The 288,358-nt window shown below is 44.5% G+C and overlaps 4 protein-coding genes across 11 annotated transcripts in view; 1 reads left to right on the top strand and 3 right to left on the bottom strand.

The window, feature by feature from the left end:
• Nucleotides 1–37,712: 37,712 nt before the first annotated feature.
• LOC106609220 (dedicator of cytokinesis protein 4) lies at nucleotides 37,713–179,571 on the bottom strand. 6 transcript variants are annotated; one of them, XM_014207751.3, is made up of 52 exons: nucleotides 179,378–179,571; nucleotides 141,997–142,080; nucleotides 137,478–137,518; nucleotides 137,123–137,178; nucleotides 136,065–136,161; nucleotides 135,341–135,489; nucleotides 134,781–134,865; nucleotides 125,177–125,328; nucleotides 117,753–117,834; nucleotides 117,546–117,606; nucleotides 117,219–117,351; nucleotides 116,574–116,662; nucleotides 105,653–105,778; nucleotides 97,500–97,624; nucleotides 96,689–96,851; nucleotides 93,875–93,981; nucleotides 87,604–87,757; nucleotides 85,872–85,969; nucleotides 85,575–85,658; nucleotides 84,859–84,959; nucleotides 82,517–82,598; nucleotides 81,999–82,169; nucleotides 78,379–78,571; nucleotides 77,865–78,001; nucleotides 75,125–75,259; nucleotides 74,363–74,461; nucleotides 73,846–73,940; nucleotides 73,618–73,693; nucleotides 73,406–73,506; nucleotides 73,239–73,297; nucleotides 72,943–73,091; nucleotides 72,665–72,750; nucleotides 71,742–71,768; nucleotides 71,356–71,512; nucleotides 70,779–70,872; nucleotides 70,470–70,618; nucleotides 69,732–69,818; nucleotides 69,522–69,626; nucleotides 69,002–69,143; nucleotides 66,242–66,408; nucleotides 65,190–65,276; nucleotides 62,717–62,893; nucleotides 59,493–59,576; nucleotides 59,247–59,366; nucleotides 58,966–59,090; nucleotides 58,216–58,336; nucleotides 57,935–58,016; nucleotides 51,745–51,854; nucleotides 51,440–51,512; nucleotides 49,642–49,761; nucleotides 47,814–47,875; nucleotides 37,713–40,212 (listed from the first exon to the last, which is right to left on the bottom strand). In XM_014207751.3, the coding sequence occupies exons 1-52, from the start codon at nucleotides 179,412–179,414 to the stop codon at nucleotides 39,745–39,747; spliced, it is 5,964 nt and encodes a 1,987-aa protein (XP_014063226.1). In that variant the 5' UTR covers nucleotides 179,415–179,571; the 3' UTR covers nucleotides 37,713–39,744. The 6 variants fall into 6 exon arrangements, with proteins under 6 accessions (XP_014063226.1, XP_014063225.1, XP_014063224.1 ...); XM_014207750.3 differs by having other exon boundaries at nucleotides 75,125–75,256; nucleotides 136,041–136,161; XM_014207749.3 differs by having other exon boundaries at nucleotides 136,041–136,161.
• A 16,710-nt stretch (nucleotides 179,572–196,281) lies between these two features.
• Nucleotides 196,282–221,205, top strand: LOC145879939 (uncharacterized). The gene is made up of 5 exons (XM_082977215.1): nucleotides 196,282–196,452; nucleotides 196,781–196,904; nucleotides 196,993–197,081; nucleotides 220,495–220,935; nucleotides 221,029–221,205. The coding sequence occupies exons 1-5, from the start codon at nucleotides 196,282–196,284 to the stop codon at nucleotides 221,203–221,205; spliced, it is 1,002 nt and encodes a 333-aa protein (XP_082833341.1).
• A 10,787-nt stretch (nucleotides 221,206–231,992) lies between these two features.
• On the bottom strand, nucleotides 231,993–282,242 carry LOC106609217 (diacylglycerol kinase iota). 3 transcript variants are annotated; one of them, XM_045721962.2, is made up of 33 exons: nucleotides 281,693–282,242; nucleotides 264,084–264,192; nucleotides 261,309–261,404; nucleotides 255,739–255,810; nucleotides 255,521–255,577; nucleotides 255,300–255,365; nucleotides 255,136–255,204; nucleotides 254,826–254,942; nucleotides 253,860–253,934; nucleotides 252,939–253,034; nucleotides 252,750–252,832; nucleotides 252,592–252,652; nucleotides 251,763–251,876; nucleotides 240,144–240,269; nucleotides 239,870–239,948; nucleotides 239,717–239,772; nucleotides 239,466–239,528; nucleotides 239,063–239,136; nucleotides 238,772–238,883; nucleotides 238,449–238,535; nucleotides 236,787–236,899; nucleotides 235,588–235,650; nucleotides 235,021–235,121; nucleotides 234,513–234,592; nucleotides 234,332–234,376; nucleotides 234,176–234,245; nucleotides 233,744–233,903; nucleotides 233,563–233,588; nucleotides 233,304–233,341; nucleotides 233,040–233,160; nucleotides 232,885–232,921; nucleotides 232,480–232,579; nucleotides 231,993–232,151 (listed from the first exon to the last, which is right to left on the bottom strand). In XM_045721962.2, exons 1-33 carry the CDS (start codon nucleotides 281,923–281,925, stop codon nucleotides 232,035–232,037), a joined length of 2,916 nt encoding a protein of 971 aa, XP_045577918.1. In that variant the 5' UTR covers nucleotides 281,926–282,242; the 3' UTR covers nucleotides 231,993–232,034. The 3 variants fall into 3 exon arrangements, with proteins under 3 accessions (XP_045577918.1, XP_045577917.1, XP_045577921.1); XM_045721961.2 differs by having other exon boundaries at nucleotides 255,739–255,813; XM_045721965.2 differs by lacking the exon at nucleotides 235,588–235,650 and having other exon boundaries at nucleotides 255,739–255,813.
• Nucleotides 282,243–284,660: 2,418 nt separating this feature from the next.
• cr3l2 (cAMP-responsive element-binding protein 3-like protein 2) overlaps nucleotides 284,661–288,358 on the bottom strand; it is a 26,676-nt gene continuing 22,978 nt past the window's right edge. Inside the window, 6 exon segments of the mRNA NM_001173779.1 lie at nucleotides 284,661–285,757; nucleotides 285,922–286,153; nucleotides 286,867–286,990; nucleotides 287,346–287,445; nucleotides 287,969–288,037; nucleotides 288,292–288,350. Coding sequence (NP_001167250.1) covers nucleotides 285,694–285,757; nucleotides 285,922–286,153; nucleotides 286,867–286,990; nucleotides 287,346–287,445; nucleotides 287,969–288,037; nucleotides 288,292–288,350 — 648 coding nt within the window. The 3' untranslated portion in view covers nucleotides 284,661–285,693.

Raw genomic sequence — 288,358 nt, forward strand, 5'->3', positions numbered from 1 at the left:
AAGATAGTGGTTGGAGAAAAGGACATAGCTTCAGGAGGTGTGCTTCAGAAGGTGTCTAATCTTAGCAAAGCCCTTCTCTTTATTAAGGGATTACAGTGTTGACTGTGCACGCATGCATCTTAATGTGTGACCTCTTCATATCAAACCACCAGGGTCCTCTGGCCAACCATCACACGCACAAGCACGTGCACACACACGCGCACGCGCACACAGGCTAAATCAACATATCTGTGGCTGGAGGGACAGCGTTGCTGTGTGCCACTGAGGATAGGATATGGGGCTCAACACGGTGCACCTCTGCATGGAGATAAGCATAATCACTTCAGACAAGTGGCGGGGTGGCCGCTGAACAAACTCTGGCAGAGGACAAATACTGACCAGTGGAGTTTTACAGAAGTGGGATAAGTCGAGTGTTATGTCAATAGCTCTGTTGGCTACTTCGAACACAAATAGCTGTAAGAAATTTGAGCTGTGTGTAGTTGTTAGGACGCCACTGATGCGTGGGTCGCTAAAGCTGAGTATAGTTTTTGGAATACAACGCTGATGTCTATGCACAGCTGTCCAAGGTCCTGATGCAATCTATCCTACCTTTGTGGTATACTGTATAACATATGTGCCTTATTCCGATACATTTGTGTGGACTGACTTCTGTATTCAAAGAATGCACTGAAGCTATGTCCTTAATTCTCTCTTTCTCTCTTTCTTTCTTTCTCTCGGAGGACCTGAGCCCTAGGACCATGCCTCAGGACTACCTGGCATGATGACTCCTTGCTGTCCCAGTCCACCTGGCCGTGCTGCTGCTCCAGTTTCAACTGTTCTGCCTGCGGCTATGGAACCCTGACCTGTTCACCGGACGTGCTTGTTGCACCCTCGACAACTACTATGATTATTATTATTTGACCATGCTGGTCATTTATGAACATTTTAACATCTTGACCATGTTCTGTTATAATATCCACCCGGCACAGCCAGAAGAGGACTGGCCACCCCTCATAGCCTGGTTCCTCTCTAGGTTTCTTCCTACGTTTTTGGCCTTTCTAGGGAGTTTTTCCTAGCCACCGTGCTTCTTTCACATGCATTGCTTGCTGTTTGGGGTTTTAGGCTGGGTTTCTGTACAGCACTTTATCAGCTGATGTACGAAGGGCTATATAAATACATTTGATTTGATGTGTTAATGTATGATCAAATCTATTGAATCTGGCCCCTTTTCTATCCTGAAAACCACAGTACTGGATAAGGGATCCACATCAACGTATTCTGGAAACAACTACATTAAGACATAGATTTGACTTTTTTTATCTGAAGGTTTCTGAATATTTACTTTCAGCGTGGCCTCAATGTGTCAAATGTGTAGCTAACCTGGCTGCTATGTCTGTGTTATACCAAGCAGTGAGGATAAATTCTATCTTACAGTAGTTCCCTTCTCACAGTATTTGCTCTGACAGACATGTCAAATTGCTGTTTGATGTTTCATTCCTTAGATTTGTATTCCTAGAATTAAATGCTACACCGGCCTATCCTCCTCTACTGTGTTAAAACCACCCCTAGGCATGTTTGGCATGTTGACAGACATGGCATATCACTGATAACACTGGTGTAAACTAGAAATATTACCCAAAGATCACTGAACTAACTTCCTTGTATACCACAGATATACAGTGATGTCTGAAATTATTGACATCCTTTATAAAGATGGGCAATAATGACTGTATAAAATAAATAATTCAAATACTGAGCTATATTAACTGCTCAAAAAGATGGGGAATAAGGATCATACTCACAAGACATGCTAACCTCACCATTACCAATAACAGGTGAGGTTATCATGTCTTGGACGTATGATCTTCGAACCCTCTGTAACTTTATGACTCATCATTATTCACAATTCATTCAGGATTATCCATAATCATGTTAGCATACACATTATTGTATATGTGTTTAGAAACATATTCAATTCTTATTTACAAAAAAAGTTACTCCAAAATGATTACAACAAAATTTACTCCAAAATGAAACAATACATTATTTATCATTCAATTCTATTGGCCACAAACTAATCTGAAACGTAACCAAAATGGACTGCAAATGCACGAGTGTGAAGTAGTCACTGCGTGCTAGGAATGTGAGACCAAATACTACACTTTTGACTACTTTATTCAAAACAATCTTTAAACAAAATCTCTTTCTCTGAGCAATTGTATTACTATAAATGTTTATAATTTCCCCATTATTTTGAGCATACAATAAAGCTCGGTACTTGAATTATTTATTTTTATACAGTCGTTCATTTCAAACCCCACTGCATATCTCCGCACAGGAAATCAATCAAAAGACACCACCTTCACCTTTTGTTTCAGGGTGAGAGAGCTGATCTGTAATGTGTTAGCAGTGGACGCTCGTTCAGGAACTAATTATTTCATCAACAACAACCACTGGGCTGATTGATGTGCATCTCATGGAGACGCGGGTGGGCACGTCCAATCCCCTCAAGAATCAGAGGGATGCAAGTTAAAATCCCACTTAAAGTGAGGACACTTGCTTAATTTCACACATTAATGCTGGTCTTGTCTCAGCTCAGCCCATTGACTGACTCATAACCCCACAGTGTTTAAAAGAGGAGGCGGTTGGATTGTGAATGCAAGAAGAGAAGAAGGGCAAACCTCTCATGGGGCGATTTAATTAGTACAATCATGGAGATAGAGATTTACTGGAAATTAGTTCCGGAGCTCCGTACCCACCATGTATGAGAAGTAGTAGCACTGTAGGATCTAAAGAACTGAAGGACCCACTTCCACCCCGCCATGATCCCCTTTAATAAGCATGGTTTGTTCTGCCCAAGGCGGGGCGGGGATCCGGGATTCACGATTCGCCCCTCTCTCTAAGGCGGAAGAACAAAACAACCTCAGGTTCTCCCTTCCTGTCGTTCCGTTGGTATTTTCAGAAGCTGCTAGCTGGGCCCTTTGCCCCTCGTCCTTTCTATTATGAATAAAATACACAGCAACATGAGCAATAAAGCCTGGCCGACAACATATTAATAGCGCATTTACATTCAGCTACGACTTGGCCCTCCCCTATTGTGCTTTTGGCAATTAACGCTCTAAATTAAAACTTTTGAAGAATGAGCGCAATTCGCCGCAAAACGACCAGGGAATAAAATGACGCAGAGTAACACCTAGCAATCAATATTTATGATGTGCCCTTTGGAAGCCGGCAGGTTTCCTGAACGGGAGAAAGTTATTGGGTGTAATGTTTCACACTGAGTGGTAACTGGTGGAGCACTAGAGGTGTGTTATGGGAATTCTAAAAGGTCAAGGTTCAAACCCATAACTTCTCTTCCTCTGTCTAAGTAAAGTATTTAGGACAGAAACAGCAACATAAACGCTCACCAGCCTGGATAGACTGTGGTAACCATAGAGCAATGTACTATGGAAATATATACATTTCAAGTGAAGTGTATTGCACTGTACATTAATCAAATCAAATCGTATTGGTCACATATACGTGATTAGCAGATGTTATTGCTGATGTAGCGAAACGCTTGTGCTTCTAGCTCCGACAGTGCAGTAATATCTAACAAATAATATCTAACAGATTACACAACATATACCCAATACACACAAATCGAAGTAGGAATGAATTAAGACTACACAAACTCAGCAAAAAAAGAAACGTCCCTTTTTCAGAACCCTGTCTTTCAAAGATAAGATTCGTAAAAATCTTATGGACAGCTGATCTTGCTCGCAGTGCCAGACCACGTGTAACAACACCTGCACAGGATCGGTACATCCGAGCATCACACCTGCGGGACAGGTACAGGATGGCAACAACAACTGCCCTAGTTACACCAGGAACACACAATCCCTCCATCATTGCTCAGACAGTCCGCAATAGGCTGAGAGAGGCTGGACTGAGGGCTTGTAGGCCTGTTGTAAGGTAGGTCCTCACCAGACATCACCGGCAACAACGTCGCCTATGGGCACAAACCAACCGTTGCTGGACCAGACAGGACTGGCAAAAAGTGCTCTTCACTGACGAGTCACGGTGTTGTCTAACCAGGGGTGATGGTTGGATACGCATTTATCATCGAAGGAATGAGCGTTACACCGAGGCCTGTACTCTGGAGCGGGATCGATTTGGAGGTGGATGGTCCATCAGGGTCTGGGGCGGTGTGTCACAGCATCATCGGACTGAGCTTGTTGTCATTGCAGGCAATCTCAACGCTGTGCGTTACAGGGAAGACATCCTTCTCCCTCATGTGGTACCCTTCCTGCAGGCTCATCCTGACATGACCCTCCAGCATGACAATGCCACCAGCCATACTGCTCGTTCTGTGCGTGATTTCCTGCAAGAGGGGGGAATATATCTTTAGACGATTGTCTGTACATATTGGTACTAGCATTGTTGCTTCTGTCTGTAATAGTATGCAAGCCCGGATTTCAATCCCGTTGAGCACATCTGGGACCTGTGGGATCGGAGGGTGAGGGCTAGGGCCATTCCCCCAGAAATGTACTGGAAATTGCAGGTGCCTTGGTGGAAGAGTGGGGTAACGTCTCACAGCAAAAAGTGGCAAATCTGGTGCAGTCCATGAGGAGGAGATGCACTGCAGTATTTAATGCAGCTGGTGGCCACACCAGATACTGCTGTTACTTTTGATTTTGACCCCCCCCCCCCCCCCCCTTTGTTCAGGGACACATTATTCAATATCTGTTAATCACATGTCTGCGGAACTTGTTCAGTTTATGTCTCAGTTGTTGAATCTTGTTATGTTCATACAAATATTTACACATGTTAAGTTTGCTGAAATAAATGCAGCTGACAGTGAGAGGACGTTTCTTTTTTTGCTGAGTTTACATATGGACAAGTGATGTCAGAGCGGAACGGACTAAGATACAGTAGAATAGTATAGAAAAAAAGTGTATACAGTGGGGGAAAAAAGTATTTGATCCCCTGCTGATTTTGTACGTTTGCCCACTGATAAAGAAAGGATCAGTCTATAATTTTAATGGTAGGTTTATTTGAACAGTGAGAGACAGAATAACAACAAAAATATCCAGAAAAACGCATGTGAAAAATGTTATGAATTGATTTGCATTTTAATGAGGGAAATAAGTATTTGACCCCCTCTCAATCAGAAAGATTTCTGGCTCCCAGGTGTCTTTTATACAGGTAACGAGCTGAGATTAGGAGCACACTCTTAAAGGGAGTGCTTCTAACCTCTGCTTGTTACCTGTATAAAAGACACCTGTCCACAGAAGCAATCAATCAATCAGATTCCAAATGCTCCACCATGGCCAAGACCAAAGAGCTCTCCAAGGATGTCAGGGACAAGATTGTAGACCTACTACACAATGCTGGAATGGGCTACAAGACCATCGCCAAGCAGCTTGGTGAGAAGGTGACAACATTTGGTGCGATTATTCGCAAATGGAAGAAACACAAAAGAACTGTCAATATCCCTCGGCCTGGGGCTCCATGCAAGATCTTACCTCGTGGAGTTGCAATGATCATGAGAACGGTGAGGAATCAGCCCAGAACTACACGGGAGGATCTTGTCAATGATCTCAAGGCAGCTGGGACCATAGTCACCAAGAAAACAATTGGTAACACACTACGCCGTGAAGGACTGAAATCCTGCAGCGCCCGCAAGGTCCCCCTGCTCAAGAAAGCACATATACATGCCCATCTGAAGTTTGCCAATGAACATCTGAATGATTCAGAGGACAACTGGGTGAAAGTGTTGTGGTCAGATGAAACCAAAATGGAGCTCTTTGGCATCAACTCAACTCACCGTGTTTGGAGGAGGAGGAATGCTGCCTATGACCCCAAGAACACCATCCCCACCGCCAAACATGGAGGTGGAAACATTATGCTTTGGGGGTGTTTTTCTGCTAAGGGGACAGGACAACTTCACCGCATCAAACTAGGTGGCCAACTACAAGAAACATCTGACCTCTGTGATTGCCAACAAGGGTTTTGCCACCAAGTACTAAGTCATGTTTTGCAGAGGGGTCAAATACTTATTTCCCTCATTAAAATGCAAATCATTTTATAACATTTTTGACATGCGTTTTTCTGGATTTTTTTGTTGTTATTCTGTCTCTCACTCTTCAAATAAACCTACTATTAAAATTATAGACTGATCATTTCTTTGTAAGTGGGCAAATGTAGAAAATCAGCATTTGTACATATGAGATGAGTAATGCAAGATATGTAAACATTATTAAGTGACTTAGATACCGTAGGTTAGTATAGAATACAGTATATACATATGAGATGAGTAATGCCAGATATGTAAACATTATTAAAGTGACCAGTGATCCATTCCTTAAAATGGCCAGTGATTCCTAGTCTATGCCTATAGGCAGCAGCCTCTAATGTGGTCGTGATGGCTGTTTAATTAACAGTCTGATTGCTTTGAGATAGAAGCTGTTTTTCAGTCTCTTGGTCCCAGCTTTGATGCACTGTACTGACCTCGCCTTCTGGATGACAACAGGGCGAACAGGCAGTGGCTCGGGTGGTTGATGTCCTTGATGATCTTTCTGGTCTTCCTGTGACATTGGGTGCTGTAGGTGTCCTGGAGGGCGGGTAGTTTGACCCCGGTAATGCGTTGGTCCAGAGCGCACCACCCTCTGGAGAGCCTTGCGGTTGCGGGCGGTGCAGTTTCCATTCCAGGTGGTGATACATTCTGACAGGATGCTTTCAATTGTGCATCTATAAAATAATGTGAGGGTTTTAGGTGACAAGCCAAATTTATTCAGCCTCCTGAGGTCGAAGAGGCTCTGTTGCGCCTTCTTCACCACACTGTCTGTGTGGGTGGTCCGTTTCAGTTTGTCAGTGATGTGTATGCCAAGGAACTTGAAGCTTTCCACCTTCTCCACTGCGGTCTTGTCGATGTAGATAGGGGGGTTCACCCTCTGCTGTTTCCTGAAGTCCACGATCATCTCCTTTGATTTGTTGACATTGAGTGAGAGGTTGTTTTCCAGGCACCACACTCCCAGAGCCCTCACCTCCTACCTGTAGGCTGTCTCATCATCGTTGGTAATCAAGCCTACTACTGTTGTGTCGTCTGCAAACTTGATGATTGAGTTGGAGGCGTGTATGGCCACGCAGTCATGGGTGAACAGGGAGTACAGGAGGGGGCTGAGCACACACCCTTGTGGGACACCAGTGTTGAAGATCAGCGGAGTGCAGGACCGTAAGTAAGTCCAGGACCCAGTGTGCAGAGTGATGGCAATTGCATCGTCTATTGGGGCGGTACGCAAATTGAAGTGAGTCTAGGGTGGCATGTAAGGTACAGGTGATATGATCCTTGACTAGTCTCTCAAAGCACTTAATGATGACAGAGGTGAGTGCTACAGGGCGACAGTCATTTAGTTCAGTTACCTTTGCCTTCTTGGGTACAGGAGCAATGGTGGCCATCTTGAAGCATGTGAGGACAACAGACTGGGATAGGGAGAGATTGAATATGCCCATAAACACACCAGCCAGCTGGTCTGCGCATGCTCTGAGGACACGGCTAGGGATGCAATCACTACCGGCAGCCTTGCAAGTGTTAACATATTTAAATGTTTTACTCACGTCAGCCACGGAGAAGGAGAGCCCACAGTCCTTGGTAGCGGGCCGCATCGGTGGCACTATGTTATCCTCAAAACGTGCAAAGAATGTGTTTAGCCTGTCCGGAAGCAAGACGTCGGTGTCTGCGACGTGGCTGGTTTTCCTTTTGTAGTCTGTGATTGTCTTTAGTCCCTGCCACATATGTCTCTTGTCTGAGCCATTGAATTGCGACTCCACTTCATCTCTATAGTAACGTTTAGCTTGTTTGATTGCCTTGCGGAGTGAATAACTACACTGTTTGTATTCTGCCATATTACCAGTCGCCTTGCCATTGTTAAATGCGGTGGTTCGCGCTTTCAGTTTCGTGTGAATGCTACCATCTATCCACGGTTTCTGGTAAGGGTAGGTTTTAATAGTCACAGTGGGTACTACATCTCCTATACACTTCCTTATGAGCTCAGTCACCTATCCGTGTATGCGTCTAGATTATTTTCGCACGTTACCCAGAACATATCGCAGTCCACGTGATCAAAACAATCCTGAAACGTGGATTCCGATTGGTCAGACCAGTGTTTTGATAGTATGAAGCACGGCACTTCCTGTTTCTGCCTATAGGACGGGAGGAGCAAGATGGCATCGTGGTCAGATTTTTTCCCGAAAGGAAGCCGGGGGAGGGCCTTGTAAGCATCCCGGAAGTTTGAATAGCAATGGTCGAGAGTATTAGTAGCGCGAGTAGGACAGTCAATATGTTGGTAGAATTTCGGCAGCCTAGTCCTCAGATTTGCATTGTTAAAATCCCCAGCTACAATAAATGCAGCCTCAGGATATGCTGTTTCCAGTTTGCATGAAGTCCAGTGAAGTTCTTTGAGGGCCGTTGAGGTTTCGGCTTGAGGTGGGATGTAAATAGCCGTAGCGATGATGGAGGAGAATTCTCTTGGGAGATAATATGGTCGGCATTGAATTGTGAGGTACTCTAGGTCGGGTGAACAAAATGACTTGAGTTCCTGTTTGTTCCTAGAATTACACCACGTTAATCACAAACCCCCCTCCCCCCACCCTTCTGCTTCCCGAAGAGATAGATATTTATTCCTGTCTGCATGATGTACTGAGAGAATCCTGCTCGCTTTACTGACTGCGACAGAGGATCCCAAGAGAAACAGGTTTCTGTGAAACAAAGTATGTTACAGGCCCTGATATCTCCCTGGTTAGAAATCCTTGCTCTAAGCTCATCAACTTTATTATCCAAAGACTGAACATTAGCGAGTAATATACTCGGAAGCAGTGGGTGGTGTGTGCGCCTCCTAAGTCGAACCAGCAAGCCGCCTCGAGTGCCTCTCCTCTCCTGTTTTGGGTCGGTCTCTGGAATAAGTTAAATTGCTCTGGGGAGAGTGAACAAAGGATCTGCTCCAGGGAAGTCGTATTCCTGTTTGTAATACTGGTAGTTCTGGTGAGTTACCACTGCTCTAATATCCAATAGTTCTTCCTGGCTGTATGTAATGACACAAAACATTTCCTGAGCTAATAATGTAAAAAAAATTGTACATAAAAAACAAAATACTGCAACGTTTTCTAAGAGCTAGTCGCGATGCTGCCATCTTGTAACGCTTGTCATTTGTAGAAGAAGGGGACCAAAGCGCAGTGTGGTGAGTGTTCATATTAATGATTTAATAATAAGAAACACTTCAAACAAAACAAGAAAATGAACGACAGCCAACAGTTCTGTCAGGTCACAAAATGTACAAAACAGAAAATAACTACCCACAAACCCCAAAGGAAAACAGGCTGCCTAAGTATGACTCCCAATCAGCGACAACGATGTACAGCTGTCCCTGATTGAGAGCCATACCAGGCCAAAACAAAGAAATACAAAGCATAGAAAGAAGGACATAGAATGCCCACCCAAATCATACCCTGACCAAACCTAAATAGAGACATAAAAAAGGGTCTCTCAGGTCAGGGCGTGACACATCTCTGTCGGCGCCATCGTCTTTAGCTATATAATAGCAAAAAATATTGTTATTTATTCAGCCATAGAAATGATGGAGAATCACCATGTGTATTGTAATCTATATGAGAGGGATGAGAGACCCAAAGGCTAATAGTATGTAGATAATACATGGAGAAGAACCCTCTCAGTATGTCTTGTATTGCAATGGTCAGTACGTGGTAGACTGTCGCAGCGTGGAATTCATTTTCTTGCTCAACAATAGGTCAACCTTGCATTTAACCATGTATTGAACTGGCACAGTGGGAACCTGTGCAAGTATCACTACCGTATACATGCACTCACAAGGTATTTATTAGCTAGTATCTACGGTGGAATTAAAAACATCTGTCAACTTTAATTAATACCTAGCGTATCCCGTTAGGTGTATCCCGACTACAAGCCCATCATGTGATCTATAATCACTCAAGTCAGATGTCGATGCTTTCTTTCACCGATACCTGATTATGAAGGTGAGTAGTATACTGAATATTATGATTTGCACATACATATTTCAGCACCAAAAAAGTCATCAATATTACATTTTCTGCTCCGGGCGCAAATTAATAGATTAAATGGCAGAGAGATTTAACAGAACATTAGTTATTCATAAACACATTTTGTCCACTCACATCATGAACACCCTACAATAGAATGCACACAATATTTAAGTCACTGTATGCCTCATAATTATTCATGTATGAGTGTGAATAAATATGAATTAAGATCTATAAAATATTTAGCATATGGGCTAGGCCCTACTCATTGTGCATAGCTGACGTAAGACTGTACAGTATAGTAATGAATAGGAAGTATGAACCAGGATCATCCTAGACGGTGGGTTTAGTTTGGCTACCGTATAATGAACTATAACATCAAATCTCATCATCGTTCATCATCATTTTCTTAACATGAGTGTCCAGAATAAAATCACTACAATTAGGGGCCAAAGATTCCTTGTTGGACAACCCCCCAAAGACAGACACTACCAGGGAATCATTGTTCATTAGAGGCAACACCACCATGCACCACCACCACCAGGGAAAATGGCTCCCACCTGGGACCAATTTTCCCAATCTGCCCAGTCAGGAACCTGTTAATTACCAGTAGCTGAGGGAACAATACTCTGGATCCAGCCATGGCTCATTTGGAGCCTTCCCTCCTCACCCTCCTCTATCCTGCTGCCACACCATACAGCTCTGCTTGATCCCAGAATGCACTGCATGTCTGGAAAGCAGAGATTGGTGGCTCAGAAGCCTCCCAAAGCTGCCTAAAACCTTTTCTGTCATGTTTCTGAGGCCGAGAAAAAGCCAAACGCCTCAGTTTTAGTATCGCTTGGCGTGCCGTGGTAGCTCAGCAGTGTTGGTATTAAAAGGAGGAGGGAGGAAGCAGTGGAAAAACTAAGAGTTAGAGCATGTCCATTACACATCAGCTAATGAGTCTCAGACTGAGACAGGCTTCTTTTACACTCATTACATTTCTAAAGGAAATAATGGAATTCAAGGAATAACTTTTACTCGATGCTCAATGTTTTTTTAGTAGCTTAATTAGGATGTGCTAAAGCATGGCTGTTGACTGTTTTCCAAAATTCGACAAACATCACCAAAATAAATACTAAATAAATACTAATAATATTGCCTTTTTTTTGCTGTCATTGCATACTAGAAAATACGCCTGTCATTCCATATCAGAATAATATATGTGGTATAATGTATGTGGTAAAAGCTATGGGAAACGGGAAAGAGCTAGGCTAAGTGAGAGGCTAATGTGACGTCACTGTATTCATTTATATGGTAAAAACATGCAGCAAACAATAGAGCAATGCGGAAAATTACATATCACTTCCCATTTCGGCCAGCATTTATTCTTCTCCGGTTTGAATATCATCTATATGATATACGCTATATCCATCAGATTGGAAATTATGCTTTGCGGGAAATCAGTTTTCAGGCAGTAAGCAGATGAGGGTGCTCACAGCAGCATGCAGAATAAATCACCTTTATAATGGCTTCCGCTAAAAGCATGACAAAAACACACAAAAAAGAGCATTGAGCAAATCCCATATGGAGACCAATGGAAGAGACCAATGACAGTACGCTTTTCTGCTTTTCTCTATCAAACATGGGCCGGGGAAAACATGAGAAAATGAAGGGTTTTCTGTAGATAAAATGTTACTCTGTAGACACATAGTTCCCTTGAACTATTTGCTTTAAAAAATGAATATCAATTATGTGTGGGAATTAGGCGCCTCCAGAAGTATACAAACATCATATTTGAAATTGAAATGCCAGATAAGACTCGTTCACACAGAAAATCCAGGGAAGAAACAAGCTTTTCATTTTTTAAGGAAATCCATGGTGTTTATAGCTGTCAATACAGATTCAATTAATGTTGTTGATGTATTAATTATTGGCAAAGTCACCCACATTTAGATTTAATCCTCATGGCAAGTGGATGTGTTGAATATTTCATATTTAAATGGATTTTCTGATACAACATGTTTCTCGACATGGGTATGCTGGCAACGTGCATACTGGGTCATGGACAGACAGATATCAATAAGAAATGGCGCCGACAGCGTTGTTGTAGGAGGATTTTCGTGTCAAATTTAACCGAAAAACATTTCTTCAAGCCTTTCAACTTGAATCTCAAATTCCATGCAGAGATGCAAGTGCATTTCAAATGAGCGAGTGAGGAAAGTGTGTACATGACAAAATGTGTACATGTGCCTACTTGTGTGTGTGTGTGTATGCGTATATGTGCGTGTTTGTGCATCCCTGTGCATCCCTGTGTCTGAACATGTGATCCTTGTGTCTCTCTCTAGCCATAAATTCACTTCTCAAGCAGCAAACAAGAGGGAAATAAATAGTAGCCAGAGTACATATTGGCTGTTGTTGGTTTGGGTTGTTTTCACCTCTGCCAAATGAATGCAATTGTGTTGAATAGTGAGCCGGCGAGAAACACATACAAATCGGATAGATTAGTATTCGCCTGCAGTGCCCTGCACACTTTGTCAGGCAGAGCTCTCTAATGGAGGATAAATGTCCTGGTTCTCTGACCTGCACATCGCTGCCTAGTGCCTTGCCTACACATCACCCTGCAGGGTGACACTGCCATCTTTGGGCTATAAGGGATGAGGTGAGGAGTATAGCTCATAGTTCACTGACACTTTACTATAGGTCACTTACATAAGCAATGTATTGATCAATTCTTCATAACAGGTATATGAGAGATTATAACATCCGCCATAGGCTGTCATTATCGTTATGAACAACATGTGCTTCTAAATAAATATGCAGAGCAACATGCCAATTGTAATGCTGGATGCTGATAGACCTCTTGGCCCAACACAGTTTAGGAAATAGAAAAATGCCAAAATTCCAAAACCTAATCCTGCCACCCAGTCTATTAATCTTCTGCTGCCAGGGTTCAGCACACCAAAGAGAAACACAATATACCGCATATTATAATTCTGAAAGCAGCGAGAGCTTGGGAACTGTCAGTTCATTAGTGTTTATCTATTTAAAAAGTACTAACCAGATGTGTGTGCTGGGTAGTGCTGGTTAGTGCTGGGTAGTGCTGGTTAGTGCTGGTTAGTGCTGGGTAGTGCTGGTTAGTGCTGGGTAGTGCTGGTTAGTGCTGGTTAGTGCTGGTTAGTGCTGGGTAGTGCTGGGTAGTGCTGGGTAGTGGTGGGTAGTGGTGGGTAGTGGTGGGTAGTGCTGGGTAGTGCTGGGTAGTGCTGGGTAGTGCTGGGTAGGGGTTCTGCATGGGACTACAGAGTCCATTTCTTACAAGGCAGACACATTTGGCTCTGCACAGGGCTTCTAAACAAAGAGTGTAAGTGTGGAGACACTCTGCCAGAGTGAGACAGTCTGCCAGACTGAGACAGTCTGCCACAGTGAAATAGAGTCTGCCACAGTGAAATAGAGTCTGCCACAGTGAAATAGAGTCTGCCACAGTGAAATAGAGTCTGCCACAGTGAAATAGAGTCTGCCACAGTGAGACAGTCTGTCACAGTTTGACAGTTATGCTAATGGTAACCTGGTGGGAGATCAAAGCCACACACTGCATTGTGCCACTGTGTCAAACAGCCAGGACTGACTGTCACTTCAACAAGATTCAATAGATTGCTCTAAATAATGAAGGATTTCAGGTTAACATTCGCAACCAGAGCCACCCCCCCACAACACACACACACACACACACACACACACACACACACACACACACACACACACACACACACACACACACACACACACACACACAAAGCCATATAATTTCTCAGAATACACTTACACTTTACCTTTCTCAGAGGGTTTTCCACTTCAGTTTGATACATGAGAGTGTGAGTTTCATAGCATGGCAGAGTAACAAAGCAGATCCTACTTGTGTTGAAAGCATTGTAGTGTAAGAGTGAAAGACAGCGAGAACTTCTGTTCTCCGGGGCCTCTGATCTGAGCGGCACAACTAAACAAATTAAACTTGGAAGCCGTCTGCCTCGCATGCAGAAGAAGAAATCAGCATATTGACAGGGAATACAAATGTGGAGTAAGGTCTAGTACACACTATTCTCTTTTATGTCATGTGTAGAACACAGAGAGAAATATGATTCACTGTCTACTGTCTTCTTGGAGCTGTCTTACTTGATTCTGAGAAAGGTGAACATTGTTTATGGAAGCATAAGTATATGTGTAGGTACTATTCATTCAGTCGTGTGCAATGATTGTGTGGGTGTGTGTGTTTTGCATGAGTGATTGTGAGTTTGCTTGTTGCATGTGTCTGTTTACATACAGTGTGTGAGTGTTAGTGTGCGAGTCCGCCTGAGCATGTGTCTGCGTGTGTGTCAGTCTGTTCCTTGACCCAGCGCTCATCCCCAACTGAACTACCCATAGCTCGATACATGTCAGCCCAGGGGCTTTGTGTGTGTGTGTGTGTTTGTGTCCATCCTCTACGGGGGACTGGAGGAAGGCTTCATTTGAGGAGACGGATGTGAGGAGACAGCTAGAGTGGCCACACACACCCTGAGGCTCGACAGGGCCACAGGCCGACACACAGACTCTCTCAGGATGGGGAGTCGGAATCCTTGTACATGGAACGGCTCGCACGGATAAGACACTCCGTCCAAATGAATCACTGCTTCCACTCAAGCCATAGTTATAGTTCCTCCTTCCACATATTATATTTGCCAAGTAACAGGTAGAAAGGAACCAGAGCACATCCCGTGTGTCTTACCCGTCTCACCACAGTCCCCTTGAGATACAGTCTCCTGTACACAGAACATTGGGTCTCAGTGTGCAAAGCAAGTTAAACAGACACTATACACATACAGTCACTTCAAGTTAAAGAGAATCTCTACGTTCACTACACACATCCTAAGGGCCGCTCGCAGTCATTAGTGCAGAGAGGGAAACTAGAGGTCAGGGTCCCTAGTACTTTAAATGTGCTACTCCATTTGTGATAGACAAATCCTCCTGCAGCTGGTAGGCGGACAGTCAGCTTCCCTCCCGAGAGGGTCCTGGCTAGTTGTACAGCTCTTATCTCCAGAGACTGGGCCACTAGAACATGCTAATCAAATCTCCAGGTCTGTCTCTCTTCTCTTTCTCTCGTTCTCTCTCCCCTTTGCTTTAAGTTCGCTCTCTCGCGCTCTTTTTCCCGCTCTCTCTCGTTCTCTCTTTCATTCTCCCTTGTCTTTTGCCATCTTTGGCTGAAGTAGGTTGGCCATTTCAGATATACTCACTGAATCTGTAACAAGCTCGATAGAGTTTAAAAAAAACTAAAACAGCAGCCTTGACTGAACACAGCTTAAGCAAGTTTCTCTTCCTGCAAAGTGGCGAACGGGCAGACATTTTTGTTTTGGGTAAAAGGATGAAAAACAAACAACAAAGTGAAAAGGAAAACCGTGGGGGTTCATTTGCTCTTTGGAGGTATTTCCGACAAGAGCAATGTATTTGTTGTGAAACACTGCAGGGCTGTGATTTTCCAAAACAATATCGCAACAGGAGTTAAAGTAACACCTATCAGTCACTCACACCATGCTGGCGACAACAATATTTTCTCTTCTCCTTCCCCATAGATGCCACGAGAGGTGGGAGATTCCATATAGGTCTCTCTCAACCCTTCCCCTCCTTTCTCTCGCCATCTCTCCTTTTCTCGATCCATCCATCCCTCTCTCTTTATCTCCCTCCCCCAATCTCCTTCTCTCTCACACAAATGCGCACACTCCATCAACCCCCTTCCATCAATCGCCCTCTTTCTCTCACCCTCCCACCCTCTCTTTCTCTCTCCATCCCATCCTCTCCTTCTCATCTTCTCATGTGGGTCTGAGGATCAATGTGAGACCTAGGCAGGCCTATTTTTGGGCTGCTACCAGGCTCCCCGGTGGGCTTACTCTGTCTGTCTGAGGAGAGTGAGCGATGGAGTCATCCTGAAGGAGAGGAGAGGACTGCTAGAGCCTCACACACAGAGACAGGCAGGCAGCGCAGAGAACACAGACAAACACACAGGGAGAGACTAAACAACAACACATAAATGGGTCACAACAGCATCTAATGGCCATCAGGAAGGACAGATCCAAGCATTAGTGACATTCAACTACTGACTAACACACAGGATAGAAAATAGGATAACACATATGATAGAAAATAGAATCTCTCTACATCGAGTAATTGAGAACATCAGGTTCTGTTAGGATTTCCTCTGGACATTTTCTATAGTAACGTGCAGTGATACGAGTCCTCTCTTTCCCAGTAGCACTGTGTAAATATAAATAGGAAGCTGTATGCATTCACTTATAGGGACACATTGTGAAGGACGGATAGGGACACATTGTGAAGGACGGATAGGGAAAGGGAGAAAGATAAAGACACAACACAACGCTCCACGAATCAGGACACAACACTGACAACTATAGTCTAGAGGACGAACTGGTCACTCACTCTCTTTCTCCTTCTCGCTTTATCCATCTCTGTAAGACAGTGAAAGATGGCACCGGAGGGGATGGCTGCTGTTTTATTGGCTCTTAACCAAACCGTGCTATTTTGTTTGTTATTTCGCATTGTTTGTAACTTATCTTGTACATAATGTTACTGCTACCATCTCTTATGACCGAAAAGAGCTTCTGGACATCAGAACAGCGATTACTCACCTCGAATTGGACGAATCATTTTTCTTTAATGAGTCGGACGGGAAGGACATACTCCAAACACCCGAACAGACCCTCGTCCCCGTCATTCGCTGGAGAAAGAAACTGAGATTTCGCAGAAAGAGTGCGGGGTGCCTTGTGAGGATCAGGCGACGAGTGGCTAATCTGCCTTTGCCATCCGTACTGTTAGCTAACGTTCAATCGCTGGAAAATAAATGGGACGAACTGAAAGCACGTATATACTACCAACGGGACATTAAAAACTATAATATCCTATGTTTCACCGAGTCGTGGCTGAACGACTACATTAATAACATACAGCTGGCGGGTTATACACTATATCGGCAGGATAGAACAGCAGCCTCTGGTAAGACAAGGGGCGTATAATTGTAAACAACAGCTGGTGCACGATATCTAAGGAAGTCTCAAGGTTTTGCTCACCTGAGGTAGAGTATCTCATGATAAGCTGTAGACCACACTATCAACCTAGAGATTCTTCATCTGTAATTTTCGTAGCTGTCTACATACCACCACAAACCGATGCTGGCACTAAAACTGCACTCAATGAGCTGTATACCGCCATAAGCAAACAGGAAAACGCTTATCCAGAGGCGGTGATCCTAGTGGCCAGGGACATTAATGCAGGGAAACTTAAATCAGTTTTACCTCATTTCTATCAGCATGGTAAATGTGCAACCAGAGGGAAAAAACTCAAGACCACCTTTACTCCACACACAGAGACGTGTACAAAGCTTTCCCTCACCTTCCATTTGACAAATCTGCCCATAATTCTATCCTCCTGATGCCTGCTTACAAGCAAAAATTTAAGCAGGAAGCACCAGTGACTCAGTCTATAAAAAAGTGGTCAGACGAAGCATGATGTTAAACTACAGGACTGTTTTGCTAACACAGACTGGAATATGTTCTGGGATTCTTCCAATGGCATTGAGGAGTACACCACATCATTCACTGGCTTCATCAATAAGTGCATCGATGACATCGTCCCCACAGTGACTGTATGTACATATCCCAACCAGAAGCCATGGATTAGAGGCAACATTCACACTGAGCTAAAGGGTAGAGCTGTCACTTTCATGGAGCGGGACTCTAACCCAGAAAATTATAAGAAATCTCACTATGCCCTCCGACGAACCATCAAACAGGCAAAGCGTCAATACAGGACTAAGATCAAATTGTACTACACCGGCTCCAATGCTCGTCAGATGTGGCAGAGCTTGCAAAGTATTACAGACTACAAAGGGAAGCACAGCCGAGAGCTGCCCAGTGACACGAGCCTACCGGATGAGCTAAATAACTTCTATGCTCGCTTCGAGGCAAGTAACACTGAAACATGCATGAGAGCATCAGCTGTTCCGGACAACTGTGTGATCATGCTCTCTGCAGCCGATGTGAGTAAGACCTTTAAACAGGTCAACATTCACAAGGCCGCAGGGCCAGACGGATTACCAGTATGTTTACTCCGAGCATGCGCTGAACAATTGGCAGGTGTCTTCACTGACATTTTCAACCTCTCCCTGTCTGAGTCTGTAAAACCAACATGTTTTAAGCAGACCACCATAGTCCCTGTGTCCAAGAACATTAAGGTAACCTGCCTAAATGACCGACCTGTAGCACTCACGTCTGTAGCCATGAAATGCTTTGAAAGGCTGGTCATGGCTCACATCAACACCATTATCCCAAAAACCCTGGACCCACCTTAATTTGCATACCGCCCCAAAAGATCCACAGATGATGCAGTTTCTATTGCACTCCACACTGCCCTTTCACACCTGGACAAAAGGAACACCTGTGTGAGAATGCTATTCATTGACTACAGCTCAGCGTTCAACACCATAGCGCCCTCAAAGCTCATCACTAAGCTAAAGATCCTGGGACTAAACACCTCCCTCTGCAACTGGATCCTGGACATCCTGACGGGTAGCCCCCAAGTGGTAAGGGTAGGCAACAACACATCTGCCAAGCTGATCCTCAACACTGGGGCCCCTCAGGGGGGCATGCTCAGTCCTGTACTCCCTGTTCACTCATGACTGCACGGCCAGGCACGACTCCAACACAATCATTAAGTTTGCCGATGACACAACAGTGGTAAGCCTGATCACCAACAACGATGAGAGAGGACCTCCTGACCTCCTCCTATAAGGAGGAGGTCAGAGACCTAACCGTGTGGTGCAAGGATAACAACCTCTCCCTGAGAGGCCAGGTGGCTCCAATCACACCAGCTCTAATCACTAACGACACTCCTCTGCCTGCAGGAGGAACTGCCCCTGCACTGCAGAGGAGGGGCTGTGACAGTGATCAAGACAAAGGAGATGATTGTGGACTACAGGAAAAGGAGGACCGAGCAGGCCCCTATTCTCATCGACGGGGCTGTAGTGGAGCAGGTTGAGAGCTTCAAGTTCCTTGGCGTTCACATCACTAACAAACTAACATGGTCCAAGCAGACCAAGACAGTTGTGAAAAGGGCACAATAAAACCTATTCTCCCTCAGGAAAGTGAAAAGATTTGGCATGTGTCCTCAGATCCTCAAAAGGTTCTACAGCTGCACCATCGAGAGCATCCTGACGGGTTGCATCATTGCCTGGCAACTGCTTGGCCTCCAACCGCAAGGCACTACAGAGGGTAGTGCGTATGGCCCAGTACATCACCAGGGCCAAGCTTCCTGCCATCCAGGACCTCTATACCAGGCGGTGTCAGAGGAAGGCCCTAAAATTGTCAAAGACTCCAGCCACCCTAGTCATAGTCTGTTCTCTCTGCTACCACATGGCAAGCGTACCTCAATTACCTCGACACCGGTGCCCCCGCACATTGTCTCTGTACTGGTACCCCTTGTATACTGTATAGCCCCACTATTGGTATTTACTGCTGCTCTTTAATTATTTGTTATTCGTATCACTTACTTTTTGGGGGGTATTTTCTTAAAATTGCATTGTTGGTTAAGGGCTTGTAAGTAAGCATTTCACTGTGACTGACGAGGTATCCCCCTTTCCCTTTCTCTCTCTCTGTCTCTCTGTCTCTCTCTTTCATGCCCACCTGTCTCTCTGTTGCTCTTTCTTCCTCTATCTTTCTCCCTCCCTCTCATGCCCATGGCTCTCTCTCTCTCCCTCTGTTTCACCCTTCCTTTCATTCTCTATCCAGAAAGCACCACAACCTCAGAAACTGAGCAGATTTTACTGACTACTGAAAGACAAGTAGATTTCAAACCTCTCTCCGCGCACAGACACACACGCACGCACAAATGCACACTCTTACCTTGTGACTTCTGAAACCTGTTAGAATTCTACAAAGAGAGGCAGTAGAAGACAGCACCATTTAACCGTGACTGTGACTGTTTTTTTACTGTACAGTGTACAGTTGAAGTCGGAAGTTTACATACACCTTAACCAAATACATTTAAACTCAGTTTTCACAGTTCCTGACATTTAATCCTAGTAAAAATTCCCTGTCTTAGGTCAGTTAGGATCACCACTTTATTTTAAGAATGTGAAATGTCAGAATAATAGTAGAGAGATGTCACGTCCTGGCCAGTATATAAGGTTAATTGTTTTGTAGTTTGGTCAGGGCGTGGCAGGGGGTATTTGTTTTATGTGGTTCGGGGTGTTGTGTTTGTGTAAAGGGTGTTTGATTTAGCATTTCCGGGTTTTGGTTTATGTTTAGTTAATTCTAGGGTTAGTCTAGTGTGTGTGTTTCTATGTTTGGTTGATTGGGGTTGGGACTCTCAGTTGAAGGCAGGTGTTGTCTATCTGCCTTTGATTGAGAGTCCCATATATTAGGGTGTGTTTGTATGTGTTATTTGTGGGTGATTATTCTGTGTATAGCCTTGTGCCTTACCAGACTGTTTATTTGTCGAGTGTTCGTTTTTTGTGTTTTGTTATTTTGTATGTTCATTTTTGAGATTAATTAAAAATCAAGATGAGCATTCACGTACCTGCTGCGTTTTGGTCCTCCATTTCTACCGACAACAACTGTGACAAGAGATTGATTCATTTCAGCTTTTATTTCTTTCATCACATTCCCAGTGGGTCAGAAGTTTTCATACACTCAATTAGTATATGGTAGCATTGCCTTTAAATTGCTTAATTTGGGTCAAATGTTTTCAAGTAGCCTTCCACAAGCTTCCCACAATAAGTTGGGTGAGTTTTGGCCCATTCCTCCTGACAGAGCTGGTGTAAATGAGTCAGGTTTTGAGGCCTCCTTGCTCGCACTCAAGTTTTCAGTTCTGCCCACAAATTTTCTATAGGATTTGAAGCCAGGGCTTTGTGATGGCCACTCCAATGCCTTGACTATTGCCGTCCTTAAGCCATTTTGCCACAACTTTGGAAGTATGCTTGGGGTCATTGTCCATTTGGAAGACACATTTGCGACCAAGCTTTAACTTCCTGACTGATGTCTTGAGATGTTGCTTCAACACATCCACATACGTTTCCTACCTCATGATGCCATCTATTTTGTTAAGTGCACCAGTCCCTCCTGCAGCAAAGCACCCCCACAACATGATGCTGCCACCCCCCTGCTTCACAGTTGGGATGGTGTTCTTTGGCTTGCAAGTCTCCCCCTTTTTCCTCCAAACATAACGATGGTCATTATGGCCAAACAGTTCTATTTTTGTTTCCTCAGACCAGAGGACATTTCTCCAAAAAGTACGATCTTTGTTCCCATGTGCAGTTGCAAACTGTAGTCTGGCTTTTCTTATGGCAGTTTTGGAGCAGTGGCTTCTTTCTTGCGGAGCGGCCTTTCAGGTTATGTCAATATAGGAATCGTTTTACTGGGGATATAGATACGTTTGTACCTGTTTCCTCTAGCATCTTTACAAAGTGCTTTGCTGTTGTTCTGTGATTGATTTGCACTTTTCGCACCAAAGTACGTTCATCTCTAGGAGACAGAACGCGTCTCCTTCCTGAGCGGTATGACAGATGTGTGGTCCCATGGTGATTATACTTGCGTACTATTGTTTGTACAGATGAACGTGGTACCTTCAGGCGTTTGGAAATTGCTCCCAAGGATGAACCAGACTTGTGGAGGTCTACAATTTTTTTCTGAGGTCTTGGATGATTTCTTTTGATTTAACCATGATGTCAAGCAAAGAGGCACTGAGTTTGAAGGTAGGCCTTGAAATACATCTACAGGTACACCTCCAATTGACTCAAATGTTGTCAATTAGCCTATCAGAAGCTTCCAAAGCCATGACATAATTTTCTAGAATTGTCCAAGCTGTTTAAAGGCACAGTCAACTTAGTGTATGTAAACTTCTGACCCACTGAAATTGTGATACAGTGAATTATAAGTGAAATAATCTGTCTGTAAACAATTGTTGGAAAAATTACTTGTGTCATGCACAAGGTAGATGTCCTCACTGACTTGCCAAAACTATAGTTTGTTAACAAGAAATGTGTGGAGTGGTTGAAAAATGATTTTTAATGACTCCAACCTAAGAGTATGTAAACTTCCGACTTCAACTGTATGTTTTTAAGCATTCACCAACTGTCAACGGAAAATGGAATTATATTGTTATTTTTCTTAAACGTTTTTTAATTGTTTAACCAGTTAAAACATTTTACTGTTGTTCGAATCATTGTCACATAGTCCAATTGTTTCATGTCTTTACATCAAAGTAAGGCGATTACTAATTATTATGTTCACTGATTCAATGCCTGTAGATCCATCCTATTACAACATGGTTACCAAACACCAAAACAGGGCCATTCCCATGACAGGTTATTGTCTTTAACAAGGGTATTTCCCAAATAGCACCCTATTCTGTATATAGTGCACTACTTTTGGCCAGAGCCCTACGGTCCCTGGTCAAAAGTAGCTACTATATAGGGAATAGAGTGCGATTTGGGAAATACCCTTGTCTAAACCAATTAAAACAAACAGACAGCCTTTGAGATGGGGTCATGGTATTCTCCAGTTGGTCTGAAGTGTGAGCAGAAAACAAGATGCCTCCAGATTGTGGTGCGAACGTTATTAAAAAGAGCGTATTCTCTTTAATCGCTGGCTGCTCCTCTGGGCAAACCCATTTATATAATGAGACTGTGATCTGAATCTTAACGCTTCTGCCGTACATTTTGCATACAAGTAAGAGGAGGATGGTGGAGGTAGTTCACAAGTTTGAACACCAGTGCAGAGACCCTTACTGTAGATCAGGGCTCTCCAGCCCTGTTCCTGGAGAGCTACCGTCCTGTAGATCAATACAAAAGTCAGATGCATGAAACAAATATTTGTAGGTCATGATCAATAAAGATCAATATGATACATACAGGCAACTGCCAAAATAAAGGAAAGAGGGATACCTATTCAGTTGTACAACTGAAATGTGTCTTCCACATTTAACCCAACCTCTTAGGATCAGAGAGGTGAAGGGGTCTGCCTTCATCAACATCATTGGTGCCCGGGGAGCAGTTGTTGTTGGGGGTTAACTGCCTTGCTCGGGGGCATCACGACAAAATCCCCGGTGCCTCAGGGATTCGATCCAGCAATCTTTCACTTACTGGCCCAACGCTCCTACCTGCCAGGATACCTGCCGCAAGGAAACACGAACACACGAATGTGTCACTATTGGGACAGTGACACATTCTTTGTTGTTTTGGCTCTGTAATCCAGCACTTTGGATTTGAAATTATACAATGACTATGAGGTTAAAGTACAGACTGGCAGCTTTAATTTGAGGGTATTTTCGTACATATCGGGTGAACCGTTTCAAAATTAAAGCACCATCTGTACATAGTCCCCCCATGTTAGGAGACAAAACGTATTGCGACAAAACATGTAATAATGTTACTGTCCCAGTTATTACGGAGGGCACTGTAAAGTGTCTTAATAGGGTGTTTGACCACCACGAGCCAGAACAGCTTCAATGCACCTTGGCATAGATTCTAAAGCTGTCTGGACCTCCATTGGAGGGATGTGACACCATTCTTCCATGGGAAATTCCATCATTTGGTGTTTTGTTGATTGTGGTGGAAAACGCTAACTCAGGTACCGCTCCAGAAACACAATTGGGTTGAGATCTGGTGACTGAGACAGCCATGATATATGATTTACGTCATTTTCATGCTCTTCAAACCATTCAGTGACTACTCATGCCCTGTGGATGGGTGCATTGTCATCCTATGGAGGCATAGCCATGGTAGCCAAAACAATGGCCTGCCCAGCATTGTTATACATGACCCTAAGCATGATGGGATGTTAAAGTCTTAATTAACTCAGGAACTACACATGTGTGGAAGCACCGGCTTTCAATATACTTTGTATCCATCATTTACTCTAGTTTTTCCATTATCTTGGCAGTTAGGTGTATGTCTAATGGTTGGAGGATCTGTGGCATCACTCAATCAAATCTCATTCTCTAGGGCTGTGAGGAGCTGGTAGAGGTTACACGCACAAACACATATGGATGCACACACACATACTTGCAAGAAATATTCTAGACTGACAAGTCATTGATTCATTCTGATCACACCCAATACAAACAGACACAAAGACAATGACAGACGGCCCAATCAAAACAGAATGAGGAAATACTCTCTGATGTTAGCTACAAATCTATTTTTCAGTGAAAGGGAACTGAACAGAAGGAAAGAAGCAACACTAAAAACATTAAACGTCTCCCCCAGCAGGATATGGTGGCATAATATAACATTTCTTCTTTGAGAATCAAATTTGGAGAGAAAAATGAGTGGAGCACTTGAGGACCCGCTGGCAGCCACATGCCTTTCAGATACATACAGGCTGTACAGGCACACAGGCACACAGGCACACAGACACACAGACACACACACACACACACACACACACACACACACACACACACACACACACACACACACACACACACACACACACACACACACACACACACACACGTACTAAGCGGACTGCATGCTACTTTAAGTGCGATGCCTTTCTCCTGAAACAGACATATTAAATCGCTAACTAGAGGAGATGAGAGGGGGGAAATGGGAGGGAGAGAGAGAGAACGGGATGTGGAGGGAGAGATAGTGTTGGAAGAGGAGAGGAGAGAGGGGGAGTGAGAGAGAGGAGAGTGATAGAGAGAGAGAAGAGCAGATTAAGATAGGGATAGAGATAGAGGACAGGAAGAGACAGATAGAGAAAGAGCAGTAAGTATAACACTTGATGTATAACACAGGATGTATAACACTGTACATAGCCATAATATGACATTTGAAATGTGTCTATTCCTTTGAAACTTGTGAGTGTAATGTTAATTGTTCATTTTGTGATTGTTTTGTGATCTATTTCACTTGCTTTGGCAATGTAAACATATGTTTCCCATGCCAATGAATCCCTTTGAATTGAATTGAGAGAGAGTGGAGTTTAATTTACTTCATTATGATCCCCATTAGCTACTACACATGCATTAGCTACTCTTCCTGGGGTCCACATAAAACGTACACATACATTATACGTATATAGGAAAGACACCAAGAGACAACAAAAATACTATTTACACACTATTCATACAGTAAATACACTACCGTTCAAAAGTTTGTTTTTGAAAGACAAGCACATTTGTGTCCATTAAAATAACATCAAAGTGATCAGAAATACAGTGTAGACATTGTTAATGTTGTAAATAACTATTGTAGCTGGAAAAAAACTGATTTTTTTATGGAATATCTACATAGGCATACAGAGGCCCATTATCAACCATCACTCCTGTGTTCCAATGGCACGTTGTGTTAGCTAATTTAAGTTTATCATTTTAAAAGGCTAATTGATATTAGAAAACCCTTTTGCAATTATGCTGAAAACTGTTGTTCTGATTAAAGAAGCAATAAAACTGGCCTTCTATAGACTAGTTGAGTATCTGGAGCATCAGCATGTGTGGGTTCGATTACAGGCTCAAAATGGCCAGAAACAAAGAACTTTCTTCTGAAACTCGTCGGTCTATTCTTGTTCTGAGAAATGAAGGCTATTCCATGCGAGAAATTGCCAAGAAACTGAAGATCTCGTACAATGCTGTGTACTACTCCCTTCACAGAACAGCGCAAACTGGCTCTAACCAGAATAGAAAGAGGAGTGGGAGGCCCCTGTGCACAACTGAGCAAGAGGACAAGTACATTAGAGTGTCTAGTTTGAGAAACAGACGCCTCACAAGTCCTCAACTGGCATCTTCATTAAATAGTACCTGCAAAACACCAGTCTCAACGTCAACAGTGAAGAGGTGACTCGTGGATGCTAGCCTTCTAGGCAGAGTTGCAAAGAAAAAGCCATATCTCAGACTGACCAATAAAAAGAAAATATTAAGATGGGCAAAAGAACACAGACACTGGAAAGAGGAAGATTGGAAAAAAGTGTTATGGACAGAAGAATCTAAGTTTGAGGTGTTCGGATCACAAAGAACATTCAGGAGACGCAGAAAAAAATGAAAAGATGCTGGAGGAGTGCTTGACGCCATCTGTCAAGCATGGTGGAGGCAATGTGATGGTCTGGGGGTGCTTTGGTGGTGGAAGAATAAATTCCCTGTAAACGGTAATATTCTCTGCCTCTGTCATCCTTACCCACACCTATAATCACATATCTTTTTTCACTCCAAGGGGAGTTCATTTGTAGTAGGGTGTTGCGTTCCCTCCTCCAAGAGACGTTCGTAACAGTGGGAGATGTGTACAGGGTAAAAGGGATCTTGAAGAAGGAAGGTTATCACTCCATTTTGCAACGCCATGCCATACCCTGTGGACGGCGCTTAATTGTAGCCAATTTCCTCCTACAACAGGACAATGACCCAAAGCACAGCTCCAAACTATGCAAGAACTATTTAGGGAAGAAGCAGTCAGCTGGTATGCTGTATATAATGGAGTGGCCAGCACAGTCACCGGATCTCAACCCTATTGAGCTGTTGTGGGAACAGCTTGACCGTATGGTACGAAGTGCCCATCTAGCCAATCCAACTTGTGGGAGGTGCTTCAGGAAGCATGGGGTGAAATCTCTTCAGATAACCTCAACAAATTGACAACTAGAATGCCAAAGGTCTGCAAGGCTGTAATTGCTGCATATGGGGGATTCATTGACGAAAGCAAAGTTTGAAGGACACAATTATTATTTCAATTAAAAATCATTATTTATAACCTTGTCAACGTCTTGACTATATTTCCTATTCATTTTGCAACTCATTTCATGTATGTTTTCATGGAAAACAAGGACATTTCTAAGTGTCCCCAAACTTTTGAATGGTAGTGTACATATTCTTATTACATTACAGTTAAATTAGATATTTAGAAAGAGAAGAGGTGCTGTGATACAATATGTATTTTTTTTATCTGTTTTTTTAAAAGCTACAGAGGGGAGATGGCGCGAGAGAGAGAAAGTGAGGAATAGAGAGAAGAGAACGGAGAGAGAAATAGGATATCAAGAGACAGATATAGAAGAGACAGACATATCGCACCCACATTTCTTGACTTTATCCCTATGCAATATATATCACAGTTGTTACATTTGAAGGGGCACTGCCTTCGGTTGAAGAGCTACAGTATCTAGGTTGAGCCATTCCCTTGACGAATGCAGAGTCAAAATTAACATTTTAAAGGTTATATTATCCATGGAGATAGATACCTTAAGCAGGCCATATGTTAGTTTGTCTTTCGGGGGCTTCACAATTCAAGTCCTGTTTTTGTGTAGCACATTGGGATGCGTGAACTTATCCCTCATCCTGAAGGGATGTCACCACTTGCGCTTCAAATTGTTGACGTTTCAGTGGCAATGACTGGAAAGACTCTTTGGGAAGGTGGTCACGTGTGCTAGCAAGACAGAGATCCTGGGTTTGAGCCTCGGTGTGAGCTGAATCAGGTGGAAGTGGTACTTTCTAAGCAAGCAACGTAATATAATTTACACCGCTTAAAAGGCTATTGAGACCCCACAGTGGAGATGTCATAATACCCATAAAACCTAGAGGTCAAACAGGGAAATGGTTCCAATCGTTTTCCACCATACATTTTTCCCATAGGGGATTTTAGAAACACTTAAAGGTCTGTGTTTCGTGTAGGCTTACCCTGGCGTGACGTTTTGATAACTATGTAAATCTCTCTCAGACAAGGTGACTTTTATCAACATATTTGGCTCTATTTATTCTCAGTTTCGAAAATGCTAATTAGCATCAAAGTAGACATCATGCAAGACTACAAATCCCTGCAAGCTCCTGCACGTCATATCATTAGATAGTTAATCCAGAAATTCTTACCTTTGCCTCGATTTGGCAGTCTCGTCTAGATCATCATGGCATTTGTAGTTCTTTATGATAGCCACATTAGCAGCTAATTAGCATTTCATTTTGGGAGGGTAAATACAGGAGATATTGATAAAAGTCACCTTGTCCTAGAGAGATTTACACGGTTATCAAAACCTCATGCCAGGGTGAACCTACACAAAACACAGCCCTTATTTTAAGAGTTTCTAAAATCCCCTATGGGAAAAAATGAATGGTGGAAAACGATTGAAACCATTTCCTTGTTTGACCGCTAGGTTTTATGGGTATTATGAATCCTACTTTGGTACTCTATGGATGAATCAGGACAAGAGGAGACATAGTTTAAGGTTCTAGGGATAATCCCATCTAACTGTAGATTGAGATTAAGAGAAAATTATGAAAATGGACGGTAAGACTTAAAACGAAATGACGTGTCTTTCAACGTTACAGTCTAGTTGAGGAGCCGGCGTTGGCGTAAGGCAGAGAAATCACTGGAGTGGGGCCAAATAATGAAAAAGCTATGCAACTCCTCACGCCTCACTCAGATCTGATTGCCTATTATTGCCTTTTCATTTTCCAACAGATCAATTCAGGCGATATTATGAACAAAGCTGGGGCTCCTACAGATGCAGCGACTGGCCAAATCTAACACAATTAGCCTTTGTCACAGAAGCCATCGTCATAAAGCCAGAGCCTTGGAAGATGAGAAGAGAAAATAATTTTAAAAAACATACCCATTGTTCCATGCCTCTTCTATTAGAATTGGAGATCAGGCCTCCCGAGTCGCGCGGCAGTCTAAGGCACTACATCGCATTGCTTGAGGCATCACTACAGACCCAGGTTCGATCCCAGGGTGTGTCACAACCGGCCGTGACCTGGAGTCCCATAGGGCGGCGCACAATTGGCCCAGCATCGTCCGGGTTAGGGAAGGGTTTGGCCGGGGGGGGCTTTACTTGGCTCATCACGCTCTAGCAACTCCTTGTGGCAGGCCACCGCCTGCAGAATGACTTTGTTCGTCAGTTGAACAGTGTTTCCTCTGACACATTGGTGCAGCTGGCTTCCGGATTAAGCGGGTGGGTGTTAAGGAGCATGGTTTGGCGGGTCATGTTTCGGAGGGCGCACGACTCGACCTTCGCCTCTCCCGAGCCCGTTGGGGAGTTGCAGTGATGAGACAAAATAATAATTGGATATGCTGAAATTGGGGAGAACATGGAGATCAAACGCAGACAGAACAACTTTTATTCTCATCCAGGGCCAGGCAGGGATGCCAGGAGGAGTGGATAAAGGGCCTGTTCGGTTCGCAGGCAATGCCACCTCTGCTGTACCCTGACCTATACCTGCTGTGTTAGATAGTGAGCCCAGGATTCAGTGTAGACTGCCCTAGGGTCCCTGGGCCCATACTGCTTTAAGAACACTATGAGAGAGATGCCCCAGGCTGGTGTGTGTATTCTAACTGTACATACTGTAGTTTCATACTGCATTACAGTATTTATCTCTCATTCATCCTTCCCTCTCTGTCTTTTCCTCCCTTCTTCCTTCCTCTTTCCTCCTGCAGCGGTTACATGTGGATAACTAGACCGGAGGCATCACAGGTACGTGAACAGATGAGCTTCTGAGAGTGAGACTGGTCCCAAAGGCTCTCTCTTGAGGATGGATTCCTCTACACGCCTGCACATGCCTGCACATTCACACATACACACACACACACACCTCCATTGGCTCTATAACGCAACCCCACCCGTGGGGATCATGCTATGCATTGTGGGATGAGAAGCAGTTTGCCACTGGGCCCAGACATCTTATTTTATTGGCCTGCCATCATCACTATCAATTGTACTGTCGATCGTCCTCGCATGACTCTGTTTATTGTGGCGTGACAACTCCACTTCAGTGCATTAGTGTAACTTCCTCTCTGATGGAAAATAGAAACGGTCCTGCATACGAAAGAATACATAATTTCCTGGAATGTAGGCCTGGTTGGCGACACACCATAATCATATAGGACAGGGTTTCCCAAACTTGGTCCTAGGGCCCCCTCTGGGTACACGTTTTGTTTTCTGCCCTAGTACTACACAGCTGATTAAACTCATCACCAAGCTTTGATTATTTGAATCGGCTGTGTAGTGTTAGGGCAAAAACCAAAATGTGCACCCAGGGAGGGCCCCAGGACCAAATTTGGGAAACCCTGATATAGGACATACAATCATACAATGGCCTGAAGGCTTATAAAACAACCCACAATGTAGCAGCTCTAAACTACCATTACAGGTAGAATGATGCTGTTATTGTACATACTTTATTTTTGTGGCAAAACATTTCGATTGTTAATGCTGTTACAGTAATTATGATAATCAAATATGCTGCATTCTGATCAAATGAGAAATAGAATCTACGCTACTTTCAATTATTATTATTATTGGGTTTTTTCTCCCCAATTTCGTGGTATCCAATTGGTAGTTACAGTCCTCTCCCATCGCTGCAACTCCCGTACAAACTCTGGAGAGGCGAAGGTCGAGAGCCGTGCGTCTTCCGAAACACAACCCAGCCACACCGCACTGCTTTTCGACACAACACCGGCTTAACCCGGAAGCCAGCCGCACCTATGTGTCGGAGGAAACACCGTACACCTGGCGACTGTGACAGCGTGTATTGACACCCGGCCCGCCACAGGAGTCGCTACTGCGCAATGGGACAGGAACATCCCTGCCGGCCAAACGCTCCCCTAACCTGGACGTTGCTGGGCCAATTGTGCACCACCCCATGGGTCTCCCGGTCACAGCCGGCTGGGACAGAGCCTGGACTCGAACCGGGATCTCTACTGGCACAGCTAGCACTGCGATGCAGTGCCTTAGTCCACCCCGCCACTCGGGAGGCCCCATGCTACTTTGACATTCTACGGTTCCCCTGAGGGTTTCGGTGTGTGTGCATGCGTGTGTGTGTGCACGTGCGTGCATTCCTGCTTATGTACAGTATAGGGAGGAAATCAAAAGGTTCAATCAATGGCCCACTAATCCCTTTAGCATTTCACAAAGTTAATTTCCATGGAAACCCATGTGCCCTGGCACCCGAAGCGTCCAATCGTTTAACAGGCCACATGACCTCACTCAATAGAACTGAAAGGTGAGGCCCACTATATTATGTAACTTAATTAGCTCTATGTTCCAGCCATGCTGAGAAACCAGGCTTTCATAAATCAATGTGTCACTGTGCCCTGTACTCCACAGGGTCACGCAAAGTCCATCCCTGTCCATTTCAACTTCGCTTTTTCATCTTGATTCTTCTGTTAACAGTGTGCTTGTGGGTTTTGGTTTGTACCAACATTTGGTTTGTACCAAATGTTGCAACATTTGGACTGGAGCGAGATAGCAAGATTCATTTTAGCAAAGCGGAGTAGGGGGAAGGAGTTTTGGTTCCAGAACATCCTCTGGTGCCGTCTTTCCTCCCTGACATTTAAGAAGCTGTTCTCTAAGCCAGCCAGATCCTGATAAAACCAGGGAGGGAGGGAGGGAGGGGAGAGAGAAATGAAAAAGAGAGAGAGGCAAGAGAGAGAGATAGACAGAGAGAGCGAGTGAGAGAGAGGTTGCATATACCTTTCTCTGACATCACATGCTGAAGCTATGGCATCCATGATAATAGGTAGAATGACGACAGGTCCTGAGCTGTTCAAGCTAGACTCACATCACTTTATATCAGTCTATAGCTCACACTAAAAACTTGGCCATTCTGGCTATGCCATGGAAGTATAATCTATTCATTATATGTCTATGCGCTATGCCATGTACCAATCACCTCACACACATGAGGCCAAAAATGTATTTCCACCAAAGGCAGGAAAGTAAACAAACTTAAGTGCAGAAACTAACCAGGGTTGTTCTTTATTTACCTCCTTGACTCCTCATAACACGATTAGGAGGCCAGAGCAAGGGAAGGAGGAGGAGATGAAGAGAGGGAGGGCGAGAGAGAGAATAGAGAAGGAGGAGGGAGGAAGAGAGAGGGATGCCCAAAAAATAGATCTGAGCTGAAAATGAATTTTCCATCAAAACACACTAGCTGCCTCCACTGTAAATATTTCAGGGCCCACAGTTGGTGGGAACCGGTGTGAAAGGCAGCTAGCAGCTGGTGCTTAGCAGGACCCTCCCTGCTGGTCTGGCCAGGCCGCCTAACACACACACACACACACACACACACACACACACACACACACACACACACACACACACACACACACACACACACACACACACACACACACACACACACACACACACACACACACACACACACACACACACACACACACACACACCCAACTGGGTACACACTGGTTGATTTAACATCGTTTACAAACGAAACTAGAAATAAAAAATACCATGATTTGCGGGCTTTTCACAAAATGTAATCCAGTGAAGGGTTCTTTGGAAGAAGGATTGTTGACATATATTTGACATGTGTATAGTATAATTGATAAATATTTACTTGAAGTTGAAATACTTTTGACATTTTGGCCTTACCCAGGCCTTCTAGAAAACTCCATGTTTCATCTGTAGGTTCTACAAAGCAAAAATTGGTGTCATATTATTTATAGTATTTTGATTTCATTAACACATTTCTGACATAAATGTATGAATATTGAAAAATATGAATATTAATGAGAATGATTTGGCAAATGTTTGTATATATTGTTGAACATAGTATACTCTACTGGCATATCAATATTCCAGAGTGGGATCTCTGCTACTTTTAGAGTTATGATCCAATTTGTAAGCCTTACCAACAGAGTGAATGTGAAAATGGATTCAAAATGGTCGCCCTCTGCTGGTAATTTGCAGGATGTGCAGTTACAATTAAAATAAGGGCTGTGATTGGTTACATTGCCTACTATGTCAATTTCTCTGTATAAAATGGGCCATAAGTTTAAAACTAGCAGAGATCCCACTCTCAAACTTTGATTTAACTGTACAGTATACTATGTTCAACAATGTCACATTTTACAAACACATTTTTTTATATTTTCAATATGCATGTTTATATTTCTTTATATTCATAGATTAATGTAAGACATTTGTTATTGAAATCAAAAAACAACTCATATTACAGAGCAAACGGTAAAGCTTCACATGACACCAACTTTTGCTTTGTAGCACCTACAGATGAAACACTTTGAGGTCTTAAATATGCTCAATTATGCTTTAAGATAGAAATGAATCAGGTTTCAGGTAAAACAAAACATTGGTTGACTTGAACAGACAAGACGAACTGGCACAGACAGACAGAAAACACAAGTATACATACCCAAGGGATAAGTGGGGAAGATGGGCGACACCTGGCGGGGGGTGGAGACAAGCACAAGGACAGGTTAAAAGGATCAGGGAGTGACAAATGTCAAATGTATGTCAACAATCCTTCCTCCAAAAGGACCCTTCTATGGACCACATTTAGTGAAAATCCCCCAAAATCATGGTATTTTTTTGTTGTAGTTTCATGAGGAATCACCCAAAGGTTGTTCAAAAGAAGTCCAAATAAATTCCTTCAGCCTAGAAGGCCAATGGGTTATGCCAAGCCTGCCAGGCTGCCATCGTGGCTAATGTGCACTGCATGATATTCTAATCAGCTCATAAACCACCAAATGTGGAGCTGTAATCGACTGAGACAACCCTGAAATCACATGAAGTACTTTCTCTAAAGCATTGCCATATGCTATCCAAGCAGAAAGACCTTGGGTTTAATCTCCAATACATTATACATTCACTCCACTATACCACAAATCGAAAATCCCCACCACACACAGAGTGACATCAACTTCATTAAAACAGTAGACGAATACAACCCCAATCAGCATGTTACCCTGTGTTGGACAAACGAGGTGAGGCTTAGGAGTTCTTGGGGGGATACCTTATTGATCAGCAAGTCTGGGTGGTGGCCTGGAGCACTTGATCGAGCCTGATGAGAGCTTCATTAACACAGAATTACTGAAGATGCTGGTAACTTTGGTAAATTACCGGTTGGGTGGGTGGCTATCAGTAGTATCCCTATAATACATTGCACTAGAGTGCTACAACGTTACTGTGGTGTTTTCAGATCTTATTACTGCCTGATATGCAGTGCTTATTTTCTTTGATTTATTTTCTCCCCCCGCCCTCTCGTTCTCTCTCTCTATCTTGTTTCGTTTAGACCCATCAAAACAGGATAAAAAGTTAATAGAGGAAAACCGCAGGGAGAAGAATGAGAAACAGTAGTCATGCTTCCAGCCACATACAATTTTATGACATGACCAGAAAAATCCATAGGAATGCTTTGTGAATGCCCCATGAGACTTATGGAGGACAAAATAATCACTCATGGAAAAGCTCACAGAAGCCCTCAGCGCAGTCAAGTCATTGTCACACTAAAATCAAACCATGTGTACCCAAGCAGTATATCACTCCCACCAGAGCCTTTCAAATATTCTGGTCCACAGCAGCCATCCCTCCCTACTCAAACAACACCGCCACTGCCACTACTGGTGCATGTTCAATCACAATGCAATATCAGAAGTGAGATGGAGTTGGGGAAACAGAGAACGGGTTTTTCTTCTGCCTGCTGTTTTGATGACACAGTTTGTTTGAGTTTATTCTGCCTTTGAAATATTGTTTTTCAAGCTTTCAGTCACTTTACTAAACCATTTAGTCCCTACTATAACTCAAACTCTAGTCTAAACCATAAACACGTATTCAATGGTTTAGTCGTTTTACTCAATATCTTTTATTGTATGGATTTTGAAGTCATAACACCTTACAGTGTCTGCTGTTTTCTACTGTCTAGAGACTGCAGGAGCGGTAGAGATACTCTGAATGATCGGCTATGAAAAGCCAACTGACATTTACTCTTGAGGTGCTGACTTGTTGCACCCTCGACAACTACTGTGATTATTATTATTTGACCATGCTGGTCATTTATGAACATTTGAACATCTTGGCCATGTTCTGTTATAATCTCCACCCGGCACAGCCAGAAGAGGACTGGCCACCCCTCATAGCCTGGTTCCTCTCTAGGTTTCTTCCTAGGTTTAGGCCTTTCTAGGGAGTTTTTCCTAGCCACCGTGCTTCTACACCTGCATTACTTGCTGTTTGGGGTTTTAGGCTGGGTTTCTGTACAGCACTTTGAGATATCAGCTGATGTAAGAAGGGCTATATAAATACATTTGATTTGATTTGATTCTTACAGCTCCTCCTGTAAATGATTGGTTAAGGTAATGAGTGTGTGACGTTACAGTAGTGACTCTGTACTCTACACTTTATTAGTGTTTAGGTGGCGGTGCCATATGCGTAGCCCTGTAATCCCCAACTGGCTTCATCGGGCTCATGTTTATTCATCTGCGCTTCGCTGTGGCAAGGTCACCCAGGCAGAACTAAGGTGATCATCAGAGAAAGGAGGAGGAAGGGAGAGCGAGAGAGAGAGGGAGGAAGAGAGAGAGAGTGAGCGAGAGAGAGGAAGAGAGATTGTGTTTTGGTTTTAACAGTGTTGAGCTCCGGATAAAAGGGTCCCTCTGGAGCTTCTCAGCAGCACAGGGGGTGGAGGAGGTGTCAGCATGGCCAGAGACGAGGGTCCGCTGTGGGTATTGGAGCAGGGTAAACAGGGCCTCTAGTCTGGTGACCTTGGACAATGAGTAAGCGAAGAGGATGGGGAGTGAGATAATGAAAGTACAGGTTCAAGTGCCCGGTGGAGGGTGCTACACCTCTCACCATGCAGTCGTGATGAATATGGTGCATCCAGGGCTGTTATTTTCCTCTCTTTGAGTTCAGTGAAATTACCTCTGTACTATAATCTACCCCAAGCCACTTCTCTGTCTGTGTCGGTCCTCTGATAACAAATAGAAGTGTCTGAATAATACAACAAGAGAGCAATGGCATAATACTATTTGAAGTGAACTGAAGACGTAAACACACCTGGCTATTGAACTCGCACAAACATTCAAATAGTCAACCATACAGGAAGGAAACTCAATGGCATGCTAAGAAACTAGCCCCAACCAGGACAGACAGAGGTAGTTAACAAAGCCCTTCAACACGTGTCCTTTTCCCAAGACAACAATTCCTTTGTGCTCTTTTTACTGGTAATTTACCAATCAATGTCTCTTTTAATGTAGTCCTTGTGCTGTAGTAAGCACTGCACAGGACTCCCATTGGATTCCCATGATTGCTGATTCTTTATGACGTAGTCTAAGACCTTCACGTGTCCTCCAGGACCAATGTATGGACTCTAAAGCGGCGTATTGGTACTGTGTACTCATTATCGACAAGTACTGCCTTTATAAACGCATTGGCCATTTCAGCGAGGCCACTCTATGCACAAACATTAATTTCTCTGGACGAGTAAGTCTCCAATTGATAATCCCCTCTCTCTCGCTCTCTCACACACACACACATCCTTAACAGCCTAACCCTTTGAAACTACCAGGTAAATCCCTACACAGTGGAGACAATACTCTTCCACTGAGAACAGCGCACACTAAAAATGTAACTTCACTCATTCTGGCATGAAAAAAAAAGAAGCACCTGAGCACTTGAAGCTGTCAGGTAAATCCCCATAAGCCAGGAGCACAACAAAGTTGATATAGGAAATAAGACGGATAAAAAGATCAATTATTCAGGTTCCTTTGAAAATTCCCTCTTCTCTGAAAAGCCGGATCTCAGTGCACCGTCGAGTTGCTCCAGCTTTCCTATTCCAGGGAGATTTAGCACAGAGAGAAAAACACCAAGGGCTTCTCTCGGCTTGTGTGTTATTCAAAATGTGCCCTAGGCAAGGTTAAATTAAAAACCTGCCTTCCCTTGCTAATTCTTTTTTAGCACCTATGGAACACTTTCCAATGTCGGATGTTTAGCATCCAAATAACGAGGCTAAACTGTTCTTCTGAGTTTGACTACAGTTTGAACGACGTATTGTTACAATGTATGGTGTTATGTTAGTGATTGTTGGAAACCACACTAGTTGCCAACATTTATATATCATTTGTAGTCGTGCCTTCAAGCTATTAGCTCTGTTACAATTAAGCTACTTTCACTTAAACACAGGATGTCTAGTTTTTGCATCCGCAAAAAGTTGTGTTGTACATAATGAATAAACCCTTCCCCGAACCTGCTGAGACCGTCTTTCAGTCCATGAACGAAACGCAGCTTCCTTCCTGCTAGTGAAAGCTGAATGTAAGGATGATTGACAAGCCCATTGAGGGTAGGACTGACAAGCCATTCTCCTGGGTTCCAGAATGGAGGCACGTTAATCGCTCCTCCGGTACCCCGATACGTGTTCTCTCTTCCGAGAAGTCTTCAGGATTAGAGGAAATTCATTTCTGACACGATTAACACTGTCAAATTACCAGCCTCAGACACAATTACTGTATTACTGCGTCTATCTGATCCGGTGAAGGGTACTCCCTCTTGGCGGTGATGTGATGTTATGAAGAGTACCATCATCCAGGCTCACCCACTCACCCAGCAGACTAAAAAAGGAGACGTTCATTAGATGTGTTCGGTTTAAAGGAATATTTCCCCCGTGTGTGCACATTGTCTTATCGGATCACGCACCAGTTCCTCATAAACTATTACCACACCTTGAGCGCCCACAGCACGTGATTATCGTTGCACTGTGTGGGAATGACTTTGATGACACGAAGCTGATTCTGAATCATGTAACGTTAGAGTACACATAAGATCACTATAAACACTGCTGCGATTGCTCAACCTGTACACATACATTGTACAATGCAACTATTATCGAAGTAATTATCACTGAATTGTTTCTAACAGGTTAGAGCTGGGAATGATTCAAAGGTGTGCTTGAGCAAAATGTTTTTATTACATAGGGCAGTTTATTGAGCATGTAAATGTGTTACTGTAGGTGTAGATATGCATTACTATAGACTTCTACACTCACTAAAAACAGCATTTTTTGACATTTATAACAATAATTTGCTGTTCCAACATTCAAAGCTGTAAATGTGTATTAGCTACACTTTGTTAAAAACACAATATTTACAATAATAGTAATACACAAAGGTACTATATTTGGCATACTTACAACAATCTCATTATATAATTTACAATTTCTCAAGTACTGATTAATGTGAATATTTGATCCAAAAAAATTCACAACAAATTAAAAAGGAAATTAAACATACAAAAGTGAAACATACAAACCATACCCAAGTTAATTCTGAAAACCGTCGTACTGAATTAAGTGATCAATATTTACGCAAATGTTCTACACTTTGTATTACAAAAACGGTGTCGTCTTCTCTTCATAAAACACTTGACAGGAAACCGCCTGACGTGACGACTGCCTAGATACCGTAGAACAGGAGAAGAGGACTCGATACCAGTACATACTGTCCACCGCGTACGTCGGAGACAACACCTCTCGCTCACTCGGCTGTACTGTACAAGCGTGACCGTAACAACGATGAGTTGAAAAATGGTTTTCTAAAAAGATTCTCAAATAGAAGAGCAGCCCCCCGTGTGTGTACGAGTTGCCGGCAGTTACTGGGTGGCAGATGGCAGGCATCTTTTCTACCATACATACTGCACTTCAAATGCCCGTTGTGGTCGCCAGGGTAACAACTCAAGAGATAGAGTGAGTCCTTGGTAAATGTGACCACTGTTAACGCAGATTCAATCTCATTTGTGCTAATATCATATCCCTATTCCTTACTTGTAACAGTTGTCATTCTTATACCCCCCCCCCCACAATGACTTTTCATCTAAATAACTGGATTTGTCTCAAAGTCTGTTGTTTTCATTGTGGGCTAGTACAAACTCAGCTTGTCTAGTCAATGGAGTGTTTCCAGGTTCAGGATTCTAGTTTTTCATTACAGCATACATACAGTACATCTTCCTTTGGCACAATACTTGGTAAACCCCAAAAGATCCACCACCACGTACATACTACACTCCATGCAGGAGGGTTAGGGTGTGTCCACATCTCTGGCCCCTCTGACAGCAATGGCCTCCAATGAATTAGAACTACACACAATTTACTGGAGATGCAGCCTTCAATTTAGTGGCACATGTCAGATACAAGAACAAAGGATTTTTGGAAACATGTGCATTGGTCTAAGAAAGGGGATTTCAAAGATGGAAGGAGCTCTTTATGGCTTAGAGTAGAGCTTGAAGAAAGGTCAAGAGATTTGAGTGATTCAATATCACGAAAGGGGTGGATTTCTGAGTATCTTGTTACGACTACAATTCTCCATTCCTATGGGAAAGAAAGGTATGTTCCATTACTGACCAAGAATAAAAAACGAGGCATCGATTTTAGCTATACAGCACTTTTCAAATGGTCATTGCTTCCTGTTCCGGTACCATTTTGGATGTATGTGAACACACCCTCAGCTACTACCATAAACTGAAATGCATATGCATGAGACCTCTAGCACCTTTTAGCTATATAGAAAAGTACAGTGTACTTCAAAAACGTGCAAGACTCATGGATAAAAGACTCTGTTTCCAATACTTAAGGCAAAACACTTCTTATATATAACCAATATACACATATATTGGGACTATTACATCTATCAAAAAAATCGAAAAATCGACGCCTAAGCTCGTTGTCTTCAATTTTCTTCTGATAAACGCAGCAATTTACCGTGTGGAACCTACTGTACTGGAGCTAAAAGTGCAGAATGACAAAGTCAGTCAACGCAAAGCCCTTTCGAAAAAAGATCTTCACAATGAGACAGACTCATGAGTCTTGAGTCTGTCTTGGGCAGAGCCTGGGATTACCAAACTGAAGAGAAGACAGTGTAAAAAGTGCAAAACGCGCCAGTGGTGTCACCCATCAACCCACTAGGGTTGTAGGTCCTCACCCAGCCTATAGCTGGGAGACCTTCCTGGGGAGAGGTCTGGGTCTGGGGACATGGGGCACCCCGTCGGCCCTGCGAGGGTCCGATGCTGGGACCAGCTTCATGCTGCTAGTGCGTAGCTGGTGGGGCTTGGGGGGCAGGGCCGGGGGGTCCAGACTGGGAGGGATGGAGAGACTGTGGGGCAGGGGAACCGGCCTACGAGGGTTGGAGCGCTCGTACACGCTGTAGGGCGGCGGCGTCTTGTTCTCGCGGCGGATGAGCTCGTCCGAGCCCGAGGAGACCGAGTTGGGCATGGTGGGCCCCTGGTGGGCGGGGTGGTCTCCAGTGGTTGCCTCGGTGCCCGACGCCTCGGACACACTGCAGCGACTCATGGAGGAGATGCCACTGCTGTAGCTACCGGAGAGGACGGGCGAGTTGGACACCAGTCCAGCCGACTGGCACTCAGTGGGTGAGGGCGTGAAGGGCGGCAATGAACTCTACGGAGAGACAGAAACAGAGAGACAATCAGAAACACAACAGAAAAAGAGAACCAATCAGAGGACCAAACAGAAATGGAGAACTTATCAGAGCACCAATCAGAAAACGGAGAACCAACCACAACCAATAGCTCAAACAAAGAAAGTACCAATCTCCTTAAGACTGCACGTGCGCTTCACAGTCTAATGAGGCATAGCATAAAGGAACAATAAAGCCTATGAAGCATAAGAATAAAGACACCAGACAGATTGATAGTGCCACAGTTCCTTTTCCACCTCATCATACGTCAGTGTGCATTGGGACGGAGAAATACAATATCCGGCAGTTTCAGCGTGAGGAATCCAATACTTTGTCCAAATGTTTTCTGAGAAATTACACGGAAATACTGTTATATCTTGTTAATCTTACTTGGATTTAGTGGAGTGGACAATCGATCTGTTATTTTTTTGCTACAGTTTGTCATGCTGAGACGCAGCAAATTCATGTTTCTGTCTGACAATTCGAAATATTCATGTAACTTCTCTCAACAAGACTGAAGCTAAATGCTCGTTGATATGTTAATATTCCACACATATCTCAAAGGCCTAGAGCGCTGAGCTGCCCCTCACAGCACAATCAAAGAAGAGCCCTCAGCAGACCTCCAACAAGCCCTGTTAACACACACACACACACACACAAACACACAAACACACACACGGCGTTGTATTTGTGTTGGTGTTTGTGCCTCACTTATAAAAAACTGCCAGTGCAAAGAATAACTGTATTTTATTTTCTAACAAAAAAAGAAGACTTTCTCAATGCAGGTTTGTAAAAGCTTGTTAAAAAGTCACTCCTAAACTGCCTTGCCACATGCAGGCTGGTGCTAGATAATAAATTGCTCATTAGCAGAGTTATCTGACAGGCGAAAGCCAATGTGGATGAGAACATGCGACGACATAGAGGGGGAAGATAATTCAATGGTGGTTCAATACTGCCTGACAACCAACAGAGAAACCATATAGCACACGGACATTCAAAGCACTGTCAGAACACTCAACAGCATTAGTAGTAGGAGAACAGAAAGAGATGCACATGCGCGCCCCCCCCCCCCCCCCACACACACACACACACACACACACACACACACTCACACACACACACACACACACTCACACACACGCATGTTTGATTTGCGCCTGTCTCAGTGGACTAATCCATTGAGGCCACGAGAATGTCAGTCCATCATCAAGACATGATACTGAAATTGTATATGGTTATAGTATGTAAACAATAATGGTGCAACACTAATGTACACTACCGTTCAAAAGTTGGGGTCACTTAGAAATGTCCTTGTTTTTGAAAGAAAAGCAAATTTTTTGTCCATTAAAATAACATCAAATTGATCAGAAATACAGTGTAGACATTGTTAATGTTGATAATGATTATTGTAGGAATTTCTACATAGACGTACAGAGGCCCATTATCAGCAACTATCACTCCTGTGTTCCAATGGCACGTTGTGTTAGCTAATACAGGTTTATCATTTTAAAAGGCTAATTGAGCATTAGAAAACCCTTTTGAAATTATGTTAGCACAGCTGAAAACTGTTGTTCTGAATCAAGAAGCAATACAACTTGAGTATCTGGAGCATCAGCATTTGTGGGTTCAATTACAGGCTCAAAATGGCCAGAAACAAAGACTTACTTCTGAAACTCGTCAGTCTATTCTTGTTCTGATAAATGAAGGTATTTTCTATGCAAGAAATTGCCAAGAAACTGAAGATCTCGTACAACGCTGTGTACTACTCCCTTCACAGAACAGCGTAAACAGGCTCTAACCAGAATGGAAAGAGGACTGGGAGGCCCCGGTGCACAACTGAGCAAGAGGACAAGTACATTAGAGTGTCTAGTTTGCAGACCCAACAAGTTCTCAACTGGCATCTTCATTAAACATCAACAGTGAAGAGGCGACTCCGAGATGCTGGCCTTCTAGGCAGCATGTCAAACTTGGATTAGCTAACACAACGTGCCATTGGAACACAGGAGTGATAGTTGCTGCTAATGGGCCTCTGTACGCCTGTGTAGATATTCCATAAAAAATCATCCATTTCCAACTCTATTTCAATTTGATGTTATTATAATGGACAAAAAATGTGCTTTTCTTTCAAAAACAAGGTCATTTCTAAACGACCCCAAACTTTTGAACGGTAGTGTATATAATAATATTGTGCTTTCTCCCGCATTGGATACGGTTGCTGTCCGCGGTTCTGAAACATAATCCAGTGAACCGTAGAATTGGCGCCTTTCCCTATGTTGCTATGTGCATAATAGAAAATTAACCAGCATATTGGGATTGAGAACAATGCGGCGGAGGCAGCAGCAGCAGAGACGAGGGAACAGCCCTTGCCTTAGCCTAACTGTCTAAGACGTGAGGAGAGAGGAAATCCCAACTTAATTAAATCTATAATCAACAGCCTAACTGTTAAATGTGCCTGGCTTTATAAATTATCCATATATATCTACAGAAATAAGACAGATATTGCTTCTCTTGCCTGTTTGAGTGTTTGTTTAATAGCCTGCTGATTCCGTGAGCACCAAGCCTCATTCAACGGCAAAATGTTGGAGAAAGCAATTTCATAGATTCGCTATTCTTTGCTATGCTGTAATAAAGGCTTTACATTAGTTTTTTTTTATTAGAACAGACTAGTATTACTTATAAAATATTTAATGTTGTTTACACTGTTCCAAACAGGCAGAACATTTATATTGTAATCTAACAGCACCGGTTTGTCACAGGTAATATGCACGCAGCTCTCGTTCCTATATCCTCCTTTTTCTTGATCTCCTTCTTATTGTTATTATTACAATTATCATTATGATCATCATTATAATAATAAGTCATGTCATTATCATTAGCAGGCTTGGTGTAGCAGCCTTGTATAACCACCATCGAGCTGTAGGCCTAAGAGCGCGTCCTGTTCAGTCTTAATACCGTAACTTACTTTGGCCTACATTTCAATATCTATGCTACTGTGTCTATCAATCAATCCTTCATTCGTTCATGCCGTCACACAGCAGACGAGACACTCATGCTTTGAAAAGCAATCAAGCATTTTAGTTTTAAAATGAAGCAAAAAAACGAATGGAGCTGTGAGTAATCAGCCAAAACAAAAAATAAAAATAATATATATATATATATATATATATATATATATATATATATATATATATATATATATATATATATATATATATATATATATATTATTTTTATTTTTTTCATTAGAACATACTCTCTGGTGTTGTTTACACTGTTCCAAATTGTCCGAAAAAATAACATTGTAATCTAACAGCAACTGTTTGGCACACATACTCACGCAACGCTTGCTCCATTTTCCTTGAGCTCCAGTAGCTTCCACAACTAAGTCAAATGTCTTCCACAGATCTGACTTCCCCTTTCCCTCCTGAGCAACCAGTAAACATTTGCCCAATTCGAGTTTCTTTTTCACGTCTTCGGTATCCATTTTGCTGTCACGTACTGTGTTCGGAGTTTGTTATAAACAATTTATTGATGTGATTATGATAGGCTATAAGTCAGGCCCTATTGGTCACATGCATGTGATGCTTACATGCTTCACTAAAGAGAGAAAGGGTTGAGAGAATAGGGAATGTTCTTCCTAAACAAATTAGTGATAACAGAACTTTTCAGTCAGAAACTAGTGAGAAACTAAATGGCTGACATGATGTTGCAGCTTCAGGACGGACAGCTCAATAAACACTTGCTGTGGTGCATTTTCACTGCAGTAGGGAGGAGAGCGAGACAATGTGCGCCAGTCACACAGGCACTCACATTTTGTTTTTTAACACAGTATGACCATCGGGCTCTTTAAGTAATTTGTGTGTCTTAATTATTTAATCAAACAGTGTGCTTGAAGCATCAGACAAGCTCAGTGCATATGTAGTTAATTTTATTCAAACATATATATGTATGTCTATATATGTAAAAATAAGTTTAAACATTTCGACCAATCGATTGGTGGAAAGAAGACGACTCTCGGTCGACCAAGATGTTTTTTAGTCCGGGACAGCCCTAACATACACTATATATACATAAGCATGTGGACACCCTTTCAAATGAGTGTATTCAGCTATTTCAGCCACACCTGTTGCTGACAGGTGTATAACATTTAGCAGACAGCCATGCAAACTCCATAGACAATCGTTGGCAAATGAATGGCTGTCACAGTATCTAACGAAGGTGGCGCCCCTCCTCGGTCGGGCGGCGCTCGGCGGTCATCGTCACCGGCCTAGTAGCTGCCACCGATCGTTGTTTCTGTGTCTTTTGGTTTTGTCTGTCTATCCTGCACCTGTTTTGTGTCTGTCATTAGTGGGGGGTTATTTAGTGTGTATTTTCAGTTGGGGTTCTCGTGCGGGACTGTTTATTGTCCACTCAGGACAGTTGCGAGTGTAAGCTGTTTTTTTCGCTGTTATTGTGTATTGTATTGCCGGGCTGCGCCCCGTGCGCTTTTTTCCAGTGCGTTTATTTTTCCCCTGGCGGACTTCGCCACGCGCCCTGTGCCCTACGGCTATTGCGTTTGCAATTATTATTAAAACACTGTTGCTCCGGCCCTCTGTCTCCTGCTCCTGATTCCACATCTCCACTGGTCCTAGACAGCCGTGACAATGGCCTTAGTGAAGAGCTCAGTGACTTTCAACGTAGCACCGTCATAGGATGCCACCTTTCCAACAAGTCAGTTTGTAAAATGTCTGCCCTGCCAGAGTTGGCCCGGTCAACTGTAAATGCTGTTATTGTGAAGTGGAAACATCTAGGACCAACAAGGGATCAGCTGTGAAGTGGTAGGCCACACAAGCTTACAGAACGGGATCGCCGAGTGCTGAAGCGCGTAGCACATACAAATCGTCTGTCCTCGGTTGCAACCCTCACCACCAAGTTCCAAACTGCCTCTGTAAGAAACGTCAGCAAAATAACTTTCCGTCGGGAGCTTCAAATAATGGGTTTCCATGGCTGAGCAGCACTTACAAGCCGAAGATCACCATGCACAATGCCAAGCGTCGGTTGGAGTGGTGTAAAGCTCGCCGCTAGTGGACTGGAGTGATGAATCACGCTTCACCATCTGTCAGTCCAACGAATCTGGGTTTGGCAGATGCCAGGAGAAAGCTGATCACGTAGTGTACATACATACAGTTGAGAGCCAAGACCTCATAAAAAAATTGTAGACCTCCACAAGTCTGGTTCATCCTTGGGAGCAATTTCGAAACGCCTGAAGGTACCACGTTCATCTGTACAAACAATAGTACGGAAGTATAAACACCACGGGACCACGCAGCCGTCATACCGTTCAGGAAGGAGACGCGTTCTGTCTCCTAGAGATTAACGTACTTTGGTGCGAAAAGTGCAAATCAATCCCAGAACAACAGCAAAGGACCTTGTGAAGATGCTGGAGGAAACAGGTACGAAAGTATCTATATCCCCAGTAAAACTAGTCCTATATTGACATAACCTGAAAGGCCGCTCAGTAAGGAAGAAGCCACTGCTCCAAAACCGCCATAAAAAAAGCCAGACAACGGTTTGCAACTGCACATGGGGACAAAGATCGTACTTTTTGGAGAAATGTCCTCTGGTCTGATGAACCAAAAATAGAACTGTTTGGCCATAATGACCATCGTTATGTTTGGAGGAGAAAGGGGGAGGCTTGCAAGCAGAAGAACACCATCCCAACTGTGAAGCACGGGGGTGGCAGCATCATGTTGTGGGGGTGCTTTGCTGCAGGACGGACTGGTGCATTTCACAAAATAGATGGCATCATGAGGTAGGGAAATTATGTGGATATATTGAAGCAACATCTCAAGACATCAGTCAGGAAGTTAAAGCTTGGTTGCAAATGGGTCTTCCAAATGGACAATGACCGCAAGCATACTTCTAAAGTTGTGGCAAAATGGCTTAAGGACAACAAAGTCAAGGTATTGGAGTGGCCATCACAAAGCCCTGATCTCAATCCTATAGAAAATTAGTGGGCAGAACTGAAAAACGTGTGTGAGCAAGGAGGCCTACAAACCTGACTCAGTTACACCAGCTCTGGCAGGAGGAATGGGCCAAAATTCACCCAACTTATTGTGGGAAGCTTGTGGAAGGCTAATTGAAAACGTTTGACCCAAGTTAAAGAATTTAAAGGCAATGCTACCAAATACTAATTGAGTGTATGTAAACTTCTGACCCACTGAGAATGTGATGAAAGAAATAAAAGCTGAAATGAATAATTCTCTCTACTATTATTCTGACATTTCACATTCTTAAAATAAAGTTGTGATCCTAACTGACCTAAGACAGGGAATTGTTACTAGGATTAAATGTCAGGAATTGTGAAAAACTGAGTTTAAATGTATTTGGCTAAGGTGTATGTAAACTTCCAACTTCCAACTGTCCACCACTCACCACAGCTCCCTTGGCCTCAACCCTCAACAGGATATATTCACCAGCAGCCAGCCAACAACCCATAAAAGATTATAGGAAAGGTACAGGTCAGTTGTTTTATAAAATATGGAAAATATGTACCAGGTTCAGGGATATATAATGAAGAGGCTCTTCCTCTTGGTACATGAGAGGGGGAGCCATAGGGTTGTTATGGTGTTAAGAATGAATACAAATTCAGGAGAGGACCAGACTTGAATGCAACACTTTAAACTGTTGCCTTGAACGAAGCTCCCTAGCAACTCAACAAGCATCAGCTGCTGCTACTCATTGCTAATCAGACTCCTCTCTGTTCCGCAGTGCATGTCGTGTGGTGTTACTAGCCTTTCGAAGTCTTGCATTGCTCCTTCTCTACCTTCTATCTAGTATCTTTTAGGTTCTTCCAAGGATCTCATAGGAGTGATTGCCATCACCACAGCAGCCTAACTATCAAGAACTGGCGATGATGTTTTGAGACTCAAAGCCAAACCCTACAGGGTCCACTCCCTGGATCCTTCATCTGCAGCCATTGCCTTCATCCGGTACGTTCTCATTCACCTCCTGAATCCTCATTCTAACATCCGTTCCACTTCCTCAATAAATATTTTTAACCCATTTTAATGCCTGGTACTTAAACTTGTGAAAGTGTGTGTGTGTGTGTGTGTGTGTGTGTGTGTGTGTGTGTGTGTGTGTGTGTGTGTGTGTGTGTGTGTGTGTGTGTGTGTGTGTGTGTGTGTGTGTGGTTTAAGTGGTGAGCAGGATGCTATACTGAGAGAACTCCTTCAGGGCCCTGGACTGAGCTCAGTTCTGTTTAGCTGGGCTGGCCATTGTTCTGCCAACCCGAATCAGTGTCATCTGTCACAGCCCAGTAACCACAGACTCACAGATGGACACATGCATGCACAAATACATACACCACGTACCACAAGCAAGCATGCATGTATGTAGGCAAACCCGCACACATTCAGACAAGCATGCAGGCAAACAGGATCAAATGAGTCATCTACTGCTGGAATGAAGGACTCAGGGTTCTGATCCCATGCTGTCCTCCTGACCCTATTTTGTAGTGCACAGTACACTCAGATCAGCAGCATCAAAAAAACACTAGAGGACACAAATGCAATCACACACACACACACACAACAACACCAACCTTTTGTGGAGATCTGGACGTTGGGAGAGGGGAGTGCGACCTCAAAGTCTTGGCTGAAGAGCCTGTTGACAGTCAACCAGAGAGAAACAGAGAAAGAAAGAAAAGAGGGCACGTTTAACTTCTGCCACCATTTTGTACCAGTCGACTTGATGACACTGGAGTGAGTCCTCCACAGCTGAGGACTTCAGTAGGTTTGAGCATCTATGAATCAAATAATCGCACAGCCGTGGGTCCTTAGCCAGCACTAAGCTGTTTATACATCCGACAGCTGCTCTTTGGAGGGCAAAACACTCAATTCAACGCTACAACAGTGGGGAAAAGTCAGCTCTAGTGAATCACAAAATAAATATATAACAAAAAATATATAACATAAGTCTAAGTTTACTAGAAGTGTCAGGCTCAGTGCTTGAAAAGTGGGAGTTTGGGAGTTATGTGCACTGCATGTGTGTATGTTTGTGTGTGTATGTGTGCACTCTGTGTGTGTGTGTGTGTGCACTCGTGTGTGTGTGTGTGTGTGTGTGTGTGTGTGTGTGTGTGTGTGTGTGTGTGTGTGTGTGTGTGCATGTGTGCGCTGTGTGTGTGTGTGCTGTGTGCGCTGTGTGTGTGTGCGCGTGTGTGTGTGTGTGTGTGTGTGTGTGTGTGTGTGTGTGTGTGTGTGTGTGTGTGTGTGTGTGCGCACTGCATGTGTGTGTAGGCTTGCTGTTTGGGGATTTAATGAACCCCTGAAGCACCATAGAGATTAAAGTAGATGGAGATGGTATGAGAAGGCTCATCTATACAATCTTATAGTATAGTTGAGTCTAACTGGTTATAGTTATTATATCCAGTTTGGATTATAGAGTAGCAGGCGGTATAGCAGAGGAAAAATATGCCCTCTACACTCATAAGGTATTCATGGCTTTATGACGTGAGCTTGACCAATTTATTTGTCTATAGGAACTCTTTTGCAATCATCATCAAAGTCAATCATATAGATTGTTTTATGATTTTCCTCCTGTACCAAAGCGCGTCAGATAGTTCATTATTGTTCATCATTTTTTTTTATTTAACCTTTATTTAAATAGGCAAGTCGGTTAAGAAAAAAAAACTATTATTTACAATAAGTAGAAGGAATAAATAGCTTTGGTACTGGACTATTTGTGTACTCAACAGTGCTAGATGGTTGCCTTTGGCAGGATAATAACAAGTTGGCTAGAGCAGAAACAGACAGGCACCCAGGCTAGAATACAGACCATTATTATACAGTATGTATACATCATGTGAAGGAGAAGATATTTATAGAAGCAAACCAGGAGGAATAGAAGAGAGCAGCTGAGTTTATAGCAGAGAGTTGACAGCGTAACAACGAGCCCTGTAAGAGAGCAGCTGAGTTTATAGCAGAGAGTTGACAGCGTGAACAACGAGCCCTGTAAGAGAGCAGCTGAGTTTATAGCAGAGAGTTGACAGCGTGAACAACGAGCCCTGTAAGAGAGCAGCTGAGTTTATAGCAGAGAGTTGACAGCGTGAACAACGAGCCCTGTAAGAGAGCAGCTGAGTTTATAGCAGAGAGTTGACAGCGTGAACAACGAGCCCTGTAAGAGAGCAGCTGAGTTTATAGCAGAGAGTTGACAGAGTAAACAACGAGCCCTGTAAGAGAGCAGCTGAGTTTATAGCAGAGAGTTGACAGAGTAAACAACGAGCCCTGTAAGAGAGCAGCTGGGTTTATAGCAGAGAGTTGATAGCGTAAACAACGAGCCCTGTAAGAGAGCAGGTGGAAGCACCAGGTGTCAAAATATGGGGGAAAAGATTAGTGCCATTCGTCATTGGTCGAGTGTTCTGATTGGTTTACCTGAGTATGGTGGCCTAGGAGGAACAGGGGGACAGAGCAACTTTCCCACAGTGTCAGAGAACTGTGTGTTGTTGACCTCTTTTACACTGTCTAGACTCCGGCTACTGAAGGTGTCTCTCACTATGTTGGTGTACAAACATATAGACAGACATGCATCAATCACTGCTCATTGGGTTACAACACAACACAACATATCACAACACATCAGACGATGTAAACTAGAATCTAGATCTGTATTAGATTGTTATCATAGTGAATAACTGGACATTTGATAACAGAGGTAGAGATTCGTGTCTGTTGCTGTAGCTGATGATTTATGACAGAGTTACTACATTTCAAGATTTTCTTAGCCTAAATATAAAGCATGGTCAGGTGGAGATTTGACAGACTGCACCTTTAAATTTGTGGGGGTGGCAGATAGCCTAGCAGTTAAGAGCGTTGGGCCAGTGACCGAAAGGTCGCTAGTTTGAATTCCCGAGCCGACAAGGTGAAAAATCTATGAATGTGCCCTTGAGCAAGGCACTTCATCCTAATTGCTCCACGATCGCCGTTGAATGGCGGACCTTGGGTGTGACCCCGCTCTCCCAGGGTGTCTCAGAGAGAGGGTGATATGCAAAAAAACACCTTTCCAATTAATACACACTTATATATGTGTGAAATAGGACAAATACAAATTCTGAATTGTTATTATTAACAATCACCCACACCTCAATCGTCTTATGTACGGAATATCATGCAGCTGACAGGTTTTAGTTTATCTTAAACCCTCGCTGTGCTGTTTAGAATGCAGTGAGAGAAATCACACTGTAAATAACACTTCCCTGTTCTCTCCTGTTAATACGAAGATGCTCTTCCTGTGTTAAGTTCATTCTTCCACAAACTGGTGTAAAAGAGCAGGTTTGCCTGGTTTGCACATTTCCACTTGAGCCGAGTGAACACACCTTAAAGTGGCACACCACTGTGCTTGTGGATCGACGTGATTGGTTTCACAGGAATATTCATTTTTTCCGCATATTTTTTATATTTTCTATAAAATACTAATTTCACGAGTTAATTGTCCCTGAACCTCTAACCTTCAGTGAAGTTCACAGAAAGCAATCAAACAGCTGAGCTTTTTTTAATTACACAAGGGCCCTTCCAAACTAGAATTGAAATGCCGCCCCACTGGAATATGTAAAAATATAAAGCGCTTATATAACATACAGAATATACAAAACAGGCATCTGTGGATAAAAAACTGACACACATATGCATTTATACATATGGATAACCTTCCGAAAAGGCGTATCCCATCAACCCTTGGGGAATAAACGTGTTTTCACGCATTCTGATATTAATATATAAAAAGCATAAATTTAATGTGTAAAGTGCACTACTTTCGACCAGAGCCCCATGGGCCTTGGTTAAAAGTAGTGCACTATATAAGGAATAGGGTGCCATTTGGGATTCCTCGCATGTCTGTTGTTGACTTTGAATACTGATGGAGTTGAGAGGGAATAGACCTCATGGGGAGAGGCTGTCATTGAAGCAGATGTCTCCTCTCCAGATAAAGTCTGTCACATCTCACCGGTCAGTCTGTCAACTACACTCATGTCCGGACAGATGACCACAGTGATGATCTCTTTGACTGACTGGAGGATGAGAAGCGACTGTTTAGCAGCACGCTAGTGTCTTGGTACGACACATAGCCAAGGATACCTTGGTGATGTAATGATTTTGGGCTTATATACTCATGTACTGTAAAGAGAGATGGAGACAATGACTGAGATGACATACAAGACAATGAGACATGTTTTACCTTTTTCTGGTGCAGAAAGGTTAGGATCACTTCGGGGTAGTGTGGTGTCACCTATTTGATGAGGGGTCGCCCTCTAGAAAAAGCAAACAAGACAGCACAATACCTAAGCTACAAAATCCATAAAGAAGAGTAAGATATTTTGACTTATGTGGAGTTCAGGTTTCACAGTCTTAACTTAGAGAAATCCATACTATGAGTGACATTTCATGCTTGCTGAAGAGCTCTTTGGGTTCACACTGCAGAGATCTTAATTAAGGTATAATAACTGTACTTGTCTGAGTATTGATTTGCTCGTGTGTGTTCACCTGTGCAGGGTCAAGGGGATTGGGGTAGATGGCACTGACGGGTCTCTCCCTGGAAGAGAGGCAGGAGTTCTCTCTGGAATGCTTGTGTTTGTCCTGCAGCTGGGGAGAACCTGGAGGGAGAGGTGAAGAGAGAGGAATGATTTAGATGTAGATTTTATTGGTGACAGCTACTCTTCCTGGGGTCCAACACATAATGAAAAATACTTAAAAAATGTACATACATTTAAAAACATTAACAAAGACATTACAGTCTCACACGCATACATATAGTACCAGTCAAAAGTTTGGACACACCTACTCATTCAAGGGCTTTTCTTAATTTTTTACTATTTTCTACATTGTAGAATAATAGTGAAGACATCAAAACTATGGAATCATGTAGTAACCAAGTGTTAAACAAATCAAAATATATTTTATATTTGAGATTCTTCAAAGTAGCCACCCTTTGCCTTGACGACAGCTTTGCACACTCTTGGTATTCTCTTAACCAGCTTCACCTGGAATGCTTTTCCAACAGTCTTGAAGGAGTTCCCACATGCTGAGCACTTGTTGGCTGCTTTTCCTTCACTCTGCGGCCCAACTCATTATGAACCATCTCAATTGTGTTGAGATCAGGTGATTGTGGAGGCCAGGTCATCTGATGTAACACTCCATCACTCTCTTTCTTGGCTAAATAGCCCTTACACAGCCTGGAGGTTTGTTGTGTCATTGTCCTGTTGAAAAACAAATGATAGTCCCTCTAAGCGCAAACCAGATGGGATAGCGTATCGCTGCAGAATGCTGTGGTAGCCATGCTGGTTAAGTGTGCCTTGAATTCTCAATAAATCACAGACGGTGAGGGGGTGCTTTGCTGGTGACACTATCACACCTCCTCTTCCATGCTTCACGGTGGGAACCACACATGCAGAGATCATCCGTTCACCTACTCTGCGTCTCACAAAGACACGACGGTTGGAACCAGAAATCTCAAATTTGGACTCATCAGACCCAAAGGACAGATTTACACCAGTCTAATGTCCATTGCTCATGTTTTTTGGCCCAAGCAGGTCTCTTATTATTGGTGTCCTTTAATAGTGGTTTCTTTACAGCAATTTCACCATGAAGGCCTGATTCACATAGATTCCTCTGAACAGTTGACGTTGAGATGTATCTGTTACTTGAACTCTAAGAAGCATTTATTTGGGCTGAAATCTGAGGTTCAGTTAACTCTAATGAACTTATCCTCCGCAGCAGAGGTAACTCTGGGTCTTCCTTTCCTGTGGCGGTCCTCATGAGAGCAAGTTTCATCATAGCACTTGATGGTTTTTGCGACTGCACTTGAAGAAACTTTAAAAGTTCTTGACTTTTTCCGCATTGACTGAACTTCATGTCTTAAAGTAATGATGGACTGTCATTTCTCTTTGCTTATTTTAGCTGTTCTTGACATAATATGGACTTGGTCTTTTACCAAATAGGGCTATCTTCTGTAGCCCTATTGTCACAACACAAATAATTGCCTCAAACGCATTAAGAAGGAAATCAATTCAAGAAATTAACTTTTAACAAGGCACACCTGTTAATTGAAATGCATTCCAGGTGACTACCTCATGAAGCTGGTTGAGAGAATGCCAAGAGTGTGCAAAGCTGTCATCAAGGCAAAGGGTGGCTACTTTGAAGAATCTCAATTATAAAATATATTTTGATTTGTTTAACACTTTTTTGGTTACGACATGATTCCATGTGTTATTTCATAGTTTTGACGTAGTCACTATTATTCTACAATGTAGAAAATAGTAAAAATAAAGAACACCCTGGAATGAGTAGGTGTGTCCAAACTTTTGACTGGTACTGTACATTACTACATATTAGAGAACGACCAATAATCGTCTGAGCCGATATAGCGGGCCGATGCTGGCCTTTTCTAGTCTTTCGGCTATCGACCCTTCTCTATCGGCTTTTCTGATAGTCCCTCTACATAGCAAAGCGGCTGCTATGCCAGCCGCCATTCACTGCCTGAGCCACGAGCACCGCACAATGCCGAAGCAAATCAGCAGCAGCAAGCTAGCTCATTCTCCAACAGAAAGTTGGACTTGACACAGTGAGCAAAATCAAACTCCTGTTGCAAATATTAGTTTAGTTAATTCACTAATAATAAGGGTAGTGTTGATGTGCCCGGACATGCATGCAATAAGCAAGTTAGCTATGTGACCTGTTAGCAAAGATTACAATAACTAACCCTTTCATCTGTGGTGTTAGCTTGCTAGCTATATTAGCTACTATGCTAGTTAGCTGGCTGGATAAACATGGTGCTAAGATATCAGATAGGAGCTAATGGCAGAGAGGAAGAGTGAGGCTCAACTCGGCGGATTATTTCCCTCCCTCCAGCAGGTGGCATTTTATTCATTGTTTTGCCCACAAAGCAAGGAAGCTTTTGTATGGAGGTCAATGAGTGTGGAATTTGGTCAACAAAGTAATGTATGGCTTTTTTGCTACATAAGGTTTATTTGATCTACCGTAATTTCTGGACTATAAACCGCAACTTTTTTCCCACGCTTTGAACCTCGCGGCTTAAACAATGATGCGGCTAATATATGGATTTTTCCCCCTTTCAAATTTTTTTTCTCCACGTGTTCAGTTTTTGGGCGGCATGAAGCTTTCATTAGACCAATGAAATGCTGAATGGGTTAAGGTCAAACAACTTTTTTGTTTACTGTTTAGATTAAATCGAGCGCTCTCAAACTTCCCATCATTCTGATTACGGTAGTCATTTTGTCACCCTCATCATGGCAAAGACACGGAGAAATGCATATGATGCAACTTTCAAGTTGAAGGCGATTGATCTGGCTGTTAGAAAAGGAAATAGAGCTGCTGCCCGGGAGCTTGGTCTTAATGAGTCGATGATAAGACGTTGGAAACAGCAGCGTGAGGAATTGACTCAGTGCAAAAAGACAACTAAAGCTTAATGCTAATTTTTTTTTTTTGTTACAAGCCGTGTTTCGTTAAAGCCTATTTATTTTTGTTACAAGCCGTGTTTCATTAAAGCCTATTTATTTTTGTTACAAGCCGTGTTTCGTTAAAGCCTATTTATTTTTGTTACAAGCTGTGTTTCGTTAAAGCCTGTGTAAAGTTCATTTGTTTCAATGTACCGGTAGGCACCTGCGGCTTATAGACATGTGCGGCTTATTTATGTTCAAAATAATATATATTTTTTAATTCAGTGGGTGCGGCTTATATTCAGGTGCGCTCAATAGTCCGGAAATTACGGTAATAGATGTTATGAAATGCTTAAGTTGTTACGAGTGTACTGATATAAGTAGGACACGCGACATCCTGGCAACTTTAAGAAAAAACACTTTATACAGTTTCTGAGATATCTTGCGATGGCTATGCATATTCATGGCATGAGGCTAGTAGCATAGCATCTCTCTCCATTGAATACACGTGGTTGATGTCATCAACCCTCATCGAATATTCAAAAAAAGATTACAATAATGAGATGTATCCACCATTCCAAAGAAAGGATAGGCAGGAGTTACAGCCCACCGTGTCGCTTTGTGGACAACGATTGTAAGGGCGGAGTGACATGTATCTTGTCAGTATATCCATAATCTTTGCTAATAGCCAAAGTAGCTAGCTAACGTTAGCTGGTTATCATTTTGAAGATGTATCATTTTCTGCAACGAGCCATCTGACTTGCGGTGTAACGTTAGTTATTTACTGGTGTGCTAATCTGACCAGCGATAATCGTATCCGTAAACTGTCAGTTAATAGTCGGATTAGAAGATTGTCGTAATAGGGAAAGAAGGAAGTGTTTTAAAATGCCTAATGGGCAGACTTTGAGTCAGACAGAACATGCATCATCGTTTCATCTTTTTTCCTACCCTCACTCTCCTTGATAGATATTATGCACATTTATGGCTTGGTAGCAAATGACATCGCCATTGAGCTAGTTCTCATGGTATCAGTAAACAGCTCTAAGTGATATGAGCGATGGAGAGAGACGCAAGGAGATGTGAAAAGGAGGTGAGTTACAGCCTCGCTCTATCCAATCGTAGCAGTAGGATGAAGTTACAATATACATATGCTTTAACTAGGTTAACTAGATCAGATAGGGGAGAGGCGTTGTGTTATTTGTTTTATTGGCGAGAGAGAGCGAGAGAGAGAGAGACAAAGAGGGGGGAGTGTGAGAATAGGTGTTAAACCAATGATGACACAAAAAAAACACAAGTGCAAAAGGTGGTCTTGTTAGACAAGCGACACACACAAATAAACGAGCATAGAAGCTGGCAGTCAACAACCATCGACCAACCAACAGCTCCCTGTTCCACATCCTCCACCCTGGCTGTTTCCACCTCACTAACCTCAGCACATAAAAGACCTGTCCTGCTGGGCTGGCTGGCTGTCAGACTGTGGTGGCGCCAGACACTCATTCCAGGGATAACGTGTACACAGACGACGCATGCACACGTGTGCACAGACACACACATTACAGGCAGTACTGATTACAGCGTATCACTGGCTGCCCATAGATCCTTTTCCATTACACATTATATGGCAATTAGCTTTAGAATGGACATCATATGGGAATGAGATGACCATCTTGCAGGCAGTTCAGTTTGCTGTACTTCTCTAACCACTTTATGGTCCTGACAGTGGCTTGATAGGGGTCCTTCTGGTTGCACAGGAGCTGCCAAGGGGAGTGTATAGGCATCCAGAAATGTCTCCATATATTCTTATGTTTATGATCTGCGTCAGGCAGAAACACACGAGAGTGTCTGAGCGAGGGGAGATAAGAGGCTGGAGGAGCGATTAGACAGTCACGATCTTCTAACGAACCTCCTAACGTGGCTGGCTGTGGTACCAGGCTTCTAATAGGACTTAGAAACATTCTCCATGATTCACCGGCGTAATCAACAACGCACCCTCTCAAGATCTGATTTGTATCTCCATTTCATCTCTCTTTCTTTCTCCCACGTATGCATTCACGCATACATTTTTCAATCAAACACTACTTTGGAAAAAACAATCTAACTACATAACAACAAAATGGTAATCATTTTATTTCTCTCCTTCTTGCCATTTCTTTCTGTCTCCTTTCATCTATTTTGTTGTTTGGTTTATTTGGATAGGGACAAGTACAAATACATTGAACAAACAAACGTCCGATGGGTGTTTCTATCTCGCGCAACTTTTCAACAAATCACATTGAATCACATACATTACATTATCACAATTACATGCACAAAGCAAATGTCATATTGTGGTGGCAGAATTTGGGGTATGAACCAAACCAGCTCATGCCTTTGTCTGAGAAATTGAACTTGTGAAGTTTGGAGATCAGTACACTGTGATTAACTATGTCAAAGGACTTTTTCATGTCACGGAAGACTGCTCCGACCACATTTCCCTCATCCAGTGATTTCTTGATGTCCTCCAGTAGGACACCATTTTCTGTTTCAGTTAAGTATTTTGGTCTGAATACAGACTGTTCCCAGTGCAAGTACTGATGCTATTTCAGATATGATATGAGCTGTTTTTTTTCTCTCTCTCTCTACCTCCACCTCTCTACCTCGACCTCTCTTTGAGGGCAGAGTGTGCACAGCCTGTCCTCTCTGGGTAGCCAGATCTGCCTGTGACGGCCGGTCTCTATGGCCAGGCTGTGTTCATTGAGTCTGTAAATAGTCTGTGTTTTTCTCCGTCACGGTGGTCAGAGAGAGAGACAGAGAGAGAGAGAGAGAGAGAGAGAGAGAGAGAGAGAGAGAGAAAGAGGTTATTTTCTCCCAATGTTTTCCTTTCAAAGTCATATTCGTTTTCAGTTTTGCAGAAGAAAATTGCCTGTATGTCTGCAAAGTCCTCGCAGTGTAAAAGGAAATGCAGCTCTGTCTCGACCTCTCTTTGAGGGCAGAGTGTGCTCAGCCTGTCCTCTCTGGGTAGCCAGATCTGCCTGTGACGGCCGGTCTCTATGGCCAGGCTGTGTTCATTGAGTCTGTAAATAGTCTGTGTTTTATCGGTCACGGTGGTCAGATAGTTTGCCACCAAGCACTGTGTTGAAGGCCAAAAAGCATTCAAGTGTGTTTTGGGTTAATGTGGTGTCTTTCCAATAGGTGATATATTTTTATTTTTGTTCGTCACTGGGTTCACCCCCGCCCCCCCTCTCTCACATTCTCGCTTTCTCTCTCCCTCTCTTACTCCTTCTCTCTGCTAGTCTTACCTCTGGCGCTGGACGGAGCAGAACTGGTCACGTTGGGAGAGGCAGAATGATTGGAGCTGAGGCTTGAGGTAGATGGACTGGGCTGCAGGGACAAACAACTACATCAACAACATCACTGACAAGTTAAGAATTATAGACAGCCAGGATAGTGTGGGGGAGTGGAATTATCCAAATCTAGTTTAGATCAGTGCCTTTCTCAAGTGATCTTTTGCAAACACACAAAAAAAGGAATTCACTCTGGTAAAAGGGAGGTTGTGGGTAAATTCAATTGGGAATTGTACCTGCATGTTGAAGACTTCATCAGAGCTCTCCGACTGCCCTGTGATGTTGCTCACTTCATTGGAGGCCTGAGATGACAGCGATGACGACGAGTAGCGGTTGACAGCCGGGTAAGTGAGGGGACTGATCACAAACATAACACACACATTGAGAGAGAGAAAGAGAGAGAGAAAGAGAGAGAAATAAATAGAGAAAGAGAGAGAAAATAAGATCAGTTACTTTCAGAATGTTGTTGAGCATTCATCTGACATAATAACATATCATTCTGATAAAAAGGCACAATATTTGGGTTTCAGAAGAAAATCGCAGCCAAATAATCTCTCCTTCAATCACAAGTAACTGTTAGTGAGTTTTAAATTAGCAAGCTGTCGATTTAAGAGGACAGTAAATATTCAATGAGAGAAATGTCAGTGACAGATTGAGGCTGGGTGTGCGTGTGTGCTTGCACGTGTATGTGTATATTTCACTCTGTATGTCTATGCCTCATTACGCTCGTGAAGAGGTAGGATCTCACAGGTAGAGAATGGCAGGGTCACTGAGCACACACACAGAGAGCTCACTGCAGGTGCCAGTCTGCCCACCTACGCCCATATGGTGCCATACCAGGAAGTGAGATCGACCGGGGGGGAGGGTAGAGGATGTACAGACAGAAAGGGAAAAGAGAAGTGAAGATGGAGAGGAAAGAAAATATTATGGGAGTGAAAAGAGAGAGGAAGAGAGGAAAAAAAATATACGAGGACAGTGTTTCTCACCTGCGTCTGGCCACCACGCGAGCGCCATCTGGGCTGATGATGTTGGGGACTGAGTTCCTGCATGAACTACGCGGGCTGCCGTTGGTGAAGTGCACGGGGCTGGCACGCACATACGCTGGAAACTCCTGGGGTGGGGATTAGACGGAAAGAGAAGAGGGAGGGGAAACCTGTGATTAGCATATTGTTTATGCTAGCATGAGTTATGGCTGTGCTAATGCAGGCTTGATGAAGGTTAATTTGAGGGTTAGAGATTGTGCTCCTGTTGAGTGGCCTTCACTAACCTGGATCCCCAGACTAGACTTCATCACATGGAACTGGTCCACCAGCTTCTTGTGTAGAGGTCTCATGTCCTGAGGAACAAACTTCTCGTGGACGGCCAGGCCATACTCCAGGATGTGAGCCTGGAGGAGAGAGTCGGAGCATTTGGGTTTGTTAACGTTAATCTCTTCCAGATTAAATATCATCACAAAAGCTAAGCAGTTCTCCTGATAAAGTAGGGCTAGTGTTTTCCAACGTTGGAAACTGACCTGTTCGAACATGAGTTCCCTTAGTCGTCCGATCTTCTCCCCGTCCTCCGGGTGATTCACGACGTAGTCTTTCACAAAGAACGCCTGCACGAACACAATTCATTGGATGTTTTGAATTTGTTTGATTTCATCAGTTCATTTCATTGTGTTTCCAGCATGTATGTATCTCTCTCTCTCTCTCTCTCTCTCTCTCTCTCTCGCTCTCTCTCTCTCTCTCTCGCTCTCTCTCTCGCTCTCTATATGTATTTTGTGGGCAAAAGACAAAAATCAAGAAATAATATTCATAATGTAAACATGCTTTGCATATTCCCTGATGTTGATATTGCAACCCTTGAGATGAGTGCAGATTAGAGTCAAGGCTTTTTAATCTGCATCACAATAAAAACACATCAGAAAATGAACAACAACGACTCAAAATCTTTTTTTAAATCTTCAGTGGAAAGAGAGCAAAGGGGGAAGAGTCGCCACAAAGGAGAAAGCAGGGTTTGGTCTCACAAGGACTTTGTGGCAGGCTATCTCCAAAGAGACAGAGAGAGAGATATGCGAGAGGGGGAGGGACTCAAAAGACTCAAAAGGGGAGAGGAGCTCACTGCTTACGTCAATGCCCCCTCCCAAACAGGCATGGTCCTATCTGTGTCTACCATCTGAGTGTGAGGCAACCTCTACCATGACGCTAGCTAAACAACAACACACACAATTACCACCAAGTGAACGTTGTAACAGCGCTAGCTAGGCAACAGTAGCAGGCTAATCTCCCGATCGTTATCCCCGACACAAAACGCAGCTTTACGACCCCCACTGTGATGCTGTGAAATGCCACGGTCGCTTTGACCAAAATAACTGGTGTGAAAGATAGTCCAAAGCCACAGAAAAAGGGACTTATTCCGTCTTAGTGAATCATAGCGCGGCTGTATGAATAAAATTGTCTGAAATCCATAGCCGAGGGTGGAAAAATAACCAATATTTGCATCAAATTATACTTTTCTCTTGTGCTGGTTGGACTTGAGATTGGAGGAGAAACTCCAAGTGTCAAGTGACATTGTGAATCATTATAAAACCTCAATTAAAGATGAAATGCTGGCAATAAATAGATATTAAATCAGGCTGGATTCTCCTTCAGGGCTGGAACTATAACCATAAGCAATAAATCAAAATATGAATGCTGATATCTGCTTCATTTATGGCTGAACAAATTGGCATAAAAGTCAATTGCGTTATCCTAATAAAGTAACTGATTGATGGTGTATTGTGTGCAATAATCCTCAAGACAACTCCATACATTAATATAATGGAGAATTAGGCATACAAAATGTGTATGTATGACGTTCTCATTGCCTTTATGGATAGGTACACACTTGAAATTAGTAATATGTTTATAAAATGTATGCATTGTATATCATGATATATACATGAAACCTACTGGATCTAAACAGTCACGTCATGTAGTCTATAGATTCAGCAGCATTGTATATCATGATATATACATAAAACCTAATGATCTAAACAGTCAAGTCATGTAGTCTATAGATTCAGCAGCATTGTATATGATGATATATACATGAAACCTACTGGATCTAAACAGTCACATCATGTAGTCTATAGATTCAGCAGCATTTTATATCATCATATCCTTCATACAATGAGCCTATTGGATCAAAGCTCTGGCAGATAATGTACTTCAAGCAGCAACAGGTGGGCGTTGCGCAAACCCAACCGTAGCTAGCTTAGCTATTCTCTCCCAGGTCAAACTCATTTCCTGTTACACCCTCATCTCTGGCTTCATCTCATCCTCTCCACCGCCAGTTTAACGGAGGTGAGAGGTGGTGGTGGTCATGACGAGAGCAGACCCCTGCTAACTTGGCCCCCTTAAGCCTCGCTGCAAACTCAACGCGGCTAGCTGTAGTGATAATGTGACGATGCTATGCAACCGAGAGCCACTGTACAGTGCACACAGTTAGCTGGCTGACACCGGAAGTCTCCTTGAAAAGGAGTGACTATAGCTCGGACGCTATGGCACTCTGTGATGGATTTGGAAAGAAAAGGTTCATTTAACACCTAATTTACAGAGTACAGAGATTCAGGACTTGAACTACTGTATGTATTTTTAAGTATATATTTCAAAGTAATGTGTGATTTTATATGCCCTTGAATGTGTCTGAAGGAACTCCTTATTCTACGTCTGTCTGTCTGTCGCAGTCTGTCTGTCGCTATATGTCAGTCTGTCGCTATCTGTCTGTTGCTATCTGTCTGTCGCTATATGTAAGTCTGTCGCTGTATGTAAGTCTGTCGCTGTATGTAAGTCTGTCGCTGTATGTAAGTCTGTCGCTGTATGTAAGTCTGTCGCTGTATGTCAGTCTGTCGCTGTATGTCTGTCTGTCGCTGTATGTCTGTCTGTCGCTGTATGTCTGTCTGTCGCTGTATGTCTGTCTGTCGCTGTATGTCTGTCTGTCGCTGTATGTATGTCTGTCGCTGTATGTATGTCTGTCGCTATCTGTCTGTCTGTCGCTATCTGTCTGTCGCTGTATGTCAGTCTGTTGCTATCCGTCTGTCGCTGTATGTCAGTCTGTCCCTATCTGTCTGTCGCTGTATGTCAGTCTGTCGCTATCTGTCTGTCGCTATCTGTCTGTCGCTGTATGTCAGTCTGTCGCTATCTGTCTGTCGCTATCTGTCTGTCGCTATCTGTCTGTCGCTGTATGTCAGTCTGTTGCTATCCGTCTGTCGCTGTATGTCAGTCTGTCGCTATCTGTCTGTCGCTATCTGTCTGTCACTGTATGTAAGTCTGTTGCTATCTGTCTGTCGCTGTATGTCAGTCTGTCGCTGTCTGTCTGTCTATCTATCACCGTATGTCTGTCGCTGGCTGTATGTCTGTTGATGTATGTCTGTCACCGTCTGTATCTGTCCGTCACCGTCTGTATCTGTCCGTCACCGTCTGTATCTGTCCGTCACCGTCTGTATCTGTCTGTCACCGTCTGCCTGTTGCTGTCTGTCTGTCTGAATGTTGCTGTCTGTCTGGTGCTGTCTGTTTGCTGTCTGTCTCTGTCCATCTGTCTCATGCTGTCTCCATCTGCCATCTGTCCCCATCTGTCTGTGTCCTTCTCCGTCTGTCCCTGTCCGTGTCTGTATTACTGTCTGCGCACTTTTTAAACAAACACAAGCCCAGACAATGTCTCCACAAAATATTGAGTGACCGATGTAAGCCAGTCACATCATCATTGCCCTCTGACCTCTTGGTAGCGTGCGAGCCCCCCGTTGACGGCGGCGTCGATGACCCCATTGAGGCACATGGTGAGGGGGTTGATGTTCTGCATCTGTCTGCTCTGGCACTGGGCGATCAGCGTCCGCAACTGCAGGTTCTTGTTCTCAATCACCTCGATGGCATTCTCCAACGGGCTCACTTCCACCTAGAGGAGGAAAACACAGGGTGATAAGGTATTAGTATATATACAGACATATGCATACCTCTATGTAGGGATACAACACACACACACACACACACACACACACAAACAGAATATGTATAAGTAGAGACAAGACACACAAAATAAGGCAGGCCACATAAACACAATGTATTGTTCTCACACACACTCTCAACACACACACAAAAACAAAATAGTAATGCACCCCTTTTAAGCATTCTAGTACAGTTAAATAGTTAACACACATACACACACGGACGCAGCTGTCTAAGGCACTGCATCTCAGTGCAAGAGGCGTCACTACAGTCCCTGGTTCGAATCCAGGTTATATCACATCCGGCCATGATTGGGAGTCCCATAGAGCGGCGCACAATTTGTAAGTCGCTCTGGATATGAGCATCTGCTAAATAACGTAAATGTAAATGTAAAACAATTGGCCCAGCATCTTACGGGTTTGGCCGGGTAGGCCGTCATTACACCACACTGACCAAAAAGTTATTTCGTTGGCATTTACGCATGCCCCCATTACCAGTAAAACAATCAAAACCTATTTCTTTCACTTACTTACTGTGCTGTTTCGTTGTTCATTTGTTCAGTCGTTTCATTCTCAACCAGGACTTCTATGGAACACCGTCTGGGTCTTTGCGTGTCAAAACATATCATATTTAACACTATTTGACGTGTCAAATAACACTATTTGACACGTCAAATAATCTTGTTGACCAATCAGGACCTGAATATGACTGCACGTCACATAATAATTTAACGCTTCATACATTTTTTACGTAGTTATTACACATTGATTACACTATCACTCGTATTTCATATGTCACAGCGATTCATCGATACGTATGCTCTGATGCTGGTAAAGTTGTCTAGCGAACCTACAGTGCTGGTCATAAAAAAAAGCTAGCTTGCTCATGGATGCAAACAATGTTCTTCCCCAAAAACATAGCAAAACGGCATAATCTGTTTCAGTAGCTATATAGTTAGCTAGCTAACTATATAGCTATGTGTCATCATCTAAAATAACCCTAATTTATAAGACAGTTATATTAATGGGGGTCAGATCCAACTATCTGAAGCTAGCCACTTTAAGGATTAGCCAATTTCCACTATTGTGCCTAATCCTTATTGTGGCAAGCTTCACAAGACATAACCCGGTCCGGTGGAGCCTCACTAGCCAAATGAAGCTAGCTGGCTGCTTATAACTTTAGCCTAGGCGAACAAGTGGCAACCTAGCTAATACTTACTCACAAGTTTTCCTAAATCATTGCTAAGAATAATGAAAATGACTGCAGTTTTTATTGGTCATTGTTTTCAGGCTGGTTGTATTGGTGCTAGCTAGGTACCAAGCTAAAGCTAGCTACCCCAGAAGTTGCGGGCAAACAAATTATGCTTTATTACCAACGCGGTGTTGTAAACACATCGTTCATGGCCGGTGTTTGCTTGTTTGCTGACTTTTTTGTACAGCTTTGACAGAGCTACTGTAACTTTTTTGACGCGCAAAGACCCAAACGGCATTCCATAGTATGTATGTCGTGAAGCTATTACCGTGTAACTCCGGTAGAGCAACATCGTAAAAATAGTGCACTTGGTAGTGTTAACCGGTGCCCGACCAGTCAGCGAAAGCCAACATCACCCACGACAGAGAACCGTTGATTGTCAAGAGCATTGGCTTTACTGGATTTCGCGTTTGCGTTGTCTCGCTGAAATGTAGTTATTCTTTCAAATTACTGCTTGACTTGTTGATCCACACAGCAGACATTGTGGGCTAGTTTACGTCATGTACCTTCGTTATATAGGTATGCACGTCAGCTTTGACATCGATTTTGCCATCGGGTGTTAAACTATGCATTTTTAGCTAATATTGGCCGATTCCGATATGTTCACTGATATATCGTGCATCCCTAATACAAACACCATCTCTCTAACACACTGCCTTCCATATGCAGCTTGATCCGTCAGAAGTTACAGAGTAACATTATAATTATGAATCTTATGAATAACTTTCACCCTTCTCTTAAAGGGACATTTCACAATCATTGGAAACACTTATCTTCCCATTTATTTTTTACTACAAAGCATAGAAATGCACAATTTTCACAGATGTAGTTGTTAGGGTGGTGCTGGAGATGAAATTTCCCTTTAATTATATGTCTGCACTCAGGGAGCTCGGTTGGGCTCTCTGCAAAGTTAGAACATAGCAGGGTCAGCGTCGAGCAGTGTGTTGTGAATGGGGTTATATGAGGAGGTTATTGGAGGAGTGTAAGAGACTCACCAGTTCTCTCTTCTCCACCTCGAACCATCTGGAGATTCCTGGCAGGCTCTGGACCAGGGTTAGTGTAGTCCTCTCCACCCACAAGCTCTGAAAACACACACACACACACACACATAAGCACACGCATGGACATATGCAGGCAGGCAGGCACACACACACTTCATGTTAATGCTGGCACTCTGCAAACACATTCACCCACACATCTGAGTAGCACAGAACATTGCTTTTCTCTCCTGTCGATATATGATGTGTAGGCACTGGTTCATATAATGTCCAAGTAGTACACATACTCATGGATACAGCGTTCCCATGGCAGCAGTCTATACCGATCTACAAATGATGCAATGTCACTGAATTAAATTAATTAAAACACGAGATTCTTATATATTCCAGGGATACCTTTCCTTTCATCCACAAGGAGTTTAGAAACACAATTGCATTTTCTGTCCATCATTTTACGAGATCATATCAACACAGAACTGATTCACGCTACTTAATATTTCCATATTAAATGTCAAATCTACTTGGCCTGAACAGTTTATCTCAAGTACTAACTAGACCCCAAAAAAAGACAGCTGGGAAACCTAACCCTCGGGATGATATGATGATGATATCCAATTCATAAACCTGACAAGATGAGGTTTACGAATGGAGATTGAGTGAGCGTGGGTGGAGTCTGGAGAGATGATATTTAGACTGAGCTCCATGTCTCAGCCTCTCCGAGCCCCAGAGTCTAATTAGTAGGACTATGAATTAAACAACACCTGAACACACCTGTATACAGAGAGGAAGACCATGAGCCACCCACACAACCACTCAATAAACAAGAGAGTGGTGAGAGGGAGGACGAGAGATTGGGAGAGGGAGGGAGAGAGGGAGGGAAAGTGAGTAAGGAGAGGGATGTGGGGTAAACATCAAAGGAGGACACTAACAAGTCCAGAAAGGTGAGATAAGATGACGAGACGAGCGAGACAGAAAGGCAAAAGAGAGAGAGAGAAACAGAAAGGCACAGAGGAGAGTTTTTGCGTGCACAAACACTGCGTGTCCCCCACCTTGAACTCGTTCTCTTTGTCCTTGGTGCCCTTGTGAAACGGCCTGTCGTATCTGAACCTCCAGATGTGGTTGACCTTATAGAAGCTCTTGATGTTGTCAGGCACGCCGTCTCTCTGCAGCACGTCCTGGCTTTCTGGGATGGGGCTCACTGCATAGATCTGTAGGTCTGGGCCAGCACGTCAAGGATATGACAGATCCACAAAGATGCATACAATAGGTCGGGCAAACACACATACACACACATGAACGCAAGCACAAGCACACACACTTTCCTCACCCCCCCCCCCCCGCCCCACCTCTTTCCTTGGTTCCACCGGTCTATCCATCCAATTCCTGTGTTAATACATCCTTTCCGCTAATCACATCCTGTAGCCATATATCTGAATGTCCACCCCACACTATATCACAACACATACCCATTGGCAGCCAGACTGGCCTGTGTCAGCGTAGTGGAGGGAGAGCTCATCAGCCCATAGATATGAATAGGGACGGGCATGGGTCCAGGAGCCTCAATGATTAACGACACATGAGGATAACAAAGCTGTATGCTAATGCTGTTTGAGGGGCCTTGTCTGCTCTAATTGCACTCGGAGAAAAGTCAAACACAGAATAGACGACACACACGCCCGCACACACATATAGAGGGAATGCATGTATACACATCCGCACTCACACACAGAGAGAGCGGCTCCTTCGAAACAGCTGTCCCATCAATCACTTGCGGAAAAGGAGGAGGAAGAGGAGGATCATTAAGATGGCTGCCGCATCCTACAGACACCTTGTGCATTTTTCTCTAGGGATCGATCCCGAGCCGCACAAAGTACTCACGTATGTATTTACAGCATGGCTAGAGATCTGGCTCAGGACCAATATGGAGGGAGTCATACCTTTGGTTTACCTCTCTATAATCGACATGCTGTAATGCAGTGGAAACCTGTATGCGGAGTAAGAAAACTAGGGTCCTAAGAGTTTCCTGGTTAGGTTAGGAAACACTCCTAATATGACTCCTATTGATATCCTTATTCATAAGGAATAATCAGTCAGGTATAATATGCCATTTATATTATTTAGGCTTACTAGACATGTGGGATGCAGCGCACCACTGTGTGTGTGTGTGTGTGTGTGTGTGTGTGTGTGTGTGTGTGTGTGTGTGTGTGTGTGTGTGTGTGTGTGTGTGTGTGTGTGTGTGTGCGTGTGTGTATTTTTGGTTTTACTATCCTTGGGACCAGAAGTCCTCACAAGGATAGTAAAACAAGGAACATTTTGACAAGTGGGGACATTTTGCCAGTCCCCACAAGGAAAAAGGCTATTTTAGGCAAGGGGTTAAGTTTAGGCGTTAAGGTTATGGTTCAGGTTATGGTTAACCCATTAGACTCGTATCCGTATACGGGTTGAAAATGACAGATTTGGTCAGGTGCCTAAATTGAAACACAGTGGCTGTACAGTAATATGCTATACATGACATCAGAGCACTGTATGGGTTTTGACTTGACAGACGTTCTGAACATGAGCACCACGCGCGACAAGAAGTTGCCCCCTAATCCCTCCTGCTAATTGGGCAACTTTTGCAAATGTTTTGGTTGTCTGAGTGAGACAATTGCTGTAAATTAAGAGGAGTCGGTGTATTTTTCAAGATGAGACGTTGAGGATTATAATAAATACAGTTTTAAATGTCATACAAGCAAGCCAAAACACCCATGAGACCATATAATAAAACTCGTTAAAAATACAGTGTCAATGTTTATGATCACTATGTTTGATGTACAGTTACAAGATGACATGGCGTTATACCCTGGGTTGTCCTGAACAGAATGAGCCACGGACCTTGCATCCAAATGCACTCATGAGTACATTCTATACGCACCAAAATGACTATCTGCTTCTCTGAATTGCCTTGTAAAAGCTAATCCTGTTGGCAATAGAACAAGCTTTCAAATGATGCCCGGGGATGGATGGCGGGGATGCAGGGCTGTGTTCCAATCAAAACAACTACAAGTGGGCTTGTTCTGGTTCGTCAACGGCACAGCTAGGAGAGCTCAGAAAAGCACCTTGTAGTTGAAGACTCTTCTATGAGTCATAAATGAGCATTGAAATGACTTAGGAACTGGGCACACTGGAGAGGTGTGTGATCACTCGGAGACACTAGTTTGATCTCTCACTCAACACTAGTTTGATCTCTCACTCAACACTAGTTTGATCTCTCACTCAACACTAGTTTGATCTCTCACTCAACACTAGTTTGATCTCTCACTCAACACTAGTTTGATCTCTCACTCAACACTAGTTTGATCTCTCACTCAACACTAGTTTGATCTCCCACTTTGCAATTGTTTTGTCTTATGTTGCACCTACCCCACATTTTCCAAGAATATTCTTATCATGTTACTGAATGTATCCAGAGTATTTTCAGACTTCGTAACAATTGAGAAAGAAAAGTACAGTAAATGTCAAATGCAGGTGAACTGTTGTGCCCTCTCCTTTAGTCTAATAATGTTCCCCTAATCTCCAAACGGTTTCCTTTTTACCATGGTTATACATATGTATTCCATATTTACTCTGTAAGAAACATTTCAATTTAGCCCTATCCACCATATAGGCCAATTCCCACGAATGAAAAGGGCTAGGTTTAAGGTTAGGGAAAATCGGATTTTGAATGGAAATCAATTGTTTGGTACCCACAAGGATAGTAAAACAAAATAGTGTGTGTGTGTGTGTGTGTGTGTGTCTGTTGTCTATGTCAGCAGCTCAATAAAGGATACACTGAGCCTCGGCCTGGTAGATGGTCTGGTCAGGCTGGTTGACGTGCTGCATGGCGATGGCGTGGGGGAACTCATTCAGCATGCGCTGCTGGAAGGCCTCCAGCCTCTCGTAGTCATGGCCACGGCACACAAACTCCTTATTCTGCAGACAAGGCAGAGAGCATCAGAGCCAGAACAGAGACAGCACAGGGGTTAACATGACATCTAGTGGACAGTTACAGTATCTGCAACAGCTACAGTATCTAGAGGTCAAATCTACTAATAATGTAACTTCAAAATAGGATTTATTTGGAAATCTAATGAACACACACTAACAATTCCTATGAGGTTGCTTTTGTGTGACGTCGGTTATGAATGCATAGATCCGAGTCCTTTTGAGGAAACTAAGAGGCAATATACTTTGTTAGCAACTTGCTTAGAAGTGCAGATGGAAATTGGAGAGCAAACGCCTTCAAGAGCAGTTCTATGGCCTCTAAAAGGTCCTTTCATTAACAAAACCAGTGGTAAAACAGAACGGTACCCTTAGGAAGAAGGGAAACTTCTTGCCATAGAAGCCGACCCTGAAGAACTCTGGCTCCAGTCTCTGCTGGTCCATGATCTTATCATACAGCGATGCCTCCATCATCTGTCAACAGGAAATGTCAGGTTACAAAACACTATTAGGTTATGTCATAACTGGTTAGGGATCAGTCAGCATGGAGATATACCGAAAAGATATAAAGTAACTCACCCTCATCTTGCTGAGGTTCCTGTAGTCGTAGTAAGATTCGTACTGGTCCGCCAGCTCTCTGCACAGAATGATCCCGTTTTCCCAACACTGAAGAAACAAAACACATTATCACGTTAACAATGGTCACATCTCAATAGGAACGGGTTTTCGCCTTTTCATCTCTTTCACATTAGCAGGATAAGGATTAAAGGGGAAAAAAAGCCTCTTTAGAATATTGAGATGCTGACAAAACATGTAAAATGGGCCTGCAGAGGAGACTGGCTGCAGTATGAGTGTTGACCACTGGGTGGCGGTAGTGTACTAACAATAACCGTGCCAACTGCCAAGGCAGACCTGCCGTCACAATGCAGGTGCAACACCCAGCCATCATGCTAATGAAATGAAAGCTTTCCTTTCCTGCTGCGTTTTAATCCCAAGGCAGCGACAGCTAGCAGATGGCTTTGGTCGTGAATTCACAGGGAAATCGGGCAAAGAATAATGGGGGAGGACATTTTGAATGATTCAGCAGGGAAATAATGTGTTGGGTGTTGCTGAGCAGAGCATTCAAATAAGGACTGCCTTTTTATTATGACACTGTTCCAGGGTAATTGTTAATGGAGAGAGAGTGTGGGGAAGGGTGAACGAGAGAGAGAACGAAAGAGAGAACGAGAGACAGAAAGAATGAACAAGAGATAAAGAATGAAGGAGTGAGACGGAGACAGAGAGTGAAAGAAAGGGCTAGAGAGAGAGAGATCCCACCTTCCCCCTGTCAAAGTTCTGTACAATGGTAAGATGGAGGTACTCCTTCCTCTGCCACTCGCTCTGCATGGGGTAGTTGAGGAACTCTCTGAGGGGCCTATCGGACCACTCCAACAGCTCGTCATACAACAGAAGAGTGTAGGAGGCCTCTGTACAACACACACACACACACACAACACCACATAGTCATGGTTATGCCAAACCCTTGAGCCCACGAACAGCCACACTCACAGCCCACACACTTAAACATACAACATTCACACACACGTCATACATGGCTTAATTTCCGGGCCATGTTTTACAGTGTACCTGTGTAATTCTGCGCTTTCAGGTGCAGTTCGTACAGCTTGTGTATGTAGCGGATGTACATCTCCTCCTTGTTCAACTCAGTTTTGTAGAAATTCTAGAGACAGGCAACGAGGGGGAGACAGAGAGAGATTGAGAGAGAGAGAGAGAGAGAGAGAGCAAAGATCACCTACGTTTATCAGCCACTGAATAGTAATGAACTCCGTGCTATCGGTCCACATGAACAGGTGCTTTCAGGCTCAAGTGCTTCGGTCCGTTATATAAGATAAACCTGTAGGACTGAAAGACACCACGCACAAAATAAATCCTCCAGGTTGGCACGGTAACAAAGACAACCCAGAACATAATGTATTGTATGAGGGGGCTGTGAACTATTTGAGCCCTGATCTAAAAAGCACGATCATCATAACTTTATCATCACTGGGAATGGAACAGAAACACAGCTTTGGTCCTGCTCACTTAACACAATAGTTCAAAGGGACAAAAGGCTAGCAACAAATAAAATGGGGTTTCTATGGCGAGAGGAGAGCAGTGATTGAATCTCTTCAAGGGCCACAGACGGCGAGAGACTGTAACTGACCAGCAGACTGACGGTGCAGCCAATCTTCTTCCCATCCACCTCCCCCAGCTTCATGCAGTCCCTGTAGTCCAGCAGTCTCTCCATCAGACGCGTGACGGTGGCGATGAGAGAGATGCCACTCTCCCTCCACGTCTCCCTCTCAATCTTCTTCAACAGACTGGAATAGCGAGAGAGAGAGAGAGAGAGAGAGGGGAGAGACGAGAGAGAGAAATAGACATAGAAGAAAGAAGAGAGCAAGAAAAAGAAAGAAATTCGAGGAAAATACAGAAAAAGAGAAAAATAAACTCTTCAACCTGCTGTCAATCATGCTGTCCTGTATCCCAGCAGTAAAGGACATCCCTAACAGAAGGACAACACACTGTGTGTAGAGTATTGGAGTGTCTTACCTAGGGTACGGACCAAACAGAGGGATTCTACTCCAGGAACGCAATGGCAAAACAAATGAATATTAATGGGTTAATAATATCAGCACACACTCACACAAGTTAGTTCAGGGTTAGTAATGTCAGTCAGGTAGATAAGGAAACGGAATGAAACAAAAAGACTTGTGTACAAGCTATAAAGGCTAAAAAGTGTCTGCACCCCATGTTATGGAAAACTTGACCGATATATTGAAATAAGCTGTATCCAGACCACACATGTAAAAGACTGTGGTGGTGGAGGGAGAGCAATGTGGTGGCACTAAGCCGTACAGTGTTCCGCACGTGCACTGATTGTGGACAAGGCAGTGACACATCATATGGATGTTGGACTGTACATACTGTAAATGAATGTTGCCTTATGCTGAGCTCTAACCTAACGTTGAAACTTGTTTACAAACTAGTTACAGAGCTCATAAACTAGCTATAACGCTCATATAAAGCTCGTAACGCGTATACATCGCAAAGAAAGATGGTGGAACATTCATAAATGGCCCAATTGATGTCTGACAAAAAAAGTGGAACTATGATGTATGGGCTTGCAGTGAGATAGGGAGAGAATTGCACGAACACTGCACAGGCCAACAACAACAAAACACACACACACACACACACACACACACACGCTACAGCACCAAGCATGCAAGGTGAAGGGACCAACCTGAGTACACGGACAAGGAGATCTCAGAGAGGAGGCGTGAAGGAGTATGAATATGAGAGGAGGTGCTTGTCTGGAGTACTCAAAACACTTCCCTTTCCCCACCCTTCCCTCCCCACGTACATCCCTCCACGAGTCCTCGTACCTTACTCAATACAACACACAGACAAACTGATTCTGGTGACGACGTTTACAGCACGGCGTGACTGTACGCGCGCTCCCTCCGACTCACATGCTGTTGAAGAGCTCTCTGTACGTCTCGTCTCCTTTGCCTTCTGACATCAGGCTGTCCAGTTTGTCGATCAGCTTGGCCTCCACCTGACGAGCGAACAGATTGTTTATGTAATCAATCTAGATCAATACACGGATGCCACCACTGGGCACAGTCGGTCGGGTCTTGGTGGAACTGCAAAATCCGTAAAGTGCCACCAGGAGGTGCTAGTGCTGGTCCCAGACAGTCCAGTACCAGAGCAATATGAGCTGCAAAATACGGACGGCTCTGTCCATTACCTGTTTGAAGTTTCCGCTCCTCCTCTGCTCCCAGTCCATCATGTCATGGAAGATAGGGATCATGACGTTCCTCAGGTCAGGCTGGGGAACCAGGGTCACCTCGAGGAACGGACCAATCATCGCCGGGATGAAGTTCAACTTGTGCTCACCTGGAGAGAGAGAGTGAGAGAGAGATGGAGAGAGCAGGAGAGAGAGAGAGAGAGAGAGAGAGAGAGATCTACTACGTTCCTCTGAGAGACGAGCACGAATCCAACGGCGTGATACAGAAAGAGAAGGAGAATGTGACTGTATCGTACCTAGGTTCTGCCACATGCTGAAGATCTCACAACCCATCATCACCCTCATGTCCCCATACCTGTACAACGAGATAACACCAGACAGCGCGAGGTCAGAACGGCGCCAAACGCAGGATGTGAAAAGTGAAGAAAGTTAGTGAGTGTGCATGTAGAGACAAAAGACTTACTTCTCCAGTACCCTCTTCCTCTTGGATGGAGAGAAGGACTCCAGTTGAAGACAGGGCTGGTTGATGAAGATGACGGACAGATAGAAGTACGAGTCCCACACCTAGGGAAGACGCATTAAACCACATTATAGCAAGTCAATAACAGGTCACTACATGCATTTTCAAGTTGTTATTTAACAAAGAAAGAGAAAGTGGATGTTAGCAGCTCTTACCTTGTAGTCAAACTTCTCATTGAGGAAGTTCTTCCTCAGAGCATCAGAGAGGTACAGGACTGTTGTTATGATGACACTAAGAAAGAAAGATGGAGTGGATAATAAGATTATGTTGATAAACCAGACTATAACCAGACTATAAACAGGTGTTAGCTAATGATGAGTAATGGAGGGACACCATTTTGAATCAAATATGTTAGCTACTGCAAGGGGGAAAAGTGGTCTTACTTGTTGGTGACCAACCGCATGACAGTCCAATCTTTCGGGAACATCTCTGGCCGAATCAGAATGCGGAAAACGGTGAAAATCTGCAAGAGGAAGTCCTGAAAAACAGAAAAAAAAGAGCACACTACATTTACTTTGTTTAACAGCAATTGCCATTCAGCACATCACCAAACTATGAATCTATAGTAATGTATTCAGAGTGGGAGTGCATTCATGATATCCATAGTGTGCATTCATGGTATTCCTTCCTATTACTGTGAACTTAGTGACCCCATTTCTTCCGTTCAACATTACCATCTCTCCATCCCACCTCTTCCTCAACCCCCGGCATGACCGTTCCTCATTCCACACACACACACGCACACACACACACACACTCCTGCTACTGACTATGACACATAAGCTGAGTGATCAGTCAGATTCTGCTGAGTGGTGTGTGTGTGTGTGTGTGTGTGTGTGTGTGTGTGTGTGTGTGTGTGTGTGTGTGTGTGTGTGTGTGTGTGTGTGTGTGTAGCCTTACCCTCAGGTCATCTTTGCTGGTGAAGGCCTGCAGGAGCTGCTGGTAATGTTTATCACTCATCTGTCTGAGGAGAGCCAGCAGGCACGCCACAAACTCCCCCTGTAGACAGAGACAGAGAGAGCGAGAAAACGAGAGAGAGAACGAGAGAGAGAAAGAAAGTTAGAGAGAAAGAGAGACAGGGAGAGAGAGACACAGAGAGAGAGAGAGAGAGAGAGAGAGAGAGAACGAGAGAGAGAGACACGCAGAGGAGAGAGAAAGAAAGTTAGAGAGAAAGAGAGACAGGGAGAGAGAGAGAGAGAGAGAGAACGAGAGAGAGAGAGAGACGCACAGAGGAGAGAGAGAGAGAAAGACATAGATAGAGAGAAACAAGAGCAATAGAGAGAAACAAGAGCAACAACTTTTAAAATCTCAGACATTGGCCACATATACTAGATCTAACAGTGAGAGAGATGGAAGACCATGTTTCTCCATGGAAGACCTGTAAATACTACAGCCAGAACAAGCTGGGAGAGAAATTAAGTGAGTGGTTATTTTCTACTTTTTTAGGTGGTTTGACATTTGGCAAAATGTCAAATGGAAATGTAAGAGAATGGTTTTGTCTAAACTCGGCTGTGGTTAAGAGCAGGACAGAAGCACAGCTCTTTTTGACCACAATTGCAGTTTCAATCATTGACCTTAAAACCTCATGCTATATTTAGAATGACTAGCAGTTAGATGCACCCACCCACACACACACACACACACACACACACACACACTAACCGTGATGTCCTGGAACTGCAGTCTCATATTGGTCCCGGCTGGTTGTGGCCTGTTAGTGATCTCAAGGATGGTCCTCATCAGGACAACCAGCAGACTGTCCACTATCAGATCCACCTCCTCTGAAACCACCGGCTCCTCGGGACACACACAAGTTCACATTAAGTTTCACACAGGTACATATGGTACATAATCATGCCTGAAGTTTGCATGTGTACACACACATTACCCATACAGACAGTATGCAAACACAGGTGACACAAAAAGATAGACCACTAGCCAATACTAGCCAAACCAGTCTTAAAAAAATTGGACACACATTAGAGAGATCAAGTGTGAGTATTTGTGTGTGTGTGTGTGTGTGTGTGTGTGTGTGTGTGTGTGTGTGAGTGTGTGTGTGATCCACATTGCCAGCCTGCTCGTTGAGCCACAGCAACAGAGCAACAGTAGACGGAATCTAAGGCCAAGGCAGAGAGAGTCCATTTCCCCACTCCGTTGCCCCTGTCATCCTGACAGGAGAAGAGAGCCCCATGTTGGACAGACAAAGTGATAATGAGAGAGAGTGTCAGGCTGGCACACTGGCTGCTCCTGCTGTCACTTCATCTTAGCCATGTTCACATCCCTGCCTGTCAGAGTTGTGTGTGAGTGTGTGTGCGTGCGCACACTCGCTCGCGATTAGCTGCTTCTCAGCCAAACAGGCCAGCACTGTGTCAAGGTCACGATTTGACTAACACGCTCACAGGGACAAACTGCCACATACACACTGTTTCATTGATGGATTCCAATTGGATTGGATTGTTTACTTGTTCTTGCACCTATCGGTTTACTCATTACTTGATAAAAAAAAATGATTTATTGGAGTCTATTGTCAGTCTGGCAGGTTTTGCTAGTTTATTTTATCACGCCACGCAAACAAACAAAGCTGTATTGAGATCACAATACACATTGTTGTTATCAAATAAGGGAACAATAACATTTTTGAGCAATGCCTACAGTGCCTTGCAAAAGTATTCATCCCCCTAGGCGTTTTTCCTATTTTGTTGCATTACAACCTGTCATTTAAATTGATTTTTTATTTGGATTTCACGTATTGGACGTACACAAAATAGGAAATACACAAAAAAAAATGGATTCAAAAAATTCAAAAAAATTCTCAATTGAAAAGTGGTGCATGCATATGTATTCACCCCCTTTGCTATGAAGCCTATAAATAAGATCTGGTGCAACCAATTACCTTTAGAAGTCACATAATTCATTAAATAAAGTCCACCTGTGTGCAATCTAAGTGTCACATGATCTGTCACATGATCTCAGTATGTATACATCTGTTCTGAAAGGCCCCAGAGTCTGCAACACCACTAAGCAAGGGGCACCACCAAGCAAGTGGCACCATGAAGACCAAGGAGCTCTCCAAACAGGTCAGGGACAAAGTTGTGGAGAAGTACAGATCAGGGTTGGGTTATAAAAAAATATCTGAAACTTTGAACATCCCACGGAGCACCATTAAATCCATTATTTAAAAAATGAAAGAATATGGCACCACAACAAACCTGCCAAGAGAGCCGCCCACCAAAACTCACAGACCAGGTAAGGAGGGCATTAATCAGAGGCAACAAAGAGACCAAAGATAACCCTGAAGGAGCTGGAAAGCTCCACAGCGGAGATTGGAGTATCTGTCCATAGGACCACTTTAAGCCGTACACTCCACAGAGCTGGGCTTTACGGAAGAGTGGCCAGAAAAAAAGTCATTGCTTAAATAAAAAAATAAGCTAACCCCTTTGGAATTTGCCAAAAGGCATGTGGGAGACTCCCCAAACACATGGAAGAAGGTACTCTGGTCAGATGAGACTAAAATTTAGCTTTTTGGCCATTAAGGAAAACGCGATGTCTGGCGCAAACCCAACACCTCTCATCACCCTGAGAAACCATCCCATGATGCATGATGATGGCAGCATCATGCTGTGGGGATGTTTTTCATCGGCAGGGTCTGGGAAACTGGTCAGAATTGAAGGAATGATGGATGCCGCTAAAAACAGGGAAATTCTTGAGGGGAAACCTGTTTCAGTCTTCCAGAGATTTGAGACTGGGACGGAGGATCACCTTCCAGCAGGACAATGACCCTAAGCATACTGCTAAAGCAACACTTGTGTGATTTAAGGGGAAACATTTCAATGTCTTGGAATGGCCTAGTCAAAGCCCAGACCTCAATCCAATTGAGAATCTTTGGTATGTCTTAAAGACTGCTGTACACCAGCGGAACCCATCCAACTTGAAGGAGCTGGAACAGTTTTGCATTGCAGAATGGGCAAAAATCCCAGTGGCTAGATGTGCCAAGCTTATAGAGACATACCCCAAGATACTTGCAGCTGTAATTGCTGCAAAAGGTGGCTCTACAAAGTATTGACTTTTGGGGGGGTGAATAGTTATGCATGCTCAAGTTTTCTATTTTTTGTCTTGTTTGTTTCACAATAAAAAATATTTTGCATCTTCAAAGTGGTAGGCATGTTGTGTAAATCAAATGATACAAACCCCGAAAAATCTATTTTAATTCCAGATTGTACGGCAACTAAATAGGAAAAATGCCAAGGGGGGGTGAATACTTTCACAAGCCACTGTATTAACTGTGAGGTAATCTCGATTAACCCATAACCTCAAATCTTGCGAAATTTGTAGTCTGTCCATAATGAACTGTGAGGCCTAAAAGACTACACCACCCATGGTGCTCTGCTGTTGCTGTACTCACGGTGGTGACAGAGTCCTCCTTCCTGATGAGAGAGAGCATGCTGGTGAGGATACGGACACACATCACCAGGTCTCTCTGCTCCTGCATGTGGGCCTGCAGCAGACGCAACACCACCGGGAGCAGGATACACCTCGACTCTGTAATACACACAAGTACACACACTTGAACATGAAAATACACACACACACACAAATACTAGCATGCATGTCTTGCTCAAACACCTGTTTTTCTATTTTTCTCCCTCACTTGGGTGTGATTTAACCCCCAGCCCACCCTCTGAGCAAGCAGCTAATAAAATGTTACCACAGCTATTTGTGTGAGTATATAATTACCATTAACTACAATTAACTAGCAAGTGTGCCTGTGTAGGTATGCAATTACTAGCAAATGTGTATAATCATGTGTGCACGATATGTGTGTTTGTGTGTGCGCGTACACAACCCCCAAATGTTTGCTTGTGAGTGTGAGTGTGAGTGTTATTCAATATTGTGTGTGGGCGGGCGGGCGTTCCTACCTGGGTTGGTGTACAGCTGGCTCTCCACGGTCTCGGCGATACAATGCAGCTTGACGGCTTCCAGGGGGCACTCAGCGTGAGCGGTGGCGGGCAGGCTGCCCAGCGTCTCCCTGACGAAGCCTGCCACCTCCCTCACCGTGAAGATCTTCAGCAGCTCCCCGTACACCGCAGGGAACGTCCGCAGGAACACCGCCTGGGAACACACATGCATAAACAGACACGGAATAAATACAGATATCTAGCAGTGTGTAGTACAGGCTTCTACTTAAAGTGGCTTACAGTTAACACACGAGCTACTGTGTACAGCATGTGCCTTATGAGAAAATGTTACTCAAACTATATACAGTCTAGGTCTAGGACCCCAACACACTTATCTAGCAGAGGCTTTTACCTAAAGTGATCTACGGTTATAGTAACAAATAGGCTACTGTATATTCAGTAAATGTGGCCCATGAGAAATCAAACCAATCATAACCAATGCTTCAACCGATACAGTCTAGGACCTGGCCTGTACAGAAACAGGCCGAGTCCTAGACAGTCTAGACCTGTACAGAAACAGGCCGAGTCCTAGACAGTCTAGACCTGTACAGAAACAGGCCGGGTCCTAGACAGTCTAGACCTGTACAGAAACACAATTCCACTACAGTATAATATAAGTTACATCTTGATATCCGTTATATCTTATCTACAGTGCCTTCAGAAATGATTCATACCCCTTGACTTAATCCACATTGTGTTGTTTTATAGCCCCCCAGAGAGCATATGAACATGTCATATGTAATGACAAAATTGCAGGAAATTAGCTTTAACGGTCGACGTTGAGCACACAAAAAAACAATCCAACTCCTCTTTCTCAATTTTCAAACATATATGGGGAGTGCCTTTGGTGGTTCATCAATGTGTTATTCTGGTCATGAGCGCTGCAACCGACATAGCTAGTTTGTTAGCTAAACTAGACACTGTAGCTAGCCAGTAACTCCTCCAGTATGTGTTGACGTCATTTCACAGGTTTTGTTTTTGGAACGGACGCTGTAGAGATTGATAAGAAATGTTACTTCTGTAGTCAAATATCTTATTCATAATTCGTTTTTAAGAATTAAAATGACCTGGTATGATGGTGCATTGATAGATTATACAGTTTAAAACCGTTACTTTAGCATTTTTGGCCAAAGTCTACCTTTAAAAATAACTATCCAGTGTTTCCAGATTTCTATGAAACATGACCTACAATTAATTACAATATGAGTGAAATAGTTTTCCTTCCAGGAAAATGGTAGTTAAGTATGTTTAAAAAAGCAGCTTTTGGAATGGTGTGGGCGTACCCCAACAACAGAATGATGTGGGCATATAGCAGTCATTAAAAATATTCAAGCGAGTAGACTGCTGATTGGCCAGCTCATCCTCCTGATTGGCCAGCTCATCCTCTATAAGGAAATAACAAGCATTTTTTAAATGGTCTGTTTGAGATGGGGGTTTTGAAGTGTTTGGTTACAAATACGAGTGTATGATGAGTCAACAACATTATTTAGGTTAACAGAATATGAACTTTTGAAAGTGAGATTTTCACTGGAAAAGTACTTTAAAACTGCAACATTTTCTCTCAGCCTCATAGCAAAATGTGTAGAGTAGCATGAGATGAGCTTTAAAAATATATGTTTTTTCTCTCTGCCCCATGGCAAATGTGTAGAATTGAAGATAATTAGATGTAAAACTGCCTAAAATAAATCTCCTCCTCATGGTAAAATGTGACGAATAGCATGAGATGAGCTACAAAAGAGCAATTTTTTTCTCTCTGCCCCATGGAAAAATGTGTATAATTGAAGGAAATTAGTTTTAAAACTACAACATTTCCTTCCACTTATCCTTCCACTCATACTGTGTTTTCAAAATAACCCTCATACCACTTAAGAGAGGCATAACAAGTCATGTCAAATTGTGCATATATTGATTTTTATGTCACAAACATCCCCGTCTATCTACACCCCAATTTCAACCTTGACACATAGAGAGCTGCTCACAAACTAATGTACTGGGCTGGAAATTAAATGTATGTTCATCTCCAATCCCAATCCGCTGGCCTTCATAGAGAGTTTGCCATGTGGGCACCATTCATTCATGCCTCCAACACACCTAATCCAGGTGGTGCCGTCAACAGCAGCACAGTGCAATACATGATGAGGGGGAGGGGGGAAGGCGCCAGATTAACATGGATTAGGAGTGGCTTGACCTGCATTCTCCTATAGCCATTGTTCTGTTCTGTTGTAGATCAAGATTACAATAGATCAGCAATCAACCATTTTTTATTTATTTTTTTTACTGGATTGTGCCAAGAGTGCATTCTGTTACTGTGCACTGTTGCTGTTCTGACAGAGAGCCTCTGTGCCTAGTTAGAATGATTTCCCAGCGGCACTGGAAGGGAGGAAAGGTGGAGCAGCATGATGATCCCAGGGCGAAATAACAACACACACAAGGTGAAAATAACAGCGCAGTGTGTGGTAAGGATCTCCAGCAGAGAGTGGGAGTCAGAGTGAATGGTCACTCACGCAACAGGGTGAACAGACAGACTGACGGGCCAGGTCATTATCAGCTGGGTTCATTAGGGTGGGCTGCTGTGGGAGTTTACACAGCTAAGTGTGCAGCAAACACACACACACACACACACACACACACACCACACACACACACACACACACACACACACACACACACCCACACGTACACACACACACACACACACACACACACAAACAGACAACACACACACACAAACAGACAACACACACACCCAAACAGACAACACACACACGTACACACAGAGCCCAGTGGTTTATATCCTAGTGTGCAACCATGAATTAGACCCACACATTATCTGTGGAGGGCACAAGGCTAAGACAGGCTGGAGGCCAACAGAGAGCCACTGGGGAGAGATGATTATTAAAGAGAGCAGGGACACACACACACACATAAATAATGTATAACTGTAGATTAGGATCAAGATTATTTGGGGGAAGGAGGACAAAGGGGTCTCTGGGGTATAATAAGCACATCAGCAAACACACACACACACACACACACACGTGTCTGTACAAACAAAGACATCAGCTGAAGACAGAGGCACGCAGACACGTGAAGACACACACGCTACACTGTGTGTAATTCAGATTATTTGTGGGTGTGTTTAGCAGTTTTGTTTTAGTCTTCCTGGAGAGCAGTTCAGCCTGGTTTCATGCTGTGCAGCCCCCCAAGACAAAGCATGAAATATGAATTACCAAGTATCTCCAGGGCTTTATATCAGCGTGAAATTCCATTAAAAGCGTTTTCTTACAAATCAAACTGAATTAAGTGGGATTGCCTGAAATATAAACTGTAATTGCCTATGGCATATAAAGCAAGACAGACCAAGATGCAGTGTTGATAACCTCAGTGCTCTCTATCAATCATGCGGGGCATGTTTCATGTCTGCACTGAGTCAAGCTACTGTGTCAATGTCACATGCACACACACACACACACACACACACACACACACACACACACACACACACACACACACACACACACACACACACACACACACACACACACACACACACACACACACACACACACACACACACACACCTGTGTCTGCGTGACAGGGCTGGTGATCTTGTTCTCCTGGGACAGGAAGAAGCGGATGGACATGAAGAGCTCGTGGACGCAGCAGCGGAACTCCTCCTCGCTCTGACCCCCCGTGGCGAGGGCGAAGAGGCGGCGGGACTGGATGATGTACTTAAAGATGTACTCAGTGGCCTGGGGGGGACACACACACACACAAAGTAACACCCAGTTACTCCCTGACAATACCACTCATCCACCATAATGCTAGACAACACTGGTATTAAAACATAACGGGGAAAACATATTAGTGTCGCTGATGTGGGTCCCTGCAATTATGTGTGCTACTAGGCCTATTAAAAGTAATGTGTTATGGAAATGTTGAACACCCAAAGCGTAGTATTTCCACTTTTTGAAATTGCATCCAGCAACAATATGAGCGAGAGGGGCGAACAGAGACTAATTAATGATGCTGAGAGATCCTCAACACACACGCTGAAGAGGATGCGTGCGCGCATGTGCGTTCAGGTGCACACACTCACCTTGAGGACCTGCTGAATGTGATCCTGGTGCTCAGCGTCTATGATGCGATCCACGTACCACTTCAGTACTTTGATCAGGTCCCTGTGAAAAACACACATCTAGCATCAACTACTGAGCTCGACCTTCCTCTGCGATCACAATGCATTTCCACCAACAATCCAAGCACCCACCTACCTTTTCCAGAGACACAGCACACAAAGAATACCTTGGTGTAGCGTGAGTAAGCGCATGTAAAAATCTTTGTGTTAAATATGTATGGCGATGGTGTTCATAATCAAACAATGTCTAGGGCTGAACAACCTTCGATTGTGTTCTGTTTATTCGACAAAAGATACAGAACACAAGGGTTGGTTTATAAAACGTCTGTGTGTGGCTGTGCAATCGTGTGATCGCAACACTTCAAATTCACACTGTGTAGTGTATTAACATTAATGGCCAGGTTTGAGAGAGCACACACTTACAGATAATTGAAAAAAATCATAAGAGACATTATGAGTACAAGCAAAGGAAAAATGACAGAGAGAGCAAATGGTCATACAGTAATTTCCACCGAATGAGCATTTGTGTGGGAGATGTTTTCGCCTGATTTCCTGTGATTGGACTGTGATTGCATGTTGATTGGTTTTCCCTTGGGTACATAGTGTACTGAAGAGACAGCCACCATTTTGTTGGAAATAATCAGCTAATAAAAGTGTACAATGTTATTTCTGGGACTGAATAGATACACTACATGAACAAAAGTATGTGGACACCTGCTCGGCCTACATCTCATTCCAAAATCATGGGCATTAATATGGAGACGGTCCCCCCTTTTCTGCTATAACAGCCTTCCACTAGATGTTGGAACACTGCTGCAGAGATTTGCTTCCATTCAGCCACAAGAGCATTAGTGAGGTTGGGCAATTAGGCCTGGCTCGCAGTCGCCGTTCCAATTCATCCCAAAGGTGTTCGATTGGTTTGAGGTCAGGCCAGTCAAGTTCTTCTACACCGATCTCGACAAACCATTTCTGTATGGACCTTGCTTTGTGTACGGGGGCATTGTCATGCTGAAACAGGAAAATACCTTCCCCAAACTGTTGCCACAAAGTTGGAAGAGCAGAATCGTCTATAATGCCATTGTATGCTGCAGAGCTAAGATTTCCCTTCACTGGAACTAAGGGGCCTAGCCCGAACCATGAAAAACAACCCCAGGCCATTATTCCTCCTCCACCAAACTTTACAGTTGGCACAATGCATTCGGGCAGGTAGCATTCTCCTGGCATCCACCAAACCCCGATTTTTCCTTCGGACTGCGATATGGTGAAGCGTGATTCATCACTCCAGAGAACGCGTTTCCACTGCTCCAGAATCCAATGGCGGTGAGCTTTACACCACCCCAGCTGACGCTTGGAATGCGCATGGTGATCTTAGGCTTGTGTGCGGCTGCTTGTCCATGGAAACCCATTTCATGAAGCTCCCGACGAACAGTTGCTTCCAGAGGCAGTTTGGAACTCAGTAGTGAGTGTTGCAACCGAGGACAGACAATTTTTATGTGCTACACGCTTCACCACTCACCGGTCCCATTCTGTGAGCTTGTGTGCCTACCACTTTGCGGCTGAGCCATTGTTGCTCCTAGACGTTTCCACTTCACAATAACAGCACTTACATTTCACCGGGTCAGCTCTAGCAGGGCAGAAATTTAACAAACTGACTTGTTGGAAAGGTGGCATCCAATGACGGTGCCACATTGAAAGCCACTTCAGTACGGGCCATTCAACTGCCAATGTTTGTCTACGACGATTGCATGGCTGTGTGCTCGATTTTATACACCTGCCAGCAACAGGTGTGGCTGAAATAGCCGAATCCACTCATTTGAAGGGGTGTCCACATACTTTTGTATATATAATGTACATACAGTTTTATATTCCACTGAAATCACTGTAGACTATGATTCCAGGGGCAGGCAACACTCTTTCTTTAAATGAGTTTATTTTAGGTAAGCGAGCGGTGAGAGCTTTAGCTGTGAGCCTGGCAGGGGAGGGGTGTTAGTGAGAAATGAGTAGTGTGAGAGCTTAGCAGGTAGTGAGGGCTGAACAGTGTGAGCGTATCACATTGTGAGTTTTGAGGCGACAGCACAGCGTATGAGGAACAGCGAGTGGATTTGCAGGGCCAAATCAACGCGAGATATTGAGGACACATGATCCTAATTATAATTAGGAGGGCGCCACAGGTGACTCATTCACACCACTGAAGCACCTTTGCCGCCCACCGTTATTACCAGGTAGTATACCGTAGGTCTTACCATAGGACAACCATTAAAACAACCATAATACACCCTAGGAGGAGAAAGAGAGAAACACACCTGTAAGACAAGGCTCCAGCAAAATGACTCTCGATGTAGGTATCCATGACGGGTTTGAAATGCTGGAACTTGCTGTCCTGTAGCAGGTTAATAATGTGGACCTGAAAGAGGAAAGGAAATAATTCAACGCTCTTTATTTAGCCAGCAACAAACAACCTATTTATTCAACCTAGCCTCCTATGTGACACAAACTGGCCTAGTTGTACAGATTCATCTCACATCATTGCCTCACATGATAAAGGACAACAGAGCAGAGAGGGGGGGGGGGGGTGTGTGTGTGTGTGTGTGTGTGTGTGTGTGTGTGTGTGTGTGTGTGTGTGTGTGTGTGGTGCGTGATTGACTGAACCGAGTCAACTGCAAGCAGATCAATCCCTCAGCTCTATATTGAGCGTGCAGCATGACTGGACTGGGATTGATCAGCGAAGGCTGCGAAGCGTTACAGTATTAAAACACATCCATCGGCTCAAGCTTCCACTTTTTCTCTCTGGCCTCAGTATCCCACTATTGGGCACAGGCCTTCTTCTCTAATGAGGCTTGGTCTACTTCCCAACACACACGCAAGCACACACACACACAAACACAATTAGTTGTGCCGTCATGACACTCCAATCCTGGCTCCAACCAGTAGTGTTTAGAATCAACCAACGATTAGCTGTCAGGGAGGGAGAAAACAATATGCTAGGAAATAGAAGACCACAGAAGCACTAGCCACTTACCAGGCAGTCAAACACCTTCAGCCCATACCTCTGGGAACTCTCATCCAAGATCCCAAAGAGTGTATCAAGTGTATCCTGTAAAAACTGGTGAGGGAGAGATAGAGCGATAGATATACATAAGAGTGAATATCTATGAGATCATGTGGATGAAAAATCCTATGATACATCTATAAAACACATCTAGGAGACGTTTTCAAGTAAAAGACAAAAAAAGGCCAATCTAAACAGGACATTCTTTGAGTGACGTGATCCTGAACCAATCAGGTTGAAAATAGAGGGCCCGGGGAGGGGCGGTACCTTGACTATCTCAGAGCCATCGATCTCTTTCAGCTTTGACAGGCTGTCATTGATCCTCTCTGGGTGGGCTCTCCACTTCAGCAGGTCTAACATGTCACCTACAGAGACACATGAAGAGAAACAACCACCGTTACATCGTGGAAAACCTCAGTTAGTCTCTCACTACATGTCTATGAGCTGTCTACTCTTGGTTCCGAGACCTAGCACACACACACACACACACACACACACACACACACACACACACACACACACACACACACACACACACACACACACACACACACACACACACTGAGAGAAACATACAGATGTAGGATCTTAATTTGAGCCAGTTTGCTACAGCAGGAAAATAATCCTGCAGCAAAAATGTTTACATTCAAATACACTCTAAGTTTGAATTTCCTGCTTTGCAGGACAATTCTCAGCAACAAAAGTGATCAAATTAAGACTCTACATCTGCACAGTAGCCTGGGTTTCTGCATAATGGAAACTTGCAGTTGTCTTGTCAAACAATATCATGGTGAGGCAATGAAGACACGTTATTGAACTTCCATCACGATTTGGGAAATCCAGAACATTTCTGTCAAAGCAATATGAGGGCGTATGGTTAAAGCGCTAGAATTTAATTACTGAAGTTCCTTCTGGAAAAAACAACGTAATTCATTCTATTCTATTTAAAGGATATAATAAGACAACACATTTACATTCAAACAATCCACGAATTGAAAACAATGATGACAGCTCATAATGTAGCGAGCTTTAAACACAAAGCAATTTTCCAAGTGTTAAATTCCCCAGAATATATGAATACTCAGTCTGTCTTCAACTGCACTTCTGAAGGTGTCTGCAACGTGCCAGTCTGTATGTGAGGAAGTACCTGTACTTCTGTATGTGAGGAAGTACCTGTACTTCTGTATGTGAGGAAGTACCTGTACTTCTGTATGTGAGGAAGTACCTGTACTTCTGTATGTGAGGAAGTAGCTGTACTTCGGGGGGGTGCTGACCTGGTGAGGAAGTAGCTGTACTTCTGGATGTGAGGAAGTAGCTGTATTTCGGGATGTGAGGAAGTAGCTGTATTTCTGGATGTGAGGAAGTAGCTGTATTTCTGGATGTGAGGAAGTAGCTGTATTTCTGGATGTGAGGAAGTAGCTGTATTTCTGGATGTGAGGAAGTAGCTGTATTTCTGGATGTGAGGAAGTACCTGTATTTCTGGATGTGAGGAAGTACCTGTATTTCTGGATGTGAGGAAGTACCTGTATTTCTGGATGTGAGGAAGTACCTGTATTTCTGGATGTGAGGAAGTACCTGTATTTCTGGATGTGAGGAAGTACCTGTATTTCTGGATGTGAGGAAGTAGCTGTATTTCTGGATGTGAGGAAGTACCTGTATGTCTGGATGTGAGGAAGTAGCTGTATTTTCCCAGACAATAAACTAGATATACTCCTTGCACATTGCCTCAAATGACTTTGTGCAGTTTACGTTTCAGAATATTTACACTCAGTGGTAAACTGTTTGAGAATTCAGCAATACTACAGTAATATTCCAGACAAGACAACGACTCCGGACGAGTCAGAAACAGACCGATTATCCACTATCCAGACTAAAGGATACACTTTACACTAGTAAGTGATCTATCGCTGGATAATAGATCCATAGGTGTCGGTCTACTGGTTCAGGTGTAGGTCTACAGTGCAGATGCATGCTCTAATACTTTGACTTCCACCCTTACCATTCTGTGTGAGTTTAGTGGAGCAGAGGAAGGAGGTGATCCAAAAGGATTCCTTGGTGCCTTTCACAGCCTGGTTGTTGCCGGGCAGATTGGCTTTGGAGAAGGGCAGCTTGAGGTAACGGCTAGAGTCCTGGAGGTTAGCATTTTCCTCACACTGAAAGGAGCAGAGATAGAGTACTGGGTTAGTGCCACTACAGGAGACTGGAGAAAAAGGCTACAGTATTATGGTATTTGGTTCGTTACTTAACTGCATTCTCAAACATTAAGGAGTTTGATATACTGCTTCCATACTGCTAGGAAAATGCAGTTCGGGGAATTTAATGTATTATTATCTTCATCATCATTCAAACTACAACAGTATCTTTGTTTCAATTAAACATTGGAAAGGGCTGGGGACCCTATAAAGTAAGCACTGTGCACTTTACAATTCATTAACTGTCAATTATTTTAGCCATGCTTTCTAATGTATCAGCACAGATTGGAAAGCATTTTGAAGCTAGTGATTAACTATGTTCTGAATAACAGTCCAGGTAGGGTATTCGCACTCTGATGCTTACACGTGGTTAGTGCTGAATTCCTCTTCCCTATTTTGGAGATGAGGAAGTAGGCCATGCTAATTTCTTCCAGCTTTTGTCCTGACTTCTATCTGACAGTAAGTGGATTTTTTACACCAATGGAAAACAACACAAGAACATTCTTAAGAGGCATCAAATGCAATTTCCTTAAAACCCTACAGAGAACCCTACAGAGAACCGGCTGCCTCAGAGACACATCTAAGCACTTCAAAGCTCAAGGCTCCAAAAGCAGCTGCATTTATTGTGAATTATAGCACTTTACACACATTTCAAGGCAGCTAAAACTGTGCAAAACGGTCCACCTATAGACTATCCCTTTTTGTTTGCAGACAGGTTAGACTACAGACTGCATCTGAAGCCAGGCCAAGGTGTTTTTAATCTCTCTGTTTCTCCTGTGTGAGGGGAAATGACCTATTAGCAGTGGGAGTCTTCTTAATGAGGTGGTGAGCAGGACTAGGAAAGGGCAGCAGAGAGCAAAGCCCAGAACCACAAGGAGGGAGAGGCTGCTTGATTGCATAATGGTTCTCCCGCTGTCTTGACTCCTCTGTCTGTCTGTCTGTCTGTCTGTCTGTCTGTCTGTCTGTCTGTCTGTCTGTCTGTCTGTCTGTCTGTCTGTCTGTCTGTCTGTCTGTCTGTCTGTCTGTCTGTCTGTCTGTCTGTCTGTCTGTGTCTGTCTGTCTGTGTCTGTCTGTCTGTCTGTCGGTCGAACTAAGATGGGTCGAGACCAGGTATTCCCAAACTGGGGTATGCGTACCCCCAGGGGTAAGCGCAATGCCATCGGGGGTACGCCAAATAAAAATGTGATTCATTTTTTTCTTCACATTCTCAAACAGTCTATTTATATTTTCCAACGGGACTATACATTTGGGTAAGGTTTTTTTCTCGCCTGAGTAGCCTCGTTTCACTGCCAAAAATCAAATTAAACCATCTAGTGTTCAGCGAAATAACAGCACAATGTCAAATACAGGTAGGCTAGTCAAATAATTAACATCCAATCACATTAACCGTTACTCTCTCGCGGGAATTCCACTAACGGTCCTGATGTAGCCAAACGTAGCTGCTGCTCGTACTTATGGCGCAAAAGCCATGACAGGGAGACATAGTGGAGTGGTAACGCGCGTGCAAGCAGTTGCTCCCAACGCCACTTCGGTACACTGCGGCATCCACCGAGAGGCTCTTGCTGCCAAGGGAATAATATGAAACCATCAGCTGTTCTTGTCTATTGATGTTCTGTATTATGTCATTCTGTATTATGTTTCATGTTTTGTGTGGACCCCAGGAAGAGAAGCTGCTGGTTTTGGGGATCCTAATAAAATACCAAATACCAAATGCCTGACAGCTTGAAAGACGTTTTGGACACTACAGTGAAAATGGTTAACTTTGTTAAAGCAAGGCCCCTGAACTCTCGTGTTTTTTCTGCACTATGCAATGATATGGGCAGCGACCATGTAACGCTTTTACAACATACAGAAGTGTGCTGGTTATCAAGGGGAAAAGTATTGATACGTTTTTTTGAATTGAGAGACGATCTTAAAGGTTTTTTTCTGACCATAATTTTCACTTGTCTGACAGCTTGCATGATGACGGGTTTCTCACACAACTGGCCTATCTGGGTGATGTTTTTTCTCGCCTGAATGATCTGAATCTAGGATTACAGGGACTCTCCGCAACTATATTCAATGTGCAGGACAAAATTGAGGCTATGATTAAGAAGTTGGAGCTCTTCTCTGTCTGCATTAACAAGGACAACGCACAGGTTTTTCCATCATTGTATGATTTTTTTGTGTGCAAATGAACTCAAGCTTACGGACAATGTCAAATGTGAAATAGCAAAGCACCTGTGTGAGCTGGGTGCGCAATTACGCAGGTACTTACCCGAAACAAATGACAAAAACAACTGGATTCGTTATCCCTTTCATGCCCTGCCTCCAGTCCACTTACTGATATCTGAACAAGAGAGCCTCATCGAAATTGCAACAAGCGGTTCTGTAAAAATGTAATTTAATCAGAAGCCACTGACAGATTTCTGGAATGGGCTGCACTCAGAGTTTCCAGCCTTGGCAAATCATGCTGTTAAGACACTGATGCCATTTGGCGCCGACAGAGATGGACTCCTCGCTTCGCGTTCTTAGGAAACTATGGAGTATTTTGTTTTTTTATGTATTATTTCTTACACTGTTACCCCAGGACATTTTAAGTCTTATTACATACAGCCGGGAGGAACTATTGGATATAAGAGCAACATCAACTTACCAACATTACGACCAGGAATACGACTTTCCTGAAGCGGATCCTCTGTTTGGACCACCACCCAGGACAATGGATCAGAACCCAGTAGGCGACTCAAAACAACGCTGCCGCAGAAGGGGAAGACGGAGCGGTCTTCTGGTCAGGCTCCGTAGATGGGCACACCGCCCACCGCTCCCGAGTATACTACTCGCCAATGTCCAGTCTCTTGACAACAAGGTAGATGAAATTCGAGCAAAGGTTGCCTTCCAGAGAGACATCAGAGATTGTAACATTCTTTGTTTCACGGAAACATGGCTCACTCGGGATACGTTATCAGAGTCGGTATAGCCACCTGGTTTCTTCGTGCATTGCGTCGACAGAAACAAACATCTCTCTGGTAAGAAGAAGGGCGGGGGTGTATGCCTTATGATTAACGAGTCGTGGTGTGATCATAACAACATACAGGAAGTCCTTTTGTTCACCTGACCTAGAATTCCTTACGATGAAATGCCGACCGCATTATCTACCAAGAGAATTCTCTTCGATTATAATTACAGCCGTGTACTGGATACTGGATAACTGCCTCAATAGGGCCACAGACGATGCAATCGCAAACACACTGCCCTAACCCATCTGGACAAGAGCAATACCTATGTAAGAATGCTGTTCATCAATTACAGCTCAGCATTTAGCACCATAGTACCCTCCAAACTCGTCATTAAGCTCAAGACCCTGGGTCTCGACCCCGCCCTGTGCAACTGGGTCCTGGACTTTGACGGGCCGCCCCCAGGTGGTGAGGGTAGGAAACAACATCTCCACCCCGCTGATTCTCAACACAAGGGTGCGTTCTCAGCCCTCTCCTATACTCCCTGTCCACCCTTGACTGCGTGGCCATGCACGCCTCCAACTCAATCATCAACTCAATCATCAAGTTTGCAGACGACACTACAGTGGTAGACTTGATTACCAACAACGACGAGACGGCCTACAGGGAGGAGGTGAGGGCCCTTGGAGTGTGGTGTCAGGAAAATAACTTCACACTCAACGTCAACAAAACAAAGGAGATGATCATGGACTTCAGCAAACAGCAGAGGGAGCACCCCCCTACCCACATCGACGGGACAGTGGTGGAGAAGGTGGAAAGTTTTAAGTTCCTCGGCGTACACATCACGGACAAACTGAAATGGTCCACCCACACAGACAGCGTGGTGAAGAAGGTGCAACAGCGCCTCTTCAACCTCAGGAGGCTGAAGAAATTTGGCTGGTCACCAAAAACACTCACAAACTTTTACAGATGCACAATCGAGAGCATCCCGTCGTGCTGTATCACTGCCTGGTACGGCAACTGCTCCGCCCACAACCGTAAGGCTCTCCAGAGGGTAGTGAGGTCTGCACAACGCATCACCGAGGGCAAACTACCTGCCCTCTAGGACACCTACACCACCCAATGTCACAGGAAGGCCAAAAAGATCATCAAGGACAACATCCACCCGAGCCACTGCCTGTTCACCCCGCTATCATCCAGAAGGCGAGGTCAGTACAGGTGCATCAAAGCTGGGACCGAGAGACTGAAAAACAGCTTCTATCTCAAGGCCATCAGACTGTTAAACAGCCATCACTCACATTGAGTGACTGCTGCCAACATACTGACTCAATCTCTAGCCACTTTTATAATTAACAGTTGGATGAAATAAATGTATCACTAGTCACTTAAACAATGCCACTTTATATAATGTCTACATACCCTACATTACTCATTTCATACTTATATACTGTACTCTATATCATCTACTGCATCTTGCCTATGCCGTTCGGCCATCGCTCATCCATAAATTTATATGTACATATTCTTAATCATTCCTTTACACTTGTGTGTATAAGGTAGTTGTTGTGAAATTGTTAGATTACTAGAAGCACAAGCATTTCGCTACACTCACATTAACATCTGCTAGCCATGTGTATGTGACCAATAAAATTTGATTTGATTTTGATTTGATTTGAGCGGCTTCTCGGCCCTCACTAGCATGAAAACGAAATACAGGCACAGACTGTGTATGGAAAATGATTTAAGACTGAGACTCTCTCCAATACAACCCAACATTGCAGAGTTGTGTGCATCATTTCAAGCACACCCTTCTCATTAACCTGTGGTGAGTTATTCACAATTTTCAATGAACAAATAAGGTTTTATATGTAAGATGGTTAAATAAAGAGCAAAATGATTGATTATTATTATATTATTATTTGTGCCCTGGTCCTATAAAAGCTCTTTGTCTCTTCCCACGAGCCGGGTTGTCACAAAAACTCACACGTATTCTTATGTTTAATAAATATATCGTATAGTGTGTGTGTGGCAGGCTTAAAATGATGGCAAAAAACAACATCTGAGAGTGCGCTGACCCTGCTAGAGGGGTTACGCAGCTGGAGGTTGAATAATTGAAGGGGTACGGGACTATAAAAAGTTTGGGAACCACTGGTCTAGACAACCTATAACCCGTCTGTCTCTCTACAGTACCTTGGATCTCTCTACAGTACCTTGGATCTTTACCCCTGCCTGTGTCTCATTCTCTGTCTCCGAAGAGTCCAGACTATCCACAACCTGTGCATGCTCTCTTACCGTGCCTTTCTTCTTATAAAACTAACAGACCACCTACAGTGCTCTGTATCCCTTCCTGTCGCTCCCTTAACCCACAGCCTCAGTGCTAACTAGCCTTGCCGGTCTCGTAGAACAGCTTCTTGCTAGCCTGCAGCAAACTATTGTGTGCTCTGTAATCTCTGTCTCTGCAGCTTATGCTCCGTAGCCCTGTCGATCTCAACCTACAATTACCCAGAGTTACACCCCAAAACAGGCAACAGGCCCCATAACGCAGAGCTGTGTTTAATTGGCTATGCCTGAGGGTTGGTTTAAATGCTGTTTGCTTTGGACAGGCCATGGGTTAAGTGGAGAGCTTACTGGGGTAGTAAAGAAAACAAGCTGGGATGGCAAGCGCCTGTTTATGACAGAGTATAAGCTGGAAAAGTATCAACGGGAAATAGCAGTGTGAGCATGTGACACACACACACACACACACCTCCGCCCATGTCTCATGGTTAGTGGACATTACATAAACAGATATTACTCATCATTCTGCTAGCCTACTCATTGCTGAAGCATCTGACTCACCTAGCCACCACTCTGGAGCCAAGCAGCCACAATCAATCATGGTAATGGGACTGCGTTATTACAGTGCTTTTTTCTCAAGGTCTCAAAGAGCTTTACATGAAACAGTATGGATTGACTCATCGCCCACTAATGTGGAACGCCTACCTAAGTGACGACGATCATGGTGGACAGGTGAGAAATGATTGTGTGTGTGTGTGTGTGTGTGTGTGTGTGTGTGTGTGTGTGTGTGTGTGTGTGTGTGTGTGTGTGTGTGTGTGTGTGTGTGTGTGTGTGTGTGTGTGTGTGTACAGTAGGACTCCAGTACCTTATGAATGATGAGCTCGTGGGTGCCGTCCGGTAGTGTCCGTCCGTCCTCCTGCATCAGATGAACGAAGGAGTAGCCAAACAGCTTCTTCTCCCCTTTGTCTTTCGCTGTGGAACACCGCACACATCCACCGTCACTATCCGGAAACACACTATCACCGCTACCCTCTACTACTCTACGATCAGACAGCTATGCTATAGAGTGCAAGACGTACGCATCACATGTGGCTGGTGGCACCTTAACTGGGGAGGATAGCATTCCATTCACTCCACTCCAGACATTATTTTGAGCCATCCTCCCCTCAGCAGTCTCCTGTGTTATGCATCCATTCAACCTGAAAGCTCTATCGCTATGTTTAGAGCCTTGGAGGAAGTGAGGGAAAATGGTGCCTTTATTAAAGGTAGAGGGTTTAAAAACAACACCTACGAGTGTCAGATCAGGGAGTGGACGTCACATGAGAATTGTTCCTGAGTGTTGTGGGAGAGGGTGAGACTCGCTCAACTACAGGCCTGGAAGAGGATTACGAGGAGATTCTGGAGACACAGGCCCTTTTTGCATTGATGAAAGTTTAAGGAGATTCTCAAGAGGTATCGGGAAAAAAAGCCAGAGAATAGACTAATTACTGTAATGTAAAGCTGTGAAATGCTCACGTCTCGACCACTACCTAAGGAGGTAGCGCGCGACATTCGTCTGACAGTTGCCTCCTCCCCAAGCAGGGCAGTGTAAATAGAATTGTCTCGTTGAGCCTAACACACCTACAGTAAACATCGTAACAGCAGAGCAATGTTTTTGAAACCGCTGAAATATATAGACATAGACATATCTTTATATTTGAAACTTGTTTTATTGAGTTAACTTAAATTGCAGTAACAGCCTATTTCATTTAGAAATTGTTGTCATAGCTTTAAGAAGCAAAAAAGAGGTGAACTCTGCCTGGCTGGCTGCACTGAGTCACGTTAAACAGCTGATGTCCACTCCCCAGTGAATTACTCATGTTTTCAGCTGCAACTTCATGATTTTTATGATATTGATAAAATTGAAGCCTGGTTTGTTCTAATGTTGTAAGATAGTATATTCATATGGGAGGGGTAACCCTTCATTTTTTATATGCTAATATTATGAAGACATGTTGTTAGGTCTAGCTAGCTAGCTAGCTAGCAGAAACTGCTTTTGTCTTGAAGCTAAAATATGAGTGTACATGCGATAATTGTATTTATTCATTATTGTCTGCACATGCTTGTGAATTGTTTCATTATTCAAGAGTGTAATGTGGTTTGGTTGCATTATTCAAGAGTGTAATATTGTTAATATGAAAAGTTTCTTGCATACCCTTATGAAAAAATATTGCAGTCAGAGTGCATTATAACTGCAGTTATTCTGCAATTACTGCGGCGAAAATACCACAGTCGGCTGAAGTTACTGCACTTTTACTGCCGTTTCAAAACTGAAATGTTTTTTATAAGGGTAGTGGAATAGTTTGTTGTTAACATACTTACTGGCTAGTGGCTATACTATAGGCTAACGTGACTGGGATATTTACGGTAAATTTTAAGCTGCAGCGCAAGAATGTCTGTTGCCAAGCCCCCGAACTCTCTCTCGGCAACAACAACGGCCCAAAGCCTAGCAAAAGGCGAATAGCTAAGTCACACTGTACTGTACAGTGGCACCCTCCCTGCATACTTCATAAGCTTACAATAATATCATGACCGTCCGATGCTAATGTCAATTGAAAAGTTTACGTACATATTATGTCAATTGAAATCACATCGTGGTGTCTCCGCTGCAACTCTCTTCAATCTAAATACGCCCACAAATCTCTTTAAATCTCTCCCCTGACCTCTGACCCAACTGTGACCTCTGACCTTACGGCTTCTGCCCCACACAGTGTTGCTAATCTAGCGACTTTGCCGCTATATTTTATCGAGTTTTCAGACCCCTCCACACAGGCAGAGAAGCATGGAGGGGGGGGGGGGGGGGGGGGTGCGGTGGGATAGGGGGCGAAAACACTACATCAGGGACTGTAGCTGTGCCGCAGCAAGGTAAATTGGTGCTGTGACAAAACGTCATCTAGCGACTTCTAGCGACAAATCAAGGAGCAAATAGCAGTTCTCACTGACAAATTGTTGGCAACACTGGCCCCACAGTCTCAACAGATAGCTGTTATCATAGAAACAAAGTAGAACCTCTAAAACTGCAATCACTGGAGCCGTCACCAAATGTAAGATATTAGCATTAGATGTGTGTGAGATACAGTAGGTGGCGGCGGTGTGGGTAAAAGTTGTTGTGTGTTGTACTGTTTTTTTGACTTGTGCTTCAGTTGTGTATGTCATCTATTCTCTTGGCAGGCTAGCCTCGACAGATTAATAGATTAATAGTAGATTAATTAACAGAAAACATTATAGTACCAAGTTCAATTAATACTTTTAACTATTCGGAAGATTCAGTGTCAGCTATGTAAAACTCATTACAAAAAAGGATAATAGTAATGGAAAAACTTAGAAATAATGTATTGTCAAAAACAAAACATTTAAAACACTCCACAACCATAATATCACTGGCTGTGCTGCCCAAATTACAAGTTCATTTAGAGAGATAGAGTCCCCTCTGGCTACATTCCCAATGTCAGTAGTAATAACCCAATATCAACTGTATAGGCCTCCAACCTCTACAGAGCCACAGAGCACATCAACACGTTGTGTGAGAGAGTCTGCTATCCCCAAATCACACATCAGAGGAGTCATGACTGGCTTGTTATTAGTCTCATAATACAAAACATGTATATAGTAATATTGGAGTGGTGGAGTAGTATCTTACTGGAGCAGTGTCTGAACTCAAAGCGGACGTGCGCGCCCCTGAACATGTCCACAGGGATGGGTAGTTTGATCTGCTCAGCCCAGCGGGGACTGTTGTTGTGGTAGAGCACAAAGGAGTGGTACTCATCCCCACCAGGCTCCCCTGAACCAGCCGCTACATAACTCTGGAGGAGAGAGAGAAGAGGAGAGAGGTAGAGAGGCAGGTAGAGAGGGGGGAGAGAAAGACAGAGGATAAAGAGAGGGGAGAGAAGGGAGGGAGGGATGGAGGAGAGGTATAAGGGGGAGAGGAAAGAGGAGGGGTAGATAAGACAGGGCAGAGGAGAGAGCGGGGTTAATAGGTAGAGGAGATGAAAGCAAGAGATGGAGAGGAGGAGGAGGAGGGAGATTGCAGGACACACACACTGTTTACTGGACCTGTGACGCACAGCACTCTCAGTCTCCCGCTCTGGCTGAGTGAGTGACAGGGTTGCATGCAGAGGTGAGCTCTAGCAGCAGCAGAATCAAATCTATTTTCTGCATATGGCTGCAGCATCCTGTCTGATCAGGAAACCACAGTGTTTTACAGAGAAAACTAGTACCCTAGCAATGACCAACACCATGTGCCAAAACCCATCCTCATCTCACATCTAGCTGAGGCAGATAGATAAATCCCACATCCAGTACACACCAGATGTACCCACATAGGCCTTCAGCATTAGACAACATTAGCCTCGTTCAGTCTGATTGAACCAGGTCACAACAATACACCTACGAGAATTGAAAGCACAATCATGCCTGTAGTATGAAAAACCATAAGGAATGAATGATCTTACCTTCATGACCTGGCCTTCGATGTCCAGCACATAGACCGTGATCTCCACGTTCCTGGCAACGCTCTTCCCTCCTTTCTCAAACTCTCCTTTCTCCAGCGTCACGTAAAGGTCATTCCTCATCTCTCCTGCAGGAGGGCGAACAGAGTGGTTCAAACAACAAGAAAGAAAGAATGTTGCACACTCTGTATATAGATAAACCTAACCAACGCTTCGTTATTTTTTACCAGTTGAAATAACAGGCATACTCATCTAGTGTTTGGTTGATTATATTTTAATGTATAAAAACATTAGCCATTTGCTTCATTCTATAGCTAGAGGATTCCTGATATTTCCAGGAGTGAGAAGTATACTTTTTTTTTGCCTTTGTCTGTTGTGGTCTAGTACTGTTTTTTTGCTAGCTAGGGCCATCTACTTTAAGTGGTGTCTGTCTTCCCAGTGGTCAACTGCTCATAATTTGCAGATAGTTGTTGACACATCAACCAGGATCAAGGGGCAGAGCAATGGCAGGAATCTGTTGCTTGTTTTGGTAATCAGTGGCTGTATTGGAGGGGGAAGGTTTTCACCTCTCCTAGGCAATCAGCAATTAGTACAGGGAGGTGTATTCTCCACCTCTGCTAGACAATTAGCAATTATTGTTCATTCTTCAGTCTCCCCTGGCTTCTTAGCAGCGGCTTACCGTCGATGAAACAAAGACTCTTCTCCCGAGTTGTTTGAGGAAGGCTCCACACCACTCTCTCACTTGAGTATCTTACCTAGTTTTTTACGGACTAATCAACTTTGTACTCTTTTGTAGCGTTGTCAACGATGCGTGTGTTTTCTATACCTGTTTTACAGACACTCCCCACACCTTGGCTGCAACCCATGTGGAATTCTGGCTTCTCTGGTAGCGTTTGGAACTGCCAATCATCTCCACTTATGCTGCCTGTCAGACCCTTGACTTTTTGGCCGTGATGGAGAAATGGATCACCCCGGAGAACACTGCTACTCCAGCTGTTCTTTCTTCATCTGACTGTTTTCTCATAGTCCGAGAGCATCTGGCCGTCGCGGTGGTGGCACAGGTCTACTAATTTCTAAGTGGAGATTCTCTTTCCTTCCTCTCTCACCTGTCCATCTCCTCATTTGAATTCCATGCTGTCACTGCCACTCAAGCTTAACCTGTTAGGGCTAGGGGGCAGCATTGACACGGCTGGATAAAAAACATACCCGATTTAATCTGGTTACCACTCCTACCCAGTAACTAGAATATGCATATACTTATTACATATGGATAGAAAACACCCTAAATTTTCTAAAACTGTTTGAATGCTGTCTGTGAGTATAACAGAACTCAAATGGCAGGTCAAAACCTGAGAGATTCCTTTACAGGAAGTGGCCTGTCTGACCATTTGTTGAACTTCTTTTCCATCTCTATCATTTACTAAGGATCTCTGCTCTAACGTGACACTTCCCACGTCGTCCATAGGCGCTCAGAGCCCGGGAAAAAACAGAATGTCGTCATTCCAGCCCCAGGCTGAAACACATTATCGCCTTTCTCAAGTGGCCGATCAAGGGACACTGGCTTATGCGCGTGACCCCGACCGCCCCCGCCTTTGGGATTTTTTCCTCTGTTTGCCGAAAAGGAGATTCCCTGTCGGAATATTATCGCTTTTCTACGAGAAAAATGTCGTAAAAATTGATTTTAAACAGCGGTTGACATGCTTCGAAGTACGGTAATGGAATACTTAGAATTTTATTGTCACGAATTGCGCCATGCGCGTGACACTTCTTTACTATTTCGGATAGTGTCTGGAACGCACGAACAAAACGCCGCTATTCGGATATAACGATGGATTATTTTGGACCAAACCAACATTTGTTATTGAAGTAGCAGTCCTGGGTGTGTATTCTGACGAAGACAACAAAAGGTAATGAAACTTTTATAATAGTAAATATGATTATGGTGAGTGCTAAACTGCATCGCTGTGCCACGAGAGATTCTGGGTTTGAGTCCAGGCTCTGTCACTGCCGGCCGCGACCGGGAGGCCCATGGGGCGGCGCACAATTGGTCCAGCGCCGTTAGGGAGGGTTTGGCCGGCAGGGATGTCCTTGTCTCATCTCGCACTAGCGACTCCTGTGGCGGTGCACGCTGACACAGTCGCCAGGTGTACGGTGTTTCCTCCGACACATTGGTGCGGCTGGCTTCTGGGTGGGATGGGCATTGTGTCAAGAAGCAGGGCGGCTTGGTAGGGTTGTGTTTCGGAGAACGCATGGCACTCGACCCTCGCCTCTCCCGAGTCCGTATGGGAGTTGCAGCGACGAGACAAGACTGTAACTACTACCAATTGGATACCACGAAATTGGGGAGAAAAAAAGGGGTGAAAAATACAACAACAAAAAAGCTTAACCTGTTGGGGATAGGGGGCAGTATTTGCACGGCCGGATAAAAAAACGTACCCGATTTGATCTGGTTACTACTCCTGCCCAGTAACTAGAATATGCATATAATTATTGGCTTTGGATAGAAAACACCCTAAAGTTTCTAAAACTGTTTGAATGGTGTCTGTGAGTATAACAGAACTCATATGGCAGGCAAAAACCTGAAAAGATTCCTTACAGGAAGTGGCCTGTCTGACCATTTCTTGCCCTCCTTGATCATCTCTATCCAAAACAGGGATCTCTGCTGTTACGTGACACTTCCTACGGCTCCCATAGGCTCTCAGAAGGCGGGAAAAAGCTGAATGATGTAATTCCAGCCCCAGGCTGAAACACATTAGCGCTTTTGGCAAGTGGCCGATCAGAGGACAATGGGCTTAGGCGCGTGCACGAGTCGACCCCATGCTTTATTTTCTTTCGTCTTTTTACCTAAACGCAGATTCCCAGTCGGAATACTATCGCTTTTTTACGAGAAATGGCATAAAAATTGATTTTAAACAGCGGTTGACATGCTTCGAAGTACGGTAATGGAATATTTAGAAATTTTTGGTCACGAAATGCGTCGTGCTCGTCACCCTTCTTTACCATTCGGATAGTGTCTTGAACGCACAAACAAAACAGAGGATATTTGGATATAACTATGGATTATTTGGGACCAAACCAACATTTGTTATTGAAGTAGAAGTCCTGGGAGTGCATTCTGACAAAGAACACCAAAGGTAATAACATTTTTCTTATAGTAAATCTGACTTTGGTGAGTGCTAAACTTGCTGGGTGTCTAAATAGCTAGCCCTGTGATGCCGGGCTATCTACTCAGAATATTGCAAAATGTGCTTTCACCAAAAAGCTATTTTAAAATCGGACATATCGAGTGCATAGAGGAGTTCTGTATCTATAATTGTTATGCTTTTTGTGAACGTTTATCGTGAGTAATTTAGTACATTTTTAGTAAATTCACCAGAAGTTTGCGGGGGTATGCTAGTTCTGAACGTCACATGCTAATGTAAAAAGCTGGTTTTTGATATAAATATGAACTTGATTGAACAAAACATGCATGCATTGTATAACATAATGTCCTAGGTGTGTCATCTGATGAAGATCATCAAAGGTTAGTGCTGCATTTAGCTGTGGTTTGGGTTTTTGTGACATTATATGCTAGCTTGAAAAATGGGTGTCTGATTATTTCTGGCTGGGTACTCTGCTGACATAATCTAATGTTTTGCTTTCGTTGTAAAGCCTTTTTGAAATCGGACAGTGTGGTTAGATTAACGAGAGTCTTGTCTTTAAAATGGTGTAAAATAGTCATGTTTGAGAAATTGAAGTAATAGCATTTCTAAGGTATTTGAATAACGCGCCACAGGATTCCACTGGCTGTTACGTAGGTGGGACGATTTCGTCCCGCCGACCCTGAGAGGTTAACATTATTGTCATCTATCGCCCACCAGGTGCCCTTGGAGAATTCCTCAATGAGATTGACGTCCTGATAAGCTCATTTCCTGACGATGGCTCACCGCTCTTCGTACTTGGCAACTTCAACATCTGCCGTCGATTCCATTTCTTTCCCATCCTTGCCTCTTTTCACCTCACCCTTTCTCAATCCCCTCCAACTCACAAGGCAGGCAATATGCTTGACCTCATTTTTACTAGAGGCTGTTCGTGTACTAGTCTCACTGCAACCCCTCTCCAGGTCTCTGATCACTACTTTGCTTCCTTCTCCATCTCCCTTTCCTCTAACCCTAACCACTCAGCCCCTACCCAGATGCTCATGCTCTGTCACAATCTTCACACTCTCTCTCCTCTTCTATCGTATGTTCTGTCTCCCGTCTGCTAAATCCTTCTCCCTCCTGTCTCCTGATTATGCCTCTTTGACCCTACTCCTCCCTTTCCGCATCCTATGACTCGCACTGTTCCCTTTCCTCCAGGCCGGGGTCGGCCCTCCCTTCCTTCTCTGTGGCTGAGTGACTCATTGCGAGCTTACAGAACAGGGCTGCGGGCAGCTGAGCAAAAATTTAGGAAAACTAAACTTCCGGAGGACCTATCATCCTTTCACTCCCTCCTATCTACCTTCTCTTCCTATGTATTCCTCTGTACGTGGCTAAAGCCACTTTAAAATGTCAAGATTCTGCCTCTAACTCTAGGAAACTCCTTTCCACCTCTCTCTTTAATCGGCAGGTAGCCTAGTGGTTAGAGCATTGGGCCAGTAACCGAAAGGTTGCTAGATCGAATCCCTGATCTGACAAGGTAAAAATCTGTCATTCTGCCCCAGAACAAGGCAGTTAACCCACTGTTCCTAGGTTGTCATTGTAAATAAGATTTTGTTCTTAACTGACTTGCCTAGTTAAATAAAATAATAATCCTCCTCCCTCTCTTCAGACTAAAGGTTGACTACATCCCCCTACTCATTCACTCAGCCTATAAAGTCCGCCTGTCTCACTCACACAACTACCATTTGCCTTGAACTCTTTCTCCCCTCTCTCCAGATGATATCCTGCGTCTAATGAGGTCTGGCCACCCAACAACCAGCCCACTCAACCCCTCCTCCCTTCTCAAAACCATCTCTTGAGACCTTCCATTCCTCACTTCCCTCATCAACTCATCCCTGACCACTGGCTGCGTCCCCTCTGACTTCAAAATGGCCTGAGTTGCTCCCCTCGAACACTCGACTCAACTGACATCAAAAACTATAGACCTGTATCCCTTTTTGTTTTCTTTCATACACTTGAGCGTGCCGTCTCTGATCAACTTTCTAGTTATCTCTCTCAAACTATCTTCTTGATCCTAACCAGTCATGCTTGGAGACGGGTCACTCAACCGAGACTGCTCTTCTCTGTGTCACGGAGGCTCTCCGCACTGCCAAAGCTGACTCTCTCTCCTCTGTTCTCATCCTCCTAGATCTATCCACTGCCTTTGACACCGTGAACCATCAGATCCTCCTCTCCACCCTCTGAGGGCTGGGTGCTTCAGGCACTGCACACTCTTGGATTGCATCCTACCTGGCAGGCTGCTCCTACCAGGTGACGTGGAGAGGATCTGTGTCTGCAATCTGTACTCACTACTGGTGTACCCCAGGGCGTTCGGCCCTCTTTTCTCTATACACCAAGTCACTCGGCTCCGTCATATCAAGCTCAACCTCAACAAGATGGAAATGCTCTTCCTCCCGGGGAAGGCCTGCCCGCTCAAAGACCTCTCTATCACGGTTGACAACTCCAGAGTATCGTCCTCTCAGCGTGCAAAGAACCTTGGCGTGACTCTGGACAACACCCTGTCATTCTCTGCAAACATCAAAGCAGTACACTCTGTTCTGCCACCTCAGGTCTCTTGGACCTCCCACCCCACGGGATGGCAGCTCCCCCTCAGCCCTGACCAAGCTTTTTTTTCTGTCCTGGCACTGCAATGGTGGAACCAACTTCCCCCTGAAGCTAGGACAGCAGAGTCCCTGCCCATCTTCCGAATACATCTGAGACATATCTCTTCAAACAGTATCTTAAATAATCCTCCTCGTCACTTGGGGATTAATTATATGGATGTGTATACTAACATTTTTTATTTTTTCCTGTGTTTCAGTGGTCACTTATGATATACATGTTAGTTAAATAAGTTAAGCAGAAAAGTCTGTATCAGCAAAGAGAAGGCATCGACACATCACACTGTCAGCAAGGATAGGGTGACCTCTTCACCCCAGTGACAGACATGGAAGTGACAGGGTTGGCACAGATCTGTTTTCAGGGCAGACGGGTCTGAGGGTTCTGAATCTGAACATTCCACAAAAACAACAACATCCCAAAGGCTGGCAAAAGGCGTATAGCGGCACCCTCCCTGCATACTTCATATAGCTGACAATAATATTAAAAATAAATCAATGTGCTTGGTTTTCACTTGCGCCTGCACTTTCAGGCGTGTGTGTGGGGGGTGTGGGGGGGTGTGGGGGGGGGCCTCTGGAAGTAGAATGGATGTATGGTAAAAGTGCAACTATAGCATTAAAGACGGCAGGTGCTTCCTGCAGTATGACTCAGACGGGTGACATGGATGCTACACACACAGTCATATGCTATTCTATCACCTCATCACCCGGTACCCCGGACCACAAGGTGTGACAGGTGTGACAGGTAAACCAGACGCTCTTCATTTACTTTGTGAGATAAGGAGAATCACATCCCCCACTTACACTCTGAGCTAGTGGGAAGTTTTAGTTCAGTTATGTACAGCAACAAAATACTATCTATAGCCGGGGCACCGCTGGAAGGTCCGCATTCAACAGTAGCTAGTAGCTGCCTCGTATGAAAACAGTCTCCTGAGGAGGTCTGTCTAACTTCACCGCCTAGAGAATAATTACAGGAAAGGACACATGTATACGCTCAAGGCATAACTGTGGCTCAGTTGGTAGAGCATGGTGTTTGCAACGCCAGGGTTGTGGGTTCGATTCCCACGGGGGACCAGCACGGGGGGAAAAAATTATGAAATGTATTCACTACTGTAAGTCGCTCTGGATAAGAGCGTCTGCTAAATGACTAAAATGTAAATGTTTTTGGAGAAGTATCACAATGTAGCAAGGCAACATCTGCACGAGAGAAGACAGGTCCGTATCCACTTCAGAGAATAGTCAGCCACAGAATAGAAACGAGAGGAAGTCATCTTCTTCCAGCCCGTGTGTGTTTGTGTGTGTGTGTGTATGTGCGCGCACGCGCAAATAGCTCTCCACATCTCTATCTAATGGCATCCAGTGTTCAACTCAACCCAGAGAGATCGACTCTCTCGCTCACCACACACACACCCACACCCCCAGCCTGGAGAGGCTGACAGAGAGAGCAGCGCAGCCTGACTATAATCCTTTGCCTACAGGAGCGTACACACACTAAAATCCCTAGCCCAGGGGCACAGTGAAAGTGGGAGCAGACTGACAAAGACCGTGACTATAAATCTTGAGTTACCGTAGAAGGCAAAACACTGGGGGGGGGGGGGGGGGGGCGGGACACAGCGAACGGTTCCTCGTTTTGTGTTTATTTTTATGTGAATGGACGTTCACGTGGATTTTTATCTTCTTTCAAACAATGGCTTTATGTTTGTTTTGCAAGTACGTTTTACTGTACACTTTACTATGTACAGTCATTCATGCCAATACACACTCACCGGACAGTTTATTAGGTCATCTAGTACCGGGTTGAACCTCCCTTTGTCTTCTAGAACAAACCCCACTTTGCCCGGCATTCAATTGTTGCTCAATTGTTATCAAGGAACCTAACCTTTTGCCAGGAAAAGTAGTGGGTTCCGAGATGCCGTTATTTGTCTGTTTATGGCCCGATTCTTACCATTTTCCTTTGACCTCTCATCAACACGCTGTTTATGCCCACAGGACTGCCGCTGACTGGATGTTTTTTTGGTTTGTTGCACCATTCTCTGTACACCTTAGACACCGTCGTGCGTGAAAAGCCCAGGAGGGCGGCCGTTTCTGAGATACTGGATTTGGGCGCCTTGCACCGATGACCATACAACGTTCAAAGCAGCTTAGGTCACTTGTTTTGCCCATTCTAACGTTCAATCGATCAGTAACTGAATGCTTCGATGCCTGTCTGCCTACTTAATATAGCAGGCCACGTGACTCACTGTCTGCGGGAGCGATCCATTTCCGTGAACCCGGTGGTGTACATTGGCCATGCGTGTAGATTTACCTGCAAAACCAGTGCAGTACAGACATCGTTATGTTTTGACCAAAGAAGAGGTTAGCTGCGTGGGTGGTTTCTTACCTGGCATGATGATGTCAGAGAAGCCCAGTTTCTTGGTGATGGACACTCCTCTGGTGAACAACACCATGTACTCTCTCCTCAGCTGTTCAATGTCCCCGTGCAGCAACTGGAGAGATACAGCCAGGCCTGGGAACAGAAGAAGCCCACACAAATGTTTAGAATTAAAGTGATGCATCTTGAATAATTGACATATATAGTAAGAAACGACACACACACACACACACACACACACACACACACACACACACACACACACACACACACACACACACACACACACACACACACACACACACGAGTCAGACTACGGTATGCTTTAAGAAGAAATAATAAGAGAAAGCATGGGTGTTGTCTCCATCTAATATATTGGAAAACACCCAATAAATGTAAAATGTCAGACTGTGGCCTTGGAATAAAACCCCTGCTTCTATTTTCAGTATTTTTTTTCCATTTTCACATCGTTCCACATCTCCTTGACGCCATGCTAGATATTGCTCCGGTTTTCAGGGAAGTGAAAAAGGCTTTTGGTCAACCAGACCATTGATCCTGTCATTCTGAAATGTTTCAGGGCACTATGTTCTCGAATTTAGAAACTGCTGCATATTTCGCTGGCCTGCTAATTGGAGAAGCTACAGCACTTTGTGGCCCAAGATGGCAAGGTTTTAATTCCCCCCAAACTACAATATCCACACACACACATATATAGATGCACGCACACACATTCCTTGAACAGATTCATCTGTCACGGTTCAAACCACAGGAATACAGAGGCAGCGGTCTTGTAACAACACTGAAATCCTTCCACAGTAACGTTATGTTTCAACACGGCACAGTCAAGGCTTGATCAATAATCAAAGAAGAGAAACCCATTAAGTTTGGGTGGAGATTCCACAGTACTTGGGGCATGTCCGCCTTGCCCTCCCTTTCATGTGGATGAAGCCCATGGCGCAGCGCAGCCTCACAGCCACTCCAGGGCCACAATTAGGCAAACCCCTGCTTCATTACTATTCTACACAGTAACACGCAAGAGTATTCAGGGCTGCCAGCCTGCCTGCCACCGCTTTGACACTCTCTCCCCTCTGTCCTCCTCACTGGCTTTTCACCAACTTAACACAAGGAGCACAGGGAGCAACAGGATGGAACATTTCCGCTGTTCAACAACAACAACAACACACAGCCTTGTGTTGCTTCTGTCCGTTGCGGAGCCTCATTCTCTGTCACTTTTGCCGACTCCGTACCCTCCCTCTCTCTCTCTCCATATTCTCTCCATCTCTCTATTCCTGATTATTCCTTCTCTCTCTTCTCTCTCCCTCTCATCCTCGCTCTATGATTATTCAAACCAATATCATATCCCACATTCCTCTGCTTCAGATTTTCTCGTATTTTCTTCATTCGTCTTTATCCGTGTTAATTGGCTAGCTGCTAGCTAATATCTCTCCATGGCTGGTTTTGGTTGGTAGTTGGAAGCTCTACACAGCGAGCCCCGCTACGCAGCACAGCACTGCACACCACCACTCATTTTAATTGTTCCCCTGACAACCAGACTAATGAATTTAGGGCCTTTAATTATGCAAGTTATTTCACCATCTCCTGCATCAATGATTTATAAGGGCAGGACCTGTGGAGGAGAGAGCGGATGCGCGCAGTCACCTGGCTACAGGGCTGAGAGGCTCAACTGATTGTCTTTTAGTGCAGTCGTATAGTAGCCTGCTTCAATACAGCAGAACGTGTAAGGGGCTGGAGTTGATATTGAAATGAAGCGGATACATACTGTAAAGTAGGAATGGTGGATGGCTTTAAATACACAGAATTAGCGGGGGAAACAAGGGTTCTCAGTCAAGTCAAATCCAAGTGAAGTGTAATGTGGTTTGTTCTGCAGAAGTCAACATTTCTACCTCCTTCGGAATGACTCATCTGCTTTCATGCTTAACATGCTGTTACTAAAAAAGGTTTTCACATGCAGGGTTTCCATGGAACTACTCCATACACTGTGATTATGTCAAAGTTTTATGCCGAATCATAATTAATGAATGCGCCCTCGCTCCTCAATGAGCCAAACAGCACTGGTTTGACATAATTTATCAGCAACTGCTGTATCAATCCATATCGCATTCATCATCATTCAGATGAAACGCACACAGCTTTACCGTAATGTAGTTTGAACTGTCCCCGTTTCATTTTTCAGCGGCTGTGAAACAGGAAAGGGGAAGCTTGATCCAGCACTGAGTATGATCGATGGTACAATCTGGAAGGTATTCGATGGAAAGCGCCGGAGCTTCTGATGAACACAACTTAACAGGCCAGGGTCAGAGAAATGTGCATTTTAAAATAATTCCACTACAGAGGACACATCAACTCTACTTCAGTCATGTGACGGGATGTGATGTGATGCGATGCGATGTGTGTGTGTGGGGAGAATGGGTGAGTTGATGAGCAACAGGACGAAAACGATGCATAATGATGTAAACACCAATTGTGAATGAAGAACAGGGTGGGCCATTCTATTGTTTTGATCAATACTAATTATAGGCCTAATCTTAAAATGGTATGTTACCTTTATCAGTTCACCGAATCAAAGCTGTCTTATCAGTCGACTCTGGCCTACTTGGAATAGGCTACACGGTGAGCGTAATTCTACATGCTGAATGGCTTTCAATATCTGGGAAAATATCCACTTTGGGCAGCAGGCACGAGTGTCTGAGAATGTGGTGATGAGGCTTGTTACACCTCACGTTGGCAAGGGAAGCAATGTCCCCACGGAGAATTGCTTCACTTCACTTTAATTGGCGAACAAGTTGCTTGCAAAGAAAACAAGTCTGGCCGGCACCATGAACAAAGTGAGTCGGGAGCTCCCTCCCTCTGCACAAAATAAGGCAACTGCCCAACTGTTGTGGTTTAACAGTGTGGAAGAATGACAAGACACAAAGACAAAATAGGAGACTACAACCAAACGAAGGTATGTCAAAGTGTGTCAAGATATTGAAAGTAAAAATTAAAAAAAATTGTGTCAACTGTTAGGACAAGGGATAACATTAAATTAAATCCAACGAATGCCATTGCGTGAAGACGCACACAAACACGAGCTGACAATAATTGATTATTTTTGACTGCTGTCATATTCATTATGAGTCCTTTATAGCTTTTTTTTTGCAGAGTTTCACTATTTATGAAGGCCAGTTGGCACTTATAATGATGTTTAGGCTACGTTTTCATCATTTGACTGGGCGTCAAATGACCATGTGTCTTGGTGGTTGGGTTATTTTTATTTTGTCCATATACAAAAAAAGCTACTACCATGTTCCAATGCATATGCTTTCTGTTTCATCGTTGTAACAATGGCACTCCACTAATAAAATTGATTGAACACTTGAATTTGAGCAATTTTTATATTGATTGAACACTTGAATTTTAGCCATTTTTATTCTTATATATTATTTTTACATATAACCTACTGTAACATAAACGAATGGAAATACTATTGTGTTAGTTGAAATAAAATACTAATCATATTCTAATGTCACCCAAGGCCTTCATAAACACAACCAAATGATTATTTTTGAGATAGCATATATGAAATATATTAATTCCACTGTTAGAATGTTGCAGTCAGAATGACTGCTCTTTAGCTTGAACTGGGTCCCTCGAGGCCCAGCAGGTTCTAGTGTTAACCGGTCTCCTCCCCTTCATCTACACTGATTGAAGTGGATTTAACAAGTGACATGAATAAGGGATCATAGCTTTCACCTGGTCAGTCTATGTCATGGAAAGAGAAGCACTCAGTGAAGAAACATTGATAAGTGCGGGGTGGCAGGTAGCCTGGCGGTTAAGAGCGTTGAGCCAGAAACCAAAAGGATGCTGGGTCGACTCCTGAGCCTGTTAGGTGGGAAAATCTGCCGTTCTGCCCTTGAGCAAGGCAGCCCCCAACAACAACTCCCCGGGCGTCAATGACGTGGATGTTGATTATGGCAGCCCCCCCCTATACACCTATCAACTGCATGGTTACCGATTCTTCTAAATACAGCAGAGCAGAACACTTAAGTGTTATTGGACCATATCATCCTGCATGGAAACTGCCACAAATAACCTCGATGTCTAAACCTCCTAAACTCTTCTGCAACCTCCTGAAACATCAACACATCTTAAACGCATTCTGAATCCCCATCCTCTTAGTTAACATCAAATATGCATGTCTTATCTGATATCAACAACAACATAACAGACTACTAGATACTACCGCAATATGCATGTCTTATCTGATATCAACCACAACAACAACAACATAACAGACCACTAGATACTACTGCAATATGCGTCTTATCTGATATTAACAACAACAACATAACAGACTACTAGATACTACTGCAATATGCGTCTTATCTGATATTAACAACAACAACAACATAACAGACTACTAGATACTACTGCAAAATGCATGTATTATCTGATATCAACAACATAACAGTCTACGAGATACTACTGAAATATGCATCTGATATAAGGATTATAACATCATTTTATAGAACTTATTAATTCAACTCCATCGAGTCAGAGAGAGTGCAGTAAATGGTTGATTAAAGTTTATCTCTGTAAGGATATTGTGTCTCCTACTTAGCATCATTCCCCAGTTCACTTTTGTCTGGGAATTAATTCCAATTTCTCGCTTATCAATTCAACTGAGCAAATAACATCTTAATTTATTCCAAAGCCAATCTTGCATTTGGGATTTTAACTGGCGCCGGGCTATTAGGGCTGACCCCATTTAGTCGACGGGCCGATTGTTTGGTCAATAGGCTGTTGATCGACCAAAATGTCTTTACTCGAGCTGTAGCAAAAAATATATATATCTTTGTGCACAAGACGCCTGTCTGATTGGAGCCTGTCTGAGTGGATTAATCCATTGTGGAGGCCGTTGGGATGGCACAGTCCATCAGTCTAAGATATGGTACTGCAATAGAATATGGTTATATTATGAAAGAACAATGGTGCAACACAAATAAAAATGATAATATTTTATAATAAACGTGCTTTCTCCTGCGTTGGGTAGTGGTCACTGTCCGGGGTTCTGAAACACATCAGTGCGCTGTTGAATTGGCGCATTTCCCTAGACCCCGTTTCTATGTGCATAATAGCAACGTTAACCAGCATATTGGTGTTGAGAACAATGTGGCAGTGGCAGCAGCGGAGTTAGGAGACGAGAAAACAGCCCTCGCCTTAATTGTCTAAGAAAAGTGAGGAGAGAGGAAACGCCAACTTAATTAGATCTATAATCAACAACGTAACTGTTAAATGTGCCTGGCTTTATAAATCATCCGTCCCTTTTTCAGGACCCTGTCTTTCAAAGATAATTTGTAAAAATCCAAATAACTTCACAGATCTTCATTGTAACGGGTTTAAACATTGTTTCCCATGCTTGTTCAATGAACCATAAACAATTAATGCACCTGTGGAACGGTCGTTAAGACACTAACAGCTTACAAACGGTAGGCAATTAAGGTCACAGTTATAAAAACTTATGACACTAAAGAGGCCTTTCTACTGACTCTGAAAAACACCAAAAGAAAGATGCCCAGGGTCCCTGCTCATCTGCGTGAACGTGCCTTAGGCATGCTGCAAGGAGGCATGAGGACTACAGATGTGGCCAGGGCAATAAATTGCAATGTCCGTACTGTGAGACGCCCAAGACAGCGCTGCAGGGAGACAGGATAGACAGCTGATCGTCCTCGCAGTGGCAGACAACGTGTAACAACACCTGCACAGGATTGGTACATCCGAACATCACACCTGCGGGACAGGTACAGGATGGCAACAACAACTGCCCGAGTTACACCAGGAACGCACAATCCCTCCATCAGTGCTCAGACTGTCCACAATAGGCTGAGAGAGGCTGGACTGAGGGCTTGTAGGCCTGTTGTAAGGCAGGTCCTCACCAGACATCACCGGCAACAACGTCGCCTATGGGCACAAACCCACCGTCGCTGGACCAGACAGGACTGGCAAAAAGTGCTCTTCTCTGACGAGTCGCGGTTTTGTCTCACCAGGGGTGATGGTCGGATTCGTGTTTATCGTCGAAGGAATGAGCGTTACACCAAGGCCTGTACTCTGGAGCGGGATCAATTTGGAGGTGGAGGGTCCATCATGGTCTGGGGCGGTGTTTCACAGCATCATCGGACTGAGCTTGTTGTCATTGCAGACAATCTCAACGCTGTGCGTTACAGGGAAGACATCCTCCTCCCTCATGTGGTACCCTTCCTGCAGGCTCATCCTGACATGACCCTCCAGCATGACAATGCCACCAGCCATACTGCTCGTTCTGTGCGTGATTTCCTGCAAGAGAGGAATGTCAGTGTTCTGACATGGCCAGCAAAGAGCCCAGATCTCAATCCCATTGAGCACGTCTGGGACCTGTTGGATCGGAGAGTGAGGGCTAAGGCCATTCCCCCCAGAAATGTCCGGGAACTTGCAGGTGCCTTGGTGGAAGAGTGGGGTAACATCTCACAGCAAGAACTGGCAAATCTGGTGCAGTCCATGAGGAGGAGATGCACTGCAGTACTTAATGCAGCTGGTGGCCACATCAGATACTGACTGTTACTTTTGATTTTGACCCCCCCCCCTGTTCAGGGTCACATTATTCAATTTCTGTTAGTCACATGTCTGTGGAACTTGTTCAGTTTATGTCTCAGTTGTTGAATCTTGTTATGTTCATACAAATATTTACACATGTTAAGTTTGCTGAAAATAAACGCAGTTGAAAGTGAGAGGACGCTTATTTTTTTGCTGAGTTTATATCTACATAAATAAGACAGATCCTGCTTCTGTTGCCTGTTTGAGTGTTTGTTTAATAGTCTAGCAACCACATGTCGGATAAACAATTTCACGACTGTTTTTAATCTTTGCTATGCTGTAAAAAAAGCTTTACACCGTTGCGCCTCTCTGGTATTATTTATTATTTAGTGTTCCAAATTGTCCGAAAAAGTATATTTCTAATAATAATAATAATAACCCTCCTTTTCCCTTGTTCTCTTTCTTATTGTTATTATTACTATTATTATTAATATCATCATTATAATAAATGTCATTATCATTAGTAGGCTTAGTATAGCAGCCTGGTATAACCACCATTGAGCTGTAGGCCTAAGAGCACATTCTGTTTAGTCTTAATACCATAACTTACTTAGGCTTATATTTCAATACTTATATAGGCTACTGTATCAATCAATCATTTATTCGTTCATGTTATCACACAGCATACGAGTCATTCATGATTTGAAATGAAATCAAGCATTTTAGTTTTAAAATACAATAACAAAGCGACCACTGAATAATTAGCGTAAACAATAAATAGGCCTAAACCGTTCCATTTCAGAGATTGCATTCACAAATAAAATAAATGCGACAGTTTTTAGTCTTTGCTGTAATAAAAGCATTTACAAAAAAAAAAAAGGTTACAGACTCTCTGGTACACTTATAATTTATTTAGTGTTGTTAGCATTGTTCCAAACGGTCAAAAAAAGTATATTGTAATCTAACAGCACCTGTTTAGCACACATAACATGCACGCAGAGCTTGCTACATACCTTATTTTTCTTGATCTCCAGTATTTTCCACAACTAGTCAAATTTATTCCAAACATTCCATTGTTTCGGGTTTATTTGTCAGTCCACTGCATCTATATTGCTGTCACACGGATTACAAAAAGAAAACCAGCCCCGTCGCGGACACCGACGTCTTGCTCCCAGACAAATTAGACAACTTCTTTGCTCGCTTTGAGGTCAATACCGTGCCAACGACACGGCCCCTACCAAACCTGTGGGCTCTCCTTCACCACGGCCAACGTGAGTAAAACATTTAAACGTGTTAACCCTCGCAAGGCTGCCTGGCCCAGACGGCATCCCTAGCCGCGTCCTCAGCGCATGCGCAGACCAGCTGGCTAGTGTGTTTACAGACATATTCAATCAGTCCCTGTCCCAGTATGCTGTCCCCATATGCTTCAAGAGGGCCACCATTGTTCCTGTTCCCAAGAAAGAAAAGGTAACTGAGCTGAATGACTATCGCCCGGTAGCACTCACTCCCGTCATCATGAAGTGCTTTGAGAGAATAGTCAAGGATCATATCACCTCCACCCTACCTGACACCCTAGACCCACTTCAATTTGCTTACCGCCCCAATAGGTCCACAGACGATGCAATCGCAATCACACTGCACACTGCCCTAACCCATCTGGACAAGAGCAATACCTATGTAAGAATGCTGTTCATCGATTACAGCTCAGCATTTAACACCATAGTACCCTCCAAACTCGTCATTAAGACCCTGGATTTCGACCCCTCCCTGTGCAACTGGGTCCTGGACTTCCTGACGGGCCACCCCCAGGTGGTGAGGGTAGGAAACAACATCTCCACCCCGCTGATCCTCAACACTGGGGCCCCACAAGGGTGCGTTCTCAGCCCTCTCCTGTACTCCCTGTTCACCCTTGACTGCGTGGCCATGCACGCCTCCAACTCAATCATCAAGTTTGTAGATGACACTACAGTGGTAGGCTTGATTACCAACAACAACGACGAGACGGTCTACAGGGAGGAGGTGAGGGCCCTCGGAGTGTGTTGTCAGGAAAATAACTTCACACTCAATGTCAAAAAAAAAAGGAGATGATCATGGACTTCAGGAAACAGCAGAGAGAGCAGCCCCCTACCCACATCGACGGGACAGTAGTGGAGAAGGTGGAACGTTTTAAGTTCCTCGGCGTACACATCACAGACAAACTGAAATGGTCTACCCACACAGACAGTGTGGTGAAGAAGGCGCAACAGCGCCTCTTCAACCTCAGGAGGCTGAAGAAATGTGGCTTGTCACCCGAAAACACTCACAAACTTGTACAGATGCACAATCGAGAGCATCCTGTCGGGCTGTATTACCGCCTGGTACGGCAACTGCTCCGCCCACAACCGTAAGGCTCTCCAGAGGGTAGTGAGGTCTGCACAACGCATCACCGAGGGCAAACTACCTGCCCTCTAGGACACCTACAGCACCCGATGTCGCAGGAAGGCCAAAAAGATCATCAACGACAACAACCACCCGAGCCACTGCCTGTTCACCCCCTTCCATCCAGAGAGCGAGGTCATTACAGGTGCATCAAAGCTGGGACCGAGAGACTGAAAAACAGCTTCTATCTCAAGGCCATCAGACTGTTAAACAGCCATCACTAGCATTGAGTGGCTCTTGCCAACATACTGACACTTTAATAATTAAAAATTGGATGTGATAAATGTATAATTTGTCACTTTAAACAATGTGACTTTATATAATGTTACCATCTACTGCATCTTGCCTATGCCGCATGGCCATCGCTCATCCATATATTTATATGTACATATTCTTATTCATTCCTTTACACTTGAGGTGTATGAGGTAGTTGTTGTGAAATTGTTCGATTACTTGTTAGATATTACTGCACGGTCGGAACTAGAAGCATAAGCATTTCGCTACACTCGCATTAACATCTGCTAACCATGTGTATATGAACAATAGAATTTGATTCGATTCGATTTGCCATGTGTTACTGTGTTCAGAGTTTGTTATAACCAACTTATTGATATGATTATGATAGGCTATAGGTCAGGCCCTATTGGTCACGTGCATGCGATGCATACATGTTTCACTAAAGAGACCAAAGGTTGAGGGAATAGGGAACGTTTTTTCCTAAACAAATTAGGGATTTCGGTAAAACATAACTTTTCATTCAGAAATGGCTGTAATTATGTTGCAGTTTCAGCAACACGGACAGCGCGATACACACTGTGGATGTTCTGTGGTGGTCGCTGCAGCAGGGAGGAGAGAGAGACAACGGGTGCTAGTCACACAGTCACTCGCAGTCTGTTTTTTTTTAACACAGCGCAGCACGTCTGAGCCAGGCACTGCACACTCAAATCAATTGCAGTCGGACTCCCTCTAGTCATTTGTGTGTCTTAATTATTTAATCAAACAGTTCGCTTAAAGCATCAGACAAGCTCAATGCATATAGTTGATTTGATTAAAACACACAGGATGTGTCTATATATGGAAGAATACACGTTTAAAAATTCAGAACAGACGACTAACTATCATTATTGTTATTAACTCTCAGATGCAGACGTCATGTAAATTCGCAGCGGATAGCGTAGTATGCTAAATGACTTTGTGTCAGTCATCGTAATTACTGTGTTGCTGCTGCTCCCTCCACTACCAGCTTATTAAAATCCCCGAGTTGTGACTGCACCTCATGCAATTACTGCTGGTCTTTTGAGGCGCTGAGGCTGAAATAGGAGCAGACTTGCAGATCTGTCTGTGAGATAGACTCTGTTTATGAAGATCCAAATCCTACAAACCTTCCCAGTGTTTTCTATGTGGAGAGAATACAGGCCAGTTAGCTACTAATCTTACTGTTGTAAACAAGCTTCATAAGAATAAGGTGAGGTAGCTATTGAAATGAACCATTGATGAAGCACACGCACGTACGCATGCATGCACAGACAAATATACACACACACAATATCATTTAGGCCTATTTGAGAAGAGATTCATACATGTCTTTAACCGTCTTCCATTTACTTTCTTTCCATCCGATTTGCAATTTCCTCTCACAGCCTAAACCTAATGTTCTCCTCCTATCCATCAACCTGTTGCTAGGGAGAACAACAGACAGTCAGTTTCATATGGAGGGGATTGCTATTTATATCAGTTCAATGCATATTGAGCTGTGCAGGCTTCCCGCCGAGCAGCGTGGTACAAACCCTGCTACAGTGGAACTGTACAGCAGAGAGCTAATCGGCTTCCCATTGAACTCCCATCCATTGCATCTCAAGTATTTTCAGTTCGCAGAATTTTCGAGGTAGAATATTTCCGCTAGTTGTGAGGTGAGAAACACAAAAGGGAGGTTGTTCCTTACCCGTGTTGGAACCCGATAGGTTGTATCGGGAGTTGACCTTTCTGATGATGTTCTCGTGGATTTGATACCACTCGCTTTCCGTGGTACATCTGGAACACAAAGGCAAAACATGTTGTGTCATGCATGATTTGGATCAACAAGATAACATTAGCCCAATAACATTCCTCCACTTTATAATATAAATCCAATGAAACACAGAGGTAGAGAAGTGTCAAAACTCTGGGTTAAATACTATCGGCCTATTGTCCACCCATTTCAGCCCCTATGTAGGTCAAACCATTACTGTGTCCCTAACGGCTTTTTCAATCATCCCTTGGGCATGTATCTAGAGTGCTGTAATAGTACCCGTGTGTGTGTGTGTGTGTGTGTGTGTGTGTGTGTGTGTGTGTGTGTGTGTGTGTGTGTGTGTGTGTGTGTGTGTGTGTGTGTGTGTGTGTGTGTGTGTGTGTGTGTAAGCTGGTCAACACTGTTGCACCACAATCCGTCCACTGTGAAAGCTGGTCAACACTGTTGCACCACAATCCGTCCACTGTGAAAGCTGAACAATGTATCTGCTACATTATTTCACTGTCTGTGAGAGAGTACTGAAGTGTATTGTGACGTCTGTGTAAAAATGCACTTTCGATATGATGGAAGGTGACTCACGCGTAAACCTTCAGTAGGTGGTCGTCTTTAGAGTCTGCCGTGAGGAGGTCTGCGATACTGACCACAGCACAGCCGAAGGGCCGTCTGTACTGGGTACTACACAGGTTCTTCTTCTCCCCAGCACCCATCCGCCCTGCAACCAACATAACGACAACACAGTCAATGTCTGTACATCAGTGCTCTGTAGTTACTATATTAAAGAGTGTTACCACTTAATTATAATTCATGCAACACTATAATACTATGTTACTGTGTTAGAGCTGTGTTCATTTTTTTATGTATGCAATATAAATGTAGTGTTTGACTAATTAAGGGGGGGGAACTTACCAATTCTCATAATGTGAACAACAATGTAGACGTCTTTTCTGAGATCGCTGCTCCCCAAATCCTGAAGAGAGAAAAACATACATTTTTAATGAAAGGGTGATGGTAGTATCCTCAATACAATAACAGACAAAGCGTCATGTGCAGAACGACTACTACTTCTATACCCCCCTAGGGTGCATAGAAGACACAGTGAAGTTCAGTACTCACCACAAAGAGGGTGCATTGTCTCTCTGTCTTCTCTGGCGACTTGGGCACTCCGTTCTTATTCAGTCTGACAAAGAACCTCTCACTGGAGGACAAAAGAGGAGAAAATAGGAAAGAAGAGGGGAAGAGAGGTTATTCATTGTCACGCCATAAATAAAATATATGTTAGTGATGACAGTAAACATGACAGAGGAGGGGAGTTGGCTAAACAACCAGCAAGCTACCAGATCAGGTCTCCCACACGAGAGTAGTGTACTACAGTACAAGTAGATGTAGTGTACTAGTAGTGTACTACAGTACAAGAAGATGTAGTGTACTAGTAGTGTACTACAGTGCAAGTAGTGTACTAGTAGTGTACTACAGTACAAGCAGATGTGGTGTACTAGTAGTGTACTAGAGTACAAGCATATGCAGTGTACTAGAGTACAAGCAGATGTAGTGTATTAGTCTACAAGAGCACAACAAGAGGTAACCCAGAGGTAAGCACCTCCATATTCACACAGAGAGAGCCCTGTGGCAAACAACGCTAGAAGAAGAAGAATTAATGCCATAGCACCATGACGAGACTGTACGCAACATGTACGCAACATATCCGGCAACACAGAAAAGAATATGCTTCAATTCCATGTCCGACAACACAAGAAAATGATGCTTCCTTTCTACCAAACTAGATTAAATATTCATAGAATTTAGCAAATTCTTCAGGAGCGGTACTAACCCAGTTCTTGGACTGTCAACCAACGGAAAGGAAAGTAAGTGAGTGTAGATTTGAATGAACAAAGCAAAGCGCTTTGCAATAACATTGGGGATACACTGCAATGTTGGATGTCATTGTAATTTTGCAGTATGTCAAGGAGATGAAGGGGGAATTCATAAAAACATTATAGATCATGGAAGAAAAGCAGTGAAATGGCAAATGTTGCAATATGCACCTACATATGAAGACCGTACTTGCTACAAAGTTACAGAAAGCTAAACCGCACACAAACCGAAACTTGTAAACGCAGGTCCAACGAAGAAAAACTTAGCTAGCTAGCAATTTATTTGTTTTTGCAGAGACATATTTTTGGGGAGAATAACCTGACGTGGTGAGTGATGAACATGAATTTCAAGACACAAGTGGCGCTCTGCTGTCAAATCCTCCCACATGAAACGTCTAGTTTGACCAGCAGTTTTCAGCAACTGATCTTTTTTAATTCGGCTGTCATATTGGCAGGTTTGCTAGCAACAAACTATTTAGCTAGCTTCTAGCCTAGTGTTTGATATGCAATGTGATCTCCTCGTAACGAACAGTGTTAAGTGTCCTGACGAGAAGGCCCTTTGCCAGGCAAAATTGGACATCATCAGCTCATTGTTATAGAAGTAACAAACGCAAATGCAGCTAATTTGCTTTTATTTTGGCTGCAGAGGTCGTGACTGTGTTAGCCGTAACTAGTTAGCTAGCTAGCAAGCAAGGAATAAGAACAGAAAATACAGAATGAACAACTGGGATGCATCTCTAGCAACAAAAAGAGGAGAAAGTATGAATTGAAATATCAACAAAAAAATGTTATTTCTAGAAGTAAATGTCTGCTTTAACTTTGTTTTCTCTGGTAACTGTGGTATAAGAGGGATAAATCCCTCTGTCCTTCATTAAATAGTACCCGCAAAACACCAGTCTCAAAGTCAACAGTGAAGAGGTGACTCCGGGATGCTGGCCTTCTAGGCAGAGTTCCTCTGTCCAGTGTCTCCGTTCTTTTGCCCATCTTAATCTTTTATTGGCAAGTCTGAGATATGGCTTTTTCTTTGCAACTCTGCCTAGAAGGCCAGCATCCCGGGGTCACCATTTCACTCTTGACGTTGAGACTGGTGTTTTGTGGGTACTATTTAATGAAGCTGCCAGTTGAGGACTTGTGAGGTGTCTGTTTCTCAAACTACACTCTAATGTACTTGTCCTCTTTCTCAGTTGTGGGGGCCTCCCAATCCTCTTTCTATTCTGTTAGAGACAGTTTGCGCTGTTCTGTGAAGGGAGTAGTACACAGCGTTGTACGAGATCTTCAGTTTCTTGGCAATTTCTCGCATGGAATTGCCTTAATTTCTCAGAACAAGAATAGACTGCCGAGTTTCAAAGAAAGTTATTTGTTTCTGGCCATTTTGAGCCTGTAATCGAACGCACAAATGCTGATGCTCCAGATACTCAACTAGTCTAAAGAAGGCCAGTTCTATTGCTTCTTTAATCAGAACACAGTTTTCAGCTCTGCAAACGTAATTGCAAAAGGGTTTTCTAATGATCAATTAGCCTTATAAAATGATAAACTTGGATTAGCTAACACAACGTGCCATTGGAACACAGGAGTGATGGTTGCTGGTAATGGGCCTCTGTTCGCCTATGTAGATATTCCATAAGAAATATGCAGTTTCCAGCTACAATAGACATTTACAACATTAACAATGTCTACACTGTATTTCTGATCAATGTGATGTTATTTTAAATGGACAAAAAAATTTGCTTTTCTTTCAAAAACAAGGACATTTCTAAGTGACCCCAAACTTTTGAACGGTAGTGTACATAGCATGCTTATTATACATATTGTGTATATGCAAATTCCAAAAACATCTACAAAATGTGCATTTAACCAACTGCAGCATAATAGAACTGGCCTCAGATGCTTCCATGCTGAAAGGATAGGGAGGAGAGTGACTGTCAGACAGAGGACACACGCACGCACACACACGCACCCGCGCACGCGCACACGCACACACACACACACCATCCCCTGCCATACATGTCCCATCCCGCTGCCAACGGCCAGCTAATCCTGTTAGGTGACTTTCACAGCCCTCAGATAAGCAGAGAGAGAGCATTGTAATGCTGGGACAGCAAGCCAACTCCAACCTCGCTGCTACAGCTATAGCCTTACATGGGCCGTTAGCTAGCAAGCCTGTTAATTCAGCAAGCCAACCAGGAGATTGACAGATTCCTATGCATTAAGCATGGGAGTCACACACGTGCGCGCTCGCACCCACCCACTCCAATCTCTAATTAACACTACATTTTTGAAACCTCATCCTCCAATTACCAGCCGCTCCAGTGCATACAGGTCCCTGAGCCCCAAGACACACACACAGCTGCAAGGCTGCTGATCAGGTTGCTTCAGACCACTAGCAGGTCCCTAGTGGGACCATATCACTGCCTATCAGCAGATTCATTTAAATATAATGAATGGCTTCTCTCCCTCCCTCTCTACCTCTCGCTCATCACATAGTCCCTCTGCAGTGCTCGGAGCTTTTATTTTTTTCCTCCTCCGGTATCGATGATTGCATTAGGAAAGAGATCCAGACATGAGCGCGGGCCAGAATGACCCGGCTGGTGTGTGTTGAAGGCTAGGTAAATGAACCATGCTATACAGAGTCTCCAGGGGAAGAGGAGATGGGATATCACTCCACAATGGACTGTCTGAATCAGTCTGAGGGACTATCGTATAGCCACACAATATGGCCCACACACTCACAGACACAAACACACGAGTGAAGCACTGCGAGAGTGTGTCTCATAGAGGACCCAGACCAGACGCGGATTTAGGTATAGGCGACATGGGCTGCCGTCCATGGCGGCGGCACGGGGCGCCCGCGCAAATTATTTGGGAGTGGTGACATTTGCGCGATCGATTTTCTATCGCTCATTTGCACGTCACGTCAATGATATCATGTCACCGTGTGGGACTGTGGGTCAATTAACCTTGTCGGAGTGGGCGCCCTGATTCTAGTTTGTGAGGTAGGCAGGCTACTACCTGGGAAGGTCTCCCACTCAGAAGTATGAGATGGGGAGGGGGGCGATGGTAGGTTGACATCAGGTCTCCCCACTGGAAGCCCGAGGTAGGGGGAGCGGGGGAATCTATCAAATAGCGCACCTCTAACTTTGTACAGTACTAATGCAATTAGTAAAATCAGTCACACTACGAAATGCTACCAAATAAACCATAATACTGTGAATATATATTAACATATTGTAGCATTGTTTTCTGGTTTGTGTGAAATCGTTAAGAATAATATAAAACCAGTCTTCACACCACCAAGGTGAATTGGTTTAGTCTTGACTCTTGGTTGACAGTGTTGGGGGATGGGTAACGTATTCATGCTCAAGTGCCAAATCAACACAAATGTGTTTCTATTTGTCTTTGTTACTTCTTTTTGATATTTATGAGTAGAACTTTTGTATATATTTTTATATTTATATAGTTTTAAGTGTTATGATTATTTATTTGTGTTGTTTCAATGTCTGAATAAAAATGACCGTTAGTGCAGAATGTTTTTTGTTGTTGTGTGTTGGCGGATGGGGGAGGAGGGAGGGGGTTCCCAGGGAGCCATACAAGCTAGAACCGGCACTGACCCAAACCTTTGAAAAAAAAAGTGTTGTTACCAATTCCAAGAATACCTATCAACATCCAAGCAATCAGTGAATGTGTCCCCACTACGCCATCTGTGACAGTTCTCATTAGACTGCTGTTGTTTTACTGGCTGCTCTAACAATAGATGTTTGTGTGTAGACAGCAGCTAGTGCCCCATTTCCACTCATCCATCCATCCCTAGTCTTGTTAAAACTGACCAGAGTGTGGAAGAGGAGAGGGAACCCATTAGTTTCTATGACAGCAGAGAGACAGGGGCTTGAGTGAATGTTGACAGAACTGCTCAGTAGAGAGAGAGAGAGAGAGAGAGAGAGAGAGAGAGAGAGAGAGAGAGAGAGAGAGAGAGAGGTGTCTGGATGGCTTGTCAGTGTCATCCACTCTTGAGAGTGGTTGTAGTTGTGAGTGAGTGAGTGAGTGAGTGAGTGAGTGAGTGAGTGAGTGAGTGAGTGAGTGAGTGAGTGAGTGAGTGAGTGAGTGAGTGAGTGAGTGAGTGAGTGAGTGAGTGAGTGAGTGAGTGAGTGAGTGAGTGAGTGTGTGTGTGTGTGTGTGTGTGTGTGTGTATGTATGTGTGTGCACGCTTGCATCCATGCTAGGGTTATTAGATATAACACAGATGCCATGTCTGACTCTGAATAAGGGCTTTTGCTGAGCTGGTGGTGCTGGCATGGTTTCTCTTTCCTCTAGCTGTGGTCGAGAAAGAGCAGGTCGGACCCCCATCTGGCTCTAGTCAAACCCCGAACCAACACAACACCATAAGGACTAATTAACTGGCTGTCAGCCAGGTAGCGGGAAAAAAGCCTTGGAATACAGCCAAAAAAACAGAGTCCACGTCCCAAATGGCACCCTAATTCCCTATATTGTGCACTACTTTTGACCAGAGCCCTATGTCAAAAGTAGCGGGTGCCATTTGGGATGCGGCCAGATTCCCCTTCAAGACAACATAGGTGGAAGGAAGATAAGCTCTGTGTGCCCGCTGAGTTTCCAGACAATGGAGGAACAATGGAGGAAAACAGCTGAAGACAGCTGAACAGCCCCCCCACCCCCCCCCCCCCCCCCCCCCCACCCCACCCCCTGCCCCCAGCCAGAGAGAGAGAGAAAAAGAGAGGGGGAGAAAGTAATTATATATAACGTGATAGTAGGCTGGGATAAGTTGGATGCGTTGTGTTTCTCATGTCTCTGGGCTAGAAGATGCACAATTCCATCAAGTCTATATCAAGGTAAGAATCACATAAATTATATAGTCTTTCAAACGATTCTGACTATGTTTTGTGGGGGGTTACGTTTATATTTATCAAGCAACTGAGCGACAGCTAAGTTCTCTTAATAAGAGAACTATCGTATAGGTAGTGTGCTTAAAATACATTTCAAACGGCATGGCATTACAATTAAGGACCAATTACCGGGCAGAGGTACTTAGTGGCAAGCTTTTTAAAAGAAAGCGCGCGAGAGAGAGAGAGAGAGAGAGAGAGAGAGAGAGAGAGAGCAAGACAGCGAGAGAGAGCTGGTTGGAGCGAAAATTAAGATAATACCGTTAAAGCTAATTATACACTCTGCGACAAAGTTGCTTGCTGGGAAAGTGAGAGAAAAAAAATTGCCTTCATTATCATAGACTTCAGAGCTGTGAGTTAGAGAGCCAGAAGAACACACTTAAATAGGCCCCTTTTTAAAGCGAGTCCCACTGGCACTCTGTGCAGGTAGGTATTTTATTCAGAACCTGCTCTTATTCCCCCGTGCACACTCTCGACGTTCAGGCAAACAAAGCACGCCATCAACACAGCCTTGTGCAGAGAAGGTGAAAATATATGTTCTCTCATGTGATATTAGTCACAGCAACACTCACAGTGGGAAGAGGTGTAGCAACTAACTATAAGATGAAAAGCTTCCGGGAGGATGAAACACAACAGAGCGACATCCATTGACAGTTATCTGGACAACAGACTCCACAATGAATTCTGGGACATCAGTCTATCGACGCCTACGAATAACTGTATGAATAATGGTTGACTAGATACACTTGGCTTCTCGTCTCTGTTGCACATGCTGAAACATTCATCCCATCACCATCAGCCTAGTTTCTATCATGTTAGCCACCAGGGTAGAGACGTCAGAAAGAGGACGCTTGAGCCTCTTCTCACATTTCCTTTTCTGTTCTGATGAATGGATTCATTTGCGAGTTGAAATGGAATTGCTTCCCTTTGACTCACGACACACTCAACTCTTCAGAGGAAACAGTGACGTTAATTCACACAACATTCTCACCAACGGGCCACTGTGTGTGTGTGTGTGTGTGTGTGTGTGTGTGTGTGTGTGTGTGTGTGTGTGTGTGTGTGTGTGTGTGTGTGTGTGTGTGTGCGTGCACACATGCGTGGATCTACCCAAGTGCGTGTGTGTGGTGTTCCTTCACACGGAATCACCCGTGTGCCTCCCTCATAACTACTACCACCAGCAATGGCCAACCGCAAACAAACCCAGTGACGTGGCTTTGAGACAGACGTGTGTATCCAGTCAGATGAAAGGAACATGGCCTTACCCACTTCAACTATGCCACCAGTTAACAGCTCATTGTCACGCAGCATTACAGTCCCGATAGGATTAGCTACAAGTGTGGTAGCCTCAGTGGAGGTCAAGGGAAAAAACACCACCGATAAACTGGTTGCTAGATGCCAGAACTGGTTAAAATGTAATTCCATTGTTAGTTGCAAAGACCCCCCAACACAAGGTCAGAGGTCAGTCAATCCTGTTCACTTCAAAACAACATCATGAGACCCTACTTACCCTACCTACTTAAATATATAGTGCAATACAATAAAACACAACACAAAATGTGTTCATCCCTTTGAATTTGATTTGGGGCAGCCCCCAGCGGATGCAAGACACACATACTATAACTTAGACTTTGAAGTCAGCAACATATCGATAGTAGCACATCACTGAGAATGCATGCCAATACAGTGTTTCATTCTAAGTAGTATACCTGTGTTAATATCAAAACATACAGTCACAGCGGTTGCAACGTTGTTGAAAGTTTTTAGTTTTTTTTACCTGAGTGGTCTGTTCTCCCTGCCGTCGTAGATGTGGAAGAACACCTCCAGCTCCTCTCCCAGGTTGGAACTCATCAGACTCTTCATGTGGACGAAGAGGTGGTGCGTGCTGGCCGGCACCGGAGTCTCCTTCTTACGGTGACGGTGCTCCATCTGTAGTGTGGACAAACAGGATCAGAGATCATCTGGACGGTGCAAACACCAGTCCAGTCTAGCGGTGATTTATTGTCAAAAGGGTCGTAAATGTCAAAACCCTGATGGTCATCAGCCGGTGCAAACACGGGTCTACCGGTTGTTTATTATCTGACCGAGGGATGTCATGAAGACAGGAAGCTAACGCTCTGTAATGTGTGCACACAGGATTAGACATGTCAAAACCCTGGTGGTCATCAGCCAGTTCAAACACAGGTCTTTTATTATAGCATCTAGACACAGCCTTATCGTTGGTTCTGAGTGCAGAGATTATCCCATGAACACAATTGAATCACTTTCCCTTTTTCAATGAGCTGATTTATTCAGCGTTGACCTTCATAAAAAAAATGTATGATCTAATTTGACTTGAATTAAACACTTCAAAGTGGACCTACAGTAGCTCTGTGAAAATAAACGGCAGCATTGGCTTTTTAAGCTGTTCTGTCTACTCTGGCGTTTGCCTTTCATCTCAGTTGAGGAAAGCTCTTTATAACTGGTTGAGTAGAGCAGGTAAAGAGAACGAGGTAATTTCAGATTTATGCTGCATTTTCACCCTTTCGCTCCAAATCCCATTAAAGGGGCAATCAGCAGTTGCAACATCCATTTTTTGGACGTATAAATGAATGATATGTACCCATTGATTCTTGAAGAATATAACTTAGAAATGCCTCAGGAGCTTAGTTTAACTGTCACACCGCATTAGAACACTTATTTTACTCCAATGTTTGTAAACATGGTTAAAACTATAATTTTGATATCACAGATGGTCAGTACCTCCATCCATAGATCATTTCTCCCGACCCATCCATCAACTTTTTACCAAAACAGTGGCGGGAAAATGCTTTTTTATTGTTTCAACTGCTGATTGGCCCTTTAAGTCAAGCTGTGGAAAAGCTATGCATATTATTTTCTCAAAAACGTGTTAAGTATTCCATTTAATCCCAGAGGCTGTGCGTTCACAGCACGCTTCCTTAATAGTCGCCCAAATCTAATTTGTTTCAGTTAATATGCTGCCCTCTTTGTGGAAAAAAAACACACACACACATGAGGAAATGCACACACACACACACACACACACACACACACACACACACACACCATTTACACCTTTATAGGAAGAATGTCACAACACAGAGTGCACGCACACGCACACACACACACACACACACACACACACACACACAGCACAATCAGCCATGTCAAACTGGGATAGAATGAACAGTAGCACAATGTACCCACAGCATCAAGTATTATGCGCTCTTAAGCACTGTATAATAATGTATTAATTCAACCAGATCTACAGTATATCTCTACATTATTATCTGGCACAGCAGTGTGTGGGGTAGTACTGTAAAGGCGTCCGCATGCTTCCCAGCCGAAACAGTTTGGAAGAGTTCATGCATAGATTATGACGACATTTTGTGACGTTTTGGTTTGTTTTGGACTTTGGTATGTATTTTTTTGGGTTGTTCGGGCACACAAAATGTTTTCTTGAGGCAAGCTGAAGTCGGTTGCCAAAGTCTACGCCCCTTCGTCGGTGATTGGTCAACAGTAAGGATTCCTCAGTAAAGTCTTTGATGTCATTCAACGAGAGACGACTCGTTTTCATGAACATTTTCTTATTCAGAAATACTGCACCAAACATCTTAGTTAGATGTAAAATTGCTTGACTAAGATCTCAGCATAAAACGTAAAATTACTGACAGATTTCTTGAGTTACCTTCTGACTGTTTTGAGGAAGTGCATACTGTCTACGGTATCTCAAAATGGACAAAGAGTACTATTCACACTTGTTTCTTGTTTTTCAAGCGAATGTCTGTTAAGGGAGTATGCGGGCACACTCGTTCGGTTCGCCTAGCCGACTTCGGCTACCCGCCAGCCGAACTGAAGCATGCTGACGCCTTAATACAGATTATTCACAGCTCACTGCACAAGTTTGCATAAACTGAGGACAGAAAAAGAATGAACTCTCATCTTCCTTAGTCATTGTCAGTGTTGGCGCCCAGTACAAGGACAAAAGAAGGACTGGTGGCAAACAACTAAACATCGAGCCAGGACCCAGTCCAAGTCTTCCTTGCACTCTTGCATGCATGCACCCACCCACTCACTCCCTCCCTACACCAGATGGTTGCTATAGTCCCCGCCAAAGCCTGCCCTGCATTCATCTTCACTTTTCTTTCAGGGAGAGGACTAAGAGGTGGAGGCGAGGAAGATGTTGGGAGGGAGGAGGAGAAGAGAGGCGAGGAGAGGGGGCACCAGCAGGCATTGAGACGTTATGTTTTCTGCGGCTCGCGTAACAGGGTTAATCTCCCAGTTTAGTTTCATCTGGAATGAATAGGCTTATGAGACAGCTGATAGAATTTCACTAGCGGCTTTCTTCTCTGTCTCTACTGTACAGTACGTTAAGTAACCGAGGGGAGACAATGACTTACGTGACTGCTTCTGCCTCACTTAATACCAGTGTAGTATTGTAACTCAACCGTTCAAACCATTCAAATATTGTTCATAATATATATATAATAATTATGCCATTGAGCGGATGCTTTTATCCAAAGTGACTTACAGTCATGCATACATACAGTTTTTACATATGGGTGGTTTTTGGAAGCGAACTCACTATCCAGCTGCTACAGAGGACCAGGTTCACCATGTAATATTTTCTAGCAAGTAGCGTGAAACAGAAACAAGTATTGTAACAGTCTAAATGTCCCTGGGCTTTAAGGAGAGAGAGTTAAATACAGCCTACTTGTCACGTCCTGACCAGTATAGGGGTTATTTGTGATTGTTTGGTCAGGACGTGGCAGAGGGTATTTGTTTTATGTGGTTCGGGGTGGTGGTTTGTTTAGAAGGGTGTTTGATTTATTATTTCCGGGTTATGTTCTATGTTTTTGTATTTCTATGTTCTTTCTAGTTTAGTATTTTCTATGTTAGGTAATTGGGTGCTGGACTCTCAATTGAAGGCAGGTGTTTGTAGTTGCCTTTGATTGAGAGTCCTATATATAGGGATGTGTTTTGTTTGTTAATTGTGGGTAGTTGTCTTTAGCACTGCTGTAGTAAGTATAGCCTGTTAAACTGTCATTTATTGTTTTTCCTGTGATCACATTTATTTAATATATCAATATGATGAGCACGCAACCCGCTGCGCCTTGGTCCTCTCTACTGAATGACAGCCGTTACACTACTGAGATTCTTAAGAGATCACATAATCAAGGCTACAGTATATAAGGATCCTTCCATTATGCCTTTATCACATGAAACATACGGCAAAGGACAATCTGAAAATAAAATATCCTAGACCAGCACGGTTCAGGTCGGTACAATAGTGTGAAACAGGTTTCTCTCTCCATGCCATCTCCATGTGTGCTAGTGCTAAATGGAGACACTATGTTGACCGAGGTAAACCTGAACTATCCATCACCACTGTTGAGTATGACAGTGTAGTGAGCCCTACTGTCCCTGCTCTGCTCTGGGCTCTCTGACCTACAGCTCAGTGGTCCTAAACATACATCTGAATTACCGGTAGAGAGGTTGGCGCAATATAGTAGAATAAATGATGCTTTTTAAATCACCAAGATCGGGTCACAATAAAGTAATAATATACATGAATATACCCTTTAGCAGACGCTTTTATCCAAAGTGTCTCACAGTCATGCGGGTCATACATTTTACGTACGGGTGGTCCTGGGAATCGAACCAAGCGCCATGCTCCACCAAGTATTCTTGAAGAAATCATCTAACCGAACACTCATGCTCTGACGCAAATCATTTGTGTTTTGTTGGCCAAGTGCACCTTAGTTTCTTTCTCTAATACTCACTGTAAAAAGAGGAACGGTACTGTTGTTCATCTGAAGTGCTTTTTCTGAGTGGTATGATCCAAAATTAAGCTTTGGTTCGTTCACCGTATTCTATTACATTTGTGTCTGAAATCAAATGAATAATTTGACAGATCAATATCAGTTTCTGAATTTGATGAAAGCTTCTAAATTGCTTTCAACACCTCAAGCGCATTGCATAGCGGTGGGAGCAATGTAGCAGCAGCAGTCTATCAGAAGAGCTGGAGGTGTGGCCTATTGGGGGTGTGACTTTGTTAGTTCTTTTGGCCACCCGTGAGAGTGAATGTCATTCCAAGTAATATGTTCTTCTTTTATGATTATATGTTCACTGCCAGCACTGAATCATAAAGAAATTAGAGGATATTTGAAGGAAATCTGATCAAAGCATGAAAAATTTCTGTTGCTTCTACATTGATAAAATTTGATCATAAAGTTACTGTTGATTTATTATTAAGGGGACAAGGTGAAATGTTTTATTTAACCTTTATTTAACTAGGCAAGTCAGTTAAGAACAAAATCTTATTTACAATGACGGCCTACCCTGGACGACCATAGGCCAATTCTGCACCGCCCTATGGGCACGGTTTATATAGATGGTTATGCAGATGGGCATGGTTTATATAGATAGATAGCTAGCTACTCTACTGGTGCCAAATGTTTACTGTAGGGTGTTAGCAAATATAATTAAAAGTTTACCCTATTTACATATGGCAAATGTACTTATATGTTTCCCATTTTATCTGTGTCTGGTGTTAGCTAGATAGTGGCTAGCTATGTCTTCAGTCAGCATGGAACAAAAGGGGGGGAAGGGTCGTTGAAAACTCTGACACCGTTGTCAAGTCAACACATCCGTCAGTGCTGCTGTGAAACGCAGCACAAAAGACATGCCAAATGGGAGAGGTATATATATATATATATCTCGTTGATGCAATTTCAATGTTGCTTGAGTTGTTTTGTGCATCACCAATTTAGCTTGAGGTGATTTTTACTGCAACACTGCATCCAAGTTGCTTGGCATAGGCATTTCAAAGAGCTGTCACTCAAGGTGAGCGCATGAATATAAGATCCTCCTGGCAGTTAGCCATGAGAGGAAAAAGTACTTTTCAGAATGACTGTACAGGATTTTTAAATAATATCTGCGTAATGTGATATTAAAGAGCTGGTCACCATCTGGTTACAATATTGTAACCAGTTAATGTACAAGTCTTATGTAAAGAAAGAGTCTTTATTTCAAACAACTTAATATTTTGATTAACAGGAAATGTATAGGTAAAAATAAAAAATGTACTTGGTACAAAATGGGTTTTACACAGACAATTGTTTTCGGTTGATCCAAATATACATGTTTTACAGTGCACACATTTACATTTTAGTCATTCAGCAGACGCTCTTATCCAGAGCGACTTACAGTAGTGAATGCATACATTTCATTAAAAACAATATCCGTACTGGTCCCCCATGGGAATCGAACCCACAACCCTGGCGTTGCAAACACCATGCTCTGCCAACTGAGCCACACGGGACTGTTTCTCACCTATAGTAACTGTAGGGTTTGGTGGATGGACTCAGAGAGAAGACATCTCCTTGTACATACACAAGGTTAATCCTGCAAAGCACTCATCCGTAACTAGGGCTGTGGCGGTCGTGTAATTTTGTCTGCTGGTTATTGTCATGCAAAAGACTGCTGGTCTCACGGTAATTGACCGTTAATTAACATAAACACGAATAGCATCTCCGGGCCTCCACGAATACAAGCTGCTGATGCGCACATTTGGAACATGAACAGTAAAACAATTATAATAAATCAATTGAATATACACCATCACAATACATCCATTATTTATTTTAGGCAGGTCTAGAGAAACATTATGATATGAAGAAAATGAATTCAGAAGAACAGAATATGTTGGTCTACTGTATGTTATCTGACTATTCTTCATGCCATAGGCTGTAGGCTTGTTCATTTAGCTGACAAGACAAGCTTATAAGTCCCATGCCATTATTTTATATTATATGATTTTATAGTAAGAAGATTATAATTGAACTTCGTTGGGTAACATAGAAAGGATATTTTTCCCATCCCGGAGTTAGAGTGCACATACGAAGTAGCTATGTTGAGCGTAAAAGTGATCATTTGAAACAGGTCCTATATGCTAGATTTAGAGGTACTTGTGGCAAAGGTAAATTGTGAATGATGCAAACCTTAGAATGCCTTACAGATCAAAAGATATATGGCGATTTGAGAAAGCCGCAAAAGAAGCTTGCGCTCTGTTCCTTACCTCAGACCGCACATTGTTCTCTCCAGCTCTAGTCAAGTGATCATTATTTCACCCATCAGACTATTCTCAATTTAATCTTGTCTTTACTAATATGTCAAATTTGTTTAGATTTAGAAATGGCCCGTTATCAAATGGGCAGGAAAAGAGGAAAAAGACCGTATGCACTCGAATAGCGAATGGAGGCCACTTTCCCGCTGGTTCGTCCCATGTTGGGTAGGCTACTGTGGATATATCACTGCACAACAGGTGATATTACGTCCTAACTCTGTATGCCTAGGCCTCTCCAACCCTGTTCCTGCAGCTACCCAGTGCTTAATTTGGGAAATCAAGTGACATCTGTTCAGGAACATCGATAGTAACATGTTTTCCCAACGAAACATACAAAACATGAACAAAAGTATGTGGACACCTGTTCATCAAACATCTCATTCCAAAACTATGGGCATTATAACAGCCTCCACTCTTCTGGGAAGGCTTTCCACTAGATGTTGGAACATTGCTGCGGGGACCTGCTTCCATTCAGCCACAAGAGCATTAGGGAAGTTGGGCAGTGATGTTGGGCGATTAGGCCTGGCATGCAGTCGGCGTTCCAATTCATACCAAAGGTGTTCGTTGGGGTTGAGGTCAGGGCTTTGTGCAGGCCAGTCAAGTTCTTCCACACCAATCTTATTTCTGTATGGACCTCGCTTTGTGCACGGGGGCTTTGTCATGCTGAAACAGGAAAGGGACTTCCCCAAACTGTTACCACAAAGTTGGAAGTACAGAATCGTCTAGAATGTAATTGTATGGCGTTAAGATTTCCCTTCCCTGGAACTAAGGAGCCTAGCCCGAACCATGAAAAAGAGCCCCAGACCATAATTCCTCCTCCACCAAACTTTACAGTTGGCAGGTAGCAGTCTCCTGGCATCTGCCAAAACCAGATTAGTCCGTCGGACTGCCAGAGAACGTGTTTCCACTGCTCCAGAGTCCAAGCTTTACACCACTCCAGCCGACGCTTGGCATTGCGCATGGTGATCTAAAGCTTGTGTGCAGCTGCTCGGCCATGGTTCTTGTGCTGACGTTGCTTCCAGAGGCAGTTTGGAACTCGGTAGTGAATGTTCCAACCGAGGACACATGATTTTTATGCGCTACTTGCTTCAGCACTCGGCGGTACCGTTCTGTAAGCTTGTGTGACCTACCACATTGCGACTAAGCCGTTGTTGCTCCTAGATGTTTCAACTTCACAATAACAGCACTTACAGCTGACCGAGGCAGCTCTAGCAGGTCAGAAATTTTACGAACTTACTTGTTGGAAAGGTGGCATCCTATGACGGTGCAATGTTGAACGTCACTGAGCTCTTCAGTAATATTTGTCTATGGAGATTGCATGGCTGTGTGCTCGATTTTATACACCTGTCAGCAACGGGTGTGGCTTAAATAGCCAAATCCACTAATTTGAAGGGGTGTCCACTTACTTTTGTATTTCATTAAACTGTTGACAGCTCCTCTCTCTGGGCGCAAGGAGAGAGGGGAGGAGATGGAAACGCGGTGGTGAGATATTCTGTAGCTTAAGGTAATGCATCAGCCTATTCATTATTAAAATATAAAAAGTGCCCTATTACTAGGATATTCGAAATCAAATACAAATTCAATATAATGTAGGGTAACTCTGAATTTGTTTAATTTAGGCTAGAGCAATTATGTACCAAAGATATCTTAAATCATTTTTTTTTTTTCTCTCTCGGGCTTGGGCTCATATATAGGCCTATGCATATGCATACGCTCTAATACGCATATGGATGTTTTGAATGAATCATCACCATAGAAAGCACTTTCCATTTCGTTGTGCTAGGCTTTGAAACAACATCCACAATGACCATATTTTACACTCAGTTTCAACCTGCTGTTGAACCTCTTTCTTCAAATTGATCGTCACAGTGAGGTGAGTTTTAAAAGCAACATACTGTTTTCATGTGTTTGATGTGATTTTCAAAGCCATTTGCATTGATGTCGGAGTGGTTAGAGGGACAATAGAGTCCTGAGTACCCGGCCATTAGCGACCTGAGGATCATCATAGAGTTGGGTACTACTAACACATGTCCAGAGTGCATAAGAGGAGATTACCATGACTCAATGGTCACGTAGAATTTGACTGCAGTCCTGACTCATGACTGCCGGTGTCGCGGTAATGCAGTCACCGCAACAGCCCTATCTGCAACTGAATAAAGCCACACAATGCGGAGGGACACAAATAAAGACCTGCCTTTGTCACCAAACAAATGAAACGGGTTCTCTGCTGCCGTTGTCATTATGATGGTGATGTTATTATTGTTTTGCATCCATGACGACAACAGTAATTCTTCCCCCTTTGTATCTTCTGTCTCAGTTACTAAGGAATTACTGTAATTTTCCACATCCTACACGCTGTAACGGAGATGCATTAGGCTTTTATTTCTCTCATCCCTCACTCCCCTCTTTCTCATCCCCATGTACCTTCTTTGTTTATCAAAAAGGATTAAGTGCCTCAATTACATTGTGTGGGAAAAGAAAAGCCATCTCACATCAGGATAGAGGCATCAGGCAGGGGATGTGGTTGCTATGGTTACGGGGTGGGAGACGGGGGGGTGGAGGAAAACGCTGCCTGGGGAGGAGAGTGAGGAAGGGAAAGACGAAGGGAGACTTATGTACCTTTATATTCCGCCTTAAAGAGTAAAATACACACCTGAATTACAGAGGAGAATACTGCCACACACTCAGCAGTCACAAGGGCTAGCTATGTGGCTAATGCTAGAGAAAGGTATAGTGGACAGTGGATTGATGAGGATAGTGATGGGTTCTGACTTCTAAACTTGAAAATATGAAGTATCCTTATTCATGTCACCGAGAGAGGGGAATGTAGAACGTTTGCATTCTGTCAGAATATGTTATTGTTAGACATCAGGGATCCTATGGGAAGGAGAATGGCCACAGTCAGGTACAAGTCAACATGACAGCCGTGAGAAGTGAGGAATTTGGTCAGGTCAGATGGAGTGAGGTAGAAAAGTTTTACCACTAAAGTTTTGTCTAGCAACAGAGGTGTATTGGATGTTTAGCTGTGTAAGGCGGAGACTCAGCAGAGGCGGAAGGGTTAAATACTGGTGGAAACATGTCTGTCAGTTCAGCTGTCTGGCCCTTTGGATGAATAAACTTGGTTTGAGCTTTACTAATCGTCCGTGACTTTTTACTCGGTTCATTTAGAACCTAACAATAGTGAGTGGGGAATACACAGTAACAAGAGAACAGTGTTCAGACAATTGTTCCTGGTTTTGGGAATATAACTCACCAGTTTGAAGAGTTCTGTGACGCTGATCTCGTCTGGGTCCACCATGCTGAACTCCCTGCGGGGTACCAGGTCCAAACTCAGCTGTCTGGAACACACACACACACACACACCACAGGACAGTGCATCAAACCATTCAGAAAGGACACACTTGACAGAACTGCAAGTCTGCTATGTCTCACAGGGACATAGAGGCGTAGATGGGTGCCCACACACACACACACGCTCTCCAATCTCCCAGGGATAGATAAGTCTTTCAAAGCATGGGATGGTATAAGAGGCAGGGGGGGAGCCGTCTGTCGTCTGTCCACACCAAACAGCAAGGGATTGACGGGTGTCGTTTTATCCCTTCTGCCCGGGAGACAGAGACGCAGTGGGAAGTGTTTGTGTGTGTCTGTTTGATACAAAATGAAAAGTGTGTGTGTGTCTGTTTGAACGTGTGGTGTGTCTGTTTGAAGGGGAACGGAAACTGACTGAGCACAGCGTGTGCCTGGGGAGGGAGTGTGACATTCAAAGACAGGGGGACTGGGATGCAGGAATGTTTCTCTCTCTCCACTACTCACTCATTTCCCCAGTCCAACCTGGCAGTGATGTGCTGTTTGACGTCTTTCATGCGGTCGTTGGTGAGGTGACCAACCAGAACCTGTCTCCTCAGGTCCAGGATCTCATTCATTACGTGCCACAACCGATGGAACAGATCCCCCTCATTCTTCTACAGAGAGAGACAGAGAGAGAGAGAGAGAGAGAGAGAGAGAGAGAGAGAGAGAGAGAGAGCAAGAGAGAGAGCAAGAGAGAGAGCAAGAGAGAGCAAGAGAGAGAGCAAGAGAGAGAGCAAGAGAGAGAGCAAGAGAGAGCAAGAGAGAGAGCAAGAGAGAGAGCAAGAGAGAGAGAAAGAGAGCGAGAGAGCGAGAGAGAGAGCAGGAGAGAGAGCGAGAGAGACATTTCAGAGTAAAAAAATTGGGGCCAGAAAGTCAGCCTTCCATAAGAAAATCACAAATAAATACTTTCTGTCTAACAAACACATATATTTATTAGGGACACAAACACAAGCAAGGTTAGTAATTAATAAGCAGAAAGAAAGCTTCCACCGTTTGCTGCAGGGGAAACACATTTCCCACTAGTTGAAAGGTATTCCCAGGTCTATTCTCCTCTCTGCAGGAGGTGTGTGCAGGCACATACATGCGTGTGTGCGTGTGTGTTTGCATGCATGTGTGTATGTGTAAGTTCATGCAAGTCTGTGCGAATTCCTGCATGCATTCCTACGTGTGTGTGTTGAACGCTCTTTACCACGTAGAGCCGTTTCCACATGGCCCCCCAGTCTCTCAGGGTGGATGTCATCTCAGTGATAACAGAGTCCTCTGTGGGGATGACAGTCTCAAACTGCCTATGGGTCAGAGAGAGAGAGGAAGAGAGAGGGACATCAAATTACAACAGTATACACACACCCACACAGATAATAATGCAACCTCTGTTCTGTTATTATGACGTTAATCTAATGTTTATCTAACGTTTCCTTTCCACAGAAATGACATAAACCTCCCTCACCTTCCAGACTGACTGATCTAATAAGGCTGTTTGCCTTCTCACAGACAGACAGACAGACAGACAGACAGACAGACAGACAGACAGACAGACAGACAGACAGACAGACAGACAGACAGACAGACAGACAGACAGACAGACAGACAGACAGACAGACAGACAGACAGACAGACAGACAGACAGACAGACAGACAGACAGACAGACAGACAGACAGACAGACAGACAGACAGACAGACAGACAGACAGACAGACAGACAGACAGACAGACAGACAGACAGACAGACAGACAGACAGACAGACAGACAGACAGACAGACAGACAGACAGACAGACAGACAGACAGACAGACAGACAGACAGACAGACAGACAGACAGACAGACAGACAGACAGACAGACAGACAGACAGACAGACAGACAGACAGACAGACAGACAGACAGACAGACAGACAGACAGACAGACAGACAGACAGACAGACAGACAGACAGACAGACAGACAGACAGACAGACAGACAGACAGACAGACAGACAGACAGACAGACAGACAGACAGACAGACAGACAGACAGACAGACAGACAGACAGACAGACAGACAGACAGACAGACAGACAGACAGACAGACAGACAGACAGACAGACAGACAGACAGACAGACAGACAGACAGACAGACAGACACACACACACACACACACACACACACACACACACACACACACACACAGAAACAGACACACACACGGAAACAGACACACACGCGCGCGCACACACACGGAAACAGACACACACAATACACTCATTACTTACCCTTTGTTCTTGATATGGGCGTTCTTCAAGTGAACGTAAGTGCATGGGAAAATACCCTGGGGGGAGAGAATAAACAAGCTAATGAATGGTGAATGTCATTCTAACTGTATCATTAAACGGCACTACCATTAACACATTCTGTTAGCGAGTGTAAATGATGCATATAATCAATACAAATGAATGTGTGTATGTGTGTGCATGCATGTGTCAACTTGACATTATTAAACTATGAGCCTCTCCCTATTGACCTGCTTGCTGCACAGCCCTCAGATCAAAGCAGAGAGCTGATATTTCTGAATCTGAAAAGAGCAGCTGCACTGACAGCCTCAATAACACACAAAGGAGTCTCACCCACCTTGGCATTTGGATTCTTATGGACGAACCCCCTGTACCAGCCTGAGGAGATAAAAAAACAAAATCACATTTCATTCGTGTCACCGTGACTTTCAGATCCACTATCTTTCCTTCTATCAAATTGTGTGTGTGTGTGTGTGTGTCCACTGAACTAATAGATAGCAGCCCTATTATGATTCTGTAGATTGGCTCTTCTGCACTCTCAGTTAAAATGTCAACCACCAAATAATCCATTTCATTCCATCTCTACAGCATCTGATATGGGAGTGGAGAGTAGGAGAGAAAGAGCTGTCTGCTTAAGTAATGTCTGCCTATTACTGCCAGACAAATGACTGGGGTTGTGTCTCAAATGGCACCCTAGTCCCTATAGTGCACTACTTTAGCCCTATGGGCTATAGGTGGCCATTTGGGACAGAGACCCCGGGTTCCTGAAGCATCGCCACTTCAGCTCCGACCACGCCAGTAGTAGAGCTGCCGAGCTATAAAACAAACGCCCAGCTGGAACACTTTATCACGGGAGGCAGTATTTGTCACTGCACTGTTTACCGCAGCCTACCAGGCACGGTGTTACAGTATTTGTTGTGGCCACCGGCCAGGCTGGTGAGCCAGGGGGGTGTCAGTAGCACCAGGGGGTGTAAGTAGCACCGGGGGATTGTAAGTAGTACTAGTAACCTAAAGCCATGATGTGCTACTCGGTCCAACACCTGTCTGTGACAGTGCTAGAGGTGAGAGTGTTAGAGACAAGGTGAGAATGAGCCTCACTGCTGCCACTGACTTGTGGTCTTGCCTCCTGAAGGACATCTGCTAGGAATTTTCTTTCAGAGCTCGTTCTAGTTTTTGATTGGCCAGAGTGTCGGAGAAGAAGCGGTCGTATGTTACCTATCACACTACAGTAGCAACTTGATGACACAGTACCAGCACTGGCAGAAGCCCTTTTTATAGTAACGCATCTCCTCTCTAGTACAGGATGGATAGACATTCTTGTCAACACCCTGTCTTGCCTTTGAGTTGTGGGGACTGGTACATATTGTATTTCTTCCCTTCCTCCAAATCAAACACATACACTAGAATACCAAAAGTATGTTGACACCTGCTCGTCAAGCATCTCATTCCAAAATCATGGGCATTAATATGGAGTTGGTCCCCCCTTTGCTGCTATAACAGCCTCCACTCTTCTGGGAAGGCTTTCCACTAGAAGTTGGAACATTGCTGCGGGGACTTGCTTCCATTCAGCCACAAGAGCATTAGTGAGGTTGGACACTGATGTTGTGTGATTAGTACTGGCTCGCAGTCAGCGTTCCAATTCATTCTAAACGTGTTCGATGGGGTTGAGGTCACGGCTCTGTGCAGGCCAGTCAAGTTCTTCTACACCGATCTCAACAAACCATTTCTGTATGGACCTCGCTTTGTGCACAGGGGCATTGTCATGCTGAAACAGGAAAGGGACTTCCCCAAACTGTTACCACAAAGTTGGAAGCACAGAATTGTTTAGAATGTCATTGTATGCTGTAGCATTAACATTTCCCTTCACTGGAACTAAGGGGCATTGCCCGAACCATGAAAAACAGCCCCAAAACATTATTCCTCCTCAACAAAACTTTACAATTGGCATTATGCATTGGGGCAGGTAACATTCTCCTGGCATCCACCAAACCCAGATTCCTTCGTCGGACTGCCAGATATCTAAGCGTGATTCATCACTCCAGAGAACATGTTTCCACTGCTCCAGAGTTCAAGGCAGCGAGCTTCACACTACTCCAGCCGACTCTTTGCATTGCGCATGGTGATCTTAGGCTTGTGTGCGGCTGCTCGGCCATGGAAACCCATTTCATGAAGCTCCCGACTAACAGCTCTTGTGCTGATGTTGCTTCCAGAGGCAGTTTGGAACAATGGCAGTGAGTGTTGAAACTGAGGACAGACGGTTTTTACGCGCTACAGCCAGGGGCGCAAATCCCGGGGGGGACGGGGGGGACACGACCCCCCCCATCCTGGGAAAAATATGATTTGTCCCCCCCAATATATCACTGAAACATAACTATGTAATTTAAATAATATTAATAATACGCAATGAAAGCAATTGTGCTGATTATAGACACTTAATAGCGCGTTAAGTTTCAAAAGATTGCGACCCCCCAACCCTTTGCCTCACAATGGTTTGATCCACTGCCAGTTCCTTAGTTGGCAAGGTAACAGAGGGGTCGTGTCTACTGTCTGAAAGGCACTCAATGAACGTAACTGACATAAGGTTAATCCAGTCAATCGCGCACACACACTAGCTGAATATGCAGAGCTAGCGCGCAAATATTAACTATTAAGCTAGCTAGTACCTATTCCATTTATGTGGCGTCGTCAAAGATGGAATCTTTGCTATCGTCAATTTATTCCAAGATCAGCATGCAGATGATGTAAGTTAGTGCTTCAAAGTCCCTGTGATAAGGTTAGCGATAAACTGAAGTCCAAACTGAACAGAACTACACTCTCTTCTACCATTGTCTTAAATATATTTAATGGTCTCGTTGCAAAAGCTAAATTGTCGCAAGGGAACTTTTATTTATTTATTTATTTTCTTTCACCTTTATTTAACCAGGATAGCAAAGATTATAGCAAACACCACTGAAACTGAATTGGTGCTCGCTAGCTTTGCAAATTCAGCTATTGTTGGAAGCCAGCCAATATGAAACATACTATTAAAATTACAAAAGGTTGCAGCATATGTTGTGTAAATGGTGAACTCATACAGCTGTCAACTCTTGTCATTTTAATCCGTTTCACATTTGCTAGCTACCTTTTAGATCGAAGCCCAAATAGAATGATAGAAGATGATAGAAGCCCATCTCCTACTGTAAATAACCTACACACTGTGTGTGTGTGTGTAGCCAGCCAGGTAGAAAAATGGCAGAAAAATAAGACGGACATCAGAGTATTTTTCAGTACACCAAAACGCAAAGTAAGAACCCTAGTAGCCTAATATCTCAGACTAGTTGAGAAAATGTTCATAAGAAAGAAATGTAATTCTAATGGAAATGTTTCACAATGATGTCATTAGGAAGAGTAGGCAACAGATGGCACACAGACAGCAGAGTTGGGGACAGCTATGCAGGGACAGACTGGCAGAGACAGGGAGTCTCAGGTAAGTTTGTTGAGTCTTTGTTTGGCAACATTATGAAAGGTTCTCCATTTTTTTGACTTGTAAAATAGGAACATAATTGGAAAATGCCATGGATACCCCCACTCTCAACTTAAACTGGTGACTGAACTAAGATTTGTTAAAGGCAATGGTATTGCTGTTGTGATTAGTTGTGTCGTTTTGGGTACCGGTAGTTAGGAGTACGGCAAACACCTTATTTCTTTGGTTCCTCAATATACATTTACCATATTACAATGTAGGCTATGTGTTACAGCACTACTTTTGGTGTCCCCCCTCAGGAATTGCTCTTAAGAAAATGTCATGTAATTGTCCCCTCCAAAGTTGATATCAGATTTTCGCCCCTGGCTACAGCATTCTGGGATCCAGCTCCGTGACCTTGTGTGGCCTACCACTTTGCGGCTGAGCCGCTGTTGCTCCTATACATTTCTACTTCGCAATAACAGGACTCACAGTTGACTGGGGCAGCTCCAGCAGGGCAGAAATTTGACAAACTGACTTGTTGAAAAGGTGGCATTCTATTACGGTGCCACATTGAAAGTCACTGAGCTCTTCAGTAAGGCCATTATACTGCCAACGTTTGTCTATGGAGAATGCATGGCTGTGTGCTAGATGTCAGATCATTTCCTTGGGTGAGTTTGGAATGCATCGTCAGCTATCTCAGACGGATCTGTCGTCTGTCTGTCTGGCCTTGAGCAACAACAGGAAGTGAGATTTTGCCGCTCTGAGAAGGGAGGAAGGTTGCGTCAGTACTGTGTAAGTAAGCTGGGCGGAAACAGGAATGTGTGACGGGCGCCTGCTCTGCTCTAGTCTGAAACTATGTCAAAAATTAACCTTGGTGTGTGAGTGTGAGTGCCTCGGCCTTGACCTTGAGGCTCACACACTCCTTCGCAATACACCAGCAAGCAGGGACACACACACTGGCAAGCAAGCAAGCAAGCACACACACACACACACTCTCCTTAGAATGTACACACACACACGCACGGACGCAAGCAAGCACACACAAGCTCTCAGTCTCTTTGTGTCTAAGGCAAGCAAACACGCACACACACACACACACACACACTCTGAGCTCAATGTGGGCGGGAAGCAGGAACCAAAGTCTTCTCCCTCTCGCGGCACAGGAAACAGTAGCAAACTGAGAGCCTCCACAATCTCATCAAATGCAAAAAAAAAAAAAGAATAAAGTCTATTAACATTTCATGTACAACACAATACTCCTGGAGGGACAGACTGGGGAAGGAAACGTGGCCCAACCTCAAAGGTTGACTACAGCCCTAGTAGCAGTAGCAACCCATCTGTGAGTCTGTGAAGCTCGAAGGGGGGGATCATGGTTTATATGGGTGTGAAATGAGTAGAGGTTATCAGTTACCTTCACATTTCTCCAGGAGCTGCACCGTGTCCCCAATCTCCAATGGCAAGCCATGCTGGACCGTCCCTCGGAAACTGGCCAGCACTGAAACACAATATAAGATACATACTTTAATACCTGTGTGCATTTCTATGTGCATAAGTAGGTAACACACACCAAATCGACACACACACACAGTAAAAAAAAAACGATTTTCATGTCACTAGAATTGAATCCGAGAACAACTGTCTTGACTTTGAAGCTGTGCGGTGATTTGTTTCTAGTGTTCTCTGGGCAGAGAGAAAGAGAGAAGAGAATAGCCTGCTGACTGCTGGTAGATTGAGTACGCCTCTGGGTGTCAGGCTGAAGTGGAGGGGAAATAAGATGGGAATATAATGTCATCATGGGTCTTTCTGCTAGGAGCGCTCTTGTAGAGGAGGGAGGCAACACCTGAGGAGGCTTAGAATATGACTCTCGCTGATGAGAAGCACTATCAGCTAGAGAGAGAGAGAGAGCCTGAAGAACAGGGGCAGGAGAGAGAGAGAGAGAGAGAGAGAGAGAGAGAGAGAGAGAGAGAGAGAGAGAGAGAGAGAGAGAGAGAGAGAGAGAGCAAGAGAGAGCAAGAGAGAGCAAGAGAGCAACATCTCAGTCGATCAGCACAGAGCACTTTGGTCTAACAGCGTCTAATAGCTGGGTTAGTAGTGAGGAGTGTCGACAGATGCCATTCTCTGTGGTTCTGAGAGACAGGACATGATAACAGCAGCACTCAGAATTCTCCAAGCTGCCACACACTGACACACTCGGGGGGGAAACTAATAGGGTTAGTACTACAACATGGAAATGAGGAAGAGTCAAGTGCCTCCCGAGTGGTGCCGTGCCACGAGAGATTCTGGGTTCGAGTCCAGGCTCTGTCGCAGCCGGCCACGACCGGGAGACCCATGTGGCGGCGCACAATTGGCCCAGCGTCGTCCGGGTTAGGGTAGGGTTTGGCCAGCAGGGATGTCCTTGTCCCATCGCACACTAGCAACTCCTGTGGCGAGCCGGGCACAGTGCACGCTGACACAGTCGCCAGGTGTACGGTGTTTCCTTCCGACCCATGTGTGGCTGGCTTCCGGGTTAAACGGGCATTGTGCCAAGAAGCAGTGCGGCTTGGTTGGGTTGTGTTTGGGAGGATGCACGGCTCTCGTCATTCGCCTCTCCCGAGTCCGTACGGGAGATGCAGCGATGAGACAAGACTGTAACTACCAATTGGATACCACGAAATTGGGGAGAAAAAAAACAAAGGAAATGAGGAAGACTCGAGTCAGGCAAGGGTTTGGAGAGGGTTTCATTTCATGGAGCACATGGGTGGGGGGGTAAACACACCAAGTCCAATGCATGAATTTTACAAGTAGAGTTTTCCAGCTGCAGTGTACTAAATGATGCAGCTTGAAGTAGAGTTTTGATAGAGCTGAATCACTTCCTCGTAAACCATTCCCCAGCTGTTGTCTGTCTGCTAACTGCCATGGCTCCTTTCCAGAGATGTTGGCATTTGTAAGGTGTTCACTCAGCGGGGAATAGATTTTTTATTTTCTCTCCAGGGGAGTGGAAGAAGTGCCACCTTAAAGGCAGGAGAGAGAGGACAGCACGCACACACACAAACACACACACACACACATACACACACACACACACACACACACACAGGAACGAAAGAAGGGGGCAGAGAGAAGAGATAGAGCGCAAACGGAAGTCCACAGCCTGGCACCCACACACACACACATACACACACACACACACACACCACAGCGTAATGAAAAAGATGAACTGGGGTATAAAAAAGCTTCACACACAAATATAGCAAAGCCACAGACGCACTGATATGATATGTGTACATGAACCTGTCAAACAGGGCAGGGTCCATGTTTCCAGTCGGCTTGGTCTGAGCCAGGAGTTCAGTGACCACAAGCTGTGCTCTGCTCTGCTGTGACACACATCTACTCGTGGGCAAACGGCTGTTCCTATTTCTGACCAGGCAGCCTCGTTCATGCTGAACTAACTTAGACATTACGTAAAGGCCGGAGGAAACGGGAAAAAAAGACACACACACACAGGAATTCAGGAACTGGGATAAACTTAAATAAAAGTCCTGGACAGAACTATGACTGAGATCCATGAATTTATATGACAACAGCTCCTTCAGACTTGAGATGTAAAGACTAACAGTTGAAGTCGGAAGTTTACATACACCTTAGCCAAATACATTTAAACTCAGTTTTTCACAATTCCTGACATTTAATCTGAGTAAAAATCCTGTCTTAGGTCAGTTAGGATCACCACTATATTTTAAGAATGTGAAATGTCAGAATAATAGTAGAGAGAATTATTTATTTCAGCTTTAATTTCTTTCATCACATTCCCAGTGGGTCAGAAGTTTACATACACTAAATTAGTATTTGGTAGCATTGCCTTTAAATTGTTTAACTTGGGTCAAACATTTCGGGTAGCCTTCCACAAGCTTCCCACAATAAATTGGGTGAATTTTGGACCATTCCTCCTGACAGAGCAGGTGAAACTGAGTCAGGTTTGTAGGCCTCCTTGCTCCCACTCTCTTTTTCAGTTCTGCCCACAAATTTTCTATAGGATTGAGGTCAGGGCTTTGTGATGGCCACTCCAGTCCCTTGACTTTGTTGTACTTAAGCCATTTTGCCACAACTTTGGAAGTATGCTTGAGGTCATTGTCCATTTGGAAGACCCATTTGCAACCAAGCTTAAAGTTCCTTACTGATGTCTTGAGATGTTGCTTCAATATATCCACATATTTTTCCTGCCTCTTGATGCCATCTATTTTGTGAAGTGCACCAGTCCCTCCTGCAGCAAAGCACACCCACAACATGATGCTGCCACCCCGTGCTTCAAGGTTGGGATGGTGTTCTTCGGCTTGTAAGCCTCCCCCTTTTTCCTCCAAACATAACAATGGTCATTATGGTTAAACAGTTCTATTTTTGTTTCATCAGACCAGAGTACATTTCTCCAAAAAGTACAATCTTTGTCCCCATGTGCATTTTCAAACTGTAGTCTGGCTTTTTTAATGGTGGTTTAGGAGCAGTGGCTTCTTCCTTGCTGAGCGGCCTTTCAGGTTATGTCGATATAGGACTCGTTTTACTGTGGATATAGATACTTTTGTACCTGTTTCCTCCAGCATCTTCACAATGTCCATTGCTGTTGTTCTGGGATTGATTTGCACTTTTCGCACCAAAGTACGTTCATCTCTAGGAGACAGAACGCGTCTCGTTCCTGAGTGGTATGACGGCTCCGTGGTCCCATGGTGTTTAAACTCGCATACTATTGTTTGTACAGATGAACGTGGTACCTTCAGGCATTTGGAAATTGCTCCAATGGATGAACCAGACTTGTGGAGGTCTACAATATTTTCTGAGGTCTTGGCTGATTTATTTTGATTTTCCCATGTAGTCAAGCAAAGAGGCACTGAGGTTGAAGTTAGGCCTTGAAATAAACCCACAGGTACACCTCCAATTGACTCAAATGATGTCAATTAGCCTATCAGAAGCGTCTAAAGCCATGACATCATTTTCTGGAATTTTCCAAGCGGTTTAAAGGCACAGTCAACTTAGTGTATGTAAACTTCTGACCCACTGGAATTGTGATACAGTGAATTATAAGTTAAATAATGTGTCTGTAAACAATTGTTGGAAAGGTTACTTGTGTCATGCACAAAGTAGGTCCTAACCAACTTGCCAAAACTATAGTTTGTTAACAAGAAATTTGTGGAGTGGTTGAAAAACTAGTTTTAATGACTCCAAGTCATAAGTGTATGTGAACTTCCGACTTCAGCTGTATGTCCAAACGGGAAGTAGGTAACTATGCTCCATTCCTGAGCCAAAGTGGAGACTTAGTCGCACTGACGTCCAGTAATCTACCCACGTGTGACTGCGATTCTCACCTTGCCCTAATCCTAAAACAGTCCCCCAAAGCCAAAGAGAAGACTGACTGTGTACTGTGTGCTCAGTGTTCTTCCCTGGGTGGATGGGGAAAGGCAGGCAGATCAGTACAAAGAGTGTTTGTGTGAATTAGGCTTACATGTGCTTTAGGCTGCCATTTGGAGTCTAGGCCTGTCAGATGATCCTACATTTGGTTTGTCGGTCTCTCTCTAAGCTCCTTATAGGAACATGATGCAGACCACTGGTTCAGACAGGCTTTGATGTAGTTTGTTGTGTTGTGTTCAAAGGCACTGGGTTTCACAGGTTATACTGAATTTATCGAGCAATACCAGGTTTACAGCTAGCTAGGTATGTGTTCAAACCACGCAAGATGTAAAAGGTAAGTATCTACCGATTGAGTGTGGCAGGCATAACAACAGCAACGTTTGAAAGGTTACTTTAAAAGAATATGAAACAGTTGGGTTTCATGTACCAGACAGAATATTCAGAGAAGACAACGAAACATACATAGTCGGTTCTTAGAACAGAGAGTATCCAGTGGTGGAAAAAGTACCCAATTGTCATACTTGAGTAAAAGTAAAGATATCATAATAGAAAATTACTCAAGTAAAAGTGAAAGTCGCCCAGTAAAATACTACTTCAGTAAAAGTCTAAAAGTATTTGGTTTTAAATATACTTAAGTATCAAAAGTAAATGTGATTGCTAAAATATAATAAGTATTGAAAGTAAAAGTAAAAATAATAAAACATTCCCTATATTATGCAAACCAGATGGTACCATTTTCTTGTTTTTAATGTATTTACAGATAGCCAGGGGCACACTCCAACACTCAGGCATAATTTACAAACTATGCATTTGTGTTTAGTGAGTCCGCCAGATCAGAGGCAATAGGGATGACCAGGGATGTTCTCTTGGTGCATGAATTAGACCATTTTCCTGTCCTGCTAGCATTCAAAATGTAATGAGTACTTTTGGGTGTCAGAAAAAACGTATTGAGTAAAAAGTAAATGATTTTATTTTGGAATGTAGTGAAGTAAAAGTTGTCTAAAATATAAATAGTAAAGTACAGATACCCCAAAAAATGACTTAAGTAGTACTTTAAAGTATTTTTCATTAAGTACTTTACACCACTGAGAGTATCTGCCAAAAGAACTAGAAAAACAACCTTCAGTTGACTTCAACCAGACAACCAAATTGATTTCAAAAGGCTCCAAGAAAGTGCATTACACAGCCCGGCCTCACCCCCTTTCTCTCTGATTTGTGTTCCGACAACGAATCACACTCGTAATCCACTCCTCCGTCATCAATTATTCAACACATCATTAATATGCTAATTCGTCGCCACAGACACGGGTGGTCCATTGACCCTGCTGCCAGAAATGAGCCAGCATGCATTTTGCATTATTCAGATGTGTAGTTGTTGGATTCCTACTACAATCCACACATACTGGAATATAATGTAATGTAATCAGGTTAATAAATAATGGGGAGAACGGGACCGCAAATGAGTTGCAGGAAGTTACAAAACAATTAATCAACAGTAAGTGATATTCAAAATGGAGGTGACATCCCTCGCTTTTCCCCTGCTCTTATCCATCCCTCCTCTCGTTCCCTCTCCTCCTTTTTCTATTCCGTCGCTATATGTACGGCTGCGAGTAGAGGATGGTTAAGTCCTGCTTTATTTATACTCTGGCGTCTGCAGAATTGACATCTCAAACCACAGCCACCTGCTTGGGTTTGACGTGATAACCATGAAACGGTTGGGTTTCATAATGGGAACTCTGCTGTCAAGAGTTAGAAGATCCAAAGTCCCTATAGAATCAGTTCTGAACAGATCCTTAATGTTCTCTGGCACAGGGCTGGTAGTTGGTACAGGCATGCCACTGTGGCTTCGACACGGGTAGAGAAAAATAATGATGTATGCCTTACAGTGGAGCCCCAATCGAAACAAAGACAGCATCTGACTGTCCAAGTCTAAGACCGTCTTCATATTGCTTTGCCATTTTCTGGACCAAAATACTCTCTATTCTAGCTATGCGAATAAACATGGCAGAGTAACCCAGCATTAACCACGTTGTTTGAATGGGTCCCAACCCATTATGTCCCAGTTCTAGGGAAACATTACCGTTGGACATTCTTTTCAATGCGGAGAACAGATGCGTCTTTAAATACCCACTCCTAACATACTTTTCCACTGTGTTATTGACTCAAGGCAATGACTCAGCCCCCGTGGTTAAGTACACATGCCTACAGCCCTCAGCCCCTCCAAAGACACTAAGCAGCTTTGGCGCAGAGATATGAATGTGTGTGCATGCGTGTGTGTGTGTGTGTGTGTATACGCGCACCACAGTCCAGTGAGACACGGGGCACGAAGCTTTGGGCCAAACCTGGTCATCTGACAGAGCGCTGTAAAACGGAGACAGGGATTAAATAAGTGCCGATGCGCTTCAGCGCTCTGCTCTCTTTCACAAAGGTGATCTCCTGGGGATGAGCTTCGACCCCGGAAGAGGCCGCTATGCATTTTAAAGCAGGAGGAATCAACAGGGGCTGACAGCGTGAGAGGAGGCAGCAGCAGACGCCTGCCTCGCAGCATTGAGTATATGTGCGCGCACACACACACACACACACACGCCTGCCTCACAGCATCCAGACAATACGGCCGTGAAGCGAGAAGACCCACATTGCGCCACAATGCGTCAGCTACAGAGATATATATAGGCGCTCTCTATCTGTGCTAGAGAGAGGGAAAGACAGGCCAACAAAAGCTAAGCTGGCGAAATCGCTCACGAGGAACGGCTTTCATTTCACCTTTTCCATTTTCAGTTGTCCTTTCGATGCCTTTGTATGTCGAGATAACAGCGATAAGCAGGCTCGGGGAAACAAGCGCTCGAAGGCAACAATAGCCTTCCCTCGAAGATAAGTGTATAGCTTCTATGAGGTGGCAAGGGCACGGGGAATATAAATAAATAAAACCAATGTAATTACAACAAATAACTGTGAGCAAAAAAACATCATACCGGGGTGCATAACGTTCGATTAATACAAATGTAAGCCCACGCAATAGGCTTCCTCCTACAAATGTCAATGCAAGTAAATCATGCAAGACCTCACAAAGAGTCAAACGGAAATTCCGCTTGGTGCTTTGTTCGCTCTGGTCTGAATGTATTAATAAAATGCAAGATTATGAGTTTGAACGGCGCCCCAGAGAGCAGTGTGCTCTTAGAGAGGTGCTAATTGTGTGTGTGTGTGTGTGTCTACATGTGCATGCTAACGTGTGTGTCCGCCACCTTTCAGCAGCATCCTGTGAGACCCTTTTCGAGACCCTTATATTTCTGCTCATTAAAAGGGAAGTCTGAGAGGAAATGGGTGTTCTGCTGTGGCTGCTTTAGCGTGCACGTCTCTCCTAGTTCGTGATTAACACTAACTAAAGCCTCTCGTAAAGAAAGAGCTCCCATGGCTCTGAGAAACGCGTCAAGGCCTGAACGACATCGCCTAAATCGCACTTTACGTAATGCACTGTCAGCCTAAAACATGGACAGTGTGTTTACCGCATATGGTACGCCGCATCGTGACAAGGAAGATGATACACAAACACGCACGCAATCTCTGCAATAAACCACATAGCCTGATTGTAATCAGCACAGTAGCGAGTGATTTATTCAGATCATAAATGAAAATAGAGTAAAAAATTTAAAAAATTAAACGGATTGTTTAACATCTGCATAACGTCACGACAAATATAAACAGTAATAACAGTGTACTATCTCATCTTTGTTTACCAGATCAGAGGTACCATATTGCTGAAATAAAGTGTGAAAACAGTGAAATGGTGACAGCCTGCCTAATGACTAGGCCAGGCAGAGGAAATCATACATGACTCAGATTAAAGGGGAATATAGGTCAGAGTGAGTCCAATGCAAAGCAATCCCACTTCACCTCATTCTCAGTTTCAGGCCTAATCTGCCTGCCTACTGCCTCTCTCTATGGACTGTCTGGAGTGTGGAGGGCGTGGGGGGGGGGGGGGGGGGTGCATTGAGTTCTCTGTGTTCTACTCTCACTCACTTTGCATTTTGACACTGAAAAGTGATGGTGTCGATGCTGTAACTTTACGAAGTATTGCATGTCAACTGGTGTGGCAAACTGAAAACACACAGATGCCTGCGCCTCCTCACATCCAGCTGAGAGGAGAGGGCAGAGGGAGGAGAGAAAGACGAGGATATAGAGCGACAGATGAACAGGAGAGAAAAAAAGGGATGGGTGAGGATAACGAGAGAGAGCGAGAGAGCGAGTGGGACGGTGGAGAGAGTGAACGAGAGGGGGGGAAAAAAGAGGCCTGTATTCTCAGGTAAGGTGTCTTTGTGTGGGAGGGAGGGTAGAGGCAGTGTAGAGGTTATATGAAGTGTGCCGCATCAGAGTGTCTTTGTTCACCACATCCCTCCATCCTTCCATCCGGGGAGAGGGGAGGAGTGAGTGACCACCTACTCCACCCGCACTTCAAGTGAAATCACATCCATAACCTGCTCTTCCCACGGCACGTGTATGTATGAACACACACACACACAAACACACACACGTGTGCACACACATTTGCGGGCGAACACACACATTATGTGCACACAGGATATCAAATGAACAGGCGTTTGAGTTGTAAATACCTAGCAGTCAGAGAGGAAAACAAAAACACACGTGTGTGCAACACACACACACACACACACACACACACACACACACACACACACGTACAGCAGATACAAATGAGCAAGGGGCCATTGACCAGGCATGTGACGAACTGTCCCCACTCTCCCCCCTCCCCCTCCCTAATCCCCATTGTCTGAGTGACAGAGTAACAGAGATGACAGCTGCCTTGTTTAGCTGTCACCACAACCGCTACCAGGAAGGGGGACATCTCAGCTTCAGCCTCAGCCAAGAAATCACGGCTAGGAGAAAATAAATATCCCACACACTTGTAATAACATCATAATAAGAGACATCCTGCCTGTGAGTAGTCTTTGTGGAGCGCAACCTTTTGAGGATGATGAAAGTCTTCGTAAGAGAGCGCGAGGTTGACCTTTTGAAGTGACATTTTCCCTTTGCGACTTTAAGAAATGTCCCGCTGACTTTTCCCTCTTCACTTTGTTTTACTTAAATGTTTGAGGGAAGTCGGCCAGGATTTGGTCGAGCAGCCTAGGGCTGACCCCAGTTAGTCGTCTGGTTTGTTTGGTCGATAGGCTGTCGTCCGACAGAGATTTTTTTGTGGAGCAGTCGCAAGTATATATGTGTTTTTTTTTATGGCACACGAGACACACTAATCCATTGTGGAGGCTGTGGGGATGGCACAGTCCATCACTCTAAGACATATGTCCTACTGAAATTGTATATGGTTATATTATGTAAGAACAATGGTGCAACATTTCATAACAAATGTGTTTTCCCAAATTGTATGGTTTATTACTGTTAACATATGATGCCAAACATCCCCTTTCATTTCACTGTGTATTCACTTGATTTTTTTGTTGTTGCAGACGGCACACGCAAATGAGCCTAATTGTAGCCTAAGACTTGTTAGCCAACTTAGTTTTTCTAGTTGCATGCTAAAACATTGATGGGTTTTATATGCTTGACAGCGGCCGCTGCAGTGGCGCTCTCCAAGGTGCTGAACTGAATCTTCAGTGAGCGTTTTTCTCCCGTGTTGGATGGTGAGCGCTTTCTCCTGCGTTTTACTTGGCCTTCTCAAATATAGTTACAACAAGGCCTATTGTGTAACCCAGTGGTTCACAACCTTTTTCGGTTACGATATCACCAACTGAATTTTGTTATGTCCGGAGTACCCCTGAAATACCCCCCCCCCTCGTACATTTTACCAGTAGGCTGAGGGTCTCATGAGTCTCCTTAAGTATCCACTGTTGATAGGCAAAGTAGCCACAGGGGGTCCTAGTACCCCTGGTTGGGAACCACTGGTGTAGCCTATTACCGGAAACTTGGGGCAGTAATGGGGCGGCAGGTAGCCTAGTGGTTAGAGCGTTGGACTTGTAACCAAAAGGTTGCAAGATAAAATCCCCAAGCTGACAAGGTTAAAAAAATCTGTCATTCTGCCCCTGAACAAGGCACTGTTCCTAAGAATTTGTTCTTAACTGACTTGCCTAGTAAAATAAAGGTAAAATAAAAAACTTCAGGAGGGGAAGGGCAAAATCTGCAGCAGCGGGGGCAGGGAGGGAGAGAGAGTTGAGGGGGGGTCCGACAGGTTATCTTGATCCCTGGCTCCCTCTTGAGTAATTTGACTTTGTTAATTATTTAATCAAACAGTGCGCTTAAAGCTATTTCTTTGAAGTTTTTTTAATACATTTACATTTTAGTCATTTAGCAGACGCTAAGTATCAGTGGGGTTTGAAAACAGCGCCCCTTGTGTTCAGTGCCAGTATTACAGAATATCCCGGTATGGCACAAGCTCAGCATGAAGGTGTGACAATCTGGATACCGACCAAGCCTACTTAAAGCATCAGACAAGCTCAGAGCATATAGTTGATTTTATTAAAACACATAAGGTGTGTCTATATATGTAACCTTTATTTAACTAGGCAAGTCAGTTAAGAAGAAATTACGGAGAAATACACGTTTTTTTATTTTATTTCAACCAATCGATTGGTCAGAAGACCAGAAGGCTCTCAGTCGACCAAGATTTCTTTCAGTCGGGGACAGCCCTAAAGCAGACAGACAGTAGGCTACTAGGTAGTCCATGGAACTTAGACCAGACACACAAACAGCATCCGACTCAAGCCCCTGTCTGTACAGCCAGACACCAGTGGGGTTACAACAAACAAGGGAGTGTAGAGGGGAGAGGGAGAAGAGGACGAAAAGAGAGGGAAAGGAGGAGAGATAAGTGCCTGTCAGACCTCATGCATATCATTCTACTCTCTTCCCCATTCTCTGTTTCCGTCTGGTATCAGTCTAATATAAAGTGATTCACTAGCACTCGACTCTCATCTCCAAACATAAAAGCCCTGGACTGAACCAGGGGTGAAGTAAATGGGAGAGCTGAACACACGAGAGGACTGATGTTAATGGTCAGGATGGGACATATGCTGTGAGGAGTGTGTGTGTGTGTGTGTGTGTGTGTGTGTGTGTGTGTGTGTGTGTGTGTGTGTGTGTGTGTGTGTGTGTGTGTGCGTGTGCATGCGAGCGTGTGAATATTGTGTGGAGACTGCGTGTCTGGGGAGAATAGAGTGTTTTTTTTCGATGACTATTTAATAGTAAGGCTGTACACTTTCACTATTTCTCTCCTTAGGGAAGATGAAACACTACTTCTGAAGAGCTGCACTTTTTCTCCCGCTTGAATTTAGACTGTCTACACTACAGCCATCTCATTCCCTACGATGCAGACAATGTCTGTGTGGAAGCTATGTTCTCAACTGAAGTGGCATGATATCATTTTGTTAATATGGATTATTATAACACCGTGCTCATCACTTCGGCTAAAAATATGAAAATATTTCTACCCCAAATTGTCCCACATGGGGTGGTGTTCGCGGATTGCCTAACATATTTGAATCCGCACTGCGCCATGAAGACCATATGGTTTTCTTTTGTGAATCTGCTGGATTGTTGCATGACAGTAGCCTCTGAAATATTTGTCAGGCAGTTACGTTGTTCACTACATGTAAAAACAGACGCACACCAATTAGCCATTTTGAAAAGCCCTGACAACCACACGCAACCAACACCACTTCAGGATGAGAAAAACACACAATAACACCACAACTTTGTGTGTGTGTGTGTGTGTGTGTGTGTGTGTAACGGCACTAGCTGGCAGTATCACAGCAAGTCAAAGCTGGCTAGTGTCCTCCCCCCTGGGCCCCCAGGACCGCATCACTGCCTCATCTGATTAGCACCCTCAGCCCTATGGTTCCTAGAGGGAGAGAGGGAGTCAGGATGAGGGAGAGGGCAGAGCGAGGGAGGAAGAGACAGAGGGGCAAGAGGAGAGGAAGAGAGGGAGATAGAGGGGAAGTAGAATAGAGGGAGGGATGAGTAAATGGATGGAGGGAGAGAGAGAGAGGAAGGGATAAAGAGAGGCAGAGCAGATCAGAGCGAGGGAGGGAGGCAGAGGAGATGGATTGAATTCTCAGGACAAAATGGAGCTGGGGCCCGGAGGTTTGGATTCCCTTTAAACTATAACCATTTGCATCTCATTATCATGTCGATAAAAAGAGCTTACAATAAAGCTCAGACTAACTTGTCAATTTGAATGGCTGTGGTAATGGGTCAAGGATATATAGCCCCTAATGCAACTCAGCTAGCCCCAGTGAACATGTATTCTGTATAGGAAGCAGAGAGGGAAGTGGTATTGACACAGTCACACACACACACACACGATTAAAGCTCTAAGACTGGAGGGGTAAAGGATGAATCAGGTATTTCTCTCTAAGCATCAACATCACCATTATCAGCCGACAGAAAATGTCTATTGCTTTAATCATTATCGATTGTTTACTTAGACAATTCGGCCCCAATAGAAGTTGACTAGTGCAAACGAAGCATCACAGTGCCGTGAGTGTACGAGTAGAGTATGGAGCGATATGAGAGAAGTGAGTGTATGAAATGCTCTGGTCACTGCAGAGCTACAGAAGGAAGAGCGCACAGTGGGAGAACCGGATACACGGCTGGTCTTCAGATGTGCCTTAGGGTTCAGTGCACGCACGCACACACACACGCACGCAAACACACGGACAGACGGTGCTCGGCTCAGAGCACAGCCAGAGGAAGGAAGTCCCTACAAAGGAGACAGTAGCCAGAGTATACACGCAGGCACCACACACACACACACACACACACACACAAGACCCAGATGGCATGTGCTACACAAACAAGCCAGTGGAGCATACCTTATTATCAACTCATCTAGCCAGCCTCTGACTACAATATTCCAATCTGTGATTTAGATTCAGCGCAAGAAGCAAGTGAAGCAACCATCCCAGGCTCACAACAATATGAGAACAGGCCCAGGAACCATCATGCTAGCCGTATAAACACACTCAGTCATCCGGGGTCACGAGATATTTCATCCGTACAAATCAAGCCTGGGGCCAGACACAGACGAGCAGAGGAACCAGTGGAGGAGACTGGAGAGAGAGACACATTTTTGTAGGAATCAGTTGTAGTTGAATGACTTGGTCGATGGTTGGATATTTGGCAGAAAAAGAGGAGGGGGAGAAAGAGAGGATGGTTGGAAGGGTAGAAAGAAGTTAGAGCGTTGGACTAGTAACAGAAAGGTTGCTAGATCAAATCCCCGAGCTGACAAGGTAAAAACCTGTCGTTCTGCCCCTGAACAAGGCAGTTAACCCTCTGTTCCCAGGCCGTCATTGAAACTCTTTCAGAACATCAGCTATCTGAATTTGGGTGAAGGAGAAATGGGGGAGGCTTGGGCAAGTTGCTGTGGGGGGTGCAGGGCTGTTGACCAGGGTAGGGGTAGCCAGGTGGAAAGCATGGCCAGCCATAGAAAAATGCTTATTGAAATTCTCAATTATAGTGGATTTATCGGTGGTGACAGTGTTTCCTAGCCTCAGTGCAGTGGGCAGCTGGGAGGAGGTGCTCTTATTCTCCATGGTCTTTACAGTGTCCCAGAACTTTTTGGAGTTTGTGCTACAGGATGCAAATTTCTGTTTGAAAAAGCTAGCCTTTGCTTTCCTAACTGCCTGTGTATATTGGTTCCTAACTTCCCTGAAAAGTTGCATATCGTGGGGGCTATTCAATGCTAATGCAGTACACCACAGGATGTTTTTGTGCTGGTCAAGGGCAGTCAGGTCTGGAGTGAACCAGGGGCTATATCTGTTCTTGGTTCTACATTTTTTGAATGGGGCATGCTTATTTACGATGGTGAGGAAAACACTTTTAAAGAATAACCAGGCATCCTCTACTGACGGAATGAGGTCAATGTCCTTCCAGGATACCCGGGCCAGGTCGATTAGAAAGTGTTTTAGGGAGCGTTTGACAGTGATGAGAGGTGGTCGTTTGACCGCAGACCCATTACGGACGCAGGCAATGAGGCAGTGATCGCTGAGATCATGGTTGAAGACAGCAGAGGTGTATTTGGAGGGCAGGTTGGTTAGGATGATATCTACCCGTGTTTACGGATTTGGGGTTGTACCTGGTAGGTTCATTGATAATTTGTGTGAGATTGAGGGCATCAAGCTTAGATTGTAGGATGGCTGGGGTGTTAAGCATGTCCCAGTTTCGGTCACCTAACAGCACGAGCTCTGAAGAAAGATGGGGGGCAATCAATTCACATATGGTGTCCAGGGCACAGCTGGGGGCAGAGGGTGGTCTATAGCAAGCGGCAACGGTAAGAAACTTGTTTCTGGAAAGGTGGATTTTTTAAAGTAGGAGCTCAAATTGTTTGGGCACAGACCTGGATAGTAAGACAGATTTCTGCAGGTTATCTCTGCAGTAGATTGCAACTCCGCCCCCTTTGGCAGTTCTATCTTGTCGGAAAATGTTATAGTTAGGAATGGAAATTGCAGGGGTTTTGGTGGTCTTCCTAAGCCAGGATTCAGAGACAGCTAGGACATCCGGGTAGGCAGAGTGTGCTAAGGCAGTGAATAAAACAGACTTAGGGAGGAGGCTTCTAATGTTAACATGCATGAAACCAAGGCTTTTACGGTTACAGAAGTCAACAAATGAGAGCGCCTGGGGAATGGGAGTGGAGCTAGGCACTGCTGGGCCTGGATTAACCTCTGCATCACCAGAGGAACAGAGGAGGAGTAGGATAAGGGTACGGCTAAAGGCTATAAGAACTGGCCGTCTAGTACGTTCGGAACTGAGAATAAAACGAGAAGGTTTCTGGGCACGGTAGAATATATTCAAGACATAATTTACAGACAAAGGTAAGGTAGGATGTGAATACAGTGGAGGTAAACCTATGCACTGAGTGACGATGAGAGAGATATTGTCTCTCGAAACATTATTTAAACCAGGTGAGGTCAACGCATGTGTGGGAGGTGGAATTAAAGGGTTAACTAAGGTGTATTGAGCAGGGCTAGAGGCTCTACAGTGAAATAAGGCAATAATTACTAACCAAAACAGCAATGGACAAGGCATATTGACATTAGGGAGAGGCATGTGTAGCCGAGTAATCATAGAGGTTCAGTGAGTGGCTCGGGCTGGAGACACGGCAATTCAGGCAGCTAGCGGGCCGGGGCTAGCAAGCTAGCAGAAGGGTCTTAGAGGGACGTCGCAACGGATAAAAGTCTATTGTAGCCCCCTTGTGCTATTACGTCTGCAGACCAGTCGTCGTGGATCAGCAGGGCTTTGTGTGGTAAAAGGGGTCTAGGCCAATTGGCAGAATAGGTATAGTGGCCAAAGAATTTGTCCAATGCGCCTCTTAAGCAAACAGTCCGATATGCTCTAGTAAGCTAGAGGGCCGCGGCTAACAGGCTAGCAGATGGGCATTCAGGGGACGTCGTGACGGATGAGGCAGTTTATAAACCCCCTCAGGCGAATTACGTCGGTAGTCCAGTCGTGAAGGGTCAGCGGGGGTCCAGGCCAATTGGCAGAATAGGTATTGTAGCCCAAGGAGTGGCTGATGGACCTCATCGGCTAGCCGGGAGGCTAATTGGTTCTTGCTTCGGGACAGAGACATTAGCCAGGAATGGTCACTCGGATAGCAGCTAGCTAGCTGCGATGATCCAGGTGAAAAGGTTCAGAGCTTGCGGTAGCCAGCTAGCAACTGCTAGCGGTCATCAGCTACCATTAGCCCGGACAACTTTCGCCAGTCTGCACATCGCGACTCAAACCAGATCAAAGCGGACTTATTTTTCTTCTCCATATCTCCGGAGAGGTAAAGAAATAGCAGATCCATACCACATTGGGTGAGGCGGATTGCAGGAGAGTATGTTGTAGTTGAGGTTAAGAAATATATTTCAAAAATATATGAGAAGAAAAAAAAGATATAAAGAGATATATACATGGGACATGACAAGACAAGGACAAAAAGATGTCTGACTGCTACGCCATCTTGGATAGATGTATGCTACTGTTGTTTTAGGCTTATAAGGCCCTAGGTAAAAAGGAAAGGTCACAATTCAGTTTCTACACTTGTTTACATGGATATGCTCCTTAATAAAACAAGCCATTACACTTAGTTATTATTGTGGCATTTCATTATCATTATTCAGGTTATTACTTATAAATATGAATCTACAAATTAAGAAATGCCAGGTTGGAGAGGATCTATCGCATTTTCATATTGACACAACATTAGTGGATGGCAGAGTCAAAATAAAGATATATGCCTCTCTTGACCTTGTCTGTTGGCCATTCTGCAAATAAAAAAATAAAAAATACAGATCCTATTTCGAAGCACAAATCCATTCACATGAAGTCCAATGTTTTTTTCTCAAAATGTCCCGAAATATTCGCAAAATGTCACAAACCCTGCTGCTGTGGTAATTCGATGACAGTGGCATATGTTCTTCAAAGAGAAGACGCCGTAATGAGAGAAATAATGTAGCCTAAGCTACTGAAAAGAGGCCTTTTACTATATTAAATCATGACAGGAGCCTTTAATTGTTATTGAAGAGATGGAGTCCAGACATGCTACTATAGGAATCTGAATGGGTATATAGGCCTACAGAGATAATCAGCGAACTCACACACACACACACACACACACACACACCCCCGTAAAAGGACCTGTCAATCAAAGCCGCCAGCGAATGTCAGACACAAGAGCAAATATTTATCCTTTCCTTAAAAGGGGAGAGAGATAGTATGGAATGGACAATCGCATAGCTATCATTAAAATAGAAACAAATACACGCAACATGTCCATAGCCTATTTATCAGCGTTGATTAATGTATAAATTAAGAAAAGATTCACTATCAAATTCTACCATGCCAGGTTTGAGAGGTTTGGCGCATTGTCCATATCAAACTAAAGTTGGAAAGAGGAGATGTAGACAGTTTAATAGAGAGACTAAGTTAGCAAAACAATTGCTTATAATCCTTAGTAAGTACTCCCACTATTAGGTGAAGTTTATCTACATGAAAATAAAGTTAATAAAATATAATGTAGGCCTATTTAAATGGTTGACTGTTATTTTATTTTCATGACGGTTTTCATTCATAACCATTATTCATATGCGCCTATTTCAATTACATCAAAACACAATCATGTGAAAAGGCATTTTGAAGATCTCATGTTAACTCAGTAAACAGAGTATTAGTATGTATACCTAAATCTGTACTGTATTTGGGTCAAGCAGGGTTGAGTGTGTGGTGTACAGTTCCACAGCAGCCTATAACATTACATCACCCACCATGCTGTCAGAGACGTTCCAGTACTCCCAGCTATCATAACATGATATCTCTCGTTATAGGAGTGCCAACGCTGTTTGTTTGTTTTAGGATTAAGCCATTCATCCCGTCAGAAAGGAGCGCGAGCCATGGCCCGTGAGCACAGTGGCACTAACACAACACAATTTCGCGACCATCCCAAATGACACACTATTCCCTATATAGGCCACTACTTTTAGTAGGGCACTATAAAGGGAATAGGGCACTATTTAGGACACAGCCCAGAACCATAAGCGCTGGAATAGCTAATCATCAATTTACAACAGAAGGAGGAGAAGTGAAGGATAACGATGTTTAATGGACTGAGAGAATGCTGTTGTTGTCTTACATTAAGACTTTGTCTGTGTCTGTGGTGTCTTCAGAGCTAGAACACTGCAGACCCTATACAATATGGTGACAGTGAAAAACAAAAGTGAAAATGAGTTGTGTCATCCAAACCAAAATCCCTCATATGAATGAATGTAATTTTCTTGTCACATTTAACATTCCCTCCCCCCTCCCTTTCCCTGTCTGCCAGTCCATCCATGCTGCTGTGGTGTTCCATTTTTTCCCTAGTGGAAAATGTGTTCCTCCTCAATAGCTCAGGGACGAGGTTGTGGAGAGGCCCTTTAAGCCTTAGGCATGCCAGAGTCAGCTATGCCATTTGCTTGGATTTAGACACATCAATAACTGCCACCCTGGCTTCCATCCGGCCCATTGACAGCCCACTGACACCCGAACACACTGTGAGGTGTGGTGTGGACATGAGCCTTGGCCTACAGTAGATCAGTTATGGGAATGGGATTCGAGACACATGGTCATCATGGACACACCAAGTACAGGTTCTCAGGTTACAGTGGACTTATTGGTGAACAAAATAATATTCAACGAAGTATCAGAGAGAAACAGCGAAAGGGCTAAAGTAAACTACAGTAGGGTTAAGCTTGATTCCCAACAGTATGGCCCTCGGTGTCGGGAGCTTGGGCACGTGGTTTAGCATTCCTCTGAGGCTAAGAGCTTCAGCTGTCTGAGTTATTTTGCCGCCCGCTGCTGCCGGCGCATGCCGTTGGTGGATCATGCCGGATTATTCCAGGGGTCGGGGGAACTGTGCGAGAGAGCCACGACGGAACCGCGAAGACCGCCATTGGCTCAGTATGAGAGTTCCTTCAGGAATGGAACTCAATTTGTCAAAGCCAGCCGCGGAGACAGGAGGCATAGCCAGTAGCCACAGAGGGGTGGGGAGGGGAGAGGACAGGAGAACACAGCACAGCCAAGAGAGTGCATTCTCCAGCTACCGCACAACATAGTCATGATTAACTGCTACTCGGCTGTCATATGAGTTCATCTCTCACGGCTCTGCTTTGAGTTGCGGTGAAACAGCTACTTCACACATCTGCTGCTATTACCTTAATCTCGCCAATTACAGTCCAGCCAGAGCATATCACGCTTTAAACTAATACTGGGCTTCTCATTTAGTTCCAAAATGACTCTCAAGCTTATAGCTCGTCCAGTCAAACCAAATTGAATGAGTTTTTCAATTCTTGTACTTCACTTGCAGATTAAAATTGGAAGGAAAAAACAGTTATGCCTGAGTGGACCCAGTCAGGCTTCACTTCCTCAGTTGGACGATTTAGATGCAGCAGCTATTGCTGCTCCTGTCGTGAGTCAAAGTGGTTAAGCTCTGCTAATTTATTCATGCCGACCGGGGTCCACACAGCCAGGCAAAATCAATAGAGGAAAGTAAGTGAGGTTGAAAAAAAAATAAAAAATCTGTGCCCCAGTTTCCAACCTGAATTGGGTCAGCGGCAGCCATTTACACCCTCAAACTGCCTGTAATTAAACAAAACTAGTTAAAAGCTTTGTAGAAGGCTGAGGATGTGGAGGTGTTGGGGGAAATGGAATGGAAGGAAAAGGGGAGGTTGGTTGGTGTGATTAATTTCATCTTTGTTTTACTCCCCTCACAGTCCCTCAGTACGAGATGCATAAGAGCGTATATCAAAAAAGAAATGTTGCCTAATTTGTGTATGTGAGTCGTTCCATCTTTATAGCTCCCTGGGGGCCATGGATGGGCTGGTATAAAACCTTTTATGAGCTCCTCAGTGTTCCTCAAAGCCAAACAGGCACAACCCTCATGCCAACACAGTGCCTGGCTAATTTGGCAGTCGATCCGTTAATATGGATGATACGGGACTAAGCTGCAAAATGTATCCACATAGGACAAGGCATTGATGATCAATTAACAGAAGTGGTTAACTTACTTTCTGTATCTCAACACACTCAAATATGTGCAACACATCACAAGCCCCTCATCCACAGATCCAGCTGGGGATGAAACTCAACACTGGGCTACAGATGGCTCAGACTGTGTACCCCCCCTCTCTGTAATCCTCTCAGTCTTACAGGTAGGATCCAGCCTGGCAGGGTGACAGGCCTCGGTGTGGCCTATTGTCAGAGCTGTGCTACACTGACTGGGCTTGGGATGGGGGATCCATTCAGGGGAAGCCTCTGCACTTCTCTGCTGCTGTCCTGTTGATAGGATAGGCCTATTTCTTGGTGGCATTGGTGGTGTGAGTGGAGGGATGCAGTAGCCTTCACACTGCATTAGGGTCAACATCAAAGAGGATCATGGCGCGACTCCATGTGAAAACCAACCAGGAGAGATTTAAACACCACCGCAGGTGCTGATGAGGATGTCTAGAGTGGAGTGGGGACATTCCTTAGGTAAAATGATGAATAAATAAAAAGAATGGCCTGGATTCAGATTCATATCAATCCAATCATCAGGCTATTATCCTGGCATTTGACTGCAGTATTAACCAGAAAGATTCATACTGTATCTTCTGGAGAGGGTCCATAGAATTGAATAGGGACAAAAATAATTACACTGTTACCATGTAAATACCAGGTAATACCATGTTCTCTCCTGGTGCTTGGGAGAGAAAATATCTGTAGAGTTCTAAAGGTACTCGCCCTTGCCCTGGGGGCTCCCGAGTGGCGCAGCGGTCTAAGACACTGCATCTCAGTGCTAGAGGTGTCACTACAGACCCTGGTTCGATTCCAGACTGTATCACAACCGGCCGTGATTGGGAGTCCCATTGCGTGGCGCACAATGGGCCCAGCGTCGTCCGGGTTAGGGTTTGGCCGGGGTAGGCCGTCATTGTAAATAAGAATTTGTTCTTAACTGACTTGCCTAGTTAAATAAAGGTTAAATAAAAAATAAATAAAACCATGATTGGCTGAGATAATGAGTGGAGCTGCATAAGTGTTGCTCTCCACTTTCTGGAGGATCAAATTTTGAAATCAGTGGAATTAGAGTATGATAGCTAAAGAGATGGAAAAAACACCTGTCTCCGGATTACATCTTCAAACTAAGGGCAACCGTGGCATGGAATCCCTGACATCATGCATGATGATGTATGCAGGTAAGATATCTAGCTACATTTTCAGATATTACACATTTCTAATTTCGACAAAGTGGTTTCATTTCAAGCTAAAGTGTACTGTTAACTAGCTAGTTAACGTTAGCTGGCTGGCTCCCTAGCTGACGTTATCCTTCGTATCCCAGAGCTGTTTGCTTTGTTAGTTAGAGCCTAATGTTAGCTAGCTAACATTGAACCTGGTTGGTTAGCTCCCGGTTTATTCATGCAGCGTAGTAACGACATGATTTGGCACTATGTTCATTGTTGTTTAACTAGCTAACGTTAGCTGGCTGGCTCGTTAGCTAACGTTATGTGATGTGTGTGATCTTACGCGTTGTTTACCTAGCTACGTTCATTGTTTACATAGCTAGCTAGCTACAGTACATATCTTAAGCTAAAGTGTACAACACCCATTAAATATGGCTGGTATCAGTAAACGTATGCAAAAAAGCATAATGAAATTGTTGCCAGCAGTCTGGTTATGCTGTTTTCATGTTATCCATACGTCAAGTGTGCGCTCTGAACGCTCCGAGAGCAAAACGAGATAGGTGGGGCTAAAGCATAAGAGGGTGAGAACGATGCTGAATGGGTGTAGACAAAGAAGAGCTCTTCACTAAATACCAAAACATTTAAAGGCCATTTTCTCAAAAGTGAGTTTACAAGTTTATCAACTTTCAAAGCAGAATTACTTCCACATTGTTCCTCAAAAATGCAGTGTATGATATACCATTTTGTAGCTCTGAGTCTCTACTTTATCCAATGTAACAAACACAATTTAAAATGTTGCTATGTAAGACCAAATCCAGGTGGGGGGTCACATTTTATTGAGTTATTCAAGATGACAAAATTTGAAGATGAAAAATACACATTTTGGCATCTGCCATCAAATGGATAATTTTATTCAGACTATAAAGTGTGAATGCTCTCTGACTATCCAAGCCAATGCTGTTTTTAGTGTAGGTTCAAGCATGGGAACCACCCATATTCTCATTCTCTCCAAACCTCCTATGCCCTATCCACTGATACACACAGAAAGGTGGCTGTATAGAGGCTAAGTGTGGTCCAGTGTTGTGCATACAGTATCCATTCTCTCTCCTGCTGCATTGACTCTATGGCACAAGGTCTCCATCTGTCATCACATGAACAGTTCGCATTAATGTCCCACACAAAAGCTCTCACAGCGGGACAGCCACAGTCCTTTCCAGCCCACTCACCCACACAAAGGGTATACATTAGACTTTTTGCTGAACTGCACTTCACTGCAGACACTTAGGACTAAATGTTCACCCCTGAGGTGAAGTGAAGGAGTAAAATAAAGGGACCAGGTGGAGATGAAAAGGAAAGAGAGAGAGAGAGGAAAGGGGACGTGGGGTTAAGGGCTTGTGGGCAAAGCGGGCAACTTCACTAGCAGCCGTCCCACTGCAGTTGGTTTCAGTGGCCCATCGGTTGGGGAGAGAAGTGTAAGAGACACCAGCCCTAGGAATGACTCCAGTCTGAGGTTCGTTTGAACTGGAATGTAACATGTCTGAGAGATATGCAATATCATAACAGGCCGGACTGTGGCAGCTTCTTCTTGGTGTAGTTACCTTGAGAAAAAGAAGTGTCATGTTAGATTCTTCATCAGATATGCACAGTACAGATGTGAACTAGACTACACACTCACTCCACGTACTGTATGAACTTGAAATGCCAGACCAGAGGCAACCCCAGTACAGTATTTACTAATACTGGAGGCCAGACAGGGATGTCAGTCTGGGTCAGTCACTTCTGAATAAGTTACTTCTTACTCAATAAGTTACTTCTTACCCATAAAAGAAAAAATTCAGCAAACAACTTCAATCCACTCTTGCTTTGTAATTAATAGGTCATGGTTGAGTAACACAAAGACTGTTAAATGACAAGGATACAAAAGCTGCCTAATGAATAAATCGAAGGAATCCTCACAGCCAGTAAAAAGACCAGGAAACAAAGGGACATCCCAGAATGCTTTGCAATGCCAACCTTTGGTGTTGATGCTGAAAGAATGCAAAAAAGGCCCCATTCAATCAATGATGAGAAGGAGGAGGAAGAGAAGACACAGCGTCCCCAGACAAACAACTTGAGAGAGAACCGGGTTATTATTATTCAGGAAAAGCCTAACAGAATTCTGGTTTCCTCCTTAATGGTTTAAAGGCTTTCTGTTTAGTTGGATAAACATTCAGACAGAAAAAAGCTCCAAAAGGCAGGTTAAGTAGGAGACTAAGTGGAGTGGGTAACAGTCGGAGGTAAAGTAAACTCAATAAATTAAACACAGGCTCTTTTAGGCAAAACCTCTACCACCCAGTGACAATATCAATAATTTTCGGGATGGTAAAACGTTTTCAGTTTAAACTTAAATGACTAAAACCAGACAAAGTATTTAGAAAAGACAATAGAGCAATAGATTTTTTATAAGATCATTTTTGAGAACTAACAATCCCCAAAATAAAAACTAGGCAGTCGGAGAGAATCTGAAATTCCCAAAATGGCATGGAACAGCCATTGAGGATTGGAGGAACCTGGCAACGACGGAGATGGCAGCACCTCTTACGAAACTTTGCGGTATTTCATTTTTTTTATGTATTATTTTTTACATTATTAGCTCAGGAAATGTTTTGTGTCATTACATACAGCCGGGAAGAACTATTGGATATTAGAGCGGCGGTAACTTACCAGAACTAACAGCATTACGACCAGGAATACGACTTCCCCGAAGCCGAACCTTTGTTCGCTCTCCCCATGGATATTAAACTGATTCCAGAGGCCGACCCAAAACATCGCCGGCGGAGGAGAGGCACTCAGAGCGACCTGCTGGTTCAACTTAGGAGGCGCGCACACCACCCATCGCTTCCGAGTATATTACTTGCTGATGTTCAGTCTTTCGATAACAAAGTTGACGAGCTCAGGGCAAGGATTTCTTTCCAGAAAGACATCAGGGCCTGTAACATACTTTGTTTCACGGAAACATGTCTCTCTGTCTATTCTGTCAAGATCGATCCAGCCAGAGGGATTATCAGTTCATCGCACAGACAGGAATAAATATCTCTCCGGGAAGCAGAAGGGCAGAGGTGTGTGTTTCATGATAAACGACTCATTGTGTAATTGTAGTAACATACAGGAACTCAAGTCCTTTTGTTCACCTGAATTAGAATACCTCACAATGAAATGCCAACCGTATTATCTCCCAAGAGAATTATCCTCGGTCATAGCCACGGTCATTTATATCCCCCCTCAAGCCGATACCACGACGGCCCTCAAGGAACTCCACTGGAGTTTATGCAAACTGGAAACCACATATCCTGAGGCTGCATTTATTGTAGCTGGGGATTTTAACAAAGCAAATTTGAGGACAAGGCTGCCGAAGTTCTATCAACATATCGACTGTGGTACTCGCGTGGGTAAAACACTCGACCACAGCTATTCAAACTTCCTGCATGCTTACAAGGCCCTTGCCCGCCCTCCTTTTGGGCAAATCTGACCATGACTCCAGTTTGCTCTTCCCTTCATATAGGCAGAAACTCAAAAAGGAAGTACCCGTGCTAAGGACTATTCATCGATGGGCTGACCAATCGGAATCCACACTTCAGGATTGTTTTGATCACGTGGACTGGGATATGTTCCGGGTAGCTTAATAATTTGGATTAATACACTGAACCGGTGACAGTTTTTCAGGAAGTGTATAGAAGATGTCTGACCCACTGTTACTATTAAAACCTACCCTAACCAGAATCCGTGGATAGATGGTATCATATGCACAAAACTGAAAGCGCGAACCACCGCATTTAACCATGGCAATTTAACCATGACTGGGAATATGGCAGAATACAAACAGTGTAGTTATTCAGTCCGCAAGGCAATTAAACAGGCAAAATGTCAGTATAGAGACAAGGTGGAGTGGCAATTCAACGGCTCGGACACGAGACAGGGTCTACTGACAATCACGGACTACAAAAGGAAAACCAGCAATGTCACGGACACCGACTTCTTGCTTCCGGACAAGCTAAACACCTTCTTTTCCCGCTTTGAGGATAACACAGTGCCTCCGACGCAACCCGTTACCAAGGATTGTGGGCTCTTCTCCGTGGCCGGCTGCCGGCCCAGGCGGCATCCCAAGCCGCGTCCTCATAGCATGAGCAAACCAGCTGGCTGGTGTGTTTATGGGCATATTCAATCTCTCCCTATCCTAGTCTGCTATCCCCACATGCTTCAAGATGGCCACCATTGTTCCTGTACCCAAGAAAGAAAAGGTAACTGAACTAAATGACTGCCGGCCTGTATCACTCACCTCTGTCATCATGAAGTGCTTTGAGAGACTAGTCAAGTGTCATATCACCTCTACCTTACCTGCCACCCTAGACCCACTTCAATTTGCTTACCGCCCCAATAGATCAACAGACGATGCAATTGCCATCACTATGCACACGGCCCTATCCCATCTGGACAAGAGGAATACCTATGTAAGAAAGCTGTTTATTGACTATAGCTCAGCATTCAACACCTTAGTACCCTCTAAGCTCATTATTAGGCTCGAGGCCCTGGGTCTGAACCCCGGCCTGTGCAACTGGAATTCCAGATGAGTTGCCCCCATAAGAGTGCGTGCTCAGCCGGTTCACCCATGACTGCGTGGCCGAGCACTCCTCCAACTCAATCATCGACAGTAGTAGGCTTGATTACCAACAATGACGAGACAGGCTACAAGGAAGAGGTGAGGGCTCTGGGAGTGTGGTGCCAGGAAAATAGCCTCTCTCACTCAACGTCAACAAAACAAAGGAGATGATCATGGACTTCAGGAAAGAGCAGAGGGTGCACCCCCCTATCCACATCGATGGGACCGCAGTGGAGACGGTGGAAAACTTCAAGTTCCTAGGCATACAAATCACTGACAAACTGAAATGGACCACCCACACAGACAGGGTGGTGAAGAAGGTGCAACAGAGCCTCTTCAACCTCAGGAGGCTGAAGAAATGTGTCTTGTCACCTAAAACCCTCACAAACATTTACAAATGCACAATTGAGAGCATCCTGTCAGGCTGTAGCACCTGGTATGGCAACTGCATCGTCTGCAAGCGCAAGGCTCTCCAGAGGGTGGTGCGGTCTGCCCAACACATTACAGCGGGCAAACTACCCGCCATCCAGGACACCTACTGCACCAGACGTCACAGGAAGGCCAAAAAGATCATCAAGGACATCAACCAACCGAGCCACTGCCTGTTCACCCTGTTAGCATCCAGAAGGCGAGGTCAGTACAAGTGTATCAAAGCTGGGACCGAGAGACTGAAAAACAGCTTCTATCTCAAGGCCATCAGCCTGTTAAACAGCCACCACTAGCACATTAGAGGCGGCTGCCAATGGACATAGACTAGAGTTCACTGGCCACTTTAAATAAGGGAACACTAGTCACTTTGATAATGTTTACATATCTTGCATTACTCATCTCATATGTATATACTGTATTCTATACTATTCTACTGTATATTAGTCACTTTAATAATGTTTACACATCTTGCATTACTCATCTCATATGTATATATAATATTCTACTGTATCTTAGTCCATGCCGCTCTGACATCGCTCGTCCATATATGTACAGTTGATGTTGGAAGTTTACATACACTTATGTTGGAGTCATTAAAACTCGTTTTTCAACCACTCCACAAATTTCTTGTTAACAAACTATAGTTTTGGCAAGTCGGTTAGGACATCTACTTTGTGCATGACACAAGTAATTTTTCCAACAATTGTTTACAGACAGATTATTTCACTTATAATTCACTATATCACGATTCCAGTGGGTCAGAAGTTTACATACACTAAGTTGACTGTGCCTTTAACCTGTTATGGATAGGGGGCAGTATTTTCACGGCCGGATAAAACACGTACCCGATTTAATCTGTTTATTACTCCTGCCCAGAAACTAGAATATGCATATAATTGTTTGATTTGGATAGAAAACACCCTAAAGTTTCTAAAACTGTTTGAATGGTGTCTGTGAGTATAACAGAACTCATATGGCAGGCCAAAACCTGAGAAGTTTCCAAACAGGAAGTGCCCTCTCTGACCATTTCTTGGCCTTTTTTAGCCTCTTTATTGAAAACAGAGGATCTCTGCTGTAACATAACACTTTCTAAGGCTCCCATAGGCTCTCAGAAGGCGCCAGAACGTTGAATGATGACTTTGCAGTCCATGGCTGAAAAACAGTAGCGCATTTGGATAGTGGTCGATCTGAGAACAATGAGACGGGTGCGCGCGTGCACGTGAAGAGTCCATTTTACATTTTCAGTCTTTGAACGAAAACAACGACTCCCAGTCGGAATATTATCGCTATTTTACGAGAAAAATCGCATAAAAATTGATTTTAAACAGCGTTTGACATGCTTCGAAGTACGGTAATGGAATATTTTGAAATTTTTTGTCACCCTTCGTTACCCTTCGGATAGTGTCTTGAATGCACAAACAAAACGCCGCTATTTGGATATAACTATGGATTATTTGGAACCAAACCAACATTTGTTGTTGAAGTAGAAGTCCTGGGAGTGCATTCTGACGAAGAACAGCAAAGGTAATCCAATTTTTCTTATAGTAAATCTGAGTTTGGTGAGTACCAAACTTGGTGGGTGTCAAAATAGCTAGCCTGTGATGGCCGGGCTATCTACTCAGAATATTGCAAAATGTGCTTTCACCGAAAAGCTATTTTAAAATCGGACACCGCGATTGCATAAAGGAGTTCTGTATCTATAATTCTTAAAATAATTGTTATGTTTTTTGTGAACGTTTATCGTGAGTAATTTAGTAAATTCACCGGAAGTGTTCGGTGGGAATGCTAGTTCTGAACATCACATGCTAATGTAAAAAGCTGTTTTTTGATATAAATATGAACTTGATTGAACAAAACATGCATGCATTGTATAACATAATGTCCTAGGAGTGTCATCTGATGAAGATCATCAAAGGTTAGTGCTGCATTTAGCTGTGGTTTTGTTTTTTGTGACATTATATGCTAGCTTGAAAAATGGGTGTCTGATTATTTCTGGCTGGGTACTCTGCTGACATAATCTAATGTTTTGCTTTCGTTGTAAAGCCTTTTTGAAATCGGACAGTGTGGTTAGATAAAGGAGAGTCTTGTCTTTAAAATGGTGTAAAATAGTCATATGTTTGAAAAATTGAAGTTTTCGGATTTTCGAGGAGTTTGTATTTCGCGCCACGCCCTATCATTGGATATTGGAGCGGTGTTCCGCTAGCGGAACGTCTAGATGTAAGAAGTTAAACAGCTTCGATAATTCCAGAAAATGATGTCATGGCTTTAGAAGCTTCTGATAGGCTAATTGACATTATTTGAGTCAATTGGAGGTGTACCTGTGGATGTATTTCAAGGCCTACCTTCAAACTCAGTGCCTCTTTGCTTGACATCATGGGAAAATCAAAAGAAATCAGCCAAGACCTCAGAAATAAATGTTTTCTCTCCACAAGTCTGGTTCATCATTGGGAGCAATTTCCAAATGCCTGAAGGCACCACGTTCATCTGTACAAATAATAGTATGCAAGTATAAACACCATGGGACCACGCAGCCGTCATACTGTTCAGGAAAGAGACGTGTTCTGTCTCCTAGAGATGAACGCACTTTGGTGTGAAAAGTGCAAATCAATCCCAGAACAACAGCAAAGGACCTTTTGAAGATGCTGGAGGAAACAGGTACAAAAGTAGCTATATCCACAGTAAAATGAGTCCTATATCGACATAACCTGAAAGGCCGCTCCGCAAGGAAGAAGCCACTGCTCCAAAACCGCCATAAAAAAGACAGACTACGGTTTGCAACTGCACATGGGGACAAAGATTGTACTTTTTGGAGAAATGTCCTCTGGTCTGATGAAACAAAAATAACTATTTGGCAATAATGACCATCGTTATGTTTGGAGGAAAAAGGGAGAGGCTTGCAAGCTGAAGAACACCATCCCAACCATGGCATCATCATGTTGTGGTGGTGCTTTGCTGTAGGAGGGACTGGTGCACTTCACAAAATAGATGGCATCATGAGGCAGGAAAATTATGTGGATATATTGAAGCAACATCTCAAGACATCAGTCAGCAAGTTAAAGTTTGGTCGCAAATGGGTCTTCCAAATGGACAATGACCCCAAGCATACTTCCAAAGTTGTGGCAAAATGGCTTAAGGACAACAAAGTCAACGTATTGGAGTGGCCATCACAAAGCCCTGACCTCAATCCTGTAGAAAATTTGTGGGCGGAATTGAAAAAGCGTGTGTGAGCAAGGAGGCCTACAAACCTGACTCAGTTACACCAGCTCTGGCAAGAGGAATGGGCCAAAATTCACCCATCTTATTGTGGGAAGCTTGTGGAAGGCTACCGAAATGTTCGACCCAAGTTAAACAATTTAAAGGCAATGCTACCAAATAGTAATTTAGTGTATGTAAACTTCTGACCCACTGAGAATGTGATGAAAGAAATAAAAGCTGAAATAAATCATTCTCTCTACTATTATTCTGACATTTCACATTCTTAAAATAAAGTGTTGATCCTAACTGACCTAAGACAGGGAATTTTTATTAGGATTAAATGTCAGGAATTGTGAAAAACTGAGTTTAAATGTATTTGGCTAAGGTGTATGTAAACTTCCGACTTCAACTGCATATATTCTTAATTCCATTCCTTACTTAGATTTGTGTGTATTGGGCATATGTTGTGAAATTGTTTGATATTACTTGTTAGATATTACTGCACTGTCAGAGCTAGAAGCACAAGCATTTCACTACACCCACAATAACATCTGCTAAACACGTGTATGTGACCAAGATAGCATAAGAACAAGGAATAACCAATTGCAAAATGTGTATAATTGCAGGAAACTACCTTTAAAACAGCAAATTCTCTCAGCCCTATGACAAATGTGTAAAATTGCAGGAAGCTAGTTTTAAAACTGGAAAGTATTCTCTCTGTCCCATATCAATATGTGTAGAATTGCAGGAAATTAGCTTCAAAACAGCGACATAGAGGAGGGCCTCTAAAACCTCACCATCTCTTCCCCCCCCCCCCCCCCCCCCGCTGAAAGAAATCCTAGGGGAACGTCCGGTTCAGATACAAAGCGATTCTTCGCTGTGTAAGATTTCAGAAAAAGCTCTTTATTCCATCAGGAAATCGTCAACAGGCTTACATTTCTAGTGTTGAATCATACTGAAAACAATTAAACTGTTATTCTACTCTGGTCCCTTCGAAGCGAACTAGGAACATTGAACAACCCATGTAAATTATTTAAGTACCATGTGTGTAGCCTATTCTCTTAAAGGAGAAACCAAGCCATTTCAACTAGCGCACCATGATAAAATGAATTGCAACTGGTCTAAATACTCACTCAGCTTTTCGCTGGGTGAAAAACAGCCATGGACCAACAGTGAATTACAATAAAAGCCCTTTGAATGTCAAACTAACTAAGTTAAACTGGCTTGTCTGTGGATGTCCAAGACAGGATATAAAGGACCTGAGGGAGGATGTGCGTGTGCTGTGTGGTTGTGTGGTGTGTGTGTGTGTGTGTGTTGAGCCAGATCCTGAACCAGGCAGGGCAAGGAAACAGAGATCACACACACACACGCACACTGACAGGTAAGATGATGGCTTACAGCAGCCAAGGTCAAACCATCATCTGCCCAGCCGCATCGAGCTGATTCATGTGGTGTGTGTGTGTGCGTGCGTGCAAGTGACCTGAATGGAAAACTAACACAGTACAGTCTGTGTAGTGTGAATTGATCTAACGGAATGGAAATCCAGCAGCTCAGGTAGTATCAAGTCAAACACTGGCAGCCAAATATATTTATTCATACTGTACGTGCGACAGAGAGAGGGAAGAGTTTTAAATCAGCAGGGTAAAATAATAGCTGTGATGCTAAGAAAGAGAGAGAGACATCCTTATCACTCACATGAAAGACAGTGACGAGAGCTGGGCAAGCAGAACAGCCGAGAGTACAATCATACCACCACGATGGATCATACTTCCTGCTTTTCCGAGCCAGAACAGCATTCAAATCATCACCCTTCAACAACACAGACAAAACAGGAGCCAAGGACATGGAGAGCCAGGAAAACATTAAAGCCATCTGGCCTGATACATTGTACTTTACCAACACAAAACGCAACCCAGATAGAGAGAGTTGGTGCGTCGCAAATGGTAACCTAGGGGACCCATAGGGTTCTGGTCAAAAGTAGTGCACTACATAGGGAATAGGATGTCACTTCATTGGGACACAGACAGAGACAGTGTTTTCTATATGCTTTGATTACAACCAACTGTGGTGGTAGTGATCTCTATCTCTTTCATGTAGATGAACACCTAAATGAATTGTGGCCAGGCTCCAGCTCAGTGGTGGGGTTCTGTACTCAACGGAAACCTTTGTGTGTCTTGTGATAGCAGCAGCAACATGCTCCATGCCCAGATATGATCATCCATATTCATTTTGGGGGAGCCGAATGGGGAGACGGGGACATACTGTAGGTAAATGCATAGAGATAGTGGGAGAGGTAGACACTACATAGAGAGCCAGTGAGGTTTCACTACTTTACCATCTTCAGTCCCTCCGTCTGTTTCTCTGCCCTAGAGAGACCACTGCCCCCACAACAACACTACGGAAGTGTCTGGGGAGGAGGAAGAATAGACAAACAGAAGGAGTGAAAGAGACAAAAGAGAGGGAGCGAAATAGACAAATGGGAGGAGTAGATAAAAAAAGACAGATGGAAAGACGGATACGGAGAGCGGTGGGTAAAGAGAGAAAATAACAAAGAGAGAGAGACAGACAGAGAGAGAGAACCACCAGACAGACAGAGAGAGAAAGAGAAAAGAGAGACAGACAGACAGATGGAATGAAAGAGAGAGAGAGAGAGAGAGAGAGAGATAAGATGATATGGGGGAGAGTAACCTCCAATCTCTGAAAACAGCCCACTCCTGACACTGACATGTTTTCTGCCTGCCAAGAGGAGAGAGCCTTCTCCATGACCTCGAACACAACCAGGACTATCACTGCATAGAAAGGCCTGGTTCAACCTTTAGTACGACCAACCACAACAACCCATTTTATTATGCATTCATAATGTATTAATAGCAAACTGCTAACACAAGCATCACCGCACATAAAGGCCTGGTTCAACCACAACAATGACAAATGTATTATAAAGCATTAATAATGCGTGAATAACATACCTCTTCTTGTTCCTTTTAATAACTGAGGACAAGAGGTTGTCAGACGGTGACTGGTGTGTTGTGTGGATCACAGAGTTTCAATGGCTGCTGCGACCCAAATGGTACCATATTCCCTTTATAGTGCACATACGGCTCTAGTCAAAAGTATTGCACTTTAAAGGGAATAAGGTGCCATTTGAGACACAAGCCAATGTACAGAGCCCCATGATCAATGCAGCAAGACTGAGATTACACAGCCAATGGACACTATATAACTCAACACCTCTGGAAATCCATTTTTTAGGGAATCTGTTCTTTTTTTGCCCCTTTAAAAATGAGCATGTGCACCAAAAACTCAAAACGCATCAATAGTTCCTTTCACACATCAATCCCAATGACTGTCATCTATGAATATAGCATTCATTTCTGAAAACGCTGGTGACAGGCTGTCATTTCTTCCACCCCCACCTCCTCTGTCGCAGCGTTGATGAGCACGAACTGTGAATTCATAATAGAACACACCCCATTAACCTCTTACTGGGTTCACAGACTGGTATCAGGGAAACCACAGTGACCATACAATAGATAGACCTCTGGAATAGGGAGGCTACTTCATTACAATGTGACTAAAGTAGGATTTATATCAGTATGGTTTAAATATAGGGTCCATTTCAATAAGTAGGCCCTATAGGGCTGAAAGGAATACATTAAATCACTCAGAGGGGAAGCAATTTCTACAGAACAATGAATAGGCTAATATCATCCCATTTTTAAAACATTGGCTTTTAAATATATCCATTTCACAGCACTGTCCTTTAAATGTATCTACTTTACAGTAGCGTAATTGTAATGTATATTAAGTAATACATTAATAGGACATACATGAATGTACTATGCACAGTATGTAGCCATAGTGATGCCCTCTCAGTCCAGTTGTTACCAGGAGACAGCAGCCCTAGCTACCTCCAGACTGCCCTGCCGTCAGCCGACTGTGCTGTGGTGAAAAGCAGGCTGGGATTCATACTGGGAGGTGACATGTGAGCTGCGATCCAGTCCACTCATTGGCCGGCTGCAGCCGCCTAGCCTCAGCTGCATCCTTCCACATAAAACATATGGCGCCAATTAGACCGCGGAGGTGTCACCCAATCCAACGGGACCCACACATTACATTGTATTCATATCAAAAAGGCTGCCTCACCACAGGGGGTGAAAAGGTAAACATGCTGATTTTGTAAGAAATAAGACCCGGAAAATAGCAGTGTTTATTCTGTGTGTCTTTATATAATAAATGGGATAGAATGATGTTTGTTCTATTTTCAATTGAAAGTAAATAGAGCTGCAGTAATGGGATAACACAAACAGGCTAAATGCAGCATTTTTCAATCCAGTCTAGTATTCACCAACCATGTTAAATTGAAAAGGTGTTGTGCATGATTGTCATTGTAAATAAACACAAAATGTCTTTGTTGGAGCGGAGGAATAAAATATACATGGCTAGTTGCCCCCGTCTACCTATAACACCAGCTAGGCTAACATGTCAGAGGTTTAGCTCTCCCTTTGCCTCCCTTTCCCCATCCCTATCCCTTCCTTCTCCCCCCTCTCTCAATCTCTCTCTCTCTCTCTGATCCCACTGTGCCTGTCTAATTCACCAGGGAGTTCCAATATTGACTAGGGCAACTCCCTCCAGCGATCATCATCCCTAAATGATTGCCGGCCCGGCCGCGGCTAGCAGATGAAGCCTAATGGATGAAGACAGCAGAGGGGAGCGGATGAAGAAGCAATTACAAGCTGGGGTGGCGTTGTGGGGCCACGCCTCCCTGTGACCCGGGCGGTGTTCATTAAGGAGGCAGGGGGGTGTAATATAATGAAGGAATGGGATCACAGGCCCCGTTCCCCCTGCCAAACAACCTGCTAATCCCACGGGGGTAGGGAGTGTTGGGTAGGGTGGGCACGTCCAACAATAAGGCCTCCTGACACACGCCGCCAGGCAGGGCCAGCCCCCACCCCTCGGCCCAGTGACATCCCCCCCGGGGGGGACAGGCGACAGCAGCCAGGGGAGAAGGACAGCCCCAGGCCTGACACACTACATAGCAGGCCTCAAACTCCTCCACTCTACTACATGCATTGCTCAAGGGCCAGGGCCATTCAAGGGCAGCACTTCACTACACAACCACTCCATTCTGTTTTTCTACCATTCGCTTGAGGGTGTTTATATGTTGAGAATTATTTATGTGTTTCCATAGGCTGCTGTGGGTAAACATTGAGATTACAAAAGTAAATACTTGGCTGTGGTTATATGCTAAATATAAAGTATTTTGCTTGAATGCTCGATGGAATATTCTATTCAATACACACAGTCACACACACACGATCTAACGCAGCTCATTAAATTATGATAAGCAATGACATGCTTGATTGGCTGCAATATCAGTCTTAACAGAGGAGAGAAAGGCCCCTTCTCTTCCTGTTAATCATCATTTCAGGCTATTTGCAGCAAATACAATTTCTGAAAAACAGAGACAACGTTCAACAGGGACAACGTTCTCTCTCCAAGGCTGTGAAGCTACAGTGTTAGCTGTTGTGTGTTTAATTGATGATGGATAATCCACGGAGAATTCCAGTATTCCAGTGTTCAAAAGGAACCAGATGCAGTGGATTTTCCAAAGGCGGGAATTCCAGTGAAAATATTCCCCACATTCCGTCCTACTATTCCATTCGTCTACCATCCTTTCTCAATGTACACATTTCTATTCAATTTCCTACCTCATGTTTAACTGAAATACATTCCAACCCTCTTTGATATGAAAATCTCTCCTCGTGGCAGAATGTCCATTAGGAATCCAATTTTACAGCACCCCTGCTTATGGTTAGAAACCTGTAATCATTTAAATGGTGTACTAATAGGAGTCTTAATGCTGTACTGTCTTCCTCTGCTGGACTCCATTCATATTTCATCAATGGTAGATAGAGGGCTGTCCTCCCATGCATAAGGCAAATCAACATCAAAGCCCAATACCTCCCAATTAAAAGCTGGAATTCTACATTTCACTCTGTGGCGAGAGATCAAATGGTTCGCACCAAGGATCCAAGAACCTCAACCCATTTTGGGAAGCCAGCCCTGGTTTAAAGGGGGTGTAAAATGTTCACTGAAAGGACCTCAAGGATATCACATTTGCAGTGCATACTATATCAATCATATTCAAATACAGTAGGCTACTATATCAATGCTACTGGTACATCAAAGACATAACGGACATCCATACATCTTGAGACTAAAGACCCTGGGGTGAAACGGTTAAAACCAGGGTTTTGAAGAAAGCTGTTTCACTGAAACATGAATATTCTCAAATAACATTCTGTGTTGAGCCTCAGTGAGCGATCATGATCAATGATGATCACAGAGGGTAATTAGCCGGTTGACGTTATATAGCTACAGAATAGCAAAGTGTTCCGCGTGTTAGGATCCTTTCGAATCAAGCGAATGTCTGCCTTCTATTCTATTCTTTTTTTTTTTTTTTGCTCATTCAAAACCAAATGAACCAAAACTATGGTGACTAAGACTTGAAAGAGGCAAGAAAACATACTCAAAAGCCTAAATGTACGTTTACCTCGACCATCTGTTTCAGCAAAAGGTTAAAACAGTAAAAACTCTTCAATGGAATGAGCACCCTGTGTACCGATAGGCAGAAGGAATTTAGAAACAAGGGACTGAGTCTTGATGATGAAAACACATGGTCTTCTTTGAACTCCAGATTTCTCCACTTAACCTATTTAACAGCCCGAAGCATCCAAACAAACAACCAAAGATCAACTACGGTACTTCTATACAGGACTATATCTTCATCCATCAAACATCTCTCCACATCATTCACATATAGCCAAATTGTCATTTCCTGTATGTTGTTTTTGCACTCTTTGTCCATTCTCAAACAATGTGTACATAACCTTAACCTGAGTTACAAAACGTTGACAAATCACTACATTTACTCAACGTTGTGTTGTTGCTTCTTTGTCCACTTAAAAACAACAGCGGGCTTATGACCAGAGTTGCACAAGAAGGAAACAGTCTTTCTTCTCCAGAATCACCACCGTCATAGGGAGGAAGTCCCCTACTACCCAACCACAGGCTCTAAATCGGCGCTAATTAAAAGAGTCTTATTGAAAATAGGATCAAGACTGCTTAATCCACTTAAAGCCTCACTTGCAATTTAAGACAATGAAGGCATTCAAGCATTGAGAATAAATTGAATGTTATACAAGCCTCCTCCCACCTGTCTCCATGGACTGAACTTAGAAAGAGGTTGAAATTGTGAAATGAGGCAATGTATCAAACTGCAAGCGCTGGGTTCTAACTTGAGTCTTTAAATTATACAGTACCAAAGCTTCTTAGCTCAGTTGTGACAGGGAGGGAAGAAAAACATGCACACACCAGGGGAAAAAGAGCAGGGCCAGTTAGCGACCAAAAACCAATTGTAACAGATACAGGGCAGAGGCCAGTTTCTGGTTCAGTGAATCACTGTGTTCCAATGATTTCAGGTCAAGACAAGGTAGGCCTTCGGCACCTAGAGGTGTGACTGATAGGCCTACATAACACAATATGGCAATATTTCTGCAAGAGTGAGATTTCAAGCAGTTAGGGGCTGGATAAAGCGTCCCAAACATGAACTCCTTCAACCAATAAATATGCTTTGCGACACTATTTTTGGTCCATTGGGGAACGCATCTCAATAGGATGTTTTGACAGAACGTGGGCGCACAGTGAATATCCCCCACTTCGATTAGATATTATAGCACTATTTTTTAATCCCATAGCATATCTTTCACTCGCATTGTGTTTGCTTCACTTCAACGTTTTATCTGTGGCTATGACACCCATGCCGCTCAGAACAATGCACACTAGGAGGTCAGCTTCACTCCCTAGTTTCACTGAGAGAGACTAGATAAACAAGGTTGAAGGTTCAGTGGAATTTCCGAATACCAAAAACACAATGTTCCATTCGAACGTTTTTTATTTTTTTTATTTATCGACACTTTCTTTTCTTTTCAACGAGGAGTAAACACAATACACACATATAAAGTGCTAAATAGATGCTTTGCACAGAGTATCGTATTTTGTTTGCTTCCATTCATTTATCAGACACAATGTAACAAAAACCAACAAAGCGATTGAGCGCGCACAGAGTGCAAAGAGATGCACTGATCACGGAGGTTCCATTGCCCCGAGTCATGCGTGGTGCGTTCATTTTTATAGCTGTAAAACCATAATGTATTCATAGCCTATAGCCTACAAATGCATGGAAAGCAAAGACTCGTGAAATACTGGGGAAGTGGTGGTGCCTATGAAATAAGCACGCGTTAGTAACCGTTAGTAGAGAACATGATAAAAGACAGTGGTCGTTGTTATGTTGATACTGTGTAACAAAATGAAATTGCAGCATATTCCCTATTAGATTTAAACTAATTACATCTTTTTTGAGTAAACGAGAGCGCCGCATTTTTAAAACATATAACCAATAAACTTACCGACGCCGTATTTCTCGTGTTCTGTAGGTATCCACATATTTACGATTGGTACATTAAAGTAATTTGTGAGAACAGCAGCTCAATGTAGATATTTCGTGCTGTATAACGCATTCTAGGCTATTGAATTCCTTTCCTCCGCTCTGAAGTCATTGTTCAGATTGCAGGAGAGAGAGCGGCTACTGTATCTTCATAGTGGATTGAGACGGAGAAGGAGCTTTGCATTGTGGGGCTTGTAGTAAAACCGAATGACGTAAACAAACTGAGAGAAAAAAAAAGGACTCAGAGTCCCACAAAGCCATAATGAATACATGGATGAAATAGAGTTCCACAGTATGAGTCATAATACCCATAAAACTTAGCAGTCAAACAGGAAAATGTTTCCAATCGTTTTTCCACCATTCATTTTTCCCATAGGGGATTTTAGGGCGCGCTCGTAAATTCCCTCTGGAGCACTCTCGTCAGAGTGTGCCAGAGTGCAGAATAACAAAAAAGCGTAATTAAATTGTAGCCAGCAGCACAGTTACAGTCACCAACGCTCTGGATAACATGAAAACAGCCTAACCAGCTTTGCTAGGGTTGAGAAAATGGTCAGAGTGAAGTGTTCTACCATTTATGTCTGGAAGTAGCTAGCAAGCTAGCCAACTTTAGCCAGTTAGCTTGGGTGCTTGACTGCCATTGTGAGGTCAGAACAGTAGGATCAGCGAAACGCTCTGAATTTACGAACGGACAATCTGACAACGCTCTGAATTTACGAACGCCCAGAGCACACTGAGCGCTCCCTGGCACTCCAGAGTGAACTTACGAATGCACCCTTAGAAAAACTTAAAATAAGGGCTGTGTTTCCTGTAGGCTTACCCTGGCGTGATGTTTTGAAAGCCGTGTAAAGTTCGCTTGGACAAGGTGACTTTTATCAGTATATTCACCTGTATTTACCCCCCCAAAATGAAATGATAATTAGCTGCTAATGTGGCTATCATAAAGAACTACAAATAAAGAACTTCCAAATTGAGGCAAAGGTAAGAATCTCTTCATTAACTATCTAATGTTAGCCAAATGTAATAAACACTAAATTGGCTAAATTTATTTTAATGGACAATTCTGTGAACTGTCTTTTGCAAGTTTTAAATTGACACAGTACCTGTTTGTAAAGGTGTTGGCTGGAGATGACATGCAGGAGCTTGCAGGGATTTGTAGTTTTGCATGATGTCTACTGTGATGCTAATTAGCATTTTGAATCTGAGAGTAAATAGAGCCAAATATATTGATTAAAGTCACCTTGTCCGAGAGAGATTTACAGTTATCAAAACTTCATGCCAGGGTAAGCCTACACGAAACACAGCCCTTATTAGAAGTGTTTCTAAAATCCCCTATGGGACAAATGAATGGTGGAACAACGATTGGAACCATTTCCCTGTTTGACCGCTAGGTTTTATGGGTAATATGACACCTCCTCTGTGGGGCTTTATGAATACATACATGAACGCTTTGCTATTTTGAGTTATGGATTACTGCCTTGTCATTGGATTGGTAGATGTGAGCCTGATGCAGTAGGATAGTTAGATTTATGCCAGAGAGGCAGACAGTCTGAGTGAGAGAGAGTGAGAAATACTTTTTACACATAGCCAATAAGGCCAATATGAAATTGTAGGCCTTGTCAAAGGGTTGCCTACCATGTCTCATGACCAATGGAGATGATAGGTAGGCCTATAGGCTCCCAAGTGGCGCAGCGGTCTAAGACACTGCATCTCAGTGCTAGAGGCGTCACTACAAACCTGGTTTGATTCCAAACTGTACCACAACTGGCCGTGATTGGGAGTCCCATGGGGCGGTGCACAATTGGCCCAGTGTCGTCTGGGTTAGGGCTTGGCCGGGATAGGCCATCATTGTAAATAAGAATCTGTTCTTAACTGACTTGCCTACTTAAATAAATAAACAAGAACAGATTAAATTATGACTCTACAATTTCTGTTCTTAAAGGGATACTTCAGGATTTTGGCAATAAGGCCCTTATCTAGTTCCCTGAGTCCTGAACTTGTGGATAGCATTTTTATGTCTCTGAGTGCAGTTAACCCTGGGCAACATAGGCCTGGGAGGCTCACAGGGATATTGGTATCCACAGTACTCTACCAATTATCACATTTTTCAACCCAATACTTCATTTTTTTTTTTTTTTACATAAATGCACTGTAATGTAAGCTTTAAAACTGCAAGGTTTATCTCTACCTCATGGCAAAATGTGTAGAATTGCAGGAAAGTTGCCTTAAAATGTTATTTCCCAGTGCCCAAGACTTGGTTCGTCCTGACATGCACTGCCAAAGTCATAGTAGAACTCATTGTCTGCTATTTTTTGTTTTAGCTCACTCACTTGTGTTCTGATTATGAGGGGGTCCCTGATGAATTTGCTTTCACCAAAGGGGTCCCAAAAGTTTGAGAACCCCTGGTCTAAGGATGGCCTACCCACACCATCACATATACATGAAAAACAAATACATAAGTAAATCATAGAATCTCTATGGGTCTAACAATATGACAGTGATATTGCTAGAGATCCCAAGTGTCGTGGCACCATGGTGTTTCAGATTCAGAGGTTGTGCCTTGACTACAGATGGTGTACGTGTTGGCTGACATAACCCATATTTCACATGCCAGGCATGGAAGGGAAGGCTGTAGCAGGGCATGCATTCCAGTCTTCTTACAGCTCTTCTGCTGCTAGGGTGAGCACAAAAATAATGCATGAGTGTGTTGAGGACTGCAAGACACTCCAGCATACAGCCAAGAATTCAAGGCACTGTTGGGTTTGTAGCTCACATAATGCCTGCAATTAACTAAGTCAATCTGTATGATCTTAAAGGTCACTCCTCATAATCTCACCCAGTTTCCCTCCAACTCTGTGTTTCAGTTCAGTTCAGAGGCAGTGCCACCACCTTTCAAATAGCCTCTAATAGTAATTCCAGCTGTGAGTTGCGTAGTTTGCTTCTCTTTGCAACTAAAACCCATAGATGTTGTTTATTAAACAACTGCACAGAAGCAGTGTAAAAACATGTAAAAACATGAATAAAAATGACTGAAGACATTTAGAAGTTGTTGACTATTTATTTATAACAGGTGATTTATAAATTATGAATAATTTTTTCATCATATGTATTATATTGTATATAATGCATCTCTGGCTTTATCAAAGCATCAAGTCTCACAAGGACATAGTATGTCCTCTACCACTGTGAGCATCCCATGTGACTGAGTAAGCCAATGCTCTTTGAAGAGGAGAGATGGAGAGACGACATGGGGATAAAGGAGAGAGATGGATAGAACACCACCACAGGGATAGGAATGGTAAAGAAAAATATGGATCAACAGAGGAATACAACAGAGAAGCGAGGATGGACAGATAGAGTAAAAAGGATGCGAGAATACCAACAGAGAGAAAGATCAGTCAGGTTACAGTGTTTTCCACTGACCACGCGGTTGTGTGGATTATAACCAAGATGACACTGCAGGCTCACAGTGTCCTATGCCCAGCTTGGTGCCATATGGTCAATGGAAAGACACAGTTACATAGTTTGAATAGTTCACTTAGGATGAGAGAGAGAGAGAGAGAGAGAGAGAGAGAGAGAGAGAGAGAGAGAGAGAGAGAGAGAGAGAGAGAGAGAGAGAGAGATGATTGAGGCTTAACCACACTAGACAGACCCAGTAACCCAGATAGAACCCTGAAATATCACTCAGCACTTCGTTTCTGCAAATCACCCACCATCACTTTTCATCTACAATTCATAAAACAAGAAGAGACATTTTCTCTGTCTGAGAGGACAGGGGAAGAATGAACAGGAGAGGAGAGGGGAAGGAAGGATAGGGATGAAGATAACTGTTTTCCCAACTATTCTAGAATTCGACTCTATTTTTCATACTATTCTACTATTCTACTACTACGTTCATACTTCTATTCACTATTTCCACAGAGACCATACCATTTGTACTCTACCAAGAGTTTGTAGAGACAGGCTCTGGCCAGTGACACATATTTAAATGGCACCAAACCTTTCAAGTCTCCTTCTCTCCCCATGAGTGTCCTTCTCATGTCCTTCTCTTTCTCCTAGAGAATTCCTTCAGGCATCATACCAGTCACCTTGCTTGATAATTCAGCTAAATTAAGCTGCTCAGTGTTGATTGACTTTGTCGTTGCTGGCTTGTTGAGTTATGTAATAGTACATCTGGTAATCACAAGAGACTAGTTCTCTATCTGTATTACAGCAGTTCTGCCTTTCATTTTATTCACATCATGCTGTGTTGGTTTGTCAAGACGATCGTGCTGTATGCCCTAATATAACAGACTAACAGTTGGCAACTTCCTTTTTCCGACCACAAAATATAAACGTCTAAATATATCTCAGAAAAGAGCCCGTTTATAATTTATGCTGTGCATGTTGAGAGCTTGGGACTTTAAGGTTCTATCTGCTAAAAGATGATTCTGAGATAATTGGCTTTAAAGTTCCGAAGCCTCATTGGTTTCAATAGTGTCAGCAATTTCTATCTTGTATTCTTTATAACTAAACAACATGAATTTGGAGTACTATATAGGTAGAGAGAATTGAACAGAAAAATGCTATGACAATAGCTACATTTTGACTGAAATGCAGATACAAGCATATAGTCCCACGCTCTCGATGTATCTGACCTTTCTCAGCAACATGAAAACAGCTCCACAGTAAGAGGGTTAAATGTAGGCTGTACCTATTTTAGTGCAGAAGGATTTTAATAAATTACTTTCATCTGAAAAGGATGGCCTTAATTGTATTGAGAAGGCTGGCTGTATTACTGTACCTAGACAGCACATCACATTACAGTATTGGCACAAATAGCCTATAAGGATTAGCCAGTCTGCTCTATAGAAGTAATGCCTGCTTAAACCATAATCCTCCAGAAAATACCCATTAATACAGTGCCTTCAGAAAGTATTCACACCACTTGACTTTTTCCACATTTTGTTGTATTACAGCCTACATTTTAAATGTAGATATTTTGTCACTGCCCTACACACAATACCCCATAATGTCAAAGTTGTGTTTTTTTTATATATTTAAGAATTAATTACAAAAGTAAAGCTGAAATGTATTGAGTCAATAAGTAGTCAACCCTTTTGTTATGGCAAGCCTAAACAAGTTCAGGATTAGAAATCTGCTTAACAAGTAACATAATACATTGCATGGACTCAATGTGTGCAATAATATATATTTTAATGACTACCTCATCTCTGAACCCCACACATACAGCTAATTGTAAGGTCCCTCAATCGAGCAGTGAATTTCAAACACAGATTCAACCACAAAATCCAGGGAGGTTTTCAAATGCCTCGCAAAGAAGGATACCTATTGGTAGATGGGTAAAAAAAAAAAGACATTGAATATCCCTTTGAGCATGGTGAAGTTCTTAATGACACTTTGGATGGTGTATCAATACACCCAGTCACTACAAAGATACAGAGGGTCCTTCCTAACTCAGTTGCCGGAGAGGAAGGACACCCATCAGGGATTTCACCATGTGGCCAATGGTGAGTTTAATGGCTGTGATAGGAAAACTGAGGATGGATCAACATTGTAGTTACACCACAATACTAACCTAATTGACAGAGTGAAAAAAGGAAGCTGGTACAGAATAAAATATTACAAAACATACATCGTGTTTGCAACCAGGCACTAAGTAGTACTGCAAAAAATGTGGGAAAGCAATTACCTTTTTGTCCTGAAGACAAAGTATTTTTGTTTGGGGCAAATCTAATGCAACACATCACTGAGTACCACTCTCTATATTTGCAAGCATAGTGGAGGCTGCATCATGTTATGCTTGTAATCGTTAAGGACTGGGGAGTTTTTCAGGATAAAAATGAAACGGAATGGAGCTAAACACAGACAAAATCCTAGAGGAAAACCTGGTTCAGTCTGCTTTCCACCAGACACTGGGAGACAAATTCACCCTTCAGCAGGACAATAACCTAAAACACAAGGTCAAATCTACACTTGTCACGGGCGTCGTATGAATTAGACCAAAACGAAGCGGGAATGTGTATGCTCATTATATTCTTTTATTGAAGAAATGAAACAAAAAAACACAAACAAAAACAACGACGAAAAACAGTCCTGTCAGGCACATAGCTAAACAAGGAACAACTACCCACAAAACCCATAGAAAAAACACCCTCCGGGCTGGAGGGCCGACTCTGGGAGCTCCGGGCTGGAGGGCCGACTCTAGACGGGGCACTGTCGCCGGACGCTCTGGACGGGGACTGCGCACTGAAGGCCTGATGCGTGGGGCTGGCTTAGGAGGCGCCAGACTAGGGACACGCACCACAGGGCTAGTGCGAGGAGCAGGAGCAGGACGAGCTGGACTGGGCTGACGCACTGGAGGCCTGGTGCGTGGGGCTGGTACTGGAGGTACCAGACTGGAGACACACCCCAAGGCTAGTGCGAGGAGCGGGAACAAGACGTACTAGACTGGGCTGACGCACTGGAGACCTGGTGCTGGCTTTGGAGGCACCAGACTAGAGACACACACCTCAGGGCTAGTGCGAGGAGCAGGAACTGGATACACCGGGCCATGAGTAGGTACTGGAGGTCTGGAGCGCACCTCCTGCACAACCCGTCCTGGCTGGATGGTAATAGTAGCCCTGCACGAGCGGAGTGCTGGCACAGGGCGAACTGGGCTGTGCAGAGGCCTGATGGCTGCCGTGCGTAATGCAGGCGTAGGGTAGCCTGGGCCTAGGAGGCGCACTGGTGGCCAGATGTGCTGCGCAGGCATCCTCCTACCAGGCTGGATGCCCACTCTAGCACGGCACTTGCGAGGGGCTGGGATCGCTCGCACCGGACTGTGCGTGTGCATGGGCGAGATCGTGCGCACTTCCACATACACCGGCGCTCTCCACTCCACACGCTCCCCATAATAAGCACGGGGAGTTGGCTTAGGGCTCACCCTTGGCCCAACCAAACTACCTGTGTGCCCCCTAATTTTTTTTATTGGGGGTGTCTCTCAGGCTTCCTTGCTAGCCGTGTCCCAACATAGCATTCTCTGTCCTCTTCAGCCTTCCTCCATGGTGACTCACCCGTCAGTATCTCCTCTCTCCTGGCTGCCTCCACCTGTTCTCATGTGAGGCAATCCCTTCCGGCCAGGATCTCTACCCATGTAAAGGGTCCCTAACTGTCCAGGATGTCCTCCCATGTCCATTCCTCTTTAAAGCTCTGCTGCCGCTCCTTCCTCTGCTGCTTGGTCCGTTGGTGGTGGGTAGTTCTGTCACGGGCGTCGTATGAATTGGACCAAAACGCAGCGGGAATGTGTATGCTCATTATCTTCTTTTATTGAAGAAACAAAACAAAAAAACGCACAAACAAAAAAGAACAGCGAAAACCAGTCCTGTCAGGCACACCGCTAAACAAGGAACAACTACCCACAAATCCCATAGAAAAAACACCCCTCTTAAATAGGACCTTCAATTAGAAGCAACGAGGAGCAGCTGCTTCCAATTGAAGGTCAACCCAATAAACACCACATAGAAATAGACATACTAGAACTAACATAGAAATAGACTAACAAAGAACATAGCCCAACAAACCCCGAAACACTCTAAACAAACACCCCCTGCCACACCCTGACCAAACTACAATAACAAACAACCTCTCTACTGGTCAGGACGTGACAACACTGTAGTTTTTTACGAAGAACACAGTGAAAGACCTGCAAATGGTTTTCTAGCAATGATCAACAACCAATTTGACAGAGCTTGAAGAATTTTGAAAGAATAATAGGCAAATGTTGCACAATCCAGGTGTGGAAAGCTCTTAGAGACTTACCCAGAAATACTCATAGCTGTAATCGCTGCCAAGGTGCTCCTACATAGTATTGACACAGTATTGATACTGAAAAGAAATGTGCTTAAACATGTTTTCACTTTGTCATTATGGGGTTTTGTGTGAAGGTAGGTGAGAAACAAATCCAGTCAAGGAGTAAGAATACTTTCTGAAGGCGCTGTATGTCTTCATATAGGATTTATTTTTCATATGGGTGCACACATCACAACGCTATCCAGACCTAGGCTGCATCTGAAGCGCCATTTCGGATGCAGCCCTACTGTATCCCCCCTTCATTTTCCAACCGGATCATAGAAGCCAACACATATCTGAGATTAGGCTGCACCACAGTTTGTAATTGAATCAGGTAGTGTAAAAGCATGTGTGAGTGTGAGATAAGCCTACAGCCAGTCAACATTTCTGCCCGTCACATTTATACGCACGCAATCAGAGATATTGACAACGGGAGAGTTTGCCTCTACAGATTTACATGTTAGTAATTTAGCAGACGCTCTTATCCAGAGCGACTTACAGTAGTGACTGCATACATTTCATTTCATGCATCACTATTTTTTTTTTTTTTTGTACTGGCCCCCGTGGGAATCGAACCCACAACCCTGGCGTTGCACACACCATGCTCTACCAACTGAGCCACAGGGAAGTGCTTAAACACTTTGATGGTAAACGGTTAGATGTCAGTCTCTTTTCTCCCCTCTGATGCAGCCTACACTTCAGAACATCCTCTCCTGTATGTAAAAATATAGCTTCCACATCTCCCGCCTTGAGATGGGAAATGTTAACATGGAATACACCAAGGATGTTTCCCCCTTTTCTTCTCCATTGACTTAATATGTAAAAGAGAGAGTATTCAAAAGGAAACATGACTCGGGTTTTTTGGCGGCGGTGGTGGAAATGAATCTTGTCACATGAATTCCCGGCACCCTGTCTGAATCAAACGACTGAAAATGCAGGTGTTTCTTGTCTTATCTCGTTCACACGTTGCTCTGATACACTGTAACCGTTTACCATCAAAACCCTGTAGCTGTGAGGGAGCAGAGGAGAGGAGAGCAGGGATTCAGATCCAATTATTTCCCCCTTTGCGCTAACACGTTTCCAGCTGCCGCTTCTTTCACCGGAGCTTGGCTTTACGGCTGAACTGAGGCTCGTTACACTGTGTGTGCGTGCGCGCGCACGTGTTTGTGAGTCTGTGTCTGTGTGTGCTTGTAATCCTGTCTGCAGTGACAAATTCTCTTTTCACTGCCACGAAGCTTCCCTGGGCAGCCTATAACAGAGATTAGCACTGGAATGTGTCCACTGTCCCTCTCTACTCACTCCCACTGCGTCCCGTTACCCACACACAAGTGGATAGAGTCTCTGAGCCTATGAGATGTTCATTGTCAATGTGTGAGCACTGAACAGTCTGACTAAATGGCTTTCAGAGATTCTCCAAGAGTAGCCTACACAGGCCTGTCTATCTCTATGTAGTTTGGCACACCTGGAGTTTTGATATAGTACAGTGCATTTGGTGCTGAAAGCGAATAGTCAGTTCAGTGAAAAAGGTCGGTTTGCACACAAAGTAGACCACATGAAAACGCATGTTAAAGTTTTTCTCTGAGATTGGATTGTTGGTTGTCTGGTTTACCAGATTTACAGTATCAATGTGAGCCCCTAGCTCGGCGTGCTGTGCCTATGACTGTGTGTCTGTGACTAAGAGCTGCCATTATATCGAGCCTCATATCGCCCCTACTGTTATAGGCTCAGTGGGAGAAATATCAATGCGCATCCGAAATATCACCCTATTCCCTATGCAGTGCACTACCTTTCACCCTGTTCACTACATAGGGAATAGGGTGCAATTTTGGATGCTTCTATGTAGGTGCAGAGCCACCTGGAGCACCATGCCCACCTGCAGTCTCCAGTCCTCTTTCCTCTCTCTCTCTCTCTCTCTCACACACACACACACACACACACACACACACACACACACACACACACACACACACACACACACACACACACACACACACACACACACACACACACACACACACACACACACTTGCTGAGCCAGATGGCTGTCGTAAAAACACTCTCTACTGGTTCTGTCTGTAAGAGAGTTGAAAGTATTCCCAGGCCCAGTCAACTTGACCCCTCCACACCCAACTAGCCACAGCCTGTCCCTGTTGTTAACACACACACAGATGAAAGACTGACACACATGCACACATTCACGCAGATACACGCACACCCCAGTGAAACTCCTGTAATTGCTGTCCGTAGACAGTGAACTTAGTCATATCTGTGAATCTGAGGGTGGTGATACACAGCACAATCATAATGTTATTTGGTCATATGGGGGGATGGAGAAATTATCTCACTGACTGGTGGTTAGTGGGTGTTGGTGTGAAAAACTGTACTACTGACTAAAGCTCTGCCCACCACACCTACACACACACAAAAACACTGGGTTGAAAACAACCAAATTTGGGTAACTATTGGACAGAACACAATTAGGTCACAAACAACCCATTATTTTCTTTAAGTTGGTTTGTTGATGCTGGGTTATTGAGCTATGATCCACCGGGTCAGAGCAGAAGACTAGGGGTGTGGCTTTCAGATCGTTATTTTTGGTCACACGTGAGAGTAAATTTAATTCTGCTTTAATCCGTTCTGTTGTATTGTCAACACATGTTAAGGTTGAGCACTGACACTTTTGTAACTTTAATAAGGCTTACACAAGAGTATGAGTTCCTTCAATGCATGTGCATATCCGAATGTTGGGATATTTACCACTTTGTTATAATATTTAAATAATAGTGTTATAAATGTTGTATTAAAATATGCAGTCTGCTAAAATATTGAAGGAAAATATAAATTTGCAGTGTACAAACTTAACATGATGAACATGGAGGACATTTACTTTCACGGGTGGCCAAATATAACTATCTGAAAGCTAAGCCCCCAATAGGCCACACCTTTGAATTACTAAAACATGGGTTCATTTAACCATTAATTGGGCTTTTATTCACTTTCATGCTGGGTTGACCCAGCAGGTGGGTCTTTTTTTTCATGTTTTCAAGGTTCAAGTTTTAATGTCAAGTATATGCACAAGTAAAGTGAAATGCTTTTTTGCAAGCTCTAAACCTAACAATGCAGTAATCAATAACAATGTAATACTAAAAATAACACAACGTAGAACAATAAACACACAAGAAATATAAATAAGAAGAACACAAAGTATGTAAGCATACTATATACAGGATCAGTCAGTTCTAGTATCATATTTACAATGTGCAGGGATACTGGCTGTGATACGAGGTAGATGTGTATAGGGATAAGGTGACTAGGCATCAGCAACAGCATTTATGATGATTGTATAGGAGTGGATGTGTGTGTAGAGTCAGTATAGTTAATAATGGAGCTGAAGGGGATGGCTGCCGTTTTACGTGCTCCTTACCAACTGTGCTATTTTGTTCGTTTTTTTCGCGTTGTTTGTAACTTATTTTTTTTACTTATTTTGTACATAATGTTGCTGCTCAGGTCTCTTATGACCAAAAATAACTTCTAGACATTAGAACAGCAATTATTCACCTCGAACTAGACAAAGATTTTTTCTTTAACGAGTCCCGACGTGAAGGATATACTGCTTTCTTCGGAACGGGCCCAAATCCCCATCATTTGCGGGAAGAAAATACGGAGAATAAGGGGGTGTAGGTTGGGCTGCCTTTTGAGAATTCATAGGCAAGTGAGTAAATCCTATTAGCCAATGTGCCGTCATTGGATAACAAAATGGATGAGCTCCGATCAAGGATATCCTGCCAACGGGACATTAAAAATTGTCATATTTTATGCTTCACCGAGTTGTGGCTGAAAGATGACATGAATAACATACAGCTGGCGGGGTTTTCGGTCCATCGGCAAGATAGAACAGCTGCCTCCGGTAAGACAAGCAGTGGTGTCTGTGTCTATTTGTAAATAACAGCTGGTGCACGAAATCTAATTTTAAGGAAGTCTTGAGGTTTTGCTCGCCTGAGGTAGAGTGTCTCATGATAAGCTGTAGACTACACTATTTACTAAGAGAGTTTTCATTAATATTAGCTGTCTATTTACCACCACAAACCGATGCTGTCACTAAGACTGCACTCAACGAGCTGTATAGGGCCATAAGCAAACAGGAAAATGCTCATAAAGAGGCGGCACTCCCAGTGGTCGGGGACTTTAATGCAGGGAAACATAAATCCGTTTTACCTCATTTCTACCGGCATGTTAAATGTGCAACCAGAGGAAAAAAAACTCTAGACCACCTTAACTCCACACACAGAGACGCGTACAAATGTCTCCCTCCCCCTCCATTTGGCAAATCTGACCATAACTCTATCCTCCTGATTCCTGCTTACAAGAAAAAAATTAACCAGGAAGTACCAGTGACTGGCACTACAGAGGGTAGTGCGTACGGCGCAGTATATCACTGGGGCCAAGCTTCCTACCATCCAGGACCTCTATATAAGGTGGTGTCAGAGGAAGGCCCAAAAAATGTCCAAGGACTCCAGCCACCCTAGTCATAGACTGTTCTCTCTGCTAGCCCACGGCAAGCAATACCGGAGCGCCAAGTCTAGATCAAAAGGCATAGCAGCTTCTACCCCCAAGCCATAAGACTCTTGAACAGTTAATCAAATGGCTACCCGACGATTTGCATTGTCCCCCCCCCCCTTTTTACACTGCTGCTACTCTCTGATTATTATTCATGAATAGTCACTTTACCACTACCTGCATGTACATATTACCTCAATTACCTCGACTAACCGGTGCCCCCGCACCTCGCTACTGTTATTTTATTGTTGCCTCTTAATTATTTGTTATATTTCTGTTATTATTTTTTAAAACAGCATTGTTGGTTAAGGGCATGTAAGTAAGTATTTCACTGTAAGGTTCACATTCTGCCTGTTGTATTCGCCCATGTGACAAATACAATTTGATTTGATTTATAAATGTATGTACATGTGTGTGTGTGTCAGCAAATTATGGAGTGAGTGTCAGCAAATTATGGAGTGAGTGTCAGCAAATTATGGAGTGAGTGTTTGTGTATGTGTTGGAGTGTGAGTGTGAGTGTGCATAGAGACAGTGCAAAATTAAAATACATCCACTTAATTTCCCTTCAATATTTTTGCACATTACTGTACATATTTAAATGTGATTTCAATTAATAACATTATTACAAAAATGTCATAACAAAGTGGTAACTATCCCAACATGGGGATACTCATAGGCACATGAGGAACTAAACATGTGTAAGCCTAATTAAACTACAAAATAGTGCTCAATCTTAACGTGTGTTGATAAGACAATAGTACAGATGAACCAGAATGACATGTACTTTCTCGGGTGGCCAAAAATAACTATCTGAAAGCCAAGCCCCTAATAAGCCAAGCCTCTTGTCTTCTGTCCACTATTTACCCAGCGCTGGGTTGTTTTTTTAACCAGTGCTGGGTTGTTTTTTTACCCAGCATGTTTTAGTGTACACAGGCTTATCTTGACACAGAGATAGTGGTGGTTACACTGGTAGTTGGTACCACAGGGCAAACAAACACATAATTTATGTCTTTCTTATACAAGCCTTGATGAATAGATGTGCTGTGGCATGGTATAATTAGTGTGTGTGCGTGTGTGATTGGAGTGTGTATACATGGCCTAATGCACTAAATACATGCTGCTCACACCATTAATTGCAGCATGTAACACCTTGTGTATCATAGCAAATGCGTGCACTGTCCTTGGCCTGAGGAGTTGAAATGAGATGCGTCACGTTCACACTAATATAACCAGATTTAAATATACTGATAGTAAAAGTCAGAGAAACAACATATTACGTCAGTGTTGCATTGTGATCCAAATATACAACTGAAGAAAATAACACATTCTGCATTGTCTATGAATATATTGTCTATGAATATATTGTCTAACAATATACAGTGCCTTCAGAAAGTATTCATACCCTTTGACATTCAACATTTTGTTGTGTTACAGCCTGAATTCAAAATGGATTAAATGTTTTTTTTTTCTCACCCATCTTCACACAATACTCCATAATGACAAAGTGAAAACAAAATATCTTATTTTCATGAGTATTCACACCCCTAAGTCAATAGTTTATAGAAGCGCCTTTGGCAGTGATTACAGCTGTGAGTCTTTCTGGTTAAGTGTCTTAAGAGCGTTCCACACCTGGATTGTGCAACATTTGCCCATTATTCTTTTCAAAATCTTTAAGCTCTGTCAAATTGGTTGTTGATCATTGCTAGACAACGATTTTCATGTCTTGCCATAGATTTTCAAGCAGATGTAAGTTAAAACTATAACTCGCACACTCAGGAACAATCACTATCTTCTTCGTAAGCAACTCTAGTCCGGATTTTCCCTTGTGTTTTAGGTTATTGCCCTGCTGAAAGGTGAATTCATCTGCCAGTGTCTGGTGGAAAGCTGACTGAAGCAGGTTTTCCTCTAGGATTTAGGCTGTGCTTAGCTCCATTACGTTTCTTTTTCATCTGTCAATCAGGTTAGTATTGTGGAGTGACTACAATGTTGTTGATCCATCCTCTGTTTTCTCCTATCACAGCCATTAAACTCTGTAACTGTTTTTAAGTCACCATTGACCTCATGGTGAAATCCCTGAGTTTCCTTCTTTTCCGGAAGGACGCCTATATCTATTTAGTGACTGGGTGTATTAATACTGTTACATCTGCGCCTGCCACGCCCTCTACTGCTCATCCTGCGTCTCCCTAACCTACCGCCACTCCCCCAGTGCTCTCTCCCTCTTTCTCTCTCTGTGTGTGTGTGTGTGTGTGTGTGTGTGTGTGTGTGTGTGTGTGTGTGTGTGTGTGTGTGTGTGTGTGTGTGTGTGTGTGTGTGTGTGTGTGTGTGTGTGTGTGTGTGTGTGTGTGTGTGTGTGTGTGATTGTGTGGGCGGAGACAGGTGTGCTGGAGGCAATCCAGAGTTCCTCTCCTCTGCCCCGTGAGCTGATTGTTCCGGCGCCCAAGCTTAACGATGGCAACCTCGGAGCCTATTTGGTACAAAGCCTATTTGGTACAATGTTCCCTAGTGTAAGAGCACCAGCCCCAAGCTTATGCTAGTGAACGGACCGAGATTTCCTTCCTGATCGGCAGTCTCTGTGGAGCAGCGCTTTCCTGGGCCAGCTCTTCCTACTCCAGCTTCACAAAGGAGATGAGGGGAGTCTTCGACCACCCTGTCTGCGGTAAGGATGCCACTAAGCGACTCCTGTCCCTCCGTCAAGGCTCCCATAGTGTCGCTGAGATGACGATCGAGTTTCGCACCCTCGCCACTGAGAGCGGCTGGAATGAAGAGGCCTTTCAGGGAGCATTCCAGCAAGCTCTCACTGAGACCATCAATGATGAGTTGGTGTCCAGGGTTGAGCCTGATGGACTCGAGGAGCTCATCTCTCTCGCCATCTGCATCGACAACCGTCTCCATGAGCGTTGGCTGGAGAGGGCAGGTAGGGTTGCATGCCCCATCACTACATCTGCTTCTTTTCTTGGTTCTCCTCCTCCGACTGCTTCCCTTCCCAAGTCTCTTCCAGAACCTGAACCCATGCAGCTCTGCCGGGCCCGTCTCTCACCCGAGGAGAGGCAGCAGCGAATCATCACTTGGAGCTGCCTATACTGTGGCCAGGTTGGTCCCTTCGTCTCCACTTGTTCCCTGCGACCAGCAAAAGGAGGTGGCTCGGCAGTTGTGGGGGATATACTGTTGAGCCAAATCACTGGTCCATCTCCCCCTAGACCCTTGCTAGACAGCACCTTTGTGTGGCAGAGCCAGGCTTATCCTCTGCCTGCCCTCATAGACTTAGGTGCCAACGAGAGTTTCCTGCACTGAGGTGTCGTTATCCAGTTGGGCCTGGAAACTGTTCCATTTGATTCACCCCTCGATGCCAACGCTCTCAACGGACTGCTCCTCGCCCGTGTCTGAGAGAACTGTCCCTGTCATCCTTCGTCTCTCTGGGAATCACCAGGAAAGGATCAGTCTCCACATAATCGACTGCCCTCTCCCATGGTCCTTGGCCATCCTTGGTTAAACTGCACAATCCACAGATCGACTGGACCACCAGAAAGGTAACCACTTGGAGTTAATTTTGTCACTCAAATTGTTTTCGTTCTGCCCTTGCCCCTGCCTTGCCTGTGCCCCAGTCCATTCCAGAACCTCTGGACCTGTCATCAGTCCCTCTCGAGTATCACAATCTAGCTCCTGTGTTCAGCAAGCACCACGCTATGTCGCTGCCGCCTCATTGGCCATACAACTGCTCCATTGACCTCCAACCTGGAGCTCCTCTCCCCTGTAGCCGGTTGTATAACCTCTCTCGTCCCGAGCAGGAGGCCACGAAGGGGTACATCCAGGATTCCCTAGCTGCAGGACATATCAGGCCTTCTTCCTCTCCAGTTGCTGATGTTTTTGTCTTTGTAAAGAAAAAGGATGGGTAGCTGAGGCCGTGCATAGACTTCCGTGGGCTGAATAACATATCTGTGAAGAACAAGTATCCCTTGCCACTCATCAGTTCTGCTTTTGCCCCCCTCCACGGTGCCGCGGTGTTCACCAAACTCGACCTCCGGAATGCCTACCACCTTGTCCGCATCAGAGAGGGGGACAAGTGGAAAATGGTGTTCAACACACCACTTGGACACTTTGAGTATTTGGTCATGCATTTTGATCTCACTAACGCCCCTGCTGTTTTCCAGAGCCTAGTCAATGATGTACTGAGGGATGTGATTGGACGCTTAGTTTTTTTCTATGTGGATGACGTTCAGATTTTTTCTAAGGACTCTGAGGCTCACCAGCAACACGTTCTCCAACAGCTGTTGGAGAATAAGATTTTAGCTAAAGCTGAAAATTGTGAATTCCATGCTTCCTCTGTGTCTTTCCTGGGTTATATTATTGCACAGGGACGGTTTCGTATGGATCCCGCCAAGGTCAGGGCAGTCAGAGTGGCCTGCGCCCTGAAACCTGAAGCAGCTACAGTGTTTCCTGGGGTTTGCACATTTTTACAGACGTTTCATCTGCAGCTACAGCCGCATGGCAGCACCTCTCACAACTCTCACCTCCACCTCCACTCCATTCCACTGGACCCCTGAGGCAGAGGCAGCTTTCCTGGAACTCAATCATCGCTTCACTGCCACGCTGATCCTCACCCAGCCCGACCCAGAACTCCAGTTCTTCGTGGAGGTGGATGCCTCTGACACCGGGGTAGGTGCTGTTCTGTCTCAACGTCCCCCCTCTGATCAGAAGCTCCACCCATGTGTCTTCTTTTCCCATATGCTCTCACCTGCAGAGAGAAATCTTGACATCAGTAACCGGGAACTCCTGGCAGTGAAGCTCTTGAGGAATGGCGTCACTGGCTGGAGGGTTCTATTCTCCCCTTCATCGTGTGGATGGACCACACAAACCTCTCCTACATCCAGACCGCCAAGTGTCTGAATTCCTGGCAAGCCAGATGGGCATTGTTCTTTGGGAGGTTTAACTTCACACTCGCCCCGGTTCTAGGAATACCAAGCCTGACACCCTTTTCCGCCAGTTCACCGCCGACAACACTGGTTACGAGCCAGATACCATTGTGCCATCCACCTGCATCGTTGCCACCGTCTCCTGGGAGATCGAGTCCCATATTCGCCGTGCTCAGCAGAACCAGCCTGACCCAGGTAACGGTCCTAGAAATGCTCTGTTTGTTCCAGATTCAGTTCGCTCTGATGTTCTTCAGTGGGTCCATTCTACTCACCTGTCAACCAGGTATGAACCAGACCCTCACCTTCCTGCATCAGCGCTTTTGGTGCTCCACCATGGAGAGAGATGTTGTGGAGTTTGTCTCAGTTTGCTCGGTCTGTGCTCAGAATAAGACCTCCACTAAACCCACTTCTGGTCTGCTTTGCCCTCTTCCCAGTATAGTTAACAACTTCACCATGCTCAAAGGGATATTCAATATCTGCTTTTTCTTTTTTTTACCCATCTACCAATAGGTGTCCTTTGCGAGGCATTCGAAAACCTCTCTGTTTGAAATTCACTGCTCGACTGAGGGACCTTACAGATAATTGTATGTTAGGGTGACAGAGATGAGATAGTCATTGAAAAATCATGTTAAACACTATTAATGCACACAGAGTGAGTCCCATGCAACATATTATGTGACTTGTTGACAGTGGTGGAAAAAGTACCCAATTGTCATACTTGAGTAAAAGTAAAGATACCTTAATAGAACTCACCCAGTAAAATACTACTTGATTAAAGTTCTAAAAGTATTTGGTTTTAAATATACTTAAGTATCAGAAGTAAATGTAATTGCTAAAATATACTTAAGTATCAAAAGTAAAAGTATAAATCATTTTCTTCTTTTTTATTTATTTACAGATAGCCAATATCAAAGAGTTTGCCATAACAAAGGGTTTGAATACTTATTGACTCAAGACATTCGAAAAACATAAATCCACTTTGGCATTATTGGTTATTATGTGTAGGCCAGTGACAAAAAGATCTCAATTTAATCCATTTTAAATCCAGGCTGTAACACAACAAAATGTGAAAAAAAACATGGGGTGTTAATACTTTCTGAAGGCACAGTACATCATGCCGATATATCAAGGAAAAGAAATGTATGTGAAACAAATTAATATGAATGCCTTGCGTTGTAGTGACATTCAAGTAAACAGCCACCAACAATCTCCATTCTCTATATGCCATACTCCATCAATATTTACACCATATATCAGGAGGATGCAATGAACTGTCTGAGACTGAGTGGAATGAGTATGAATGTGTTGTAGTGTCTATGTTTGCACAGCACTCTGCTGTGTGTTATCAGAGGAAGCAGCTCATAGGTTTAGTGTGTTTAAGCTGTAACAGCAAGAGATGACTGACGATGGGGAGAAACACGTCAACAGATTTATAAATCACCATGGGGGTGAGATACCCCGTATTTATGTGACTGCAATATCAAAGCAGAACCCCTCACATACCATTGAATACAAAAGTATACAATACAACCTTTACATACAGTACCTTCAGAAAGTATTCAGACCGCCTTTACCTTTTCAAAAAAAAAAATAACGTTACAGACTTATTCTAAAATGTATTAAATAAAATGTTTTCCTCATCAATCAACACACAATACCCCATAATGACAAAGTGAAAACAGGATTTTAGAAATGTTCACAAAAAATAAATAACAAACAGAAATAACTTACTTACATAAGTATTGAGACCCTTTGCTACAGTATGAGACTCAAAATTGAACTCATGTGCATTCTGTTTCCATTGATCATCCTTGAGAGGTTTGTACAGCTTGATTGAAGTCCACCTGTGGTAAATTCAATTGATTGGACATGATTTGGAAAGGCATACACCTGTCTATATAAGGTCCCACGGTTGACAGTGCATGTCAGAGCAAAAACCAAGCCATGAGGTCAAAGGAATTGTCTGTAGAGCTCCGAGACAGGTTTATGTCGAGGCCCAAATCTGTAGAAGGGTACCAAAACATTTCTGCAGTATTGACGGTCCCCAAGAACACAGTGGCCTCCATCATTCTTAAATAAAATACGTTTGCAACCACCAAGAGTCTTTTTAGAGCTGACCGCCCGGTCAAACTGAGCAATCGGGGGAGAAGGGCCTTGGTCAGGGAGGTGAGAGAACTCCAGAGAGCTCCATAGCTCCTGTGTGGAGAAGGGAGAAGCTTCCAGAAGGACAACCATCTCTGCAGCACTCCACCAATCAGGCCTTTATGGTAGAGTGGCCAGACGGAAGCCATTCCTCAGTAAAAGGCACATGACAGCCCGCATGGAGTTTGCCAAAAGGAACCTAAAGACTCTCAGACTATGAGAAACAAGATTCTCTGGTCTGATGAAACCAAGATTGAACTCATTGGCCTGAATGTCAAGCGTCACATCTGGAGGAAACCTGGCACCATCTCTACAGTGAAGTATGGTGGTAGCAGCATCTTGCTGTGGGGATGTTTTTCAGTGGCAAGGACTGGGAGACAGGAAAGATGAACGGAGCAAAGTACAGAGAGATCATTGATGAAAACCTGCTCCAGAGTACTCAGGACCTCAGACTGGGGCGAAGGATCACATTCCAACAGGACAACAACCCTAAGCACACAGGCAAGACAATGCAGGAGTGGCTTTGAAACAAGTCCCTGAATGTCCTTTAGTGGCCCAGCCGGAGCCCGGACTTGAACCCGATCAAACATTACATTTACATTTACATTTACATTTAAGTCATTTAGCAGACGCTCTTATCCAGAGCGACTTACAAATTGGTGCATTCACCTTATGATATCCAGTGGAACAACCACTTTACAATAGTGCATCTAAATCTTTTAAGGGGGGGGGGGGGGGGGTTAGAAGGATTACTTTATCCTATCCTAGGTATTCCTTAAAGAGGTGGGGTTTCAGGTGTCTCCGGAAGGTGGTGATTGACTCCGCTGTCCTGGCGTCGTGAGGGAGCTTGTTCCACCATTGGGGTGCCAGAGCAGCGAACAGTTTTGACTGGGCTGAGCGGGAACTGTGCTTCCTCAGAGATAGGGGGGCCAGCAGGCCAGAGGTGGATGAACGCAGTGCCCTTGTTTGGGTGTAGGGCCTGATCAGAGCCTGAAGGTATGGAGGTGTCGTTCCCTTCACAGCTCCGTAGGCAATCACCATGGTCTTGTAGCGGATGCGAGCTTCAACTGGAAGCCAGTGGAGAGAGCGGAGGAGCGGGGTGACGTGAGAGAACTTGGGAAGGTTGAACACCAGATGGGCTGCGGCGTTCTGGATGAGTTGTAGGGGTTTAATGGCACAGGCAGGGAGCCCAGCCAACAGCGAGTTGCAGTAATCTAGACGGGAGATGACAAGTGCCTGGATTAGGACCTGCGCTGCTTCCTGTGTGAGGCAGGGTCGTACTCTGCGAATGTTGTAGAGCATGAACCTACAGGATCGGGTCACCGCCTTGATGTTAGTGGAGAACGACAGGGTGTTGTCCAGGATCACGCCAAGGTTCTTAGCACTCTGGGAGGAGGACACAAGGGAGTTGTCAACCACGATGGCGAGATCATGGAACGGGCAGTCCTTCCCCGGGAGGAAGAGCAGCTCCGTCTTGCCGAGGTTCAGCTTGAGGTGGTGATCCGTCATCCACACTGATATGTCTGACAGACATGCAGAGATGCGATTCGCCGCCTGGTTATCAGAAGAGGGAAAGGAGAAGACTAATTGTGTGTCGTCTGCATAGCAATGATAGGAGAGACCATGTGAGGATATGACAGAGCCAAGTGACTTGGTGTATAGCGAGAATAGGAGAGGGCCTAGAACAGAGCCCTGGGGGACACCAGTGGTGAGAGCGCATGGTGCGGAGACAGATTCTCACCACGCCACCTGGTAGGAGCGACCTGTCAGGTAGGACGCAATCCAAGCGTGGGCCGCGCCGGAGATGCCCAACTCGGAGAGGGTGGAGAGGAGGATCTGATGGTTCACAGTATCAAAGGCAGCAGATAGGTCTAGAAGGATGAGAGCAGAGGAGAGAGAGTTAGCTTTAGCAGTGTGGAGAGCCTCCGTGACACAGAGAAGAGCAGTCTCAGTTGAATGCCCAGTCTTGAAACCTGACTGATTAGGATCAAGAAGGTAATTCTGAGAGAGATAGCAGGAGAGCTGGCCAAGGACGGCACGTTCAAGAGTTTTGGAGAGAAAAGAAAGAAGGGGTACTGGTCTGTAGTTGTTGACATCGGAGGGATCGAGTGTAGGTTTTTTCAGAAGGGGTGCAACTCTCGCTCTCTTGAAGACGGAAGGGACGTAGCCAGCGGTCAAGGATGAGTTGATGAGCGAGGTGAGGTAGGGGAGAAGGTCTCCGGAAATGGTCTGGAGAAGAGAGGAGGGGATAGGGTCAAGTGGGCAGGTTGTTGGGCGGCCGGCCATCACAAGACGCGAGATTTCATCTGGAGAGAGAGGGAAGAAAGAGGTCAAAGCACAGGGTAGGGCAGTGTGAGCAGGACCAGCGGTGTCGTTTGACTTAGCAAACGAGGATCGGATATCGTCAACCTTCTTTTCAAAATGGTTGACGAAGTCATCCGCAGAGAGGGAGGAGGGGTGGGAGGGGGAGGAGGATTCAGGAGGGAGGAGAATGTAGCAAAGAGCTTCCTAGGGTTAGAGGCAGATGCTTGGTATTTAGAGTGGTAGAAAGTGGCTTTAGCAGCAGAGACAGAAGAGGAGAATGTAGAGAGGAGGGAGTGAAAGGATGCCAGGTCCGCAGGGAGGCGAGTTTTCCTCCATTTCCGCTCGGCTGCCCGGAGCCCTGTTCTGTGAGCTCGTAGTGAGTCGTCGAGCCACGGAGCAGGAGGGGAGGACCGAGCCGGCCTGGAGGATAGGGGACAGAGAAAATCAAAGGATGCAGAAAGGGAGGAGAGGAGGGTTGAGGAGGCAGAATCAGGAGATAGGTTGGAGAAGGTTTGAGCAGAGGGAAGAGATGATAGGATGGAAGAGGAGAGAGTAGCGGGAGAGAGAGAGCGAAGGTTGGGACGGCGCAATACCATCCGAGTAGGGGCAGAGTGAGAAGTGTTGGATGAGAGCATGAGGGAAAAGGATACAAGGTAGTGGTCGGAGATTTGGAGGGGAGTTGCAATGAGATTAGTGGAAGAACAGCATCTAGTAAAGATGAGGTCAAGCGTATTGCCTGCCTTGTGAGTAGGGGGGGAAGGTGAGAGGGTGAGGTCAAAAGAGGAGAGGAGTGGAAAGAAGGAGGCAGAGAGGAATGAGTCAAAGGTAGACGTGGGGAGGTTAAAGTCACCCAGAACTGTGAGAGGTGAGCCATCCTCAGGAAAGGAACTTATCAAGGCGTCAAGCTCATTGATGAACTCTCCAAGGGAACCTGGAGGGCGATAAATGATAAGGATGTTAAGTTTGAAAGGGCTGGTAACTGTGACAGCATGGAATTCAAATGAGGAGATAGACAGATGGGTCAGGGGAGAAAGAGAGAATGTCCACTTGGGAGAGATGAGGATTCCAGTGCCAACACCCCGCTGGCTCGATGCTCTAGGGGTATGCGAGAACATGTGGGCAGACGAAGAGAGAGCAGTAGGAGTAGGAGTGTTATCTGTGGTAATCCATGTTTCCGTCAGCGCCAGGAAGTCTAGGGACTGGAGGGTAGCATAGGCTGAGATGAACTCAGCCTTGTTGGCTGCAGACCGGCAGTTCCAGAGGCTGCCGGAGACCTGGAACTCCACGTGGGTCGTGCGCGCTGGGACCACCAGGTTACAGTGGCAGCGGCCACGCGGTGTGAAGCGTTTGTATGGCCTGTGCAGAGGGGAGAGAACAGGGATAGACAGACACATAGTTGACAAGCTACAGAAGTGTTGTTTCTTGTATTATTGTCTCTTGTGTCTTTAGAGAACTGTTTCACTTTGATATCCTTTTTCTTCTGTCCTGATTTTCTCTTTCTTTTCTTCTGTTAACTAGATATTCTTTGTTGTTCTTCGTTAGCTAGCTAGCTTCTTCCAAAAGAGTCCCTAGCAACTGCTTAGCAACTGGTAAACAATTCAGCTAGCTAAGATAACTACAATTTTATGAAAAATAGTTATTTTTCAAAAGCCTATCTTCTTTGTTTGTTGCTTGTTTTTTCTCCTATTCAGTCTTGCAGTTTTCTTTTGCTTTTTTCCGATGTACTTCACTCTAAAAACAATGTAAATGTAAACATCTCTGGAGAGACCTGAAAATAGCTGTGCAGCAACTCTCCCCATCCAACCTGACAGAGCTTGAGATGATCTGCAGAGATAAATGGGAGAAACTCCCCAAATACAGTGGTTTGAGAAAGTATTCACCCCCCTTCGCATTTTTCATATTTTGTTGTCTTACAACCTGGAATTAAAATTGATTTTTTGGGGGTTTGTATCATTTGATTTACACAACATGCATACCATTTTGAAGATGCAAAATGGTGAAACAAACAAGAAATAACACAAAAAAACTGAACTTGAATGTGCATAACTATTCACCCCCCCAAAGTCAATACTTTGAAGAGCCACCTTTTGCAGCAATTACAGCTGCAAGTCTCTTGGGATATGTCTCTATAAGCTTGGCACCTCTAGCCACTGGGATTTTTGCCCATTCTTCAATGCAAAACTGCTCCAGCTCCTTCAAGTTGGATGGATTCCGCTGGTGTACAGCAATCTTTAAGTCATACCACAGATTCTCAATTGGATTGAGTTCTGGGCTTTCCCCTTAAACCACTCGAGTGTTGCTTTAGCAGTATGCTTAGGGTCATTGTCCTGCTGGGAGGTGAACCTCTGTCCCAGTCTCAAATCTCAGGAAGACTGAAACAGGTTTCCCTCAAGAATTTCCCCGTATTTACCGTCATCCATCATTCCTTCAATTCTGACCAGTTTCCCAGTCCCTGCCGATGGAAAAACATCCCCACAGCATGATGCTGCCACCACCATGCTTCACTGTGGGGATGGTGTTCTCGGGGTGATGAGAGGTGTTGGGTTTGCGCCAGACATATAGTTTTCCTTGATGGCCAAAAAACTCAATTTTCGTCTCATCTGACCAGAGTACCTTCTTCCATATGTTTGGGGAGTCTCCCACATGCTTTTTGGCGAACGTGCTTGCTTATTTTTTTCTTTAAGCAATGGCTTTGTTCTGGCCACTCTTCCGTAAAGCCCAGCTCTGTGGAGTGTTCGGCTTAAAGTGGTGCTATGGACAGATAATCCAATCTCCGCTGTAGAGCTTTGCAGCTCCTTCAGGGTTATCTTTGGTCTCTTTGTTGCCTCTCTGATTAATGCCCTCCTTGCCTGGTCTGTGAGTTTTGGTGGGCGGCCCTCTCTTGGCAGGTTTGTTGTGGTGCCATATTCTTAAAATGTTTTAATCATGGATTTAATGGTGCTCCAGGGGATGTTCAAAGTTTCTGATATTTTTTTATAACCCAACCCTGATCTGTTCTCCACGACTTTGTCCCTGACCTGTTTGGAGAGCTCCTTGGTCTTCATAGTGCCGCTTGCTTGGTGGTGCCCCTTGCTTAGTGGTGTTGCAGACTCTGGGGCCTTCAAAACAGGTGTATATATACTGAGATCATGTGACAGATCATGTGACACTTAGATTGCACACAGGTGGACTTTATTTAACTAATTTTGTGACTTCTGAAGGTAATTGTTGCACCAGATCTTATTTAGGAGCTTCAGAGCAAAGGGGGTGAATACATATGAACGCACCACTTTTCAGTAAAAAAATGTTTCTTGTAATTTTTTGAAAGAAGTTCTTTTTTTTATTTCACTTCACCAATTTGGACTATTTTGTGTATGTCCATTACATGAAATCCAAATAAAATCTATTTAATTTACAGGTTGTAATGCAACAAAATAGGGAAAACGCCAAGGGGGTGAATACTTTTGCAAGGCACTGTACAGGTGTACCAAGCTTGTAGCGTCATACCCAAGAAGACTCAAGGCAGTAATCGCTGGCAAAGGGTCTGAATACTTACGTAAATGTGATATTTACATTTTTTCTTTTTAATACATTTGTAAAATTTTTGAAAACCTATTTTGCTTTCTCATTATGTGATTTTGGGTGTAAATTGATGAGGGGAAAAACAATTTTATCCATTTTAGAATAAGGCTGTAACATAACAAAATGGGGAAAAAGTCAGGGGGTCTGAATACTTTCCGAATGCACTGTACATACATGCATAGGCCTAAAGGAAAAACATACACATACAAAGATAGGTCTACAATACACAGTACCAGTCAAACGTTTCTACATTGTAGCATAAAAAGTAAGACATCAAAACTATGAAATAACACATATGGAATCATATAGTAACCAAAAAAGTGTTAAACTAATCAAAATATCTTTTATATTTGAAATTTTTCAAAGTAGCCATCCTTTGCCTTGATGACAACTTTGCACACTCTTGGCATTCTCTCAACCAGCTTCATGAGGAATGCTTTTCAAACACTCTTGAAGAAGTTCCCACATATGCTGAGCACTTGATGGCTGCTTTTACTTCACTCTTCCGGTCCAACTCATCCCAAACCATCTCAATTGGGTTGAGATTGGGTGATTGTGGAGGCCAAGTCATCTGATGCAACACACCATCACTCTCATTCTTGGTCAAATAGCCTTTACACCGCCTGGAGGTGTGTTTGGGGTTATTGTCCTGTTGAAAAACAAATGATAGTCCCACTAAGCGCAAACCAGATGGGATGGCGTATCCCTGCATAATGCTGTGAGAGCAATGCTGGTTAAGTGTGCCTTGAACTCTAAATAAATCACTGACAGTGTCCCCAGAAAAGAATCCCCACACCATCACAACTCCTCCATGCTTCATGGTGGGAACCACACATGAGAAGTTCGTCCATTCACCTACTCTGCAGCTCACAAAGACACGGCGGTTGGAACCAGAAATCTCAAATTTGGACTCATCAGACCAAAGGACAGATCTCCACCAGTCTAATGTCCATTGCTCAAGTCTCTTCTTCTTATTCGTGTCCTTTAGTAGTGTTTTTTTGCAGCAATTTGACCATGAGGTTCCCATGTGGCGCAGTGGTCTAAGGCACTGCATCTCAGTGCTAGAGGTGTCACTACAGACACCCTGGTTTGAATCCAGGCTGTATCACAACCAGCTGTGATTGGGAGGTCCATAGGGCGGCGCACAGGTTTGGCCAGTGTAGGCCATCATCGTAAATAAGAATTTGTTCTTAACTGACTTGCCTAGTTAAATAAAGGTTCATTAAAAAATGAACACCTGATTCACGTAGTCTCCTCTGAACAGTTGATGTTGAGATGTGTCTGTTATTTGAACTCTGTGAACATTTATTTTGGCTGCAATTTCTGAGGCTGTTAACTCTACTGAACTTATCCTCTGTTGCAGAGGTAACTCTGGGTCTTCCTTTCCTGTGGCGGTCCTCATGAGAGCAAGTTTCGTCATAGTGCTTGATGGTTTTTGCGACTGCACTTGAAGAAACTTTCAAAGTTATTGAGATTTTCCGGTTTGACTGACCTTCATGTCTTAAAGTAATGATGGATTGTCGTTTTTCTTTGATTATTTGAGATGTTCTTGCCATATTCTACAATGTAGAAAATAGTAAAAATAAAGAAAAACCCTTGAATGAGTAGGTGTGTCCAAACTTTTGACTGGTAGTGTATATATTTAACAAATATATATCTTGGAAATGATCAGAAAATGTTATTGATTGAAGCCACAATCTATCTGCAATATTGAAGCTGATCTACCCCCCCCCCCCCCTCCCAAATAAATACAAGAAAATAAATAAAGATAGGTCTACAACAGTACACACATACAGAACATACAGTCAATATGCCTACAGTACATACACAGGGAATGAACGATACATACAACAATACATAAATCACATGTGTAACTTTCTACCTTTGTAACGTGAAATGTGTTGAAAGTTGAAGTCGGGGCTCATTACACCCAGGGCAGTACAGTGCGAAACATATTCAGCCTGCTGTGTCTGTTGTCTGTAGCAGCCGAAGGCCAGTGAAGCGCAGATCAAAGCTGGGGTAGAGATGGGATCATGGGTAGTGATGGCGCAGTAGGTAGACTGGCACAGTGGGGGAGGCACGGGGCTGCAGCCTGATAACCTGCAGACTGGGAGCATTGGCCATGGAGGACTGGCTATCCCACAATGACTTTGTATGCAACATGCATACACACACACATGCACACTCACACACAAACGCAGATGTACGCCTGCACACACACAATGACACAAACACATGGAGAGGTCCCCCCCCCCACACACACACACACACACACACACACACACCACACACACACACACACACACACACACACACACACACACACACACACACACACACACACACACACACACAGCACATGCCATCCCTACCACATCAAAAACCCTCCTCAAATGTCAGACCTCCACATCAAACAGACTGGGCTACAAATATCTAGCCTGTCAGATGACTAGATATGATATATACATTCCCTCTTCAATTGACAGTCTCATCTTGTCCACATAAACTTTTGTACAGTACTACAAGGCCTTGTGACCTTTTTAGTGCATGTTTTAGATACAGTCTTGGCACTTAGGCACAGCAATTACAGAGATATTATTGATCGAAGTGGACGGCTGCTTCAGTGAAGGAGATATCAGCATGCGTGTTTAATCACCCAAGGTATTCTGCTGTCAGTGGATGCTTTCATAACCAATAAAACCCCACAAACTGTACACACACACACACCTCCTTCAGTGATGGTTAGAAAATAGATTGAGCTCAACAAGCCCTGGCGGGGAATCGGTGTAGGCGAGTGAGCTCGGCTTAATTTGTTTCCCTCTCACAAAGTTGCTTAGTGTTTATATAAAAATGTTGCGCCATCTGCTCCTTGGAGTGGAAAATTGTGTCCCTTCTTCGACATAAACAGAAATTATATGGTTTTATTGCCACCGGGGAAGATTTCCACCCATACACTGTCTTCAGAAAATAAATACACCCCTTGACTTTTTCCACATTTTGTTGCTTTACAGCCTGAATTTAAAATGGATTATATTGAGATTATATTGATGTTCCTTTTTTTTTAATGAAAAGCTGAAATGTCTTGATTTAATAAGTATCCAACCACTCTGTTATGGTAATAATTGTTTTTCTTCACAAGTCACATAATAAGTTGCAGGGACTCGGTGCAATAATGACTACCTCCTCTCTGTACCCCACACGTACAATTATCTGTAAGGTCCCTCAGTCAAGCAGTGAATTTCAAACACAGATTCAAACGTAAAGATCAGGAAGGTTTTCCAATGCCTCACAAAGAAGGACACCTATTGGTAGATGGGTATACATAAAAAAGCAGACATTGAATATCCCTTTGAGCATCGTGAAGTTATTAACTACACTTTGGATTCTGTATCAATACACCCAGTCACTACAAAGATACAGGTGTCCTTCCTAACTCAGTTGCCGGAGAGGAAGGAAACTGTTCAGGGATTTCACCATGAGCCCATTGGTGACTTTAAAACAGTCACAGAGTTTAATGGCTGTGATAGGAGAAAACTGAGGATGGATCAACAACATTGTAGTTACTCCACAATACTAACCTAATTGACAGACTGAAAAGAAGGAAGCCTGTGCAGAATCCAAATATTTCAAAACATGCATCCTGTTTGCAATAAGGCACTAAAGTAAAACTGCAAAAACTGTGGCAAAGAAATTAACTTTATGTCTTGAATACAAAGCGTTATGTTTGCGGCAAATTCAACACAACGCATCACTGAGTACCACTCTTCATATTTTCAAGCATGATGATGGGTACGATAAAAGTAAATGGAATAGAACTAAGCACAGGCAAAATCCTAGAGGAAAACTTGGTTCAGTCTGTTTCCAACAGACGCTGGGAGACAAATTCACATTTCAGCAGGACAATAAACTGAAACACATGGCCAAATATACACTGGAGTTGCTTACCAAGACAACATTGAAGGTTCCTGAGTGGCCGAGTTACAGTTTTGACTTAAATCGGCTTGAAACTGTATGGCAAGGCTTGAAATGGATGTCTAGCAATGATCAACAACCAATTTGACAGACCTTGAAGAAGTTGAAAAATAATCATGTGCATATTTTGTACAATCCAGGTTGTTATAAGCTCTTAGAGACGTACCCAGAAAGACTCACAGCTGTAATCGCTGCCAAAGGTGATTCTAACATAGGGGATTGAATACTTATCTAATCACAACACTTTATATTAGTGTTTTATTTTTACAACATTTTATGTGAAAAAAAAATGGTGTCGATTCTTGACGAAAAATGACAATTCAATCGATTTTAATCCCACTTTAATCCCACACAACAAAATGTGGAAAAAGTCAAGGGGTGTGAATACTTTCTGAAGGCACTGTACATCCTATATAACTCTTTCTCTTCTCTTCCTTTTCTTTTCTATCTCTTTCTCCCTCCTCTCTCTCTCTCTATCTTCCTTTTCTTTTCTATCTCTCTCTCATCTCTCTCTCCCTCTCCCTCTCCCACTCCCCCCCCTCTCTCTCTCGCTCTCTCTCTCTCTCTTTCTCAATAGGATAATACCCTCTACCACAGACCAGACCATACAGAGAGCCTAGTAATATAGTGATACAGCTCAACTTATCTTTTTCCCCAAACTGTCATTCCAGGGCCATAACCTTTAAGAGCCCTTTGGGCTTAATGTCTTACATCAGAGAGTTCTATTTTTGCCTTGGCACTGCCTTGTGCTGAGGCAGAACTCTTATAACTCGGTTATAATTCCCTATCACCGTACTGTGGAGTAATTCCACTGTTCCACTAAGAAAATGCCACGCAGAAGATTTGATAGTGTTTTGAATAACAGATTATTTTCCAGATCATTTATGTACAAAGGTTGTTAAGGCGGTTGGGAGTACCTCAAGGGCTTTTTTATGTTATACATTTTATTCATAGAAGTTATAATAATTTCAAGGTCAGTCAGGAGAAATCGGCGCTGCTTTACGATTTCGCATCTGATGTGTCACCTCACGTTGCCTCTATAATGTTGTTTGTTAATGTGAACTTCAATACCTATGTCTCCCTCACAGCCTCCGGTCTTTCAATGCCTGGCCAGTTTAATGTTGTTTGCAAGGTTGTGTCGTATTATATCTCTAGCCTCCAGTCTTTTCTACACGTTGTTTAATCTAAATGTTGGCCACATCACAGACTAGTAAAGTGAATCGTCAGAGTTTTACCTCTGAGAGGTGTAGGAGGGTGGCGGGCTTAAAATCATCAAATAATCTGGCATCCTCAAAAGAGAGCGTGAACGCTCAATTATAGATGAAGTGGTGGTGGGGGATGATGTGTTTGGATGAAAGAAGAAACTGGTGGAATCCCAGTTTTACCATAAAAACGTCCTTAAGCATCATCAGTTTAGTCATTCAGTAGGCACTGTTATCCAGAGTGATTTACGGGGGCAAATAAGGTTAAGTGCCTTGCTCAAGGGCACATCGATTTTTCACCGTGTTGGCTCGGGGATTTGAACCAGCTACTTTTTGGTTACTTTGGTTACAAAGCTTTTAACCTGCCGCCACCACAGCCAAGCTATCATCTTGTATTAGCAATAATTAGCAATCATGTTTCCAATTGGTGTTTCATTGATAGTAATAGGCTAGTCTCTTGAATCCTTACTCCTCTCGCTACATTATTGATGTGTGATAAACATTGAGAGAGTCATAGATGGGTCATTGGGCTGCCATTGTCAATCGATCTCTTTGTATTTGTTTTAGGATTATAAATTGAGTCAGAGACTACTGCTAGTGATGCCATTGTGTTAGTGTCAGGAGCAGACTACAGGATCAATGAGAACAAGAAGACAAAAAGCCTCCATGGAAGCCCTGCGGACACTGTGCTAGCCCTCCCGTGTGTGTGTGTCACAGGTGGCTGGTTGCGCCTTGATTGGGGAGGATGGGCTCAGAGTAATGGATGGAACTAAATAGAATAGTATCAAACATGGTTTCCATGTGGTTGATGCCATTCCATTTACTACATTCCAGCCATTACTATGAGCCGTCGTCCTCTCAGCAGCCTCCTGTGGTGTGTGTGTGTCCTTCAGACCAAACCAGCCAGGTAGAAAGCAGACAAAGCCCTCTCAGCGTGACAGTTTTATCCACCAACACAACAGCAACAGGTTACCTCATGACAAGCACCATACAGGTGCTCAGCCAACAACATATTACCACATAACAAGCACCATACATGTGCTCAGCCAACAACAGATTACCACATAACAAGCACCATACAGGTGCTCAGCCAACAACAGATTACCACATAACAAGCACCATACAGGTGCTCAGCCAACAACAGATTACCACATAACAAGCACCATACGGGTGCTCAGCCAACAACAGATTACCACATAACAAGTACCATACATGTGCTCAGTCAACAACAGATTACCACATAACAAGTACCATACATGTGCTCAGTCAACAACAGATTACCACATAACAAGTACCATACATGTGCTCAGTCAACAACAGATTACCACATAACAAGTACCATACATGTGCTCAGCCAACAACAGATTACCACATAACAAGTACCATACATGTGCTCAGTCAACAAGGGCATACAGGTAGGACACACACACACACACACACACACACACACACACACACACACACACACACACACACACACACACACACACACACACACACACACACACACACACACACACACCCCACACACACACACACATTAGCCTTCTAAAACCAGACTAGAGCTGACCCAGAACATTTGGTGGCGACCTGTGGTGTCTGCCAGCTGCTACAGTACAGTATGTGGATCACCCCTCCCTGGTGTGTCTGCACCAGAAGGAGTAGGGAGGGAGTAGGGAGTAGTAGAACTCAGGGGAGAGGCCCAGCTCCCTGGTTCTACCCGACCCGGTACCCCAGATCTGCCCATCTCTCCCCAGGTCGGGTCCTCTCTCTCTGGGTCAGGAAACCAGGCAGACTGGGGAGAAGAGAGAGGGAGAAACAAAGCCATCGACCTTTCCTCCGATCCACCAGGTCCTGTTTTTTAACCTCTCCATTCCGTTCTTTATGTAGGTCTTATTTAGATTACAGAGAGCTGTGGGTAAACAGCTCCAGTAGAGCACAGGGAGAGAGCACACAGTGGAATTAATTCACACTCAGCTGTAGCTGTGTGTCTGACTGCCAGACTCATTTAAATACTGCCCTCAGCTATTTCTCTCTTTCTTTCTTTCTATTGTTCTCTCTCTCTCTCTCTCTTTGTCCGTCTCTCTCTCTCTCTTACTCTTTCTCCTACTCTTTCTCTCTCTCTCTCACCATATCTCTCATTCCCTAGGTCTGTTGCTTCTCCTTCTCGTTCCCTCTCTCCTCCTCTTCCCGCTCTGCTTCCCTTCCCCCATTCCCCAGAGTGAGGGGTGAGTTTGGGGTACACAATGCAGCACAGACTTGTTTGTCTTTGTTTGTGTCCTCTGGCGATACAGAGAGCGAATAGTGAAGAGGAGAGGTGGAGAGTTCCTCTCTGCATCTCTATGGAGAAACACACTCCACTCCTTCAGGTTTAACCAGAGGCTAGTGAAGCAATGAATTCACTTCTATTGATTAACTCTACAAATACACTGACACCCAGTAGATCATCCACCTAGGAAGGGCACCTTTAGCAAGAGCATGTAATCTCCCCTGAAAGTCGCTCATCGTTGCTGGCTAGTGGCTACACATATGTGGCTCAATTCACCCCCTCCATCAAGTGTGTGAATAATATATTTTGTAGAGTGCTGTATATGTAGCTTGTGGATGGAGGGGTATTGGGGGGCTTAGTGATTGAGGAGTGAATCACCCAGAGAGGAGAGAACACAGATGGTGAGGAGAAGCAGGGAAGCAGGCAGCAGCTGGGTTTGGAGCACAAGCCTGGTTCCCTGGGTGCCGTCTCTGCTCTGCGGAGGAGGAGCCAGGAGGGCTTCTCCCTCTCCCTCTCCCTCTGTTGCTCCCCACCTCTCTCTCCCCCCCGCTTTCTAGTTCTCCCTCTCTCTCTCCCTCTCTCTCTCCCTCTCTCTCTCTCTCTCCTCTTCTACTCCCCCTTCTATCTCCCGCTCCTGTAATCACACACGGCAGCTACTCCATAGAGCAGGATTCTCCAACTGTTGGCCTGCTGGCCGAATTTGGCCCGCGGGTGATATTATTGGCCCCTCCCACATTTGTTTTTTGCACGAAATTAAAAAAAAATATTTATAAAAATACATGGCGACATTGTCATGCTGAAACAGGAAAGGGCCTTCTCCAAACTGTTGCCACAAAGTTGGAAGTACAGAATCATCTAGAATGTTGTTGTATGCTGTAGCGCTAAGATTTCCCTTCACTGAAACTAAGGGGCCTAGCCCAAACCATGAAAAACAGCCTCAGACCATTATTCCTCCTCCACCAAACTTTACAGTTGGCACTATGCATTGGGGCAGATAGCGTTTTCCTGGAATCCGCCAAACCCAGATTTGTCCGTCGGACAGCCAGATGGTGAAGCGTGATTCATCACTCCACTGCTCCAGAGTCCAATGGCGGCGAGCTTTACACCACTCCAGCCAATGCTTGTTATTGCGTATGGTGATCTTAGGCTTGTGTGCAGCTGCTCGGCCATGGAAACCATTTGGCCATGGAAACCCATGATGCTCCTGACAAACAGTTATTGTGCTGACGTTGCTTCCAGAGGCAGTTTGGAAATCGGTAGTGAGTGTGGCAACCGAGGACAGATGACTTTCAGTACTCGCCAGTCCCGTTCTGTGAGCTTGTGTGGCCTACCACTTTGCGACTGAGCCGTTGTTGCTCCTAGACATTTCCACTTCACAATAACAGGACTTACAGTTGACCGGGGCAGCTCTAGCAGGGCAGAAATTTGATGAACTGACTTGATGGAAAGGAGGCATCCTATGACGGTGCCATGTTGAAAGTCACTGAGCTCTTCGGTAAGGCCATTCTACTGCCAATGTTTGTCTATGGAGATTGCATGGCTGTGTGCTGGATTTTATACACCTGTCAGTAACAGGTGTGGCTGAAATAGCCGAATCCACTCATTTGCAGGGGTGTCCACATACATTTGTATATATAGTGTAATCTGTTCCAAAGTATTCCCACGTATAATAGGGAGATATATGGGATTGTCTACAAATGTAAGCAAGGTTTGAAATTATTATGATTTAGTCAAATATTATATCTGTTTGCTGTCTGCAAATTCTTTGTTTATTTTAGGTTTTGGCCCTCTGACCATCCAGTCAAGAAAGAAATCGGCCAGCAGCTGAATCTAGTAGATGATCCCTGCCATAGTTAGGAGTTTGCAGGATGCTGGGAGACTGGTGTCTGTTCCAGGCTGGGTGTAAAGCTCTCTGAAGGAATAAGCCTCTCTGCAGGTTCACCAGAGCCATTCTCTATGAGTGATGATGGTATCAGATCACACACAGCACACAGATGGGGCTGATGATAAACAGAAAAAGAATCCGTCAAATCATGTAAACACATACAGTGTTAGTGATGCCTCAAAGTGTCAAGGGATTGTAGCTTAGGATAGAGACAGACAACCATTTAACTCCTCAATAGAAACATTATTCAGGATGTCAATGATATGCAATGTTGGTGAGTGATAATAGCTATTGTAGTCGATAGTGATAAAGACATGAGTTTATCATGTTCCCAATAATAAAGAGGGATTCAAAGCATTGTATTACTATGAATTATGAAAAGGGAACTAGTATGATTTTCCTTCTCTCTTACACAGATAATTGTGGGTATAATAGACCTCATCAGAACCAGTCTTTCTATATGGCTAAAGGGGTTGCTAGGCAACTCACAGCGCCAGGCAACCCACAGTCTGTAACCTTTTGTGCCCAGAAAACAACATCAGGCTACACCTTAGAGGTGTCTTGATCGAATCACTTATATGACCACCTATTCCTTCTCTTTTACCAGTCTCCCTTCAGTGAGAAAAGTTGACTGTGTTTATTGAACCATGTGAGTGACATAAATGGGAAGTAGTGGTATGAAGAACAGAAACCTGTCACAGCATGGAGTTTCCCCAGGTTCCTGAGCGACATGTGCAAAGTCCCTGACCGCAAGTTCTTCTCTTCCAGAGAAGGCAGGGGGAACACGACCGAGAAGTGATCTCATCCGGCCAACGATGACGGTCTGACTGTGTGATCACGCTCTCCGTAGCCGATGTGAGCGAGACCTTTAAACAGGTCAACATTCACAAAGCCGCGGGGCAAGACGGATTACCAGGACGTGTACTCAAAGCATGTGCGGACCAACTGGCAAGTGTCTTCAATGACATTTTCAGCCTCTCCCTGGCTGAGTCTGTAATACCTACATGTTTCAAACAGACCACCATAGTCCCTGTGCCCAAGAAAGCGAAGGTAACCTGCCTAAATGATTACCGCCCCATAGCACTCACGTCGGTAGCCATGAAGTGCGTTGAAAGGCTGGTCATGGCTCACATCAACACCATCATGCCAGACACGCTAGACCCACTCCAATTTGCATACCTCCCCAACAGATCCACAGATGGAGCAATCTCAATCGCACTCCACACTGCCCTTTCCCACCTGGACGAAAGCAACACCTACGTATGTGAGAATGCTGTTCATTGACTACAGCTCAGAATTCAACACCATGGTGCCCACAAAGCTAATCACTAAGCTAAGGACCCTGGGACTAAACACCTCCCTCTGCAACTGGATCCTGGACTTCCTGACGAGCCACCCCCAGGTGGTAAGGGTAGGCAACAACACATCTGCCATGCTGATCCTCAACACTGGTGCTCCTCAGGGGTGCGTGCTTAATCCCCTCCTGTACTCCCTTTTCACCCACGACTGCATGGCCAAGCACGACTCCAACACCATCATTAAGTTTGCTGACGACACAACAGTGGTAGGCCTGATCACGGACAACGATGAGACAGCCTATAGGGAGGAGGTCAGAGACCTGGCAGTGTGGTGCCAGGACAACAACCTCTCTCTCAATGTGTGCAAGACAAAGGAGCCGATCGTGGACTATAGGAAAAGGAGAGCCAAACAGGCCCCCCTTTAACATCGACGGGACTGAAGTGGAGCGGGTCGAGAGTTTTAAATTCCTTAGTGTCTGCATCACCAACAAACGATCCTGGTCCAAACACACCATGTCAGTTGTGAAGAGGGCACGACAACACCTTTTCCCCCTCAGGAGACTGAAAAGATTTGGCATGGGTCCCCTCATTATTGTTATGTTGATTTATTGTGTTACTTTTTGTAAGCATTTCACGGTAAAGTCTACCTGTCAGAAGGTGAGTGTTGTTGGTGCATGAAGTCAGGTGCAGGAAAGCAAAATGAGTGAGCAACGTGCTTTACTCAAAAAAACAAAGGCACAAGGTAAACAAATACACTTGACCTGTCACGACACCGACGGATGGTGGCGCCCCTCCTCGGCCGGGCGGAGCTCGGCGGTCGTCGTCGCCGGCCTACTAGTTACCATCGATCCTTTTTTGTTTCACTTTCTGTTGGTTAGGTCTAGGTAGGCACGCACCTGTTTTGGGTTAGTCATTAGTAGGGGGGGGGGTTATTTAGTTTAGCGTAGGATGTCTGTGTTTGTGCGTGATTGTGTTTCTTGTCCGGTTTATGTGCTTGAGGAACGTGTGCTGGTTTTCCTCTGCCTGTGGTTGGTTCATTGTGTACACCACCGCAGAATTATTTAAGGGCTGCGTCCCTATATTTTTGGCGACCACATCCAGTTTTCTTGAATAAAGAAGTGTGGTCAAGAACTCTCTGTCTCCTGCGCCTGACTCTACCTCTCCTGTTTTTTCGAGCCAGCCCGTGACATGACCAATAACCAACGGTAAACATTACGCACGGGTGAACACAGCACCCGTGGAAAAACCAGCCATCATGAACCGAACTGAACATAGAAATAATCACACACAACAAACATGGGGGAAACAGAGGTTTAAATACATGAACATGGAATTGGATAATGAAAACCAGGTGTGTAGAAAATAAAGACAAAACCAATGGAAAATGAAAGATGGATCAGCGATGGCTAGAAGACCGGTGACGTCGACCGCCGAACGCCGCCCGAACAAGGAGCGGGACCGACCTCGGCGGAAGTCGTGACACTACGCCTGTTGTATTCGGCCCATGTGACAAATACAATTTGATTTGATTTGACACCTATGAGTCAGAACTGTAACTTTGAAGCATTTTTTTCTCCTCTAATGACCGGCCTATGCTTTCCGAGGCTGTCAGACAGGGAGCCTCCAAAGATTTCCGGTCCTGTCTACTGACCGTTGTCTTAATTTAACATGAGTGATCCACTGCAAGAGCTCCTCACATATCAGAACTATCAGAGCTACGTCCGCTGCTACCACCACCGGATACATGACATCAATATCAGATTGGGCCTGATACTGAGCCTATTTATCCTAGCTCTAGGGAGAGGGAGCCTTGGGAATATGAACATTAGGGATAACAACGGACCTGCTGTCAGAGAGAGAAATCACCTCTGACATGCTGATAATTAGTTAACAGGCGATGACTGAGATTCCGTGGAGTGCAGAGGGAGGGATGGATGGAGGGAGGGATGGAGAGATGGAGGGAGGAAGGGATAGAGGGATGATGGTGACGATGATGGAGGGCTGCGCTTTTAGAAAAATCTACAGCCGTACATCTAGGTCTCTCCCTCTAGAGCTCTGCTTCAACTGACTGACGAATCTACAACCGTCTACAGTCACATACATCAATTTGATAGACACTAAATAGCCTCTGTTGCACTTAATATGGACATACAAAGCTTAGAATACATGTATGAGTGTGTACAATACAGCGGCTTCGTGTTAAAGGGATACTTTGGCATTTTGGCAATGAAGCCCTTTGTCTACTTCCCCAGAGTCAGATGAATTCGTGGATATATTTGTATGTCTCTGTGTCCAGTATGAAGGAAGTTAAAGGTAGTTTTGTGTGCCAACGCTAACTAGCGTTAGCGCAAAGCCTGGAAGTCTATGGGTATCTATTAGCATGTATCCCTTTAATTAATGGAAAACTATTTCCTAACCCAAGGGTCGAAAAATACAATGTTCCTATTTTCTCTATGCGTTGTGTTAACTGTGATGGAGTCTGAATGGCCTAGTGTTTTCACTGTGTGCTGTTCTTATCAGACATCTATTATGCTGTGATTACAGCAGTGATTTCCCCTCTGCATTACCGTGAAGCTGGATTGGGAAGTGGAACAATACCCCCACTGTCTCCATTAGAAATGCATTTTTTAAAGATGTCTCGGCCAAGCTTTAAAAACAAAAAATGATACAGAGTGCCCTGGCTCTATAGCTCACTACAGGTGCATGAGACATGAGCCATATGGAGTGGATTGGAGACAGAGGGCCCTTATAGATATATGTCATATGAACTCTCAAAAGCGCACACCCCACACATATGCCTGCACGCACACATATCCACTGTTTGTTTGCTGTTGTATTGTTGCTGTTGCCAGTGTCTTCTGTCTGCGTTGTTCGTTTTGTCTTACATTGTTTATTTTTTGCATTTATAATCCCAGCCCCCCTCGTCCCCACAGGAGGCCTTTGTCTTTTGCCAGGCAGTCGTTGTAAATAAGAATCTGTTCTTTGTTCACTTGCCAGGTTTAAAAAAATGTTTTACATATATATTTATAAAGTCTCTCCTGGTTTGACAAGATATGCAGAGATTTGGTGAGAGATTGCAGTCCTGTCAGGGTTGAGAATGATGTGTGACTGTGTGTATAAACAACCGTCTCTGGTATAACCCAACTGTTGTCCAAATGATTATGTCACTGTGGCATACCCACAGAGAACTGGTGGAGCAATTCTAATCAGGAGGCATGATAGTATTTTTTTTTTTCGGGTGTAGATATCTCATGTAAAAAAAATTGGGTTGGAAATACACCTCATCCCTGTTTCACATGCCTCCGGTCTGGTTAAGATGGAGCCCGGGCATGGTGTGTGAGATTTGTGCATGTTTCTCAGCCCTGAGGGGAACTAATAAAAACTTGTGGATCAATCATCAATCAGGAAGGATTCTGAGAGGAAGGGAGAGGTAGAGAAAAAGGAATCAGGGGGTTGGTAGAGATGGAATAGAGAGTGAAGAGAGAGAAAGGCTAGAGAGAGGACGATGGGCAGTTTCAGTCAGACATCAGCAGTCACGCTACCCATCGGAGCAAAGTTATCAAGACCCTGGGGCAAGATGTCTACTGCAGCTTAGATTTAACAGACAGTGGTCCATTCACAGAGACAGTTTTTAGGGCACTGATGCTGCAATATACTCTAATATCTACTTTCTGCTTTAGCTATTGGTAAATAATTGGTTTGAGTGTAGAATTGCCATTGTGTAACGTCTGCTTCCAACTCACACTCTAATACACGTAGATCCCCTGAACGCAGCTCACTTTCCAGCCCACTTTCCAGCTCACACTCTCAAACATAGATCCCCTGAACGCAGCTCACTGTCCAGCCCAGTTTCCAGCTCACACTCTCAAACACATAGATCCCATGAACGCAGCTCACGCTCCAGATCCCAATCACCCAAATTCTGATCATCTGTTCACACACCTGTATGTCATTATCACACACTATTTAGTTCAGTTCTTTGCACCCCATCAGTGTGAGGAATTGTTAGTTTTGTGACGTGCTTCTAGTCGGAGTGCTGGGTTTCCCGTAATTTAATCCTCCCGTCTATGATAGTTTTGCCTGCCTCACTAACGACGCCTTTTGCCTATTCCCTGCCTGTACCTTAGCCTATCGGATTTCCTGTTACCTACCTATTGCCTGATCTCCCGGACGACATTACTACCCTTTTTCCCTGCCTGTACTGTTGCCTTTTTGGACCCCCTGTGTATGACCTTCTGCCTGTCCCTGGACCCAGCTACCTGCCTCCTCCTGTGGTCCTTTACATTAAACACCTGCTGCGCCCTGCGCTTGAAACCAGCTCTCTGTCTCCCCTCGTGTTCATTACACATTGCTGTTGTCCCTGACTTGTAGTAGTGTTACTGACATCCTAACTTAGTATCAATGTTTGTAATGATGGGTCTGGTGTAGAAATACGATTGTCTCTAAGAGGAATCAAAGTGTATATATATATATATATATATATATATATATGACTCTTTATTTACTGAGATAGTTAAACAGTTAGGGTACAAAATACCTTAATTTCACATCTATTGGTTTAGTTTTTAAATATTTTCAAGTCAGTATTGCTTGCTGCACAAGGCACTTAGAAGGCATATACTCTTATGTTTGAAGTTTGGCTGCCTTCTAAATTAACCTATTGATAGTAGCAAGTCTGAACTAATTTAAAATACACTTGTGCCAACATTTTCTGTTTTAGCCCGCTGTGAAAAGAAGATGGAGGCACTTCCAATAATGGAGAGGAGGAGGTTTGAGGAAGTGGAATTCATTGAGCCTGTCCACAGTTCAGCCCTCCATTGATTCCATGCCCAGGAAATAGTTGTCTGTGGAAAGAAACCTGGAAAGTGGGCACATAAACTCAGCAAAAAAAAAGAAACGTCCCTTTTTCAGGACCCTGTCTTTCAAAGATAATTCGTAAAAAATCTAAATAACTTCACAGATCTTCATTGTAAAGGGTTTTAACACTGTTTTCCATGCTTGTTCAATGAACCATAAACAATTAATGAACATGCACCTATGGAACGGTCGTTAAGACACTAACAGCTTACAGACGGTAGGCAATTAAGGTCACAGTTATGAAAACTTAGGACACTAAAGAGGCCTTTCTACTGACTCTGAAAAACACCAAAAGAAGATCCCCATGATCCCTGCGCATCTGCATGAACTTGGCTTAGGCATGCTGCAAGGAGGCATGAGGACTGCAGATGTGGCCAGGGCAATAAATAGCAACGTCCGTACTGTGAGACGCCGAAGACAGCGCTGCAGGGAGACAGGACAAACAGCTGATCGTCCACGCAGTGGCAGACCACGTGTAACAACACCTGCACAGGATCGGTACATCCGAACATCACACCTGCGGGACAGGCACAGGATGGCAACAACAACTGCCCGAGTTACACCAGGAACGCACAATCCCTCCATCATTGTTCAGACTGTCCGCAATAGGCTGAGAGAGGCTGGACTGAGGGCTTGTAGGCTTGTTGTAAGGCAGGTCCTCACCAGACATCACCGACAACAATGTCGCCTATGGGCACAAACCCACCGTCGCTGGACCAGACAGGACTGGCAAAAATGCTCTTCTCTGACGAGTCGCGGTTTTGTCTCACCAGGGGTGATGGTCGGATTCGCGTTTATCGTCGAAGGAATGAGCGTTACACCGAGGCCTGTACTCTGGAGCGGGATTGATTTGGAGGTGGAGGGTCCGTCATGGTCTGGGGCGGTGTGTCACAGCATCATCGAACTGAGCTCGTTGTCATTGCAGGAAATCTCAATGCTGTGCGTTACAGGGAAGACATCCTCCTCCCTCATGTGGTACCCTTCCTGCAGGCTCATCCTGATATGACCCTCCAGCATGACAACTCCACCAGCCATACTGCTCGTTTTGTGCGTGATTTCCTGCAAGACAGGAATATCAGTATTCTGCCATGGCCAGCGAAGAGCCCGGATCTCAATCCCATTGAGCACGTCTGGGACCTGTTGGATCGGAGGGAGAGGGCTAGGGCCATTCCCCCCAGAAATGTCCGGGAACTTGCAGGTGCCTTGGTGGAAGAGTGGGGTAACATCTCACAGCAAGAACTGGCAAATCTGGTGCAGTCCAAGAGGAGGAGATGCACCGCAGTACTTAATCCGTTACAGAGCACATTTGTATGCTTTTCATCAACCACATGTAGGACAGGCTCTAAAGCATCTTCACAAATAGTCTTCAGGAGGTCAAAGAGGGCTGCTTATAGGAGATAATTGCTTTGCATGTCTCTCATGTACTAGACAGAACTGTCGAATAAATATTTTATCTTAATAATTTCACCTGCATTGAAAGAAAAATGACCTGTACAGAAATCAACATTGAGCTACACGAGCTCTAGGCCAAATTCCTCACTGAGTTCATAGGACATAAGGTCGTACGTAGTGATTCCTGGCCCAGGTCCATCTGTAGTGGAGATAGATAGTGGATCTTAGTGTCAGAGGAACAGCGTAACAGCAGGTTAGGAAAATGGCAGCTGCCTCTGGAGCCCACTGATGCCCATCAGTAAGGAGGAATGCACAGCAGAACAGGTGAGAGAGAGTAGTGCCATCACACCTGCACCCATCTGACACCTAATTAGCTGCTAAATGTTCTTTTAATCTACTAAATCTCATGGCCAGATGACAATGACTTTACGCTATCACCACTGTAGCGTATGGAGTCCATATGGAGCTCTAGGGCTGGATTTCAACCAATTGCGGATAGTCGGTTTCCGAAGAGTGTCAGATTTGGAAGTGCAGGAATATCACTGTCTACAATGGAGAGCATTCCGGGCTCTGATCTCATACATTTTACATACTAAACACTGTATTAAACCTTTAAAATTGTTGGACTAGTATGCCATATCATTTGATATTTTGTACAGTACATTAATGGGTCAAATAATGGAAAACATATTCCTTTCCCAGTGTTTAATATGACGATGTCTTGACAGAATAATTCAGTACATACTGTAGCTAATGGGAGAGCTACTGTGCTTCAAGAAAGTATTCACACCCCTTAACTTTTTCCACTTTATTGTGTTACAGCCTGGATTTAAAACTGATTAAATTGAGATTTTGTGTCACTGGCCTATACACAATACCCCATAATGTCAAATTGGAATTCTGTTTTTAAACATTTTTACAAATTAATTAAAAATGAAAAGCTGAAATGTCTGGAGTCACTAAGTATTCAACCCCTTTGTTATGGCAAGCCTAAATAAGTTCAGGAGTAAAGGCTTGCTTAACAAGTCACATCATTTGTTGCAGGGACTCACTCTGTGTGCAATAATAGTGTTTATCATGACTACCTCATCTCTGTACCCCACACATACAATTGTCTGTAAGGTCCCTCAGTCGAGCAGTGAATGTCAAACACAGATTCAACCACAAAGACCAGGGAGGTTTTGCAATGCCTCGCAAAGAAAGGCACCTATTGGTAGAATACACATTTTAAAAAAGCAGATATTGAATATCCCTTTGAGCATGGTGAAGTCATTAATTACACTTTGAATGGTGTGTCAATACACCCAGTCACTACAAAGATACAGGCGTCCTTCCTAACTCAGCTGCCGAAGAGGAAGGAAACTGTTCAGGGATTTCACCATGAGACAAATGGTGACTTTAAAACAGTTACAGAGTTGAATGGCTGTGAAAGGACACAACATTGTAGTTACTTCACAATACTAACCTAAATGACAGAGTGAAAAGATGAAAGCCTGTACAGAATGAAAAATATTCCAAAAGATACATCCTGTTTGCAATAAGGAACTAAAGTAGCACTGCAAGAAAATTGGCAAAGAAATTAACTTTATGTCCTGAATACAAAGTGTTATGTTTGGGGTAAATCCAACACAACACATCACTGGGTACCACTTTTCATATTTTCAAGCATGGTGGTGGCTGCATCATGTTATGGATATGCTTGTCATCGGCAATGACTAGGGAGTGTTTTAGGACAAAAATAAATGGAATAAAGCTAAGCACATAGAATCCTAGAGGAAAACCTGGTTCAGTTTGCTTTCCAACAGACACTGGGAGACAAATTCACCTTTCAACAGGACAACAACCTAAAACACAAGGCCGAATATACTCTGGAATTGCTTACCAAGATGACAGTGAATGTTCCTGAGTGACCTAGTTACAGTTTTGACTTAAATTGGCTGTAAAATCTATGGCAAGACTTGAAAATGGCTGTCTAGCAATGATCAACAACCAATTTGACAGAACTTGAAGAATTTGTAAAATATAAAAATATTGGTCAATCCAGGTGCACAAAGCTCTTAGAGACTTACCCAGAAAGACTCACAGCTATAATCGCTGCCTAAGGTGATTCTAACATGTATTGACTCAGGGGTGTGAATACTTATGTATATTTTATATTTCTGTATTTCTTTTAAATAAATTAGCAAAAATTCTAAAAACATGTTTTCAAATTGTCATTATGAGGTATTGTGTAGATGGGTGAGAGAAAAAAAATCGATTTAATCCATTTTGAATTCAGGCTGTAGCACAGCAAAATGTTGAATAAGTCAAGTGGTATGAATACTCTCTGAAGGCACTTTGTGGCCTTGTGTGAGTCTGATGGGGTTTAAAGTGAGGAGATGAAAGGGTAGAGCAGAGTTGGGTGCCCAGGTCCTTCCCCCTCCCCCCGCTCTCCCTCTTTCTTTTAATCAATTAAAATCCCTGTTAAGCATCTCCAGGGATACGTGGGCCTGTGAATACCAAGGCATCAGAGGAACCATCTCCTTTATTCTCTCTGTCTCTCCCTTCCACCTCCCTCTCTCTCTTTCTCCACTCGGCAGCACACATGAAAAGGTTAATGAATCGAGAGTGAAGTCTCTCTGCCTGTAGACAGTGTATTGAAGAGCGATGGCGAGAGGATAGGTCATAGTAAAGGCAATGTAAGGATCGGGTTGTTAGTCTACTCTACTGTTACGAAATGCCACTTCTAATCAATCCTCTAATCCATTTTGCCTCTCCGTCATTGTGTTACGGTGAACATACTGAATTAATAATAATTGAAACGAGCTTTCATGATATATCTCCTGCCTGCCGTATGTAGCCTATCTGAAAGTGAAGCAGATGATTTAGAGGCCATATCATCCCTTCCGTTTACTGTAAAGTCGGAGCTATGTGCTGCACACAAAGGGGACAACAGAACAGAGCAGTCCAGAACAAAACAAGTGTGACAACAACCGATCCGATGCTTTGAAACATCCACCTCTTCTATGATTTTGATAGTAAATATTCCATTGATCCAAATGCTAAAGCACGACCCCACCCTCCGACCCGCCACCACCCCCCCCCCCCCCAAAAAAACCCCCCCCACAGCCCAGTATACCGCTCCAGGCCCTGTGATATGAATTATTAAATACAGTAGCGTTTGCATATTTAATGAATATTCAGACCTTTTTTACTCTCTCGCCGTCCGTCCCACCCACTGTCACCATCTGTATTCATGTGGCATGGAGGTGGGAGGTTGGTGAGGCTGGCATCCGTTGACAGGAGGACGTGACTGGCACACTGATACCTTGACTGGCACACTAAGACCACTGTTCTGTCCTGGCCCTCCACACTGCTTTACAGGCAGGTGATCACACACAGGGCCTGGCCAGGTAAGAGAAGACAGACATCGGGTACTGGGGAGAGAGGGATGTAGGAAATGAGAGCAAGAGAGAGTAGCAGCTATCAAGTGCAACTTTGTTGTGGCAAAAGTTGTTGGAACAAAGCAATAAAGCTGAATTTTTTAAATATTCTATTTGACAGTAAAATGGTCAAAGCATCCCTGAAGCAGACTTCAGAAGTTTATAATTGTACACACCTGTCAAGAAAATACATTCTATGACCCCCCCCCGATTTGTGCTGTTCTAGTTTGGTAATTTAGCCGACCGTCTTATACAGAGCAATTAGGGTTAAGCGCCTTGCTCATTGACGGATTTTTCTCTTAATCAGCTTGGGGATTCGAACAAGCAACCTTTCATTTACTGGCCCAAAGCTCTTGACCACTATGCTACCTGACCTGGTTCATGCATTTAATGCTCTTCGGCTTGCTTTGCGTGCCCCAAGTCCATTAAATGTCTCTAAAGCACAGCACACAGCACAATATTCAACACAGTTCACTGCTTCAATAAATTATGAATCAAATTCAGATCCCTTGGAATTTCAATTGCAGGTGCATCTTGGACGAGTGTGATTTTAATATTGGAGCAAGGCTCCCCCCTAGCGTTAAAAGCTCCTTTAAATCGTGTGAGAATTAAACAGTAGATCAGATCAAATCAAATGTTATTCGTCAGAAATTCGCCAAATACAACGCTTCCTTACGAGCCCCTTCCCAACAATGTGCAGTTAAAAAGTAAGAAAAGATTAGCAAACAAATAACAAAAGGAAATAGTAACACAGTGAAATAACAATAACGAGGGGCTATATACAAGGAGTACCGGTACCGAATCAATGTGCAGGGGTACAAGGTAGTTGAGGTAATTGAGGTAATATGTACATGTAGGTAGGGATAAAAGTGACTAGGGAATCAGGATCGATAGTAAACAAGAGTAGCAGCAGCGTATGTGAAGACTGTGAAAGGGTGTCAATGATGTGTGTGTGTGTTTTGTGCGTGTGAACATATGCGGTGTGAGTGCGTGTGTGTATGTGTGTCTTGGAGTGTCAGTGTAGTATGTGTGAGTGTTTGGGTTGAGCCCAGTGAATGTGCATTGAGTCAGAGAAAGAATGTCAGTGCAAATAAAACTACAAAGGCGCACACACACACACACACACACACACACACACACACACACACACACACACACACACATCAATTTAATGCATATTAATACATATTGTCATCACTATTGATAAGTGCCTTATTTCAACTAGAGTAATTCAGCTACAGTTGAAGTCGGAAGTTCACATACACTTATGACTTGGAGTCATTAAAACTAGTTTTTCAACCACTCCACACATTTCTTGTTAACAAACTATAGTTTTGGCAAGTCAGTTAGGACATCTACCTTGTGCATGACACAAGTAATTTTTCCAACAATTGTTTACAGACAGATTATTTCACTTATAAATCACTGTATCACAATTCCAGTGGGCCAGAAGTTTACATTCATTAAGTTGACTGTGCCTTTAAACAGCTTGGAAAATTCTAGAAAATGATGTCATGGCTTTAGAAGCTTCTGATAGGCTAATTTACATCATCTGAGTCAATCGGAGGTGTACCTGTGGATGTATTTCAAGGCCTACCTTCAAACTAAGTGCCTCTTTGCTTGACATCATGGGAAAATCAAAAGAAATCAGCCAACACCTCCACAAGTCTGGTTCATCCTTGGGAGCAATTTCCAAATGCCTGAAGGTACCACATTCATCTGTACAAACAATAGTACGCAAGTATAAACACCATGGGACCACGCAGCCGTCATACCGCTCAGGAAGGAGACGTGTTCTGTCTTCTAGAGATGAACGTACTTTGGTGCGAAAAATGCAAATCAATCCCAGAACAACAGCAAAGGACCTTGTGAAGATGCTGGAGGAAACAGCTACAAAAGTATCTTTAGCCACAGTAAAACGAGTCCTACATCGACATAACCTGAAAGGCCGCTCAGCAAGAAGCCACTGCTCCAAAACCGCAATAAAAAAAGACAGACTATGGTTTGCAACTGCACATGGGGACAAAAATTGTACTTTTTGGAGAAATGTCCTCTGGTCTGATGAAACAACAATAGAACTGTTTGGCCATAATGACCATCGTTATGTTTGGAGGAAAAAGGGGGAGGCTTGCAAGCCGAAGAACACCATCCCAACCGTGAAGCACAGGGGTGGCAGCGACATGTTGTAGAGGTGCTTTGCTGCATTAGGGACTGGTGCACTTCACAAAATAGATGGCTTCATGAGGCAGGAAAATTATGTGGATATATTGAAGCAACATCTCAAGACTTCAGTCAGGAAGTTAAAGTTTGGTCGCAAATGGGTCTTCCATATGGACAATGACCCCAAGCATACTTCCAAAGTTGTGGCAAAATGGCTTAAGGACAACAAAGTCAAGGTATTGGAGTGGCCATCACAAAGCCCTGACCTCAATCCTATAGAAAATTTGTGGGCAGAACTGAAAAAGCATGTGCGAGCAAGGAGGCCTACAAACCTGACTCAGTTACACCAGCTCTGTCAGGAGGAAGGCCAAAATTCACCCAATTTATTGTGGGAAGCTTGTGGAAGGCTACCCGAAACATTTGACCCAAGTTGAACAATTTAAAGGTAATGCTACCAAATACTAATTGAGTGTATGTAAACTTCTGATCCACTGGAAATGTGATGAAAGAAATAAAAGCTGAAATAAATAATTCTCTGACATTTCACATTCTTAAAATATAGTGGTGATCCTAAGTGACCTAAGACAGGGAATTTTTACTAGGATTAAATGTCAGGAATTGTGAAAAACTGTATTTGTCCAAGGTGTATGTAAACTTCTGACTTCAACTGTATTATTGTCTGCTATTACTGAAGCGTCACCCTCACCTTTTGTCTCCTTGTCTCCAGGGGCTGTTTGTACCTGTAAGCTCCCATTTCCTGGGTGTCATCAATCACAGTACAACTCTGTATGGAGGTCAAGTACACAAAGGACCTACCTCACCTCCATCATACTACAACCCTTGGAGGGACAGTAATAATCAAATCACTCAAGGCCTGCACATAGCCTCTCTGTCCATTGAGTGCTAGGAAGAATCTATCATTCATTCAAATAACTTATATAGGTTACACATAGACTTGACATTCCCATAGATAGAATATGCATTACTGTAAGTGGAATGGACATGATATCTAGATAGCTAGTTATCATGTCATCTAATGGTACATTTGCATATGACTGCAGGAACATGTATTTACCCCCATTCCACTCCAATCCAGTAGGTGGCAGGATTGCACAAACCCAATAAACCTTTGCTGTCATCTAGTGGACACATTGCTCTATTGCCCTCAGCTATGTTTAGACTATTGTGGTCCACGTTTGCCGTGCTCTTGTGTACTATAAAATAGATGACTCTCCTATTCTTAGCACTTTGCCCAGTCATATTCGAGATTAGAACCACCTTTCTAGGGGTTCTTATGCTTCTAGCCTTGATTTGCATTTTTGATAACATATCTACAGTATTTCACTTTTTAATGTTACATAGTACAGCTTAATAGGTGTAGTGCAATGAATTATGTAAACACTCCCTCTTCAAATCAGGGTTGATTGGAAAAAGCTGTTCAAAAGAGGACATTGTAGTATCATATCTTTGTACTCCTCCCTGATGAAGGCCACGCAGCGGAAACGAGTCAGCGTTGTTTCCATTGAACATGCCATACAAATTAAGGCATTTTAAGGAATCATACGAAGAAGTGCCTTGGTCCTCCTTTCTTCTTCGAAACCCTACAAACAGTTGATTAAAATGAACAAAACTATGACACTGCAACAAGATGTTTCAATGAAAACTTTAATCTTCTTCTAAAATGATACGATTATTCAGATGTTACAATTGTACACCCCGGCATGCTTTATATGCCTCTCAAATGTAATTTTATTTCCCTAAATAATTTGCAGGACATTTAACAGTTAACAACAGTGATTTTGGATGAAAACCTTTTAAGTCCTGTTGGAAGATATCTGTGGGAGAAGAGTGTTTTTGGTTTGAGGTCAGATTATTTCAGAAAGTCCTTGTAATATCTGTAACATCTTTGTTACTGTAACACCGAAAGTCTCAATATGGCACTAACCAATCCCTGTGGAAAAATGGGATTGAGAGAAATCAGTGTAAACTGAAATTAAGCTAAAGAAATCTAGAAGTAGTAGTCCCCAGTATGACCAGCAGCTACTATCCTCCATGTCTGGGCCTTATCAATGCCCTGTAGTACTGGGTATTACTGGGTTATAAGAGGGTAAATGTCAGACCTAGGTCCAATACGTTAAATACTTGAGGTGCACTTAATTTAGCTTGACTAGCATGCAGGTTGGGTGGAGTTTGCACTTTTGCTACTATTCTATTGGTTCCATTGTACCAGACAAGCAAAGCACACCTCCAGTATTTGACACAGACACCGGTCTGAATCACTATCATTACAGGTTATCTAACAGGCACACTGCGGAGACTAACTGACTACTGATAAGGTCTCTCAGTAGACTGAATATACAGCATTCCCACTACGTTCTCCACCTATTATATTCTCTAAGGATATTCCCTAGGTTATTCCCTAGGGTTAGGGGCAGGCTACCTTGATATTCAACCACACTAGTGTTCAAATTCATCTTCATAGACACTATGAAGGTTGGGAGACTTCAAGAGACTCTCCTCACAGGCCCTCAATACTGTGACCGCACTGTGACATCACGTCAACGACCAATCAAAACACAGGAAACTTTGTCAGAGGCAGCACTATACGACTTTTAGAGAATACAAAATAAACAACAACATTCAAGTAATCCCATGGTCTGAAAAATACAAAAGCAAAAGTAGAACCATTAAACATTTCAAACCTTACCCATATACTTAGGTATAAAACTATTCAAATCTTAATAATTATAATAACAAAACAATAACAATGTCAGTTTGGGATGCCATTATTATGTGGTAGCAACTTCTAAGGAGGTCAGAAAAATGGCATGCACAACAATGTTGAATAATAAAGAACACAAAATAATACAAAATAATTTCCAATCTATTCATAATAATCATAAATAATGGATGTTTGTCTCATAGAGATAGATAGAGGACTCATCTTTGTATCTGTGCCATAATGGCATATGTGACTGCATGGGCATCTCCATTTTAGAGTAGTCAATTTTCTTCTCAATTTGTATTTGAAAAAAAGCGAAAAGCTAGTATTGGTGATTAACCACCACCTGCAGTTCTAGAATCCTGAACAAAATCTTGTGTGTCATTTATTTATTGTGGCCACTAGATGGCAGTAATATATCTTAAAGCCATTTGCAAACCATTGGCAACCCAATTTGAAGAAGTGGAAGACAATGCTCGGATCATTGGCTGAAAGTCCCAACCATAGGAATCCCCACCCAGTTGACTAAAAGAAAATGGTTGAAAACATAATGGAAATTCCCATGCTAAAACGGGTTATATTCATTTAGATTCCTCTATCTATCTCTATGGTTTATCGGGCTAAGCACATCCAGGCAGGGTAGTGGGGGATGGAGGGAGGCAGAACAACATAAAAACATTTCAATTTCCCAGGTCATATTCGACCACTGGTAGACGCTGAATAAATAAAACAAGGTCAAGTACTAAAATACTTTTACAACACCTAACAGTAGTTTTAGTGTTTAAATCATATAAACTAAACCCACCCCTTTGAGGTGTCCACAATAACAGAAACACAGCCACACACACACACACACCAGCACGGTAAGAAATTGCACATTCAACACTCCTTGGTGCCAGAAAGGACTGTTAAAACATTAATGTAATGTAAACATGAATAGAGAAATGCACAAATGTCATTCATTCATATTGCATTGAATATGGCTCAATTTTTTTTTAACTCTTCCCTCTCAAGCAGCCCCCCACACACACACACACATACACACACACACACACACACACACACACACACACACACACACACACACACACACACACACACACACACACACACACACACACACACACACACACACACACACACTACACTCCCCCTCTGTCTCTCCATCACACAAACACGCACATGCACGCACACGCAAGTCTTAAAGAACTGAACACACAAACACACACACACACACACACACACACACACACACACACAGTCTGTAGGTATGTACATGCTGCTCGGGTAGAGCTCTAGGTTGGGTGTGTAATGGGTCCCCGGAACTGCATGGAGAATCTGTCCGTCTCTCTTTTCGTTGTCTGCCTAGCTGTCTGTCCACTCATCTCAGTCCCACACTGGCCTCCAGGGGGGAGTTGTGGAGGCTTAGAATTGGTTGTCTACAAGCCCAGCAGTGTGGTTGGGATAGCAGTAGTGGTATCCTAATGTAGCAGTGGTAGTAGTATGGAGGGTGCTGGGTGCTGTCCCTGCCTCACAGTGCTGCGTGTCGTTGGCACACGTCTGAATGATTCACAAAGGCCTTCTGGGAAATACATACATTGAAACTATGTACGCGGTTTAACCGTGGTTGAACCGCGTTGGTACAGTATGTAAGGCTGCAGGGCCGCACTGAGAGAGAGGGCATGTGTGTCTGCGGACCCTCACCTCTGATCCCTGACCCCTAACCCCCTGAACCCTAACCTAGCCCAGACCGTGGCATTCAGTGAACAACAGGCAACTCCATACCCCCAACACTCCCATACGTTTACAATCAATCAATAAATAAATAAAAGAAATAATAAATAATGATTTTGATGAAACATTTTCCTGTGCAGGATAGAGCAGAGTAATGCTGATGATGGAGTCTAAAGCGCGTCAGGCTGCTCCTGTCTGTCCATCCGTCTGTCCATCCCTCAGTCAATCTATGGAGGTGAAGGGGGCTTACCTCTCTCCTCCATCTCTCATCCTCTTCTCTCTGTCCCCTCTCTCCGTGTGAAGTCTTCTCTCTCTCTCTCTCTCTCTCTCTCTCTCTCTCTCTCTCTCTCTCTCTCTCCTCTCTCTCTCTCTCTCTCTCTCGCTCTCTTCTCTTCTCTCTCTCTCTCATACAGCAGTCTCTAGATCTTCGTGGGAGACAGTGGTAGGGAGCTGTTTGCTGGTCAGGTAGGAGGCCAGCTCTTGGTCCCCCGCATCACGAGCTTGTTCCACTGGGGTCTTACCCTGTGAACACACACAGACACACACGTGTGTGGCTACTTACACTCCGTTAAACAAACTCTCTCATGTGCGACCTTTGTGTGTGCAAGTGTGTGTGTGTCTGTGTGTGTTCGTGCGGTACGGTACAAGTGTGTGTGTGTGTGTGTGTGTGTGTACTGTGCGTGTCGTGTCTGTGTACTGTGTGTGTGTGTGTGTGTGTGTGTGTGTGTGTGTGTGTGTGTGTGTGTGTGTGTGTGTGTGACTGTGTGTGTACTGTGTGTGTACTGTGTGTGTACTGTGTGTGTACTGTGTGTGTGTGCAGTATGTGTGTGTGTGTGTGTGAGGTTTTAACCTTGAAATTGGTCTTGATGAGGGAAGCTCCGGAGTCCATGAGAAGATGACACACAGCGTGATGCTTCCGAGAGGCTGCTTTGTGCAAGGCAGTATCTCCTCTGAAAACACACACACACACACACACACACACACACACACACACACACACACACACACACACACACACACACACACACACACACACACACACACACACACACACACACACACACACACACACACACACGAGCACACGAGCACACACACACACACGAGCACACACATGAGCACACACTTCACGCAAGCTACAGGCTGCCTGATCCGTTTGAGGTATAGCAAAGTTACTTTAGGCACAGAAACAAGACATTCTTCAACGTTAGACCGTCAGATAGACAACAAAGCCATAAGACAGTGGGTGACTTACGTTTCTCTGTTGGTTAAATCCAGGAGCACCTTTGACCCTAAAAGAAAATAAACAGAGCAAACATTTTAGCAAACATCAGAGGTTTGCAAAAAATCTCTTTTGACAGATGCAATAAGAAGCAACACACACGCACACACACACAAGCACACACTCACCGTGTTCCAGTATGAAGCGGACCACTTCAGTGTGTCCGTGCTGAGAGGCCAGGTGTAGTGCACTACAACCAGTAGAATCCCTCACCAGGAGGCTGGTCCCGCGAAAGAAGCTGCCCGACAACTGAAAGAGAGACAGGAAGAACACAGTTATGAGAGAAACATATGTATCGACTTCAGTAACGCATATTACGTCAGGAATGGCTTTTGAGCTCTTTCTAATAAGACAGCCAGATGTTTGCTAGGGAGAAGGTCGAGGTATCTAACCGTATTCAGGTCCCCAGAGGAGGCAGCCGTCAGCAGTGCTAAAGAACACACACACACACACACACACACACACACACACACACACACACACACACACACACACACACACACACACACACACACACACACACCACACACACACACACACACACACACACACGCATCACTATCAGTTAGACAATGTTATAGGGTTACGTGTGCGTTAAAACAGGAATGGGTTTAGAAATGTTCCTCTCTCAAAAGACGTAAAATATCCCACCTTGTTCCTCAGACGTCAGAGGGCTCCTGTACCAGAGAGACAAATAGATGAAAGGACTGCGACTCTCAACATGAAATAACGTTAGAGCTGTGTGTGTGTGTGTATGCACGCGTTTACACATCTGTGTATGTGAGTATGTGTGTGTGGTGTCTCTCTCGCTCCCTCTTTCTCTGTCTCTCACCCAGAGTTGGGCTCCACCACCAGGTCAGGCATGCCTGTGGCCGGTCCCCCCGCTAGTCCATCGTGGTCCAGGATAAACACCTCTTCCTGGCAGATTTCTGTCACATAGTGCAGGTGCTCCTGGGCCTTGTCTATACGGTAGAAACGGTCTGCAGACGTAGCTGGGGAAAGGAGACTTTGTTTAGAGAGACGATGTGAAAGGAGAGAACCGTTTACGGTCACACAGTCGATGTCTTACAGTCACACAGTCATACCGTGCTGAACAAACCTTACGCAGAGACTTCAGAGTCCCACTTTACATAAGGAATAACGGACGGAGATATGTGTATATACAAGTAGGCTAAAGCTCTGGCACATTTACAGAAACGCGGATTCATGTTTTGACCCCGTTTTGACCCCTAGGCGAGTGACGTCACTGACTGATGTCACTCACAGTCCAGGAAGCTCCAGTTGGGCGACAGCCTGTGGGCGGAGCCAGGTCGCGGTAGACCTCGACACTCATCCTACAGAAAGGGGAGGGAAGGGTTCAATAACGACTCACTGATAACATAGTCAGACATAGTAGATGGAAAGGTAGACAGACAGGAACCTGGTAATGCACTCGGTGGCCAGCAGATGGCGTCTGATGAAGATCCTGTTAGAAACAGGAGAGCCCAGCAGTGTTTCAGAAAATACAACAATCGTCAAAGCCAAATCCTATTGGTGCGAGTGTGTGTGTGTGTGTGTGTGGTGTGTGTGCAAGTGTGTCACGTGTCTGCGTGTGTTCTCACCTCCTGTAGCCTGTCTATGTAGAGTCTGCAGGTCTCCAGGTCACAGTCCCCTCTCACCACCACAATCCCCACGGCGATCGCTGCAACACACACACACGCGCGCACACACAGACAGACACACACTTTGTTAACATCTTTCCTGGCTGCAGGACACACACATGGGGACTAGAGGCTGCTGCCTATACAGAGACTTGAAATCACTGGCCACTTTAATAAAGGCACACTGGTCACTTTAATAATGTTTACATATTTTGTATTACTCATCTTATATGTATATACTGTATTCTATACTATCTACTGTATCTTAGACTATGCCGCTCTGACATTGCTCGTCCATATCTTTATATATTCTTAATTCCATTTCTTTATTTAGATTTGTGTGCATTGTGTGTATTGTTGCGACACCGTTAGGTATTACTTGTTAGAGATTACTGCACGTGCACGTGACCAATACCATTTGACTTGATTTGACGGACGCTTCAACAAGGACACGCAGACACACACTCACAGATGTCTCGGAGCCGTTCCTTGTCGAACTGCAGTCTGTCGTGGTCCTGCAGACTGATCCGGTTGACCCTGAGGCGCAGGCGCTCGGGGACGGCATGGGGGCTGGAGGAACACACACACGCGCACGCTGAAACATCTCAATCATCATGACGCACTTCTTTACTCCATTCCAATCTGTTCAGTACCCGGAAGCAAATAGGATGTGTGTATTTTTCGTTTTTTCTCATTGATTGCGATCTAGCAACGCCAGGATAGATTACACTGTGCTACATGTACTGTAGACAGAACAGTACAGAGCACAGAGCAGGACAGGGTGGACTCCCACAGAGACAGACACGAGGAGACAGCACACCGACAGGTTAGAAAGGGTTCGGCATGCAGCGGCAACCATATACTTTAGACGTCAGACCCACTTACTGTACACGGGTACTCGGCACACGAGCGCAAACACAAACAAATAACTTAACTCTCTTTTTCTCACTCGGTTTCTCTCCGTCTTTCTCTCTCTCTCTCTCTCTCTCTCAGACACTCTCTCAAACACGCCGGCGCGCAGGGTTAAAGTACTTACACAGAGAAGGAGTCGGGGGGAGCAGAAAGACGGCGCAGGTCTGCTGCACACACTTTCTGAATACTGCAGTCGTGCACGCACACACAACAGGGTAGGGCGAGTGCGGGGGAGGGGGGACGACACACACAGGCCCAGAGGGGAGTCGGGTAAATATCAAGGAAAGAGAGAGGGACAGAGGAGTACACACGAAGGTGAGAAGTGAGGTGAAGAAAGAAAAGACGAAAAAGAACAGCAGATGATGAAGACATGGATGAAGCCCATGACAGACTTGAGTAGTATTGCAGAACACTAAGGCAACAACTAGGCACAGCTGTAGTTGTGTTACTGTAGCTGAGTAGAACCACAGTGAGTGAAGAGCAACACACACACACACACACACACACACACACACACACACACACACACACACACACCACACACACACACACACACACACACACACACACACACACACACACACACACACACACACACACAACGGCAGCTAGATACACACACAGGCATTAGTGCTGTTGGGACGACCTGCTAACAGGTGGTCGTAAGCGGAACAGCCGGTTAGAGGAGAAACTAACAGTGTGAAGGGAAATATAATGAGACAAAGCCCTGAAAAAGACCAAGAAAATGAGCTGTGGGCGTGTGTGCGTACAGCAGCAGTGAGTTTACACCTTGACAGATGTTACACTGAGGCAGTGCCTAGTTTGACCCTGTTTCTCCTTGGTGTATGCTTCTTCCCAACAGAATGCAGCCACGGCATCATCAAAAACTACCACTGGCTTTCGTAATCGGTGTAAACGTACACTTAGACCCATTCATAGTGTCTGTAGCCCTGGGGAGCTATGTGACTCGCTCACTAGGGCAGGACTCTGACTTTACCCTGGCCTAGTTCCACAGGAAGAAGGATGTGTGTGTCAGCTTGGGGATGCGAACCACCCACCGCTCGCTTACTGGTCTCAACCGCTAGGCTACCTGCCAGTCCTCTAGCCATTCTCTTAAGAGAGTGTGTGTGTGATTCACTCGTTGAGTGAGGGCAGTGAGGTCTTGATCCCTAGTGCTATATTGGACTATATCCTTAGTGTGTGTGTGTGTGTGTGTGTGTGTGTGTGTGTGTGTGTGTGTGTGTGTGTGTGTGTGTGTGTGTGTGTGTGTGTGTGTGTGTGTGTGTGTGTGTGTGTGTGTGTGTGTGTGTGTGTGACACTCACTCATTGAGCAGGGGTACTGAGGTGCGTCTCTTGCTCTTCTGTACCATGTTGGCCTGGTTGCGTAGGGAGATCCGGAGGGTTGAGGGGGCCAAGCGACACGGCTCTCCATCCACCTACACACATGCGCGCCCAGACACACAGACACACACACTGCATATCAAATACATTCTGACTGGCGGTTGTATCTCTGCAGCATGGGCCTGTGTTGTATCTCTGCAGCATGGGCCTGTGTTGTATCTCTGTAGCATGGGCCTGTGTTGTATCTCTGCAGCATGGGCCTGTGTTGTATCTCTGCAGCATGAGCCTGTGTTGTATCTCTGCAGCATGGGCCTGTGTTGTATCTCTGCAGCATGGGCCTGTGTTGTATCTCTGTAGCATGGGCCGGTGTTGTATCTCTGTAGCATGGGCCTGTGTTGTATCTCTGCAGCATGGGCCTGTGTTGTATCTCTGTAGCATGGGCCGGTGTTGTATCTCTGTAGCATGGGCCTGTGTTGTATCTCTGCAGCATGGGCCTGTGTTGTATCTCTGTAGCATGGGCCTGTGCTGTATCTCTGTAGCATGGGCCTGTGTTGTATCTCTGCAGCATGGGCCTGTGTTGTATCTCTGCAGCATGGGTCTGTGTTGTATCTCTGCAGCATGGGCCTGTGTTGTATCTCTGCAGCATGGGCCTGTGTTGTATCTCTGCAGCATGGGCCTGTGTTGTATCTCTGCAGCATGGGTCTGTGTTGTATCTCTGTAGCATGGGCCTGTGTTATACACTTGTCTGTTTGTGGCCCTCCTACTAGCGTGCACGATTCTTGCCATTCTCCTTTGACCTCTCTCATCAACTAGCTGTTTTCCCCATCAGGGCTGCTGCTGACTGGATGTTTTTTGTTTGTCGCACCATTCTCGGTAAACCGTAGACACCATCGTGCGTGAAAAACCCAGGAGGGCGGCTGATTCTGGATACTGGATCCGGCGTGCCTGGCACCGACGATCATACCACGCTCAAAGTCGATTCGGTCACTCGTTTTACCCATTCTAACGTTCATTCGAACAGTAACTGAACGCCTCAATGCCTAAAAATGCATGCATTGTCTAACATAATGTCCTAGGAGTGTCATCTGATGGAGATTGTAAAAGGTTAGTGCATCATTTTAGCTGGTTTTATGGTTTTGGTGACCCTGTCTTTGAATTGACAAAACATTACACACAACTCTTGTAAATGTACTGTCCTAACATACTCTAAATTTATGCTTTCGCCGTAAAACCTTTTTGAAATCGTAAAACGTGGTTAGATTAAGGAGGTGTTTATCTTTCAAAGGGTGTAAAATAGTTGTATGTTTGAAAAATTTGAATTTTGACATTTATTTGGATTCAAATTTGCCGCTCTTGAAATGCACCTGCTGTTGATGGAGTGCACCACGGGTGGGACGCCTGCGTCCCACCTAGCCCATAGAGGTTAATATTCTAATTCCATGAATTCCATTGATTCCTATGGAGGACTGCTCCATCTGGGGAGTGCCAATATGGCCGACCGGTGGCTTCAAAGCCAATAAATAGTATTAGCAATCCAGGGTTTATCTACATCATCGGTTGTATCACTAGTGTGGGCCTGTGTTATATATCTGTAGTATGGGCCTGTGTTGTATCCAATTAGTGTTGGCCTGTGTGATATCTCACCTGTACAGCGATGGTCTTAAAGGTGGTCAGAGTCACCTCTCTACACTGGTGCAGCCTCTCACCATGACCTCCTACCTGCAGTGCCGCCTAGGGGACAGGAAGAAGAAATACACAATTTTGAATAGTCTCTCACACACACGTGCACTCACACACACACACACACACACACACACACACACACACACACACACACACACACACACACACACACACACACACACACACACACACACACACAGAAAAACACACACGCGCGCGCACTCTAAAACAAACACTCTCTCACACACACACCCACACACGTGCACAAACACACACACACTCACAAGGGAGGACATGGTGAAGCCGATGACTTCAATACAGCCGTCGTCATGGCGCTGAGGCTCAAAGTCCCGGTGGTCTCCTGTGTTCCCCCACGGCATGGTGCCTGCACAGTACCTACACACACACACACACACACACTTTTTAAAACATACATAATCCTCAAACACTCCATCACCCCAAAAAAAACACAGTATGGTGCATGCATAAAACTATGGGGTAGGTTATGGACAGACAACAGATCTACCAACAGCGTCAGATAGACACAAGGTCACCTGGGTGTATTGAATAGCTACCTGGGGATGTTTAAGAAGACGATGCACTGGAACTTCTGCTCCTGGATCTTAGGAGTGAGATCCGTCCCGTCACACTGGTACAGAGAAATAGAGGTTTCACTGAGTCCAGATAATGAATGTAGAGAGATTCCAGTTCCTGAGCCAGGGACCTGTCCAGTCGCAGGTTTATTATCAGGCTGTCAGGACCCTCTAACCCAAACTGTCAGCCTGTGACACTGTGTTGTGTGTGTGTGTGTGTGTGTGTGTGTGTGTGTGTGTGTGTGTGTGTGTGTGTGTGTGTGTGTGTGTGTGTGTGTGTGTGTGTGTGTGTGTGTGGCCCCCCCCTGCGCCTGGTGGCGACGGGGGGGGGGGGTGTGTGTGCGGGTGCGTGCGTGTTGTGTGTGTGTGTGTGTGAGACACTCACCACCACTCTGACGTGTTTAGACAAATCCCTGGAGCTCCTCTGGAGGAAGTCAGAGAATGCAGCCTGACAGGAAGCAGAGACAACTCATTACATTCTATATACGCCTTTCTCCCCTCTCTCTACACCTCGCTCTCTCGCTCTATTCATTCCTCTTCTCTACCCTCCCTCCAAATCCCTCCACATCCCTCTCCTCATCCCTTTCCCTCCTCGCCACATTCAGTAATGTGGTGTTAAGTCTGTCAGGTACTCACCCCTGCATAGAACATCTTGTTGCGGAAGCGGCTGTTGAATTTCTCAGGGTTGGCTTCTGCAGGGAGGAGGTACAACAGTTAGAGTCGGTGTCCTACTGTAGTCAGACAGCTAAAGGAACAATGCTTCTAGTCCTGAGAGACAGTACTGCTCACCTCTGGATTCATGGAACTCCAGTGTGACGTTGGCATCGAAGCCCAGGCTGAAGTAGTTGTTGAACACATTCAGTGGGAGCTGGAGACATACAGAGAGATGTAGAGTGAAAAAGAGGGGAGCACACAAAAGAGGTACAAAATCAGTTTAAATAAGGTTGAACTATGCTTTCCCTCACCGTCCATATCACTCAGACCACGAGACAGCCATACCACTGACCCCTCCCTTGACCATTCACCCCTACCCCTGACCCCTAACCTCTGACCCCAAACAGACCTTCTGTGTGCCCTCCTCCGGCTGGGCGGGGCTTCTCTCCACCTGAAGGTTCCATCTGTCTAGCTGCACCACAGAGCCATCCTCCACCTGACACAGTACCTTGGACACCGGCTCGTCTGTATAACCCTACACAGAGAGAGACAGGTTATAACCCTACACAGAGAGAGACAGATTATAACCCTACACAGAGAGAGACAGGTTATAACCCTACACAGAGAGAGACAGGTTATAATCCAACACAGAGCAACAAAGATTATAACCCTACACGGAGAGTGACAGGTTATACCTCTACACAGAGCAACACAGATTATAACCCTACACAGAGAGAGACAGGTTATAACCCTACACAGAGAGAGACAGGTTATAATCCAACACAGAGCAACACAGATTATAACCCTACACGGAGAGTGACAGGTTATACCTCTACACAGAGCAACACAGATTATAACCCTACACAGAGAGAGACAGGTTATAACCCTACACGGAGAGAGACAGGTTATAACCCAACAGAGAGAGACAGGTTATAACCCAACACAGAGAGCGACAGGTTATAACCCTACACAGAGAGAGACAGGTTATAACCCTACACAGAGAGAGACAGGTTATAACCCTACACAGAGAGAGACATGTAACCCTACACAGAGAGCGACAGGTTATAACCCTACACAGAGAGAGACAGGTAATAATCCTACACACAAAGAGACAGGTTGTAACCCTACACAGAGAGTGACAGGTTGTAACCTTACACAAAGAGTGACAGGTTATAACCCTACACAGAGAGAGACATGTTGTAACCCTACACAGAGAGTGACATGTTGTAACCCTACACAGAGCGAGACAGGTAATAATCCTACACAGAGAGACAGGTTATAACCCTACACAGAGAGAGACAGGTTATAACTATATAACTACATACAAAGAGAGACAAGTTATAACCTTACACAGAGAGAAACAGGTAATAATCTTACACAAAGAGAGAGACAGGTTATAGCCCTACATAGAGAAAGAGAGAGGTTCTAACCCCACATAGAGAGACAGGTTATAACCCTACAGAGAGCGAGAGAGACATGTTGCTTCAGAGCTAATTTCAATTCCTTTAAACTGAAGCCTGAGACAAGTGGAATGGGAACACGACAATAATAGCATTTCAAGTGTTAGAAAGAGAATGAGAGTGACTTATCCAGGACACCGAGGTCAGACTGTTTACCGCCTACACAGTCAGACGGGTGGACACACACATGCACAGACGTACACACACACACGTGCATGTACACACACGTACATGTACACACACACGTACACACACACACGTACATGTACACACACACGTACACACACACACACACGCACACATACACACACACACACGCACACACACACACAAACACACACACAGTGACAGACTAATGAAGGGCTTTTATGGAAATAAGTACCTATTATGCCTGTCTCTCTGTCACAGTAATAACCAGTATAGTCCCAACACAGCTGAGGCATCACATACAGTATTCAATAGCCATGTACATTAACACACAATAAAACCCTAACAAATGTGCTGCAGTGGATTGTTCTCTTGTTACTACTGTAATAAGCAAATGTTCAAATCAAATCAAACTTTATTTGTCACATGCTTCGTAGACAACAGGTGTAGACTAACAGTGGAATGCTGACTAACAGGTCCTTTTCCAACAATGCAGAGTTTAAGATAAAGATTTAAAAAAAATAAGTAGAAATAGTGACACAAGGAATAAATACTCAGTGAAAAACGAATACCAATCAAGAGTAAAAATAACACACTAAATACAGGGAGTACCAGTACTGAGTCAATGTGCAGGGCTACGAAGTCACTGGGGTAGCTACAGTATGTACATACAGGTAAGGGTGAAGTGACTAGGCGACAGGTTAGATAATACTCTGAGCTGTGAAAGCAGCGTATGTGAAGCAGTAGCAGCAGCGTACGTGGTGAGTGTGAAAGTGTGTGTGTGTGTGTGTGTGTGTGTGTGTGTGTGTGTGTGTGTGTGTGTGTGTGTGTGTGTGTGTGTGTGTGTGTGCGCATGCGTGCGCGTGTGTGTGTGGTGTCAGTGTGCATGTGTGCGCATGTTATGTGTGTGTGGGCATATACAGTGGATATGTGTGTGTAAGTATGTGTGAGTGTGTGGGTAGAGTCCAGTGTGTGTGTGCAAGAGTCCTGTGTGTGTGTGTGTGTGTGTGTGTGTGTGTAGAGTCCAGTGCAAGAGAGTTAGTTTAAAAAAAGGCCAATGCAGGTAGTCCGGGTATCCATTTGATTAGCTATTTAGCAGTCTTGTTCAGCAGTCTTATGGCTTGGGGTAGAAGCTGTTCAGGGTCCTGTTGGTTCCAGACTTGGTACACCGGTACCACTTGCCATGAGGTAGCAGAGAGAACAGTCTATGGCTTGGGGTGGCTGGAGTCTTTGACAATTGTTTGGGCCTTCCTCTGACACCGCCTGGTATACAGGTCCAGGCTCAAGTGAGTTCGGCCACATGGTGCACTGGGCCGTACTCACCACCCTCTGTAGCGCCTTGCGGTCGGATGCCTTGCAGTTGCCGTACCAGGCAGTGACGCAGCCAGTCAAGATGCTCTCAACGGTGCAGCTCTAGAACTTTTAGAGGACCTGAGTAACCGGAAGTCCTAGCGGGATAACTTGTAAGTCTGGATTAGTGTCCCGCTCCTCGAAAGCAGCAGCTCTAGACTTTAGACGTCCACGATGCATCTTATTTCTTCTGAAGAGAGGCAGACAAACAATCTCTCCCTCATACTCTCTCTCCCTCATACTCTCTCTCCCTCATACTCTCTCTGCCTCGTCTCTTTTCTCTTCTCATCTCCTCTAAGCAGCTGAATGTTATTTCCATGCAGATTTGATGTTGTTGTCTGTAATGAATTCTAATCACTGCTAATAATCCTTGATATACATATCCCTCCTCTCCTCCCCAAGAGCCTGGAAGTGTTTCCTCTCTCTCTCTCTCTCTCTCTCTCTCTGTCTCCCCCCCACGCACTCCCCTATGTGTGGTTCAGAGAGAACTCGCTTATATTTAGGCAACGCTCATTAGAGCTACTGCTAATTAGCCTTAGTGCACACACACACACACATACACACACACCCACACCCACACAGCCACACACACACACACGCACAAACATCTTTGCACTGACTCAGGCAATTTGTGTCAGAGAAAGTAGCACTCTCACCAACAGGATACAGACATACACAAACACGCACGCACGCACGCACGCACGCACGCACACACACACACACACACACACACACACACACACACACACGGAGAGAGAGAGAGAGAGAGAGAGAGAGAGAGAGAGTGCCAAAAGCGGTTTCACGTCACATGCACACACACTCTTAGCTTTCGTGTCAGCGAACGTGCTGATGACTGCAGCACTCTCACCAACAGGACACACACACACACACACACACACACACACACACACACACACACACACACACACACACACACACACACACACACACACACACACACACACACACACACACACACACACACAAAAACACACACAGTGGTGCTGTGGCAGGTGCAGGAGAACGGAGGGGACAGGCTGTATGCTGATAAAACAGGACAGACAGAGCGGTAGCGACAAAAAGGACAGTCTAAAAGGGCCACAGACTCAAAGAGAACAGGACAATACCTGCAATAAACCCTACTAATTACTGCTGCAATACAACATGAGTTATTTCAGTAAGACAGAGTCCACTTGTAAGGGGTGCGTAACTGGTGGCAGGGAAGTCAGACGCAGGAGAGCAGAACTAGGTAATAGCCGGAGCAGTTTAATTCCAAAACCAACGGCATCAAGAAAATAACAATTTGGTACAAAACCCGACGCGCTCCAGTCTACATGTGCACAAGCACTTACAAACAAACAACACCACACAAAGACATGGCGGGAACAGAGGGTTAAATATACAACATGTAATGAGGGAATGAAAACCTGGTGTGTGGGAAAACAAGACAAAACAAATGGAAAATGAAAAATGGATCGGCGATGGCTAGAAGACCGGTGACGTCGACCGCTGAACACCGCCCGAACAAGGAGAGGAACCGACTTCGGTAGAAGTCGTGACAGTACCCCCCCCCCCCCCCCCCCCTGACACCGGCCTCGGGGACGACCCGGAGGGCGTGGCGCAGGGCAATCTGGACGGAGATGGTGAAACTCCCGCAGCATTGAAGGGTCCAACACATCCTCCGGACCTCAGCACCCAGCATCTCTCCTCCGGACCATACCCCTCCCAGTCCACGAGGTACTGAAGGCCCCACGCCCGATGCCTCGATGTCCAGAGCGGGCGGAGGAACCTCCCGCACCTCAGACTCCTGGAGCGGGCCAGCCACCACCGGCCTGAAGAGAGACACATGGAACGAGGGGTTAATACGGTAATCGGGGGGAAGCTGTAACCTGTAACTCACCTCGTTCAGTCTCCTCGGGACTTTAAATGGCCCCACAAATAGCGGACCCAGCTTCCGGCAGGGCAGGCAGAGGGGCAGGTTTCGGGTCGAGAGCCAGACCCGGTCCCCCGGTGCGAACACCAGGGCCTCACTGCGGTGACGGTCTGCACCGGCTTTCTGGTGCTGCCCAGGGCACGAACGCTGCCCACTCCCCCGGCCGGTCCTGGCAATAAGACCTCAGAAACATATCCCCATCCTGGTTTACTCTCTCCACCTGCCCGTTACTCCCGTTACTCTCGGGGTGAAAAGACCCCCAGACGTTCCATGTATGCCCTCCAGACACTCAAAGTGAACTGGGGACCCCGATCAGACTATGTCCTCAGGCACCCCGTAGTGCCGGAAGACGTGTGTAAACAAGGCTTCCGCAGTCTGTAGGGCCGAAGGGAGACCGGGCAGTGGGAGGAGACGGCAGGACTTAGAGAAATGATCCACAACAACCAGGATTGTGGTGTTTCCCTGTGATAGGGGGAGATTGGTCAAGAAATCGATCGACAGGTGTGACCATGGCCGCTGTGGAACGGGTAAGGGGTGTAGCTTACCTCTGGGCAGGTGCCTAGGAGCCTTACACTGGGCGCACACCGAGCAGGAGGAAACATAAACCCTCACGTCCTTAGCCAAAGTGGGCCACCAGTACTTCCCACTCAGAAAGCGCACCGTCTGACCGATGCCTGGATTACCAGAGGAGGGTGTGGGCCCAATAGATCAGCCGGTCACGGACAGCAGACGGAACGTACAGTGAGGGAAAAAAGTAGTTGATCCCCTGCTGATTTTGTACGTTTGCTCACTGACAAAAAAAATGATCAGTCTATAATTTTAATGGTAGGTTTATTTGAACAGTGAGAGACAGAATAACAACAAAAAAATCCAGAAAAACGCATGTCAAAAATGTTGGGAAATGATTTGCATTTTAATGAGGGAAATAAGTATTTGACCCTTCTGCAAAACATGACTTAGTACTTGGTGGCAAAACCCTTGTTGGCAATCACAGAGGTCAGATGTTTCTTGTAGTTGGCCACCAGGTTTGCACACATCTCAGGAGGGATTTTGTCCCACTCCTCTTTGCAGATCTTCTCCAAGTCATTAAGGTTTCGAGGCTGACGTTTGGCAACTCGAACCTTCAGCTCCGTCCACAGATTTTCTATGGGATTAAGGTCTGGAGACTGGCTAGGCCACTCCAGGCCCTTAATGTGCTTCTTCTTGAGCCACTCTGTTGTTGCCTTGGCCGTGTGTTTTGGGTCATTATCATGCTGGAATACCCATTTTCAATGCCCTGGCTGAGGGAAGGAGGTTCTCACCCAAGATTTGACGGTACATGGCCCTGTCCATCGTCCCTTTGATGCGGTGAAGTTGTCCTGTCCCCTTAGCAGAAAGACACCCCCAAAGGATAATGTTTCCACCTCCATGTTTGACGGTGGGGATGGTGTTCTTGGGGTCATAGGCAGCATTCCTCCTCCTCCAAACACGGCGAGTTGAGTTGATGCCAAAGAGCTCCATTTTGGTCTCATCTGACCATAACACTTTCACCCAGTTGTCCTCTGAATCATTCAGATGTTCATTGGCAAACTTCAGATGGGCATGTATATGTGCTTTCTTGAGCAGGGGGACCTTGCAGGCGCTGTAGGATTTCAGTCCTTCACGGCGTAGTGTGTTACCAATTGCTTTCTTGGTGACTATGGTCCCAGCTGCCTTGAGATCATTGACAAGATCCTCCCATGTAGTTCTGGGCTGATTCCTCACCATTCTCATGATCATTGCAACTCCACAAGGTGAGATCTTGCATGAAGCCCCAGGCCGAGGGAGATTGACAGTTCTTTTGTGTTTCTTCCATTTGTGAATAATCACACCAACTGTTATCACCTTCTCACCAAGCTGCTTGGCGATGGTCTTGTAGCCCATTCCATCCTTGTGTAGGTCTACAATCTTGTCCCTGACATCCTTGGAGAGCTCTTTGGTCTTGGCCATGGTGGAGAGTTTGTAATCTGATTGATTGATTGCTTCTGTGGACAGGTGTCTTTTATACAGGTAACAAGCTGAGATTAGGAGCAATCCCTAGAAACCGCTGCACCTCCTTCACCGTGGTGGGAGTCAGAAATTACGCACGGCTGAGATGCGGTCACTCTCCATCTCCACCCCTGAGGTGGAAATGCGGTACCCTGGGAAGGAGACGGACTGTTGGAAGAACAGACATTTCTCAGCCTTGGCGTATAGGTCATGCTCTAACAGTTGACCAAGCACCCTGTGCACCAGGGACACATGCTCGGTGCGTGTAGTGGAGTATATCAGAATGTCATCAATATCTTCTATGGGCTACGTGGGACGCTAGCGTCCCACCTGCGGGACACAGCCAGTGAAATATCAGGGCGGCAAATTCAAAACAACAAAATGTCATAATTCAACTTTCTCAAACATACAACTATTTTACACCATTTTAAAGATACACTTCTCCTTGATGTAACCACATTGTCTGATTTCAAAAGCAAAACATTAGATTATGTTAGGAGAGTACATAGACAAAAATAATCACACAGCCATTTTCCAAGCAAGGACATGTGTCAATAAAACCCAGAACACAGCTAAATGAAGCACTAACCTTTGACGATCTTCATCAGATGACACTCCTAGGACATTATGTTACACAATACATGTATGTTTTGTTCGATAAAGTTCATATTTATATCCAAAAACAGCATTTTACATTGCTGCGTAATGTTCAGAAAATGTATTCCCACCAAAACATCCGGTGAATGTGCACATCAATTTACAAAAAAACTCATCATAAACGTTGACAAAATACATAACAATTATTTAAAGAATTATAGATATACTACTCCTGGATGCAACCGCTGTGTCAGATTTTAAAATAGCTTTACGGAGAAAGCACATTTTTCAATATTCTGAGTACATAGCTCCCCATCACAGCAAGCTATACAGACACCCGCCAAGTTCGGGGTCACCTAAACTCAGAATTAGTATTATAAATATGCTCTTACCTTTGCTGATCTTCGTCAGAATGCACTCCCAGGACTGCTACTTCCACAAGAAATGTTGTTTTTGTTCGAAATAATCCATATTTATGTCCAAATACATCCGTTTTGTTCGTGCGTACAGATCACTTATCCAAAGGCATAATGCGCAAGTGCGATACCAGAGACAAAAAGTCTAAATATTCCATTACCGTACTTAGAAGCATGTCAAACGCTGTTTAAAATCAATCTTTATGGTATTTTTAACGTAAAATTGTGATAATATTCCAACCGGACAATAGCATATTCATTCAAGAAGAAAAAGAAGGAACGGCGCACTCGCGGGATCGCGCATATCCAATACCTTTGTCTCCAGGCAGTCCATTCAGTGACTGAGCTCCTATTATCTGCCCAGTGACAGGAGAATGCTGAAAGAACTTTCTGAAGGCTGTTGACAGCCAATGGAAGCCTTAGGAAGTGCAACGTGACCCCACAGAAACTGTAGTTTCAATAGAGAATCAAAAGAAGAACTACAATTCTCAGACTTTCCACTTCCTGGTTGGATTTTTCTCAGGTTTTTGCCTGCCATATGAGTTCTGTTATACTCACAGACACCATTCAAACAGTTTTAGAAACTTCAGAGTGTTTTCTATCCACATCTACTAATAATATGCATATTCTACTTTCTGGGCCAGAGTAGTAACCAGTTTAATTTGGGTACGTTTTTCATCCGGCCGAGAAAATACTGCCCCCTACACCCCAACAGGATATACACCACTACACCCTGCCCGTGCAGGTCCCAGAAAATCTTGTCTACAAAGGCTTGGAAGACTGGTGGGGCATTCATCAACCCGTACGGCATGACAAGGTACTCATAATGCCCTGAGGTCGTACTGAACGCCGTCTTCCACTCGTCTCCCTCCTGGATACGCACCAGGTTGTAAGCACTCCTGAGGTCAAGTTTGGTGAAGAAGCGCGCCCCGTGCATTGACTCAATCGCCGTGGCGATAAGAGGTAGCGGGTAACTGTACCTCACAGTTATCTGATTAAGGCCTCGATAGTCAATACACGGGCAAAGACCTCCCTCCTTCTTCTTCACAAAAAAGAAACTCGATGAGGCGGGGGGAAGTGGAGGACCGAATGTACCCCTGACGCAGGGATTCAGAGACATATGTTTCCATAGCCACCATCTCTGCCTGTGACAGAGGATACACGTGACTCCTGGGAAGTGCAACGTCTACCAGGAGATTTATCGCACAATCCCCCCGTCGATGGGGTGGTATATCGGCATATTCGGGGGGAATGAGCACGGGGAGACCTGGTCTGGACTTTCCACCGTAGTAGCACCTACGGAAACCCCTAAACACCTCCCAGAGCACGCTCGCAACACCCCGTGAGAGCCCTCCAGTGCCATGAAACAGTGGGGTCATGACAAGCTAACCAGGGTAGGCCAAGCACCATGGGAAACGCAGGAGAGTCAATGAGAAAGAGACTAATTCTCTCCGTGTGACCCCCCTGCGTCACCATGCCCAGAGGAGCAGTGGCCTCCCTAATCAACCCTGACCCTAATGGTCAACTATCTAAGGCGTGAACTGGGAAGGGCATATCCACAGGAACGATGGGGATCCCTAAACTATGGGCAAATGATCTGTCAATAAAATTATCAGCCGCGCCTGAATCAACGAGCGCCTTATGCTGGGAATGCGGGGAAAACTCAGGAAAAGTAACGAACAAAAACATGTGTGCGACAGAAGGCTCTGGCTGAGAATGGTGCCTTCTCACCTGGGGTGACACCAGAGTGCCCTGCCTGCTGCCTCGACCCCCAGAGGAACCAACCCGGCACCGACCGGCAGTGTGACCTCTGCGGCCACAGATGGTGCACGAGACAGAACCTCCTCCGGTCTCCCTGAGCGCAGCACCTCCCAATTCCATGGGTATCAGAGCGGTGGTGCTGGGGGATGGAACCAATAGACCCCGATCTGGATGTCCACGGGTAGCCAGCAGGTTATCCAGCCGAATGGACAGGTCCACCAGCTGGTCGAAGGTGAGGGTGGTGTCCCTGCAGGCCAACTCTCGACGGACGTCCTCACGCAAACTGCAGCGATAGTGGTCGATCAGGGCCCTGTTGTACCATCCCGCTCCGGAGGCCAGGGTCCGAAAGTCCAAAGCGAACTCCTGTGCGCTCCTTGTCCCCTGCCGCAGGTGGAAAATACGTTCACCTGTTGCTCTGCCATCGGGCGGGTGGTCGAAGACTGCCAGGAAACGACGGGTGAACTCCTCAAAGTGGTCCAGTACCGCATCTCCTTCCACCCACACGGCGTTGGCCCACTCCAGGGCTTTCCCCGAGAGGCATGAGACGAGGGCGGACACCCTCTCACGGCCCAAAGGAGCCGGGTAGACGGTTGCCAGGTATAACTCCAACTGCAACAGGAAACCCTGGCAGCGGGCAGCCGTCCCATCGTACTCCCCGGGGAGGGTGAGGTGAATCCCACTGGAACCAGGTGCAGGGGAGTGAGTAGTGGAGGCCCCTGTTGTGCTGGTGGAGGTGCTGGAGGAACTCTCCGTCTCTCCCAGCGGTCCATAGCTTGGACGACGCAGTCCATGGCGGCGCCGAGATGGTGGAGCATCGCTGTGTGTTCCTGGACGCTCTCCTTGATCTCCATACCAGGGGCACCTGCTCCTGCTGACTCCATATTCGGGTGTGGTATTCTGTAAGGGGTGTGTAACTGGTGGCAGGGAAGTCAGACGCAGGAGAGTAGAACTAGGTAATAGCCGGAGCAGTTTAATTCCAAAACCAACGGCATCAAGAAAATAACAACTTGGGTACAAAACCCGACGCGCACCAGTCAACATGTGCACAAGCACTTACAAACAAACAATACCACACAAAGACATGGGGGGGGGGGCAGAGGGTTAAATACACAACACCTAATGAGGGAATGAAAACCAGGTGTGTGGGAAAACAAGACAAAACAAATGGAAAATGAAAAATGGATCGGCGATGGCTAGAAGACCGGTGACGTCGACCGCCGAACACCGCCCGAACAAGGAGAGGAACCGACTTCGGTAGAAGTCGTGACACCACTATGTTGACTGTGCTGTAGTTAGTAAGATGACTATACACGGTCAGAGTCAGACAGAGGGCAATGTTTACAGTACAAACATAATGAGATACCCATATGCATAGAGGACACATGGGCACGTGCCCCCTCTGCTTTTTACATGTTAAATTCATTACTTAACTTCATTTTTAAGCCCACGTTTTATCCAAATTATTTATAAAAATATTTGTCAGCGGTATTTGGCAGAGGGGGCACACTGACTGGACCAGCCAAAGAGTAGCCCGACCCCCTATTCTCCCTAGTAAGTGGTTCCTTCCAAGGTGCGACACGGAGCAAAGATACGCTAGGCAGGACGCTAGACACTCTAGCGCGTGCAGACAGTATCGTCATTGGAGGAGGAGAGAAGAGTGTAGAGTCACAAACACAGTGTTTGATTTGATTTGAGCTGCTGGTGATGGGCAGGACTCACAGGAGGTATGTTGGTAAATTCATTTGATCAAGCTACGTATGAATAAATACAATGAAAACGTTTTGTTCTTTCCCTGTAATACTTGCCACCTAGCAATTTTATGAAGTAGGCTTTAGCTAGCCAGCAAGATAGGTTCCCAATCTCCCAACCTCATTACTAACTACCGAGGCAGTTCAGGCTACCAATCAAGTTGGAGTAGCTTGTCTGACTATCTTAGCTGGCATGCCTGCTGGCAAGGTTGCTAGACTTGAGAAAATATGAAAATGTCTTATGACACTATACACCAGTGTGACAGTAGTACTAAACTCCTAAGGCATAAATGTTCCTAAAGAATCAATGTGCATAATTCATTAAAATGACATTCGAACAGGTAAAGACGTACGATTAGATTACCTATGCAGAAACATACTGTATTTTTTTGTTGCATAGAATTAGGCATAATGATTATTGCTCTATGTTGCAGGGAACAGTGTTTCAGGTGTTTGAAAAGTGCAAAATTCCAGCCCCTCTCCGGACAACCCCCCATCCTCATGTTCCTCTTGCCCCTTCTAAAATAATGGGTGGATGACACCCCTGTGCGGGCGCACACACGCCGCAAACAAACACACACGCACATCCACACACAGAGGGCAGCTTACCCCTCCCCAGTTGAGAGTCCTGGCGAGGTCATTTCCTGTCCCCAGAGGAAGTACAGCTACAGGCGGATGGGGGGTCATTCCTAATTCATCCAGAACAGACAGGATCCACCCCACCTAAGGCGAGAGAAGGTGAAAGAGAGAGAGAGGAGAGAGTGAGATGGGGCTCTGTTAATGAAGTTCACTAATGCTATGAATAACGTATAAGGTCCTGGGACATGTTCATACATGTTAACTATGTATGTGTGTGTTGTCACCAGGGGGAGCTGTGTTCACACACAGTAACACATTTGCACTGTCTGTCATCAAGCACCCTCAAACTCAACTCTGGACCTCGAAGCCAGTTCCATTGCTTTTTTCATTGTTCCCCTCTAATCAGCGACTGATTTAGATCTGGGACACCAGGTGTGTCCAATTAATTAGCAAAATTAACAGAAAACCAAAAGGTTTCGGATCTCGTGGGGTAAGAGCTGAATATCCCTGACAGTAGCACTGAAAACATACAGAGCCATTACAGACAGACAGACAGACAGAAGACAGACAGACAGACAGACAGACAGACAGACAGACAGACAGACAGACAGACAGACAGACAGACAGACAGACAGACAGACAGACAGACAGACAGACAGACAGACAGACAGACAGACAGACAGACAGACAGACAGACAGACAGACAGACAGACAGACAGACAGACAGACAGACAGACAGACAGACAGACAGACAGACAGACAGACAGACAGACAGACAGACAGACAGACAGACAGACAGACAGACAGTAATAGCAGTTGAATTGAAATAAAAACAGTAATAACATGTTCATTCTCTCACCGTCCCGTCTCCTCCACAGGCCAGGATACGCAAGTTTGGCACTTTCCTGTACAACTCCAACCTGGGAGACATGACGTACAGAGGTTAGGGTGTAGGAAATAGTGTATAGGGTGTAGTGTGTGGGAAATAGGTTGTAGCATACAGGGTGTAGTACTCACGCCTCTCTGAGCCCTCCCTGGGAGAGATCAAACACCTGGCGAGGGTTCAGGATCCACATAAACATCTGTAACACCTTAGTACCCTGAGACACGGAGAGAGAGAAGGATGTTAGGGTCAGGGATGACGGTAGCTAGGGGTTTGTGGGCCAGCAGTTAGGGTTATCAGTCAGGAATCATAGGTTAACTTACCTGGTTGCCTCCACTCTTGGGGTTGACAAAGACTAGAACAGGTTTCATCAGAGGGGAGGGAAGGGGCTTCAGCATGAACGGACGCCACTTTGACTCCTAATGGGAGCAAAAGATATTAGCAAGAGTCTACCCCTTGTCAGCAAAAGAAAACAAGTTTGTACACACACCCCACAGAGGGACAGAGAACAGTACTCACCCCATAGAGGGACAGAGAACAGTACTCACCCCACAGAGGGACAGAGAACAGTACTAACCCCACAGAGGGACAGAGGACAGTACTCACCCCACAGAGGGACAGAGAACAGTACTCACCCCATAGAGGGACAGAGAACAGTACTAACCCCATAGAGGGACAGAGAACAGTACTCACCCCACAGAGGGACAGAGAACAGTACTCACCCCATAGAGGGACAGAGAACAGTACTCACCCCACAGAGGGACAGAGAACAGTACTCACCCCATAGAGGGACAGAGAACAGTACTCACCCCACAGAGGGACAGAGAACAGTACTCACCCCATAGAGGGACAGAGAACAGTACTCACCCCATAGAGGGACAGAGAACAGTACTCAACCCCCAGGGGGACAGAGAACAGTACTCACCCCACAGAGGGACAGAGAACAGTACTCACCCCATAGAGGGACAGAGAACAGTACTCACCCCACAGAGGGACAGAGAACAGTACTCACCCCACAGAGAGACAGAGAACAGTACTCACCCCACAGAGGGACAGAGGACAGTACTCACCCCACAGAGGGACAGAGAACAGTACTCACCCCACAGAGGGACAGAGAACAGTACTCACCCCACAGAGGGACAGAGAACAGTACTCACCCCACAGAGGGACAGAGAACAGTACTCACCACACAGACGGACAGAGAACAGTACTCACCCCACAGAGGGACAGAGAACAGTACTCACGTCAGTTCCTCTCTTACTGGTCCTTCTTTTGAACGATGTGCGTTTTTTCCTCCTTGTAGAGTTTTTGAATGAGCTCTGTGTGAGGGGAGAGAGAGAGAAGCGCATTATGGCATGTTCCACAGATAAACCCTGAAGCACACACAACACAACACATACACACACACACACACACACACACACACACACACACACACACACACACACACACACACACACACACACACACACACACACACACACACACACACACACACACACATACACACACACACACACAGCGCTGTCTAGCTGCTGGTGTATGCGGAGGTCAATTGAAGTTAACAGTAACGAGAAGAGACTGCAGACTCTAAAAGGAGTGCGTAAAGGAGTGCGTAATGGACTGTGTAAAGAGGTGCGTAAAGGAGTGCGTAAGGAAGTGCGTAAAGGAGTCTGAAAAGGAGTGCATAAAGGAGTGCATAAAGGAGTCTGTAAAGGAGTCTGTAAAGGAGTGCATAAAGGAGTCTGTAAAGGAGTCTGTAAAGGAGTGCATAAAGGAGTCTGTAAAGGAGTCTGTAAAGGAGTGCATAAAGGAGTCTGTAAAGGAGTCTGTAAAGGAGTGCATAAAGGAGTCTGTAAAGGATTCTGTAAAGGAGTCTGTAAATGAGTCTGTAAATGAGTCTGTAAAGGAGTCTGTAAATGAGTGTGTAAAGGAGTGTGTGAAGGGATGCGTAAAGGAGTGGGTAAAGGAGTCTGTAAATGAGTGTGTGCCCAAGCATGTGGGTCTCCTCCAATCCTGGCTGTCTGGCTGTGATGTGACGTGAAGGCTGCCTGTTGGACTGTGTGTGTTAAGGGTTAAGCTGTGGTTGAGCTGTGGTTAAGCTGTGGTTAAGCTGTGGTTAAGCTGTGGTTAAGCTGTGGTTAAGCTGTGGTTGAGCTACCTGCGTGTGTGAATCTGTGTCAGTGTTCGTGTGTGTGTTGTGTTCTCACCTGTGGCTTCCTGACTTTGATGATCCAGGAGGGGGGGACGATGACCCCGGCGTGAGCCCCCAGAGAACAGGGCTCCTCAATCTGATGTAGCTGGAAACACGTCACCTTGTTATGGAACTGAGGGGGAGGACAGGAGAGGAGGAGAGGAGAGAGGGAGGAGATGGGGGTTAGGGGTCTGTAGGTACCTCTACTAACTCATACAGACACTCTAATAGAGAAGAACACACACACACACACACACACACAGCCCCAATACACAAACACACACACACATACAAACACACAGAGAAACACACAAGACACTACTCACAGCTTGTTTGCACCAGGAGCAGCTGATGGCCACAATCTCTTTGCTGTGGAAGAACTTCTGCTGGAAGCTCTACCAGACACACAGGATGAATCATGTTATTCATCCAGATATACACAATATCCAGGATGCATATCCTTCAGGTGTACAGTAGGTGTGAGTCTTACCTTCCCACACTGTCTGCATTTCCCCTCTTGGCGGCGCCGGTGCACCCAATGATGCCTCAACATATTCTGCAGTAGACAGGGACGAGGGAGAGGGAAAGAAAGAGAGCTGTCAGAGACTGACATATACAGTAGTTCTCACACACACACACGCACACATGCACACACAAACGCACACACACACACACATATCAGAGACACACCATCATCAGATGCTGACTCACATCTCTGAGGCAGCGAGAGCCTCCTTCTCTAAACGTTGGTTTACAGCGGAAGTTAATCTGAGAGAGAAGGAGAGGGTGGAGGCAGTGAGAGATGGTAAGGATGTAGCGTCAGGTGTGCTTTATCAGATTGACTTGTTGAAAGGGAGAATTGCAATGTGTGTGTGTGTGTGTGTGTGTGTGTGTGTGTGTGTGTGTGTGTGTGTGTGTGTGTGTGTTACCTTGTCGAGCTGCTCGATGCAGGCGGTGTGGACTACGATCTTACATGCTCCACACTTCCTCCTGGGGGCAGACTTCTTAAAAGAGAGGACACACACACACACCAGAGAAAGCAATGAGACTCACGTAGACACACACACACACATGCGCACGCGCGCGCGCACACACATACACACACACACACGCACACACAGACAAACGGATACATCTGCCAGCTCGGACCAAGTCACAATAAAATAGTTGTCTACATCAAACACGTATTAAGCCCATAATGTGTTAGAGAGGAACTCGACATAGAGAGAGAAAGAGATTTATTTATTGTTTATTTCACTTTTGTTTATTATCTATTTCACTTGCTTTGGCAATGTAAACATATGTTTCCCATGCCAATAAAGCCCTTGAATTGAATTGAAATTGAAATTGAGAGATCGAGAGAGAGAGAGAGAGAGGGGGGGGGGGGGACAGAGGGGGAAGAAAGAGAGAGAGAGAGAGACAGATGGGAAACTAGAGAGAGATTACATTTTGGCCTGCTCTTACCAGCCTCTATCCTATTCAGACAAGTGACAGTGTTTGTGGCCTGTCCATTAAGAGATATTAAAGGCCAAATGCAGCCGTTTTTATATGAATATCAGATCATTTCTGGGTAACAATTAAGTACCTTACAAACCATGTTTGCATCCAACCATTTCATGCGATGAATTACCTGACGTATAAAAACAGTCACGACCGGGCTGATGGAAATGCCGGTATAGTTTTATAAATATGCCGACAGACAATTTGTTTGTCCGACCGGTGGGTACCTTTTTTGTGTCGGTAAAATGTATTATGCGAGAAATGGTGGTGGAACGGCCTTAATGAGCAAATATTGACATACTATTAGGCATCATATCGAAGTAAACTTGGAGTCACGCGAAGACATGGTGTGTGGTCCTCCCACTACGACTCGGGAAAGCATGCCGTTTATTAGGCTACATATTAAATAAATGATGATGAACTTCACAGGGGGGTGAAAGTGCAAAGGTGATGAGCTTGATGTTGCTTCCCAATAAATATCGAGGATCTTATTCTGGTGACATGATGATCGATGTTTGACTGCCGTTTGACAAAAACAAATAATATTGCTTTTATCCATAATCTCATAAGACATTGAAGGTAGCCTACCTGCACTGCACTGTATCTGTGAGCTGCTGGCTAGAGAGCATGTGTCAAGACCAGAGTGTTTCTATATAACGCAACAGTTTTTGTGATCAAACCATCAGTAGATTTGAAAATGTGATGGAAACCCATTTAACTTATATTTTTTATTCGGTACAGGGGAATTTAACGTTTTTTTTGTATGTGCACTACGTCATCACGCACAGCCTTTTACCAGCAAAAAGTCTGTCTGATGGAAAGACATCTCTGGTAGGAAAATGCGCATATTGTTTTATGCAGACTTTAGAATATTTGCATAAGAATCTGTAGCAAATAGGATGGAATTGGATTTTTTGCTAAAAGCAATATCTTATGCAAGACTTTTGCTGAGAGTGGTCTGAGTCGGGAGGGGAAAACGGACAATTAGTTGTTATTGGCAGAGAGGCCACAGGGATCAATTCTCGGGCCGACTCTTTTCTCTGTATACATCAATGATGTCACTCTTGCTGCTGGTGATTCTCTGATCCACCTCTAAGCAGACGATACCATTCTGTATACTTCTGGCCCTTCTTTTGACACTGTGTTAACTAACCTCCAGACGAGCTTCAATGCCACACACCACTCCTTCCGTGGCCTCCAACTGCTCTTAAATGCTAGTAAAACTAAGTGCATGCTCTTCAACCGATCGCTACCAGCACCTGCCCGTCCGTCCGTCCAGCATCACTACTCTGGACGGTTCTGACTTAGAATATGTGGACATCTACGAATACCTAGGTGTCTGGTTAGACTGTAAACTCTCCTTCCAGACTCACATAAAACATCTCTAATCCAAAATTAAATCTAGAATCGGCTTCCTACTTCGCAACAAAGCATCCTTCACTCATGCTGCCAAACATACCCTCGTAAAACTGACTATCCTACCGATCCTTGACTTCGGCGATGTCATTTACAAAATAGCCTCCAACACTCTACTCAGCAAATTGGATGCAGTCTATCACAGTGCCATCCGTTTTGTCAACAAAGCCCCATATACTACCCACCACTGCGACCTGTATGCTCTCGTTGGCTGGCCCTCGCTTCATATTCGTCGCCAAACCCACTGGCTCCAGGTCATCTATAAGTCTTTGCTAGGTAAAGCCCCGCCTTATCTCAGCTCATTGGTCACCATAGCAGCACCCACCCGTAGCACGCACTCCAGTAGGTATATTTCACTGGTCACACCCAAAGCCAATTCCTCCTTTGGTAGCATTTCCTTCCCGTTCTCAGCTGCCAATGACTGGAACGAATTGCAAAAATCATTGAAGCTGGAGACTCATATCTCCCTCACTAACTTTAAGCACCAGCTGTCAGAGTAGCTCACAGATTACTGCACCTGTACATAGCCCATCTGTAAATAGCCCATTCAACTACCTCATCCCCATACTGTTATTTTTTTTTTTTTGCTCCTTTGCACCCCAATATCTCTACTTGCACATTCATCTTCTGCACATCTATCACTTGCTAAATTGTAATTATTTTGCCACTATGGCCTATTTATTGCCTTACCTCATTTGCACACACTGTTTATAGACTTTTTTCTATTGTGTTATTGACTGTATGTTTGTTTATTCCATGTGTAACTCTGTGTTGTTGTTTGTGTCGCACTGCTTTGCTTTATCTTGGCCAGGTCGCAGTTGTAAATGAGAACTTGTTCTCAACTAGCCTACCTGGTTAAATGATGATGAAATAAATTTGTAAAAAACTAAAAAAGAGGTTTGGAACTCTCTTTGTTATTTGTCTGCTATCAATTTACTGCATGGTGATATCACCATGGAAAGCCGAAACTCCCGCCCATGCAAACGTGCTGATTAGAAGGTCCTGTGTAGATTGTATTTTCAACAAGAAACTATCAGGAAATAACACTGATTAAAAGAAAATCACCCTTACATTTTTTGTTTCATCAGCTGTTGTACAATAATGATATAAAACACAGGCAAAACTGAATTTTGACTACACAGGGCCTTTAAAGGTAATGTTAAAGATACTACTGCAGGTAATATCAAAGCCAATGCACTATAGCAGTGGTTCCCAAACTTTTTGTAGTCCCGCACCCCTTCAAACATTCAACCTCCCACTGCGTACCCACTCTAGCACCTGGGTCAGCGCACTCTCAAATGTTGTTTTTTGCCATCATTGTAAGCCTCCCACACACACACTATACAATACATTTATTAAACATAAGAATGAGTGTGAGTTTTTGTCACAACCTGGCTCGTGGGAAGTGACAAAGAGCTCTTATAGGACCAGGGCACAAATAATAATATAATAATAATCAATATTTTTGCTCTTTATTTAACCATCTTACATATAAAACCTTATTACTTCATCGAAATGTTGGGTTGTATTGGAGAGAGTCTCAGTCTTAAATCATTTTCCACACACAGTCTGTGCCTGTATTTAGTTTTCATGCTAGTGAGGGCCGAGAATCCACTCTCACATAGGTACTTGGTTGCAAAGGGCATCAGTGTCTTAACAGCATGATTTTCCAAGGCAGGATACTCTGATCGCAGCCCAATCCAGAAATCTGGCAGTGGCATCTGATTAAATACATTTTCACAGAACCGCTTGTTGCAATTTCGATGATGCTCTCTTGTTCAGATATCAGTAAGTGGACTGGAGGCAGGGCATGAAAGGGATAACGAATACAGTTGTTTGTGTCATCTGTTTCGGGAAAGCACCCGCATAATTGTGCACCCAACTCACTCAGGTGCTTCGCTATTTCACATTTGACATTGTCCGTAAGCTTGAGCTAATTTGCGCACAAAAAAATCATACAATGATGGAAAGACCTGTGTGTTGTCCTTGTTAATGCAGACAGAGAAGAGCTACAACTTCTTAATCATAGCCTCAGTTTTGTCCCGCACATTGAATATAGTTGCGGAGAGTCCCTGTAATCCTAGATTCAGATCATTCAGGTGAGGAAAAAACATCACCCAGATAGGCCAGTCGTGTGAGAAACTCGTCATCATGCAAGCGGTCAGACAAGTGAAAATGATGGTCAGTAAAGAAAACTAGAAGCTTGTCTCTCAATTTAAAAAAAACGTGTCAATACTTTGTCCTTGATAACCAGCACACATCTGTATGTTGTAAAAGCGTTACATGGTCGCTGCCCATATCATTGCATAGTGCAGAAAATACATGAGAGCTCAGGGGCCTTGCTTTAACAAAGTTAACCATTTTCACTGTAGTGTCCAAAACGTCTTTCAAGCTGTCAGGCATTCCCTTGGCAGCAAGAGCCTCTCGGTGGATGCTGCAGTGTACCCAAGTGGCGTCGGGAGCAACTGCTTGCAAGCGCGTTACCACTCCACTATGTCTCCCTGTCATGGCTTTTGCGCCATCAGTACAGATACCAACATGAGCAGCAGCTACGTTTGGCTACATCAGGACCGTAGGTGGAATTCCCGCGAGAGAGTAACGGTTAACGTGATTGGATGTTAATTATTTGACTAGACTACCTGTATTTGTAACGGCTGTCGGGAGAGAGAGTAGACCAAGGCGCAGCGGAGTTAGTGTTCATCATGATTTTAATTGAACAACGTCAACACTATACAAAAACAAGAAAACTGACAGCCAAACAGTCCTGTCAGGTGCAAAACACTCAACAGAAACAATTACCCACAAAACCCAAAGGAAAAACATGCTCCTTATGTGTGCCTCCCAATCAGCAACAATGAGCTTCAGCTGTGCCTGATTGGGAGCCACACGGCCCAAAACAAAGAAATACAAAAACATAGAAAAAGGAACATAGAACGCCCACCCAATGTAACACCCTGGCCTAACCAAAATAAAGAACAAAAACCCCTCTCTATGGCCAGGGCGTTACAGTATTTGACATTGTGTTGTTATTTCACTGAACACTAGATGGTTTAATTGGATTTTTGGCAGTGAAACGAGGCTACTCAGGCGAGAAAAAAACCTCACCCAAATGTATAGCCCCTTTGGAAAATATAAATGGATTGTTTGAAAATGTGAAGGGAAAAAAAGTTTGGGTATACCTGCACTTCACTCTACTGATGCTCTCCGTGGCCTTCTAACACAATGTAAATACATACGACTAATAAAACTTGAAATTTGAATTATAAACCTCAGCATAACACTGTTATCACCAGTGCTCTCCTCACCCACTCTGGCTCTCTCTCCTCTGACCACTCTCTTTCTCTTTCCCCTTCTGTCTCTTCTCTCCCTGTTTCCCTCACTCATCTCTCCACTTTCTGTCCTTTGTCCTTTCTGTCAGTCTATCCCCCTCCTCTCCTTCTCCCTCCCTCACTTTCTCTCGCTGTCTCTATTTTCGACTCACTCTCTCTCTCTCGCTCTCTCTCTCTCTCTATCCCTCTCTCTGTCTCAGTCTCCCCCTCTAGCCTCCCCCCCTCCCTCTCTCCCTCCCTCTCCATATACTCACTGCAGTCTTCAGTACACAGGTGTCTTCTCCCAGGTAGCACAGCTCTCCAGAACAACTGGTCTCCAGCCACAGGTGGTCCCCGTTCACAGCAGTCTCCTACACACACACACGCACAGCCACACAAAATTCAGCGCGCGCACACGCATACAAAGGAACATGTTAAACCTTCTCCCACATGCCCGGCAGACAAACAGTGTATGAGTGTTTAATGTGTATAATTGTCCATTGGATTCCAGTGTGTGGGCGAGGGAAATATATCCTCCCCTACAGGGTGTGTGGATCAAACATAAAACACACACACAAAAAAAACACACAGAGAAGCAGCACAGCACAACCACAATCACATTATTTGCTCTGTGCTGCATGATGTTGATACGTTAGCTCATTAAAGTTTAATGGCGGGGTGTGTGTGTGTGTGTGTGTGTGTGTGTGTGTGTGTGTGTGTGTGTGTGTGTGTGTGTGTGTGTGTGTGTGTGTGTGTGTGTGTGTGTGTGTGTGTGTGTGTGTGTGTGTGTGTGTGTGGATCATGCAGAGAGGGAAATGCCAGTAATGACGTTTAGGAAATCTCCTGCATGGAGGGACCTATTGCTCCCCAGGTACAGCTGGGTTGGATCCCTGGGTGTGCCCTTACAGGGAAAACCACACCAATTTCACCTGATGAGGTGTTTCACATGTGATCTTATGTGAAGTGAATGTGATCAAATATGACAACATGTAAAAAGCAACATGTGATAACATGAAACTGCACATGTGACAAACTTAGGGATGCCAAATATTTTCACATGTGAAACTGCAATTGTGAGGTGAGAACATGTTATTCTATGTGAAAAGGTGGTGTTAGCATCTACATTTTATATATGTGAACACATGGTTTCACATGTGAACAACTGAACTCACATGTGTCTCTTTTGTTTTCACATGTGAACATTTCAGCTCAACATGTGAAAACACGTGAAACTGCAAATTTCACATGTTTATTTGTAAGGGAAATGAATGAAATGGTATGGGGTTTTAAAGTAAGTGGTATGCCATTCAGCTAAAATAGTGTTAAATCTTTAATCAATGACAATATGATTACATTTGACATGACCACCTAGTACTGGATTTTCAATATGATCCCACCTGGGATTTGAACTCACAACCTCTGGATTTGGGATACACTGAGAGTTCTGTAGCAGTCCAATACACAGTCATTACCTATAATACATCTCTGCACTGCTATGTTAGTTCTCATTTAAAGACATGCTCCGGAACTTTGGTGACTAGTAAGTATTTTCTTAACCTCTCGCTGTGGGCTGGATGAACAGGCGACGGTTCACATTCCAGAGCTTCCGGCGACGGTTCACAGTCCAGAGCTTCCGGCGACGGTTCACAGTCCAGAGCTTCCGGCGACGGTTCACAGTCCAGAGCTTCCGTCGATGGTTCACAGTCCGGAACCTCTTATGACAGTCCACAGTCCGGAACCACCTGCGACGGTCCACAGTCCGGAACCTCCTACGACGGTCCACAGTCCAGAACCTCCTACGACGGTCCACAGTCCGGAATCTCCTACGACGGTCCACAGGCTGGAGCCCTCCTTTGCGCCGGTGCCCAGTCCAGGCACGGCGTCCAGTCCAGCACCAAGGCCGGAGCCTTCCTCTAAGCCAGGTGCCCAGTCCAGGCACAGCGTCCAGTCCTGCTCCATGGCAGGAGCCTTCCTCTGCGCCGATGTCCAGTCCAGGCACGGCATCCAGTCCCGCTCCAAGGCCGGAGCCTTCCTTTGCGCCGGTGCCCAGTCCAGGCATGGCGGCCAACTCAGCTCCAAGGCCGGAGCCTTCCTCGGCGCCAATGCCCAGTCCGGGGGCAGCGTTCAACCCAGCTGCATGGCCGGGGTCCTCCTCTGCGCCGAGGCCCAGTCTGGGTACGGCGTTCTACCCGGCTCCATGGCCGGACCCGTGATCTGGGCAGGGGCATAGTCCTGCACCAGAGCCGCCACCAATGCTGGCGGATCCGCGAGCAGAGTGGGTACTTCGCCCCGCACCGGAGCCGCCACCGACGCTAGATACCCACCCGGACCCTCCCCTATAGAGTCAGGTTTTGCTGCTGGAGTCTGCACCTTTGGGGGGGGGTACTGTCACGCCCTGACCATAGAGAGCCTTTTATTCTCTATGTTGGTTAGGTCGGGGTGTGACTAGGGTGGGTAATCTAGGTTGTTTTATTTCTATGTTGGCCTCTGAGGCAGACGTTTATCGTTGTCTCTGATTGGGGATCATATTTAGGCAGCCATTTCCCCACTGTGTTTTGTGGGATCTTGTTTTGTTTATGTGTAGTTGCCTGTGAGCACTCCAGAACGTCACGTTTCATTTGTTCGTTTATTGTTTTGTATTTGCTGAAGTTTCACTTTATAATAAAGATGTGGAACGCTACGTACGCTGCACCTTGGTCCAGTTCTTATGACGATCGTGACAGGCGTAGCAAGTTGATCATCGTGCTGCGAACTAAGAGGTTGTGAGTTCAAACCCCAGGGAGGACGTGTTGAATAAAAAGCCCTGTATAAACAAACAATCTAATCAAGTGTGTCAAATACGTAAGTTGGAAATGTTGTGTGTGTATCCTAAGAACTGATTTTTGTTTGCAGGGCATCACCTGTGAAATCTCAGGTGAAATACTCAATCCATATTTGAAAGGTTATGTGATCATGTTTTCACATGTGAAATTCAACAGGTGAAATCATGTGGTTTTTCCGTAAGGGTGTGTGCGTGCGCGTGTGTGTGTTTGTTTGTGTGTGTGACTCACTGTCCAGTCAACGGACGTGCGTATCTCCTTGGAAGGTCCGTTAGTGATGGGGGGCATGGGTTTGTGGACCGGGGCCAAGTGCTGGAGACCCGACCGCGAGATGGCTTTCCTGAAAAACACACGCATTATTAAAGTATTAGTGTGATCCATCAAATCTCTTGACCTGTAATCAGTGAAATGAAGGGATTCATTGACGAGTACCATCTTTAATCAGTGACATGAAAGAACTCAGGTGATTGAGGAAAACAGCACCATGTTTCTTTTAGAGAGGACTGCGCGAAGCTACTTCAGTACACTGACCCAGTAGCCCCAATACTCTGGAGATGTGGAGAGAAAGAAAGAGAGGGGGACGGAGGGAGAGAGAGAAAACGTCTGTTCTCTCAGTCAGGGGTAGGATGAGTCAGCAGTGTTGAGAGCTGCTCCTGGCGCCCTCTCCCTCAATATAACCTCCCCACAACCACCACACAACCTCCTTAAAGCCTCCCCTACAACAAACCACAACCTCCCTATAACCAATGTTGAGAGTTAAACCTCTGCTATCTGCTCACAGCAACAGTTGTATGCATAATGCATAATAGCACTATAATATTGAGTATGTTCAGTATAATGTAATACAATATATATATAACATTCAGATCCATCCTACAGAGTAGCTGTCTGTATTCCAATCTCCAGCCAGCCCGCTGTAACTGTAACAATCTAGGTGGGTTAAATAACAGGAACTATCCAGCTCCACCTCTCTCTCATCTGTCCTATGCAGTATGCAACACACAGGGCGTAGAGTGAGCCCTGCGCGTGTGTGTGTGTGTGTGTGTGTGTGTGTGTGTGTGTGTGTGTGTGTGTGTGTGTGTGTGTGTGTGTGTGTGTGTGTGTGTGTGTGTGTGTGTGCGTGTGCGTGTGCGTGTGTGTGGTTTGCTTTTTGTGAGGACAAGGATAGTAAAACAAGGAAAAAGTAGGAACATTTGGCTGGTCCCCACAAGGAAAAAGTCTTTTTTTAAGCTTAGGGTTTAGGGTTAGTGTTAGAATTTGGGTTAGAGGTTTAGGGTTAGGAGATAGGATTAGGTTTAGTTTTAGGGATTAAGGTTAGGGTTACACGCTGACCACACCGCTCGCATTGCGTGCACGAGCATTGCAAAATAAACATACACATACATGTTATTCAATCATTGTACCCCCACTGCTGGAGCGCGCCAACGAGCGTCTGCGTTGCCAAGCGCTAAAATAGAAGTCAGTTCTATTTGTGACGCTGAACACGGTGCAAGTCCTGCCTCTCCCATCTCCTCATTGGTTTATAGAGGCAGAGACCCACGTGCCATCTCCTCATTGGTTATACCCACGTGGGTGATTGAAAGACGAACTGAGGTTGGTCGTCGTTGTGGTAACTATGAAAGCTAGATGCCAATCGCCATATAAAGTCCAAAGAAGAAAAAGCCTGGAAGGAGGAGAGGTGACTAGAAACGATTCGGTTGATCATTTGATGTGTGGATTAATTGTCGGAGTAGACGACCTTGTGCATTTCAGGTAAAATAACAACTCAAAGTTTATATCCCAGGACAAATTAGCTAGCAACAGCAAGCTAGCTAGCTAAATTGCCATAAATGAAATGTTTAATGCTTTTCGACCTGTCCTCAAATGAATATAATTGGTTCAGAGTTTGATTTGATATTTCAACCTGCGTGTCGTGATCGTGTTTGATGTGGGGGGACAAAATGAATTTGCGCTCGATGGCGCACGCGCCCGTCCGGTTTGGGTACGGTGTTAGAGTTAAGGTTAGGGTTAGGTTAAAGGTCATGGTTAGGGTTTAGGTAAAATGGGATTTTGAATGGGAATCAATTGTTTGGTCCCCACAAGGATAGTACAAAAACGTGTGTGTGTAAGAGAGAGTGAGTGGATAGGTACGGTGGAAAGTGTGCCTAATTCCCCTGGCGCCAAAGATGTCGATTAAGGCAGCCCCCCCGCACATCTTTGATTCAGAGGGGTTGGGTTAAATGCAGAAGACACATTTCAGTTGAAGGCATTCAGTTGTACAACTGACTAGGTATCCCCCCCTTTCCCTTTCCCGAATACCTGACACCCTGTCGAAAGTTTCAGACCTCATCTAGAATTATCCACCGTGACAAAAACAGAGTCTGCTTACAGGGCTGTGTAACACGAGCCCCTGCACACACACACACACACACACACACACACACACACACACACACACACACACACACACACACACACACACACACACACACACACACACACACACACACACACACACACACACACACACACACAAATAAATAAATAGATGTACGTGAGTGACAACACGCACCTGAATGCATGCCACTGAGGCCAACACACACACACACCACATTGACAGACACTACAGAAGAGACAATAATGCACCTAAAAATCTACCGCATTAGCGGATACCAGTGATAACATAACACACACACACGCACACACACAGACATCCATACTGTCCAAACACACTTAACCCCTGTTCTCATCGGATACCAGCGATAAAGCAACACACACACACACACACACAGACATCCATACTGTCCAAACACACTTAACCCCTGTTCTCATCGGATACCAGCGATAAAGCAACACACACACACACACACACAGACATCCATACTGTCCAAACACACTTAACCCCTGTTCTCATCGGATACCAGCGATAAAGCAACACACACACAAACTGCCCACACACGCTCATCAGTGTGTTTAGTGTTGAGTGATCTAGATTAAACTAACCTGATTATAGCCGGGACCTGATCTGACAGGATAGACAGTCTGTGTAGACTGACAGAGTAGAGATACGGAAGTGTGTGTGAGGGAGTGGGATAAAGAGAGAGAGAAAGAGAGAGAGTGTATGATAGCGAGAGTGATATAGAGGGTGAGATTGACCGTTTTCATTCCCTACTATCAACACCTGATGCCTCAGAGATCAGAGAGTAGCTATGTACTGTAGTGTGTTGAACACACACACACACACACACACACACACACACACACACACACACACACACACACACACACACACACACACACACACACACACACACACACACACACACACACACACACACACACACACACACACACACACAGAGAGAGACACAGACAGAGACAGACAGACCACCATTGCATTTCAACTGCATGCTTAGTAATCTACTAAGTACATAGCAGGATCAAGGTATTAGAGCTTGATTTGATGACTTTGGTGTTGGACTGGATGGATATACAGTAATGGGGGCTCTACAGAGGAATGAGTCGGCTCAGGCACCTAACAGTCAACAGGGTAACAGATTAGAATATTCACTCCATGGTTGGGGTTCATTCAGTTCACTTTTCAGTTCACTAAATCCAGGAAGTGAATTGAAATTAAACTAATCCCTTCAAAAAAATCCTCAGAGAAAACACTGGGCAAAATTGTGAATTAACCGAATTGAAAACTGAATTGATCCCAACTGGTGATTGACACTCCCCTGATGTAGACGTTAGTGGCTGCTGGTGTATCACGTAAACCAAAGAAAGTTCTGGACAAATCTGATACTCACACAACTGACTGATTAATTGAGAAACTACTGAAAAAAGCAGACTGTGCCTCTGCCTCCTTCCTATGCCTCCCACTCTCCATCTCTATCCCTCCGCTTTCCCTCTTCCCCCTCTCTCTCTCTCTCTCTCTCTCTCCCTCTCTCGCTCCCCATCCACCTCCTCTTCTTATCTCCTCATTCTCTCCTTTGTCCTCCTTGCCTACTCCTCTTCTTTCTCCTCCTCCTCCTCTTCTTCCTCCTCTTCCTTCTATAAGTCGTGGCAGCAGTGCAAGGCTGACATGGTTGCTATAGTAACCACCCAGTATGCACCAGTTGCCTCTGTGTAAAGATGTAATTATAGAGTAGAGACTTAGTGTCAGCATCATGGTCTGCACACACACACACACACACACACACACACACACACACACACGTGCACGCGCATGCACACGCACACAAACACACACATACACAGACACATGCGCACACACCTGTATCCTCTGACTGTCAGGCTGCTACACAGGCGGGACCAACCCCCAACTACACACCATTACAGTAAAGAGGAGGTCACCCTACTGTACCCACTCAATGCCTCTACCAAGATAGCATCTCATATAAAAGCAACTCCAACACAGTGCCTATTGTAACTGTTCAACAGCATTTTATACAGCTGAAGTCGGTAGTTTACATACACTTAGGTTGGAGTCATTAAAACTCGTTTTTCAACCACTCCACAAATTTCTTGTTAACAAACTATAGTTTTAGCAAGTCGGTTAGGACATCTACTTTGTGCATGACACAAGTCATTTTTTCAGCAATTGTTTACAGACAGATTATTTCACTTATAAATCACTGTATTACAATTCCAGTGGGTCAGAAGTTTACATACACTAAGTTGAATGTGCCTTTAAATAGCTTGGAAAATTCCAGAAAATGATGTCATGGCTTTAGAAGCTTCTGATAGGCTAATTGACATCATTTGAGTCAATTGGAGGTGTACCTGTGGATGTATTTCAAGGCCTACCTTCAAACCCAGTGCCTCTTTGCCTGACATCATTGGAAAATCAAAAGAAATCAGCCAAGACCTCAGAAAAACATTGTAGACCTCCACAAGTCTGGTTCATCCTCGGGAGCAATTTCCAAACGCCTGAAGGTACCATGTTCATCTGTACAAACAATAGTACGCAAGTATAAACACCATGGGACCACGCAGCCATCATACCGCTCAGGAAGGAGACGCGTTCTGTCTCCTAGAGATGAACGTAATTTGGTGCGAAAAGTGCAAATCTATCCCAGAACAACAGCAAAGGACCTTGTGAAGATGCTGGAGGAAACAGCTACAAAAGTATCTATATCCACAGTAAAATGAGTCCTATATCGACATAACCTGAAAGGCCGCTCAGCAAGGAAGAAGCCACTGCTCCAAAACCGCCATAAAAAAGCCAGATTACGGTTTGCAACTGCACATGGGGGCAAAGATTGTACATTTTGGAGAAATGTCCTCTGGTCTGATGAAACAAAAATAGAACTGTTTGACCATAATGACCATCGTTATGTTTGGAGGAAAAAGGGGGAGGCTTGCAAGCCGAAGAACACCATCCCAACCGTGAAGCACGGGGGTGGCAGCATCATGTTGTGGGGGTGCTTTCCTGCAGGAGGGACTGGTGCACTTCCCAAAATAGATGGCATCATGAGTCACGAAAATTATGTGGATATATTGAAGCAACATCTCAAGACATCAGTCAGGAAGTTAAAGCTTAGTCGCAAATGGGTCTTTCCAAATGGACAATGACCCCAAACATACTTCCAAAGCTGTGGCAAAATGGCTTAAGGGCAACAAAGTCAAGGTATTGGAGTGTCCATCACAAAGCCCTGACCTCAAACCTGACTGGAACTCATCAGGCGGATGTCTCTGGAATACACACAGACCCCATACAAATACACACATAGACGCATACCCTAAACCAGTGGTTTTGAACGCTCTCCTCGGCACCCCCAGGCATTTCACAATCTTGTTGTAGCCCTAAACTAGCTCACCTGATTCAAATAGTCCAGGGCTTGATAATTAGCTGAATCTCTGGAATAATTCAAATCCACGGAACGGCAGGGGTGTCCCGGAGGAGAGGTTTGAAAAGCCCTGCCCTAGGCGGCCGCGCACTCACCTGTAACCCAGCAGCCTGCGATACCAACGTGCTTTCTTTTTTCTACCTCTCCTTTTCATCCCCCTCTGCTCCTCGGTCCTTTTCTCTTCCACAAACGCTCCTCTACTCCTCCCCCCTGCACTTCTACAGGCCTGCAACTGGTCTCCACTGATCTACGGGTAGCTGAGACTTGACACCAGTCACCTATACCGTGTGTGTGTGTGTGTGTGTGTGTGTGTGTGTGTGTGTGTGTGTGTGTGTGTGTGTGTGTGTGTGAGTGTGTGAGTGTGTGAGTGAGTGTGTGAGTGTGTGTGTGAGTGTGTGTGTGTGTGAGTGTGTGAGTGTGTGAGTGTGTGAGTGTGTGAGTGTGTGAGTGAGTGAGTGAGTGAGTGAGTGAGTGAGTGAGTGAGTGAGTGAGTGAGTGAGTGAGTGAGAGTGTGTAGTGTCAGATGGTCCGTGCAACTTAGCCACATCATCCCAGTCTTCCCCCGTCTCAGTCACCCCAAGGTCTATTCTGGGAACATTGCGTCATTACGCAACCCTCACGACCCTGACCGTTGACCCACAACCCGACACCGACAGCTGTTCGTCAGCGCGCCGTCCAAGGTTTTACGTGACATAGAATTCACAACATCACGTACACAGTGATTTTTGTTGTTTCTTTTAAGACGGAATGAGAGTTTCTTCAACCGCAAACACACATCACACACACAGACACACACACACACACACACACACACGCACCCACATAAAGGCCCAATGCACACAAACACATACATAGACAATGGCAGGAAAACTCAAAATAGTGTAGACCAAAAACATGAAGACCTTAACGACACGCATTAAGCACTCACAGACATAGACACACACTGACCAGGGGTGGACGAGACTAGGGAGAGGGTCAGGAAAAGGTTGTCATGGTAACCTCAAACTTCCTTCCCTCTGAGTTCATCTAAATACAGCATCTCTCTCTCTCTCTCTCTCTCTCTCTCTCTCTCTCTCTGAGTGGGTGTATGTGAGAGCAGCTGCAGTGAGAACAGAGCGCGGCATACTATCAGCTCCTATTAGATCAAGTCCTCTCCTCGCAGCACTGATATGACACACACACACCCCAACCAAAGCACTTTGAACACACAGCCTGCTAGATCAGACTGTGTATCATATACAACACAAACACACTTAACTAAAATCCCTGTGAGACTTCAACACTTCTTCAACAAAAACAAAAGAGAGAAGAGGAGTGAGGAGAGAGGAGAGGAGAAGAGAGGCATGGAGAGAGGAGAGGAGAAGAGAGGTATGGAGAGAGGAGAGGAGAAGAGAGGTATGGAGAGAGGAGAGGAGAAGAGATGTCTCACATATGGAGAGAGGAGAGGAGAGGAGAAGAGAGGTATGGAGAGAAGAGAGAGGACAGGAGAAGAGAGGTATGGAGAGAAGAGAGAGGAGAGGAGAAGAGAGGTATGGAGAGAGGAGTGAGGAGAGGAGAAGAGATGTATGGAGAGAAGAGAGAGGAGAGGAGAAGAGAGGTATGGAGAGAAGAGAGATATGGAGAGAAGAGAGAGGACAGGAGAAGAGAGGTATGGAGAGAGGAGAGAGGACATGAGAAGAGAGGTATGGAGAGAAGAGAGAGGAGAGGAGAAGAGAAGAGAGGGTATGGAGAGAGCAGAGGAGAGGAGAGGAGAAGAGAGGTATGGAGAGAGGAGAGAGGACAAGAGAAGAGAGGTATGGAGAGAAGAGAGAGGAGAGGAGAGGAGAAGAGAGGTATGGAGAGAGGAGAGAGGACAAGAGAAGAGAGGTATGGAGAGAAGAGAAGAAAAGAGAGGTATGGAGAGAGGAGAAGAGAGGTGTGGAGAGAGGAGAGAGGACAATAGAAGAGAGGTATGGAGAGAAGAGAGAGGAGAGGAGAAGAGAGGTATGGACAGAGGAGAGGAGAGGAGAAGAGAGGTCTGGAGAGAAGAGAGAGGAGAGGAGAAGAGAGGTATGGACAGAGGAGAGGAGAGGAGAAGAGAGGTCTGGAGAGAAGAGAGAGGAGAGAGGAGAGGAGAAGAGAGGTATGGAGAGAAGAGAGGAGAGGAGAAGAGAGGTATGGACAGAGGAGAGGAGAGGAGAAGAGAGGTCTGGAGAGAAGAGAGAAGAGAGAGGAGAGAGGAGAGGAGGAGAAGAGAGGTATGGAGAGAAGAGAGAGGAGAGGAGAAGAGAAGAGAGGTATGGAGAGAGGAGAAGAGAGGTGTGGAGAGAGGAGAGAGGACAAGAGAAGAGAGGTATAGTGAGAAGAGAGAGGAGAGGAGAAGAGAAGAGAGGTATGGAGAGAGGAGAAGAGAGGTGTGGAGAGAGGAGAGAGGACAAGAGAAGAGAGGTATAGTGAGAAGAGAGAGGAGAGGAGAAGAGAGGTATGGACAGAGGAGAGGAGAGGAGAAGAGAGGTCTGGAGAGAAGAGAGAGGAGAGAGGAGAGGAGAAGAGAGGTATGGAGAGAAGAGAGGAGAGGAGAAGAGAGGTATGGAGAGAGGAGCGAGGAGAGGAGAAGAGAGGTCTGGAGAGGAGAGAGGAGAGAGGAGAGGAGAAGAGAGGTATGGAGAGAAGAGAGGAGAGGAGAGGAGAGGAGAAGAGAGATATGGAGAGAGGAGAGAGAGGAGAGGAGAAGAGAGGTATGGAGAGAGGAGAGGTATGAAGAGAGGAGAGAGGAGAGAAGAGAGGCATGGAGAGAGGAGAGAGGAGAGGAGAAGAGAGGTATGGAGCGGCTTGCTTTGTCAGCACGATTCACTGGCAGATAAAAGACAATCCCATCTTTGACTCTTCCCTTATTTCTGCTAAATGAAACCAATGTACCTGTTGGAGGGAGATAAGAAAGCGCTGAGTGGAGAAGAGGAGGACAAGATGCTACTGAAACAGCAGACGTGTCCCCAATCTGTTTGTCTTCTTTAACCCTGTAATGTCTGAGGTTTTTAGCATTGTAACACACACACAACAGACACATTTGCAAATACACACACTCGCAAACACGCATTCGCAAAGACATACACACACACACACACAAGATGTCGCAATAGGGTTAGGCAAAGGTTATGATAAGGTTAGAGTTGGGTAGGAATGACGTTGGAACGGGATTAGACAGAGGTTAGGCTTGCTGCTGAGGGAGTGGTGTCTCCTGGCTTCTGTCTCACTCTCATCTCCTCACTGGCTAATGGAATCAATGATTTACTAAATGAGGCTCTGCTACCCAGAGAAATCACACACACACACACACACACACACACACACACACACACACACACACACACACACACACACACACACACACACACACACACACACACACACACACACACACACACACACACACACACACACACACAATACCTCCCAGACCACAGCTGGAGAGCAAGGGACCTTCTAGAATTACTGAGATCTCCAAACAACTGTTCTGTGTATTGTGTGCTGTGTGTGTGCTGAGAAAATTCACAGAGTGAAGCTTACATGTATCAATGCTATTGCAATTAACTCCCACACCTGTCTGGATGATAGGACCACAGCCAGGCATTTTATTCTGCTTTTGTGTGTGTGTGTGTGTGTGTGTGTGTGTGTGTGTGTGTGTGTGTGTGTGTGTGTGTGTGTGTGTGTGTGTGTGTGTGTGTGTGTGACTGGTAGGATTACAGAACACTGCTAGTCCCTCAGCACTCAGAGAGATGACTCTCCATTCAGAGCTAATGCCTCGCTTGCTCGCAGACACACACACACATACGCTCTGCTCACACATAAACCCTGACACACTGGCACCTCATGCACTAGGATGAGGATATGAGAGGTGTGGATCGCCTCCTTTCCCCTCTCTGCCTCCCTTCTCCTCTCCCTCTCTTCCTTTCTCCCTCTCTCCCTCTCTCCCACTCTCCCTCTCTCCCTCTCTCCCTCTCTTCCTCTCTCCTCTCCCTCTCTCTCAGCCAGACACGTGGCACAGTGATGGAGTCACTCTCAGCTCAGTGGGGCTGTCTGTGGCACCGCCAGATGGACTGGACAGCACAGAGAGGGGGGGGGTTATTTGTCTAGGCAGAGAGCTCTGACAGAAAAACAGCAGGTTTAACAGGCACACACCACACCTGTTCCTGCCCAGCCATCCACTCTGGGGCCTAGTGAATCCTGCTGAAGCTTGGGGCTGTAGTAGGGCCCCTCAGCCTGGTCTGCAGGGCTGGTCTGCCTGGTGCTGGGTGATGTGAGGGGGGGGGGGGGGGGGGGGGGGGGGGGCAGGCAGCAAGAAAAGCCTCTTACGGCCAGACAAACACCAAATAAGGAGAGACAGACTCCACGCAGCCTGAACATCCAATCCCCTTAATGCCTCATCACACTGCATTATGGGATGAAAACACCAGTCGCCAGCCCCAATCTCAGCGCTGCTCTGCTCTGGGAAATGCCAGGAGACAGAGAGACCTTTTAAAGGAATAATCTGTCCTCTACTCCTGAAACAGACATCAGCCCGTTCCTCTCTTCACCACACAGATTAAGACTGACGGTTACCTACGGTTACCTACGCATGTATTATCACACACTGTTTATGTGTCTGACCTGCCCCACAGACCTGCTCCCATCAAATAAAACACTGGCATGCACACACACACATACACACACACCCACCAGAACAGGGTATTACAACCCACAATGAGGAGGAAAGAGAGGAGGATGTACCACAGTACTAACGTCCTGGTGTGTGTGTGTGTGTGTGTGTGTGTGTGTGTGTGTGTGTGTGTGTGTGTGTGTGTGTGTGTGTGTGTGTGTGTGTGTGTGTGTGTGTGTGTGTGTGTGTGTGTGTGTGTGTGTGTGTGTGTTGCGTGTGCGTACTGCGCGAGCGATTCGCAGACTCACGATTAAAACCCCTACACACACAGAGAGAACACCCAACCATCTCACACACGCAGCTCAAACACACACACACACAGAACACCCAACCATCTCACACACACAGCTCAAACACACACACACACAGAACACCCAACCATCTCACACACGCAGCTCAAACACACACACACACACAGAGAACACCCAACCATCTCACACACGCAGCTCAAACACACACACACACACACACACACACAGAACACCCAACCATCTCACACACGCAGCTCAAACACACACACACACACACAGAGAACACCCAACCATCTCACACACGCAGCTCAAACACACACACACACAGAGAACACCCAACCATCTCACACACGCAGCTCAAACACACACACACACAGAACACCCAACCATCTCACACACGCAGCTCAAACACACACACACACACACACACACACAGAACACCCAACCATCTCACACACGCAGCTCAAACACACACACACACACACACACAGAACACCCAACCATCTCACACACGCAGCTCAAACACACACACCGCTCCACATTCACAGGCTGCCAAAACTCCAGAAACTCAGCAGCTTATCCACCTCCTCGCACCAAACCAACTCACAGAGAAGGATCGACTCCTCCTCTCCCTCAGTAATCACAACTCACAGAGAGTGATCGACTCCTCCTCTCCCTCAGTAATCACAACTCACAGAGAATGATCGACTCCTCCTCTCCCTCAGTAATCACAACTCACAGAGAATGATCGACTCCTCCTCTCCCTCAGTAATCACAACTCACAGAGAATGATCGACTCCTCCTCTCCCTCAGTAATCACAACTCACAGAGAGTGATCGACTCCTCCTCTCCCTCAGTAATCACAACTCACAGAGAATGATCGACTCCTCCTCTCCCTCAGTAATCACAACTCACAGAGAGTGATCGACTCCTCCTCTCCCTCAGTAATCACAACTCACAGAGAATGATCGACTCCTCCTCTCCCTCAGTAATCACAACTCACAGAGAGTGATCGACTCCGCCTCTCCCTCAGTAATCACAACTCACAGAGAATGATCGACTCCTCCTCTCCCTCAGTAATCACAACTCACAGAGAATGATCGACTCCTCCTCTCCCTCAGTAATCACAACTCACAGAGAATGATCGACTCCTCCTCTCCCTCAGTAATCACAACTCACAGAGAATGATCGACTCCTCCTCTCCCTCAGTAATCACAACTCACAGAGAATGATCGACTCCTCCTCTCCCTCAGTAATCACAACTCACAGAGAATGATCGACTCCTCCTCTCCCTCAGTAATCACAACTCACAGAGAGTGATCGACTCCTCCTCTCCCTCAGTAATCACAACTCACAGAGAATGATCGACTCCTCCTCTCCCTCAGTAATCAAAGGGTTCATATGAAGGGGTCACCGCCTGGGCCCTGATCTGTCTTTTCATTTTGCCCATCCGTCTGGTTGCTGCCTACGCCCGCTGCCTGCTTCAGAAATACACGAGGAGTCACTGAACGAAGGGACAGAAGGACAGAGAGAGAGAGAGGAAGAGATGGAGAGAGCGGACGGGACGGGACGGGGGGGGGGGGGGGGGGGGTATCCATTGAAACAGGCCAGATAGAAGCAGACAGTTGTAAGCCCTCTATTCCCCTGCACTAGACAGTCAACGTTCAGTGTGTTATCATTATGTATTCATCTGTATAAAACGATGGCGTCAGCAGCACACTGTCTCTGCTGCACATGAATAAGTTAGTGAGGAAACGGAGGGGATGTACTTCCTCCCTGCTGTACAGCCCTCAGCTCAAAGCAGAGAGAGAGATGAGAGGGAGGGAGAGAGAGAGAGAGAAGAGAGAGAGAGAGAGAGAGAGAGAGAGATGAGAGTCAGGGAGAGAGAGAGAGAGAGAGAAAGAGGTTTTATAGCTCAAAGTCAGCCTTGAATAATGACAACAAATTATGTCTTGTATTTCCCATACACAACCACTACCAGGCCCAGGCTCTTCCCAAGGACCCAACCATTACCAGGTCCAGGCTCTTCCCAAGGACATCCAACCACTACCAGGCCCAGGCTCTTCCCAAGGACCCAACCACTAACAGGCCCAGGCTCTTCCCAAGGACCCAACCACTACCAGGCCCAGGCTCTTCCCAAGGACATCCAACCACTACCAGGCCCAGGCTCTTCCCAAGGACCCAACCACTAACAGGCCCAGGCTCTTCCCAAGGACCCAACCACTACCAGGCCCAGGCTCTTCCCAAGGACCCAACCACTACCAGGCCCAGGCTCTTCCCAAGGACCCAACCACTACCAGGCCCAGGCTCTTCCCAAGGACATCCAACCACTACCAGGCCCAGGCTCTTCCCAAGGACCCAACCACTAACAGGCCCAGTGCAAAGTTAAAGCCAGAATCATTAGTTGCTATATACATTTTTAGACTTAAAAATCAATGATATATACCCATTATTCTTGAAGACTATAAGCTATAAATGCCTCATGAGCTTAGTTCAACTGTCGTACCCCATTGGAACCCAAAAATATACATTTGTAAACAACGTAAATGTAAACAAACACTGTATAACCTCAAAACATGGTTAAAACTGCAAATTTAAAATCATGGATGTCAGTCCTTGCATCCATAACCATGCCTATGCATTTGAGAGTGGTTACATTTCTCCAGCACCCATCCCTGAGTTTTTTAGCGACACAGGGGTCGTTTTTTAGCGACACAGGGGTAGTTTTTTAGCGACACAGGGGTAGTTTTTTAGCGACACAAGGGCCGGGGAGAACGCTTTGTTATTGTTTCAGTTAAGGATGAGGTTGTGTCCCCTTTAAAGATGGTGGCAGCTCAGTTGACATGCTGTATGATGCTTTAGAGATACTTTAGCCCTAGATCAGCCTGTAGGCTAATGTCCTCTCTCCTCCGTTCTCTCTCTCCTCCTTTTGAAAAAAAGTAAACGGTAACCAAGGAGAGGCGACGTGGAGCGCGAACGTGGACGGAAATGCGCCTGTACGAAACGGGAAGCTCCTTAATTCTCGCGCGTCATCGGGCAAATGACGTTTACAGGGGTGGATCCCAAAATAAACGTGTAAAGTTATGAAAAATAAATGAAGTTAGTTGTGCAAGACATTTTATAAATACAAGGATTTTTATTATTATTTTGATTTCACCTTTAACCAGGTAGGCTAGTTGAGAACAAGTTCTCATTTGCAACTGCGACCTGGCCAAGATAAAGCATAGCAATTCGACACATACAACACAGAGTTACACATGGAATAAACAAAACATACAGTCTATAATACAGTAGAACAAAAGAAAACAAAAAGTCTATATACAGTGAGTGCAAATAGGCCATGGTGGCGAAGTAATTACAATATAGCAATTAAACACTGGAATGGTAGATGTGCAGAAGATGAATGTGCAAGTGGAGATGCTGGGGTGCAAAGGAGCAAGATAAATAAATAAATACAGTATGGGGATGAGGTAGATAGATGGGCTGTTTACAGATGGGCTATGTACAGGTGCAGTGATCTGTGAGCTGCTCTGACAGCTGGTGCTTAAAGCTAGTGAGGGAGATATGAGTCTCCAGCTTCAGAGATAAGTAGTATATAGTTTTTAAATGTGTGCAGGCTTTTCTCCTCCGACAACGCAACATCTGATCCAAAACTCTTCCGCGGTAGGATACACTTCTGCTTCCTCGCCAAAAGGACGCTATCAAGGAGGGAAGGGCCGTCTTCCGTTTGTCTACTAACGAATTGACACGCTCCTCGACAACTCGGCCACTTATCAGTTTCCCGGGGTCACGGAGGAGAGAGGACGAAGGAGAGAAAACGGGGGGACGGTCTTTTGCCCAAACAAGAAAAGGCCTATGACTCAGAGTTTGTCAGGAACAGAAAGCCATTAATATGTATGCTGAACTATTCATCGGTTTCAGTCGGGAGGATGAGAAAATGTGTCATCTGAACAATTCTACAATTAGGACTCTGATCGGCTGTTCAAAAAAGCAGGAGTCCCAGGCTGAGCGCTCTACTCTCTCACTGTGATAACTGATTAAATCCCTACAGGCCTCCTGGAGAGTTTTACGCTGATATTTGAGTCTGGGTTATGGATGTTGTGGCCTTTTCATGGCAAACAGATCTGGCCCAATTCTGGACGGTAATAACAATAAATGGTAACTGGGCCAAGCAGATGTGGGCCGGATTTGGGCCGGAACAATTTTGCTGTCAGCGTCTGTCTGTTCTGGTCAGTTCAATGCTTCTTCCTTCAGTTACTGCAGGCCAGGAACTGCAATCAGGGAACCATATCCAGAAAGCGTCTCAGAGTAGGTCTAGGACCTGTCCATATAATCATATTCATTATGATCTAAAAGGCTAAACTGATCCTAGATCAGCACTCCTGCTCTGAGACGCTTTGTGGATAAGGGCCCAGATCAGAGTTGATGTCATTCCATTTTGTCCTGTTTCTCTCTGTGTGGTTGTTAGTCTTCTCTCTGTTGTTGGGTGTCCTGGTTGGAGATGAAGTAACGATTTTATCCCACATGAGAGAGAAAGGCTTTGAACGTCCTCCTCTGGGAGATAGGCTACCCAACACACAACACAGACAACCACACATGCGAATGCATGCATACCCACACTTGCGTACACACACACACACACACACACACGTGTGCAAACACACTTGCGAACGCGCATTCACTCACAGACCCACACACACTGCACTCATTTTCTATGGCGGATACAAAAGTTAAAGAGAGTCAGAGTCAGTGAGAGTCAGTTGAAGAGTGTTGAGTGTGTGAAAGGGTAATTGCACAGTATTTCCCATAAAGGGACATGACACAATAATCTATTCACTCCCACAATACACACACACACACACACACAGTGGTGTAAAGTACTTAAGTAAAAAATACTTTAAAGTACTACATAAGTCGTTTTTTGGGGTATCTGCACTTTATTATACTTTCACTACATTCCTAAAGAAAATAATGTACTTTTTACTCCATACATTTTCCCTGACACCCAAAAGTACTCGTTACATTTTGAATGCTTAGCAGGACCGAGCATGGTCCAATTCACGCACTTATAAACAGAACCTCCCTGGTCATCCCTACTGCCTCTAATCTGGCGGACTCATTAAACACACATTCTTTGTTTGTAAATGATGTCTGAGTGTTGGAGTGTGCCCCTGGCTATCCGTAAATACATTAAAAACAAGAAAATGGTGCCATCTGGTTTGCTTAATATAAGGAGTTGTTTTATTATGTATACTTTTACTGAAATATATTTTAGCAATTACATTTACTCGTGATACTTAAGTATATTTAAAACCAAATACTTCTAGACTTTTACTCAAGTAGTATTTTACTGGGCGACTTTCACTTTTATTTGAGTCATTTTCTATTAAGGTATCTTTGCTGTTACTCAAGTATGACAATTAGGTACTTTTCCCACCACTGCACACACACACATACTGTACACACACACGCTGGGTGTCTGAGCACTGTTTATTTATGCGCAGCAGACAGAGACGTCTCAGAATAGATGAAAGGACCGAGAGCTTTCTGGGAACACAGTCCTGTGTGACCACTCACCCAGTGGGAGTCAGCTCAATGTGGTGATAAAACACACTAAGTACACTCTATCTATCTATCTATCTGTCTGTCTGTCTGTCTGTCTGTCTGTCTGTCTGTCTGTCTGTCTGTCTGTCTGTCTGTCTGTCTGTCTGTCTGTCTGTCTGTCTGTCTGTCTGTCTGTTTGGCTGGCTGGCTGGCTGGCTGGCTGGCTGGCTGGCTATATATCTATATATATATCTGTCTATCTGTCTATCTCAATCAATCAATCAAATGTATTTATTGACACTCACACACATAGACACACAATTACACACACTGCCTGGTTACCACCAATGCACACTCTCCAGCTGTGGTCTGCCCCCTGAGGGCAGTGTCACTATTACAGACTGGTGAAGGGGTGACCTATTACTGGTCTGAAAGGAGTCATTGTTTTACACACACACACACACACACACACACACACACACACACACACACACACACACACACACACACACACACACACACACACACACACACACACACACACACACACAGAGAGAGAGCCTTTGATGTTCAACAGTATCATTTCTCAGGTTTCTTTGAATCACACACTTAGACCACGGTGAGCTTGGACTTCAAACAGACAGAAGCTGCATGTAATCATGATGCATTCATTCACTACGGCTATTACAAACCAGAAGACAGACAGACAGACAGACTAAAGATTTGAACATCTCTCCACTCAAACCAAACGGCAAACAAATAATTAGGCGATATTGATTTGACCTCCAAAGCAGGCCGTTTTCCAATACAAGAGGCAGACAGACAGACACACAGACACACTACGCTATGCAAGACCAGACACACACACACACGCTCCACCTCTCACTAAATCAGAACGAAAGCTATAGCTTCCTCTGGGTTTTGTTGGTCATTAGCCAATTCCACAACCCCAGAAGCTGACATTCGAGAGAGTAGCCTGCCCTACACACACCGCGTGAGAATACATACATCACGGGGTCAGAACTCTCTCTTATACACACACACACACACTGCCTGTAAATCAATAAAGATAACCCCCTCTCCCTCCCCCTTCCACACACGACAACACACAGAAAAACGACACAGAAAATACAACAATGCGCATTCGCACACACACTATGGACACTAGGTCAGAATGCCAGTGTGCTAAAGCCAATGCGTGGTTCAGTCAGAGAGAGATAGCCTACTCTGGTAGTTAATCACAATTTAATAATGTAATAGTCTACCATATTAGTAATAATACAGTATTTCCGAGGACCTTATGTCAGAAATGTGTGCGCTATCAAATGCTCTATCTCTCTCTCTATTTGTGTGTTCGATTGTGTTTTTGTCAATGTTTGCCAATACAAACAACAGCCCAAGTGAATGTAAATGGGCAGAGAATTATCTAACGTAACAGTCCTCTAATTCCATCTTCCTCTCTGCTGTCTAAATCCTAGTTTTTATCCAAATAACGTTTAGCCCTTATTCCTGAAGGCTAGCCTTCTACGGTTGACTCACCTATACGAAGTCTGTTTCCTAAAAGCCAGACCCTTTAATTTCTCCTCCAGCGTCTCCACCTCCATCTCGACGAGGCTACTGAACGTATCGCTGCCCCCCATGGCCTCCTCTTCGCCGCAGCCGGACTCGCTGTCCTCCCCGGCAGCTTCCAGCGCCGTCAGCCGGCCGCTGAAGGTCCCGGGGGTGTGCTCCGCCTGGGACGGGCAGGGCTTGGCCAGGGGGTCCATGCTCATGCTGTGGCTGGCGCTGGACCCCCTCTCCCCGGTTACTCCGGGAGACAGAGACGGTCTACGGTGGGTATCGCTGGATGACAGTGTCCGTCCTTTTTAAGGTCGCGTTTGTAGAAGGGACCCAAAGCGGCGGGGATCTGTGTTCGCCGCACGGTCAAGCACGCGCTGGTGATCGCGAACGGCTAGTGCGAGATGACTGTCTGGAAATGGCAGCACGAGCTGCGGCAGGAACAACAAGCGTCAGCTCAACAGAAGCTCACGAGCTGCAGCAGGCACCATCCATCTCCGGCCCCGACAAGGGCATTGTGGGATACTCCTGCTCCTCCTCACTCCGCTGCAGCATCATCACCATGGTAAAAGTAGGGCAGAGCAGGGGCGGACTGGGACAAGAATTCGTCCCTGGCATTTTATCCACACCAGCCTACAGCACTATGCTCACAGCCAACTAATTTCCCCCTGGTGTCACTGGTGTCACTAACGTTGTTGGTGGCACCTGCCCATAGTTTGGTCAGACAAAGTAATTCATAGTCCTTTATTAAGAAGTGCAATAAATAGACTACTGAGGTATTTAATTTTTATTTTATTTAATCTAACACATCCAAGCAGGAATGCATGATTCAAGATATTTTGATGTGCAACTTAATCCAGTGATTGTCATGAATTTCAAGTTGACAAAAAATATATAACAATGGTATGGATGGAAATACATATATTAAACTATAACATTTCGCTATAGTACTTTGAAATACTTGAATTATTTATAACACAGAAAGCAACGGCCCTCCACAGTTTTCTTCATCTTTGCCTATCTAGTAATTTTACAAGCACAGAAGGTTGGTAGCCTATGCTGTTGGATGCACGTTCTAGCCACGGGCGTAGTTCATGTGGTGGTTACAATGTATCACTGATCAAACATTCTCATAAAAGTTCTACGGTGAAACCGCAGGAGCAAATGAGTTTGGAACAGGGATATAGACATAATTTTTACATTCAAATATGATTGGATACAGCGTTTTATTATTGAAATATCTGCCTCAATTTAAATTCAGAGTTGCCTTTTTCTTTCTGAGGGCTAATCGGGGAGAATTTCAGGGACCGCTCTCCATGAGGCCCTCGCAATATCCGGTGCGCATTTCGCCATATCAAGATAGTTATTGAGCTGAATATTGAGAGTTGATAAATAAAATTAGACCTACAGAAAGCTGAGACCCTCCTCTCTTCGTCAGAGAGAAGGGAACGAAGCTTCCAAAGCTGTGCTTTTTCCGCAATTGCATTTTTCAATGTTATACAATCAGAACGCATTTGTCTTTCGAGCTGATGGGGGGGGGGGGATAGGAGAGGGGCTCGCTCATCACGGCAGCAGGCCCCAGCGAGGGCACAGACACACGGGCAGGACATACACTTTCATTACAGGAATCATGAGGATAACACACTTTACTGTCTGACCAAATCATGGTTTTAGCCACCACACGTTCGTTTTGAGTGAAGTGACAATGTAGAATGTGCTCTTTCTACATTTATAGGCACCCTACGATCCAAGATCTTGGCCGTTCCCGACTGATCAGCCAAACCCGTATTATAGATTAGTATACTGCTGGCCATGTCACCTTGCTCATTGTTTTATTTTTTATGGGCTGGACCCAACAACAAAAATGGTCCAGCCCATCTGGCATTTGCCAGAATTGACATATCAGTTGCATCATTATAACCCACTATGGGAATGAATAGGGAAATGACTAAGTAGATGAGGATTGGAAAGGGTGCTTTTGCTTTCACAGTAAATTTGACAAATTGCATCTGATTCTGTCAGTGAGTCTGTCTGTCTGTCTGTTTTTATGTTTATCTGTAAAACACAGTTAGTATACAACCTCCCAACCATGCAACTTTCATTCTAAGCAAATCACCCTATCTGAAAATGTTTTGGCTTAATACAAATTCGGTTAATGTGATTGGAGGTAAAAAAAGAGAGAAAATAATCAGGGCTGACAGTTCTTTCACGGGCAGGGAGACAGACACAACATTTGACAAAATGCACACACAGAAATGTGCATAAATGCACACACAGAAATGTGCATAGACGACCGCACAGTCACACGCTCACCAGTTGCATCCATAGACCAGTCGTCCAGAGGCAGAGCTGTAATTTGTTTGAACATTGGAGTGTGGGTTAAAACAGCGATTCTCAAACTGGCAAGTGTTTTATTTTTTGTATTTTAAAAAAAAAATACTCCAGTCTGAACTGAAACGACTAAAAACAGGTAAAAAGTGTGTAGAAATCAGTAGAAATTATTTGGTTGATTTTGCAGTCTCAAACCAGTGAACTTAACATTCTTCATCATGAATATGGGCAAAATGAAAAATTAGGTACTGTTGTTCCCTTGTCATAGTACATTTACTATCAAATAGTATTGTAAAAAATAAATAAATCCAGATTGCATTTTGGCAACAAACCCCCCAAAAAAATCACCATGTGAATATTGGATCGCGGCTGAGACAATCTGGTTCTATTTGGGTCCCGAGGAAAAACCAGTTGAGAACCACTGGGTTAAAACATTTGAATAAGTTGATTTGAATGGCTGGTGGCCAAACCTTTGGGATGGGCTTAGTACGACTACTGACGCTTATGTCATTATTGACTGACATGCTGACAGTGAGTGTATGCGTGCTTGCAGTCTCAAAACACACAGTACATGACTTCAATTACACTTCAAAGCAGGACAATCTTACACGGCAGTTGATGCTTTTACTACGGAAAATATTTATTTGTTTTAATCAAAAACCAAAAAGGACAGAACCAATAAAGACAAAAGATAGGTCCTGTGAAGGCAAAATGTGACTCAACAGTTTATATACAATAAATAAGAATACAATGGACTCTTTGGGGGACACAGTGCGAGTGGATTGGCTGCAGGGTGCAGGCCAATGGAGAAGACGCGTACGGTTCTATTCATCTGTGTGTATATGTGTGAGACAGTGGAGACGATGACCTAGCAGAAAGCTCATAATTGTTCATTACATATCACAAGGCCACCGTGGTGTTCGCTCCAGCACGAAAGTATCTTCGTTTAGGAAACAACACATTCCATACACATTATCCGGTACAAAGTACTTTGTCATAACGCTGTATTATAAAGCTCGATTGTCTCGACGTACAACCATCGATCAACATCAGTCAACATTGTTTTTACTGACCGCACACATGTAGGCTGACATTACATTGTTATTATTTATATTTACAAAAATAGGATTTGCTACGAAGACCTTTGGCTTTTGATAGATACTCATATTTAAGGACATAGTGTGATATTCTGAATCCATCCTGACAAAATCAATAGGAAACCAATACGGAAAGAAAATAGCATTTGAGATACTAAGCCCCATTAGTGTGAAGACATCAGAAGAGTATTCACAGAGCTACGGGGCCCATTCTCATAACACCACCATCACATGAAGGGGAATATCACCATAGAAATACAGAAAGAAATACCACTCACTCAAATATAAACAGAGCGTAATGGCTAGAGCAAAGGATGTCATAAAATATATAAAGAAATAAAGCAAATAAAAGGCAAAATAAAAACAAAGTATGAACACAAAAATATATCAGAAGGTGGTGTACTATTGGAATGGAATAAAAACACAATATAAAAAGAACAACAACTACATACCATAAAATAATAAAGATATCAAAAAAGATTCTATAAATACAGAGAGCCTCCGTCTCCTGCGCCTGCAGAGGGAAGGTCAAAGGTCAGGGGTCAGAGGTAGACCCTATGACGTCTCGTTGACTGTCCTCTCCAGCTCTATGATTTTAGTGCTGTCGTTCACCAGAGACCTGGAGCAGAAGAGAGACAAGCAAATAAGATACTACAGTACTAGACTTTTACTGACATCAATACCCCAAAATCGTGTCAAAAACAGTTTTTCTGTCTCATACAGTCTGATATCATCGCCTACCATAAGAGTGTGTGTGTGTTTGTTTGTGTGTGTGTCTGTTACCTGTGCAGGTCTAATAGCAGGGCTTTCTGTGGATTCGCATCACTGTTGTTGAAAGGTGGGCGTGTCTCAGCACGGTGTGACTCCTCCCCTTTCTGCTGCTTTTTCTCAGAGCGCCACGCTGCCATGACGACCGTGGGCCTCTCCAACTGGTCAGGATAGTCCCCGCCCAGACCCAGAAGGTGTGGCTCATCCAGCCCTCTCTCCTCATAGGACAGCAGGCTCCTGGACTTCACTGTGATGGATCATGGGTAAAAAAAAATATAAAAAAAATTAAAACACCTATCTGATAACATCATGTCCAGAAAGGAGAAAGTACTCAATCACATGCCTATCGTAATCTTTTACATCTTTCCTTGTTGAAATGTCTTTTGGTTTTTAGGGACGGTATAATCCTTTGATATGATCAAGTCTACTACTAATGCAATCCTACAACACTCTTAACAAGATTTACAAATGAAGTCTTATGAAATGGAATACACACAAAAAATCCTAACCCTACCAGCAGTAAACCTTGCTCTGTACACATAGCCTACATACAGATTGTTCTACTGTAAGGCGGACTGCCAGCAACACTGATACTGGGCTCTGTGGCAAACAGGCTGTGTGTGGGAGGGAGAAGAGCGGTAGGGGGAGCAAAGATCAGTCATCATTAAAATGGCTGCATTGCAGTTTAATCATGCTAATGATAGTCCCTCTGAATGGGAAAATAATGACATTCAAGTGTACACTCTTCCAGGAGGCCACGCCAAAACACTCCAAAAGGTGTGTGTGCGCGTGTGCGACTGGTAGGATTACAGAACGCTGCCAATCCCTCGGCACTCAGAGATTCAGAGCTCATGTCTCGCACGCACGCACACACAATAAAAAGATCAGCATTAAACCATGAAACAGGAATGTGCTATGTATGACTGACTGTGTGTGTGTATGCGTGCGTGTGTACAGTACCTGTAGCTGTGTAAGACTCCTGCATGGCCATGTCTCTGGAGAGGCCAGTCTCTGTGATGGAGGAGCAGGGACCCAGGCTGGGGTAGAAACTCCCTAGGAACACAGCGAAGCACAGCACCACTACCTAGAGACACACCCCCCCCCCCCCCCGATATGTCATCAGGCTCCACAGTCCAGCATTTACATGAAAAGGACAAGACAGGCCGCCCACAACAGCTGACACACAGAGCATGCAGGAGTTATATAAAATGAAAAACAAAAGGTTATCCAATCAATATGAAACACAAATGCGCGCTCGCACACACACACACACACACACACACACACACACACACACACACACACACACACACACACACACACACACACACACACACACACACACACACACACACACACACACACACACACACACACACACACACACACACACACACACACACACACACAGGGCTGAGCGTTGTGTTGGGGAGTCTCACCATGAGGCAGGAGGAGGTCTGGGTGCCAGTGACTTTGCAAGAGCGGGGAACCTTCCCTGCCACCACTGCCTGCAGAGAGTGCAGCTGTTGTATTAGAGTCCTAGGGAGAGGTGACGAGGGCAGAGAGGGGGGAAAGGGAGAGGGGATGAGGGTAGAGGGGATGAGGGGGAAAGGGGAGAGCTTAGTCATAGACACTCACACACCCTGCCAAGGACAATACACACGCACACGCATTCTCACACACACGCATTCTCTCTCACACGCATTCTCACACACACGCATTCTCTCTCTCACACGCATTCTCTCTCTCACACGCATTCTCTCTCTCACACGCATTCTCTCTCTCACACGCATTCTCTCTCTCACACGCATTCTCTCTCTCACACACACACACAGCTGAAAAGAACAGCAGAGAATCATACACTTCACTGGACTAAGATATGACTTCACAGACAATGTTACACGGTGTGTAATCGTGCACTAACACATGAAAACATAACAAAACATACCGATCCGTTCGACTCAGTGAACTGTGTGCTAATTTTACAAGGTCGGATTAATAATGTAGGAATGGATGAGGCACAAAACATACCCCAGAGCACTATGTAATGCATGCCTCTTACTTGTTGGTACACTCCAGATTCTCCACTTTCCTGCGCAGCTCGCTGTTCTCATTGGAGCAGTTCTCCACCCTGTGGACAAAGGGGGGAATTACAAGATCAGTGACGGGTAGAAGAAATAACAAGGGGAGACAATGCTTAGACAGAAGTTGCGACTGTGTGTTGAAAGCACTTTTTATGAAATGTCATTGTCACAATAAAGTATTGATCTATAGCATTGATAACGATGCAAATGAATTACCAAAGAAATAGAAGAAGAAAAGAAAAACGCATTCCCAAAGCAACAGGTGATTTCTAGCTGAATGAGAACATCATGAAAGACTCACTTCTTCTCCAGGGCGTCCATGTACTCTTTCTTCTTTCTGCGGCTCTCTTGAGCAGAGATCTGAAAGA

Source organism: Salmo salar, chromosome 07 (assembly GCF_965601325.2).
Source record: "Salmo salar chromosome 07, fSalSal1, whole genome shotgun sequence".
NCBI lineage: Eukaryota > Metazoa > Chordata > Actinopteri > Salmoniformes > Salmonidae > Salmo > Salmo salar.

Excerpts from the sequence above, each read along its gene's own strand:
- LOC106609220 (XM_014207749.3), bottom strand. The coding sequence starts at position 179,414 with ATGTGGATACCTACAGAACACGAGAAATACGGCGTCG. Across the intron at positions 134,866-135,340 it reads AGGTTGGACTGGGGAAATGA|ACAGCTGAGTTTGGACCTGG; the intron begins GTGAGTAGTGGA and ends TGTGTGTTCCAG. Across the intron at positions 69,819-70,469 it reads AGAACTTTGACAGGGGGAAG|TGTTGGGAAAACGGGATCAT; the intron begins GTGGGATCTCTC and ends TTGTTTCTTCAG.
- LOC145879939 (XM_082977215.1), top strand. The coding sequence starts at position 196,282 with ATGGCAGCACCTCTCACAACTCTCACCTCCACCTCCACTCCATTCCAC. Across the intron at positions 196,453-196,780 it reads TGGATGCCTCTGACACCGGG|TTCACCGCCGACAACACTGG; the intron begins GTAGGTGCTGTT and ends CTTTTCCGCCAG. Across the intron at positions 197,082-220,494 it reads AGTTTGTCTCAGTTTGCTCG|AAGATCCCCATGATCCCTGC; the intron begins GTCTGTGCTCAG and ends AAACACCAAAAG.
- LOC106609217 (XM_045721961.2), bottom strand. The coding sequence starts at position 281,925 with ATGAGCATGGACCCCCTGGCCAAGCCCTGCCCGTCCCAGGCGGAGCAC. Across the intron at positions 239,773-239,869 it reads GGAGTTCCATGAATCCAGAG|AAGCCAACCCTGAGAAATTC; the intron begins GTGAGCAGTACT and ends TCCTCCCTGCAG. Across the intron at positions 239,529-239,716 it reads ACAAGATGTTCTATGCAGGG|GCTGCATTCTCTGACTTCCT; the intron begins GTGAGTACCTGA and ends GCTTCCTGTCAG.